Source organism: Eptesicus fuscus, chromosome 11, assembly GCF_027574615.1.
Source record: "Eptesicus fuscus isolate TK198812 chromosome 11, DD_ASM_mEF_20220401, whole genome shotgun sequence".
NCBI classification, from domain to species: domain Eukaryota; kingdom Metazoa; phylum Chordata; class Mammalia; order Chiroptera; family Vespertilionidae; genus Eptesicus; species Eptesicus fuscus.
In genome coordinates this window covers 14,890,625-15,178,982 of record NC_072483.1, presented here as the reverse complement: position 1 = coordinate 15,178,982, position 288,358 = coordinate 14,890,625, and the positions used below count along the sequence as shown (strand labels likewise).

The following is a 288,358-nucleotide window of genomic DNA, read 5'->3' as shown; positions in this document are numbered from 1 at the left end:
TTGCTAAACAAGATTGGCAAAATCAATAAAAGCAAAGAGGATAGTTGATCTCTAGATTAGTCTGTTTTGGTTTCTTCATCTCTCACGCTGTGTCCAGGCCAGTAGAGGGTGCTGGGGGTTGGGGCAGGTCAGTGACATTGCCCTGCTCTCCGGGGGCTTCGCACACACAGACACACAGGCTTGAAGCACCTGTGTGAGAGGAGCTGCTCTAGAACCTCAACAGGAGCATTCTACTGTCAAAGGCCATGCCGTTGGCTCCACAGAGCGGGGAACCAGAATTCCTAATTCTTTTTCGTTTTATAAATTTTCTTCAAATTAAAGCCCACTGGGGTCTACAGATCACTGCACTGCAGAGCTCACTTTCAACAGCAGCCCCTCCCTCGTTAAGCCCCGCCCTCAAAATGCATCAATCAGCTAAGCAAGCCAAGCAAATCGGGCCCCCTGATGATGCTCATCTAATCAGGCCCCAATTTCCTGAACAAGGAGTACATTCTCTTCATTTGAAGGTGATTACATTCAACAAATTACAAAGAGCCGGGGCAGGTGAGTTAAAAAGCAATTGGTTTTGCAGTAATTAGAAAAACACAAGGAAATGATGACTGTGGAACAATATTAAGAGGGACGCTGAAGGATAACAGCTCCCGTTCCTGGCTAACTCCTCAGCTTGAACGTTTAGAGATTCACAACTAATTATGCAGAGATGATGAATTTTGAATGTTAAAAACTCGGCCACCCTGCCTTCCCAAGGCCAAGTTTGGCTATTAATAGAGCAATCAGATTTTTCTGTATTATGGAGAATTCACACCAAGTTGCATGTATTTTAAAGCATTCATCTGACACATGACTTAAAGATGACAAATCTCCATGATGTGCAAAATCAGCATTGGGTTCAACTAAATCCATAGTCATTAGAATCACTCCCCGTTCCCCCAGAGAAGCCTGTTGTTTAAAATGGACACTACAGGTGAGAGTTATCTTTAGTCCTTCTGGAACTTCTCTCTTACTAGGTCCTTTTAAAGATTTGCTTTATTTCTGACAAGCTCATCCCAGCTCGATGAGAATGGACACGTGCAATGAAACACGGGATTCGTCTCCTAGCATTACACTTTGCTGGGTGACAAATGGAAAGTACTGACCATGACATGTACCGGAACCAGGGTCTCAAATTTCGCTCTGTCACTATTTGTCCACCGTCAGAAAACCCACAGCCCTCTCACCTGTTCAGACTAGGCTGAGGTTGGGGGTTTAGTTGGGAAAAGTGGCATGCACAATTACAAAACAAAACGAAATAAAGTCAAAACAAAAAACCTTATTAGCTTCTAAAATCACGTGGTCGGAAGCTAACCATCACCAAGAACCCGCTGTGCTTCAGACAGGCTTGAAAGGGGAAGCTGTGAAGCGACCTGCATTCAATTATTTAAGCTGCATATTGTGAGGCCCTTAAGAAAGCAAATGTCAGGATGGACAGAACGAGTTTACCCTCCTGTCGAAAGAGCAGTGTGCGTGGTGAAGCCGTCTCTCAATTAAATTGGACTGCAGGGTGCAGGGAGCGGAAGGCCAAGTCTGGGACCTAATGAGACATTTTGGAGGAAAGAGAGCCCCCCTGGAGTTTGTTACTCTTTGTGGACGTTCTCCCTCTCTCCCCACATCATTATCTCAGCACCCCCAAAGCTACCCACCTCCAGTTCAAATGTGTTGGAGCGGGAAACATTTAAGCAGGAGCTTGCAAAGTAGAATTTCAAAGTCAAAAACAAGCCCCTGGTTGTTGGGGAGCACATGGGGAGCAGATGATACCTAGTGCTGTGCAAATGAGCAGTCCGTGGCTGCCAGGGATGAAGGGAAGCTAGGCAAGGGGTCTAAAGCTAAACACATGAGCAATGAATTAGATGGCATTTCATTTGTGAAAATGTGTGTGTCCCTCGGCCTCAGGCAGGGGCAGCAGAAGGAAGTGTAACTTGGCAAGCCTCCCAGGCAGCCCACAGCCTATTGGAGGATGGCTTTCTGTAGAGGTCGCCCATAATCCAAGGAATACCTCCAGTGCTCACACTGGATCATCCAGCCCCGTGGCTCTCAAACAGGGGGACTGTGTCCCCAGGGGACATTTGGCAGTGGCTGAAGACATGTTGGGGTGGGGGAGAACTGCAATGGGTGTATAGAGCCCAGGGATGCTGCTAAGCACCCTATAATCACAGGGGAGCCCCAATAACAAAGTTCTCCTACACAGAATGTCAGTAGTGCCCTAGGAAGCCAAGAGATTGACCGTTAGGCATCAGAAATGTCCAATGAGAGGGACAAGCTGTCAATATTTGTGACAAATTGTGATAGCAGCCAGTGCCGCTGCCCGCCCAGAAGGCGCCCCAGGCCTGGCCGGGCACCTCCTTGGATGGTTAGGATGCTTGTCCCTGAGGGGCTTTGAAAGGGAAGCTCATGCTCCTGTCTGGCCTTTCACACTTGGCCTGGCGTCCTGTTACGGTGCCTTTGTCCAGAGCTAGGGGGTCTGAAGTGGTGACACAGCACAGAGTACTTGAGGCTGCTGCACATTAAGTCATTAGTATTTAATTTCTGTCTCTTAGAGAACCTGGGCCTCGAGGAGGTGGGAATCCTTCACAGGTTTGTAAGAAACCCAAGGACAGTTCGCTCTCACTCTGCTCCAGTGAAGCAGGTGAAGTGCAATTAGGTCAAACATGAAGGAACAACATAGTAAACAGGGTTTGGGTTTCCTTGGGGACCTTAGAGTTGCATGTTTGGCTAAAAAGCACAGTGACATTTGGAAAGGGTCCCTTGCCGACTCTTCCCACCGAATGGCTAAGCCTAGAAGATTAACGTCAGTCTCGGAACTAAGAATGCTGGGTCGGCAGAAGGAGCTGTGTTGGAGAAGTGGGTAGGTGCAGGGAAGAAAGGGCTTGGGGTTCAGGCACAGTCTAGAAGTAATTAAAGTGAGCAACATGAGAATACCAGGTGCATATCTTTGCAGTGTTGGAGGAAATTCCTTAGAGTGCTTTGTTCTCAGATTTCAAGGATAAAGAGACCATTTCCAATATTTCCCCATTCCAACTGCCTCTCCCCAGCCAGCCAAAAACCCAGAAACAGACACGTATACTGTACAACCAAGCAAATGAGCTCAGGGGGGGAAAAAAAAAAAAGTTTCTTTCTAACCCAGGAGTTTTGCTAAGAAAAATGTCCAGCATCCTGCAGCGAATCATAAAACCGCCTGCTCTCCCCATACCTCTTAGGACCTGGAACCCAAAAGCCATGGCCATTCGGCTAGATGTGGTCGGCATGCCCATCATTGGGAGTTAGGACGCCTGAGTCTTGCGCTGGCTCTGCGAACAGGCTTTGTGATCCCAGATGAATAATGTTAGCCTTTCTGAGAGTAAGTTCCCTCGGCCACCCAGTGCCCGCACTGCCTTCCTCTTGTGGAGTACTCAGATATGACAGATGTGATAAGGCTTGCAGCCTGCACCGTGCCAAATAAGTATGAGAAGTATTATGGTAAATTGGCTGAGAGAGAGAACAATTCCTGGAATTTGAGGTTGAGGATATTAGAAGAGGGGAGGGGAGCACAGGGAACTTGCAAACTGGGCTCCAAAATAAGGTGAAGCTAAAGCCCCAGAAAGGTACACCTTCCTCATAAATTAGCCAGGGTTATACAATTTCATTAAGGGACATATCATATTATCTTTATCTGCTGTTAAAATGTAGTGGAAGTAAGAAAGAACTGATTTAAATTTTCCTAAAACAAGCCTAACAAGTGTTCTCCTTGCCTATTATTTGTTTTCACAATAAGTAGCAATATCCCAAGCTATCACTTAGCATCATTTTCAGATTCAATTACACGGGAACCAGAAATATGGTGAGGCTAGGTCATCTGGGGAAAAGTTCAATTTTTAATTAGACCAGAAATTGTATTATAAGTGAATAAATCATCCCACCCTTTAAGGACTTTAATTAGAAAAGAAGACCATCCTTCCCATGGTATTGGCCAAGTGGGCTCTCGACCCTGTGCAGAGAAGTTAGTGGTTGGCTCCCAGCTCTCCCAATTAGCTTGCTTCTTCTGTTTCTGAGTCCCCAGAAGCATTATGAAGAGTGCTTCTTCCACCCTCATCTTTTTTAAAAACTTCTGTCTCCTTGTATCTTGGTTTGTTTGGCCCATCCTTAGCTATATCATGTCACTTTGACCTTTTTCATCCTGGGATTCCTCCCCTGCCCCCACAACCACCACCACCAGCAACCTCCAGGTATCTTCCTGAGTTTGGTGAGGATTCCATGAAAGGAAAGGCTAAAGGGTCAAACTTTTTAGGGAAGGCTCAAAGCCATGCCAACATTGTTCCGTGGCCCAGGAAACCCTTGCGATGGGCACAAGGACTCAGATACCCAACTTGAAGTAAGCATCTGTGTTCTTGGCCATGACTTATTAGTGATCTCCAGCAAGTGCATTCCTTCTCTCCTTCCGGCCTGTGTCAAGCTGGACATCTTCCAGATCCCCCCAGGCCTGACGTTCTATCACTTGAACAAATGCTATAGTGACTTGGATGTCAAGCTTTATGCTTCAGTATTCAGTAGTCTCGGCCATTTGAGGAGATTCTCGGAGTTTTTTTCAGGTATCATTTAAAATTTTGATTTTATTGTTTGGATCACAGAAGTCTCTCTCCTGACTCTTCGTCCCTACCCCCATATAGATTAACCATTTTTATTGGTTTCTGGTTCATCCTTCCAGTCTTTCTTTGTGCAAACTAAATGAATGCCAATAAATATTTCATAGACAAGAGGAAGCACAACATATACACTGTTCCGCAGCTTGTTTTATTTTCTTCCATCTACCAGTAGATCCTGGGATCATACCATGTCACTAGGTAACAGTCTTCCCTGCTCTTTTCACAGCGACATCGTGTGGCTGCGCATTCTTAACGTGACTAGTCCTCTAAGGAACAGAGTCCCAGAGTCTGGAGTATTAGTCAGAAAGCTTATGTATTTTCGGAGGAGTTGTACTCTTTCACATCCACCTGCAGTGATTGACATGTCTGGCTCCCCAAAGCCTCGCCAACAAATTTAAGGTCACACTTTTGTGTTCTGCTGGTCTTCCATAGGAGAAATGATTTTCCAGTGTGGCTTGAATTTGATTTCTCTTATTAAGAGTGAGGTTGCTTAAATCTATTTAAATGTCATTTGTGTTTCTATCTCTGTGAATCATCTGCTAGTGACCTTTACGCAGTTTTTTATTGGGTTGTTAGTCTCTTTCATCTCAATTTCTAAGAGCTTTTTAAAAGTTAGGAAGAGTATTCCTTCGTTTTTTATACAAACTGTAAATGTTGTTCCCAGTTTTTCATTTGCTTTTGATGCCACTTGTGATGTTTTTACAGGGTAGAAGATTTTATTTTCATGTGGTCAAAGTCATCAGTCTTTTGTTTTATAACATGCCCTTCCCCAAAGTTATAACAAAGTGTTATAAAACTAAAACAAACAAATAAATACATCCCATGCTTCCTCTAGTACCCATACAGTTTGAATTTTTGTCTTCATATATGGATCCAACTTTTTATTTAATTTGACTATCCAGTTGTTCCAAGTCAGTTTAATTTTAAAGAGATAATTTAGCAAATGGAAGATCAATCAGTTTTTGTTTGTTTGTTTTGATGACCAGCTGTGAAGGAGACAATTTGGTAACTGGGTAAAATGAGAAGATCCCTGTTCCATCCATGACAATGATTTAACCGCCCAGCCTGAGCCTTTTATCTCCACATTCTGGAGTTTGCCATCACTCATTTCGCCATCAGGTCTAATTAAGGAAAAAATAATCACTGGAGCCATGCCCACGTACAGGAACGCCTTTGTTTCCAAGGGCCTCTGGGTGATTTGTGGACTGTGCTATCCTATCACTGACTGATTTTGGGAGGACTTGTATTGCAGGCCTGAAGATGGGCAAGTTAGACTCCCAGGCCATTCAGGCAGAGTGACACCTTCCCTTTGGCCTTGGCTAGGACAGTGGTCGGCAAACTCAGTCAACAGAGCCAAATATCGACAGTACAATGATTGAAATTTATTTTGAGAGCCAAATTTTTTAAACTTAAAACTTCTTCTAACGCCACTTTTTCAAAATAGACTCGCCCAGGCCGTGGTATTTTGTGGAAGAGCCACACTCAAGGGGCCAAAGAGCCGCATGTGGCTCGAGAGCCACAGTTTGCCGACCACGGAATGCTCAGTCAGTGTTTGTTGCAGACTCATCGTGAATCATCACTAAGTGCTGTGGGAAATAGAGAGGAAACATGAGACATGGTCCTGCCCACAGAGGGCTTACAGGCTATTTGTCATGAGAAGAAATTGGAAATTTTAAAAGCACTTAACACTACCAGCAGCATATAAATAAGTTCCCAAAAGTATAGTACAGAGACCTCCACCCTATCAGTGCCTGCTTATCCCCTCTCATAACTCCTTCTCTGTGACTTTATATAATGGCCAAAGGAAGACTTATTCTCCCATTTCAAATGGACGAGATCATTTCAAAGTCAGATCTCTAGATGTAGGCTTATGTCCTTGCTCTGTGATACCATACTTCCCTAGTCTTACCATGACCACCAAATTGGCATTATCCTCGTGGCCTTCCCTGCTTGATTTTGGTTTTTAATGGCAAGAATTGTGACCTCTTATATTGAATCTCTAGCGCATAGTAAGGGCATACTGCATGTGTGTTGAAGAGCTGAGTGAATAAATGATCTGTGACTCTGAGGCTGAGCATCAATAGGGTTCCCAGCAAAAGAAATAAAATAATCAGGAAGTCAGCGGCTTCTGGGATGGGCCTTGAAGAATCATGTTGAGTGGGCATAAGGAGAAGGGAGTTTCTCCTAGGGACAAGTGAGTGAGCTGGGAAATAAAGCAGTTCAGCAGAGAGCTGATTTGTGGTGACTGCCCATGTTCCCCCTCAGACAGTTAGCAGAACAGAAGGTCATATAGTTTGAGGAGTGATTTATAATATAAAGACAGTGCCAACTGGCAGTGGTTGTGATCTATGTGTCCAGTGCATTTGAGAGGTGAACAGAGAACCAGCACAGAACACAGATGGGAACAGGCCTAGATCTGCAATCACTGTTCCCAGAATCTGCCCTTAAACTTGAATCTGTCCTATGGCCTTTGTTGAAAACAACAAACAACTTGCCTCTCTTTCTGCCTCTTCTCCCACTTCTAAGAACCTAAAGCTTTTGCGTTGGAAGAGAACTTAGAAGTGGTCTTATCTACCTTTCCTTTCAAAGTCAGCTCCCGAAGGACAGGGATTTTTGTTTATTTGGTTGGTGTCATAGTCTCAGAATTCCTGGCACTCAGTGTTTACTTGAGGAATGAATGAATGAATGAATGAATGAATGCCTCCTATTCTTATTCAACCTCTGCTTGGACTCCCCATTGGTAGGAAATTAGGGGTTCACCATATTACAAATCAGGTTATTCCATGAAAAAGAACTCTAATTGTTAAAAAAAAAAAAATTGACTGAGGGAAGAAGAGGAAAGAAGGATCTGTCCGCCATATGGGTTGCACAGTATTACAGAGCGAGGGAGAATATGGTATTGATGGATTATGGATAGACTACCCTCAGCATACACTCAGGAGAACAACACAAAGTCCACCATCCTCTTTGATATGTAACTCAGCATTTGCTGAGATAGTGAACGAGAGAATGAATGCATGAATGTTTGAATGAACGGGTCAACCAGATATACTGGGAAATGTTTATGAAGGCTTCAGAGTCAGAAAGCCTTGAATTAATATCCATAATGTGTGGAATCTCTGAACTCCTCTGAGTCCAGCTTCCCATCCATCAAATGACAATAACAACACCTAATTGCAGGATTTAAGTGAGACAGCGTGTGCAACATGCCTTTTTGAAAGGTGCCCTTTCAATGCTGCTATTATTGTTACTTAATTTACCAAGAAAGGCTCAATGAGGTGTAGCTCTGGTGGAGAGCAGTGACAGGAGCCAGCAAGGTTTCTCTTCTTGTACCTAAAGTGTAGTAATGGAAGGTTTTCCGAGAGAAAAGGAAAGCGCACGGTGGGACAGGGGATCCTTATCCTACACCCTCCCATATTCACCTCTGTCCTCTTTATCATGAGCAACACTCACATGTTTCTGGAAATATAAGCAACATCAGGACTGAAAGTTTTATTCACCCGTATGTCACCAGTGCCTAGAACAGTGCTGGGCACCCCCCGCGGAGGCACCTAGTGAATATTTGTCAAATGAGTGAAAGGCATTGGTCCTGAAGTAAGTCATTCTCTTCACGAAAACTCAGGTGCATTTTCAGAGCAAAGCATAATGCAGTAGGATTTCTGAGACCTTTTTCAAAAGTGGGGAAAAATGTAAAAAAGTTTTTAAAAATTTATCACTTCAGTGCTATAAAATGTCTCTTTTAGTTCTCCTTGGGGTGTGAAGTTCACACACATAATACAGTTAAATTACAAATGTTATTCAGTATAATACCAGTTGGATCATAAGATGAACGAAATTATGGGCTGAAACAGCTCTTTAAGTTCTGCGTTTGTTAAAGAAGAAAAAGCAAAATGAGTTTAATTCCTTGGCCCCAGAATGAGATGATATTTAGCTTGGATAATACTCCTGGATGTACAACCCACTATGTCAAATTATATTTTTTCCTTTTTATTCTTTCTTTGAATTGATTTCTAAAATATGCAGTGTTACTAAGCATTCATTTTTGTTGGTTTTTTTTTTTTTTTTAAAAACACCTTGATAATGGCTTTGGGTCTAAAAAACACCTGTTTTTCAAGTTACATTTAAGGGCAAGGTTAGTATGGAATACTATGAAATGAATATATGAGTCAAAAAAAAATCTCCAATCAATGTTGACTTGAAGTGGTAATGAAAGACATTCTTGTCTTGTTGCTAGTTTTTAAAAGGGACACTGCCGGTGTTTCTCCATTTAGGATGCTGCTGCTTGTTGTAACATTTTTATTTGTTTTCAGTAGATTAATTTTAGCAGGTTAGAGACATTCTCTATATATCCTACTTAACTAAAAATTTGGTTTATATATTCATGTTGAATTTTATCAAAAAGTGTATATACCTCTACTGGGATGATTATATGGTTTTACCTTAATCTAGTAATGAAGTAAAATATAATTATATATTTTAAAAATTAAACCAGACTTAGATCCTTGGGGAAAAACTTAATTTAGCTATGACTTAGTATATTTTGTATATATTGGTAAATTGAGTTAGCTAATATTTTGCTTAAGATTCCTACACCTATATCTATTAAACCATTAACCCATTTCATTAAGTGGGTTGAAATGACCCAGTGTTATTTTCTTGTGCTTTCCTTATTTTGTACTTTCTTGTACTTTGCTGTCAAAGTAATACTGGTCTTACAGAATGAATGGGGACTATTTCCTTTTTTCTGTCCTTTTTGAGAAGTTGTCTAAGTTAGAATGATCTAGTCTTAGAATGTGTGAGAAAACTTATCTGAAAATGTATGGGGCTGGTGTTTTCTTTGTGAAATTGACTGCTTCAATTTTATTAATATAAAACTTTTCAGGCTTTTTATTTTATCTTCTGTCAATTCTGATAATGATATACATTTTTATGGGGCTATGTCAATTATTTAAACATTTTTCACAAATTTGTGGGAAATCTGGCAATTATGTATCTTTTACCCTCAAATGGTAACAGGCTTAGTTTAGAAACCCCTCTGTAACTCAGAGATTTCTGCCCTGAGGTTCTCAGAACCATAGTGACCCTGGGAAGGCATGAGGGGGAGGCTTGGAAGTCACAGCTGAAGGTGACCTCCATAACGAAACGTAAGGGCGTGGGGGTACAGTTCCCTTGGTGGTGATGGTGTTAGGAAGATATGATGACAAAAACACAGAAAGTACCAAGACTTAGAAATCCATAACTGTTCTGTAAATGGTGCAAACAGACGACAACTTCCCCACGTTGTGTGAGCCTTGGGGACTGTTTGGATTCAGTCCAGACTCTTAGGGGAAGATAATTGTATCTCTGGAACTCTCTCGCCCTCAAGATTGACCTGTTTATGGCTCGTTAGTCTCGCTCCTCCACCTCTTTCTCTGAGGCCAACATCACCTAAAATGTTTCCCCATCACCTGAAAGGGGAGAGAAGGAACTGGAGCTGCTTTTAATTTCTGGGTTCTTGGCATCTAAGGGAGCAGCTGTGGATGGACACTGGCCGGGAGCGCCTTGGAGAGCGGACCACTCCACTCCCTCCCGGGCCTCTCTGCGTTTTCGTTTGTGTGTGGCAGGGACACTGTCCATGATTACCCACCCTCCTCTGGATCTGGACAGGAGTAAATCCATTTCCTCAAATGGAAGGACACTTGCCTTATTCCCTGCCACTGTTAAATCTATGCAGTTCACTTAATTGGAGAATATTCCAGGTCATTTGTCAAGAGATCTGACAGATGTAGCCATTGTGACTCACACCACAGCACAAAGTACAGCCTTCCCCATATCATTTGTCATCATACATTCTTCATCCCTTTAACTTCCAAAATGGAAATTTAGGTTAGATTCCACGTTGCCTCCAGTCGCCTCTGGGAAAACCAGTGTTTTCCTGGAACCTCACCGTTTTTATCTTCGGGATAAAAGAAAGGTGCATTGAATGTAGTCAGATTGTGGAGGGAACAGCCATAGGCAAGGCGGCATGTTTCCTGGAGATGCACACCATGCGTGTTTCTCTCTCTGTACCAGCTCCTTGAGAACAGAAATGCATCGGAATCCCTGTGCCCAGCCCCCAGCACAGCGTCTGCCACAACTGTAGGGACTTCCTCCGTGTTTGCCCGCACTTTTAAAATACAGTCATAGCACCTCTTATTCCTGAACCATAGCTCGAAGGAAAGAAATAGGAAAGGGGTCCTTCAGCCGCTGATGGAACAGGTTGGTTTTGTAATTGATTAGCAACGAGAGCTTAGCTAAAACCATCTTCTCTGAAGATGGGTCTTAAGATTTTTCAACTGAAAAAGACATTACATCAGAGGTTTACAAACCTTTTGTAGTCATAAGCAAAACTTTCTTTTGCAAGCAAAATATTACAGAGACCCAAAATGTAAAACAGAACAAAATACAAAATGTTTGTAGTGTAAATAATGCAGGTTTGGTGGGCACAGATGGTGCCCTGCCTCCCAGGTCACTGGTGTGGCATAGATTTCAGTGGTAATCTTATAACAGGTTTCTCAGCCCTATGTAGACCTCGGAATCCTCTAATAGGGTTGCCATATGTAACAAATAAAAACACAGAACATCTAGTTAAATTAGAATTTCAGATAAGCAACGAAATTATTATTTAATATTTACCTAGGTGTCCAAGTTTACTCGGTCTCCTGTGTTTTAGCTGGCAATGCTACCTAAGGAGCTTTTAACCAACTGAATTCTAGACCAATTAAATCAGAACTCTGGGTGAGGTGTTCCCATTAGGATGACTTAAGAGCCCTCAGAGAGATTCTAATATGCTCCCAGGAGGGAGATCTACTGAGCTCTGAAAACCGAAGTGGATCATCTGTGAAACGACTTCCACTTCTAAAACTGAGAAACTCTAAGCAGATCATAATTTGTGGTTTTGTGTGGGAGCCCCTTTCACGTCCCGCGTGGTTCAGGGTTCCGGTTCAGGGTTCAGGTTCTGGAGAAGGGCCGCACACAAATGAAAGAGACTAGAAAAATATTAATTTGGCGATATGGGGGGCCAGGCGGGAGCCCACCTCTAGTGGGAGGACTGCCGCTAGGCTCTGGCCTTGCTATCCCTTTTATGGGATACATCCATTACCCTTAAGCAGGTTTGGGATACACCCATAGCCCTTAGGCAGGTAATAAGTGGATTATCATATCAGTAAGGATTTACATGATTACAAGATGGGGAAGTTGTCTCAGTTACCATTGTCTCAATTAGATAGGGAGTGGTTGGCTCTGACCTTTCAGAGCTTCAAGGTTGACCAGCCTTTTACATCTTTTCTATTAGTGAGACAGTGGTCGGTTTCCGGCAGTTTTGGAATTTCTAAAGTAGTTCCACATCTTAAAGCCCAGCCTAGTGGTAGGGGGGAAGCGCGGAGGGGGCGAATTAGTGCTGCTGTGTTATGTCCAGAAGAACCGAGTCTCCACCTACACTTTCGGTGCTTCAGCCAGGTTTCTAGAACTGTCTCTGCTGTCCCACAGAGAGTGCTGGGTGGAGAAGTGGGCACCCCTGCCACTCTGCTAGCAAGGTCTGGGTGTGCTTTCCAGCTTTGTCACCACTCGGCTCTGTGCTTAACTTTCTTCTCCTGTGTAATGGGCGTAATGACAGAAAGAGAAGAGTTGTTATTCCTTGAGCTTCTAAACGGTGGCAGGCAAGCCCTCTGTATTGATCACGGCTCATCTCTACAGCAGTGGTTCTCAAACTTGGGTGTGTATCAGAATCACATGGAGGCCTGTTAATACACCGGCGTCTGGCCCCCACCCCCAAAGTTTCTGGTTTCAATGCATCTGCAGTGGGGCCTGAGAAATTGCATTTCTGACTAGTCCCCAGGTGCAACTGCTGGTCTAGGGATTGCACATTGAGAAATACTGCTTTCCAGCTACTTCATAGCATTTCCATCCTAAATACAATAAAACTGCACCTTAGAAAAGTCCACATTCATACCCAGGTCTGCCAAGTATGTCTGCCTTCCGTGCTCTGAGAGTTATTTTGAAGACTAAAGCAGGTTGTATAATTTTTATAATGGGCTATTTTGAGTTTTTTTTTAAGATAAATATAAATTTTAAAAGATGAATTTAAAAGACAGAACTAATTTGGTCTTTTTTAGAAGGAAAAGATGAGCAGGTGTCAGTGTATGATGAGGTCCTAAAATGTGTGAACTCAAAACCCCATCAGATTGGATGACAGAACGCTACCAGATGACTGCATTACGGGCGGGGGGGGGGGGGGGGGTGTTGTTTGTCCTGTGGAATTGTACTGCTGGTTCCTGAGGACGAGCTCGGTCTGCATAGCCCATTAGCATATTCTTACCAGCAAAAGGCTCAGAAATGGGAAGGAGCTCCTGCAACATGGGATTCGCAATATGGGCTAATATAAGGCACACAATGACAGTTTAAGCATGAAAGTTTGAAGCCACTGTTGATGTGTTTTACATTTTAACAAGCAGGCAGAAAAGAAAACCTACACAAGTATGAGTAGTCTATTTTAAAGAAGGAAACGTGGAAGTCTGATGGGGAAGGAAACATTTTCCCTAACAACGAATTTGAAAACCAGAAAGCCTCTTCCTTTCTCCTGTTGACTTGGAAACAGCCATTTCTCGATCTTTCTTGAATCCTTTTCGTTTCCCAAAGGGGTTTCAACTTATATTTAAATAAAAAGTCATTTCCCAGTTCTCTTCAGGCTGGAAAATAGATCAATTATATCGAAGTGAAAAATGTCATTGTATATACACTTAGCTTTCGTCAGGACGTGGAGAAAAAGATGGTACCTGAAGCTGACCCGTGGAAGCCTCTAGAAAGGTCAATAGAAAACAATGGTGCAATTTTTTTCTAGTTTTGTTAGTGTCCCCAGCCTTACTTTCATTTCTCAAGAAACCTAAAAAATTTCCAAACAGGAAATATAATCTAATACGGCATCTTCTCAGAGGGTTCAGCATTCCTCCTCACAAAGAATGACAAAGCGGGTTTGGTCAGTGTGTTACAACTCTGCGATTTAAATACACAGAATACCCAAAGGGTGTTGTCAATTCAAGTGGCACTTGTCACAGTGCTCAGTCTGAACTGACCTGCATGCATTCTCAAGCACATCCTGATAGGCACCCCCCTGGACCAATTCCTCCAGGTGACTGTTCTCTAAGGGACCATGGTTAGAAGTACGGGCATATGAGACCATCAGCCACCCTGGGTGCTATCTCACCCTTTTGTAACTACTCTAGTGTGTCCTCATTTATGATGGTTAATGTGATCATTTTAAAGAGTTGCAAATTGTGAGTCCGGAGAATTTCTCCTTCATTTTCATTTTATCTCCTTTAATACTGAGAGCTTTTAAAATCTGTCTACATTTATGGCCAGTGAATATAGATGATTAAACTTCCTGATAATAATTCCAATAAAAAGACGAAGCGTTCTGGAATCAGAAAGCCCTTTTCTCCCTACAGAAACTCCTTAACTTTACTGAAACTCAGTTTTCTGGGCATAACAGAATCTACCTCCATAAAGTTGCGGGAACGTAAAGGAAATTGTGTATATGCAGCCTCTACCACAGTGCCTTGAACACAGGAACTACTCAATAAGTGGTAGTACGATCACTATCTCCACTAGGGCCAATTAGCTTTTAAGAAGAACAATAACATTAACAACTGCTCACAAAAATTGAAACATCCCAGTTTCATAGGTGTGAGCCCCTAGGCATAAGCAGGACTAGACTCCATAGAAAATATCAAACAGTGAGTAGAGAAATCTGTACTTACTGAACAAGAGAAGCCATGAAATTGGTTCTCTGTGAGGTCATGATGGCCTCATACATACATACAGAGCTAGTGCATTAGATTTGCTCAAACTCCATGTAAACAGATATTTGCTACTTTGAAATAGGTGCATGTACCATCACATTTGCTGCAGTCTAATTACACTGAGTGCTGGATTTTAAAAACAAACCAGGATTTATGAGTTTGGGGTTGTGTGAAGCAAAAATATTCACAGGAAAGTTAACAGCTAGTGTAGGTAGTATTTTGAAACACATGTAATCTTCAATAGAAAAAATAAATTTAACAAAGCTTGGAAGAAGGATATACACCTCTGAAATGAGATGCTTTTAAAGATTTTTACAGTTAAATGAAAAACAACTGGTCAGCAGGGAAGATGTAAAACTTATAGTGGGTAAAAGTTTGAAAGAATCAAATGGGAGGAAATGCAGATTTTCTTGATGGTGGCCAAGCTGGAGCTAACAGGGATCGCAAAAGTATCCTTGTATCTTGTTTCAAATATAGGCACAAATTTTCATTATAAGGCCCAAATCTCTATAGCTTTCTGTTTTGTTTTGTCTTGTTTTTAATTCATTTCCACCTAATGCACAAAAGGTCATAGACCTAAGACTGGCCCATTTCCTCTTGAATAAGGCACTTCCATTGAGAATTTGTCAGGAGTTGTCATTTACTGAGGGCTTATGCAAAGGTACAAGGTGGGAATCATGATCAGGAATCAAGCAAAAAATAAAAGGAATATTCGGGATCAAAGGTCACTCCTCTCATCAGGATGCCATTGGCTCTGACATTTCCATCTTCCAGATTGTTTTCCCATCACCAACCAGGTGTCACTTTAGGCAGAACTCCCAGTGCAGAGATGCTGCTGTTAGTTCTGAAGCATCTGCTCTTGATCAAGAAACTCACAAATGGCCTTTCTGTTCCAAGAAGAGTCTTCTTCCATCATCAGCAAAGTTGGAATCACAGCTTTATTGAGGACCCGGCTGGAGATGTGAGGATGAAGCCTGAGCTCACCCTTTACTCATAGTTTTGGACCTGCCTATCTGTTTTTAATGACACAACAGGGACTCTATAGACAACCCATTTATATTTCACTTGATTTTAGGAAAAGTTTTCAAACGAGTTGGTCATACTCTGTTTATTGCGCCAGATGCTCCCCTCCCCAAGTTGGCATGAGTTTAACTTAGTCTATAACTCACTTATTTGGTTACCACACCTGACCAAGTGAAGGAAGTTAAGCCACTGATATTCACAGCCCACCAGGAGTATTCCCCCAGCGCACCATGGTGAGAAATTCCAGCTGGGAGTAGAATCCTGAGCCTAAACCCAGCATTTTCAAAATTTTAACAGAGAATTGAATTTGAATTTAAAAAAAATACCAAAAGAACCTTGGGACTAAAACTTTAGAAGAGTTTTGGGCCAAGTACAATTTCAAAGCAATGTGGATCACAATTTTCCACCCCTCATAGGGAGAGCCGACCAGGGGACGGTGTAGCAGACACCAGTACAGCCAGCATGCTGAAAGAAACAGCTGTGAAATGTAGCATCACATCGCTCCCGATACCCTAAATATAACTCATTTACTTCCTGATTATTTTTCCTTTTCTAATAAAGCATTTTTAATATTGTACAGAGCTAAGTAGTCATAGTTTCAACATTTTACAAAGTGTAGAGTTACGTTTTTATCTTCAGCATCCCATTTTTAAGTCTAATAAAGAAAAAAAAGGCCATATAAAAAGTTTGCCCTCTTTCTATCCATCATTTGAAAAACCTCATAAGTAATATTTATAAAACCTCAAATTTTAGTGTCTTCAAATGGCTCTTGTTGATGACACTAGTCCAGGGAGGACTGTGTCAGCCGCCTAGAGTTGCCATAATGCGATGAAGTACCATAAACTAGGAGGCTTGAAAAAAACAGATGCATTCTTTCTGTTCTAGAGCTACAAGTCTGAAGCCAGGGCATGGGCAGAGCCAGCACGCTCTGCAGCCCTCGGCCTCCTTGCCCTGCATCTGCACAGCCCGGTCTCTGTCATCACATGGCTGCCCCCCGTGTGTCTGTCTTCACAGAGCATATTCCTCTACGTGTGCATCCCCTTCACACCTCCTTCCTCTGTGCAGATCTGTCTCTGTACCCCTTCTCCTCTTCTTATAAGGACATCAGTCATATTGGATTGGGACCCACCCCATTCCAGTGTGACCCATCTTAACGTACATCTTAATTATATCTGCAAACACCCTTTTTGCAAAAAAGTCACATTCACAAGTATCAAGGGCAAGGACTTCAATATATCTTTTCAGAGGACACAATTCAGCCCACAAGAGTACCCAAATCCAAAAAACTGATGATGACAGGGTACAGGAATTAATAAGACTTTTTACTTCGGGAGGAAGACCTACTGAGTTCTTAGGATTTTTTTGATATCCTATCCCATAGACAAGTGCTCACTCCTAGCAACAATTCTTGGCCAGAAGAAGTGGTTGGTGGGTCAATAACCCTAGACATCTCAGATATATTTTTCTACCTTTTATCATTAAAACAAGTAAACCAAAGGACTTTATTCCCAGCCTATCTAGTTCCCTTTAGCACATGCAGACTTGAAAATCTTTTCACATCACTTGGTAGTGCACTAACCACAGATACTGAGGAGCAGTGCGAAGAAGTAAGGAAGGTAGGGGCATGCAATGGGCAAGAATAAATCGTGGGACTTTCTCCCCGACCACAGTCCACTCATGAGCTCAGCTTGTGTCGTAACTACTAAGAAATATCCTGGTTTGCAGCGAGTGTCCATTTTGAACATGTGTATTGACTTGATTTGAAAAGTGTTTATATGTTTGGTCTTATTCTAATAATACAAGTAATTATTTTGTGTCGTTTGTTTTTCACAGTGTGATAGAGGTTCCTAACTTGTTATTCACCAATTCAAGAATATTTATAGAGTTCATAGTATTTAGTAGGCAGCATTCTAGACAATGAGGTTAAAACAAGTTTTAAAAAAAAGATAAAGTTCTGCCTTTATGGATTTTATGTTTTAGTAGAGAAGACAGATGATAAACAAAATGTAATTAATGTAATGTAGTGATACCGGATATTTAAAAATCAAGTAGGATAGGAAATAACGAGGATACTGCTTCAGAGAGTAATTGAATGAGGCCTCTCTGAAGAGGGGTCTTGAAGAGGTTTGAATGAAGTGAAACACTGAAGTCTGCCTGTTGGAAGGAGGAGCATATCAGCATCGAGTGCAGCAAGTGCAAAGGCCCTGAAGTAGGTTTCTGTGTCCCCAGACCAGTCTGGCTGGAGCAGGCACAGAGAGAAGGAGATTAGGGTGGAGAAGAATCCAGGAGCCAATCACATAGGGCCCTAGAGGCTGTGGGTGTAGCCTCGGGTTTCATTCTCAGCAAAGGGAAAGCATTAGAGGATTTTGAACAAGGGAGTGACGTGACATGATTTATTGTTTCTGGCTGCCCTACGGAGAACAGGCAAGGGCAAGGATGGAAGTGCCAAGACCACTTAGGAGACAAACCACTGCAGTCATCCAGGCAAGAGATGATGGTATCTTGGCCTAACATAGCAGCAGAAAACAAACGGTGGAGAATGACCGGATTTAGGATATGTTTTACAAGTAGAGCAGATAGAATTTGATTGTTGTACTGGTCAGGGTCTAGAATGGAATGGGAACCACTCTAGGTGTATCTATAGAAGAATTTTAATACAGACAATCACCCAGATGATGGAATAGCTGAAAAACTAAACAGGGGACAGACAGGCAAATCCAGAGATTAGCAGGAAGTGACAATCATTCCCTAGGGATAGAGGGGACATAGTAGAAGGTGACATTAAAACCCAGAAGCTGGGCCATCTAATGGGAGCTAAAACCAAGGGAGGGAGGGGCTGTCTGGCAGGAGACAGAGCCCTGGAGGAGAAGCAGCTGCTGCCAGGATCCCACAGCTCACAGAGAAGGGAAGAAATGCCTTACTTCACCCCTTCCCCCTGCCTTCCAGGCCCTGCCATTGCCTTCCATTGGCTGAACCTCCCCAGAAGCCAGAGAAAGAGGAAACCTGGGAAATGTAGTCCCCTACGATACCTAGCAAAGTAGGGAAGAGGAGAATGTACCCGAGAACAAGCAGGCAATTTACCAGAGGACAGGTGGATGTGAGGTGTGAGAGAAACAGAGAAGTCCAAGATGACTTCAAGTTTCACATGTAAGATATCTATATACATATGTCATATCAGCCACATATACCTACCCCATTAACATACAGATACTCTGATATGTAAATATATGTATACTTAATATACACTTAACACACACACACACACACACACACACACACACACACACAAAGCAGGGATACCAAATGGCCTTTGTCTCAAATGCTGAGAACATTCAATTAGATGGCCTGAATTACTGTATTAAAAAGGGTTCTGAGGCTGTATCCACATTCAGGGGAGGTGGAGTAGAGAGACCGGTAAGCAGTCCCTGCTACGTGCAATGGGGGAGGTGGTTGCCACATGAGTGCCAGGTGTTAGCCACATCTGCACTGAAGCAATGCCTTCCATGCCTCGGAGGCAGGGTGACAAGCCCTCACCTGTAGCACTTGGAAAAGGATCTCTGCTATTGTCTTAAAGACAATGGTAGCTGCCTATTGTGATCCCTGTAGAAAGAAACAGTCTTGATTAAGCTGAAGTTTGTGGAAAACGGGTGTTCTCCGTCTAGCTCTTCTCCCAGGAATTTAAGGAGAACATCCTGGGCACAAGGACTGTCAGTTCGGCCCAGGGGATCGCCCAGTACACTAGTGAGCACACGTGGCAACTCCCACAAGCTAGGTTCCCTTGGTCTCTTCATCTTTCTGTAGATGCATCTAGGCAGTTCATATCTTGGGGGCAGGTCTTTGAGTCTATTATGAGGTTAATCTAGAGGGAATGTTGTGTTCACTCATCGCCTTCTCATTACCACTCCATGCCCTTCCAGTTCTTTCTCTGCCTGCTCTGGAGTCAACCCCTGCTGCTGACCGCCCCTCAACAGGTGCTGGGATGTTCTGTGCCTCAGGCAGGCTTTCCATCGTGGATGGGAAACTCAAATAGGCTTTACGAATTGATGAAGTGATAACGTGATGGTCAAGGATCTCTTTGGAAAGAGGTTTTGAAATGAAATCAAGTGCTCCTCCGCCCAGGAGCCAGGGCATGGGTTCTCCAGTCTGTACCTCCCGGGGTGTGGGTAGCCCTCCTTCCAGCCTGCTCATCGGCGGGCCGAGAGCGTGGTCCTCACCCCACTGTTTGTCTTCCCATGGCTCTTCTGTGTTGTGAAACCTGTTCCATCTCCCCAGAATGAGGGCGAGGGCGATTATCTTAAATCGCTGTGGATGCCTCAGGTGAATATAAATTCTTGGTTTAAGTAATTCAGATAGCAAATTTATGTGATTATTACCTCCAAATGAAAATCTTTTTTAATTTTTTTTGTTTTTATCTCCAGTGGAATAACAAGTTATTTTATTATTCAAATGGGGCTCAATTCTTGCTGTTTTTCAATACGATTTTTAATAAATATGTAAATTTTTAAATTAATTTACAGCATACATTGGGAGGTATTATTTTGGAAATGACAAAAATGTGATGGATTGTAAAATTATTCCCCTTAAAATCATCAGTCATAGTGAACGGAATGTACTAACCTCTTATAATTGTACAGTTTTTTCTTCATCTTATCTTCTGTTAGGGACTCACTTAAAATTGATTGGAAAGCAGTATCTTTCTTAGGCCATGATTCATTCCCAGATTAATTAGGTTTTCAGTTAATATCCCTTCCTTGTATGGGACTGGAGCCAGTGGTGTTTGGAGTCCCTCAGAGTGGCGCTGATTGCTGTTCCCAGCTGACCGAAGCCACCAGCACCAATCACTAACCACATCCCCACCCCATAGGCAGGAACAGCCCCAGCCATACTTCCTTTCTAGCTGGCTCACAGCAAGAGATCCGCATTGGCTCTGACCAGAGACCGAATTGCAGATAAGGAGGGTGATTCTTCTTTTTTTTATTCCTTGCTTAAAATGACATTTCTGTACCAGCCTCTGAAAGTATTAGGAGATGGTATGAGTGTGTGGCTGTGTGTGTGTGTGTATGGTTGTATCTGTGGTCATGTGATTGTGGGTGTGAGTGTCTGTGTGGTTGTGTGTGAGTGTATATGTGTGAGTGTGTTTAAGTGTGTGTGTGGTTATGTGTGTGTGTGTAGTTGTGTGTGAATGTGTATGTGTGAGTGTATGTGTAATTGTGTTAGTGCGTGAGAGACTATGTGTGGTTGTGTGTGTGTGTGTGTGTGTATCTAGGTGTCTATGCTTAGCAGGCCTGAACTTAAATATCTTTTTACAGAGATCCCTTTATGAAGTTTGCTAGTAACTTTAGAAGCAGCCTTGGGAATAGTATTATGATTTTAAAGAATCCTTTGATGCCACCCAAGAGGAATATTGAAGAGACAGTTTGTCAGTAACTTCCTTAACACTGTTTTCAGGAGAAGTATTTTTTCTGGCCTCTTAAGAGAACCATAGTTACACATGACAGAGAAACACAGGCACTGGATCCAGCAAAGAGAGGCACCAGCCCACTCACCTCTGACTGAAACTCTGGGTTTTCCGGGCTGAAGAAACGATAGTTAACCTCTCCGCACCTTCCCCTCACTGCCAGAGCAGGTGCAGTTCCAATGTGTGAAAAATCGCACCCGTGACGTTCGTCTGCTTCTGCCATATTGCGTTTCTCCTGTGTGCACCTAAGGACCCAGCCAGGCCAAACACCCACGGAGACGACCCTAAGGGGTGCAACCACTCCGGGCCCCTCAAAATGTATTGTATTCTTTCAGGTCATCCAGTGTTCTTTAAAGTCATCCTAGCATTCCCAAACCTTCACTCTAAGGCAAGCCCCATTGTATTTTGTGCACTTTGAGGATTTTTTTCCTTCCCATAAGACTACTTGGATGTTCAGCCTTTTCATTGCTAGATGACTTACCCCCACTTATTTCATTTTGTGTGTTTGAAACTCTAACCTTGGTTTATGGCAATAGAAAGAAATGCTTCTTAAAAGTCGTATGTTAATCAAATTATTTTGAAAATCTAAATCTACTCTCCTCTTTACTTACTGGGGAAGTTATTACCTCCACTTTCTAAATAAAAGGAATGTCCTCTGGGGGATTAGACCACCAACCACCCCTTAGGAAATGAATATTCCCTACCAGGCAGTACGGCATTTGTCCTTGGAACTCAGTCACTTTCAAAAACAGGAGAGGGTGTTAGAGAGGTGAGATATAAGCAAAACTTATAGAGAAAAAAAGATGACCAGTAAGTAAGAAATATAATTAGCATCTTTCCTTCATTCCACTAATCGTTATGGTCCTTCTAGGTGTCAGGCTTGTCCTGGGCACAAGGACTGCACAGATAAATAGGTCCTAGTCCCCGGGTGGGAGGCTGTGCCGCGGCCACCTGTACACAGAGCTAGGCTGGCTGGTGCCGGAAGCCGTGTGCACAGGGAAGAAGGGAGAAGCCGTGGTCAAGGCTCCTGGTCCCAGAAGGGCTCATAGGAGATTCCCTCCACCTGAGTCTCCAGAGATGAATGGGCATTGGCCAGCCTGAAGGCAGGGGAGGACATTCCAGAGAGAGGGCGATGTGTGAGCCGGACGGAACTGGGAGACACTCACTGCCTGTCTGGGCTCAAAATTCAGCCTGTCGCCATCCTCGGTGGCTGGCTAAATAATGCGCTTGATGCCTATCCACATGTTTTCAAGGTGTTGCTGAGCACTTTCGATTTTATCTCTAAGGCCTGGGCCATTTATATCCTGATGACTTTTGAGATTGCTCCTTTACCCTTGCCCTGCACGGGCCGGGCACTGCCTAATTGAGCCCATTGATTCCTGAGCCTACACCTTTGAGATGTCTTTCTATTGCATCACTGGCTTTTCATTTTGGCACCAAAGAAAAATGCTAATCACTGGATCTTCCATGTTCCTAGATATTAATCTAAATACAATGAGTTAAAAAAAAAAAAAAAAAAAAAGCTTGTAGCCCTGGTCTGTGTGGCTCAAAAGGTCTAGGGTTCAATTCCTGGTCAGGGCAATGCCCAGGTTGCGGGTTTGGTCCCCAATTGGGGGGAATATGAGAGGCAACAGATGGATGTTTCTCTCTCTTCCTCTCCCTGCCTCTCTCTTTAAAAAATTAGTAAAAACATATTAAAAATAAATGTAAAAAGAGCCTATAGACGGCAAGTGTATGCTGGGCAGAGATCCCACATCTTTGCAATGCACACTGCCAGCCGTGGGAATGCACAGCGTCTTCATTGTGAAACTGGTTTTGATGATTTCTTATCTTACACGTGAATAAGTTCTAAAGCTCTTATGGAAGAAAGGGGATGTGCACCTCCCCCTAGAAAAATATCCCGAAACCTGTTTTGCTGATGATGTGTCCAAGGGAAATAGACATGGCTCCCCCCACCCATTACAGCCAAGGAAAGGGTAGAAAATCTCTATTTTATTAGAAGAAAAGCATCGTCCATTTCCCTACTTTGGTTAGGCTGTGGCAGGGCAGGCGGTGGCCGGCTGGAGGGCTGGGTGTGAGTTTATAGACCTCAGAGCGTTCTGTCACCTGCGATCCTAATGCTTAAAGGGTGGCTGTTGAAGTTTGGCTTGTTTGTTTTGTTTTGGGTTGTTTGTTGTGTGTGTTTTGAGAGGAGTGGCAAGGAATAGAGAAGCACGGTGGGGTATTTAATGTCTGCTTACAGTGCACTTGCCCCAGGGTGGCAGCCTGTGGAATCAGGACCCTTTGCCAGTACTTCAGGCAGCCACTGTTTGACGGTCTCTAGGTTTTGGTGGGTTACAATACAGAGGATCACATATTAATACAGATTGGTTTTGTGTGAGCCACACACTTGTTTTAAAAGTAAACATTGGGAAATTTCATGTAAGATTTCCAGATTCCATTTCTCTGAACAACCAGAAGTCTGACAGCACTGCGCCCACATGCTCACAGGCTAGAACTGGGGTGCTCAGGTGGGAGGAGCAGAAACGGAGCGGGAACGCCCACTGGCTCCTCGAAGCTCTGGGGCCCTGGGTAGATAACTTAGCTCCTGTGTGTCCCTCCCCTCCTGTAGTAAGTGGCATAATTAACAGTACCTGCTTCTAGAGTTTAAGTCTGTGTCTTCAGTTGCCCACAGACACCTAAGTACAAGAGCCATAAAAGGATGGACGGACAGAGGGCTCTGCCCTGCAAAGCTGGGCCTGTACTCCCGCCACCCCCACCCAAAGTGCGTGAATCATCATCATGGGAAGTTGCTACTTCAACTGCAGCTCTCTGCCTGGTCTGTGAGAGCTTGCTTCCATGGGAGCATGAGAGGCAGGTGCTTCCCGCTCCCCGAGCACCTGCTGCTTTAGTGTGAAGGGGAGTATGGGGGAGCAAGGGGGGGTGCATTAGGATCCATCCTTTCCTCCAGTTGTTCACAAGTCAGAAGGTTTAAAATGTGCTCCACCTGTCACCAGCCAACAGTCATTTCCAACAGCACTGGGTGAAGGGCTTGGGCTCCTCCTTCAAGGTCCTCCAAGGACGCTGCCCCATCGTCCTTTGGGCGGCTGGTCACACATAAACATGTGCAGCTCTGTCCCACGTGGCGCATGCTCTGTGCATCCTGGATGAACAGACACTTTCACAAACATTTTACCCTGTGCAGTGTTTTCCTTGAGGCAGGAGAGAGTCCCTCTCATTATTTATCTTGAGAGTTTGAAAAGCCTCCTTTGAGGAGGTCATTGTCTGCAAGGGCAAAATAATCATAGGATTTCTGGACAAGCTGGTAAAAGAAAAATGATTCATTATTTCAAGAATTATTTTGCCTTCACTCCCCAAAATGGATGAAGGCTTCTAACAATATGTGAGAGGGAGCAAGCTTAACTTTCAAGGGAAAAGAGGTTCAAACATTACATTTTTAGCTCCACCACAATATAACACGGGTCAAGGCGGTCCATCGGTTACCCCATGGTCTTCTGGTTGTTATTGTACTAGTCCCTTTACAAAGAAGGCCTGCCTGCCCTCCTTCCCTCCTTCCCTTCTCATCCATGTGGGCTAATGAGCTTGGGAGACTTTTTTTTTTTTTTTTGGTTCTATTCAAGCAGTATCCCCTTCTTCTGGTCCTTTTTAGGATGTCAGAACAGATAATATAACTCATTCAAACAGATTCATCCTGACCCCACATGTTCTTGTCCTGTCACGCAAAATTGTGAATCTTCACAGCACAATATACTGTACTGATGGGGGCTGTGGGTGTGGGTGTAACTGCTTACCTGTATGGATAGTGTGATGCAGTAGACCAAAAGGCAGTTTATTATACAATTAATGCATGCATGTCTGGTACCGAGCACTCATTATGTTGGGTTATTTTGGCAATCAAATTTGTTTGGCATTAGTGCAAGCCAGATACCCAGAATGAGGCAGCTTGACTGATAAAGACACTGAATTTTAAAATGAAAACTGCAGAGGCTGAGCGATCAATATGACCTTGGCTACTCACAAGCCAAATAACTTATGGAAATAATGTAAAAACCCTGGGAACTATTTTGCCTAACAGAAAGGTTTTAAATAATATTTTAAGAAAATCAAAAGCAAACATCCTCTGGACCTTCTTTGCAGATTAGATCTGAAATGAAAGACCCAGAGTTACACAATTAACTATTGATTTTGTTGATCCATATTTAATTCACATAGCAATCAAGTTGTGTTTACACAGTCGTGTGGGGCGGACATTCTTCACTTGGAGCTAGGCACCTTTCGCTTTTACATTAATTTAAAGATTAAATTGTTCTGTGCATGTGAGACAAAAATATAGTTTATTTTTGTTGTAGCGGGCGGCTGACTTAAACCTCGTAAAGTGGCATGCAGTCAGTTTAGTTGGTTCATGAAGAAAGTACCTGTTAAGATGCAAAAGTCAGGTTGCCAACTGAATATATTACAGGTGGCGGAGAGAGTCTGCGTGCTTCCTGGGACTAGCATATTGTACTAAGGCTCTTAGCATCCCGTCTCCCTGCAGTTTAACTTCTGGATTTGATCCATCCAGTACTATTTGGGGGGTTATCATCTGAATAGTCAGTTTTGTTGCTGCCCCTAAGCATTTCATTATTGTCATGTTCACACTCATTCATATCACCAAGTTTGAAGGAAATGGGAATCTGAATGTGAGCAACTTGCCTGGGACTGGCTCAGGCCCGGCGAGGCAACACTTGCTAGTTGATGGGAGCAATTAAGAGAAAGGTAGAGCCAATCTCTGCACCCTCTATCATGGGCCTGCTCTTTTCCGTAACATTGTATGCCATGAGGAGCTTACTGTCTGGGCTCTTGCTTGGAAGCAATGGCAGCTGCTGCCTCACGCATGCTGGCCCAGCCCACCTGGAGGTGCAGCAGAAAGCTGAGGAGGCGCAGAGCAGAGCTGCCCGGCCAGCATGGCCATGAGACATGAGTCCGCATCTCTGCTCTTGACGGAGAGAAAACAATTGCTTCTGCCATAGTAGACAGTAGTCAGACATGCGTGGATCCAAGGGTCGCCCTGGTTCTTGATGCTAACCTGGAATCCCAGACTATCCCACTGTTAGTACCAGTATATCTAGGAGCTGGAAAGCAGCTGAGCCATTGCAGGTCAGGGGAAAGCCTGAAATGATGCTATGTTATGTCTCTTCATCATGGAAAAGCAGACATTATAGGAAACTCCGTCAAGTCTGTGAGCTCCAGAGGAAATGATGTAGTGAAGATAGATCTGGTAGTGACTATGCTTATTGATATGCAGTGGATATCAACTCTAAGAGACACAAGACGTAGTGCCAGAATCAGAGAAAGAGAGCAGAATAAAACCTAGTCCATGACCTCAAGAAGTGTGTAATCTAATTGAGAGGTGAGACATTGATTTTTTTAAAAGAGCCTATATAATAGAATGGATCTAAGTTCAGAGTCAAATGGATAATTTGGCTATTTCAGCTAGGAATTCATAGAGAGAAATATCCCTCTGGATAAGCTACCACAGAAACAAAACCAGCACATCTGAATATCTAAAAAAAGGATCCAGTTATAACACTTTGGTTACTATTGACAGCACTATGGACTATAGAAAAGAGAAGAAATTCCAATGCCAGCATGTTGAATTTTGGAGATAACTGGGCCCAGAAAAATTAAGAAAGGTTATGTAAATTAGTTAACCCATGAAAACATTTGCCCAAATGATGTTCCAGACTAAAAATGGAAGAAGATCAAAAGAAGCTAAGCAAGTTTAGGGAGTGATTTCAAAAATAGGAAGGGGGTAAAGGAGCACACTCACAACTCTGAGTTTAACAGGATATGTAGGTTCTAGATGCCGTTTTCAGGCCAGGAGAGTGGATTTACTATTCTAACTCAGTGCCCAGGGATTCATCTCCTAATAGATCTAAAGCCCCGTTTTATATGGATATCATATTAAAGAATCCTAAACATGGACATTCCTTGTGAACAATAGCTTTGTCTCCTATACCATTGTATCTCCAGTGTTTAGAATACTATCCAGTGAGTAGTAGGTCTCAATAAATAGCTGTTGAATGAATAAGTGAAAAATGATGTGGCAGGAGCAGCATAATTCCTATTTAAATATTCATTAAAATCTGGGTACAGAGCTGAAGTAATGATTGTCACTGTCATATTGTGACAGAGCAAGGGATAGAATCCAGAGTGAAAGCGATTCCTATTGGCATTCTCCCAGCTAGCACATCCTTCCATTCTAGGAATCCCAGTGCTTACTGGGTAACAAGGAAAAAGAGCATCTTACAATTGCCACTATAAATGAAAATGCAAGGCCTAGCAGCATGACTCAGTGGTTGAACATTGACCTATGAACCAAGAGGTTCAATTCCCGGCCCAGGTTGCAGGCTCCATCCCCTGTATGGGGCGTAAAGAAGGCAGCCGATCGATGATTCTCTCTCATTACTGATGTTTCTATCTCTCTCTCTCCCTCTCTCCTCCTCTCTGAAAAAAATAAAAATATATTTAAAAAAAAGAAAATGCAAGACAGAATATAAAGTTTAATGTTTCTAAATATTAAAACAATTCCCACCAAGAAATGTTCTCTTTAGTACAAGATCAATAAATTGGTGCTGATTCTGAGTTGCCCTGGCTCTCAGGATTTAATATGTCAAATATCCTTGGGAAATAACTTTATCCAAAGCCCTACGACTGAAACGTGAATGCATTAGGAGATGAATACCTTAAACATGCATACAGCGAGCATCCTTACATGCACAAATATCAATGTGTTCCTGGGTGGACTTTCGCTTGCAGGTGATTTTGATCACGTCTGCTGTAAAGTGCCTAACAGATTGGATGTCACAGGGCGCTGTGCTTCCCACACGGTCTACCAAATGCTGTTAGAAGGAACTCCAGGCTGCCTAAGTATTTACAGTTAATGAATAACAGAATGTTTCTCCCTGGCTATGGCACTGGCAGCATCCTTTATAGTAAAACTTCCCACTTGCAGGTATCTATAATAATAAAAGTGTTATATGCTAATTAGACCGGACAGCTGAATGACCTTCCAGATGACCTTCCAGAGGAATCCGGGCTGTGAGGGCTGAGCCCTTTGCACAAATTTCGTGCATCGGGCCTCTAGTACTTTTATGCTGTGCATCATTATGATGGTATTGGAGATGATCCTTTGTGGGGAGAGCTTCCATGAAAAAAAAAAAATAGCATAAACTTTTTCACACTCAGCTGATCCCCCCAAAAAAGTTAATTTTATTTTTCTTATAGGAGCAGCCAAACTCGATCCCTTCAGAGTGAAAACATAGCTTATGCTGCTAGAATATACAGCTGGTCCCTTCATGCTGGGTTTTCCCTAACTGACTCTAAGCCAGACATGACCCAACTTGCTGGTCAGATGGGTATCACACGTCAGACATGAAATGATGGGGCGAATAGTCCCCCAAAATGGCTAATTTGTATTTTAAGCCAAGGGAGTAGTGTACATGTTGTTGTATTCATAACGGTGCCTATAAATTAAAAGCAGAAAAGCTTGATGCCCTTGCTCTCACCAGACAGAATCATTAACCTGACACTATTGGACAGATTTAGCAGTTCCTGGCCCAGAACCTGTTCAGTTCTCATCCCTGAATAAAATTTTAGTTCACATTATTATGCTGGAGGAAGAAAGAAACTAACAACACAGATAAGCACAGACTATTTAGTTAAGCTAATTGTACAAGCTGATGTCAATGAGCTGGCTGGTTTTCCTGATTCCAGGTCAGTATAAAACTGCAAATTTTAATCTTGGAGAAATTGATCAATATTGATCAAATCTGATGCATGACTCAAGGTGATCAACCTACATTTTAAATTAGATTTGTGGATTCGTCCACCCCTCTGGAAAACAACAATTGAAAAATACAAGTTTTTCAAATGGACATTTCAAGTTATGGCACTAACGTTAGAGTTTACAGGAGTCATACACATGTCCTTTGTGTGTTCATATAAAAATTCCACTGCCTAGCTGGCATGGCTCAGTGGTTGAGCATTGACCTATGAATTAGGAGGTCACAGTTTGATTCCTGGTCAGGCTCGATCCTGGGGGGCATGCAGAAAGCAGCCAATCAGTGATTCTCTCTCATCATTGATGTTTCTATCTCTCTCCCCCTCTCCCTTCCACTCTCTGAAATCAATAAAAACATGTTTAAAAACAAAAAAAATTTTCACCAAAACTTATAATTACATGCCTTTCCTCTTCCCAAATGCCCTTCTCTACATAGGCCACGTTTGTGATTTTCTTTGTGTTTCTTTTTTCTCTTCCCACATCTCCCCCAGTTTTCTGTATCTGGGAACATTTTCCATCTCTGTGATAAATGGTTTCTCTTTCCTTCTGTCATTTTGATGTGGTCTTTAAATGTCCTCTGTGACCATAGTTTACCTCCGAGCTGAATTATTTTCCCTTCCACAAGGTATATTATTTTCTAGCAACCCTAAGCTTCCTACTGACCTTCTCTCAGCTTGCTTTTTTTTTTTTTTCATCAACAGCCAGCTCACTTTTCCCCCTCTGGGTTCAGGGGTTCCAGCAGAGGTCACTGGAAGTCGTTGATCATGGTAAAGGACAGCAGTGTAGTTAATGATACAGTCATAAAAGCACATCTTGACTGAAAACTACTCCTTCACCTAATGAAACCAGCTTGCCCCGGAGATCCCGAAGAACCTTCGGGCCCAGGGAAGACACAGAGGGCCCGCGGGTGCCCGTCCCATCTCAGCGTGTGGGTGGATGCAGAGTGGCTCTCTATTACAGATCCGGAGCATTAATTTTTCAGAAGGGCAAGTGAGGAGTCGAGGTAACAGAGGGACCTGAGCACTGGGAGAAAGTAATTTTCCAAGCTGGAATTTGGCCGGGTTAACAGGGTTAATACCACAGCTCACTAGAAAGGTCTGGAGGGTCTCTAGTGTCCACCAAAGGTCACGCTATCTGTTTTTATGTCTCATCCAGGAAGGGGCTCCGCCAGGAATCCAGTAGGAGGTGGCATTAAAGAGAGATTAGCTGGTGCCTCTGAGAAAGAGAAATGACTTCAGCTGCCTCTTTCCCCTCAGGCTGGCCTGCCACCGGCACATGTGACTCACAGGCCGCAGCGTGCACCAGTCTTACTCCCACAGCCAGAGACCACTCTTCCGGGGCCCCAGCTTTGCTCAGGAGAGGGTCAGGGGATCACCCCTTCAACTTTGACCGAAAGCCCAGGCCTGGCCAGACTGTCTCCCGTATTTGATTTATCTGCTTCCAAATGGAAGCGCTCCCATCTTTCTCATCTGCTAAATCACCTCCCTCCTATTTTTCCGCCCATGGAGAGGTTTCTCTGCCCAACCCAACTCACTGCCGTCTATGCATTTTTCTGCATCTGTTTCCTTAATTAATGTTTTAAATTACAACTAAGGAGCAAAGCATTTACAAATTTGATTTTTTTTTTTCAATTGTTGCTCCCTGCATCTTCTTGGCCCCCATGCACATATGTTCCCTTGAAATCCGCATCATCGTATGTCATGAGAACTGTTGGGTGATGGCGACACTTCTGACTAACATGGAGTGTTTCTCTCCATGAGGAGCGAGCTCCCCAGGACAGCACTCCTGGCATCTCTGAGCCCCTCTCTTTCCCCTCTCAGGAGGAAGAGGGGTGGCTGGTTTAATTAGCAAGTATCATGACGCAGGTCCGCTTCTGGCTCTCCCCACCCTTTCTCTGCGGTCAGGCTGGCTGCGACAGGCACGTTCTGTTCTGTTCCTTCAGGCTGCAGGGCAGCGACTTCCAACCTTTTCCATTTCGTGGCACAGAGACACTAATGACTCAAATTCTGCAGCACACCAAAACTATATATTGTTTGTCAATCTGACAAAAAATAGGTATAATTTTGATTCATTTACACTGGAGGGCTATTGTTATGTTGGCTGTTGTCAGTTTTTTTCATTTGACAATCCAAGGGAAAAGAGGTCAGTGCCTCGGACTAAGTAGTCAGGTGTTGTGTGTTTTATAAATTCTTGCAGCGCACCAGTGGGAAATCACTGCTGTAGGTTTAAAGGGTAGACAGCTGCCCCCAGCCCAGGACGGCTGGTTACTAAGCCTGCCTATTTCTGGAGACCAGCGATAGGAAATCCACTTCTTTGTGATAGAAGCCTCATTCTTCCACATAAGATTTCTCAATAGTAAAGCTGATATTTTAACCTCCCATCAGCCTTTTTCTTTTATCTTAGCCAATTCATTTTGAACTCGGGAAGAGAGTTATTATTCTGCCACCTCAAATTCCAATAATAGATGCACAGAAGGCACTAATTAAGAATATTTTAGAGTCAAAGAGCTTTACAGAGTGGGAAGAGTCTAAAAAATTTCAATGTAAAGAAACTCAGGCCCTAGCTGGTTTTGCTCAGTGGTTACAGCATCCACCTTCAGACTGAAGGATCCTGGGTTCGAGTCCAGTCAAGGGTACATACCTGGATGGCGGGCTCGATCCGCAGTAAGGGGTGTGCAGGAGGTAGCCGATCAATGATTCTTTCTCATCATTGATGTTTCTATCTCTCTCTCCCTTTCCTTTCCTCTCTGAAACCAATAAAAATATATTTAAAGAAAACAACAACTCAGGTTCAGAGTGGTTACACAGCCAATTAGCAGGGGCTGACCACTGGTTTCCAAATACCTGGTCTAGTGGTTAAGATTCCACATTCTGTAGTCACAATGCTTCTTCTTAAACCCTGACACTTTAACTTATTGGCCCTGTGTATGTGGCCTAATATTCATACCTCTTTACCCTGTATTTTCCCATTTGTATAATGGGACGAGAAGAGTACTGTCTCGGGGTTACTGTAAGGATTAAGTGAGATAATTCGTGACATGAGTTCAACCCAGTGCCAGGCATGCAGTGAAAACACCTTACAAATGTAGTTATGATTTCCTACCACATATTCATGAACTGACTGGCAGTGACTCTCTATTGCAATAGAGAAATAAGAAATTTTGTTGATGAAGATATGTTTACATTAATTTGTGCTAACAGCTCAGTCCTCTTTGTAAGTATGCGTGCCCAGCTGAGGAATGATGCTGCCTGAATTTCACAAGTAAATGTGAATCTCTTCCTGACATTGTACAGTAGACATACTAACCAATATTTTCAAGATACAATCAACTGATGGAAACATCTTTGAAATAATGAAAGAGGAGGCTTCATCATGGAACAATAATTCATTGCACTATGTCATGAATCTGCTACTTGTCTCTCTCCTACTGTGGGCTAGAGTTTCTGGCTGTACATATATAAAAACTGTTTGAAGCTGATATTGTTATGCATATACATATATTTTTGGTTTATCACCTGAGTTTTTCTGTATCACCTTATGTAGTATCCCCATCTTTTCCTGTGGCAAGGGTGCATTTCACCTTCTACTTTATCCTTCCTGGTGTTCAGGATATTGGTCCTGGCAGAATCTCTACTCCATAATTTTGTTGACTGTGGGGGGAAATGGTATGCATTTTCAAGTGGCTGAAAATTAAGGAACCAAGTTTCCAGGTCTAATTTCACCTGAATTTGAATTTGTGTGAACTGCAAATTCCATAAATACCCCATGTAAAGTACAGCTGACATCAGCCGCCCTCGCCTTCCAGGCTGATGTAAGAGCAGTGAGATCAGGATGGAAAAACTCTTTGGAAATAATAGTTATTTATTATTTATAACCCAGGTTACAAATTATTTATAACCCCGGGTTATAAACTGGGCTGATACTTTCCTGAGTCTGGTTGGGGTTCTTTGAACCCCATGGGATAGGCATATCTTTATCTTTGTTTCTGTCTATGGTGATTCTGTCCATTATAGATTCTAAAAGGGCAAGAGACAGACTATCCAGGCAACTGCTGGGCCCGAGTAGACTACAGAATGGTTGACAGATGCAATAAGAAATTTCTTAGAAGGCCTTCCCTCTTACCTACTGTATATCTTAGTCTTATCCGCCCTTTGAAATCCTTCCAAGTGCCCCTTCTACTATGAAACTTCCTCTGAGAATCAAGATCACACAATTATTCACACAGAGCCAAATGGATTTGATCGATTGGCTATATGACTACAATGAATTAAGGTATAATTCTCAAGGGAATTCTGGAGGATATGTCCCTATCTGGTTCTTGCTTGAATTATCGCTAATAATGCCATGACTACACTAAAGACAGGACACTATCTTAAGACTATGCAGAGCTATTTATTTAAAACTAGAAAATATAATCTCACCTGCCCTGTTTAGCTCTCCTTTTGTTCTCAAGTGCAATAAAAAGTCCACCAAAAAGTGAACTGTACAACTGTTGCCACCTATAGGTGACAACTGTAGTATATGAATGTTATCATAATTCTGATGAAGCATAATATATGAAGGAAATGAAGCATAGTATATGAAGGAAATAAAGATGTTTTATGGAACCTACACAATCATCATCAAACATGAATCTTTACTGGGTTTGTTACTAATATTATTGTTGTAAGGTAATTCTTATTTTAGATGCTCCCCTTAAAGATAATTTTGGTTGATACTTGTTTAGTTATTTTCCAAGATAGAGTTAAAAGCTTGGACTCTGTAGGCAGGCTGGTTCGGTCCAAGTCCAGACTCTACTATGTTCTGCTACATAGCTTTAAACAAGTTACTTAACTTCCTCAAGCTTTGATTGCCTATAAATGGAGATACTAAACATATCTACCCATACAATTGATGTGATGATGAAAACAGATAATCCATGCAACATGCTTAGCAGAGAGTCTGCACAGAACAGGCACTCAATTAAATGTTAACTGTTATTATCATGATTAGTTTGCAAAGCACCTTTGCACACAGTTGCTGCAAATTAATGAGCACTATTTTGTTTTCATTCAACAGACTAAATCATTAGCACATTATTGTTTGACCTCAATCCCTCCTTATATGTTAAATTTAAATATTATTTGACTTCAAATATTTAAAAATACCTGCTATCTGACAATACAATGTTGAGGCTAGTTTGGTATGTTTCTAATTGCAGGCAGGGAAGTAAGCTACTTTAGTGTTTTTATACCTAGCTGGCAGGACCACTGAAGAAACCCAAGCCAACCAGGTGAGACTCTGCTGTTGCTAGAGAAAGCTGAATCCATCATCAAGTCTCCATTGAGAATCTACTGACAATTTAGCACTGTGTTAGGCCAGCGATTTTTGTCCTTTTTCATCTTATGGCACACGTAAATTAATTACTAAAATTCTGTAGTACCCACAAAAATACATTTTTTGCCAATCTGACAAAAAATATATGTAATTTTGATTTATTCACACTGGATGGCTATTGTTGTGTTGGCTGTTGTCATTTTTTAATTTAACAATATAAGAGAAAAGAGGTCAGTGCCTCTGACTAAATAGTCAGGTTTTGCATGTTTTAAAAATTCTTGCAGCACACAAATTGAAAATCACTGGGGTAGGCATTTAGGGAAAAATCTGGCAGGGGGTATGGTAGAATACAAATAAGAAATGTAAAATATGATCTCTAGCTCAGAAGTCAAAACAATGCAAAATTGCAATTTGGCAAAAATAGTAGGGGTTTTTTGGTTATTATTGTTTCGTTTTTATCTTAATATTAGAGGCCCGGTGCATGAAATTTGTGCACTGGGAGGGGGGTTCCTCAGCCTGGCCTGTACCTTCTCACAGTCTGGGACCACTCAGGGGATGTCCACCTGCCGGTTTAGGCCCGCTCCCCTAAGCCAGCAGGTGGATATCCCTCTCGTAGTCCAGGACCCCTTGCTCCTTACTACCCACCTGCTCGCTGCTCCTTTCTGCTTGGCTCACTGCTCATTAGTGCTTCCACAGAGGCGGGAGAGGCTCCCGCCACCCCCGCTGCATTCGCCAGCTGTGAACCCGGCTTCTGGCTGAGCTGCACTCCCCCTGTGGAAGCGCACTGACCACCAGGGGGTAGCTCCTGCATTGACGTCTGCCCCCTGGTGGTCAGTGCGCATCATAGTGACCGGGCATTCTGGTTGTTCTGCCATGACAGTAGCTTTGACTTTTATTATATAGATAAACAAATAACTAAAAATCAAAAGATTTTAAATATAAGCAAATATTGTTCTAGATTTATGGCCTCACCTTTAAAATCAAAAGATAAGGACCCACGTTTCTGGACAGCAGCTGTAAGCTAAATTTAAGTACAGGAATACCTTGTTTTATTGCACTTCACTTTATTGTACTTCACAGATATTGCATTTTTTACAAATTGAAGGCAAAAGACTCCACCAGCAAAGAGATTATGACTCACTTTGTTGTGATAGTCTTGAACTGAACTCACAATATCCCACAGGGTTTACCTGTAGCTGCTCCTCCCTTTAAACTAGGCACCTGCTCATGGGCTGACCACAGTCCTCACCACTCCCTATCGCTCCCCAACACTGAGGCTAACTGCCAGTTGGCCCTCACTGTCACTCTTGTGCAGGAGTGAGATGAGTACAGAAATATTTTTTTACTCTAAGAACTCTTGATGCCTGAGACTAGAGTCACATCTTGACAGCTGTCGTCCTGGTGTGCTAGAGTTCTCAGAGAGAATCTGCTGGTCTTGGTTCACTGGTGAGGGCAGTAAGTGCCCCTGGCAGTTCCCAGATCAGAAACATGGGCGGGTGGGGGGGAAAGAACTCTTGATGTAATCACCTTTCTTCAAAACTGAAAATAAAAGAAAGACTGGGAAGACCATGTGATTTTTCTTAAAGCTTATTTCCATCACCTTCCTGGCCAATGTAGGCACTATATTTAATTGAATAATGTTGTTATAATTAATTGAAGAAACAAACCTATAAGCATGAAGCATTTAGAAAGCATGACGAACGATTTGTGTCCAATAGGCAGTGAGTGTTTTAATGATAACTACATCTCTTTCCTCATCTCTACCTAATACACTGTTATACTTTTCACATCCTTTCCAATACTACAAGTTCTTTTAGGCTAGTGACTCTCAAATTTTAACATGTATAGAATCACCTGATGAGCTTGTTAAAATTTGACTGAGCCTTAGCATTTCTGATGTAGGAAATCTGGGTGGGGTTAGGAATTTGCATTTCTAACAAGCTCTGACATTATACTGTTGTTGGCCTGGAGAACACAGTTTGAGAATCACGGTTCTAGAATAAGAACTCTGTCCTACTATCATTTCTTTATTGTACCATTTGTTGAGTATCTATTACTATGTGTCAGGATCTATGTGTCAGGTGTTGTATTTCTAATATGTCAATCCTGAAATAAAGGTGTGTCTTCTCCCCATTCACACCTGAGGAAACAGGCTCCTGGGCACTGACCCAGCCCACGACAGGGAAAACCTGAGTGAGATTCAGATTCAATCCTGTCTGCCTCCAGGGCCCCAACTTGCCTCCACAGGATGCGATTTTATTCAGTTTTATGTCCTCAGTTTCAAAACCTTTCTCCTGCCTCAGCATAGAATTTCTAATAAATGTTTATTGAATAAATTTGAGATCCACATTGACCAGAAGTAGTCAAGGAAAATGCTTGTGGTTCTTGAATGAAGAAAAAGTGAGGAGATATTCAGATGAAGAGAAAATCATATAGAATGCCCTTTATTTACCCACATTTAGTATAATCAAAGCACTTCCAACTTTCTCCATGTATTTTAGTATTATACTATATAATTTTTTGTTTAAAATGCCTAAAAATTGATGTGGCATGAATAGGAACCCTTGCATAGAGTTATTCCTAACTATGGAGCCACTCTTCTGTAATCAGCTAGGAATCTGTTCCTCAGCCCACCTATGGTTGCAAGGTAGCCACCTGAGACTGAAAATTAGCTCTGTAAGCCATGCACCTGCACATTAATAGTATAATAAGATAAGCACCACTTCGAGGATGATTTTTCAAGTATTCTCATAGAATGACGCCATTTTCCATAGCAGAGAGAGAAACTCTGAGCCTACTCTTGGAATATTGAAACTATCCACTTCTGTACCTCTTTCAATTCTCTTTCCATTAAATATTTAACATGTGAATATATAAAGAATAAAATGGCAATAAATAAATACCTCTCCTAATATATAAAGAACCAGGGTCCATAACGTCCAAATCAACCGAATGGACAACCAAATGCAAGGCTGCATGTGCAGCAAGCTCAGGTGGGCGGGGACTGGTGAGCAGGCTGAACTTCTGATCTCTCGGTCCCTCCTGGGTCGCGGCCACCCAAGGCGACCCAGCACTGACTGTCGCCACCAAGGCGGGTGTGATGCGACTGGTCGGGGGCCCTGCCATCACCCAATGATTGCCCTGCAGCAGGAGGCCCAGGCCACCAGCCGGGGGGCTCCACAATCACCCCAAAGAGGGAGACCCAAGCTACCCGGCTGGCGGCAGTGGGCGGGGCCTCCCTCTGCAGGGCGATCAATTGCAGGGCTCCTTGACTGTGAGAGGGTGCAGGCTGGGTAAAGGACCCTCCCCCCCACCGAGTGCATGAATTTTGTGCACCAGGCCTCTAGTCAATAATAACCTTAAATGTAAACAGGTAAATGCTCTAAACAAAAGGCATAGGGTAGCTGAATGGATAAGAAAACATGACCCAGGAATATGCTGTCTCTAAGAGACCCACCTCAGAACAAAAGTTACACACAGACTGAGAGTGAAGGGATGTAAAAAACATTCCATGTCAATGGAAATGAAAAAAGAAAAAAGAGGTGTAGCAATACTTACATTGACAAAATAGACTTTAAAACAAAGGCCATTACAGGAGACAAAGAATGTCACTACATAATACTAAAGGGATTGATCCAACAGAGGATATAACCCTGGTAAACATGGTAAACATATGTACACCCAACATAGGAGCACCTAAATATATTTTTAAAATCTTGGTGGACATTAAGGGGGAGGTTGACAGCAAGCAATACAGTCATAGTAGGGGATTTTAACAACCCACTGTCATCATTGGATAGATCATCCAGACAAAAAATAAACAAGGAGCCCTGGCTGGGTAGTTCAGTTTGTTAGAGTGTCATCCCCATATACCACGGTTTCGGGTTCAATCCTGATTGATGCCTAACTGCTCCCCTGCCAGCCTGATTTCCCCTAACTGCCTTCCCCTGCAGGCCTGGTCACCCTAACTGCCCTCCCCTGCATCCTGGACGCTCCCCCCCAACTGCTCTCACCTGCAGGCCTAGGTCACCCCCAACTTCCCTCTTCCACTAGCCTGGTCACCTCTAACTGCCCTCCCGTGCAGGCTTGATAGCCCCCAACTGCCCTCCCCTGCTGGCTATCTTGTGGCAGCCATCTTGTGTCCACATGGGGGCAGCCATCTTGTGTGTTGGAGTGATGGTCAATTTGCATATTACTCTTTTATTAGATAGGATAGAGGCCTGGTGCACAGGTGGGGGCCAACTGGTTTGCCCTGAAGGGTGTCCTGGATCAGGGTGGGGGTTCCCTTGGGGCATGGGGTGGCCTGGGCGAGGCACCTGTGGTGGTTTGCAAGAGGAGGCCCTGGTATCTGGGATTTATTTATCTTCTATAATTGAAACTTTGTAGCCTTCAGCGGAGGCCAGGGCAGGCCAGGAACTTGGCTTCCTCCATCGCTGGGGAAACCCAAGCCTCCTGCTCGCTCTGTGGCTGCAGCCATTTTTGTTGGGATTTATTTATCTTCTATAATTGAAACTTTGTAGCCTTGAGCGGAGGCCTGGGCCAGCCAGGGCCGGCCAGGAAGTTTGGCTTTCTCCATTGCCGGGGAAACCCAAGCCTCCTGCTCGCTCCGTAGCTGCAGCCATCTTGGTTGGGTTAATTTGCATACTTGCTCCTGATTGGCTGGTGGGTGTGGCTTGAGGGTGTAGCAGAGGTATGGTCAATTTGCATATTACTCTTTTATTAGGATGAATGGGTTAACAATGAGATCAAGGAAGAAATAAAAAATTATTGGAAACAAATGAACACACCAACAACCCAAAATCCATGGAACACATCAAAAGCAGTCCTGAGAGGGAAGTTCATAGCATTACATGCCTTCCTCAAGAAGCAAGAAAAATCTCAAATAAACACTCTAACTCTATACCTAAAGGAACTAGGAAAAGAACAATATGTGAAGCCCAGAGTAAGTACAAGGAAAAAAAATAATAAAGATCAGAGTAGAAACAAATGACACAGAAACTTAAAAAAAAAATCACTGAAGCTAAGAGCTGGTTATTTGAAAAGGTAAAAGGTCAACAAGATTGATGAACCCTTAACCAGACCCACCAAGAAAAAAAGAGAGAGGACCAAATAAATAAAATCAGAAATGAAAGGGGAGATATAACAAACAACATCACAGAAATACAAAGATTGTAAAAAAAATACTATGAACAATTATATGCTAATAATTTGGACAACCTGGGTGAAATGGACATATACCTAGAAAAATACCAAAATATAATCTTCCAAAACTGAATCAGGAAGCATCAGAAAACCTGATAGACTGATCTCAGCTAATGAAATTGAAGCAGTAATTAAAAAACTCCCAGTAAACAGAAGTCCTGGACCAGATGCCTTCACAGACAAATTTTACTAAACATTTAAAGAATTAACACCTATGATTCTCAAATTATTCCAAAAATTTCAAGAGGAGGGAAGACTTCCAAGCTCTTTTTACAAAGCCATCATTATTCTAATTCCAAAACTAGATAAAGACACTACAAAGAAAGAAAAGTATAGGCTAATATCTCTGATGCACATAGATGCTAAAATTCTCAAAAAATATTAGCAGACTGGATCCAGCAACACATTAAAAAGATCATACACTATGATGAAGTGGCATTTATTCCAGTAAGGCAAGGTTGGTACAATATTTGCAAATCAATAAATGTGATACATCACATAAACAAAATGAAGGACAAAAATCACATGATCATATCAATAGATGAGAAAAAGCATTTGATAAAATCCACCACCCATTTATGATAAAATGCTTAGCAAAGTGGGAATGGAGGGAACATAACATAATAAAGGCCATTTATGACAAACCTACAGCCAACATCATGCCCAGGTTGCAGCTTGACCCCTAGTAGGGGGCGTGAGGGAGGCAGCCAATAAATGATTCCCTCTCATCATTGATGTTTCTATCTTTCTCCCTTTCCTTTCCTCTCTGAAATCAATAAAAATATATATATTTTTAAAAGTATAAACTCAAAATGGATAAAAGACTCAAATGTAAATCGTGAAACCATAAAAATTCAGAATAAAACATAGGCAGTAAAACCTCAGACATAACTGGTAGCAATATTTTTACCGATATATCTCCTGGGGCAAGGAAAACAAGGGGAAAAAATGGGACTTTATCAAACTAAAAAGCTTTGCACAGCAAAAACAAACAGACATCAACAAAATGAAAAGGGAACTCATTGGATGGGAGAACATAAGAACATATTTGACAATGATACATTTGGTAAGGGGTTAAGTTTTAAAATATATAAAGAACTTATAGTATTCAACATCAAGAAGATAAACAATTCAATTTTAAAAATGGGCAAAGGACCTGGATAGACATGTCTCCAAAGAGGACATACAGATGGCCAATAGACATATGAAAAAATGCTCAACATCACTAATCACACCTGCCAGAATGAGATGTCACTACAATGAGATATCACCTCACACCTGTCAGAATGGCTGTCATCAATAAATCAACAAACAACGTGCTGGTGAGGATGTGGAGTAAAGGAAACCCTAGTCCACTGCTGGTGGGAATGCAGACTGGTGCAGCCACTGTGGAAAACAGTATGGAGTTTCCTCAAAAAATTAAAAATGGAACTGCCTTTTGAGCCAGCAATTCCACTTCTGGGAATATATTCTAAGAAACCCAAAACACTAATTCAAAAGAATATATGCACCCTTATGTTCACTGCAGCATTATTTACAACTAGTAGCCCTGTGCACGAATCCGTGCGCTGGTAGCTTGCTGCCACCCTCCAGTAACTCTCCGCCCACTGTCCCACCATCCTGTAGCTCCCCCCACCCCCTCCCCCCCTCATAGCTTGCTGCCCTGCCCTCTCCTGTAGCTCTCCTGCCTGCTTGTAGCCAGTAGCTCGCTGCTGCCCTCCTGTAGCTCTCTGCCCGCTGCCCAGCCCTCCTTTAGCTCCCTCTCCCCCACCCCCCGCATAGCTTGCTGCCCTTCCCCCTCCTGTAGCTCTCCACCACCTGCTTGTAGCTCGCTGCCCCACTCTCCTGCTGATCCGTGATCCAGTTGTTACACGGTCAGTTGTTATGCTTATGGCATAATGACCATTTGCATATTACATCTTTATTATATAGAACTAGAGGCACGGTGCACGAAATTAGTGCACGGGGGCGGGGGGTGTCCCTCAGCCCAGCTTGCACCCTCTCTAATCTGGGACCCCTCGAGGGATGTCTGACTGCCCGTTTAGGCCCAATCCCACCGGACATCCCTCTGACAATCCAGGACTGCTAGCTCCCAACTGCTCGCCTGCCTGCCTTCCTGATTTCCCCTAACCGCTTCTGCCTGCCAGCCTGATCACCCCCTAACCACTCCCATGCCAGCCTGATTGATGTCTAACAGCTCCCCTGCCAGCCTGTTTGCCCCCAACTTCCCTCCTCTGCTGGCCTGGTCACCCCTAACTGCCCTCCTCTGCAGGGTTGATTGCCTCCAACTGCCCTCCCGTGCAGGCCTGGTCCCTCTCAACTGCCTTCTCTTGCAGGCCTGGTCCCTCCCAACTGCCCTCCCCTGCTGGCCATCTTGTGTCCACGTGGGGGCAGGATCTTTGACCACATAGGGGCAGCTATCTTGATCTTGTGTGTTGGAGTGATGGTCAATCTGCACATTACTCTTTTATTAGATAGGATAGAGGCCTGGTGCACGGGTGGGGACCAGCTGGTTTGCCCTGAAGGGTGTCCTGGATCAGGGTGGGGTTCCCTGGGGGCGTGGAGAGGCCTGGGCGAGGGGCCTGTGGTAGTTTGCAGGCCAGCCATGACCCTGGCGACCCAAGCAGAGGCCCTGGTATCTGGAATTTATTTACCTTCTACAATTGAAACTTTGTAGCCTGGAGCGGAGCCAAGCCTCCTGCTCGATCTGTGGCTGCCGCCATTTCTGTTTGGATTTGTTTACCTTCTATAATTGAAACTTTGTATCCTTGAGTGGAGGCCTGGGCCAGCCAGAGTGTGTGGAAAGCTTGGCTTCCTCTGTTGCTGGGGAAACTCAAGCCTCCCTTCTGGTAGCCATCTTGGTTGGAGTTAATTTGCATACTCACCCTGATTGGCTGGTGGGCGTGGCTTGGCTGGTGGGCATGGCTTATGTAGCAGAGTGATGGTTAATTTGCATATTACTCTTTTATTAGAGAGGATAGCCAAGACCTGGAAACAGCCCAAATGTCCATCAGTAGACTGTTGGATAAAGAAGCTGTGGTACATTTACACATGGAATACTATGTGGCCATAAAAAAGAATAAAATCTTATCTTTTTCAACAGGATGGATGGACCTGGAGATTATTATGCTAAGTGAAATAAGCCAGTCAGAGAAATACAAGTGCCATATGATTTCACTCATATGTGGAATCTAATGAACAAAATATACTGACAAAATAGAAATAGAGTCATGGATACATGAATGGACTGACAGCTGACAGAGCGAGAAGGGTTGGAGGACTGAATGAAAAAGGGTGAAGGAATGAGCCAAAAAAAAAAACCGTATACATAATACCTAGACAGACAACAGTATGGTGATAGCCAGAGAGAAAGGGGGTGTGGGGGAGCTGGACCTGGGCAAAAAGTGGGATAATGGGGAGTAAATGAACTTTGCTTGGGGCGATGGTCACAAGATTCAGTGTGCAGACTATGTTTTGTTTAGTTGTACACTTGAAACCTGTATGGTTTTGTGAACCAATATCATCCCAATAAATTTAATTTAACAAATAAAAAATAAATACAATACTTAACACACAAGAGTCATAGTCATTGGATGTGTCTATGTTCCCCTGAATCAGAAAGCAATTTCCTCACTTCACCTCTGTATGTCCATTGTGACAATGCAGGGATGGGCTGAGGAAACAAATTGCACATGTTAGAGCCTTGGACAGGAGTGGTAGAGACGGGTTGACAAGTTAAGTGGAATATTTGGCTGGCAAAATAAAAAAATGCAGGACATCCTGTCCTTTATTACATAAGAGCATGGAAGCCAGCCAGACAGGAATTCAAGGCCTGTTCTCTATCACTTGCTTAGTGACCTTGGGCAAGTGACCTGGTCACTCTGAGCCTTGTTTTCCTCCTGAAAATGGGGATGTGTCACTTGCAGCTTTGTGAAAGGCTTATAGATAAAATATGTCCCGTGTCTTTTACATAGTGGGTGGTTAATAAATGGTAGCTATTGTCATAACCTCTAAACCCTGTCTGTACTTCTTCCTATGTTAGGGTGGAATTTTTGCACTAAAGAGGAAAAGATGAGAAATGAGTTAGTAGCTCAACCACCTCCACACTGTTGCTTTTGGCATCTGGACCTCCTTCTCTACTCCCACCTCAGACCTTAGGTGCCACTTGAGCAGCTGAATATAGTAATGTTCATAGGGTTAACCTACAATAATTATTAAATCTGACTGCAATATTTTATAAAGTTCTAGAGACTACCAGTAACATCCTAAAAATATCCCTGTTGAAATTGGTGTTACTAGAACCTCCTGGAGAGGTGTGGTTACTAAGGTATAGACCTATTACCATGAATTTTAAGCCCTTGGGCCTTCTAGAATCCATACCCACTGGCCTGGAGATCTCTTTCAAATACCGCAGACTTGTAAAGGGACCAAATACAACAATGCTTCTGATAAGTTTAACATATACTTAAGTTTCTAGGCAATTTAAGGGATCTTGTATTTTTGTTTGCTTGTTTGTTCTGTTTTTACATATAATCATAATTTCTGGCTGAAATTCAACCCTATCCATACTTAGCAACAGGATAACTAATACTATTTAGTAAGAAAAGGGAATGGTCTGAAACTATGATTAAGAAAAATTAGGCACTTTACCTGAACAAATTTCAAATGGATCCATTTAAAATGAATCTAAATGGCACTTAACTGGTTGGCAAATTGGGACCTATTTATCTCAGGAAAAATGATTCAAGTCTTAATTTATCCCTAAAATTGGCTTTATTATTACATTTAATTATACTAGAAGCTTGTTAAAGACTTGTAGGTTCTCTCTATCCCTTTAAACTGCACTTTATACAGACAATAATTGAATATTGGAAAGAAGAACTTGATTTCCAAAGAAATATGTTTCTAATATTTTCCTCTTTTCATTGCAGAAATTGAAACAAGTTGAAGAAACAAAAGAGGATCCTGAGAATAGATTATCTAAAATTTCCCTGGAGTCGTTCAATAAATATAACAGCAATACTGTGATTTTATTAGAAAAAGAGAAGAACTCTCCGAACAAGGCTGAAGGACGAAAGGAAGAAAAAGAGAAAAATGAAGAGGCCTCCTTGAGTAGCTCAGACCGGCCTGGGGTAGACAATTTGGAATCTTTGAGTGATTCTTTATACGATAGCTTCTCTTCCTGTGCGAGTCAGGGTTCGAATGATGCATAAAGGACTTTCTCCCCCTTAGTGAGCTGGAAATGGAGCACTTAAGAAACAGGGGCTGGGAGGGGCAGGTAGAGATGACAATAAACTATTACAACACCAGAGCCTGTGTTTTCAGGCTCACAGCAGGCGACCCACTGGAGCTTTCTCCTCTGACAGGGCAATAAAGACAGGCTCCATGTGTTGTGTTTCCTAAGGATTGAAAGTAAACACACCCACGATACAGAAGTCTTAAGTTTGCACTTTTTAAAATACTTGTACAGAAGTTGTAAATTTTTTGGAAAAGAAATTATATTTGTAGCAAAAAAAAAAAAAGCAATAAATTAAATCAGTGCCATGCTCTTGAAATGATGTACTAAGTCTTTTAGAAGTTGATGATAATATATTTTTAAAATTCCAACTAAAGTTTTTGTCCAGTTCATCTAGTGCTTAAATTGTTTGTGGGTACACTCCGAAAACCTAAAACAGGGCCTGCAAAAAACACACAAACAAACTACAAACAACAGAGGCTCATTATAATCTCCAACTCCCAATCTTGATTTGATATAAACTTTAATTCTAGTGTAATTTCACAATTGCTGCCAGAACTATTCAGGCTTAGTAATGAGTATAATTCTGCTTCTACTGAGAAATGTAAAGAGTACTGAAGTGTGACACTGATCCGTGGGGATGCGTATCAGAAGTGACCCAATTCTATTTTCAATAGCAGATCTTCTTTCCAAACATTTCCTTCCATCCTCCTCTACTTAGTCCTTCACTATGATTCGGAACACTTTTGTTGATTTTTATTTTCCTGCTATTTTTATTAAAATCTGGGCAATCTAGAATGAAAGCAAATTTCTATTTACAATGTTCACTTTTTTTAAAAAAAATTTAACGGTTGGTGCTATGAAAAATTCTTACTTTTTAATATCCCTTTTTTTTCTACAAAGTGTTTATATGTAAGGATAAATTCTATTTTAAAGGTTATGTGTATTTTTTCTAGATGTGAACTATTTATAATGGTTTTTGTACAGGAGCTTGTAAACTAGGCATAATAGAAATATTTTTAGACTCTGTATAGTTACTTTAGTACACACCTGTTTCTTTAAAGACTATTGTATGATCAGTGTTATTGGGTAAATTTGTGCAATTTGTTATATTTGAATTCTGTTGTCCTAAATGAAAATTATGTGACGTGTCATTGTCTTTCAGACCTTTAAAAATTCTTTTGTTTCATTTCTGAATAAAAGTCATATCACAATCGAACCCGTGAAAGCTTAAAGGAACTTGTTCAAGGAGCCTTTGGCCCAGTTTAGGTGTTGGAATCTCACACGTGCTCCAAGGATGAACTGCCCAAGGAATAAATAAACCGGCCCTCTTGCTCCCGAGATAGTAATTCAGCCACTTGTCAGATCCCAGTCCGCCGGCAAAGGAGTAACGGTCAAAGCGTTTCAGTCTCCCCGAGGGGTTAAGCGGCTGGAAGTGAAAGGCTGAGGGGGTGCAGAAGGCCAGGAGCGGAGGGAGATCGGGACTGCTCTGCGGAGGAATTAAAGGAAGTCCTTGCAGCCCGTTTCCAGCCCGCTCTGCCGGCAGGATGGGGAAATGAAAGATCAGCGTCCCGCCCTGCGAGAGCTCCTCCCGGAGGTGGCCGAGAAGGTGAAGAGCGGCAATGCGTCTGAAACTACTTCCACAGAAAGGGGTGCTCCCTAGGGATTTGGGGGGCGGGTGGGAACTGCGGGATGGGGGGCGGGGGCACCGAGGCTCTCCGGCGGGCAGGCGAGCCAGCGGACTCCCGTGCCACCTGCTGCAAGGCTCTGCGGCGAGGGAGGTGGACGCGGCCGGCGCGGCCCCGCGCTTCCCCGGCGGTTCTCTAGGTGGGTCGCTGGAGCCGGAGCGGAGGAATGGGGGTGGGGAGGAGGCAGCGCCGCGGGGCCGAGTGCGAGTGCGGGGCTGGGGAGGTGCGGCACCGGGGCGGACGCGGGAGCGTATTCCAATGGCCCACGGATTTGAGAACAGGAGGAAGCTTCCCGACCCTTTGGGAGAAGGTGATGGAGCAACTCCCTTCTCCATTCCAATTTGCTTTCTAGTGGGAGGTCGCGGCGGTGGTCCCCGGGCGGCCCTCTCCTGGGCAGTCTCGCCACACCCGCCCGCGGGGCGCGGAGGCAGAGGAAAGGGGGGCTGCCTGGCGCTGGCGCGCGGGTCAGGGCAGGGCCCGCCACACCCGCCACAGCGCCCCCCGGCCGCAGCTGCCGCCGAGCCCGGTGATGACCGGGGGCTGCTCCGGGAAAGAAGGCGCAGCTGCGCGGAACAGCCGGGGCGGCGGCAGGTGTGCAACTTTACCGGCCCTGGAGCGCGCTCCCGCCCAGCTGGGAGGACCGGACCCCGCGGGCGGGAACCCGCCAGCAGCGGGCACTGGCCAGCCCGGGAGCGCCGAGGTCCCTTCGGGAGCGCCGTCTGCCGACCCCATCTCGCAGGTCCCGCAGTCAGCGCCTGGCCCGTCCCTGACGCACCTGCTGCGCCCTCCTCTCGCTTCGCCAATCTCACCCCCTCCCCGAACCTCGGAAAACTACGCGCTCTCCCTTGGCCTCCCGGTCCTCGGGAGGTGCGGAGGCTGGAGAGAGGGAGGCGATAGGAAGGGGGTGGGGACGTCGAAAGACAGTCCCAGCCTTCCCCGCCCGCCACCCCCACCCCAACTCGGCAGCCGTCACGTGGTGCCCGGAGTGGGAGGTGAGGAGAAGAGGCTAGACTTTTTGGATGCTCGCTTCGCCAGTAGTTCCTTCAGTCTCAGCCGCCAACTCCGGGGACGCAGCGCCCCGCCCGAGAGAGCCGGCGACAGGAGCCGCGAGCGCAGCCGGGAGCCCCGCGCGGGCGATGCGGGCGCCGCTGGCGGCACCTGCGGCTCCTCTCGGCGGCGACGGTCGCCTCGGCGACAGCAGCGCGGGCCACCGAAGCTCCGGCAGCCACCGCCGCTGCGGCCCGGGCAGTACCCGCCGCGCTCGCCGCCTCGGAGGCAGCTGCCCGCTCCCGGCCCCGCGGCTCCGGGAGGATGTGGATCCTCGGCATCGCAGCAACGTTTTGCGGATTGTTCTTGCTTCAAGGTAAGAGGAGAGGCCGGCAGCCCAGCCAGGGGCGCGCGCCGCGTCCACCGCCGGCCCCTGGCGCCCAGGGCTGCGCTGAGGCTGCCCCGCTGGAGTTCGGCGGCGGCTGGAGCCCAGAGGCACCGGGAGGGAAAGTCTCCCGGTCCGGCGCCGCGGGAGGAGAGCAGGAGGCGGATTTGCAGGACTGGAGCTGCAGACGCTCGGTGCTCGGACTGCACGGTCTGAAGAAGAAGCACGGGCAGCGGGGAGGGTCCGCGCTGGGCTGGGGCCTCCGCGAGGGAGAGACACTGGTAGCCCCAGCCTCGCCAAGTTGTCAGGCGTCTCTAGCAACCCGTGGGAGCGGCGCCGCCGACAGGTGAACGGCGCGCGGGGCGGTCTGTGGCGGGGCGTGCCCGGGCTGTGACCGTGTTGCTGCGGCCGTTCTGGGTCTGGGAGGGGCGAGCTTGGGAACCAGACTCAACTGCGCGGGAGCAGGGGGAGTTCGGTCTAGACCGAGAGCTCCCGGGTCCCAGCGGAGTAGCCAGGCTGGAAAGATGCAAAAACGTCTCGCTCCTTCTTTCCAGTACGCGACCGACCGTCTTCCCATTGAGCTCTGCAGAGCTGGGACCCCAGCCGGGCACCCTAGCCAAGTGGTAGCCCTCAGAGCTGGGAAGAAAGGGTGTCGTGTAGCGGCCAGGGGTGCACGCCCGCGCGCACCTGCCCCTCCCCCCGCCGCTGCGGGAACCGTCCCGGAGGAAGGCCGGCACTTGGGGCTCCTGGTTACTCGGTGTCTGGCACTTCCTTCCGGGTTTCCGGGTGGTTTCCTGGGAGTCTCCGAGCCACCGGAAAGCTGACTTCAAAAATTAGTAAAACTAAAAAGGCGTCTGCGAATGCAGTCGCAAAGTAGTAATTAAGTAATTTGTAACCAATTAACAATTAGGCAAATCCCTCAGCGTAGACTGGAGCTGACGCTTGTCTCTGGAGCTGTTCGGTCGCGCGGGTGCACACCCCCTTCCTTGCAACTTCCGAGTTGGAAGGCCAGGTGTGTGGCTGGCTGTACCGGCTGTTTGTGAAGAGCTTGGGGCCAGGTGTAGCCGGCAGACCTCCAGTTCCTCCTTCAGGACCCTGGACGCCGTGCCGCCCCCTGCCGGCTTCAGCCACGTCGGCTTTACTCGGAAACCCTGCTCCGGGGAGCACCCAGGCGGCTGGATGGGCAGGGGCGGGCCGTGGTATCCCGGGGGTCTTTGCAGGGGCTGGATCTGAACCCCACTGCGTCTGTCCCGCAGGCTTTGCGCTGCAGATCCAGTGCTACCAGTGTGAAGAGTTCCAGCTGAACAACGACTGCTCCTCCCCGGAGTTCATCGTGAACTGCACGGTGAACGTCCAGGACATGTGTCAGAAAGAAGTGATGGAGCAAAGTGCGGGTAAGAGCCTGCAGCTCCCCTCCCCTCCCCGCCTGGGCCGGCCGCTGTGAGCGAGGGAGCCGCTGAATTACAGGAAAAGGGACTGACTTTGATTCATGCCTACACCCTGGTTATCGCAGATTTACTTTCACAGTGCTGGGAAAATGAAGAGTTCCAAGTTACTTTAATCTCATTAGACTTAATTACCAGGGCTTCTCCTCCAGGGACTCGGGCGGGAAGGGCATTTAATGAGTGGCTCTCCTCTTTTTATTTACTCCGCTCACCTCCCTCTGCTAAAAGCTGATCTGGAGGCTGGAGGATATATGGATAACCGGCTCTGCTCCGACAACTAGACGGTGCCCTGTACGCAGTGTCAGCCTGAAATATGAAGCTAGTTGAAGTTCCCAGAGGTCAGAGCTTGAAAAATGTGTCATGTCATAGAGCCACCCCGTGTTTCTCTGAAGAACACTACAGGGTCTTTATTCAATTTCAGAACTAGAGCATCACATCCCAGGCACAGATTGCCACCCTCTTTCCAAGGAATGCGGTTCCCAGCCCCACAGGCTTAGTGGCTGGCTGGCTGGCTGGCTGGTGGATGAGAGAGCCTGGGCTTTATGTGAGGGAGGAAGGGGGTCTTGGGAGAGGAAACCTCCTTGTTCACTCCAGCTGACCAGTCTTCTCACCGAGCTGGACTCCCCAGCTCCTCCCAGCGTTCTTATCAGAAAACAAAGCCCCTAAAAGTGCAATTGGAACTTTGGGGAAATGGGTGGAACTCTAGCTTCACTCCCAAGGTCAAACTCATAGACAAAAAATATGCCATTTTAAGAATATTGAGAAAATGGGAAATAGCATCTGTTGCGGGGAGAGCCCCCAAAGTCTCAATTCAGGATTGATTCTGAAAAACTGACATGTAGCCTTAGTCAAATTCCTAAGAGCTTTAATAACGTACATACCTAGAAAAGCTGCTGCTCCCAGTTGTGGCCGGCCTGGACGAGTCCACCCCCTCCCAGGACAGGGTCTCTTCTTCTAGGGGGTTAAGAGTAAACCCATGGGCTGGGTGGTCATGTAGACCCCCAGGAAGGACCATGGATTCCTCAGGTAACAGACACCATCAGGCAGTTAGCACACTCTGTGCATTCACTAAGCTCCTCCCTGGAGCCTGACCTTTATCTCTGGGGGCTTTCCCGTTTCCGGGTAGTCAGCCACACCTGAGGCTACAGAGAGGTAAGCAGAGCCCAACATTTCCCAGGTGCCTTTGCTGCTGGAGCCATACTGCATCCAAAGTGAGTTCCCCTACAGCATCCTGTGGTGAATGCTGCTGAGTGAACCAAAGCCCTGCTCCTCTTTGGTTTGCTGAACTGCACTGCCCACAGAGCCTGAAGAAGGGATTGAACCGTCAAATGACCTTCTTTTTTTTAAAAAAAAAAAAAAATAATTTATAGGGGGTGAAACGGGTTGATAAAATTATACAGATTTCCATAGCGCCTATTGTGGGGGTCCCCAGTCTTACGAGAGTTCCAGCCACTGCTCTGGGAGACATTCCAGTCCAGTGGGAGAAACCCAGTTTCTGATTAGGTTGGAGGACTTAAAAAAATTATACAGGTTTCAGGTATACAATTCTACAATACATCATCTTTATATTGTATTGTGTGTTTACCACCCCAAGTCAAATGTCCTTCCATCACCATTTATACCCCCTTTACCTTCTTCTATTCCCCCACACACACCCTTCCCTCTGGCAATCATCAGTTAAATGACCTCCTTAACCAATTGGCAAATTAAAGCAAGGGTTGTCGTTTTTAAGCGAGTTTTCCCTTCTTGGGAAAGTAATGTCTTCTCGGAAAAGGGCCTGGAAATGCCTTGTTGCTAACTGCAGTTATTTGGGGAGCAGATGGCTCGTCACTGTGCTCTGATTTGGTGGTGTGTGGTTTTAAAGGTCCTTACTGGTCTAGGTCTGGATTCTTGCTGCCAAAATCCCTCTTCTGGGCAATCTGCAATGTAATTGCTCACAAGAATAACCTGTCCCGAGATAAGCAGTATGCATTGCTTTGTCATACGGGATTCTGGCTATCGAAAAAGTAAAACAGAACAAAACTTAGTGATGATCCTTTAGTCGAGATTGAAAAAAATGATTTCGACAAGCTGTTTCTTTTCTACATGTTTCATTCCCGAGCGCTGTACCTGAGCAAGAGTCACTGCCCTTCTGCCAGTGGCGCTGCTGTGATGTGAATCGGGGTCCCTCTGAACACTCTGTTACTTTAGAATATGGGCAGCTTTCTTCTGGACAGTAGGTTAGAGCCAGAAAAAAAAAAAAAAAAAAGGGGGCGCTGTACTGTGGACACGTTAGGAACTTCAGAATCCTCGAGGCCACTGCTTACCTGGGTATCGTGTTTTATAAACCTAGGATCTGGTGGAGATAAGGAGAAAGCTATGAACCAAATTACTGCCAGAAGTGGTGTCCTTTTTCAAAGAGAAATTTCTTCCTCTCTAAAAGCACGCCTAAGATGAATACCACACATCATTTCAATGTGCTGTGTGTCATCGGCTTCATTCTCTTCGCCAAGCCACACTGTAAAAAAGGTCCAGCAGGCATTGTAACACCCACTTATCCACGGAAAACTGCAGCACAGACGGTGGCAATGCCTGGCCTGAAGTTGCTATTAGCTCGGTCAAGATGAACACCTTATCTCCAAACCAGGTTCCTCTGGCCGTGTGTCCTAGGCCCAGGGGAGACGGAGATGGAAGTGATAAGGTGGTCTCATTTGTGAAGGCTGAGAAACACACAGTTGATGGGCACGAAGGAAAAACCAGTTATGAGGGGAAGGATGGGAGTCCTGTGCACGTGGAAACGGCATTTCAGAGCCTGAATTCGATAGAAAGCAGATAAATACATGTTCCTGAATCAGAAGAGCGATGTCCAGGGGGGCTGGTAATTCAAAGCACTTCCATTTTCATCTCCAGGTAATTGTTAGAGACCAATCAATTAAGTGACTATTAATTCTCTTCTTGTTGGTAGCGATGGAGAGTCAACCATTGCCGATTGTTAAGTGACCGCAGTGTAGTACAATCATGGAGGGCTGTCTTCTGGGTGTGCCCTGGGCTTCAGTTCTACCTTCAGGCTCCGCGCTTTACTTGGAGTATTTCATGCAGTCTGATGGTCAGTCCTCTTCGGAATCCCTTGTTTCCTGAGGTCAAAACCCACCAGCATTCAATTCTACTGCAGGGCCAACTTCTCCAACCTGGAGGAAATACTGCCTGTTAAATGATACTATTAGGAATCAAAGTCAGAATTTTTGTTTGTTTGCTTGATCAGTAACTTATATTGTGCTGAGAATCTTTGTGTGTTAGAGCTGAAAGGGCCCCGTGACTCACAGTAAAGGGTACACACGTAGGAATCTTCTCGGACTTTTATTCAAATCCACATGCCTGGGCCCTTCCCTGCCCCTCCTGCCCACCCCCGGCCCCCCACAAGAAGACAATTCCCTAAATCTGTGGTATAGCTGCCATGGGTCTTCCATCAACTCCCCAAGTGACCCTGAGGTGCCCTAAGTTGTGAAGTGCTGATCTGAAGCATACTTGAGTGTTCCCGGGAGGAAAGCAAGGGCCAGAAAAGTTAGGCGTCCGATCCAAGTCCACCAGCCAACTGTTATGAAAAGGGCACCCGCTTCCTCAGCCCGCACCTTATATAGTAAAATATGCTGCCAGCTTTGCCTGCGAAGTTCAAGGAGGCAAAGTGCTAAAGACTCAGACAGCTCTCATGTCTGCCAGATTCACCTGAGCAGGCATAGCGAACAAGCTGAGTGGACAGGCCACAAAGCGGGTATTGAAAGAATAGGAGAACCCAGCAAAGGATTTTAAGCTTGAGTGTTATGTGGCCTGGCATTTTTCGTATGTAATACAGGAAAAGCAGAGTTTTAAATGGGCTACGAGATTTTAATGAACCAAGCAAGTTTGACATTAAACAGAAATGAAAGACATACTCTTTCCAAAAAATACCAGCAATGCAATATGCCCAGGCATTCAGTTAGTCCTTTCTGGATTAAGTCTGCAAACTCAGCTCTTTGAGTTTTGAGGCAGGTACATTTAGTTTTCAGTTGGGAGGTACATTTAAAATTAACCTTTACCTATTCCCCACGGTGCCATTCCTGTTAGGTGCTGAGATTTATTTTCCACCACTCTTTATCCCGTTGGCCATTTCTGGAGCAATAACACCCAGCTGTGGGGAAGGGACCTTTGGTTCTGCCTCTTCCATGGTCCTTACTAATTGATATTTAAATGTTTGCATAAGGAATGCCTTGCTCTCACTAGCTCTACATGTAATGAGTTAGCAACTACTTACCATCACCCTTGATAGTGACATTTCTTTTGCTCTTGCTTTTTACTGCATTCTGAAAAATATTTCACATATTGATTTTCGTTTCAGAATAGGAGCTCCCCACCCCATTTGAATTGTTGCAACCAGGGTGTAAAGAATGTGGATTTGCATTTGTTTGACAGTGCAATCTTGTAATTAGAGTTTTTCCTCTTGACTAGATACAGTGAAGGGGGCATAATTTAATTTTTATAGACTAGCCAATTTCTGCCCTTAGTAAAATATAGCTCTGTCAAGTGAGCAAAATGTTACAGGTTTTCCAAAACCTTATTTAAAAGTTAAATGCAGTATATTGAGAGAAAGTTCATGGTCTGAATCAGTAACCTAATCGATCTCTTCACCCATCCTCTGCAACATGCATTAATCTATTTGTCTGTTTTGCAATACAAGAGTTACTGATTTATATGCCATGTTGCATCTGCATTATGGTTGTATAAGCAATGGCGATTTTCCTTTTGGATTACTTAGTTGCTCATTCAGTTGGGCAGGGAGAGCTCCATGCCTTGGACAGGTTAATTTTATGCCTTATTTTCTCATAAGCTAAATAAAAGATGGCAAGTGAGGACTCTAAAAGAATCAGTCATCCTCTCATGGAAAGATAACCATGGCCCATGTTTTCTTAAGTCTATGCTCTGCTTAATTTCACCAAAATTTAAAGTATTAGGCTGTAGCCAGTCATTGGGGTGGGCCAGTTCTGCTAATCAGTATTATATCGCAGTCCCTTGCCACCTGCATTCTCTTCCAGGTGTGCACCTGCACACATGCACACACATCATACCTATGATTGTATGTATGTTGTTACATTTTTTGCCTGTACAGATGCTTTTCAACTTATGACGGGGTTAGTTCTGATAAACCCATTATAAGTTAAAAATATTCTTTAGTTGAAAATGCATTTCATGCACCTCAGCTATCAAACATCATAGCTTACCTACTTGGTTTCTACAGAATGCACATTGCTCTCACACTATCAAAAGTAGAAAAATCATAAGTTGAACCATTACAAGTTGGGGACTGACCATCTGTATATGTCTGCACACACACACACACACACACACACAATTCTTGTAAGAAAAATGAAAATGTTAAGTCCCCCTTCTTTATAAATGTTCAGGACGTTAATTACTTATCCCTGTTGTGTTACAGGCAGGAAGGCGCTTTCTAACAACTGCTTTTCCCAGAACCATTTTGTTAGGATCACCTTGATATCTGTTCACCTTCCAGGGCCCCGTCTGCCCCGTACCTTTCCTTCTCCTCTCAGTGCTCTCCTCGTCTCCCTGTTAGACATCCCACTTCCATTCTTTATGCTCTTCCCCTCCAAACCATTTTGAATCAGTCAGAAGGGCTATAGACTATGCTCTAAGAATAAAGTGAAAAAAAAGATTAAAAAAACAATTGCCATATTTTAACTTTGCCACGACGACTTCAATAGGTTAAAAAACTCTGAAGAAGATTCAGATGTCAGGAAACATATCCTCGTGTGTTAACATCAGCCCTGCTAGAAAGGTTTCCGTGTCGACTTCAATAAAGTTATGGATCACACAGGGAGAGGTTCTGTACAGTGAATGTCAATATCACTTCCTCCTTTCTGGTGGGACACAACACCTTTCTCTCCAGGGCAAGGCATCTTCCAACGAGTTGCTCCCTTAGTTTTGGAAAAGGGAGCATCTTTCATGCAGAGGGCATCGCTGGCGTCAGAGGCAGCATTTGCAGAGGGAACGTCAAATGTCTCTAGTCCCTTGGCCTCTCCAGCAAGTGGAGCATTTGTTTATGTTAACTTTCCAGCTGAACAAGCCGCCAAAGATGACCTGGCATCTCCATAGATGAACCCTTTGAAGATTGATCCCATCCGGATCTCCCCTAACACTAATTCCTCCCATCAAGACTTCATGAAAGCTTCCCTCATTGATGGTTTTCCTAATGAGTTTAAACAGAGAGGCTTCAAAGCGAGGGTTTTCTCCCAAGTGAATAGTGAAACTAAGGATGAAAACAAAACTGACACTGTTTCCTTTGAACTTTGTAAAGGAAACGTGCTTCCCTGATATATTCCTGGCACCGAAAGATCTGAATCTACAATTGAGTTCCCCTGCCTCCCTGCCTCTCCCTTTTGTCCCTTTCATACTTCTGGAATGATTGACTGACTTAGGCTCTAGCAAACCTGGCAAAGTTTTATTAGCACCCGGTGCGGAAGGCTTCAGCACCCAGCCCTGTTTTTAGTTGTCAGATGGAGAGGGTGTTCCGCTTCATTAGGGAAGAAAGCACTCCTGTCCCAGCTTCCCAGGCTTGGTACCTTCGAAGAGGGTACTTCACGTCCCCAAGGGCTCAGCTTCCCCCCTAGAAAATGCAGAGGCAGGCCATCTGTTTTCTTGTGAGATACAGAGAGACAGTGAGAAATAACCATCCGAAGGAATTAATCCTAAAAAGGGAAACCTGTGGGATGCTCACCAGGACCTGCTCCAGCCACCATCCTCCTGCCTCAGGAGGCTGGCCCACAGCTCCACCTAACTCACTCTGCACACCACTTCCCGTCTCTCACACTGAAGGAGTCCTCGAATTCAGCCTTCAGTTCCTTATAGTAGGATCCACATAGCTGTCCTAGAAGGTTCACAGTGAGACAATATCCTCACTTGATGGTTGGTGAATCTGAGATGCAGAGAGGTTCAGCAATTTGCTTAAGACCACACAGCCAGTGGGACTGAAATTCAAACCATCCCTGTCCCCAGGAGGTTTTTGATCATTATAATGACATTCTGTATATTTATCTTTTTGCATTTTTAGTAACAATTTTATTGAGATACTAGAGGCCCAGTGCATGACATTTGTGCACTGGGGGGGAAGGGGAGGCCCTCAGCCTGGCCTGTGCCCTCTTGCAGTCCAGGACCCCTCAGGGGATGTCCACCTGAGGGATTTGGCCCACTCCCTGCTTCTGGCTGAGGCACACTGACCACCAGGGGGCAGTTCCTGCGTTGAGCACCTGCCCCTCTGGTGGTAAGTGCATGTCATAGCAACCGGTCATTTCACCGTTCAGTCGATTTGCATATTAGCCTTTTATTATATAGGATAACCTTTTTAATATGAACAATTCAGTGGTTTTTAATATACTTAAAGCTGTGAATATAATTGAGTTGCAGATACATTTCTAATGTCAGAATATTTTAATTTGCCCAAAATGAACCCCTGTACCTGTTAGCAGTGTACTTTCTGTCTCTGTGGATTTGCCTGTTCTGGATATTTCAGATAAATGGAATCAGACAGTATGTGGTCTTCATGACTGATTTTCACTGAAGATAACATTTTCAAGGCTCATCCATTTCACTTCCCATTTTGAGATACAGCCTTCCGTTTGCTTGTGCAGGGATCTGGAGAGAAAAACTTAGATTTGGCAAATCCCTGAATTAGAGAGTGGGGGTGGGATGGGGCATGCTGTGAACCTTGGGACTGCATTGACTAATTAGCCAATTTGTTGAGTTGAACTAAAAACTTGTGCCAAGAGCAAGTCATTCCAGTGAGCTGAACAGAATTTGTGTTCATCAAGCATCTGCTTTGTGCCAGGCACTGGGCTTCCGTCCATTGCCTCTTCCTCCACTGCCATGTATTAAAGAGTTAATGTGCTTTTCAATGAAGGTATCTTGAATTGGTTTATGTGAACCACAAGAATCCTCAGATACCTGGATGGGTTAGTCCTGATTCCTGAAGCTCTTATCAGTGATCCCAGCTGCCCATCCCTACATCTGGCCTCACCCATAGGCCACAGCCCTCAAGAATCATTCACAATAGCCAATATATGGAAAACAACTCAGTGTCCATCAATAGATGAGTGGATAAAAAGGCAGTGGTACATATATACAATGGAATATTACTTGGCCATAAAAAGAATGAAATCTTACCATTTGTGACTGCATGGATGGGCTGACTAGAGGGTATTATTCTAAGTGAAATAAGTCAGTCAGAGACAGACAAATATATGATTTCAATTACACGTGGAATGTAAAGAACAAAATAAATGAACAAAGAAAACAGAAACAGAATCATAGACACAGAGAATAGACTGGTGCTTGCAGGAAGGGAGGGGGTTTAGGGGACTGGGTGAAAGAGGTGAAGGGATTAAGAAGTACAGATTGGTAGTTACAAAATAGTCACAGGGATATAAGGTATAATATAGGGAATATAATCAATAATATTGTAATAACTGAGCATCAACCTGTGGGGGGCATGTGGGAGGCAGCCTATCAGTGATTCTCATCATTGATGTTTCTGTCCCTCCCTCTCCCTTCCTCTATCTGAAATCAATAAAAACATATTAAAATAATATTGTAATAACTATGGTGCCAGAAAATATCAGGGGTGGAGAATCACTTTGTAAAGTATATGATTGTCTAACCACTACGCTGTGGTTAGTACAAAATAATATTGAAAGTAAAAAAAAAAAAAATGATGCACCTCTTAGTCTAGGAGAAACCTTGATTTATAACTTTACAGATGAGAAAGCTGTGGTGCACAGAGGACTTTTCTTTCCGGAGGCTAATCGTCGTGATCAGTCCATTTCTCTCTTCCCTTGAGAAGGCTGAGGTGGGACAGGTGCAGAGGGACTCCGGGGAGAGGTTTTAGTTAAGGAGAGAGGATTCAGGCACTGGCTGGTCATCTACACTGAGACTCAGTGAGTACAAGTCCAGCCTTTTTGTGCCAAACCAAATCCTTGATTATGCCCTTTATGCAGGCAGCACCCTTTACTCCTCTAGAAGTGGGAAATCTCTTCTTTGTAATTCTCTTCTTTAAAACTAAGCTGATTCTTCCTTACCTTGTAGTTTTCATTGTGGTAGAAGGGATTGTTTTATAGGGCCAGGACAAGCGCAGGTAAAAGACAGCGTGTTTCCTTCCCTGCACTCCACAAAAGGCCTTATCTATAACTTAGGAGTCTCAGTCAAATCTGCGATGAATCAGTCAGCTTGCAACGAAACACAGGAATTATAGTAATATACTAGGGGCCCAGTGCACAAATTCGTGCACCTTGAAAGGAACTGTGGGCCACGAGGCTGCAGTGGGCACAGGGGCGGGTCTTGGCCCAACCTCCGTGCCCCCACCCGGACCTTCTCACCATGGCCCCCTGTCCCCTGTCTGCCGGCAGCCCTGCTCCTGCCGTTGCGGCTTCCACGCACTGATGGTGCTGGCCCCGCTTGTACCCACTGACAGCGTGGAGTGATTTGGGCTGGCGCCAGCAGTGGGTGCGAGCTGCGGCTGATGGCCCCTCAGGAGCAGGGGGAGGTGGAGAAGCCCTCAGGGGCGATCAGGGCCGGCAGCCGCTCGCACCCACTGACGGCTAAGTGATCGGGGCCAGCGCCGGCAGCGGGTGTGAGCACCTAGTGGGACTGCAGCGTGTGCGGGAGCAAAGAATTTTCAGTAACCACCAGAGGCTCACCCCGATGACAGTGACCAGTGCCCTGCCTTGGTCTGGCGGCCCCACTCACCTGCTCCACCATCTCGCTGTGGCCAATGCCCACCATGTTTCACGCTCTGCCGCCTGCTGCCGATGCCTGCCATGTTCCATGCGTGCCCCCTGGTGGTCAGCACACGTCATAGTGACCAGTTCAGTTGTTCTGCTGTTTGGTCTATTTGCATATTAGGGTTTTTATATATATAGATGCCATTTATTCTTGCTCTCTGGTAAATTGCGGACTCTGGCTACATTGTGACTCAGAAACTGTTTTCATTGGTCAGAGCTCTAGGGCAGTGGTTTTCAACTGATGTGCTGCAAGAATTTTTAAAACCTGCAATACCTGACTATTTAGCCAGGGTCACTGACTTCTTTCCCTTAGATTTCCAAATTAAAAACTGACAACAGCCAACACAACAATAGCTGTCCGGTGTGAATGGATCAAAAATATACCTATTTTTTGTCAGATTGACAAACTATATAATATCATTTTTGGTGTGCTGCAGAATTTTAGTAATGAGTTTATGTGTGCTATGAGATGAAAAGCGTTGGAAATTGCTGCTATGGGGCATGTTATCTTATTAATAAATTGCTTTCAACTTTCTGATTGTCTAACAGTTCAAAGCAAAGCAGGAGATGAACTGAATTAAGTGCTGTAGGTAAGGTGAAACCATAGAGTTCCTAATAAATTGCTTTTTTATTTTTTGGAAAGAATAAAATAGAGTAAAGCCCTGATGTTTCAAGGTGTTGTTTCGGCTTTATGACTTTGCAAAACAGGAGAGGGATCCAGATGCAAAAGTGATGGAGTGCTGTATTATTTTAAGGAAGTTGTGGTCCTTGGTCCAGTGGTTTTCATTTCTCACTGGACATGGACAATAGCTTTTTATGTTTTTCTATTTCTTGGGCTTATTCGGGAGAGTAGAGGGACGGGAGACAGCGCCCGAGGCGGTGGCGCCAGGCGCTGCTCAGCCCCAGAGTCAGTGCGTGCGGTGTCAGCGCGAATACAAATGTGCAGCGCAGTCCGCCCTCCGCGGAGGCTTCTTCAGAGCATCCGGGAAGCAGGTGTGTTAGGTGACGCTGGGCGATGGGTTTCAGACCCCGTTTTACTGCCTGTGCAAAATCTAGCAAACCACTTGGGTTTCCCGGTCTCTCTCAGAGAATCTGTTCAGAAACAAGAGGTTGACTAGTTTTCCACCCAGCGAAGGCATCCAAATTAGGAGTGCGAGGGATCTGGGCTTCAAAGCCAGCCCGGGATCCTTTGGAGAATTGCGCCGCCTTAAGGGGCAAAGGCAGAGAGTGGGAGCGGCGCCTGGAGAGCGAAGCGTCAGCTAACTTTCTTTGAAAGGCAGGGCGGCTTTCCACTCAGCCTGCCACTGGCTGTTGGAAGGGAAAGAAGAATAAAGTGAGCCCTAGCCGGTTTGGCTCAGTGGATAGAGTGTCGGCCTGCGGCCTGAAAGGTCCCAGGTTAGATTCTGGTCAAGGACACATGCCTGGGTTGTGGGCTCGATCCCCCGAGGGGGACTTGCAGGAGGCAGCCGATCCACGATTCTCTCTCATCATGGATGTTTCTATCTCTCTCTCCCTCTTCCTCTCTGAAATCAATAAAAAAAATATAAAAAAAAGAATAAAGTGAGTCAGAAGGGGTCGTTTTCGTTAAGAGTGGGTGAAACTCCAAAGAGATTAGCCAAGCCCTGTGGAACCCGAGTCCAATAGGGCCCTGCTTACCTGCGTGAATGGAGCAGCATTGATAGACCTGACCTTCCTGGTGTAGGTGACAGTGACGGCAGGATGACAGAAGGACGTTCTGACAGTGCTGTCTGTTCAGTGGTCTCCGGCCGGCACTTTGCTGGGCCCGATCCTTCCAGTGTTTTAGCGCATCTTTTCCTAATTTCCTTCATTGGAGTTCATTCATGCTCTTCATTTCTATACACCGACCCCTGAAAAGACACTATGCCCATCTCTCTCTATCTCTCAATCTCCCTCCCCCTTTTTACATCCTCCCTGTTGTTCACACATGCAAACATGCACACACACACACACACACACGCACCACTCACTGATATATAGACCCTCAAAAAATATTTGCTGAATGAGTAATTTGAATAACAATTAAAGCTAAACAGATATATCAGCAATTTAAAAATATTATATCAGAAATGAAGGAGCTTAAATCTCTAGCATAAGAAGAAAAATAGGATATTAGTTTAATATACCTTTTCCTTCTTAAACTAGAAGCAGCCAAGTAATCCCTGTTAGTAACAATTGTCATTTAAAGAACAGCTCTGAAGTGTAATCCACCAGCTTTCCTATTTGTCAGCTTGCTTTCAAACTGGTCTGCCCGTGCTTCTGACGAGGAGTGTTTTCTGGAAACACACACACCCCAAGCTAACTTGGGAGTCATGCTAGCTGGGGGAACGGGTCACCACCCAGCCAATCCTATCAGCTCCCAGTTGGGTGTTTTTAATCCTCACCCTAGAATGTGTTTACTGATTTGGAAAAAGAGGAAGGAGTGAGAGAAAAACATCAATTGGTTGCCTCCCGTATGCACCCCGACTTGGCATAGAACCCGCAACCTAGGTATGTGCCCTGACTGGGAACTGAACCCCCGACCTTTTGGTATACAGGACAACACTCCAACCAACTGAGGCACCCAGCCAGGGCTCTGCTGGTGGTTTAAGTTATTTGGAACTCTCTTTGACCCACCTCGGTCATGAATTCCCTTCGGAAGAAAGAAACCTCCCCCCACCCCCAGGGATAGTTCCCCAGCAAACCTGTGGGCCTCTCCCATGCAGGAGATGCAAGTTAAGAATACAGAAGGACATGCTCCATAACAGAGAGACTTTCCGCTGCAAATGTACTTCCAGACCATTTGGTTTGGGCAAACTAAACCACAGAGGGAGGGGGGGGAAGGCTGTTTTTGCTCTCCTACTGCCTGTCTTGCACTTACATTGTCTCGCTGAACTGTAAGACTCCACTCATGGCTTGTATTCTCGCCCTGCTTACTGAGCGCCGTTAGTATCACTCTCATCACACCCACGTGGAAGCCACCGGAGCTCTGGCTGCCATGGCTCCTGGGCACCAAGGTGCATGTGGTCTGTTCCCTTCCTTAGTCTACGGGGCCTGTCCCCTCCTCAGTGTGTGGGGCCTGTCCCCTCCTCAGTGTGTGGGGCCTGTCCCTTCCTCAGTCTGTGGGGCCTGTCCCTTCCTTAGTCTGTGGGGCCTGTCCCTTCCTCAGTGTGTGGGGCCTGTCCCTTCCTCAGTGTGTGGGGTCTGTCCCTTCCTTAGTGTGTGGGGCCTGTCCCTTCCTCAGTGTGTGGGGCCTGTCCCTTCCTCATTGTGTGGGGTCTGTCCCTTCCTCAGTGTGTGGGGCCTGTCCCCTCCTCAGTCTGTGGGGCCTGTCCCCTCCTCAGTGTGTGGGGCCTGTCCCTTCCTTAGTCTGTGGGGCCTGTCCCTTCCTCAGTGTGTGGGGCCTGTCCCTTCCTCAGTGTGTGGGGCCTGTCCCTTCCTTAGTGTGTGGGGCCTGTCCCTTCCTCAGTGTGTGGGGCCTGTCCCTTCCTCAGTGTGTGGGGCCTGTCCCTTCCTCAGTCTGTGGGGCCTGTCCCTTCCTCAGTGTGTGGGGCCTGTCCCTTCCTCAGTGTGTGGGGCCTGTCCCTTCCTCAGTGTGTGGGGTCTGGTTTCCAAAGAGGAGTAACCGCTGCCAGATTCTGCTATGTTCTTGCCTCCACCCTAGGCCTCACTTTGTGTCACTGAAGAATGGTTTTGCTGCCAGTAACAGGGACTTGAGCCACAAGACATTTATTTTTTGCCCAATAAGTTAGTCCGGAAGTAGGTGGCCGGGGGGTCATTCTCACAGCTCAGTGATGTCATCAAAGACCGAGGCTCTCTCCCTTTTCCTACTCACTTTCCTAAGCACGTGGGCTTTTAGCTACTGGCTGGTTGCCTGCTGGTAACAAGGTAGCTGCTTATATTCCCGTTAAAGGGAAGGGACAGCACCAAGGAGCTGTTCTCTTCAGCGTTTCCTTTTAATGAGAAAACAAAGCGCTCCCCAAGTCCCCCAAGCGAATTCTGCCTGCCTTTCACTGGTCGGAACGCCGTCTCGTGGCCACAACTTGCTGTCAGGACGAAGGCACATCGTGGCTGTGGGTGCCCCCTGTCAGTGTCTGCCAAATCACCTTTGGAGAAATCCCTGCTCAAAACTGGGAGAATCCCAGCACAGTGCTTCCAGGGGCCCTAGAGAAAGAACGGGGCGATTCGCTGTCCTGGGGCGATCACCTGCCCTTTTGCCTAAAATGAACACCTAATGTCTCATCATGAATCATTGTCACAATTTGAAAGGGAAAGGAACTCATGGACCAGCGAGTTTAGTCAGGATGTACATGGCATTCTAGAATTTTGGTTCACTGATACTGGGACGTAAGTATAACTACATTTTAATGTGAGGATATTTTCTGTAGATAAGAATGCCATGTTCACGGTGACAAATACAAGGGTGCTTCGGGTTAAATGCTTGGATATTCTCTGCTCATCCCATCTGGAGCCATTATGCAACCAAGAACTCCATTTTTCCTACATTTGGGTGAATTTGTATGCAAGAAACTGTTGATGAATCTTTGTGCTCCACTATGTAAATCTTACCACTTCAGAACAATGATCTGAAAGACTCCAAGGTTAAAAATGCAAGAGCAGTTTCATAAATCATTGAAGGGCACTGTTAATGCTGAGATAATAAGTCATAAATATCTATTCCCTCCATCCCCTGTGGCAAACCGGGGGACAAAGACACCGGCCGAGGAAAAGCAAGTGACTGTGCAGAAACCTTTCTGGCTCAGAAAATTATAAATGAGCAGAGAAGTCCAAATCTAATGCAAAACTGAAGTAAAACTAACAATTGGCCTCGTGCATTATGGCTTGGTTGTTTGCTTGCCATAATTAAGTTGGCATCAGTGGTTAACAGCCTTGAAAATGAAACTCAACAAAAAACTTTGGGAAGGGTAATCAGAGGCTTCTGAGGAATGAAATCCACCCATCCCTATTATGAGGAAAATGAATGTTCTTGTTGGATCTCGTTTCATGTCTGTTTTGTTGTTGTTGCGGCTGTTGTTTTAACAGGCACCTTTATTGTTACTCTCAGGGGGCATTGCCACTCCTTAGCATTCCTCTCTCTTTCTGGTCTACCAGCTGGGCTGCAGGGACTGAGGCTCAGCGTCAGCATGGACGTATAGTGCAGACTTGCTACTTCCCTTTTGAGGAGGAGAGAATTTAATAAATGGGTTTTTAGCATTTTCGTTTGCTTCGTGTAGCCATCTGCAGCTCAAATGGACGGGGTTTCTTTGGCTTTTAAAATAGTCACATCCATGGGAAAGGCAGAACAGGAAAGAGCCAGGACACAACACCGCCCAGAAAGGACCACCTTCCAGGTCTTCTCCTCTTGTGATGCCTGAGAAATGGTGCCCAGGATGCAGGCACACGGCACACTTACGGAAAGCCTGTTCTTCCCAAGATGTTCCCACTGAGATGCAGAAACTGTAAGATTCCTCACGTGGTGTTCTTCAAGACAAAAACAAAATACATGGGAACAGATCGGAGATCCATCTTCTTGCACTTTCTTTCAGAGCTCAGTGAAATGCACATAGTTCATTCCAATTACCCGCTTCCAAGCATTTTTCTTTGAGGAGCTGTTCCTAGTCCTGCATGAATGTTTATGGGGACATAATCATAACTCTGGTGCAGAAAGTGCTGGTTATTTTTCGAGTAGAGGAAGATTAGTCTCACTCCCAGACGGGTATTCACACACGTGGCAGTTTGCCATGGAAGTTCGACTTTAAAACCAAATTATATAACATGAGGTGAAAAGTAATGGACTATTAAAGGCTCTGTTTGGAAATTTCCATCTCTGCAGCAGCACAGAGATCAGAGGCAAAGAAAACTATTGGAAAATATAAATGCAGGATGGTTCATAAAGAGGAGAAAACACACGCTTTATGCCCCTATTTTAATTGACCATGGGGGCAGAGACTGAAGTAAGAAAACCAGGAAAATGTCTTATTTTAGAAGCATGCGTATAGCAAGTAGGTCCTCCTAGAACTGCAGCCCCACACTCTGCGATGGACCAAAACTGCATGCCCATCAGCAGGGGCGAGGTGAGCGCAGTGCTCCACATCCTTTTTCTGAACCAGTGCAGCTCAACTCACCAGCAAGACCAGGGCTAGGTGGTTACTGTTTATGAGTCTCAAAGCCAGAGGCTATGTGGAATAGAGATCAGTAGGCAAATACTCCTAACCCTGGAGAGAATCGCCACCAAAGAATGAGGTTTTAGGACACTGCAAACTGGCGCACATGGAACCTGGTGGGGTCTGGAGAATGCTCCGTGGTTATGTCTTTTTTTCTTTCCCAGAAACTGAGAAACAAAACAAGGAACAAGGCAGATGAGGCAAAAATGTCACCGTTGTTACTAAGAAAGACTAGGTTGGCTCGGCCGGTGTTGCTCAGTGGTTGATGTCAACCTATGAACCAAGAGGTCACAGTTCAATTCCCAGTCAGGGTACATGCCCGGGTTGTAGCTCGATCCCCAGGAGGGAGCATGAAGGAGACAGCTGATCAATGATTTTCTCTCATCATTGATGTTTCTATCTCTCCCTTTCCCTTCCTCTCTCTGAAATCAATAATAACATATTAAAGGGGGGAAAAAGGAAAGACAGACTAGGTTGGAGGGACTAGCATTGGGGTGAAAGTCAAATGGGCTTTCAAATTAGTATCTTCAAATTAGCTGGCTCACCCAGTCACAGACAGGCCAGAGGGGACGTTTCTTGCCGTGAGGAGCAGAGCAGAACACCTCTTTGCTGAGTTACTCCCAAGAAGGGAAAGGGGATGACCAACACGTGCCCAGTTTATTCATCCCATGTTTACCAATCAGATATGTCACTCTGTTATCACTACCAGAAAGGGGACTTGGGTGGGTCTGCCTAGGGTCAGCCAGTGATGTGTGGGCTCTTAACTTCGTGCAGTAAAAATTTCACAACAGGTGTCAGGTGGCTATGAGGTACATTTATTAAATCTGGGGGCAGTAAAACAAGAAAGGGCTTAGCATAGAAGAAGCAACAGGAGAGCCTAGGCTGGGCTGCCCTAGCTCACTGGGAAGTCAGAGAAAGGGGGTCCTTGGGATCAGGTTAAGGGGTTAGCCTGCAACGAGCTGCTGCTGCCCATTGCTCCCCTGGTTGCAAGTCTCATGGGATCCTTGCGAGTTTAGGAGATGCACGCCTGTGGGGGAAGAAGAGGGGAAAAGGGGAAGGAGAAGGATGGGAGCTGCTCCCCAGAGGGGGAGCATATATGTACTGGGTTCTTTGCTTTGAGGCTTTTATCTTTTCTTGCACTTCTAACTTGGTCACCTTGAACTTGAATGAAGTGGTTGACAGTGAACATGTGGAATGAACAGCATCTGATGAGTCGGCTAGGACAGGTCAGTCATGACAGGGAGGCGGGTGGTAAGAAAGGGAACAGATGTGGTCCTAGAAGAGCATGGACAGCGGTGGAGAAGAAAGCAGACATCTCCCCTCTCCACACTGCGGATCATGGCGTGTCGGAGGTGTCCCTGCTGCAGAGCAGGAGCCGGGTTGTAATGCAGAATGACGTCTTTGCCAGCAGTGACAAGACTGTTCCCTGGATAGGTTACCTGTGTACTTAGAGTCTGCACGTGCTCTCTCCCCGCAGAGGTGGGGAAGTTCAGACGCCCGTGTCCGAATCCTCTGAGGCTGGTAGGAACCTGTGTGTTTAAGGAGTGCCCAGGCGATCCTTCTGCGGCCGGGTGTCTGAGAGCCACGGCTGGCGCAGCCCCTGCCTGCGGAGTGCCGCCTTTCCTCCCCGGGCATGGGCGACTGTCACCAGCCCGTCCTGAAGAAACGTGATAAAACAGAGTTTCAGTCAAAGGTTTAGCATCGCACCAGTGACAGGACGTTACGTGTTCATATCTGCCTGGGGCCAGCCATGCTCTGTGTCTCAGTCCTGTGGAATTTCAAAGCCCAGACCACGGCTGGGGGGACGGATTCGAGCAGGGCTGTTTCAGGCGCCTTCCATTCTGCCTGCCCAATCTGCAGTGACCCAGTCTGTTAGGAGCAAGCAAAACGCGCTGGACTCAAGCAAAGAGAAAACACCATCTTTCTTCTTTCCCTCATGTGATCAATAATTCAAACCTTAAAGCAAGCCCGACACCTGACGGAGTGCTTGCTGCAGAGAAGCAGACAGGTGCCATCCAGCATCCACATCCTCTCTGAACACTTCTCTCTCTCTCTCTCTCTCTCTCTCTCTCTCTCTCCTCTCTCTCTCTCTCTTCCTCTCTCTCCCTCCCTCCCTCCGCCCCATCTCCTGGCCTGCCTTTGGTCCTCCTCCACCTGAATGCCATGCTACCTGTCTACTGAAATGTGGCCCATGTAGTCCAGGAGGAACTGGGATAGAGTGTGGACAGCTGTGGGGGAAAGAGGAGCCAGTCATTTAAAATGTTAGAGCAGATCATCAGTGAGGCTTGAAGTCACTCTCCCCTCTAAGTGATGCACCATGAGGCGCATAAACTCAGCAAGTAGCTGCTTATGTGAATTAAGGGTGTGAATCACAAAGTGCCTCATGGTCAGCTGATGGCGATGATGATGATGAAGGTGTGGTGATGACGGTGATGATGATGAAGGTGATGGTGGTGGTGGTGGTGATGATGATGGTGGTGGTGATGATAACCACAGTAGCAAACACTTACATAGAACCTAGTTTGTGCCAGGTGCTTTTCCGAGTGTCTTACACATGGTTCCCTTGACTAGAAAGGATTATTTCTAGTGTCTGAAAAACAAGGAGGACCCACACACAATGGAACAGAAATGTGTTTGTACCATTTATTTGGATGCATTGCAATCCAAATATAGACTTAATTTTAGTGTGTAGGGTACAAAGGATCTAATTCTTTTTTCTTTTTAAATATATTTTTATTGATTTCAGAGAGGGAGAGGAGAGAGAGAAACATTAATGATGAGAGAGAATTGTTGATCAGCTGCCTCCTGTATGCCCCCAACTGGGGATTGAGCCTGCAACCCAGGCATGTGCCCTGACGGGGAATGGAACCATGACCTCCTGGTTCATGGATTGATGCTCAATCACTGAGCCACGCTGGCCGGGCTAATTCCTTTTTCCTTACACCCATGTCTTATGTTTTCAGCATCATTCTTGGAAGTATATTTCCTTCCAAGTCGAATATCCAGATCCCAGGGGCTCCCCTGGAAGTAACCTGTATTTTTTGTACCTTTCTCTTTATTCCTCAGCATGCCCATCAGTCACACTCTAAATGAGGCAGATTAATAGCGGCAGTGTCCTCGAAGCAAGCAATCTGTGGTGTGCTTTAAGTGAGCATAGCCACCCATCTAAATCCAAGAACCCCAGAAGCCACCCCACTCTGCAGACTTAATGAGGATTAAAGTCTTAGACGCCAGGTGTCATATATGTACTTTTGTTTTTGTTTTTTGAGAGGAAGAGACGGAGAAAAACATCAATGATGAGAGAGACTCATTGATTGGCTGCCTCCTGCACACCCCCTACTGGGGATTGAGCTCCCAACCTGGGCATGTGCCTGACAGGAATCAAACCGTGATCTCCTGGTTCATAGTTCGATGCTCAACCGCTGAGCCATGCCAGCCGGGCAAGATGCTGGGTGTCTTGATTGCTGTGGTGACAGAGGGTGTGTGTCCCACAGGCACACTTCTGGTCTCGGATGAGAGCCCTGAGAAATGGCTTGGCACTGCAGGACACGTCTCTGCCCTGCGGGTGGAGAGGCTGTGGCTGGCCCAAGCAGGGATTAGCCCGGCTATGCAGACAGACAGCCCTTCCTCAACCTGCCCAGCCTGCTGGCTCTGGGTCTGAATGCCTGTTACTGAGTCACAGCCTCTCCCAGCCCTGCCTGTACCAGCCAAAGACTGGGTGTGTGTCTTAGCTTCATGAAACCTCTGCTACCCAGGCCCCGCCAGCCTGGGAGTAAAATTTCACTTGCAACTAGTCAGGAAAGCACTCACTACCATGGGACTTCAGAATTTCCTTCAAATGGTCCTTCCTTCTGTCTTTTCCCCTTTCTCCATTCATTCATTCATTCATTCAGTCAGTCAGTCAGTCAGTCAGTAACTATTTATTGAGCTCTGATTATATGCCAGGCACAGTTCTAGTTACTGGAGATGCATTCCATTAATAAAGCCCCAGTAGTAAAATCGGCAGTGTGTTGGAAATGATTAAAGTCAAGGAGGAGAGGGGCATCCTCAACTATTGGGGAGCCTCTCACTCCGGCTCTTGGACACTGCCCTTTGCAGTGGTGGCTGCCGAGAGGCCTAGGATAGCCTTAAAGCTGCAGGAAAACCCAATCTACAGCGGTGCAACCCAGACACGGCTTCCTGCCCACAGCGGCGCTGCTGAAGTCAGGCAGACCCATGGCGCCCTCATCCAAGCCCACCCGAGGTTCCAGGAAAGCTCTGATGCCGTGGAGCTGGGCCGCATTCTGGCTGCCAGGTGCTCCAAGGCTCGGGGTTCCCTTATACTTTTTATTTCTCATAGTTGGTCATCACAGATGCAATCCATGAATGCATCCTCACTGTAAATCATTTTGATGCCACAAATAAAGTGCTTTCTGAGTGGGGCCCAGCCCTAAGGGACTACCACTGCTCAGGGGTAAGCCTTCTGGACCCCTCTCTCCTATTTTACTTAGAGATGTGTACACACACACACACACACACACACACCCCTACCTACAGACATACTGCAACGCACACATTGTATTGCTCTGTGTTTTTTCTTTTATAAATGGTATATTTGTAGAACAGTTGGAAATTCGTTTTTCCAATTACAGTAGGTCCTCAGGTTACGTCGGAGATCAGTTCCTACGGCGCGACGTAACACGATTTTCGCCGTAAGTCGGAACCCACCTACATAAGCACCAGCGTCACTCACATGGAGCACATACACAGCAGTAATGAAGGGAAACAGTCAAAAAAATTTAAAAGAAAGATAACAATTCCTGACCTTTACTCGTGGTAAATAAATAATAAAAAAATAAAGCATATATGTACATACGTCAAAATGACGGAACTTTTTTTTTTATATAAGTAAATGGGAGATGGCGACGTAACCACGAAACAAAGTACGTCGAGTCTAATGTAACCCAAGGACTGTCTGTATTGAGAACCATGTCAATATAGGAATAATTCAATAATCACTAAATTGAGCCAGATCAATATACAGCTCTGCACTTTCGACTGCCGCCTAACACCCCATAGTATAAATGTACTTTTTCCTGTCAAGGATGTGCACACATAAGTTTGTTTGTTTTGAAGGGTAAATGCCAAGACGAGGAACTGTTGGATTTGTACATTTTTAATTATCAGCGATCCTTCCAAATTGCTCTTAGGCCAATTTATGCTCCATCAGCGGGGTTCCTTCTGGTTCACCTCAGCTCCTCCTCTCCTGGTCCCAGATCTGAGCTCATGGGGCTGAGTTAAAAGAAAAATGGACAGACAGACAGACACAAGTGCCCCTGCCATGTGACCCTGAGATTTGGGCCTTGAGGCAACTCTAGCTCTCTCTCTTCTGGAGGGTGTGTTCATTCCCCAGAGCCCCCTGGTGGACACAGCTAGGAATGGACAGCTACCCTGGGAAAGAAAAGGCTCTGATCATAAACAGTGGGGGCACTGTTTATTTTAGAAGGTTAAAAAAAGTTCTTCATTTGCATTGTTCTGATTTCAAATGGCTCTACAGTTTTCCGTCATACCCTATCCTGTGGCCACCCAGTACGTCTACCCAGAGACAACCATAGTGTCTTTTTCTTGTGTACTCTTGCAGAAATATTTATGAGTAGGCATACAGAATGTATATATGTGCATGTAATTTTTGCCATGTTTTCCCCAACAGAAGCATATTATACCATGGTAGGCAATGGAGCAGAGTCCTTAAAAGCAGCTATTCTAAAGCCAGGATTCCTTATTTCAAATCCTGGCTCTACCATATAATTACCTGCATGGCCCCTAAGCAAATCACTCAAAACTCTCTCTGCCTCAGTTTTACCATTGGGCCATTATTGCTGGAGTTATTACAATGATTAAATAAGTTAATATTTGTAGAACTTTTTTATATTTGATATTTGTATATAGCGTGAAATGATCACCGTAATAAATCTAGTTAACATCCATCACCATCCATAACTTCAATTTTTTTCTTGTGATATGAGGATTTGTATGATTTTATCTCTTAGGAAACTTTCAGATATGCAATACAATATTAACCAGTCTCTGTGCTGTACATTATCTCTCCACTAGAGGCCCGGTCCACAGATTCGTGTACCCATGGGGTCCCTCTGCCATCCCGGCCAAAACCAAAACCGGCAGTCCAACATTCCCCAAGGGATGTAGCAGTGCACAAAGCGGCAGGCGGCTGGGAAGGAGCCCAAACCCAGACTGGGCGCTGCGCCACTCTCGTTCATCCCGGCCCCGCTGCGCCTGCCACTGTGGCCGCTCAGTAGGCTCACTGCTGCTCTGCTGTGGGCACCGCCACAGCTGCACTCGCCAGCCATGAGCCCGGCATCTGGTGCCCGTCGGTCAGCTGAGCGGTGCTCCCCCTATTGGAGTGCACTGACCACCAGGGTCAGCTCCTGCATTGAGCATCTGCCCCCTGGTGGTCAGTGCGTGTCATGCAACTGGTCAATTCAGTTGACGGTCGCTTAGGCTTTTATATATATACTAGAGGCCCAGTGCATGGATTCGTGCACCAGTGGGATCCCTTTGCCTGGCCTGCACCCTCTCATAATCTGGGACCTCTCAGGGGATGTTGGACTGCAGGTTTCGGCCCAATCCCCACAGGACAGTCCAAGGGACCCCAGCCCTTAGTATGCATATAAGATCTTTGGTTAATCTCTTCCCACCCTCCCCTCTCCCCTCCTTCCTTCTGAGATTCATCAGTCTGTTCCATGTTTCTATGCCTGTGCATTGGGCGTCTGCCCCCTGGTGGTCAGTGCGTATTATAGCTACCAGTTGAATGGTCCAATGGTCCAACAGTTGCTTAGGCTTTTATATATATAGATAAATGATTTCATTATTTTGTAAGTGCAAGTTTATAGTTTTGGACCCCCTTCACCCATTCCAATCACCCCTATCCCCCCATTCTCTGCCTCTGGTGACTACCAGTGTGTTCTCTGTATCTATGAGCTGGGGTTGTTTTAGATTCCACATATATGTGATATAATATGGCATTTGTCTTTGTCCAAGTTATTTCTCTAAGCACATTGCCCTCCAGGTCCATCCATGTTGTCACAAATGGCAGTATTTTATTCTTTTTTATGGCTTTATAGTGGTTTATTATATCTTCTTTATCCATTCAGCAATCTATGGACACTTAGGTTGTTTCCATAGCTTAGCTATTACAAATCATCATCATAATAAAAGGCTAATATGCAAATGGTTGTGACACCGTAACGCCTTAAGGACCAATCAGCAGGGACCTGAGGCTGCATGGCGCAGCGCCAGGGCTGGCGGACCTGAGACTGCGCCCCCCCCTGAGGCAATGTCCCCCTGCGCCGGGGCCAGGGGACCTGAGGCCATGTCCCCTGCCCCGGTGCGGGGGCGGGGGAACCTGAGGCCGTGCCTCCCACCCTGGCGCCAGGGCGGGGGGACCTGAGGCCACACCCCCCACCTCAACGCCAGGACATGAGGCTGCATCCCCTGCCCAGCAGGGCTTGATGGGGGTGGGGCTGGCCAGGTCTTGGTGTCACCCAATGGGGGTGGGGCCGGCCAGACACTTCTATTATAGAGGAAGGGCAAATAGCAATATTAAAATATTTCCTCTAATTAATTCCCTTTTAATGTGCACGAATTTTGTGCACTAGGCCATTAGTAATGCTATAATAAACATAAGGGGTGCATATATCTTTTCAAATTAGTATTTTTTGTTTTCTTTGGATAAATACCCACAAGTTGAATTTTCTGGATGACACAGTAGTTCTATTTGTAACTTTTTCAGGAATTTCCATACTGTTTTCTATCATGACTGTACCAGTTTACATTCCCACCAACAGTACTCAAGGGTTCTATTTTCTCCAAATTCTCACCAACACTTATTTTTTATCTTTTTGATAATAGCCATTCTAAAAGGTGTGAGGTGATATCTCATTGTGGTTTTGATTTGCATTTTCCTGATGATTCGTGATGTTGAGCATCTTTTCATGTACCTTTTGGCCATTGTATGTCTTTTTTCAAAAAATGTCTATTCAGATCTTCTGCCTGTTTTTTAATTTGACTTTTTTGTTTGGTTGATTCTTTTTGTTGTTGTTGTTGTTGTTTTTGCTATGGTGTTATATGAGTTCTTTATATATTTTTGGGTATTAACCCCTTATGAGGTATATAATTTGCAAATATTTTCTCAAATTAAGTAGGTTGCCTTTTATTTTGTTGATGGTTTTCTTTGCTATGAAAAAGTTTTTAATTTGATGTAGTCCTATTTGTTTATATTTCACTTTCATTGCCTTTACTTTGGGTGTCAGATCCAAAAAAAAAAAAAAAAATCATTGCTAAGATCAATGTCGGGGAGCTAGCTGCCTATGTTTACTTTAAGGAGTTTTGTGGCTTCAGTCTTATGTTCAAGCATTTAATCCTTTTTGAGTAAATTTTTGTGTAGGGTATAGGATAGTGTCCAGTTTCCTTTTTTTTTTTTTTTTTAATTTTTATGTGGCTATCCAGTTTTCCCAATACCATTTATTAGAAAAACTATCTTTTTCCCATTGTGTATTATTGACTACTTAGTTATAAATTAATTAAACATAGAGTGTTTTTGTCAGTAGATTATATTGTGTTTTTGTTGTTATTGTTGTTGTTGTTTTTTCTGGGTTCCCCATTCTGTTCCATTGATATGTCAAGTTTTATGCCAATATTATACTGTTTCAATTACTATAGCTTTGTAATATAGTTTGAAATCAGGAAGTGATTTCCAGCTTTGTTTATCCTTATCAAGATTGCTTTAGCTATTTAGGGTCTTTTGTGGTTCCATACAAATTTTAGGATTATTTGTTCTACTTCTTTGAAAAATTTTATTGGAATTTTGATAAGTATTGCATTGAACCTTTACATTGCTTTGGGTAGTATGGACATTTTAACAGTATTCATTCTTCCAGTCCATAAAGATAAATTGAATACCTTTTCATTTATTTGCATCATCTTTAATTTCTTTCATTAGTGTCTCATAGTTGTCAGTGTACAGGTCTTTCACCTTTTTGGTTAAATTTATTCAAGGTACTTTATTCTTTTGGATGCAATTGTAAATGGAATTGTCTTCTTAATTTCTCTTTCTGATAGTTCATTTTTAGTGTATAGAAATGTAACAGATTGTTGTATATTGATTTTTGTATTCTGCAACTTTACTGAATTGATTTAGTTCTTCATTTGTGGAGTCTTTAGGATTTTAATATATATAATACGTCATCTGCAAATAGTGACATTTTTGCTTCTTCCTTTCCCATTTGGATGCCTTTTATTTCTTTTCTTGGGTAATTGCTTTGTTGAATAAAGTGGCAAGTGTGAACATTCTTGCCTTGTTTCTGATTTTAGAAGGAAAGCTCTCAGCTTTTCAAGGTTGAATATGATGTTAGTTGTAGGTTTGTTGGATATGATATTATGTTAAGGTACATTTCCTCTATATCCACTTGGTTGTGAGTTTTTAGCATAAATGGATGTTAAATTTTATCATATGTTTTTTTCTGTATCTGTTGAGATTAGGTGATTTTTATCTTTGATTTGGTTAATGTGGTGTATCACCTTGATGGATTTGTGTGTATTAAGCTATCCTTGCACCCCTGGAATAAATCTCATATGATCATGATGTATTAATTCTTTTAATGTATAGTAGAATTTTCTTTGCTAATATTTTGTTGAGTATTTTTGCAGCTGTTTTAATCAGGGATATGGCGTATAATTTTTCTTGTGGTGTGTTTGGCTGGTTTTGGTATCAGGGTAATGCTGGCCACATAAAATGAGTTTGGAAGTGTTCCCTCCTCTTCTATTTTTTGCAGAGAGTTTGGGAAGGACTGGTACTAATTTTTCTTTGAATGTTAGGTAGAATTCACCTGTAAAGCTGTCTGATTCTGGACTTTTGTTCGTTGGGGGATTTTTGACTATTGAATCAATCTCCTTACTAGTAATTAGTCTGATTAGATTTTTTATTTCTTCATGAATCAGTCTTGGCAGGTTATGTTTATAGGAATTCTTTCATTTCTTCTAGTTTGTACAATTGTTGGTGTATAATTATTCATAGTAGTCTTTTATGATGCTTTGTATTTCTGTGGAATCCGTTTTAGGTCTCTTCTTTCATTTCTGATTTTGTTTCCTCATTTTTTCTTGGTGAGCCTAACTAAAGGTTTGTCAACTTTTTTTTCTATTTTTTTTTTATTCTTGTATTATTATTTATTATTGTATTGTTTTTCTTTTTTTTTTCTTTTTTTTTTATTGAGGTATTATATGTGTACATATCTTACCATTACCCTCCCCCACCCCACACCCATTCTTGCCCTCACCCCCCAGAGTTTTGCGTCCATTGTTTATGCTTATATGCATGCATACAAGTCCTTTGTTTGATTTCATAACTCCCCCACCTCTCCCTAACTTTCCCCCTGTAGTTTGAAAGTCTGTTTGATGCTTTACTGTCTCTGTATCTATCTTTTTGTTCATCACTTTATAATGTTCTTTACTATCCATAAATGAGTGAGATCATGTGGTATTTTTCTTTCATTGACTGGCTTATTTCACTTAGCATTATGTTCTCCAATTCCATCCAGGTTGCTGCAAATGATGAGAATTCCTTCTTTTTTATGGCAGCATAGTATTTCATTGTGTAGATGTACCACAGTTTTCTGATCCAGTCATCTGCTGACGGGCACCTAGGCTGATTCCAAATCTTAGCTATTGTAAATTGTGCTGCTATGAACATAGGGGTGCATATATCCTTTCTGATTGGTGTTTCTAGTTTCTTCGGATATATTCCCAGGAGTGGGATTACTGGGTCAAATGGGAGTTCCATTTTCAGTTTTTTGAGGAAACTCCATACTGTTCTCCACAGTGGCTGCACCCGTCTGCATTCCCACCAGCAGTGCACGAGGGTTCCTTTTTCTCCGCATCCTCGCCAACACTTGTCGTTTGTTGATTTGTTGATGATAGCCATTCTGACAGGTGTGAGATGGTACCTCATTGTTGTTTTGATTTGCATCTCTCGGATAATAAGTGACTTTGAACATGTTTTCATGTGTCTCTTGGCCTTCCTTCTGTCTTCTTTTGAAAAGATTCTATTTAGGTCTGTTGCCCATTTTTTTATTGGATCATTTATCTTCCTTTTATTAAGTTGCATAAGCTGCCTGTAGATGTTGGAGATTAAACCTTTTTCAGTGATAGCATTTGCAAATATGTTCTCCCATGCAGTGGGCTTTCTTGTTGTTTTGTTGATGGTTTCTTTTGCTGTAAAAAAGCTTTTTATTTTGATGTATTCCTATTTGTTAATTTTCTCTTTAGTTTCCATTGCCCTAGGGGCAGTGTCAGTGAAGAAGTTCTTTTGGCATATGTCTGAGATTTTGTTGCCTGTGGATTCCTCTAGTATTTTTATGGTTTCCCGTCTTATGTTTAAGTCCTGTATCCATTTTGAGTTTATTTTTGTGTATGGTGTAAGTTGGTGATCTAGTTTCATTTTTTTGCATGTATCTGTCCAATTTTCCCAACACCATTTATTGAAGAGACTGTCTTGACTCCATTGTATGTTCATGCCTCCTTTGTCAAATATTAATTGAGCATAGTGGTTTGGGTCGATATCTGGGTTCTCTATTTTGTTCCATTGATCAATATGTCTGTTCTTGTGCCAGTACCAGGCTGTTTTGAGAACAATGGCTTTGTAATACAGCTTGAAATCTGGTATTGAGATCCCACCTACTTTATTCTTCTTTCTCAGGATTGCTGTGGCTATTCGGGGTCTTTTTTTATTCCAGATGAATTTTTGGAGAGTTCTTTCTAGGTCTGTGAAATATGCTGTTGGTATTTTGATGGGGAGTGCATTGAATCTGTAGATTGCTTTGGGTAGTATGAACATTTTAATGATGTTGATTCTACCAATCCATGAACATGGTATGTTCTTCCATCTGTTTACGTCTTCCTCTATCTCTTTTTTCAGTGTCCTGTAGTTTTCTGCGTATAGGTCTTTTACCTCCTTAGTTAAAGTTTATTCCTAGGTATCTTAATTTTTTTGGTGCGATGGTAAATGGAATTGCTTTTTTAGTCTCTCTTTCTGTGAGTTCATTATTGGTGTATAGAAAAGCCATAAATTTCTTGGCGTTAATTTTGTATCCCGCTACATTGCTGAATTCATTTATTAAGTCTATTAGTTTTTTTATGGAATCTTTTGGGTTTTTTATGTACAATATCATGTCATCTGCAAATAAGGACAGCTTCACTTCTTCTTTTCCAATTTGGATGCCTCTTATTTCTTCTTCTTGCCTAATTGCGATAGCTAATACTTCCAGTACTATGTCAAACAGGAGTGGTGAGAGTGGGCATCCCTGTCTTGTTCCTGTTCTTAGGGGAAATGGTTTTAGTTTTTGCCCATTGAGTATGATGTTTGCTGTGGGTTTATCATAAATAGCTTTTATTATGTTGAGGTATGATCCTTCTATTCCCACCTTGTTGAGAGTTTTTATCAAGAAAGGGTGTTGGATTTTGTCAAATGCTTTTTCTGCATCTATTGATATGACTATGTGATTTTTATCTCTCAGTTTGTTTATGTGATGTATCACGTTTATTGATTTGCGGATATTGTACCATCCTTGCATTCCTGGGATAAATCCTACTTGGTCATGGTGAATGATCTTTCTGATGTACTGCTGGAGCCGATTTGCTAGAATTTTGTTGAGGATTTTGGCATCTATGTTCATGAGGGATATTGGCCTGTAATTCTCTTTCATTGCGTTGTCTTTATCTGGTTTTGGTATTAGGGTGATGCTGGATTCATAGAAGGAGCCTGGAAGTGTTCCTTCCTCTTGAATTTTTTGGAATAGTCTGAGGAGGATAGGTTTTAGTTCTTCCTTGAAAGTTTGGTAAAACTCTCCTGTGAAGCCGTCTGGCCCCGGGCTTTTGTTTGCCGGAAGCTTTTTGATGACTGCTTCAATTTCTTCCATAGTTACTGGCCTGTTGAGCTGTTTAGATTCTTCCTGATTGAGTTTTGGAAGGTTGTATTTTTCTAGGAATATGTCGATTTCCTCTAGGTTGTCCAGTTTGTTGGAATAGAGTTGTTCGTAGTATTTTGTAACAATCCTTTGTATTTCGTCGGGGTCTGTTGTTATTTCACCTCTTTCATTTCTGATTTTGTTTATTTGGGTCCTCTCTCTCTGCTTCTTGGTGAGCCTGGCTAGAGGTTCATCAATCTTGTTTACCCTTTCAAAGAACCAGCTCTTGGTTTTGTTGATCTTTTGTATTGTTTCTTTGGTCTCTATGTCGTTTATCTCTGCTCTGATTTTTATTATTTCTTTCCTTCTGCTTACACTGGGCTTATCTTGTTGCTCTCTCTCTAACTCTTTGAATTGTTGGGTTAGGTAATTTATTACCATTGTTTCTTGTTTTTTGCAGTAGGCTTGTAGAGCTATGAACTTCCCTCTCAGGACTGCTTTCGCTGTGTCCCATAGATTTTGGATTGTTGTGTTTTCATTGTCATTTGTTGCCATGATGTTTTTTATTTCTTCCTTGATGTCTTTGGTAACCCAGTCATGGTTTAATAGCATGCTGTTTAGTCTCCAAGTGTTTGATTTCTTTGGGTTGTTTTTATTGTAGTTGATTTCCAGTTTTATGCCACTGTGATCTGAGAAGATACTTGATATGATTTCTATCTTCTTGAATTTGGAGACACTTTGCCTATGTCCTAACATATGGTCTATCTTTCAAAATGACCCATGTGCACTTGAGAAGAATGTATATTCTGTGGCTTTGGGGTGAAATGTTCTGAAGATGTCGATGAATTCCATCTGTTCTAGTGAGTCATTTAGGATTGATGTTTCTTTGCTGATTTTTTGTTTAGACGATTTGTCCAATGGTGATAGTGGGGTATTGAAGTCTCCTACTATGATTGTATTGCTGTCAATCTCTCCTTTGATATCTTCCAGGAGTTTTTTAATGTATCTTGGTGCTCCTGTATTGGGTGCATGTATGTTTACCAGAGTTATTTCTTCTTGTTGGATTTCTCCCTTTAGTATTATGAAGTGGCCTTCATTATCTCTTGCTATGTCCTTCACTTTGAGATCTAATTTGTCAGATATAAGTATTGCTACCCCAGCTTTTTTTTCATTTCCATTCGCCTGGAAAACCTTTTTTCATCCCTTTACTCTCAGTCTGTATGCATCCATTTTTTTTGAGGTGGGTTTCCTGTAGACAGCAGATATCTGGGTGTTGTTTTCTTATCCAGTCTGTTACCCTGTGTCTTTTGATTGGGGCATTCAATCCATTTACATTTAAAGTTATTATTGATAGGTACTTATTTGACGCCATTTTTATTCTATACTCCTGTGTTCCTTCTTCACTTTCTATTTTTTTTTTTACAGCAGACCCTTTAGCATTTTCTTGCATTGCTGGTTTGGTGGTGATAAATTCCCTTAGTCCTTTTTTGTCTGTGAAGCTCCTGATTTCACCTTCAATTTTGATTGATAGCCTTGCTGGGTACAGTATTCTTGGATTTAGACCCTTCCTTTGCGTGACTTTGTATATTTCATTCCATTCCCTTCTGGCCTGATGAGTTTCTATTGAGAAATCAGTTGCTAGTCTGATGGGGGTTCCTTTGTATGTAACTTTCTGTCTCTCTCTGGCCGCTATTAAGATTCTTACTTTGTCGTTGATGTTTGCCAATTTAATTATAATGTGCCTTGGCGTCGGTCTTTTGGGATTCATTTTGCTTGGAACTCTGTGAGCTTCTTGGATTTGTGTGGTTTTTTTCTTCCCTATATCAGGGAAGTTTTCTGTTATTATTTCTTCTAACAGTTTTTCTATTCCTTGCTCAGTTTCCTTCTGGCACCCCTATTATCCTGATGTTGTTTTGTTTTGTGTTGTCCCGAAGTTCCCTTAGGCTCTCCTCAATCTTTCTAATTTTTGTTTCTAGAAGCTGTTGTAATTGGGTATTTTTTCCCATCTTGTCTTCTAGCTCACTTATGCGGTCCTCTGCTTCGTCTAGTCTACTCTTGATGCTTTCTATTGAGTTCTTTACAGCAGCGATGTCATTTTTCATTTCTTCTTGGTTCTTCTTCATTTCTTCTTGGTTCTTACTCATATTGTCGAATTTGTCTTCCATCCTTTTCAGCCACTTTATGACCATTTCTCTGAATTCTTTCTCTGATAGGATGTTTGCCTCTAAATCGTTTACTTCCTTTTCTGGTGATGCCTGCTTCTCTTTCCTGTGGGGGCTATTTCTTTGTCTCCTCATGGTCTCTCTTCTCCGGATGTCTGGTTATATATATTTCTCTCTCTGGCGTTGATTTAAATGTATAAAATACAACACAACCAGGCACAACAGACAAGGCACTGAACAGAATTGTATTCACGATATTAATAACCTCCAATAAAGGTAACCACCAGAGAAAGACAAATTAGGGAATAAGAGTGGAAGAGGGAGAGTAAAAAGAAAGAACAACAACAAAAAAAACAAAGAGTGTGAATCTGAACTTGGGAAAAGAGCAGAAAGAAAGAAAAAAAAGAAAAGAAAAAGAAAAAAAAAGTAAGAGAGACAAGAACGATACTAAGAGAGAAAAGAGGAACAAACTATATATATGGGGAGTAAACTCCACTAGAACAACCACTATTCCCAGCAAATTCCAGCAACACGAGCCTGGAGATTAATACAAACTGCAACACCAGCTAATATCAAGTGAGGCAAGGGAAAACAAAAGTAAAATATAAACAAAAACAAAGCAAACAAAAGAACCAACCAAACCAACAAAAAGAATAATCAAAACAATCTCATAAAAAAGCATAAAAATTCAATCTAATCAACATTCAAGCAAACAACAACAAAAGGCCAGAGAGAAAAATAATTTTTTTAAGGTAGCGTAGAGAGAGGTTTGTATGGATTTGGAGCAGGGGGTTGGGAATTAGATATATAAGTAGCGTGAAGTTTTAGCAGAGAGTAAACTGAAAAAGTAGGGAAAATCTAAAGCCAGAAAGGGTTAAGATAAACTGGGGACCAAAAGGGGAAAGGTTAGGAGGAGAGTGATGGCATAATGTTAGCTTTGAGATAGGGTAAAACGATTGTAAGGGAAAGATGCAAATCGAATGTAGGACACTAATCCAAAAATAAAAGAAAGAGAAAATCAAATGACATTAAAAAAAAAAAAAAAGTAAAATAATAGTAATAATAATGCTGATTGAAAATAAAAATGTAATAATTAAAAAGGTGAAAATCGAGTGAGGAAAAAGAAAAAAAATTTAGTTTCTTAAGTAAAAGATGCAAAAAATGAAAATAAAAAATATGAGAATAAAAAATTAAAAAAATTGAAAATTAAAAAATAGGAAGACTAAAATGTGCAGTAGCGGCTGTCATTCACTTCCTCTATTATTCTGTTTGGTACGCCTGTTTCCCAGTCTGGGCGGTATTTCAGTTCAGTTTCATTCCAGGGCTCCTCAGTGTTGGAAGCCAGTCCTGCTTTTTAAGCCGGCCGTGTCTTAATTTCTCGTATTTATTTTTTATTACACCAGAGACAATTAGCGTTTCAGCCCCTGGGTGGCGGTGTTTCTGAATTGACTTCCGGGCCTCTCTAGCTTTTTTTTTTTTTTTTTTCCCCTCTATGGCACTCACTACCGGTTTGTGGAGGTGTGCGCCTCAGAGCTGCCTCTCTGATGGTCACACCCAGCTCTGATCCCCAGGTTCCAAAAAAACAACTTCCCCCTGCAGTCTTTCAGGGCCCCTCCACCTGGGTTTTTCTATGTATTGGGCTTAGCAGTCAGAGTCGGAAAGAGCCCAAGTGTGCGGAGAGTGGGTCTGTGCGCCAGACTAAGGATCCTGCACTCCTTTGAAAATTCTTAGTCTGACCCTCCTCGTCAGATTAAAATGAGTTGCTTTCAAGAGGTCACTTCTGTTAGCAGCTCAGAAGACCCCCCTCCACATTCACGGATCACGGCAGTTCCAACTGCTGCCGATTTTTCTAGGCACAGACCTCCCGGCTCCTGCAGGTCCTGCGGCTGCCGCGCTTCCCTCACCCAGCGCTTCCCTCACCCACCGCGGGGATTAGAAACCACTCCTTATTTCAGGCGAAATCTGACCTTTCCGTGGTGCAGTGAAGAGTTCCTTTGAATCCGAATGTTTGCGCTGATAGGGGACCGGTGGTCTGGTGATCGCAGCAGTTCAGTGTTTGCAGTTGTCGCGGAAAGTCAGGTTTCCAATAAAATCCTCCTTTCCTTGCAAGATGGCGAGGCGCCCAGTGAGCCCGCAGCTCCGGGAGGGGACCCAGCCCCTGTGGGTGCTGCACGGTCAGGGGAACACTGCCCAGCACTCCCCCGCCTTCTCCTGGAGTTTAGCTGTCCCTTGGCTTGCCCACATACACTCCCTCTGCGAGCCTCTGCTTCTCCTACACTCCGCCCCAGGAACAGACTCCAAACCCGACTCTATTCCGTCGCCATTTTTTTCCCTCTTCTTTTTTTTTTCTATTTTTAAAGAACCAACTTTTGGTTTCATTGATATTTTTAGTTTCTAGTTCATTTATTTCAGCTCTGATATGTATTTCCTACCTTGGATGAACTTTGGACTTAATTTTTTTTCTTCTTTTTGTAGTTGTCTGATGTATAATGTTAAATTGTTTGAGATTTTTCTTGTTTCTTGAGATAGGCATTTATCTCTATGAACTGCACTCCTAGAACTACTTTTACTATATCCCTTAAGTTATGATATGCTGTCTCACTTTCATTTGCCTCAAGGTATTTTTCTTATTTTTCCTTTGTTTTCTTTTCTGACCTAATGGTTTAGTAGTATGTTGTTTATTCTCACCTATTTGTGAATTTGTCAGTTTTCTTGTAACTGATTGCTAGTTTTGTACCATTTGGTCAGAAAACATGCTTAATATGATTTTAATCTTACGTTGTTTTTTTTTAAATTTTTTAAAAATATATTTTATTGATTTTTTTACAGAGAGGAAGGGAGAGTGTTAGAGAGTTAGAAACATCGATGAGAGAGAAACATCAATCAGCTGCCTCTTGCACACTCCCTACTGGGTATGTGCCCGCAACCAAGGTACATGCCCTTGACCGGAATCAAACCTGGGACCCTTCAGTCCGCAGGCCGACGCTCTATCAACCGAGCCAAACCGGCTAGGGCTAGTTTTTAAGATTCATTTTTGTCCTAACTTATGATCTGTGCTGGAAAATATTGCATGTGTACTTGAGAAAAAATGTATATTCTCTTGCTTTTGGATGGAATGTTTATATTTATATATATATATATATATATATATATATGTATATGTATATATATATACACACACACACACACACACACACACACACACTGAGTGGCCAGATTATTATGATCTCTGAGCACATAATAATCTGGCCACTCAGTGTGTGTGTGTGTGTGTGTGTGTGTATGTGTGTGTGTGTGTATTAGAGGCCCAGTGCATGAATTCGTGCATAGGTGGGGTCCAGCCAGCAGCCAGCCTGGCCAGGGGGAGGGGACATGGGCAGTTGGCCAGCCTGCCAGCTGGTCGAACTCCTGGTCGAGGGGACAATTTGTATATTAGCCTTTTATTATATAGGATATATACTGAGTGGCCAGATTATTATGCATTCAGAGATCATAATAATCTGGCCACTCAGTGTGTGTGTGTGTGTGTGTGTGTGTACATATGTAGTCAATGTTGTCTAATGTGCCTTTTAAGGCCAATGTTTCCTTATTGATTTTCTGTCTGGATGATATATCCATTCATGCAAGTGGTATATTAAAGTCCCCTACTATGATTGTATTGCTGTCTATTTCTCTATTTTGCTCTATTAATATTTGCTTCATATATTTACCTGCTCCTATATTGGGTACATAAATATTTGCAAATGTTATATCCTCTTGTTGGATTGATCCTTTACCATTATCTAATGATACACAATCTTGGCCTCTTATTTCAGTCTTTGTTTTAAAGTTCATCTTGTCTGATATAACCATAGCTACCCCAGCTTTCTTTGGGCTTCCATCTGCATGGACTATTTTTTCCCAAACCCTTCTTAATCTGAATGTGTCCTTGCATCTGAAGTCAGTTTCTTGTAGGCAGCTTATGGGATGGGTCGTATTTTTTTAATTGTTTTTTTTTAATCCATTCTGCCTCTTCCTCTCTTTTCTTCTGGAACTCCTATAATGTGAATGCTAGTCCACTTGATGTTGTCCTTTAAGGTATCTTAAATTTTTTTCATTGGCTGCACTGATTGGGTGAGTTCCACTGCCCTGTCTTTGAGCTGACTGACCCGACTGCCTTATCTAGTCCGCTGTTGAACCCTTTGGTGTTTTTTTCCGTCCAGTTATTGTATTCATCCCTTCTGTAATTTCTCTTTGGTACTTTCCGTTTTCTGTCTCTTTGTTGAAATTCTAACTATATTCATCCATTCTACTACCTAGTTCAGTAAGCCATTTTATGACCATTACTTTGAACTCTTTACCAGGTAAATGATTTATCTTCATCTCATTAAGGTTTTATTTTCTGAAGTTTTACCTTCTTTTGTTTATTTCTTGACTCTCTGTGCTAGTTTCTAGGGATTAGATCAAAAAGCCCTTTTCTTCCAGTCTCAAATGGTTGGCCTTGTGTAAGAGATGAACCTCATCACTCAAACCTGCCCTATCTCTTGATTGTCTCTCGCACCTTGTGATTGCCCAAGCCACCTATTTTTAAAGGCTCCCAGTGGTTTAGGGTGTGCCACAGCCAGCCAGTATCCCGAAGAGGAGGGGCTCAGTCAGCACCTAGATTCAGACTAATTGGGAGCCAGACTCTCAAGTAGCTTTAAAAATATACAGTCCTGTGGGTCCACGGTGTTAAGCCCCAATGGCCACCAGAGCCAAGAAACCTGGAGGTATCCGCTGGTGGCAGTTGCAAAATTCGAGGCTCCCCTCATGCATTATATAACTAACCTACCTCATCAACGGTGCTGAGCCCTGCCGAGTTAGGCTTAAAAATAAATCCTGAGCCATGTCACTAAGTAAAGATGCAAATTATAGAACAGCATATAGGATGTGGTGCTGCTAACAAATGCATGTGCGCGTGCACACTATTTCTCCATGGGCATCGATGTAAACGCATAGGAACAGGCCTGGGAGGAAGCATCCGAAACTGATGAGAGGGCCTCCCTCTGAGGAGAACCTGGGATTGGAAGTGGCGGTCACCTTACCTGGAGGCCTGAATGTTTTTCACGGTGGAAAATATAGTCAATAAATATTTTTGAATTTTTAATATTTACTTAAAGGAAAAAGCTTTCTAAAGTTGAACTGACAAATAATAGTGTTTTTAATATTTAAGAATAAAAAGATAGTGAGCAAAACTTAATTCCCTACCATGGGCAATGGATAGAAAATATAGAGATTAGATAGCAGGTTCCGTAGAACTGAAACAGTGCCTCTTCTCTCCCCCTGCCTCCACACATATCCTTTGTCCACGGGCATTATCGCATCAGAGCAGCTACTTGCAGCATTTTCTAATGATGTTAGAACATCAAACCTTACAGATGCATATAGAAAAAAATGACAAAACTGCGTTTTAATGTAAAATCGAAGGCACCTCTTTACCTCCTTCTTGGAAGTTTTGGGCAGTTGGTCTTTGCTGTTTCTCCTGCACCTAAAGCAGCCATTCTCAAGGGGGAAAAGGGAGCCTCAAACCAAAGCAACACCTGCAAACACACACCTACGGGGAGTCAGGGACTCCCTGGCCTCTGCCAGCATGTATCCCGCTGCTGTGCAGGGCAGCAAAGAGGCAAAGCCATTCACTTCCAGGACCAACTTTAGCATTACCAGTTATCTGACCAGAAAGAATAATTCTGTCAATTATGTCTCAATAAAAAACGTAATGATACAAAAGAGCCACACAAACCCCAAAAGCTATCTTCAGAGTAAAGCCTCCCCGACCCCAAAGAAAACAAAACCACTCTGTGGTTTATTGGCTATCTGCTTTGCTGTACAGTAATATAGACTTGATGGCATAGAGCCAGAATACTAGGTTCAAATACATTTTAGTAGTGTGACTTAGGGCCAGTTAGCTAAACCTCTCTTGCCTTAGGCACCCCATCTGTAAAATGGGGATGACCATGGGGGCCTCTCCTAGATCCTAGTAGTGAAGGATCTAGGACAGTGGTCGGCAAACTGTGGCTCACGAGCCATATGCGGCTCTTTGGCCCCTTGTGTGTGGCTCTTCCACAAAATACCCCGTGCGGGCGCACACATACAGTGCGATTGAAACTTCGTGGTCCATGCGCAGAAGTCGGTTTTTGGCTCTCAAAAGACATTTCAATCGTTGTACTGTTGATATTTGGCTCTGTTGACTAATGAGTTTGCCGACCACTGGTCTAGGACACCACAGCTCTCTGAAGAGTGCCTGGCATGCAGGAAAGCACTTAACGTAAGCTGAGCTGTTAGCATCAGAATTGAAATCCTTCCAGCATTAGGAAGTCAGGATGGTCCAAGACACCCTAATTTGAATGCTATGCTGCAATGTGGGCATGACACCTGTCATCCTCAGATGAGCCCACCAGTCTGTGTGCCCACACGGTGTGTGTTAAGTGCTAGCTGTGAGATGCTCACTGGGTGAATGACCGTATGTTCTATGGGCAAGCCTCTTCCCTGAGAACAAGGCTGTTCTGCACACATGGAGAAATCAGGGCCCCTTCACTAGGGATCTGACCTATTCCCATTGGGACTTGGTCTTTATTGAGAACATTCCATGATTTAATAAAAACATAGTGGAGAGCCATCTCTCGGTGTCGCTGATAAAGTGATAATAGAGGTGAGATCTAGGCAAACAGCTTGTGGCCCTCTCTAGCATGAACTAGTTTGAACAGCAACAAGGTAAAACGCTCTGTATCTAGTACACAGTGTGAATTCTGACTTTTAAAAAAGCGGACTTTGGTTTGACAGCTCTTTATTCACTGGCACTGCATCTCAGGTCGCTTTTGGAACAATTCTGTCCAAAGAGGTGCAATGAGGACTGCCGTCTTCCCGGTGCACCTCATGTATTGGGGAGGCTCCACAAAACAACCCAAAGCACCCCCTGCCCCCCCGGCTCTGGGCTGGGACGGGGAGGAAGGACACACGGGGAGCTGGGCTCAGCGGGGCGCTGTCCGTTGCCAGCACAGGTTAACCCAGCTCCTTTGGCATGTTGCAGGGATCATGTATCGCAAGTCGTGTGCCTCCTCCGCAGCCTGCCTCATCGCCTCGGCCGGGTACCAGTCCTTCTGCTCCCCGGGGAAACTGAACTCGGTGTGCATCAGCTGCTGTAACACCCCTCTGTGCAACGGGCCCCGGCCCAAGAAGAGGAGCAGCTCGGCCTCCCCGCTCCGGCCAGGGCTGCCCGCCACCATCCTGCTCCTCGCAGCAGGCCTCCTCTTGGCGCACTGCTGAAGGAGACGCCCGCCCGCCCGCCTCGTCCTCTGGCTCTCGCTCCCCGGTCCATGAGCTCTCCGGGCATGCTTTGATTCTGGGTAGGGAGCCTGCGATCTCTTTCTTTTAGTTCCTTTGCAAATAATGAAAGAGCTCCGTGTAAAACATGCTTGTGAGCTCTGAATAAATTCAGTCGGACTGAATTTTCAGTGTGTACTTAGGAGAAGGGAGGGGATGGCAAAGTCCCCGTCGGTGACCAGAGTCAAGGCGGCAGAGTCAGCCCTGCGGAGACCTGAGGCGGGCACCTGCCCTCCCGAGGCCCCCAGCTCCCGTCCCTGGCGCGGGAGCAGATGATTGTGTCACGGCTGTGTGCGGGGAACGTTGCTGTCACCGGCAGGGCAGGTGAGCCCTCCAGGCTCGCTAACGTGACATTCACACTTCATGCTCCTGAACACCGTTCTCTGCGGCAGCGCTGGCTGGTTCCGCCTCCCACTGGGGCTCTGGCGACTCGGGACTCGATGGCTGGGCCTCAGACGCGGGCTTGGCGTCGGCCTGGCTCTGGAAAGTGCTTAAGAAAACCTTGTGCGTCGTCCTGGCAGAGGAGCTGCGCCTGGAAGCGAGGCGGAGCAGCGGGCGGCGCGAGCGGGCGCTGTCGGAGGGGGAGGCCGAGGCGGAGGCGGAGGCGGAGGCAGCCAGGCCGCGCAGGCGCCGCTCCTGGTTGGCGTGCTGCAGGGTCAGGCGGCAGCGCAGCACCTGCCCGAACACGGCGCGGAACTGCCGCGAGGACACGTTGTACAGCAGCGGGTTGATGACCGAGCTCAGGTAGAAGAAGGTGTCGGAGAACGGGAGCAGGATCATGTACGCCTGGAAGTAGGACCGGGTCCAGTCGTGCTTGGGTCGGGCCGCAGCCATGATTCTCCGGACCTGGTTGGGCATCCAGCAGATGGCCAAGGTCAAGACGATCAGCCCTGAGCAGGCAGGTGCGGGGAGAGAGAAAAAACAAAAAAAAAACACAGCATGAGAACAACAAAACCATCACGTTTTTACCCCTCCGTTCTGTGCTCACTGGCCAGGAAACGGTACCCGTTTTTCAATGTTGTGTTTGACAGCTTCCGCAAAAAATTTCCCATCGTTTCACGGCTGGGGGAGTTTGACTGTATTAAAGACCATTAAATGCTTTAGACGGTTGACTGATACCTGTTAATGCCTGTTAATTTAAAAATTGTTTGTGTATCCAGAAAGCATTTTATGTAGTTCTTTTAACTAGTTATGTCTTTTTTTTTTTAATCGATGTATACAGTATAGCCACATCAGATGAAACATTTGCATTTTAAAGAAGACCCAATGGCATCTTCCAGACCAGTGGAAATGGTAACAAAGAAGCCTGTTTAGTGACACTGATCCCACATTCAGTTTCTAGGGGAGCAAAGTCAGGACGAGCCTGTCACTGAGAGTATTTTGCATACATTTATGAGGTTTGCACACCTGTAATTATAATGCTCAGATCTGCAACAGCGATTGCTTCTTTTTAAATGTTTTTAAAAAGACAATTATCCAAACACAATGGAAACTAGAAAAACTTCCTTCACGTTCAGCCAGTAGATGCTCACTGCCGTGTGGCACGAGCAGAAGCTGGCCGCCTGGACATATGTCTGGGTGCCCACACGTCTGCATTCCAACTTCACAATCATCGCTCTTTCTGCGACCTCTGACAGGGAAAGATTCGGTTAGGCCACAGTCAACTGGTATCACAAGTTTCATGAGCATTTATTCTACAGTGCCCCCCCCCCCCAACAACAACAACAACGAGAGATGTCATCAGAAAGCAGCAGCAGGGTGAGGTGGGAGGGTGGGCAAGGGACCAGAAGGTGAGTGAGCAGAGCTGATATCCTAAAGCTGTGTTTCAGATCTCCAGAAATGCCTCATCCCGCTCCTAAATTTGAATAATATAATAAGGGAAAATTCACATTTTACAAACCCTCCGATTTTCTAGGAAACCACAGGAAAGTGATTGTTGGCAATGGTCCCTTCCTGCCTCTGATCGACGGTAAATACTTCACTAATTAATGCTCCAGGGAAAACGCCATGTTTACCCATCCAGGGTGGGCCCTCCTGCACGCTCTCACCTGAGCACCCCGTGCCTGGTGGTGGAGTGGCCGTAGGTGTATTCTCTGGCACTGAAATAACTCAGTCCCCGCCCCCCTCCCCCCCCCCCCCCCCAATAACAAACCCTCCACAAATTGCAGCTATTAGCAAAGAGAGCTGTAGGAACTCTGCTCCCTGTTAATTTCCAAGGGTTTCTCCGGTCAAATCTCAGCCCAAGCTTGAAATACAACCCAATTTGCTTATTTCCTTACTTTGAATTTGCTACCTTGAAAACACTCAGTAAATCTAAAAATAAACCAGGCAAAGTCACATAGCGGTATGATGAAAAGGCAAAAGAGATCATCTTAAGTCAAGGGTGTATTCTGAATCACCTAGTTACAGCAGCTGGATGGGAACACAAATCAACATTTTTCTGATTAAAAAAAAAAACATGTTTGAAGGAAATCGGGGGCTTTTTTGCACTGTTTTCAGAAGCACGGGCGTTCCCAGCCCCCTGTGCTATTCCATCTGTGTTCTTAAGTCATTTCTCCTTGTTTTGATCTCACGCAGCTCTGACTGAAAGGATCACCTCATTAACTGTGCGGGAGCTAGGCCTCGCCACACCTAGGGAAGCTCTGTCTTCCCTGCCACTGACTTTCTGAGAACAAGTACAGCTATCTTCGTCTGAGGACTTATTTCCCAGAATGGAAATCGAGCACAGGGTTAGATCAGTGCAGTGCTACACCGTAGGAGGCTGTACTTCAGGCGGTAAGAATCTGGAAAGGCGATAAGAACTGCCTTGCGCTTTCCACAGCTTGAACATAGCGCAGTTTTTAAAGCCGGCGGAAGAAAGTGAGAAAAGAAGGCAGGGCTGTGGGTGGGTGGGGAGAAGGCATCAAAGTGTTCTCTTCTGCTCTGCCTGCTCCTGTCCCATTCATCTCTTATTTGCATGGCCCTGTTCTTCTGTTACCTTCACCCCCTTCGCCTGGCACCAAATGTCCTTGATTGATCCTCCCGTCAGATGAAGCAGAGTCAGGAAAAAGCAAGACCCCAGCACCCGGTATGAGGCAGGGGGTAAGGGTTGACAAAGAGTTGTGGCCTGGTTTATAGTTGTAGCCAGGAGAGAGAACTTTGGCTCTGAAATTGAAATGAGCTAAAGTAGGTAAGTGAGAAATACCTTAGTGTGGAAAAGTAGCAGAACATAGGGAACCAGGCCCAAGGTGCTTCAATGATGAGGAAAAGAAGGGGAATCTCGGCTTCCTGGCTGTAGAAGTCGGTAGATGTGACACCAAATGCAGACATGGACAACAAGAGCCAAGGAGCTGAGTTAGACATGGACCCGGATTCAAGATTAGGCATCCAACAGGTCTTGAGCTATAACCAAGAATAATGCCAAATTTCACTGGGGTTTCCCTGTCAGGTTCTGCACTAAGCATTCTCTGCTCATTTCCTAATTGCCACTTCTGATAACCTGGTAAGATGAAAATTGCTATCATCTTCACCTTAAAGATGCAGGTGAGTCTCAGACAAGGTTAGCTGCCCACATGTTTTATTCTGGTGGTTTTATTCTGTCCTATAACTAGGACACATGCTTGCCGAACTTCAAAATCCAAGATAAGTACTTTTTCCTCAAAGACATAATATTCTCTGTTTCTCGTATTTCCAGTTTGAAAAATATAGACAATACAGGGAAGTAAGCATGAGCCATAATTCTACCATGCAAAGTGGATGTAAAGCGGCGCTGTCCACTAGAAATATAATGTAACCTACATGGGATTTTAAAATTCCAAGTAGCCACATTAAAAAACAAAAAGAGACAGGGGAAATCAATCTAATAACAGCCTCTGTAACCCAATACACCCCAAATATTTTCATTCCGCATGTACTTGCAACGTGTAATCAAGCTAATGTTATTTAAGGAGATGTTTTACGTTCTTTTTTTTTTTTTTTCATACTAAGTCTTCGAAACCCAGTGTGGCTTCTATGCTTATAGCATATTTCATTTAGGACCAGCAAGAGGTGGCTGGTGGCTACAGCACAGCTTAAATAGCCTTTGTCACCCCCCTTCCTCAAAATAGCAGGGTCCCCTATTTCCTTCTGTTCCCATTTCCCCACCTGCTCCCTTCCCAGCCACATACCCAGACAGTCCTGTCACACCAAGGACACCCCTGGCCTGAATTGATCATCCTCAGGTCTGACCACGCAACCCAGGTTGATCCTCAGCCATGGTGCAGACACGTTTTATCCATCCTTTCGCATAAAGCCTTCCATGTAAGGGGCACTACAAAGTAGCTCAAGCCTAAAGAATAAGGAAAGCACACACTTGTGTTTTGCATTGCTCTTCCTAAAGCTTGCCTAGTCACTTTGGAATAGCACAGATTGTGCCAAATCCCTGGCGAGGATGTTGGGATACACTTCCTCTACCTCACGAGAGGTGGGGAAAGCGGCTGGTGTCTTTCCCCCTGTGTGAGAGAGAGAACTTTGTTCTGGGAAAATGGAGCTTTGGGCTTATAGGTACAGCCAGCAACCGATGAGAGGTGTGTGCCCGTGGGCGATTGTCACACACTGGGGCAAGGGGGACCAAGCCAGCATCCTTGTACAGTTTGTCGTTTTCTAAGGGCGGGTGATGGCTCACGTTCACATTTGAAAAAAGTTCATTATTTCACATGACACATCGTTGAGAATAAACATCACATCCAAAGGTGGTTTTATTCTGGCTGTTTGCAACTGGGGGCCAGCTCCAGTCCCAGCTACTCTGCGGCGGAGACAAAGCTTTAAAGTGTTCTTCACGCCTTAATAGAGCATATTAAAGATCTGGCTAACTTTACATTTGGCTCCCATCAATTTGGACTTGTATATCACACTTGGAAAAATCTATAGCGCTTTGCTCTGTGTGGTGTAACGTGCAGACCGCAGTTAAATAACTTGAGTGTGAACTTGAATGGAGATCAGTGAACTGAACCCAGTCTTTAAAGTAGGTAAACAGTTTTAACTGAATTATGGATAGATCTGCATTGTACTCCAGACAGCCTTGTGCTCTGGCTTAAGAAATACCTTCAGATTTTATCTTTTTTTCCCCCCCTATATAAGGTACTTCCATTTTTCCTCTCTGATCACTACACTAAAATGACAAGGACCATTAGGCGGTGACACAGACTTGTTCTTTAAGAAGTTGTTTAAGAGACAGAAGGAATGCCCACGCGCAGCAGCATCCCGCACCAAGCCTGGCATTTCCGCAGCATCCAGCTCGGATTAGTCTGCAGAAGGGCACTAAGCCACCGCCAGAGACCGCCGGCCTTCATACACCTGACTGGGCTCCGCTTGATCCCCTCTAACCTTTAAAGTGGAGGCAGCTATTTGTCCCCAGAACTCCTCTCAGAGTCATCAGAGAGCCGGAGACAGGAGAGAGACCCGCCGGAGAACCCCTTTATCCCACAGATGTCGGAACTGAGGCAAAGTGATTCACTCAGGATCTCAGGAGGAATGGGGGGCAGGATGCCTTTGATCTTGCCATACTGCTCAGAACACTGAATTCTACCCTAAATTGACAATCAAGCCCATCACATTTAAATGCAGTTATGTTTTTCAGTTGTAGGCTCAAGTGCTGACATGCACAGCATGGAATGCCATGAGAGGCAGGGCCCGCTCAGACCCCAGGGAAAGTGGGCACATCTCAATATTCTGTCTGGATTCAGTCTTAGAGCCGTGTCTCTCGAGAACAGGCACAAAGCTCTGAAGCACAAGTACCCTCCTCCCCCCAAACACACACAGACCCTTTTTAAAAAAGATTTCAGAGAGGAAAGGAGAGGGGGAGAGAGAAGAACATCAATGATGAGAGAGAATCATTGATCGGCTGCCTCCTGCACACCCGCTACTGGGGATTGAGCCCGCAACCTGGGCATGTGCCCTGACTGGGAATCGAACCATGACCTCCTGGTTCACAGATGCTCAACCACTGAGCCACTCCGGCTGGGGTCACCCACCCTTTTTTGAAGTTTAGTCAAAGGGAGCTGAAGAATGTTTAGAAAACAGAATATGATTCTACATCAAGACTTGGTAACCAGTCCTATAAGGACTCTATCCATCTGTCCATCCATTCATCTATCTGTCCATCCTTCTATGTATCTTACATAAGTATCTGCTAGAGAAGAATACTTAGCTAGTACTAAGCAGAAAAACTCTGGACATTTGATCTTTCCCTAAGCAAAGATGTTTTCTGTGACTTAAAGAAATCCCGAAGATGTGCTGTTCCACCTGGTGTTGGAGTCCCATTTTACTGAATCATTCATGCCCTGGGGTTGCCGAGGGGGTGTTGAGTGTGCTTTAGGATTCCTGTGACGAGTATAGTTTCTCCATCCTTTTCCTGCCCCAACATTCTAACTTCTCTCTAACCCTGGCTGTAGTGATCAGGAGTTAGATTAGCCCCCTATACAGCCCAATTTAGTTCTCTGGACTCTGTTTATTCACTCAGCAAAGACTTTTCGATGGGCTGGAACCTATTATAAACCCTGTTCTAGGCACTGATTATAAAAAGCAGAGGAGACAGGGCAGCCGCAGCCTGGTGACAGTTTGAAGGGTCATGAGAGCAGTCTAGACCCGTGGTCGGCAAGCTGCGGCTCGCGAGCCACATGCAGATCTTTGGCCCCTTGAGTGTGGCTCTTCCACAAAATACCACAGCCTTGGGCGAGTCTATTTTGAAGAAGTGGCGTTAGAAGAAGTTTAAAAAATTTGGCTCTCAAAATAAATTTCAATCATTGTACTGTTGATATTTGGCTCTGTTGACTAATGAGTTTGCCGACCACTGGTCTAGACAGAGCATATGGCAGCAGTGAGAGGGGCTAGCTGACCTTCACAGGGGATGGAGCACTCAGACAAATTAAAAGAGAGGAAGAGTGAGTCTGGAAAATAGCAGTCAGGCAAAGACACCACCACATGAGCAAGGAATGGAGGAATGCTATGCCTGCTCACCTTCTGAGAGTTGTAAGGCTCAGTGGGACCAGGACAAAGGGGAGGGGAGAGACAGGGGAGGGGAGAGACAGGAGTGGGGAAGGAGGGTGGTTGGAGAGCACTCCATCAGGGTCTGCAGACAATAAATCACCTTGCATGTAGTACGGTGAGCAACATCTGCTTGACAACTGACATTTAAATAGCAATTGCCAGTAAGAGGTAAGAATATGGTTAGTCGAATGAAGAGCCATGAAGAGACAAATTCATCCAATAAAAGGTTTTAGCATTTTTCTCAATTTATATTTTTGTGTTTGCCAATCTGCTTCTGCCCTCCAGTTGAGACACTGATGACACTCATTGACTCTGTCCAACACAAGGACCCCAAATCAGCACTGACCTTGATTTAGTCTCTAACCTCTAAGAGAGTGGTTCTCAAATGGGGGCGGGAGGAGGGGGCGGTTCCTGGAACAGTAGCATTGGCCTCACCTAGGAACTTGTCAGAAATGCACGTCAGGCCCCAATCCAGATTTACTAAACCAGTGGCTGGGGCTGGGGCCCGGCAGCCTGGGCCTCACAACCCACTGGTTGACTCGGATACATCTGAGAACCACTGAACTAATTGAGGTAGAGACCAAATCTGTGGGCATTTGGGGGCCCTATCACTGTCCTGTGTTTGCTTTCGAAGCATCACATTGAGTGTCTGCAGTCTGAGCAAACAGAACTCCTCCCTCTAGTCCCTCTCCATGACAACCACCCAGCCAATCCCTCTCAGTCCTGAGCACAGCCCTCCCCCGGTCCTGTCTCCCACCTTCTCTCCTTTGTCACTCTGCTCCCCTCTTTTCCCTTCTCCCTTCTTTTCCCCTTTCCCCTGTTTCTCCTTTCTTTACATGTTTCTCCTGTGGGTAAACCAATGGCTTCTATCCTTTCCTTTTTGTCTGCTTTTATTCCCCTTCCTCCCCTCCAACTTTTCCAGAGTTCACCACAAACCAAGCCATACACAGCCTTGCTTATGCTACCAGCACACACCTCTCGCTTACCATCATTTTCTTGGATGACTTTGAGAAGGTGACTGCTTCAGCTGCAGGCAAGTTCCTTAATCGCTAACAGGTGGCTGCCTGGGACGTGGTCACCACACATTGCCAAGTTTTCCAAAGAAAAGCAAGAGGCTTCGGAAGCCACACAGACAGGATGTGAGGGCTGTGCGCGTTGGCTGTGCACTGAGCATCTCAGTGCTCTGTGCCCTCTGGCCCTGCCAGGGCTTGCCTGGACACCTCTGGTCACCTTCACAGTGACTCATCAGCTAGTGACCTTCATTGACACTGGTCTGCCTTCGTGCCCTTTTTCCTTCTGAGAAACGTTCTACAGGAGAAGATAGAGGACTGCCGGGATTCAGTTTTCAGAGAAGGGCATAGGCCACAGCTTTAAATGATGGAAAGGCCACAGCTGGCTGCTTCTGTCCGAGAAGACAGATGGCCTGATGCCCTGTCCTCACTGCAGCTATTTGATGGAGCCCAGGAAAGGACTCTCTCCCCACTGTGGCCCCAACCACCACACGGAGGCCAGAGACCTATTCCTAATGGCCTGCAAGTTGCTCAGCATCCATCCATCTCTCTCTGTTCTGCAAGCTTCCGTATTAAACACACACACACACACACACACACACACACACACACACACACACAAACTGAATTGCTACAACCACAGATAAATATCTAAAACAAGTCCTCCTGTCTGGAGCTGTAGGACAGCCACGTGCATGCAAAGCCAGCAGCATGCAGGGCCGTCGCTGTGGTCTAGTGCCTCCGTTCCGTGATGACTGCATGGCAAATGATTCAGGGAACCATTAATAAATATTTTTCTACGTGGATCTTGATTGTATGCACCTGTGTGGGGCTTTCTATGTAAACCATCTTCCAACCCTACAGCTAGTCAAGTCCTCGTGTTCAGTATCTTCAGAAGCTGTAGCTGGTTCTCAGCAGGACACGGCCCAGGAGTGGGTGGTGGTCAGGGGGGCCATGGCCCCCCATGCCGGTGGGGAAGCTGTGGTCCATGTGATGGCTGGGCCACCCCAGCACTGGCCCAGACACTGACTACTTCTAATAGGCTGCAGTTTCTAACAGAGTTTAGTCCCTGCAAATGGGAGAGAATGAAAGCCCCAGAATGTTAGCACTAAAAGGCCTCGGAGATAAATCCCCTGGTGAGCCAGCAGAATCCCCAGAGAGTAGGACAAGGGGCCCAAATTCAAGCAGCCCAGGAGCCCAGCACAAGGCCTCCCAGTGCGGCGGTGTTTGCACTGGTCATGCACACCCTCGAGGCTGAGCGTCACCCGGCAGCCCCCCAATGAAACAGCGCCAGGCCCAGGGCACGCCGCAGAGGCAACCGGGCATTTCAGGAGTGTGGGGCCAGTTACCTGCTGGCAGCTCCTGCTCCGGGCCTCTCCCTGGCCCAGGTCCCTGCCTGTGCTCCCTCTGTGGACCCTCGGAGAACCAGCGCTGAGTGCTGTGACTGAGGAAGGCCAGGCCCAGTGGGGGAGCAGCCCCCAGTCTGTTCTCCGTTCTGGGTTCTCCAGGCGTCTGTGTTGATCCCTCTGCCTAGACCACGTGTTCTTACCCTCTGCTCTCTCTCCTCCTCTGTCCCTCTCTCCCTCCACCTCTCACCCCAACTGCCCATGCGTTGTGCAGCTCTTATTCTAGGTCTCTGCTTAGGGTCACTGCCTCCAGGAAACCTTCCTGGTCTCCACAGGCTACATCCAATTCTCTCCGTGAGCTCACTCCTGCCCCTGCCACCATAACGCTGCAGTGTCAACTGGGCCATAAACCCCATGAAGGCAGGAGTCTCCATCCTCACTGCTGTATTCTCAGCACATAAGAAAATCTTTACAACCGTAACTATTCAGTCCACGTGGTGGGAGGGAGGGAGGGACTTGCAGATCCCAGGTGAGGAGCTGGTTAGGAGGACGCTCAACGTTTATGCGTTTACCAGATGCATATAGAATCCATTTGAAGCAGCTTCCCTGACAGAGAGGTCAGTACTAACCCTGCTTTCTCATTCAAACAGAAACAGAACCCCCAGGCCCAAGAAAGCCAAGAACCCCCAAGACTAACAGGTCTAGACAGGGGTGAGGAGTCCCTGGTTCTAAGAGTGCCCTCAGGAGCCACAAACTTTAGCCTCCCACCCTCGGTGTGCAGCCAGACCTGAGTTTTCTACACTAAGAACTCCTTTCTTTTCCTTTCTCTTTATGAGGTACAGAGTCCAGGTAACAGTCAACAGGTGAAACAAAAGAGCCACATTTACTAATAGGACATGTTGAAGGACATACACTTGTCCCAAAGTAAGTCCCCTCAGGGGCTCTCTAAATCACAGTCTTCTGTGAAGATGCTACAAGTCTTTGTCAGAGAAGCTGCAGGCCAAGACCCAAAGCATAAGTGTTGGGTCTACAGCCCAGGGGAAGCTTAAAAAGGAAGAAAAAGCACATAGAAAAGCATCTGCTAAAAGTGGTCAGAGACTGTGTCTGTACCATATGCTACAAGGCCTCAGGAGAACGACTCTTGCCACCGTAACCCCAACTTTCCATTGAACACAACTTGGTTGTCGAGGGAGAGAGTTTGGGGAGAGCAGAACATGACTATGGCCTGATGGACTTCCCCCCGCCCCCTGCTCTATGCCCATCACACATTTTCCCATAATGTAGGCCCTGACCTCTCGAGCTTCACCTGATCCACCCACCAAGGGATGATCAGCTAAAGCTCAGGCTCCCATTTGTAACAAGAGCTGCTGAGATTATTGAGATAGTGGTTGTAAAGTGCTAAGTACAGTGCCTGCTGCCAGGTAAGGGCTCACAGTTATAACCATCACCAACTCCAAGGTCATCTTGATCTCCACCCTCATCACCACCACCTCCTCTGCCACCTCCCCACCAACATCCTTACTGCCTCCAAGGCAGCTCGGAGGTCAGAGACCTAGGGGTAGGCTGACTAGAACCAGAGGTCGTCAGACACCTTCCAATCCTAAACTCACAGGAAGGCCCAGGAAGACTCCATGCTTTACCAGGATTATCCTGCTAATCAACAGCAGAGAGAGGACCAGACTTTAAGTCTCCTGATTTCCAGGCCACTGTTCTCGCCCCTACCTGGAAATGGGGCTCCCCCGTCTCTGCCTAAGGCTCTGACTGATGTATCCCTCTCCCAACACACATACACCTGGGTATCTGGGGGTTGAAGAAGCTAGAGAAACAAGAAGTGGGGGCTCTAATAAAGGAGGTAACTGATAGAAGGCAGCCTTGCAAGAAGAAGGAAAAATTCCCAATTCCAGAAGATGGATGGTGGAACCCCTTCCCAACTCCCTATCCTCACAATTCCTCTCCAGGAGGAATGGCAGCGGCATAGCTGCCTGATCATCTGGTAAGTTAGACTAAGAAGGTCTCCACTCCCAAAGACCCCGATCCTCGATTCCTTTCTCCACCCTCACTCTGCCCTTGGGCACAGACCCACACTCTCACCCAGTGTCCTGTGGCCACGTAGCCAGGCTCTGAGCTACGGTACAGAGGAGGGGGTAAGGGCAGTCAGATAGACTTGGGTTTAAATCTCAGGCTTGCTATTCCCAGCTGTATGGCCAGGGGCTCATATCTCTGTGAAGTGGATAATAGTATTCACTTCATGGGGTTATTGTAAGAAAAGCTAAACAAGATACATGCACATAAAGCACTGGGATGAAGGCAGCTCATATTACTCATTGCACTATCCAATCAGATGTTCTGCCTGGAGGTCATGCCAGCTAAAAGTAACACAGTGCATGGATATTTCAGACACTGTTCTAAGCATTTAACTTATGCTTGCTTACTTAAACCTTGCAAAAATCCCCACATTGAGGGCCACTATTGCATTTCATTGCTATTATGCAAATAAACAATTTGAGGTTTGGATAGGTTAAATGGCAGAGCCAGAAGTTAGACCCAGGCAGGTGGGTCCAGAGTCCATGCTTTTGGACACACTGCTGAGCTGCCTGCCCTCAGCTGGAGGACCCCTCAAAGGATCAAAAATCAAATGCTCACTGAGTCCCAAATTCAAATGAAGGCATTTCAATTCAAAAGGCCACAAGTTCAGGACTAGGTTCCCTGTGAGTGTCACGGTGAAGAAGAGAATCTTGGCTGTCAAGAAATAAAGACACCACCCCCCCCCCCCCCCCCAACACATCTCTATGACAAGGGAAGGTATCCTTCTTGAAAGGGCCTTTTCATATTTAAGGTGAACACAATGAACTCCAGTTATTGCAAGAGAGCTTGATGGAATTCAACAAAGCAAACGAGCTTTGAATAGAGTCTGGTGGGCTCCTCTCCTGCAGAATGTCTGCTTTTGATTGGATTTATTTTATGGGCGACAACAACCTCTACCCCACCCTTTCCTCATGCACAGGAAGAGTTCTGGGGAAGGACACTTTCCTAGGAAAATTCCTTAAATTCAGAGTTGAAGACTATTTTCGCCCATTACAGACTGGCTCTTCCCCTCCCCATAAATACAATCTAGAATAGATTTTGGTTTCAAAGTAAATTAGAAAATGAGTTCAGCTCCCTGTTATCTACTCAGATCATGTAAATTAGCAAAGACATTCCTAGAACAACCTATAGCCAAAGGTCAGAACAGGAGGCAAAAAATAAAATCAGCTGATGGGAGAGATACCCAAAGAGGCTCCTCACATAGGAGCTGGGCTCATACTGTGCCTGATGCACAGCGGAGGGTCTCAGCTGAAACCAGTAAAGCTGTCAGGGAAGTTGAAGCGATGGTATCAGGCTTCTGAGATAGGGTTCCGTATGAGAACCATCAGATGAAGTTGTTTCCCTGTTAATGACTTGAAAATGGAATTACAGTTGCATGACATGATAAAAATAATTTCCTCCTGGTGGGATTCACTTTTAATTGGGGCAAAAAGAACTCTGAGGAACATTAATTATAATCTCACCTATCCAAGTGCAGCAGTAACTGTCAGAGATGCACGTTATTACAGGTGGTAAATCCAGTCCAGCCCAACAATCATAGCATCCTGATTTAATGTTAAGGTAATCCCTCACGTGTTAGCTCACTTGCTGAGCACCTCCAGGTGCTGCCTTAGCTCTCTATCTTCTTCTCCCTCTCCCGCCCTGGAACCCCCTCCATGCCTCTGACTTGAAATTCCATCCCTAGGGATATACAATTCCCAAACCAATGTTGCCAGCCCTAGTAGACATCACAGCCAGACCCCTAAAGCCAACTGTCTACTCAACACCATGGCTTCAAGAGCTTATCTGCACCTATAATGGGACATGTCTAGACTGAATTAATGACCAGCTACCCACCCCCCTGCTCTCTCTCTACTGCTCCCAATCTTAATAAACTCTACATTCAATCACTGAGTTTTCTAGCTGGAAACCTACAAATTGTCCTGTTCCATTTCCTCCCTCTCACTCCCACAGTCAATCAATCCTCAAACCTGTCAGTTTTACCACCAAAATCTGTCTCTTTCTCACAATCTTCACTCCCAACCCCCTAATTGGGGCTGCCATCATCTCACACCTGGACTAGGCAGCAGCTTCCTAACTGGTTTTCTTCACAACTACTCTGGCCCAAGCCATTCTCCACTCGAGCCAGGATCATCTTATTAAACTGAAAAGTTCATGTCACCACTTGCTTAAAACCTTTCAGTGGCTTAGAATAGAGACCCAAATCCTTAACAAGTCCTGCAAGATCCTAGCTTCTTCCTTCGGGATCTCCTTCTACCAGCTTCCCTGATTACCATGTCTGTTCAGAACATCTGCCCCTGTCTCAGCACCTCTAACCCTCTCTTGCTTCCTGGAGCCTGCCAATTCCCTCCTGCCCCCAGGCTCATGCCCAGCCAGGCTCCCTTCTCCTTACCTTGCTAGTTCTTGCTCATTTTTCATTTCTTGCTGAAATGCCACTTCCTCTAGGAAGCTGAGACCTCATGTTAGAGCCCTATGTTATAAGCCCCATTACCCCATATTTGTTGGCTGCACTTTATGCATATAGACGTATTTAACTTAGAATGTGTGTCTTTTATGTCAGTCTTCTCAGACATGTGTGTTCCATTGGGTTAGGGGCTAGGTCTGTCCTGTTCTATGTCTGCAGTGCCTTTTCAATGTCTGGCACATGGTAGATGCACAATACAGGTGGGAAGACCTACCAATTTGGCATTCCTGACCAGGTAACAAGATAGATGGGGTTGGGGCTGCTAGCACAATTTTTACTGATAAAAAGGGTGACATGCATTACATTGCACCTGATTTGGTTCAGTTTACAAAGTAAATGAGTAGAAGACAGAAAGCCTGAAATCTGGGATCTTCCAATCCAGGATGTTTACAAATTCAAGTACATCACCCCAGCAATCTCATCTCCCAAGTCTGTAATCCTCTCTTCCAGAAATCCCATCCTGCACCCTCTCCCAGAGCTTAGCAGAGAGAGGGAGGAAGCCTAGGACCTTTCCCAGGAGCGACTGAAGATTTTCATCCAACCTTTGTCTAGAAGGACCTGCATAAGTGAGCAACACATTCCAATCACAAAAACCTGGGCTTTCTGACCTGGAAAGGCCTCAGAGATGACACAGGAGTTTCCCCACCTGGAAAAGGAAGGGTTAACTTAGACTTCTGTGGCCCTTGCCAGCTATAAATTTCTGGTTGTTTAAATTCCCTGGACTCCAGGATCCTCATCTAAAAATTATGGGTGGTATAAATCACAGGCATATTGTGCAAATTAGACAATATACCTCCACTTTTTAGTCTTTCCAGGTACACAAATTCAAGGGATTATAAGCATTCCTTTGTGTAAAGTCCTTCGTGATACCTAATTGCCTTTACCCTTGCTACTCAGAGTGTGGCTATGGCATTCCCCAAGAGCTTGTTAAAAATGCAGGCTGTAGATTGGAAGTTCCAACAACCTCCTCCTTGGGTTCAATTAATTTGCTAGAGTGGCTCACAGAACTCAGAGAAACATTTCACAGACTAGATCACCAGTTTATCATGAAAAGATGTAACTTGGGAACAGCCAGATGAAAGAGATGCTTAGGGCAAGGTCTGGGAAAAGGATGTGGAGCTTCCCTGTCCTCTCTGGGGTGCCACTCACCCCATGTGTCTATGTGTTCACCAACCCAGAAGCTCTCCAAACCCAGTCCTTTGGGGGTTTTATGTTGGTTTCAATACATAGGCATGATTGATTAAATTATTGGCCACTGGTGACTGGACTCAATCTTTAGCAGCCTCTCTCCTCTTCCCAGGGGTGGGACTGAAACTTCCAACCCTCTAATCACCTTGTTGGTTCTCCTGGCAACCAACCCCCATTCAGAGGCAATCTCCAAAAGTCACCTCGTTAACGTAACAAAAGACATTTTGATTGCCCTCATCACTTTGGAAATTCCAAAGGTTTTTAGGGGCACTGTGCCAGAAATGGGGATGAAGACCAAATATATATATTTATTATTATAAATTACAATATCATAGTCACTACTGGTAAAGTAGATATCAGATTTTGTGCTTTCCTAGAATTAAATCCTCCTTTCCTTCAGTAAAAGCACCCTGACAGTCCTTTGAGGAACTATTATTCCCAACTCAATCTCTGACGTTCAGGTTCAGGTTGACTCCACTCTCCATCTCTAAAGGTAGTTAGATAAGGAAGGAGTGGATAATCAGAGTCACTGTGGCTGGTCAGTGATGGGCAAGGAACCCAGTCAGGCCAACCAGGGACGTATGCTGGAACCACTGGGAAATAAACACTCCACTACTGGTGCTACACCAGGAAAATATAAGCCTGTACGCCTGTGTCCATGACTGCCCCAACATGGGAGAGCCTTCCTTCAAACTGATGCCAATGCAAAGGAAAGCAAAGTGAAGGATAAAGCAAGACAGAGGGGGAGGGATTTCAACATTATTTGAGACTAGATTCTGCCAGGTCTGAAATAAGATCTACCCAGGGATTTTTTAAATTACATGAACTAATAATATATTTCTTACTTTATTTTGCTTAAGCCAGTTTGAATATGGTTGTCTCTTACTTCCAACCATAATAATCCTAATTATATAAATGTCTTTAATTTAGTGACCTACAGAGTCTCTAAGTCTCCCAAAATAACATCACTCAGTCTACCGGGTGTAGCCTGAACCTCTCTTCCTGTAAATAAACATTTCCTCTTGCACATTTGAAATAAAAGAGAGTGGGAGCCATGGATGCTCTCCACCAGTGATACCAATGGGACTTTACCTTCTTGAAGTCTGATCTTGCCTTTCTCTTTATTGACTAAAGCAACCCAATCCTTTCCTTTCATAGGAAATCTATACTTATTTACTTGTTTCCTTTTGCAAAAAAACAAAAAACAAAGAAAAACCAACTAGCTAATCTTTCTCTCCCCTCATGCAAGGTGTAGAACTTAAAGTTAAAAGGGATATCAGAGGGCATTCCAGTGGAGCCGTATTTTGGGGTCAGTGAAAGAACAGGGTGAGTGCTGAGCCTGACACCATCAATGGCTGAGTCTCTCACTTCCAGGTCAGTGCCTCCCCTCCACCTCCCAATATTCCAACAAATATCAATTGTTTTGCAATGATCTTGCACACAATCAAAGGCACTTATGTGTTCATTTAAACATTGAATATTTATCAAAATGCTTTTCAAGAAAGTTAGACTCTAGTCTAAGTTCTGTACTAACCAGCTATGGAATCTTGGGGATGTCATTTACCTATTCAGGATTTTTTTCATTAGTAAAATTAGATGTTGGACTAAGAGAATCATAAAACATCATAAATTTAATAATTCTGAGGCAGATCACAACAGTGGGAGAGCTGAATGCTGGATCAGCACCATCTGGGAATAAAAATTCATCCCAATATTGGTCTCTTTAAAGGTGAAAATAACCAGAAAAGATGCAGGAAAGGAGGGAAATAAGGGCTCTGCGAGCCTGTGTACTACAAACAAGATGCTTCTAAGATGTTTCTTACCTGAGTCCCTGGTGCCCTCATATTTGCCTTTTAAATCTTGTTAAAACTGGAACACACTGTGTGTTGACCATTTGAGTTTGTCCAAATAGCCTAGGATGATCTTGGTTTACAACATTTGTCCCAGCTTATTTATCATTTGCTCCCTCCTTTTACTTTCAAAATTGTTCCAGAATCAACAAGGGACTCACAGAGAATATATGAATGAAGCATTCCCATAAAACAAGATAAAGGTAGACAATCAAATGTACGAAAGACGTGAACCGGCACTTCACAAAGGAAACTATCCAGATGCAAAGATGTTCCACATCATGAAGCTTCAGGAAAATCAAATTAAAACTGTAGTGTGATATTATCACACACTCATCAGAATAGCTAAAATAAAAATATATGAAATAAAAAACATGCACAGGCAAGGATATGGAGCAACTGGAACGCTCATACTGTCACTCCTAGCAGGAGTAAATTGGTCCAACTACTTTGTAAAAGGATTTGGCCGTCTCTACTAAAGCTGCACGTATGCATAACCCGTGACCCAACAACTCCACTCCCAGGTGTACGCCCACAGAAATGCATGAAATATGTCCACCTAAAGATATCACCAATGTTCACAGCAACCTGTGTCCATAACATTTCCCAAGTGGAAACTGCCCCAAAGCTCCATAGTGGTTGAATGTGTGGATAACTTGTGGAATATTTGCACAATGGGATAGAAACTATGCACTGCATACAGCAGTGAGAATCAGCAGAATACAACGGCACCTACAACATGAGTGAATCTCACAAACATAATGTTGAGGGAAGAATGCAGACAAGAAGTTACATGCTATATGATATATACAATGCAGACAAGAAGTTACATGCTATATGATATATACAAAGTACAAGAACAGAAAAAGCTAATATATGGTGTTGGAAGTCAGGATAATGGTTATTCTTGTGGGGATAACTGCAAGGGGACAAAAGGAGATTTTGGAGTATTGATAATAATCTATTTCTTACCTGCTTATGTGAATGTGTTCAAGCTATAAACTTACAATATGTGTACTTTTCAGTATGCAAGTTATACTTCAAAAGTTCAAAAAACTAAGTATTCTGGCATGGACAATACATGTCATGATCACTATTATGGGTTTGTGTCCCCCCCAAAATTTATATGTTGAAGACCCAACCCCCTGTACCTGAGAATATGACTGTACTTGGAAGCAGGGTCTTTAAGTAGGTGATTAAGTTAAAATGGGTTCATTAGAGTGGGCCCTACTCCAACAGGACCCGGATGCAGACAAGACAGAGTAACAACCATGTGAGGACACAGCAAGAAGGTGGCCATCTGCAAGCCAAGGAGAGAGCTCTCAGAGGAAACGAAACCTGCTGAGCTCTTGATCTTGGACTTCTGGCCTTTAGAACTGTGAGGAAATAAGTGTGTGTTGTCTGAGCTACCCAATCTGCGGTATTTTGTTATGGTGGCCCTAGCACACTAATAGAGTCACGCTGGTTATTTTAGCTCCTTTTACTCATGGTATTTATATATAAGCACTTTCCTGGGAAGTAGAAGAGGCTCAGCTGCCATGGGTGGAGTGTGTGTGTGTGGTGGTGGGGGGGGTGCTCCTCTACCCCAGCATCGGCTCCCAGGCTGCTTCTGGCTTTCCCTTCATTCTAGACTCCTTTCTAGATGAAGGAGGAGAGATCAAGCCTCCTTCCTAAGGCAATTGTGCTGGCTTCCCATCTTTGAAGCAATCACAACAGTAAGAGCGATGGAATTTTTGTTGAATAATCCAACATTTTTAAAGCTAGAAGAGACAACAAAGATCATCTCATCCAACCCTCTCTTTTCTAAAGGAGGAAAGCAAGGTCCTCCTTTAGAAAAGAGAGGGTTGGATAAGTTGGGAAGTTTACCCAAAGTCACAGAGCCAGTTAGTGACAGAACCAGGACTAAATCTGCCCTGAGCCCCAATTTCCAGACCAGGGCGTGGCTTCCTCTCCCAGGAGGGTGGAAGGAAGAAGAGGAGAGGAGGGAATACTTTAGCTTCCTTTAGAAGCGGCACCTACACAACTTTACTGTCCCTCATGCTCCCCCACTCTCCTCACCCCCGCTGCCCCTTCAGGACTCCCTGCCAGTGCCTGGAGCCTGGCTTTGGGATGTGGCTCCTCCACTGTGTGGCTTCAGACAAGTCCCTGCAAGTCTGTGCGGAGGCTCTCCCATGGCCCGACCGGCACCTGCTGCCTTCAGAGGGCTCTCCCAGCAGGAGTCCTCCCTGCCCCTGGGGGACCTGAGGAGCCAGCCAGCATGAGTGGAGTTGGGAGGAACAGTGACCCTCTCAATGCACACGCCTCCATCTCCAGCCTGAGCTCTGTGGCACCACACCTGCACCCCATGGAAGGGGCTGCAAATGATAGGATGCAGGAACCAAAGGGCTACTCTGGGTTGCCTGGTCCACAGCCCAGGGGGTGCTTACAAATCCAGTCCCCACAATAACCTGGGAAGCTGGGCACCTTTCAGTCCACTGAGACAGGAACATAGACCGTCCAAGACTCCATCTAGAGCAGACGCGATGAGCCAGGGGTTTAATTCCGTGTGCCTCTGCCTCGCCATCCTCACCCCTTCTGTTGCACCCCAATTGCCCCTACTGTACCTCAAAATGGCAATTTGGTAAGTATTAGAGTAGATGGGCCATGTGCCCAGGTGATAGAGACTTCTCATGCCTGCCCATCCCATAAGGAGCTGGCAATGATGATGGCAAAACTGCCTCCTTTGCAGGACTCAACTAGACAACAAAGTAAAAATATGTGGGACTGGCCCTCTCCGCCCGGTCTGCTCACACCTTGGGCATCGGCAGTTCTAGACACAGGCACAGGGAGCCGTCAGCTGTGAGTCTAGGGCATGGGCAGCACCACCGGTGACACCTCTGTACCTGTTAACCTGCTCTCTGAGAGACACTTCGGGAAGGAGCTGAGGGAATTCACCTGAGCTCGGGGACCAGCTTCCGCTGGCCAGCTCCAGATGAGTGGGGACCTGGAAATCCTCCAGGGGCAGCTGGGGGGTGGGCTCTGGGCCCAAAGGAAAAGCACTCGAGCATCAGACATACATGGTGGGCCGCCCAGATCTCCCTGGGGAGAGGACGCATGGGAACTGCAAAGGCTGTGGTGTGACGAGTTAAATGGGGTGCACTGGTGAGGAGAGAGGATAAGAAAGGAGAGGGGCAGGGAAATGTCTGCATCCAGGAGCACTGGGGTGGGCAGGACAGACTTCCTGTAGAAGCAGGAATCGCATCCCAGGCCGCCCCTGGCTGATGCAGAACAGCTGATCCCATCCGGGCAAAGAGGCTCTGAGCTACATGGGTCCCCGTGAGGTAAGGTGTGGGCACGGTGGGCAGTGTTCACAGTGAGCCTGGGGGCAGCATGGCCTTTGAGATCCATAGTCTCAGGAAATTGCAATGGAGAGGGGGGGAAGGGGAGAAGATGTTTGAGTTGATAATGGGGTTCCCTCTCCCTCCCCAGATCATCCCTTGCATGACTGTCACACATTAAAAGGTGCGGAGAAACCTGGCACAGGGCACCAGGAGGCATCTGGGGAAGACCTCCAGTGTCCAGAGCTCACTCGTCTGAGGCCCTGCTGCGACATGTTGGGACCAACTGTGTGGGGAGCTGGGACCTCCTGTCTCAGGAGGGAACTGTGCTGTCAGGGGAGGGGACGACTTAGATAGCAGGCACTGACTCCCCAGCATCTGGGAAACTCTTTGTTTAGAACTGTCCAGTTGGGCAAAGGGCCCCTGGGTGACGAGGCTCAAGGGTTTCTAAGGCCCCAGGATCTGGTGGTGGCTGGCTCAGAAGGCTCGGAGCAGGGCCCAGGTGGAGGCCCCGATTGCCTCCGCAGACAGACAGCAGTGCTGATATGGCAGAGTCTGGAGTGGCAGTCTGGAGTGAGCAGAACTTGTCCCTGTTCTACCATAAAAGGACATGTGAACTCAAGTAGACAGCAGGACACAGTCCTCTGGTGACAGGGGCAAAGCTCCATCAAGGGTTGAAATGACTGAGCATGGTCCAGTCGTTCATTCATTCAAAACCCATTGGTGCCAGGCACACCCTTCCCCTTTGCTGCCCCACCCAGGCCATGGGACTCTGGCCCATGTAGAGGGTGGGTGGGGAGCAGAGCACCCTGTGAATAGCTAGTGGAAGGATCAGGGGGCAAGAAGGCCAAGGGAGTTGTGGGTCACATTCCCAGTGGGGAAAGGAATTGTCCCTTCCCGCCCCTCCCACCAGAGAAGGCATTGGCTGCCCAGTGAGTTGAGGAGCTGCTAGTCTCATTGGGCAAGGCCTGGGGACTGAGGCGGCTGGAGTCTGCAGCAGGGTAGGCTCGGCACTGAGGGGACTGAACAGCCAGGTCAGCGAAAGTAGGGGGTGTGCAGGAGGCAGCTGATCCATGTTTCTCTCTCATCCATGTTTCTAACTCTCTATCCCTCTCCCTTCCTCTCTGTAAAAAAATCAATAAAAAATATTTTTTTAAAAAGGGAAAGAAAGCCCAGGCAGACTACAGAGTCTGTGCCCCCAACCCCTATAACCCAACAAGTATGCCACTCAGGTAGGGCAGGGACTCTGTGCGCCCCTCAGTCTGGGATGGTGCATCCCCAGCCAAGTGCCCAGCCCAGGCCAGCTCCCCATCCGCCAGTGGGCCTCATTTCCTTGGGTTCATTGCCACCCGCACAGGAACTGGCTGTGTACTTAACTCTTCTTGATTCTTTGTCCTCATTTAGTCATAATAGAAGCTGTGTTCTCAATCTATTGTCACATTTATGATCCAGAAAGCCCTAATTTCCTGCAATAATCTTAAGTGACAATTCAAGGCTAAGTGTACTTTAATGTTTTGTAATGCTTCTAAAACAACATCTTGAAATTATAATACAGCACTTGAAATTACTAGTCTGAGTGAAAGAGGGAATGAACAACTTGAAAACTAAATAAAAATCTAGCAAATTGACCTAAGCCTGAAATAATGAGGTTCAACAAATTTCAGGGATGCAAATGGGAGAACCTGGGGTGACCTTTGTCAGGTGGTAGATGGCCTGGCTGCTGGAACAGACATGGAACTCGGGGAATGCCTTCTTCTTCCACCTTCCCTATTAACTGAGGAGGAGACAGCCAGAGCCTGCCCTCTGGGATTTCCCCAGAGTAGGAAAAGGAGGAGGATGTTTGAGGGAAACAAACCCCCCAGACCAAGGGGAAGCATTTTAGAGAAGAACCACAGTAGGGTAGCAGAGGGAGGGTGAGGCAGCATTGGGCCAGAGAGAGCCTCCTTCTGACACCCTAGGCGGTTCTCTGTAACTCCATCTGCCTCTGTCAGTGCTTGCTCTCTGCCACTGCTCATTTATCCCAGCCTTACTCCTAAGTAGCAGATGAGGACCCTGAGGCTCAGAGTGGTTAAGGGATTGATGCAAGTTCACAGAGTAAGCTGTGGGCCTGTTTGACCTCAGATCCAAGTTCAAAGCTAATACTCTTACTTTAGAGTAAAGAAAATATAATTGTTTTTAAAGTACTTACTTATAAAAAGGTTTTCATTAATAATAATAACCATTGAATAAATTTAAAGATAAACTGGGGAAAATACTTCCTATACATAGGACAAATGAATGCCAAATTGGCCCAATATGGAAAGAGCTCTTTGAAATCAATAAGAAAAGACTAATAATCCAAAAGGACAATAGACAGAGGATATGAACAGGCAATACTAATGGCAATAAACAAAAAAATAATCACTTTACCAATCTATGAAAGACATGTAAATCAAAACAGCAATTAAATCTCATTTCACCTTTCACAATGGCAGAAGTTTTAAAGATTGGCAATATACAGAATTGATGAGGTTCGGATATGGAAGTAGGGGAGAAGCATTCCCATTCACGGTTTAAAGAGAAAACCTGCTCAGCCCCCGTGGCGGCAGCTTTGTAATCCCCCCCCAGAATCCAGAGGCACATACTATTCCCCCAGGAACACCATCTGTTAGGACTCCAAGCCATAAAAATAGCTACTAAAATGTGCAAATATTTTAGTACAAGAAAGTTCATACCAGGAAAAACTATTACAGCCCAAATACCCAGCAATGGAAGATATTAAGTAATTATGGTACATCTACACATAGCTAAACAAATGAGGCAGCTTTGTGTGCACTGAAATCAATCCAAAGCTACCTTAAGTGGAAAAAGGAATCCACAAAACACATGCATAGTGTGACTGTATTATTGGGGGCAGGGGGAGTCAAGGAAATGTGTGCATGTGTCTGGTGTGCATTTGTGTTTGTGTATATAACCTCTGTAGAAGGTTTGCCAGATTCAACAGTGGATACCCCTGGGCAGGGAATTGGGAGAAGGGAAGGGAGTTTCCATTTCTACTTCATGTACTTATAAGGGCTGTGATTCTTCAAAACAACTTCGTTGGAAAAAAACACATTCTCCAAGAAGGTGGTAACAGAAATCCCAGATTTACACCTGGCACTGTGGAGAAGCACAATGCCCTTAGGAGCTAAAGCTGGATCAGAAACTGCCCTCAGAGACAACCCTACAGTAGATCCTACAAAACCGGCAGAATAAAGACCATGGCAAGACAGCAAAACTTCATTCTGCAGAGGTAAGGGGGCAGTGAGAGGCTGGAGATATTCTTAGTTATGCTTGCAATGGGCCTTGAGGAAAGAGTAGCATCTGGCTTGTTGAAAAGGAGGAAGAAGGTGTCCAGGAGGGGAGAACATGTAGGCACTGAGAGACCCTAGAGCTAGGCAGAGGGGAGGTTCGAACAGGTGGGCTAGGCTACCCCAGACAGAGGAATCCGTGGAGTTTCCGCTCATCCCACTACAGTCCCCCTCTGGCCCACTCTTAGAGCCAGGGTCACACTCAGAGCCTGTGTGAAGAGGTCAGACTGGAGAGTGGGGCTTCTACAACCTTCCCTTGGCATTGCCTCCAGGATCTCCTCTCTATGCTCCTTTCTTGAGCCCCTGGGCGCTCTCCCCCCTTGCCTTTCCCTACACTCAAACCCCCGTCACGGAGAAACTCTAGCTTTACTCTGCTTGGTAGGTGCCCTCTTGAATGTAAGGGCAGCTCAAGGAGTACAGAATGCTGGGGGAGCAGACAGATCTGAGCCAAACCCTGGCTCCACCTCTTCCTGGCTGGGCAAAGAACAACCTCTGACAGCCTGTTTTCTCAACTGCAAAATGGGAATATCACTAACCTCGTAGGGTTGCTGAGAGAATGATAAATAATAAGCAAGAGCAGACCTAGCTCAGAACCCTCAACAAATAGTAGCTCAAATAAAGGGCAGATATGGATTGACAAAGTATTTCAGGGTTCAGTAGAAAGCTCTAAGGGAAGGTTTTGAAGGGCATTTCTGTGAATTTCACCATGGTTACTTAATCTGTGCGGAGGGGTCACCTGCTGGAAGCAATTGGATCAGAGAAAGACAAGATTTCATTCATATGTGGAATTTAATGAGCAAAGTGAACTACAAAACAAAATAGAGACAGATTCATAGATGGAGAGCAGGCAGACAGCTCTGTGGGGGTGGGGGAAGGTGTTGGGGAGCTGGTGGAGGAATTGAGGGGGGAAAATAAAAAGAGAGGGAACTTATGGACATAGATTACAGTGTGATTGCGGGGAATGGGGGTGGAGGTAGAAGAAGGAATAGAGGGGATAAATGGTGATGGGGAAAAAACAGGGCTAGGACTGGGGTTAGATAAGTGAGGTGCCTAGGGCACAAAATTTAAGGAGGTACCCCGTCTCAGGGCCATGCAAGTGCAGGGTCGACACTTTAGAGTGAGCATCTTCTTAAATTTTCCATCCTAGGCGCCTAGCTTGCCTTTCTATGGTCCTTGTCCAGGTCAAACGAGTGGGTAATAAGTGAACATGTAATTAGCAGGATTGAATTAAATAGAGATATTGCCTCAGGGAGAAGCAAACAACTGATGCCCCTAGCTAGATGGATGTGTTTTTCTAGGGGTGAGAAGAGAAGGGGGTGAGTGAACTTGCAATTAGTGATTTATAAGAGCTTGCATTTACAAGGATCCGATCTCACTGGTTCATTGGCCCAACCCTTCTCCCTGCAATTCTCTAGTCAGCTGGCATTAACAGGCCTGCTCTCCCATACAGCAGACTCTGTCAGGAGCTGCCCTGCTGCCTGGCCCATCTCAGGGGGTGGAACTGAGTTTTCAGTTGGGAAGGCAATGTGCAATGAGGTCTTCTAGAAAGGCATGCAAGTTGAAGATAGCACCAAAGAAGGGGCAGGCCTCCAGGTAAGGCTGAAGGAATGAAAGTCGCCTGCCTGTTGGAGATGAGGGATTCTGGAAAAGAACTGTAAGAAGTTAAAATAAAAGGTCTTGATTTTGGGAGCAAGAAAAGTACCTAGCCTGAGATTTCTGGAGCTTATGATGGTGATTTAAGGAAGCCACCCAGGACACTGCACATCTGGAAGGGTGGAGAGAGATGAGAGGATTGTCAGCAAGAATAGCTTCTGGGAAAAGGGAAATTCACACTGAACTAAGGCTTTAGTTGTGGCTTTAGGCTTATAATTCCGCAATATGAGTATCACAAGTTGCTACCCAAGTTATTCTGTATGGACCTCAGTTTCATACAGCAAGGACCACTCATCAACCAGTTCATTCATTTACTCATTCATTCTTTCATGCCTCTGTTAGGTGTCTATTAAGAGGCAGACACTGTATGAAACACTGAGGATATAAACATAAAAGGTAAGATTTTCACCCTTGAAGACATCATGATCTAGTGGAAAAGACAGATAACTCAACAAATTTGACCCTGATAATGATGAGGGCCATGCTTCAGAATCTAGATGAGGAGAAGGAGAGTGAAGACAAGGATTAGGGTATGGATGATGGTAAGCTAACATTTATGCAATGCTTATGGTATGCCTGGCACTGGGTAAGCAATGGTGATATCGTAATGAACATTGTAGATCTCTGTCCTTGAAGGGCTTATAGTTCAGCAGGGGAGACAAACTCATAAACAAGCAATCTCAGCCTTATGCTGTGAGAGTTGTGCTTAATCCCCTCTATGGTAGGCAATTCCCACTCCCTGCACTCAGTCTCAGTGGGATCAGTGAACTCTTCCTCAATAAGTTTAAGCTGAGACCTGAAAGGTACATAAGTTTTACCTAAGCCAGTGATGGCGAACCTATGACACGCGTGTCAGCACTGACACGTGTAGCCATTTCTGATGACATGCGGCCGCATGCCGAGGATGAAACATTTGCTGCTCTTGAGGATGAAACATTTGCGACTAGAGTCTTGGAGTTAGTTTTTTCCTCAAAGTGACACATTACCCGAGTTATGCTCAGTTTTTTGGCGAAGTTTGACACACCAAGTTCAAAAGGTTGCCCATCACTGACCTAAGCAAAAAGAATGCAGAGCGGGTTGTCTGGGTGGATGTAATAGCACACAGAAAATCTTACACAAGAGGGGAGTTTTAAAAAAAACGTTTTACAGACATGTGTGTTATCCTTGCACAAGTGTCTGTCTATTTGGAGTGGGAAGAAACTGGAGCAGGTAGCCAGTGCAACAAGACAAGGGAACAAAAAGCAAAATGGTTAAATACAATGAAAGGAAACTATTATTATTCACAGACTACAGGACTGTGTACAGAAAATCCAAAATTATCTACAGAGAATCTGTTAAAACTAATAAGTGAATTTCACAAAATCTCTAGATACAAAGTCAACTTTAAAATAAATTTTTCAATAACATTTAAAAAAATCAGGTCTCTAGGAATAAATCTTAAAAATATCAGCAAAACCTCCCCATTAAAAACAATAAAACATTAGTGAGAGATATTAAATAAAGCCTTAAAAAAGGCCTATACCATGTTCATGGATTAAGAAACTCATTGCTATAAAGATATAAATTCCCTCCAAATCAAGTTTAGATCAATCAAAATTCTGGAAGTTATTTTGTAGATATTTACAAACTGATTCTAAAATTTATATAGAAGTACAAAGGGCTAGCCCCGTGGTCGGCAAACTGTGGCTCGCGAGCCACATGTGGCTCTTTGGCCCTTGAGTGTGGCTCTTCCACAAAATACCACGGCCTGGGCAAGTTTATTTTGAAGAAGTGGCATTAGAAGAAGTTTAAGTTTAAAAAATTTGGCTCTCAAAAGAAATTTCAATCATTGTACTGTTGATATTTGGCTCTGTTGACTAATGAGTTTGCTGACCACTGGGCTAGCCCTAACCAATTTGGCTCAGTGGATACAGCATTGGCCTGAGGACTAAAGGGTCCTCAGTTTGATTCTGGTCAAGGGCACATACCTCGGTTGGAGGCTCGATCCCTGGCCCCAGATGGGGCACATGTAGGAGGCAACCAATTGATGTGTCTATCTCACAACAATATTTCTCTCTTTGTGTCCCTCCCCCTCCCTTTCATTCTCTAAAAATCAATGGAAAAATATCCTTTGGAGAGGATTAACAGAAAAAAAAAAAGAAAAAAAGAAATATAAGGGGCTAAGAATAGCCAAGGTAATCTTGAAGGTGAGGAAAAAAGGTAAAAGACTTATACTACCAGATATCATGACCTATTACAAAGTTATAATACTTAATACAATGTCATATTAGCACAAGAATAGACAAACTGACCAAAAAAAAAAAAAAAAAACAACAACAAATGATCTAGAAATATACTTCACATATATGGTCACCTGATTTATAACAAAGTGAGACTTCAGAGCAGTAGGTAAAGAATGGACTTTTCAATACACAGTGCTTGATCTATTGGATCTCCAAATGGCAAAAATAAATTTTGTGTCTAACTTGAAACCATACATAAAAGTCAGTTCCATAAGGATTGACGATCTAAGTGTGAAAGATAGCTTTTAGAAGGAAGCACAGAATACCCTATGCCTTAGAGTATCAAAGATTTCTTTGCAGGCACTGATTAACATAGGACCTAATTAAAACCACAGGGTCAGAAAATGCACCTCTCCTGTCAGCAAAGAACAAATCAACCAAGATGTATGTGTGTGTCTGTTGAGGTGGGGGGGGGGGGGGGTCAAAGGAGCAGTAACCAAAGAGGACAGAGATGCATGGGCCCAGGGGAAGTTCCTGAGATGAACATACTTTGAGTCTAAGAAGGAAGGAGAGCTGAGAAAGATTATTTGGGTCTTGCTTATTGGAGGAAGAAAAAGGAAGAGAGAGAGGAAGAGAGGAAGGAAGGAAGGAAGGAAGGAAGGAAGGAAGGAAGGAAGGAAGGAAGGAAGGAAGGAAGGAAGGAAGGGAGGAAGGAAGGAAGGGAGGGAGGGAGGGAGGGAGGGAAAATCTGGCCTTAGATCCTAGAACTTAACATGGTGATTTAGGATAGTCAATGCAGGGCACTGCAACCCTGGATGGATGGAGAAACACTAGTGCAACCATGAGCAAGATGAGCTTCCAGGCAAAGGGAAATGCACACTGAACTCATGCATTTGCTTCTCCTTAGGCTGAAACTTCTGCAATATATAAGTATGTGTATAGATGAGCAGCTCAGTTTGGGTTATAGGGGCATTCACTTGATTCAGCATGATAAAGGCTAATGCCTCAAATTAAACACTTCATTAATTACCCCCAAGGAAGGGAAAGTCAAGGTGTTTACTACATGTAGACGCCAATAGAAGGAATTACTTCAGAACAAATGCAAGTCAATTTCAATAATTGATAGTGTATAATTCAGGCCCCACACGAGGGCATTGGAAGTCTGGGTGCTCTGAGGGTAGAATTGCATTATCTGATAAAGTTTCTGACAAGAATTCTTTGGTCATGCCTTAGAGCAGGGGTCCTCAAACTTTTTAAACAGGGGGCCAGTTTACTGTCCCTCAGACCGTTGGAGGGCCGGACTATAGTTTAAAAAAAAACTATGAACAAATTCCTATGTACACTGCACATATCGTATTTTGAAGTAAAAAAACAAAACGGCAAAAACACCCGCATGTGGCCCGCGGGCCGTAGTTTGAGGACGCCTGCCTTAGAGGAAGCTCCTGTTTTGCAAATCAGTACAGTGGTTATTCAGGCAGCCTTCAGAGCAATTTTCTAGAATTGGTCATAACAACCACAAGAGATGGCTAGAGAAACTTAATTGAATCAAGCTGAGATATGCAAATAGCTTAGTCTTCTCCCAGTATTCTGAGGCTTAATGATTCTCACCTATAATTGCACTTGCTTCCTCACTTGAAATAAAACCTTCATGGCCAGGTAGTTCAGTTGTTTACAGCTCCATCCCGATATGCCAAGGTTGCAGGTTTGATCCCCAGTCAGGGCAACGGATAAGAATCAACCAAGGAATGCAAAAGTAAGTGGAACAACAAACCAATGTTTCCCCGCCCTCCTCTCTCAAAACAATAATTAAAAAATTAAAACTGAATCAAGTGATAGACTGTTTCCAGAGGAAAGATATAGGAAAGAATACTTTACCCGAGTCATCCTCAACTTGCAAACTTGGCCATCAATCTTAACCACCTGGCATGTTTGAGAAACTTTGACAGCCAAGTAAAAGAGGCCTAATAATTCTAGAAGCCAGTCCTTCTGCAGTTTTGTAGGTTGCAAATAACTAAAAGCCATGGATGTAGCCACTGGTGGAGTAAGCTGGATGTGACCATGTTCTCCCAGGAGGAATTAATACATTGTAGACCAGTAGCTTTATTGCTAGCTTTAAAGGGCTAAGAATAGCCATGGATGCAATAAGAGTTAGGAAGGAATCACTGGCAGATGCTTACAAAACCAAGAAAGGTTTTCCAGGAAAGGGATGGTTAAGCTGAGTCTTGAGGAATGAACGGGCAGGTCCAGGAAGAGAGGAGGGTAGAGTGGGGGACGGGAGGACATGCAGAAGAAGGGAGCAGGGCTTGCACTAAATTACAAAGCTGGACAGTCTGCCTAGTGCAGTGATGGCGAACCTATGACACGTGTGTCAGCACTGACACGCGTAGCCATTTCTGATGACACGTGGCCACTGAGGCGGCCGCATGCCGAGGATGAAACATTTGCTGTTCCTGAGGATGAAACATTTGCGAAATAATGTTTTTTCCTCAAAGTGACACACTATCCAAGTTATGCTCAGTTTTTGGCGAAGTTTGACACACCAAGCTCAAAAGGTTGCCCATCACTGGCCTAGAGTGTGGCAGGAGTGACCAGGAGAGATATTCTAGAACAAAGACCTAACTGAAGTGCCTCTGAGTCCTGGCTGGAAGCTGTGGCCCTGCTCTGTCAGGTGGTGGAGAGAACTGGGACCAATGGTCTTGAGTGTGTGGGTGGCAGAGCAAGAACAGGGGGTACACTGGCTCAGCACAGTGACAGGGCCCCAGCTGGGAGGGGGCTGCAGCGGTTCTGACCAGAGATGAGGAGGGGCAAACACTCACTATGAGAAGCAAGAGCCAGCTGGCATTTCATGCCCAGACGCTCCCCTGCTGGAGGGAGGTGGCTGCGGTGGTGGCGGGGCGGGGTGGGGGGGTGGTGGGGGGGGGAGGAGGATGGGGAGGCTGCACCTCCGCCTGAGAAGCCTTTTAGGAGAGCGATCAAGAACACTGAGTTAGAAGTTCAACTAGACCAGGTGCCAAGACCAGTTACACGCCTCGTTCCTAACTGTGTGACTATAAACAACTGCCTTTGGCTCTGGCTCAGTTTCCCCACAGGTATGGAACAACTGGGTTGATACCATCGTTTTCCAAGTTTTCCATGAGCCAACATACATGAGGCACGTAACACAGAGGTTGGCACATAGTAAGTGCTCATTCAAGACCAGCTCTTAGTATTCTGACCAGGGGATGTGCCTGGCCTGACAAGAGTTGGGGGAAAATGAACCTGCCCTTTCCCTCCCAAGCCCATTCCTATCATCTAGGCAGAGGCCAGCGCACCCAGCCTGTCACTAAGGGCCCGCACCCCGCAGACCTCGAGTCCATTCTCCGCTGCCACGTGCCCTCCACAGTTGAATTTCAACCAAACATCCCGGGAGCCTCTGTACAATGTCACACACTGGGAAACAGCCTCTTTGCCGCTCTCTAAAGAGCAGCCCTACCCCTATGTATGTATTCATTTATCCATGTATTTATTTACGTGTTTATTTTGAAGGCCTCTTTGGCCCCATAGTGCTGGCGGGCCTCCTGCAACACCACTGAGAGATTGATCATGAAAGCCCAGCTATGGGCTGAGGCTGTTGGTAATGAGCTACCTCACGCCAGGAAAATGCCATCTCAAATGCCCATGGATTTCTCCCTCCCTCCCCCTGCCCCCCTGCTCTCCTCCAGCCCTGGGCCCAGTTTAGCTGCCAGGGAACTAATGGCTGCTTAAAGGTGAGCTGACCCCAGATGCTCTGGGCTGCCCAGCAGGGCCCCGGGAAGCCGAAATGCTGAGAAATGAATAGATGCCCTGCCTAAGGTCGCTGCCTGCATGAGAGACTGGTTTTCTTTCTTGAGGGGCTCGGGGGAGCATCGGCGTGTGGATCTGTTAGCGGAGGCCATCGTGCTCGAATGCCAGCCAGAGACAGGACCGCTCAGCGGGCCGGCATTTGAACTACAAACAGCCATTTGACAGATGACAGCATTTCCTAGATGACAGAAAGGAAGGAGTGAGACTCAGACCTAGAGAGGAGAGATCCTGACAGCATGGAGCTGACAAAATTGGGCCGGGGAATGACAGAAGCCACGGGCCTGCTCAGAAGACACGTGTGGGCTCTCTTTGTGACAGCTGGGCCTGGCACAGCTCACGCCGGGAATCTGGTCACCAGTGCGACGGTCTCACCAGCGCCTCCAGCACACCCAGCTGGCTGCCCACTCTCAGACATTGATTTCAAGGAGCAGGTGTTTCGTGGCTGTCATTATTATTTTATCTTAAGTGTAATTACCACTCCAATACTGAAAATGTTTCATTGTCAACAAATGACTTTCACTTTTGCTTTCTAACTGATGGCCTTCTGGGGTTTTTTCCTTCCTTAAGTCACAGATCTCCCAGTGGGGACAAGTGGCAGATTTAATTGTACATCACATTTCTCCTCTCTGGAGGTTTCATTCCAGGCCCGGAACCAGAGAATTGTTCTGCCACTTCTTGCCTTCTCTTCCAGTTATTTCTGGGTTTTAATAATTATATATTAATTGCACGCTATGATAAGATCCTCACTGTTTTGAAACATCCTCCCTCTGGCCTCCATACTATTAAAGACGCTGATTGCCTGTCAAGAGCGTAAAATTAAAAATCAACCACTACCTCTGAAAGGTTTAGGACGTGCCGCACTGAACGGGTTTCTGCAGCTTACAGCCATTTTATTGCATCAGCTGCTCGAGAGAAAGTGCAACTTTATGTTGAAATTGTTCTCCTTTGAAACATAAGTCAACAGGCCCGGCATCGGGGAATTTTTCTCACAGCTGTTATCTCCTTTGGATGAGCAGTTTGTTTCCCCAGATGAAATTTACCTCTTGCGGGTGTCGGATCTCAAGGATAACAGACCACAGGAGAGAGCCTCCCTCAAGGTTCTCTAAATCATAGACAAGCATCGGTGTGAAAGGGTGAATCCCACTCAGGCTCCTGGGGCCATTGGAAACAGGATCACAGACCATTTCCTGCAGTGCCTAGAGCTACCGCCCTATTCCTCTCCCTCTAAAAATGGGGTTCCCATTCCTTCGGGGAAGGGCCAGAGACTGACTTCATGGTCAACCCAATACATTTTACATAGGGGTTCATTCAATATAGAATAGATGAATGCAGAATGAATGAATGAATAAAGACAGAATCTTAGTAAAGGATAGGAAAAGGACAAGCTAGAATTTCTAAACAAAACAAGTAACATCTTGCAAATTTTGCAATTACTGTCACCCAGGGAAATCTATGGCCCAGAGCAAGCTAATATTTGAGAGAGAAAACGAGACCCAAATCACTTTTACATGTGTCTACTCTGCTTCCTTTTATGCTGGCCATGAAAGCCCTCATTCATATCGTCCCCAGCCTTTCAATAGCTTTCTCAGATAAGGAGTTAGCTAGGAAAATAAACATCAAGATCAGAGCAAGGTTCCACTCAAATGTCTTTCCCTGACAGTGGCAAACCATTGCCTTGGGAAGAACATAGTAGCCTCCTTTGCTCTTGAGTCCAACCTTGCATTCAGCCCCCAAGGACATTCTTGGGTTCCAGAAAAAAAGTTGGGGCTCCAGGACTCCAGGAATGACTTAATGGTTCAATATGATCATTTTGGCTAACCAGAGAGGAGAGAAAAGAGGATAGAATGATTTGAACTACAAGAATAGAAATGGAGAGCAAGGAAATTGGACATGCACTGAGCATTTTTTATTAAATTTGAGTTATTCAACCCTGGACAAGTAGCTCAGTTGGTTAGAGTATCGTCCCAATATGCCAAGTTTATGAGTTTGATCTCTGGTCAAGGCACATACAAGAGGCAACCAATGAATGCATAAATGGATGAACCAAAAAGTCAATGCTTCTTTCTCTTTCTCTCTCTCTCTGAAAAAGAAATCAATAAAAAGAACTTATTAAATTTGAATTGTTTAAACTGTCCATTGTTCCCCCTACCAATAGAAAAAGACCTCAAAATTCCTGGCACCTAAGACCTCTATGATGGGTCCTGAAGACCCCTGGAAACTCTCCACTGGCCAACACTGTAGTTCCTCCCATCCTCTACTCCAGAGAGAGTTCACCTGAACTCTGAACAAGGTTGGCCTTGATCTATGGATTTGCTCATAGTTCTTCTCCTACTAGAATAACCCCTCCATTCTATTACTCAGGGTTCTCAGAGAAACAGAACCAGCAGGATATGTAGGTATACATGGAAAAACACATCTATTTTAGGGAATTGGCTCATGTGATTGTGGATGCCTGGTGAGTCAAAAATCTGATAGGGGAGGCCAGCAGGCTGGAGACTCAGGGAGAAGTTGCTGTGGGGAGTCCAGAGGCAGTCTGCAGTGGACCCAGGAAGGCTGGATGTTGCAGATAAATTCTGAAGGCCATCTGTTGGAGAATTCATTCTCGGTTCAGGAGTTCAGCCTTTTGTTCAATTCAGGCCTTCAACTGATTAGATGAGGCCCACTCATACTGGGAAGGGCAATCTGCTTTACTCAAAGTCCAGTATTTTAAATGTAAATCTCATCCAAAAAGCACCCTCACAGAAACATCCAGAATAATGTTTAATCAAGTATTTGGGCACTGTGGCCCAGCCAAATTGATATCTAATATTCACCATCACTGCCTTGGTCTGTGAATGTGCTCATAGATCTTTTCCTATTATGGACACCTTCCCCACTTTCCTGAGCTACTCCAAATTTTGCCCTTGCTTCAAAGTCTGGCTCAAGTCTTCTCTTCTCTAAGGACCTTTCCTGGTGAAGGTCAGGGTAAAGCCCCCTCACCAAGCCTCAGTCACACTTTCTGCCTGGACTTCCTATTTTGTGCTTTTGTCATATGGCTGAAAACAGTCTTTTCCTCCTACCAAAGTCAAGGAGTCGGTATCTTAAAAGTTCCAGATGATCTCGTACCAAATCATATACTTATGCTCTTTCATTTGTACCATTCCTTCAAATCAAGTCATTCGGTACACCCCCACCCCCAAACTTTCCAGGTGCTCCTCATGTTGAACAGCATGATAGCTGGGCTCAAGGAGTACCTGACCACTAACAGTTCGCTGTGAACTTTGTTACCATGTCTTCATTTAGGAAATGGCAGACACTTCCTCCTGGCACATGAAGGATGTCAAACCCCAGTTAAGGTGGGAGTCCAAGAGGGTACAGACACTTTGGGAATCAAATTACTTCTATATAGTACAACTAAATGCTCTATTTCAATTGTCTACTGCTACTTAACAAACCATTCAAAAACTTAGCAGCTTAAAATTAAAACTATTTAAATAGATCCCGCAAGTCTGTGGATGGACTGTGCTTAGCTGGGTGGTTCTGTTTCACATGATTTAGCAGTTGGGGCTGCAGTCATCTGGGACTGGAACATGTCAGACAGCTGCCTCTTGTATCTTCCCTCTTGCTGGGGATGGTGGAAGGCTGAGCTCAGCTCGATCCCTGGGATGGTAGGATGTTCTCTCCTTCGATGTAGTCCCAGGCCTCCACCTCTCCATACACAAAGCCTCGCCATGTGATTTCTCCATATGATGACTCCAGCAGTGGGACCTGGTGTTGTACATGGTTTCTCAGGGCCCCCAAAAGCACAAAAGTAGAAGCTGTCGGGCTTTCTTAAGGCTAAGCCCAAGACGGACACAGGGTCATTTCTGCTGAGGTTCACAGCACGTCACCAGCCCAGCCCAGATTTATGAGGGAGGAGCTACACAAGAACATGAAAATTGGGAGCCAGCACTGTAACATGAAAATACCTGTGATTTCCATTGGTGACAGAATGGCAGGTCCTGCTCATATGACTATGGTTTGTTACCTAGACACATAAGGGAGGGAAACACTACATTTCAAAGGAAGCTTATGAAAATAAAGATAGCGTGTTTTTTTCTATTCCAGCCAAGTTCATGAATCTCCTAAATTCTGTTCCATGAATCCTTATGGCTCAAAGGATGTAAGATTAAAAACCCCAAGCTAAGAGCTGAGGGTACATGTAATAAGGAATTAGAATATCGGCACAGCAGAGTACAAAGGAATCTCAGAGATCACCTACTCAGTCAATTTTGGGGTCGTAAACTCAAATGCCTTCTGAGGCCAGATGCCTGGGGAAAGGTGAGGAAGTCAGGCAAAGGGAGAGCTTCCGCCTGGGGTTGAATGAGAGAGGAAGTTCCTGCCCATCTGGAGGCACATGTGCACTCTGCGGCCCCTGGTCCCAGGGCGAGCCTCTGGCTCCCATTTGGCTCCCGCATTACAGAAGAACAAAGGCTTAGGGACGGAAGATACTTGTCAAGGTCACAGAGCACAGGTCCAGAGAACCCAGGCCTTGAGTTTTCTTGGCCATGACTCTGGAAGCAAGTCCCAAGATCTCAACTCTGCCAGCTGCCAGCTGGACATTGTTCAGGTTGTCCCTCACGCCTCATCTCCGCTAACAGCCATGCTTGGAAGAAGAAGAAACACGCACCTTGAAAAGTGACAGCAGAAAGCAATGCTGCTTCCTTCCCCCACATCTTTTCCCCAAACCACCCCTAAAGACCCGCCACACCCCCAGACTATCCCTAAAGACCCCACCACTCTCAGACCACCCCTAAAAACCCACCACACCCCCAGACTATCCCAAAAGACCCCCACACTCCCAGACCACCCCTAAAGACCCCACATACCCCCAGACCACCCCTAAAGACCCGCCACACTCCCAGACCACCCCTAAAGACCTCACATACCCCCAGACCACCCCTAAAGACCCGCCACACCCCCAGACTATCCCTAAAGACACCCCACTCTCAGACCACCCCTAAAGACCCACCACACCCCCAGATATCCCTAAAGACCCCCACACTCCCAAACTCCCCCTAAAGACACCCCACTCTCAGACCACCCCTAAAGACCCACCACACCCCCAGATATCCCTAAAGACCCCCACACTCCCAAACTCCCCCGAAAGACCTCACATAGCCCCAGACCCGTGGTCGGCAAACTGTGGCTCGCGAGCCACATGAGGCTCTTTGGCCCCCTGAGTGTGGCTCTTCCACAAAATACCATGGCCTGGGCGAGTCTATTTTGAAGAAGTGGCGTTAGAAGAAGTTTAAAAAATTTGGCTCTCAAAAGAAATTTCAATCGTTGTACTGTTGATATTTGGCTCTGTTGACTAATGAGTTTGCCGACCACTGTCCCAGACCATCCCTAAAGACCCCCACACTCCCAGACCATCCCTAAAGACCTTCCACACACTCCCAGACCACCCCTAAAGACCTCCCACACACTCCCAGACCACCCCTAAAGACCCCCACACTCCCAGACCACCCCTAAAGACCTCCCACACACTCCCAGACCACCCCTAAAGACCTCCCCCACACTCCCAGACCGCCCCTAAAGACCCCCACACTCCCAGACCAACCCTAAAGACCCCCACACTCCCAGACCACCCCTAAAGACCTCCCACACACTCCCAGATCACCCCTAAAGACCTCCCACACACTCCCAGACCACCCCTAAAGACCTCCCACACACTCCCAGACCACCCCTAAAGACCTCCCACACACTCCCAGACCACCCCTAAAGACCTCCCACACACTCCCAGACCACCCCTAAAGACCCCCACACTCCCAGACCACCCCTAAAGACCTCCCACACACTCCCAGATCACCCCTAAAGACCTCCCACACACTCCCAGACCACCCCTAAAGTCCTCCCACACACTCCCAGACCATCCCTAAAGACCCCCACACTCCCAGACCACCCCTAAAGACCTCCCACACACTCCCAGACCACCCCTAAAGACCTCCCACACACTCCCAGATCACCCCTAAAGACCTCCCACACACTCCCAGACCATCCCTAAAGACCCCCACACTCCCAGACCACCCCTAAAGACCCCCACACTCCCAGACCACCCCTAAAGACCTCCCACACACTCCCAGATCACCCCTAAAGACCTCCCACACACTCCCAGACCACCCCTAAAGACCTCCCACACACTCCCAGACCATCCCTAAAGACCCCCACACTCCCAGACCACCCCTAAAGACTTCCCACACTCCCAGACCATCCCTAAAGACTTCCCACACACTCCCAGACCACCCCTAAAGACCTCCCACACACTCCCAGACCACCCCTAAAGACTTCCCACACTCCCAGACCACCCCTAAAGACTTCCCACACACTCCCAGACCACCCCTAAAGACCTCCCACACACTCCCAGACCACCCCTAAAGACCCCCACACTCCCAGACCATCCCTAAAGACCTTCCACACACTCCCAGACCACCCCTAAAGACCTCCCACACACTCCCAGACCACCCCTAAAGACCCCCACACTCCCAGACCACCCCTAAAAGATCCCACATACCCCTAGACCATCCCTAAAGACCCCCACACTCCCAGACCATCCCTAAACTCACCACTTGAGTCTTTTCCCTGAAGACCCTTCCTCAAAGGCTAAATCCAAATCTTCAGTTCACCAAATTCTCAGTGTTATGTCCTACAGAAAACTTTACAAACCCATCAGGGAGCCCCCAGTAGCTTTTGTTCTCACCTTTCTGAGCTGGTGACCCCCACCTTTGATGCGATGACACAGGGCCTTGTCTCCGCAAATTATAAAGATTGTCTCACCTTCGCTGTCCACACTGACCTCTCCTGCCCTTCCCAGCTCATGCCCCCACCATGCCCAGGAAATGGTTCTCCACACCACACTCTTACTGTAAGGGACTCACAAGCAGACGTGGCATTAAAAAGTAGCCTCAAAGAGCCAATGCCTAAGGGTGAGGAAGGCGTTCCGAAGGGTGAAATCGCAGAAATGGTGGTATACAGGTTACCATGAAATACCCTGGCACAGGACTCATTTTACCACACAGGATTTTTAAAATTTACTTTTATTATTTCCAGAGGGCACTTGGCATATTTTATTTATCAGCTGTTCTGTATGAGTCTGTGGTCAATACTATGTTTAAGCCCATGATACAAGTGAGGAAACTGAGGCACAGAGGGGTTCAATAGCTCACCCATATCCACACAGCTGTTGATGGGAGTTAAGCAGGCCTCCGCCCCTTGCCTGTGGAACTAGGACGCCTATTCTTGTGCTGTGTTAGAATGCTGGTTTTGCAGCTGCTTGGCCAGGTTGGGAGAGAAGCCCACAGAGGAAGCAGCCGGTTGCAGACAACAGCCTCCTCTGGCACGTTCCTCCCATCCCACTGGGCCCCCAGCTCCTCAGGGGGAGGCCGGGAGGCCACGGCTCAGCTAGCCTGCCGCAGCTCAGATGACAAGCCCTCTAAATGAAAGTGGCAGCCGAGCCCATGAATACGTTTGTAAAAAGACAAGTCAGCGTCTCAATTTAGCTCCAACAAAATTCAATTTCACTTGGGGAGTGATCTCCCCTTGGCCTCTGCTACCTGCCCTGATGTTTCTTATTTAAATGTGAGCAGCTGGAACCTTCCACTGCTCGGTGGCTGAACACCCCTCAGGGATTCATAACGGGGAGCCCAGCTCTGCAGGATTCACTAAATTCCACTGTCAAATCCCAGTCCACACCCAGGAATACTCAGTCGACAATGCACTTTAAAAACCGCCCACAGCCCAGGGGAAGAATGGCCTGTGGGTTTCCTACAGGCAGCCGTCTCCCTCTGTATACCCCACTACGTCCCCCTAGTGAGGAGAAGGAAAGGGCCCAGAGAGGAACTGAGTAGAGCTGAATTTCCTGGACATTCTAGAGAGAGCAGAGATGCCCTGGAGACCACGAGTGACATGTTCATCTGGGCTGTGCCCAGAAGAACTGAGTTACTGACCTGACAATGGACCAGGGCAACAGCCCTAGACCATTCCATCCTTGCATTGTCTTGATCACCGCATCCTTCCTTGCCTGGGACGTCTTCCTACCTCCTCTTTATTTATTTCTGATATTTTCTCTTCAAAGCCACATCTCCCTAACCCTGTCTGTTGAACCCTCAGAACCCCTACAATATTCACCAGCTCACAGCATAGTTAACAAAGGGCACAAGGTTCACTTGGTTCGTGAAAGGCACAAGGTCTGGTGTCAGGCTGCCTTGGGAAAATTTCTTTTCTAAGTCCTCATTCACTGTACCTCAATTTCCCCCGAAGTAAGATGAGGCAAATAGTACCTACAGCATCTGTACGTTTTAAATATTAAATGAATAACAGGTAAAGTGCTTAAATAGCATGTGAAGTGCTGATAACTTGTAACCAATCAATAAATGTTTATTATTGTCATATGATTCTACTTCTAGCCCCCCACACTCTACCCAAATATGTATCATTAGCTTTAGCCACATTAAGCTTCTCTCCACTTTCCAAACACCATGTATTTGTATAGGTCTTGTCTGCTTTGAGTTCTCTCTACCTAAAATTGTCTTTCACCTCTTCTCTGCCTAGCAGACTCCTACTCATCCTGCAAAATCCAATGCAAATTACCCTTTCTCTGAGAGGCCATCCTTAAGCAGCCCAGATAGACTTGGCCCCTTCTCTGTGTGTTTACAAAACTTTATACATAACTTTATACATAAAAGGCATTTACCCTTCTGGTTTATGGATCATTGTTCAAAAGTCTATCTCTGCTTTCACACTGCAGACCTCTCAAGAGATGAGTTGTATTCATCTTTATGTCTGCAACTCCAAGCTCAGAGCTGTATGCCGGGTTTAAGTGGATCCTTCTGTAGTGGGTTGTGTTCTCTCCCCAGGACTGAGCTCAGCTTCTTGTGATGCCAAGGCCAGTGTCTTTTGTGCTTTTATAGCTCAGAACACAAAGGTTTTGTTGGTGATAATGGAAGCCCTCAACAACAGCCAGAACTTCTGACAGGCAGTTTTTAGAGTTATAGTAGTTTGAACGAAGAACTCGCCTTTTATTATTTACTTTTAAATAACTCTGACAAAGGCTGAGTTATCTACCATGTGCCCAAGTATGAGCTGCTTACTGTGGAAAGAGAGGAGGAGGCGGTGCCACAAATCAGGAGACCATTTGCCTGGTCAACAGAACTGACAGCTGCAGGACAGTGCCCTGACCTTCTCCCATGTGATATGTTATTTCAGAGAGAGAGAGAGAGAGAGAGAGAGAGAGAGAGAGAGAGAGAGAGAGAGAAGCCTGAGGTTCAGAGTAAAAGCAAAGTAATAAACACTCTGACATTCATGCAGTAGGGAGAGGATGAAGGCAAACTCAGTGTGGCTCAGTTAGGAAAGAAGTTCCGGAAGGTGACAAGTTTAGGCAGGGTTTTGAAGTAAAATTATTCAAACCTACACACTTACCACAACAGACACTTTACACACATCCTCAAGTATGTGAGTGTCTTTCTCTGTCTCTCCCCCTTCCCATGCCCAGCATTCTGCCATCACTATAAAGTGTTGTTCAAAAATCAGGCCTAAATACCAGTGTCCTCTCTGTCCTCAGCCATGAATCAGTGGCCTCAACTGCTTGGAGGGCTGTAGGCATAAAAAGAGATGGTTGAAAAGAATGTCAATATTTCCAGCTTTTGATGAATAACTCCTGACTTCAGTGGATTTCAATAACCCCTTAAATACACACACACACATACACACACACACACACACACACACACACACACACAGAGTCACACCCTCTGTCATCACCTGTTGATAGGGTCTCTGTTTAGCTAAGACAGCAGGAGCCTCCAAAGCATAGGTGTGGATGGCCCCTGTTTGGGGAGACTCAGCCATGGAATGGAGAGCTGATGTGGACTGATGGACAGCATTCATGGACAGACACACCCAGTGTCTAAGAAGCATTTTTTTGCCCATACTTCTTCCATGGATAGACCTAGGGTGTCATTAGGAGTGACTTCAAATGTCACCTCCTTGGTGAGACTGCCACAGGGTATGCCCAGCTTGGCAAAGGGAACTGGAGCTGATCCTAACTTCACCTCGGCCCTCGAATGGGCCCAACTTCCACAGACATACATGATGGTCCTGCAGTCCTGAACCCACAAGAAACCCACATGAATGGGCAATTCCCAGTGCCCCCACTCCCATACCTCACTCCTAGATTTATCCCAGGATAGGGCATTAAACATGCTCCCAATACATAATTAGCTCATTTACTAGGTGCACCGGTTAATAATGAAGGATTTTGTAATCAAGGAAAACACGATAATTTCAAGAGAAACATCAAAAGTGCTTTATTCAAAGTAATGTCCATCACTAGCTACACATTTCCCCATCTTTCAGGTAATTTGTGGATATCATTCCAATAGAACTTTTCTTGTTTTGAGGCAAACCATTCAGAGAGCCAATTTTCCACTTCTTCGTATGTGTTGAAGTGCTGCTCAGAAAGTGAGTGTGCCATAGATCAGAACAAGTGGTAATCTGAAGGAGCAAGGTCTGGTGAATACAGCAGGTGGATTAATACTTCACAGGCAAGATCTTTTAAGGTGTCTTTAACTGGTTTTGAAGTGTGTGATGGTGTGTTATGAAGCAAAATTGCTTTGCCGTATCTTCTGGCACATTCTGGTCATTTCACAATCAAAGTGTAGTTCAAATTGATTATTTGTTGTCGGTAGCGATCAGTATTAACAGTTTCACCTGGTTTTAGAAGCTCATAATACACCACACCTTCCTGATCCCAAACGCAGAGCATTGTCTTCCTTCTGAAGCAGTCAATGTTGAGGGTTGACCTGGATCAACCCATGATTTTGTGCATTTGGGATTCTCAAGATAAATACACTTTTCATTGCCACTCACACTTCAATGCAAAAAAGACTTTCTTTCGTGCCGTTGAAGCAACATTTTACTGATGACTTTTCAGTTTTCCATTTGTCTTTCGTTCAGTTGATGTGGCACCCATTTTCCTTCCTTTAAAATCTTTCCCATTGCTTGTCAACGATTGGAAATTGTTTGCTGAGCAACGTTTAATCTTTCTGCAAGTTGTTTTTTGAGTTTGACACACATCTTCATCCAATAATGCTTGTAAATGTTGGTCTTCAAACTTTTTCGGTTGACCTGGACGTTCTTTGTCTTTCACATCGAAATCATCACTTTTAAAGCATTTAAACCAGCGTTCATAAGTATCTTGAGATGGAGCATGTTCACCATAACCTTCCCGAAATATACAATAACTTTGAGCAGCACTTTTCTTCCAAATAAAGTAATGAATTAAAACTTCCCGCAAATGCTCTTTTTTTGGCATGAAATTTGACATTTTTAAGCGTAAAAATATCTATGATGTTAACAACTTCAGCAAATTTGACATATGAAGTTTTGAAGCTTGCTGTCAATACAACAAAATTGCATAGATCCCAACATATGTGTAACTCCATCTATTGAAAAAAAATCGCATTATTAACCGGCACACCTAGTATGTATGAATGAGGAGGTATCAGAGCGAGAAGGGACCTCAAGGACCCCCTAACACCACTCCCTCATTTTTTCCAGATGTGGACACCAAGACTTTCAAGGGGAAAGTAATTTGCTCACAATTTCACAGTTTAGTTTGCGATGCTGAGACTAGAATCCAAGCAGTCCAGAAGAAGAGCTTTCATCTCATGCAGAGAAAAATCCTCTCCCCATCCACATGTACCACCTCCATCTAGAGAACAGTCCTCTCCCCATCCACAGGCACCACCTCCATCTAGAGAGCCATCTCGCCCCATCCACAGGTACCATCTCCATCTAGAGAACAGTCCTCTCCCCATACACAGGTACCATCTCCATCTAGAGAACAGTCCTCTCCCCATCCACAGGTACCACCTCCGTCTAGAGAACAGTCCTCTCCCCATCCACAGGTACCACCTCCGTCTAGAGAACAGTCCTCTCCCCATCCACAGGTACCACCTCCATCTAGAGAATAGTTCTCTCCCCATCCACAGGTACCACCTCCATCTAGAGACAATCTCTCCCCATCCACAGGCACCACCTCCATCTAGAGAATAGTCCTCTCCCCATTCACAGGCACCACCTCCATCTAGAGAACATTCCTCTCCCCATCCACAGGTACCACCTCCGTCTAGAGAACAGTCCTCTCCCCATCCACAGGTACCACCTCCATCTAGAGAACAGTCCTCTCCCCATCCACAGGTACCACCTCCATCTAGAGAACAGTCCTCTCCCCATCCACAGGTACCACCTCCATCTAGAGAACAGTCCTCTCCCCATCCACAGGTACCACCTCCATCTAGAGACAATCTCTCCCCATCCACAGGTACCACCTCCATCTAGAGACAATCTCTCCCCATCCACAGGTACCACCTCCATCTAGAGAACAGTCCTCTCCCCATCCACAGGTACCACCTCCATCTAGAGACAATCTCTCCCCATCCACAGGTACCATCTCCGTCTAGAGAACAGTCCTCTCCCCATCCACAGGTACCAACTCCATCTAGAGAACAGTCCTCTCCCCATCCACAGGTACCACCTCCATCTAGAGACAATCTCTCCCCATCCACAGGTACCAACTCCATCTAGAGACAATCTCTTCCCATCCACAGGTACCAACTCCATCTAGAGACAATCTCTCCCCATCCACAGGTACCACCTCCATCTAGAGAACAGTCCTCTCCCCATCCACAGGTACCACCTCCATCTAGAGACAATCTCTCCCCATCCACAGGTACCACCTCCATCTAGAGAACAGTCCTCTCCCCATCCACAGGTACCACCTCCGTCTAGAGAACAGTCCTCTCCCCATCCACAGGTACCACCTCCATCTAGAGACAATCTCTCCCCATCCACAGGTACCACCTCCATCTAGAGAACAGTCCTCTCCCCATCCACAGGTACCACCTCCGTCTAGAGAACAGTCCTCTCCCCATCCACAGGTACCACCTCCATCTAGAGACAATCTCTCCCCATCCACAGGTACCACCTCCGTCTAGAGAACAGTCCTCTCCCCATCCACAGGTACCACCTCCATCTAGAGACAATCTCTCCCCATCCACAGGTATCACCTCCATCTAGAGAACAGTCCTCTCCCCATCCACAGGCACCACCTCCATCTAGAGAACAGTCCTCTCCCCATCCACAGGTACCATCTCCGTCTAGAGAACAGTCCTCTCCCCATCCACAGGTACCAACTCCATCTAGAGAACAGTCCTCTCCCCATCCACAGGTACCACCTCCGTCTAGAGAACAGTCCTCTCCCCATCCACAGGTACCACCTCCGTCTAGAGAACAGTCCTCTCCCCATTCACAGGCACCACCTCCATCTAGAGAACAGTCCTCTCCCCATCCACAGGTACCACCTCATTCTAGAGGACAATCCTTTCCCCATCCACAGGCACCACCTCCACCTAGAGACAATCTCTCCCCATCCACAGGTACCACCTCCATCTAGAGAACAATCCTCTCCCCATCCACAGGTACCAACTCCATCTAGAGACAATCTCTCCCCATCCACAGGTACCACCTCATTCTAGAGAACAGTCCTCTCCCCATCCACAGGTACCACCTCCATCTAGAGAACAATCCTCTCCCCATCCACAGGTACCACCTCCATCTAGAGACAATCTCTCCCCATCCACAGGTACCACCTCCATCTAGAGACAATCTCTCCCCATCCACAGGTACCAACTCCATCTAGAGACAATCTCTTCCCATCCACAGGTACCACCTCCATCTAGAGAACAGTCCTCTCCCCATCCACAGGTACCACCTCCATCTAGAGAACAGTCCTCTCCCCATCCACAGGTACCACCTCCATCTAGAGAACAGTCCTCTCCCCATCCACAGGTACCACCTCCATCTAGAGAACAGTCCTCTCCCCATCCACAGGTACCACCTCCATCTGGCCTTTGTCAGCTGCCTTAGAAAAAGTGTTGCAAAGGCAGACCAAGGAGAGAACAGGATAGACCAACAACCTAGCCATCCATTCTCCTGGAAAAACATGTCAAATCAAACATTTCACTAAGTTCTTCTAATTACAGAGCGGCAGAAGCATCCTGACAAATGAAGGAAAAACAGACATTTTCCTCTACTTTTTAAAGCTTTATTTCCAGGGCCCATGGGGAGGAAAACACACAGCTCCTTTGGAAGCCTGTTACAAATCCAGTCCTCTCATGACTGGCATACTCACCCCCACACACACTCAGGCAGGAGCCACTTTCCCCACTCCCACTGCAACTAGACCCGCAGGAGCTCTCAGCAGAAACGGAGAGCTCATCGCCCTCCACGTGAACCAGCTCATGCCGTCTCCACAGGTGTGGGATCGCCCCTCAGCCTTCCTGCCTCCTTATGAACCGACCTTGGTGTGGTTTTCATTTCACATCCACACGTTTTCTAGCTGCCCATCCCTTGCTCTTCCTGAGCTCAGACGCTCTCCATAGGCCCACCTATGCCAATTCCATACTAGTTTTTTGAGGACAGGACCTTCCTAGATGTCTGTCTGGGTCCCACACACAAGAAGGTGCTGGTTATGTAAAATCACTGGGCCCTGGACTTTCTAGCTCACAGGGACCCCAAGATCACCTGTCCAATGGCTCTACTACTGGCGTGGATCAACACTGTGTCGATGCCTATCTCCCCCTCCCCACCCTCTGTGAAAGGCAACTTTAGTCTACCTGGAGTTGGGTTCTGAGCTTCAGCATAATGTCCGGGCTCCCTGCAAATTCTGAAGTTTTCTATCTAGCCTGCCCCTCACTTTACGAAGGAGTCACCTGGCTTTTCCATGGTTGCACATCTGGAGCTCAGGAATGCAAACCTGAACTCAGAAATGCCAGAACCCAGCTGCCCTCGGCCCCCTCCATGTGCTTTCCATCAAATCCACGTCCTCATTCCTGATTCGAAAAAAGCAACTAATTGCTTTAAAAAACCACCCTCAAACTTTGGGGGTGGGGCTTGGGGATCATTCTCTTTCTTTAATCCCCACCCCCCTTGATAATTCACTAGGCTTCTCATCTGGCACCCTGGCACTCTCGGGCAAAACTATTTGAATAAATACATGCTAATAAGTGCCTTAAGTAATGCAGGCCTTAAATCGATCTGAATGCATCAGCAGGTGCCTAGAAACTAATACGATAAGGTCACGTTCTGCAAGGAGAGTGAATTCTCAGCCTCCAAAGGCACCACCACCAGCTCCTCAGCCGCCTTTGAGCTGGAGGCTGGGGCAGCCAGGCTGGCTGCTGGCCCAGCTTGCCGGGGACAGGAACTGTCACAGGCGGGTTAGCTGAGCTGAGCCAGGCAGTGCTGGCTCAGCACCCTCAGCGAAGAACAATGAAGTCGAAGGAACCAGAGCTGTTCCCTGTGCTGGGTGCTGGGCTCCAGCCATGGGACGGGAGCTCTTCCACGTGAGCCTCCCGGGGGGCAGGCAGGCTCCCTCCTGCGCTTTGAATTTGAGGACATCCCTGCCTAGTGGATCCACAGTATTTGGAACTCCCCACACCTGTCTCCTGGTCGAGAAAGTTCCACAATCGGATTCATGTTACCTTTGTGACGTGAGTTCCCCTACAACTACCAGAAACTTCTCAACCAATTTACAAATGGTTGATGAACTTGTCCAGTACAAAAATGACACACTGAATGCCTATCCCTTTAGAGAGTTTGGAAAGGGCCAGGCTCAGCCTGAAAACCTGAACATCAGCCTTCCAGGCAGGTTTCCCCGAGGCTTTCTGGACCCATTGCTTCCTTCTCTCCCTGACAAGGTGCTAGTGATTTTGCAGTCCACTGAGCAAATGCATGACTTTTATTCTGGAGTGTCCTTTAAGTGAAACAAAGCTCTTAACTCTCTATGCAAAGACGTCACACACACACACACACACACACACACACACACACACACACACAGGCCAAGGCAGGGCAGCTGACATTCCAACAGGGCACTTATCCTGATCGACAAAGCCTCACCCAAGCAAAGCCCACGCGTCCAGAAACTAGAGGCTCCACGGTTGTGCCTTTCCTGTTTCTCCGCATTTGGACGTCACATTAGACAAGGCCAGGAGTACAGTCTCGGGGGCCCCTTTCCAAGCCCCTCTGCTACTCCCATCCTGACCAACGCCTAGTCTCACTTCCCTTCATTTCTAACCTGGGCTCTTGACAGCCTGGAAGGACGGGCAAAGACCACAGACCCACCCTGGAAGCCAGCAGGAGAGAAATGCATTTCACCAAATGTGAGATTGAAGCATATCAGGTAAGCCACCTGGAGACATCCTTAAGAAGCCACAGCATATAAAGCTGGCTTTGCACAACACACAGGTCCAATCAGAAGCAAGGCAATGCTTCTCAGCCTGGGCTGTGCATGGGAATCAACTGGGGAGCTTTCAAAATATACTGATGCCCGAGTTTTGTTTCCATAAACCCCGATGTAAGTGGTCCAGGTTTCAGCCTGGTCATTAGGAGTTTTTTAAATGTTTCTCCTGTGATTACAATGTTCCAAGCCAAGGTTAAGAAGCATTGAGGCAAAGGGACACTGTACACACAGAGGTGGAGACCATAAGGGCGGCAAGAAGAAAAGGAAGGAGAGGAGGGGGAGACAGGGATTAAAATCAAAAGTGTGTGTGTGTGTGTGTGTGTGTGTGTGTGTGTGTGTGTGTGTGTGTGTGTCACAGGGGGCAGGGAGGGGTGCCAGAGACCCATGTCAGGAAGCAGAGGGTGGGGGGTGGTACCAGACTGAAGCAGATAATTCAAATGACTGGTGTGAGGGAGGCAGGGAACAAGATAAAAGAACAACAAGAGAGAAAACCAATAAACTAAGCAAAGATCCAGATGGCAGGGAAGGAGAACGAACAATATTTATTGAAAGCTTATTGTGCACTGGAGGCTTTCTTTACGAAACAGAAATGGGGCAGCGGAAGGGAGAGAGAGCGCTTAAGGAGAACAAAGCCCCCAGACCCAGGCCACCGCGAGAAGAGAAAAAGGAGGGAATTTTCATAGCAAAAACTAAGAAACTGAGCTAACTCATGCAACCTGTCAACAAATCGCCTGTCAACAGCACGTAGGCACCAATTTATTGAAAATCTCAGTGGGGACACTAAGCCCAGGTTTTTCATTAAGCCCGCTGCTTTCTCCTTCCCACGTGCAATTAGCCTCCAGCGCCCTGAAGGTGCTCTTCCTGCACCACGGGGAGCAGGCCCCGGAGAGGAAGCAGGGCTCCCAGACCAGGAGGAATCGCTTCTTTGTAGGGGGGGGGGAGGGGAGGGGAGATAATGTGGCTGCTTTGGAAAGCGCCAAGTTCACCGAGGCTCCCTAAAATGTACTTGTAACAACAGCTCCATCTTTTTCCTTTTCTGAAAACAATCAAAAGGAAGAGGCCGCCAAGGGAGCCCAGTTATAAGGACGGCTTCCCTAGCGTTTTCATAGAAACCTGCTTCAGTGGCTTTACATCTGCAGGGAACCCGAGAGGCTGGGCTGCTTCTCAAGGCTCAAGGCCTCAGTAGGAGCTGAAATCTGCTTTGATCACAACAAAAAATCACACTGTGATAATTGGGCCATAATGAGGGGTAAACGCTTCTGGGTACTAAACTGGTTCCTGCTCTCCCACACACAAAGAATTAGTTTACAAAAATGGAATGAGCCACCTTTGTGCCTAATGACTGGAACTCACAATTAGCAGGAGATGCCCTTGTAGTAATTGTTGGGGGCGGGGGAGGGGGAAGCGTGTGTCTGTGGGGGGTATCGGTGGGGTGTTCTGTTCCCCCAGGTCTACACCTTCACTACCGTCACCCAGAGGTGCAGGACCGAGACCTGCAGGCTGCAGCTCTGACACAACAGGAAGGAAACTCAATTCCCACATGAAAGAACCAGATTTAGGCCCTTAGGAACCTTGCCTGGGGTGCTGGCTGCTTGAGGTCCATGCCACAGGTGTTACTGCCCACCTGGCCAGTGCTGACTCCGTTCAGACCTAAAAGAAAGTCAATTCAACTCCGAATGACCACCACTCCTGTAGCCTTCCCTGTGGCCATGCACTATTCCCAGTGTGCCAAGTGCTCTACAAACAGCAACTTGTTTAATGGTCAAATCAGCCCTAGAGTAAGTATGACTATTTGATTTTACAGATGAAAACACCAGAGCACAGAATGGTGACACCAATTCCCCCAAGAGAGTTAGTAGTTGGTGACTAGGGATAAAACCCAGCCAGACACTCTGACCCTAGCATTAATTACCTCACCTTTAAAAGTTCTCTCTTAAAGTTATATATTATACTAGAGGCCCGGTGCATGAAATTCATGCATGGGAGAGGGCGGGTCCCCTCAGTCCAGCCTGCACCCTCTCCAATCTGGGACCCCTCGGGGGATGTCCGACTGCCAATTTAGGCCCAATCCCCAGGACATTCCTCTCACAATCCAGGACCACTGGCTGCTAACTGCTCACCTGCCTGCCCTCCTGATTGCCCCTAATGCCCCCCCTGCTGGCCTGGTCACCCCCAACTTCCCCCCCCGCTGCCATCCTGGTTGCCCCTAACAGCTCCCCCGCCAGCCTGGTAGCCCCTTAGTGCCCCCCCCCCCCACCAGCCTAGTCACCCCACGCAGCCTGCTGCTCAGTCGTTTGGTCGCCCCTCACTAACCGCCCCCCCCCCCGCCGGCCTGGTCACCCCCAACTAACCCCCCCTTTGCAGGCCTGGTTGCCCCACACAGCCTGCTGTTTGGTTGTTTGGTCGCCCCTCACGAACCTCCCTCCCGGCCTGGTTGCACCACACAGCCTGTTCGATCATCCATTCAGTTGTTTTGGATGCAACGTTCGCTTAGCCTTTTATATATATAGATATGTATGTAATCCATATATGCACACAGACACACACAGAATAAAGATGAAAATTGATGCTACTTTAAAGATTATTCAAAACCTGAAATACTCTGAACCTAGAGCCCAAACTTTTTGGTTTGGATGAGGGAGGGGCAGGAGAGGGACTTGTTTTAATTCACTACTATCACTATTATTAAATATCAAGTGAGCATATACTATGTGCCAATTCCTATTACAGAGGGATATAGAAAGGACATACTAGATGGAACCACACAAAGTCAGGTCTATTCTGCTATTCTCAAAACTATCCAGAGGGATCCATTTAAAACCTTCATCAGATCATGTCAGTCCTCAGCTCACTCCCTCCAATGGCTCCCCATCCAACTCTAAGAAAAATACCAAGTCTTTACTAGGATCTGGTCCCCTCCCCACTACTTTTCTAACATATTTCCTACTACCCCTTCCTCCCCGACTGCTCAACCTCGAGCCCCACTGAACACACCAGGCATGCTCCCACTCTAGGGTTTTGTTTTGTTTTTATCTCCTGTGACCTCTACCTGAAATGCTCTTCCCCTAGATACCCACATGGCTCACTCCTTCACCTCCTTCTGGTTTTTGCTCAAATGTCACTTTCTCCTTGAACCCTTGCTGATGACCCTATTTAAAATTGCACTCCCGTGCTTCAATTTTGTCTTTAGCACTAATCCCTATTTGGCATGTTGTATATGTAATATATGCAGGATTTATTTTCTTATTCCCCTATCAATTAAGACAATAAACTCCATGATAATAGAAATATAATAGAAATTTTTGTCTATTCTGCTCTCAATCTCTTGAATATCCCCTGCCATTTAGTGAACACTCAACAAAGATTTATTACACAAATGAGTCCCTGTTCAGCAATTAACATATAAGTACAATTTAGTTCTCATTCATTGCTGGTCAGAATGCAAAATGGTGCAGCTACTTTGGCTGTAAACCAATCACATATTGGCATGGGCTTACACCTACCATATGACCCAGCAATTTCACCCAAGCTATTTACCCAAGTGAATTGAAATTCTTATGTCCCAAAATAGAAACAACCAAGATGTCTTTCAAAAGGTGAACGGATGAGTACAATTTAGTTTTCCAGCAGCACGCTCATCTACTGTGACTGTGTTGATCTGTGAATACAAACACTGGGTCTATATAAGATGTGTTTTTCATTCTGTGCTTCCATTGCAATCAAACTGGCCCCTGAGTTTTTATACACCCATCTCTCCAGGTTGTTGGTGTGAGTCCATCCCTGAGAGATGGACCTACCTCACTGTGCTGACAGCAAGGGTGAGAATCAATGCTTGGACTTGGGTGACATCAAAGCAAGTTTCACTTTCTACAATCTCTTGAACTCTGAAGTCCCTAACTCAGTGCCTGCCCTTGTAGTCCCAATGCAAAACCCACTCACATAGCTTTGAATCAAAGATTGGTAGACATCAGTGGGCCATAGGTCCTGGTTCACACTTCATTCTGCCCATGTAGGAAAAGGGCTGAGTGCCTGTCCAATGTCACACAGCTAATCAGTGGCAGTCTGGACTAGAACCCAGGGCTCGTCCTCCAGGCACCTGACCATCATCCGTGTGTGCATGTACACTCACATATGTCTGAGTATTTTCAATGTCACTAGTTCTATTTTCTCTTTCTGTCTACCGAGGCCTTGTCTGTTCATTCCTATTCCTTGGATTTCTCTTCTTGATCTGTTAATAGATAAACTTGTTAGCTAGAAATTTCTAGCAAAGAAAACCAATGTGTGCTTTATTTAAGCATTCCCTTTCAGTATTTTTTTGACTTTGTTCCTCAACAGCTTCAAAATTTTGCTTGGTTTTGACCAAACTCAGTTCCATGTCAAAGGACTGATATGTAGTTCAGTTCTAGCATATGAAAAAATGCTCTTAATTTTTACACAGGAATATGTGTGGTTCCAATGAATTTTAACAAGAGCTGGCACAGGCATAGGGATTACTGAGAAATGACATCAGTCATTTCCCGCCACTAAATTCCAGTGCCCCCCACCCCACCCCTCACTTCTCGCTTCCTTTAACAAAACAAAGACCCAAACTCATTTCTGAGATACAGCTGCCCCATATCCCACAGAATCAGGGAGAAAAAAAAGAACTCCTTCAAGTTAAGTGTAATTTAAATATTTATGGGTATGACACTTAAAGCAATGGGGTAATTTTTGTTTAGGAAATATTAATATCTTGATCTGATACAGAATAAAAGCAAATAGGGTTTGGGTAAAGCTCTTCAAGTAAAAACAAAAGGGGGGGAAGGAAAGGTCCCACAACTAGCTGCCCCCAGGAGTGGAAGCCACTTGCCCCTTGTCCACGCACAGTCCAGATGCTCTTTGATGTGATGGAGTGAGCAGGGATCTCTGCCCTGGATAAAACATCCAGGCTGGAACTCAAAGAGGAGCATGGTGCCTATTAGTTCTATGAAATGAGCTTAAAGGATATGAAAATTTTATCAGATAAGCAAAATTAATTGAAATTACATCTCTGCCTAGAAGATATGCAGACAGAAAAGATCAGATACTATGGGACAATTAAAATCTCATTATGCATCCAGTCCCCAGTGATCCATGGGAGATGAGAGCTGGGGGAGGGAAGGCTGAGCCTCCTGGCTCCAAAGCCCATGTGGAGGAATCTTGGTTGCCAGGAAACCGGTTAGTAACCAAGGAGGCAGAGGGGTAGAAGGAGAATCACTTGCCAGAAAGACCCCTCTAAGGTTTTGTTGCAGACACTGGCTGTGATTCCCCACTTGGGTCTACCTAACAGAACACAGTCCCAGGCAAGGTGAAAAGCTCTTGGTCAGACCATTTCTCTTTGGCTTACACAACCCCAAATGACTAATCTGACGGAGTTTTTAAAAAATTTCATCAGCCTGACCAATCAGGTGTTTCTGCACTGAGTTAACAGAGTCTAAGTTACAGGTGTTCTAAGGTGAGGCTGGAGCAAGAACGTGCCAGGTGTGCCCTGGGGTCTTCTTGGTTCCTCTATCTTTCTACCCATGGGGATTGTGTTTTCCAAAGGTTAATGCAACAGCATCTCCCATCCCAGATGCTCCTTTGCAATGTGACTTTGTCACATCCCATCCAGAGGTGGAGTCCAATCTCCTCTCCTTCAGCGTAGTGGGCCTGGGGCTTCTACCAATTGTATGGTGGCAGTGACAGTGTGTGACCTCGGCAGCCACACGTAAACATCATGGAGACTCTGCCTCGTTTACTGAACATGCAGGCTGGGAGCAGTGAACCTCAATATAAAGAAGATTTTTAAGTCCCACCCTAGCTGGTTTGGCTCAGTGGATAGAGTGTTGGCTTGTGGACTGAAGGGTCCCGGGTTCCGGGTTCGATTCTGGTCAAGGATACAGATGTCAGTTGCGGCCCTGGTCCAGGGTGTGCAGGAGGCAACCAATTGCTGTGTCTCTCTCACATGGATATTTCTCTGTCTCTCCCCCTCTCTTCCTGTCTCTCTAAAAATCAATGGGAAAATATTCTCAGGTGAGGATAAAAAGATCTGTGAGGGTTAACAGAAATAAAAAGATCTGTGAGGGTTAACAGAAATAAAAATATTTAAGTCTGACCCCTTGGAAGCCACCATATGAAGAAGCCAAGTGACCCAGCAGCTCAGGTCCCAGGCAAGTGAGAATAGCGGCCCCCAGATAACTCCTGCCCCAGCTGTCAAGCCAGCCCCCAACCTCCATGCTTGCTAGCTGAGGCCCCAGACATCATAGAGCAGACAAGACATTCCCACTGTGCCTGGTCCTGACCTACAGAGACAATGTGCATCATACATTAGTAGCTGGTTTAAGCCAGTTTATCTGCAGCAATCATAACTGAAATAAGACCCTTGGCCACTTTGATATTGTGATATAACAAGAAATATATTGGTTTTCCTCCAGGTTTCTGACACAGAGCTTCTAAAATGCTTGTGATTAATGTCCTGAGTGACAGGGGTAAATGCAGTGTCTTTTGTTATTCACAATAAGCCCCATTAACCCACAGCGGAGTGAGGCTGAGGATGGAGGCTGGTTGCCAGAGGAACCAATCCTGTGATTATGGGTTCCGAACTTTCAGGCCCTCCCCACCTCCCACAGACCCCTGGAAGGTTAGACGGGCTTAAACACCAATGGCCAGGGACTTCATCAGTCATGCCTGGGTAATGGAGCCTCCACGAAACCCTAAACAATGAGGACCAGAGAGCTCCTGGTGGTGAACGTATCCACGTGCTCGGAGGGTGGCGCATGTCACGGGGACTGACGCTCCTTTGCTTGGGACGCTGGCACACCTTGCCCTGTGCTCCCCTTCATCTGGCTGTCAATTCGCAGCTTTCTCATATCCTCTGTAACAAACTGGTAAACAGAAGCAGTGTCCCCCTAAGTTCTCTGAACTGTTACAGCAAATAATCAAACCCGCAGAGGTGGTCATGGGAACCCCTGAGTTGGACAGAAGTATGAGTAACCCAGGAACCCACACATGGAAATGGGGTCTGAAGTGGGCGGGGGGGTGTCTGTGGTACTGAGCATAGAGCTTGTGCTACCTCTGGGCCGTTAGTGTCAGAACTGAATTAAATTACAGGACACCCAGTTAGTGTCCACAGAGAACTGGAGAACTGCTTGATGTAGAAAACCCAGCCATTTGGTGTTAGAAGTGTTGAGCTGAGAAACAGTCTTCCTTTAGCCATCCTTCCTCCCACCAGAGAACTCAGCCCTCCCACTGCCTGCTGAGGAGGGAAAAGGCATGTGTGGGAACAGCCTTCCCCACAAAAGGGGTTCTGACAGGAGCCAGGCCAGTCCCCAAAGGCCTTTGCTAGCCACTCCATGCCTTAATGAACTCCACCGGCTTCCTCTTCATAATCACCCTCACCTCTTCCTTCATCCCCACCTCCCATCTTCTCCAGACCTACTTTCCTGGGCTAACCCTGAAGCCTGCAATCGCATGCCAGGTCCCATACCCCATGAGCTCCACTCAAATTAAAGCGCTGGGTGAGAGACCGTGGCACCGCTAGTGTGAAACTCACGACCCTTACAAAAGCTGGTTCTCATTCCTTACTTTTGTCACAAGTCTTTACGGTCATGATAACCTGCCCGCTGTTTTCCATCACTAGAAACTGCAAAGCCAGAAAAAAAATTACTTCTTTTAACATTTGTTAAAGACAAACCTACACAGGAAAGCAAAGATGTTCTCATTTTTTTCAACTATTTCATGATAGTTCAAGGCCAAATGACATAAAACATGTATGCTTTTATGAAGGCCCTTAACCCTAACATTGGCCCCAGCTATGCGAGGCGGCTATTGTATAATAGCATCCTGGTTCTTGGCTTATTATAATAGAGTTAGCTAAAAATAACTGGAGAAATGGCCAAAAAGCCAGAGGTTTCCTAATGTGTTATAGAGACCTTGGTTTCCAGGCTTCTTTCTGTTTGGAGAGAATTTTTTTTAAAGATAGCACAACTTCACCGAACACCTGACAGCTTCCATGAGCAGCAGGCCTGGTGCTGGTGAAACGCCATCGCCTCAGCCTGGACTAGAACAGCCTGGGGCATCCTGGTCCCTCCTGAACCAAAGCTGTTAAATGTGGTTCCCACTGGGGACCTTTCACATTGTTTCACTTCAGTCTTTCAGTGCAGCCAAGCAGAAAACCAGACTCAGTGTGCAAACTTTCTCTTAACACAATTTGAGAGATGCCCAAATTTTAAAATCTCACTTTCCACCACATTAGTTAACAATATCAGATATCTCCTGACAGAAACTTGAAAGTCTAAAGAACTGAACTAACCATTGTTTCCTAAAGAAGCTGGAAATATTGCTGAAAGTGGTTTTAAACCAGATAGGTGGGGTGTGGGGATCAAGAATCCCATACAGTGGTCACTCCATGCCTTAATGAGCTCCACCGGCTTCCTCCTCATTGCAGCCAGTGCCACGTGCATTCCAAGACCCTGCATCTGTGCAACATGAAACAACTCATCTAAAATATCTCCAATTACAAGCCTGAAGCCTATAAATGTGGTTTAAATACGGAACGTGATGTTTGTCAAGGCAATTCCAGCAGCTTTGCTGTGGGAACTATCTGACTGATATCTAACAAGGCAGGAGCAAAAGTTGCTAAATTGTTCAGTGCCCCACGGGCTCTCCAGGATCCCCTGAGGTGCCTCGGCTGGTGAAATCTGTAGGTGCCACCAAACACTGCGGAGAGCAGGAGTTCCTCCCCAGGAGGAGGTGACAGGACAGGGGCAACCTGGGTAAGCCAGCAGCTCTTCCCACTCAGGAGTTCCCGCCACAGCAGCCGGCTCTGCAGGGGGCTCCCTGAGTAATGCAGGGCGCAGGGTCTGCATCTGGCGCGGCGCAGTTGGAATCAGTGACAGACTGCTCTCGTCTATAAATACCGACTATAAATGTTGCAAGTGGACAGCTTTATTTTTTGGTTGCACGCTCCCCTCCTTTTCTTTTTTTGTAAGAGTTGGCGGAGACAGCAGACACTTTACTGTCTGTCTGTGAGGAACAGCAAATGCTGCACCAGTGCTATTAGCATACGCATTAGCTGGAGCTGATTTGCTCTCCCAGCAGCGGCCTGGCTTCCCACCAGCGGCAGCAGCCTGTAATCAGGGAGCACTAATGGGCCTGCTAATGAAGTTTTGCAGAATTGGTCTCTCTGAGAGGGGCATTAAAAAAAAAAATCCATCCAAGAGCCCGATTTCTGTGGGTTGATTTCTCTCCTTCCGCCCTCGTTCCCACCCCCAATAAAAGCAAAAAACACCACCCAGGACCCCCACGCTGCCTGCACAGGAGCGCCAAGGGAATGGTTTCCAAGTCTGGCGCAAACAGCGCCCCCACCCTCTGTGTCCCTTCTGTCCAGCTCCAGCCATTGTCTGCTGGCCTGGCGCAGGGGAAGGAGGGGACAGCAGCCCTCCTGTAGAGAGGCCAGGGCAGGGACGCAGCTCAGCAGCCTGACCCCACCTCAGAGAACGCCACTTCCAGGGGAGTTTGCAGATGTGTGCAAGTGCAGTCATATCAGCCATCCTGAGCCCCAGAAGGAAATATACTGTATATCCCCACACTGGTTCATGTGTGTGAGGGGAGGGGGGGTCTGTCTGAGTCAGTTAGGGGCTGAGGGCCAGGGACCCCCTGAGAACCAGAGACGACTTCCCTCCAAGAGCCCAGAAGTTCCAGGAGGAGAGGGGAAGGAATGGAGTTAGGGGAAGGCCCAGAGACAGCCCCCGCTGGCCTGGCTTCAGGCAGGGAGCATTTGGCTGCTCCCCAAGGGCCCCAGGAGAGCCCCAAGGTAGCTGGGGAAAAGCAGCGGGGGTGGGGGTGGCTATCCTAAATCAGATCATCTGGAAAGTCAGGCAAACACCTGGGCCTTTTACTTATTTATACACGAGCTCCTGGTATATTAAAGAGCGCCAAGTACCACGCAGTGCCAACATGGGTGTTGTGCTGAGTCCTCTCAGGGGGTCTGTGAGTGGACTTCCTGGCCCCCCCACCCACCCAACCCATGGTGGGGGACCAGACAGCCTGGGCCTCCTCAATGGCCACCCCCCAAACCCAGGCTATGGAGGATTTTGAGGTCCCTGGAAATCAGTCTCCAGGAATTCTCTCCCCCATTGTTAAAGGTCCATAAACACGATTTTGACTTGGCAGGTTATCCACATGAATGCCTCTAGATGGGGAGGATTATTCCGGCGAGGGAGAGCACACACTGCTTGGTAATCGTGTAATAGGCACCCCATTTCCCACTAAATTGCTCTGAAAGCCTCATTTGCTGGGAGCCTGTCTACTTTCCCAAACAGGGCGCTCTTTCTTAGAAGCCACTCCTGTCATCTTCCCTTTTGAGATCAACCCTGACCTTGGCCAGCCCTCCCTTCCAGGGCAGACCCAGCTCCCTGGCTCCCAAGAACAGGGCAGAGTACCCGGGCCCACATTCCTCCCTCTGAGGACACCCCTGGCTTCCCTGTGCAGGGGCAAAGCCTCGGTGTCCCCTCCGCACCTCTGGCTCAGGGGGTGTCCACTGGCCGGTCTAGTCATCAGTAGGGGCTTTCCGACGTTGTTTGCACCAGAGAGTCTGCTCCGGCCTTTCAGGGGATGCCTCCCCCGGAACATCTCAAAAACAAGTTGCTCTGCCAGCAGCTCTCCGCCCCAGGGCCTCCCCTTTCCTTCTGCATAGAGGCCTCTGCCCTCTGCCCTTGGCCTGAGGTCACTGTCCCTTCTGTTCAAGTACAGCCTTTCCTTCAAAGAAATTAAAATACCGCCCCCCCCCCCCCCCCAAAAAAAAAAAAACACCAAAAAAATCTACCTGTGGCATTTTAAAGACTTTCCCACAAATTCTTTGTCACTCATGCCTAGAAAGGTGGGAGCTGTGTCATTGCCCTCAATGACGTGTCTAACTGTTAGAACACAGCAGATGTGACCTCCTAGCTCAGAAGGGCCACAGTCTCACCTGCAGGGAAGGCGGTCTGTGCTCTCCCAGCCTCCGGGAGCATTAACCGCTCATGTGTGAGCCCCGGGGGCAGGATGCCTCCCGCACCAAGTCTTCCTGTCTGAGGCCTCAGAAATGAAGGCACAGAGACCAGCCACGCCTGTGGGTCCCTGTCCTGAACCACACATTCACCAGCATAATTAAGTGGCTGTACTTAATTGGCCCCTCATTTTGGGGTTGTTCGTTCCCACAGCGGTAACTGATATGTTTACAAACGCTCGCTCCCCTCCACCGTTCTCTTCCTCAGACCGTTCAGCTCATCCACACTCAGAGGCCACCACAGGCACGGACCCTACTCCACTGGCTGGCTGATGCTCTCACAGCCGCTCTTTCTTTTTGTTTTTAATCATCACCCAACGACATGTTTCTATTGAATTTTTATAGAGAAGGGGAGAAGGAGGGAAGGAGAGAGAGAGAGGGAGGGAGGGAGGGAGAGGGAGAGAGAGAGGGAGGGAGGGAGGGAGAGGGAGAGAGGGAGACATCCATAAACTGTCCCCCCTATGCACCCCCAACTGGGCACGTGCCCTGGTGGAAGTCAAAGCTGCCGCCCTTCAGTGTAAGGGACAAGCTCCAACCAAATGACCACACCTGCTGGGGCCGCTTCTATCTTTAAGGCCGATTAAATGTGTCCAACTTTGGGGGGATGGAAACACTTCTTTTTGAGGGATGTGTGTGTGCTGGGGGGAATCGCATGTAGGAAGTACTGATTGCTAGGAAGAGAGCCTGCAGCTTTAAAACTTCTAACCCACAGTAAAGGAATATATTTTCCACTGTTACCCAGCGCACAGACAGCGGGTGCACCCGAGTCCACTGGCGGGAACTGTGCACCACTCGTGAAGAATTCTGACCTCTACTCAATGTCACTCTTTCCAATGCTCCTTGTGACCAACCAAATCGAATTCACAACTAATAGATTGCCCCACAGCTGGAAACCTCATTGCCTTAAGTAGTGAGGTCAGAAAGGGGGTGGGAACCTGGCCCAGCTAGCCAGAGTCTGGGAGGTACTGTCAGCAGCCATGTCCCTCCCCGAGCCTTCCCAGCCAACTGAGCTCCCAGGCCTCAGAGATGCCCCACCCGCTGTGCCGGACCCACCCTGAGAATCCCCTGGGCTCTGCGAGGCTCCAAGGGTGGGCGGGCCCAGACCTGCCACTGGCCTGTCTCCCCTGCTCTAGCCAAGCTGGGCACAGCCAGCAAACACTCTCTGTTGCCATGAGCCTTCTAAGACAAGACCAGCCTTCATGCAGACCTGAATAAAGCCGGCCTAAAAAGCTAGTTGCAAATCACTGAAGAACATCCTGCAATTTCTTCTTTGTAGAATCGTGAATCTATACACCATAGCGCACTAGGACCTTTAACACTAAGTCTCACTCAAGCAGGAATGATTGTATTCAGAACCTACAGCACAGCTTCCTCCCTGCATGCTTCTTCCCCCCCGCAGCCAGGCTCTCCAGGTGCCAGCCAGGAGCCAAACCGCCCTCCTCTCCCCTCCTCCCTCCCGTTTTTCCGCTCTCCTCTTCCTCCTCCCTCATCATCTGTAGCTTTGACCCACAGCAAGTCAGGCCACCTGAAGATGGTGTGTAACAGGCCTGAGGATGGGAGAGCTGGCCTGATCCCTGACCCCAGCACACCTGTCACTTAATCACCTGCTCAGATGTCTGCCAGGTGACTCCAGAACCAGCAGGCAGAGCCAATAAGCAGTTTGTCTCCTAACCACTGAGTCATCCATCTTAGCTTGTTTGAATCCTTTTGTGTGTTTGTGTGTTTTGTGTGTGTGTGTTGTGTGTGTGTGTGTGTGTGTGTGTGTGTTTAATCCCCACCCAAGAATATTTTTTCCATTGATTTTTAGAGAGAGTGGAAGGAAGAGGGAGAGAGAGAAACACTGATGTGAGAGAGACACATCAATTGGTTGCCTCTCACATGCCCCTGACCAGGGCCAGAACCTGAATCTGAGGTACCTGCCCTTGACTGGAATGGAACCCTGGACCCTTCAGTCCGCAGGCCACCGCTCTACCCACTGAGCCAAACTGACTAGGGCTCCTTTTGTTTTTCTAAACTCCTGCAGTAAATAATGCCACAGTTGTATAAGAACTCAGTAAAACTAGAGTTCATGCCACATATATTCTTATTTGGATAACTGGTTTAAAAAATGAACCACTCCCCCGGGAAGGTGGGTCCTGGGAGCACCTGCTTCATTCGCACTGAAAAGCTTCTCAGGCGAGAATTCTTTCCCTGAAGAGGGCAGCTGTGAAAAACAGTTTGGTCTCTTTAAATATGTCTGCTTCCCTCCAATTATGAGAGCCTGTCTCTCTCGCCCATGGAGCTGAGGGCCTCACTGCCTAGGGACCCCACTGCACGTTCCGTGAACACTGGGTATCAAGAACACTGGTCAGTGTCAGCCCAGACACCTGACGCGTTTCCTGATCTCTGATGTGGAGAGTCATTGTGAGAGATCGGAAAGGGGGCATCGGAGAAGATAATGGGGTTATCAGCCAAAGGAAATATTTTTGTCCCCATGTAATATTTAAAAATATCTGGGAGGCCTTATTACAAAGCCATTTCATGGCTCCTGGGGATCCCGGGGCTATTGGGTGTTTTACTAAATTTAACACAGATTGTTCACCCCTAAAAAAAGTCACTACTTTCCTTATGAAGACTCCCCACTGGGTATTATGTCAAATGGAAAGAAATACCTAATAGAGGATTTAAAGGTTTCCTGCCAACTGCCCTTTCTTGCTCTGGTCTCCTGTTAAATCAAAACGATTTAACAAAATGAAACCCACAGAGAGAAAGTCACTGCAAAACTAAGATTCTCGGAGAATCTTCCTAAAAACTGCTCTGCTCAAGGGCCTACCCAAGGTTTTCACCACCTTCCCTTTTGCCCCTTCTAAGCCAACGCCGCAGCAATGATGCAGTTGGGTTTTTTTTAATCTTTACACCACTTTACAGGAGAAGTTAGTTCTGCTGTTAATTTTCAGCATGTCTGATCAAAAGAAATAATTACAAAGCTGGACTTGATACCTCACGCTGCATTTGGTTCAGAAACCTGGCTCTCTCCATGACTAAGGTGCACCTAAGGAAAGATGAAGATTCTCTGTACAATGGCCAGTGTGATTAAATACACAAGTAAACATACTTTCACTTTCTAAATCTGATGTTTCTGGCCCATGAATTGGTAAAATCGACCATTTCCCAGCCACCCATACTTTTCCCGATAAGTGTCCCTATGATGGATAGAATGCCTTTGCATCAACTGAAAGGAAACTGTTTCTATTGTGGGAAAACTTTCCAGGACGGGACGTAAAGCCAACTCCAAACTCACTGGTGCTCTCCCTTTTCCCAACTGAGACCATAAAAACAAAAATTTAGTGATCACTTGCGCTAAGTTACCCACTTGATCCTTAAAACAATCCTAACACCTTTCACTCCCATTTCCTAAGTGAGGAAACCATTAGACTTTACACAATTGTCCTAAAGCTACACAAATAAGTTAACCAACTACAGAACTCAAAGCCCAAACTTTGCCTCTAAAGTTCATATTTTTATTCATCTTGCTAACATGGCCTTTGGTAAAACAATTTCCAAAAGCTCTGAATTAACAGTATACTTTTTTTAACCTAATATTAATTAAGCCAACCTGTGAATAGCAGACTGAAATTTCAGGCATTTTATAACCAATTATCCCAATATTACATAACCCTTATGTCTCTTCACAGAGAACACAGCCACTTTATTCCCTCTTGGAACTTTGAATGTTAACAATTAAAAAAAATGAAATGTACTTGATGCTGAAGAAGCTTTATTCTGGTATAAATTAAAGGAGAAAAATTACACCATTTTTCAATAGATTTAAAAAAAAAACTTTGCTCAGAAATACAACAATGAAAATTTTAGTCAAGTAAGTGTTATAGACCACATTCTAATATAATTACAATGTCTGCCAAAGATCAACAGCTAAAAACAAAGCAAAAACTGACAAAACAGAAAGGACAAATGTGCAAACCCAGATTATAGTTGGAGTCTTCAGCACTACTCTCTCAACAAATAGAGAAAATTATTAAGAACTCAATACCATTAATCAACAGAACACTCCACCCAATGACTGCAGAATACACTTTCTTTTCAAGTTCCCAGAGAATATATATCAAAAATAACCCCTATCCTGGGCCTAAGAGACAAACTTCAACAAATTTAGAAGAATTTAAATTATACAGTTTCTCTGACCATAATGAAATCAAACTAGAAATGAGTAACAGAAAGATAACAAAAAACTCTCCATATACTTGGAAACTAAACAAATCTCCTAAGTAGGGCAAAGAGGAAGTCTCAAGAGAAATTTAAAAATACATTTATTTAACTGAATGAAAATGAAAAGGCAACACATCAAAATCTGTGGGACACAGCTAAAGCAGTGCTAAGAGGAAAATTTATAGCACTCAAGGCATACATTAAAAAAGGAAAAGTCTCTAATGATCTAAGCTTCTGCGTCAAGAACATAAAAAAGAACAAAGAAGGAAATAATAAATAAGAGCAGAAATAAATGAAATTGAAATACAATAGAGAAAATAAGTGAAACAGAGAGCTAACTCTGTTGAAAATATCAATAAAGTTGAATAATCTCTAGCAAGATGAATAACAAAAAAAGGAACACAAATTATCTGGCATGAATGGGATATTACTACAGATCTTGCAGACATCGAAGAAGTAATAAGGCCCTGCAGACATCAAAGAAGTAAAAAGAGAATACTACAAATACCTCTACACAGTACTTTAACAACTTAGATGAAATAGACCAACTCCTCAAGAAATTTTACAATAGCTCACCGAAGATGAAATAGATGATTTGAATAGCCCTATAACTATTAAGGAAATTGAATTCTTAATTTAAAAAACTCCCCCCTCCCAAAAGAAATCTGTAAGTTCAGATAATTTCACTGAAGAATTCTACCAAATGTTTAAAGAAGAATCAATAGCAATTTACACAATTTCTTCCAGATGACAGGTGAATAAACACTTTCCAGTTCATTTTGTAATGCTACTATTACACTAATACCAAAATCAGATAAAGACAGAACAGAAAAAGAAAACTAAAGGCCAATATCAGTCATAGATGTAAAGATCCTTAACAAAATATTAGCAGATAGATTTCAGTAATATTTTTAAAAATGTATATAGTATGACCAGTAAGGTTTATTCCATGAATGCAAGACTGATTCAATATTTGAAAATCGATGTAATCCACCATATCAACAAGGTAAAGAAGAAAAATTACATGATCATATTTTATGCAGAAAAAGCATTTTACACAATCACAAACCCATTCATGATTTTTTAAAAAAATCTTGTAAAATTAGAAATAGAAAGGAGTTTTCTAACTTGATAAGAAGAATCCACAAAAACAAAACAAGAAAACAAAACCACTTCAGCTAACATTATACTTAATGGTGAAGAACTGAATACTTTTCCTCTAAAATGTCTCCATTTTAGAAGAACTGTCTGTTTAGAAGAATGTCTGTTCTTACCACTCTTACTCAACACAGTGCTGCAAATTCTAACCAGGGCAATAATGCAAGGCAAGGAAATAATAGGCATACAGAAGAAAATGAAATGAAGAAGAAAAACTGTCCCTATTTGCTTATATAGAAAATTCCAAGGCATCTACAAAAAAAAAAAAAAAAAAAGTCTACAACAAATACATGAGTTCAGCAGTCACAGGATACAAGAGCAACACATAAAAATCAATCACACTTCTACACATAATAATGAAAAACCAAAAGTTAAAAGATAATACCATTTAAAATCACTTGGAGAAATACTTAGATGTAAATCTAACAAAACACATATACAACTTGCATGCTGAAAACTGCACAAATGTTCTGATAAAAGAAACTAAAGATGAACTAAATAAATAAGACACATACTGTGTTCATAGATTGGAAAATTCAACATAGTACAGATGTCAATTCTCCTCAAACTAATACACAGATTTAATATAATTCTTTTAAAATTATCCACAAAAGTTTTTGTTGATATAGACCAACGATTTTCAACTTTTTCATCTCATGGTACACCTAAACGAATTAATAAAATTCTGCGACACACCAAAACATCTTTTCTGCAGATCTGACAAAAATCATAGGTATAATTTTGATTGATTTATAAAAACAAAACAAAACTAATGGTAATCATTACTTACCATTTTTGCTCCAAAGTGACTTTTAAAAAAAGCATGTGCCTATACTTGTATATCAGGATTTCTGGTACCAAGAATTAACCAATCAGACACAACTTTATTATGCAATGTGACCAATAAGATGTAATTCTATTATATGACCAATATATTTATGGCTCAAGTCAGGGCATTCTCACTGGATGGCTATTGTTGTGTTGGCTGTGATCATTTTTTATTTGACAGTCTAAGGCAAGCATGTCAAACTCCTGGCCCACGTGCCGCATGCCTTGTTTATTTGGCCGGTGTTAGCCTTTGAGTTTGACATGCTTGATCCAAGGGAAAGGATGTCCATGCCCCTGACTAAATAGGCATTTTCATGTTTTAAAAATTCTTGCTGCACACTGGATGAAAATCGCTGATATAGACAAAATGATTTTAATATTTATAAGAGGCAAAGGAGCTATAATATCTTAAACAATTTTGAAAAAGAATGAAATGGGAGGAATCCATCTACCTTATTTCAAGACTTACATAGCTACAATAATCAAGACTGTGTAGTATTGACAAAGATATAAGCATATAGATAGTCAATAGAACAGAATAGAGAAAACAGAAATAGACCCATACATATATGCCCAATTGATTTTTGCAACTGGGATGAAATCTCCAGAGAATTATGCTGAGTGAAAAAAGCCAATCCCCTAAAGTCACATACTGTATGATTCCATTTATATACCAGTCTTGATATGACAACACTACAGGAGTAGAGAATAGGTTAGTGGTTGCCAGAGATTAAGGACAGAGAGAGTGGGATGGAAGTGGGTGTGCTATAGAAGAGCAGCATGAGGGACCCTTGAGGAGATAGAAATGCTTTGTCTTCACGCACCAATGTTCAATCCTAGTTGTGATAACTTATTATAGTTTTCAAGAGGTTAACATTGAGAGAAACTGAGTAAAGGCTACGAGGTTCTGTCTGCATCATCTCTTACAATTGCATGTGAATTGACATTTATCTTGAGTCTAATTTAAAACCACACAGGAAGAAAACACAGATGAGTGTTTAAATGATTAAGGATGGAGCAAAAGTTTTAAGAATACAGATCAATGGATAAAATTATAAATGAAAGATTGTTAGATCTGACTACTTCAAAATGTTTGTAGGTAAAAATAAAATATATCATGAATCATTCAATGGAATACACTGCTGTCATTAAAAAGAACAAGGAAGCTCTTTATGTACTGATAGAAAATGGGACTTGAAAATAAGGAAAAAGTTGTAGAAGAGTACAGATATTTATTATTTGTGCATAAAGGAAGCAGAAATGTAAAATATGTTTATAAATTTGTCATGTGTAGAAGAAAGTCTACATAGTGATAACAATGAGTGACTTCAAGAGGGCAACTAGGTGATAGGGTAACAATACCATAGAAGGGACACACTATGAATACTCTTTAGACTGTCAAATCTGGAATCATACAACACATGTACTACCCTTCAAAAATAAATAATTATTTATTAAATAACATATATCTTCTACAAAAAAGTTTTAAATAGAAAAAACAAAATAAAACATTAGCAATAAAACTAAAGAACTATTATAACATCCTTCATATGTAAACATATCTTTAAATATCTAATATACTAATAGAGGCATATGCAAATTAGACAGGACACCATAATGTCACGACTGATCTACAAGCTGCAGAGAGCTACAGGAGGGCGGGGCAGTGGGCAGAGAGTGGCGGAGAGCAGAGGAGAGCTACCAGCGGCAGTGGGCGGGGTGACTGAGGCAAGTGGCAGCGAACTACTCATGCACGGATTCATGCGCAGGACTACTAGTATTAATATAAACATCCTGTTCACCATTAAGAAAAATCTGTAAAGAGCATAAAGACGCTTTTCAGAGGTTGAAATGCACATGACCAATAAACATTCAAAACAATATTTATCCTGATTAGTAATCAAAGATAGGTGAATTAAAGATTAACTATTTTGCCTATCAAATTGACAACAAATTTTTAAAAAAAATACTTGATGCTGGCAAGAATGAATAAACACAGCCCTACATGTAAGCTGGAACAACTTATAAAATATTGGGAACAGCCAAACTGACCAAAGAGGAAAAAAATGTTGAAACGCAGTATGGTGAGGAAGAGCTTGTTATGGTTGTGGGCTCTCCAGCTCTGTGGGCTCAGGAAGCCGAGGATGCGGCCTCAGACACCGCGTCTGGCGCCTAGCTGCAGCCTGGCCGCTGCCCATGTTAGATTCCTGTGGCCTTTTAAATGATTGATTAATGATGAATATGGATCCAAAATAATAAATGACTCCTCTACTGAAGCAACAGAAGATTCTTCACATCACCTTCTAGTAGCTCAATTTCAGTCTTCAGGAAAGGGCAAAACAAGTGAAATACAGAAAACTGAAGAGAAGAAAACCTCATTTTGGAACTCTTTCTCCTTGACTACTCCTTAACCCCCATCTTTCTACTTGTTTTAATTTTGCTGTGAATTTATAAATAGTGAAGACCAAAGAAATAGAAGATACATTTGGGAGCTTTATACCATGAAATTTGCCTTGAAAGCTGCTACTCTTTGGAGGGAAAAGTATATCAAGTTCCTGTCTGATTTTTTTTTAACAAGATTTCTTATATCCTTAGATTTTGAAGAAAACAAATATAAATACATATCTGCACACTATTTTTAGCAGTTGTGTAAGAATAACGAGATTTGTAAATTAAGGGCTTTGTCATGTGGATGTTTTGCCACTGGAGTTGAATGCTCAGAAGATCTTTTATAGTTCTTTAATATTATATTTTTATCTGTCACTTAGATGACATTATTTGCCCTTGCAAGTCTACCTCTCTTTCTATTTATGACCTTGTTATGAACAGTGTTCGTACTCACTGTGCAGATATCCATGTATTATCTATTTAAACAACATCATAGAGCCATCACTCAAGCAAGTTGAGTTAGGTGAACATAGACATAGGTCTTTCCCCTTCCCCCCATTTTTAAATGGAACAAATACTTTTTTATCTTCCCCTTCCCCCTCCCCCCTTTTTCCCTTTTGGAAACCATGTCAGGAACTAGGTAGTTTAAGATGAGCAATCGAGGGGACTGAGAGAGTGATGCACACAGAGCCTGGCTTCTTGGTGCTTCATCATAAGGTGTGCTGCCGGTCAGCCTTATTAAGCACCCTTCTAATGAGAACGTCGTGGGAAATCCAGCTGGCAGACTCAAGGAGTCCGGAATCAGGACCACAGAGGTTACACTCAGGGATCTTGGCCATGAGGTTGGATGCCTCACCTTGCTGAAAAGAGACACTGGACCTAAAAGGCGCAGCATGACTTTGTTCCTGCTAGGCTCAATTTTTCAACACCACAGGCAGTTAGGTCACCTACAGCCACCTTTGAGAAACACGGAGAGCACCTACCCCGAGGAGATGGTAGATTTGGAGTAAGCCGTCATGGACATAATTCCTCTGACGGCTTTTTTAACAATGGACCTCTACCAACTACAGGAGATTCCTGGCACCAGCCCTCCCTGCTTCACCATGGTTCTGTGGACTCAGGTGTCTCTAAGGAGCATATGCTGGAATCATAGAAAACCTATCTGGTTGGCATGGATCTTCCCGTGGTCATGATGGCATGAGCCAGCGTAGTGGGGGTGGCGCAGGAAACCATCGCCACTGGAACGGCAGCTTTCACTCCAGGAAAGGCTGTGCCTTTCAAGAAAAGCACCTACAGAGACTGGGGAAGAAAGGAAAGAAGACAAAGTGGAAAAGTTGCAGTTTGAAGAGGAAGACTTCCCTTCTTTGAACCCAGAAGCTGGCAAACAGAACGAGCCATGCAGACCTGTGGGACCCCTTCTGGAGTGCGGGAGAACCCGCCTGGTGCCAAACAAACCTCCAAAACGCTAGTTATCAAAGAAGTTTCCAAAGAAGATCCTGCTGCCGCCTTCTCTGCTGCATTCACCTCACCAGGATTCACTATGCAAATGGGAACAAATCGTCCAACATGGTTCCAAGGGTCTATAAGAACCTGGTTCCTAAGCCTGCACCACCGCCTTCCAAGCCCAGTGCATGGAAAGCTAATGGAATGGAACGCAAATCAGGATCCCTTTCCTCTAGCCGGGAGTCTGCTTTTACCAGACCAATCTCTGTTACCAAACCAGTGGTACTGGCTGGTGGTGCAGTTTTAAGCTCTCCCAAAGAGCGTCCCTCCAGCACCACGCCTCCCATTGAGATCAGCTCCTCTCCTCTGACCAAGTTGACCCGCCGAACCACCGGCAGGAAAAGCGAGTTTCTGAAGACTCTGAAGGATGACGGGAATGGAGACTTCCCAGAGAACAGAGACTGTGACAAGCTGGAGGATTTGGAGGACAAGAGCACGCCTGAACCAAAGGAAAATGGAGAGGAAGACTGTCATCAGAATGGTCTCCCTCTCCCTGTAGAGGAGGAAGGCGAGGTCCTCTCTCACTCACTGGAAGCAGAGCACAGGTTACTGAAAGCAATGGGATGGCAGGAGTATCCTGACAATGATGAGAATCGCCTTCCCCTCAGAGGATGAGCTTAAGGAGTTCCATATGAAGACAGCAGCTGAGAAGAAATGGCTTTGGGAAGAATGGCTTCTTGCAAAGCTGCACTTCTAGCCTGTTCTCCCCTTGGAGAAGCACGTGCAAAGCAGAGTTTGAGGATTCAGACACAGAAACCAGTAGCAGTGAAACATCAGATGACGATGCCTGGAAGTAGGCACATCAATGTTCAGTTAAATCTGACCCATAAACTCAGCTTGTGTGCTTACGGAGAATACAAAAAAAAAAAAAAAAAATCCTTTCCTTTTCTTTTGTTGTTGTTGAATATTTCATGCACAGGGGAAATAATCATATCCCAAAGAGAGAGCGATTGGCTTGTTTAGCTTTTGTTGTTTTTCTTTCCTGTTATTTGCTTCGTAGAGAAAATTTGTGTGGTGAGAAATATTTTTAAAATACACACACAGTATATATGGGGCGATGCTCAAGTGGGAGCTGCCAGTGCCGAGAGGAGGAGACACTGGTCTACAGCAATAGCTTCCACCAGCCCTTGGGGCACTCACCCCTATGCTCAAGCAATCATTGTCAATGACAAAGTGACTACTGAAGTTATAATTGTACAAGTGACCTGGTACATGAAATTCATGCACGGGGGGAGGGGGGGGTGTCCCTCCTGGCCTGCACCCTCTCCAATCTGGGACATCCCTCACGAAATCTGGGACCGCTGTCTCCTAACCACTCTGCCTGCCGGCCTGCTCGCCCCCAACTGCCCTCCCTTCCTGGCCTGATCGCCCCTAACCGCCTCTGCCCCGGCCCTGCCACCATGGCTTTGTCCAGAAGGTCTCCCAGTCTAATTAGCATATTACCCTTTTATTAGTATAGATAGAGGCCTGGTGCATGGGTGGGGGCCAGCTGGTCTGCCCTGAAGGGGATCCTGGATCAGGGTGGGGGTCCCCTTGGGGGGGTGGGGCCAGTCTGGGCGAGGGGCTGAGGGCCATTTTCAGGCTGGCCACACATCCTTCGGGGTGGGGATCCCCACTAGGGGGTGTGGCCAGCCTGGGTGAGGGGCTGAGAGCTGTTTGGGGGCAATTTACAGGCCAGCCAAGCCCCTGGCTTTGTCCAGAAGGACGTCTGGAAGGTCTCCGGAAGGTCTCCTGGTTTAATTAGCATATTACTCTTTTATTAGTATAGATTAAATTAATGCTAATAATTTGGATATTTTGTTTTATTTTTGGCTGCTCAGGTAACATTAGCCCTTAACCAAGCATATGTGGGGTGTGTTTTGTTTGTTTATTTGTTTTTTGGGTACAGCTGTAAAATATTTGGATATAGGAAATGTGTTAATCTTGCAGCCTTGATATTCAGGGTGGATTGTAAAATATAAATTTTTATGAGATTCCAAAGATTAAGATTATTTTGATAACATTTACAGATTTAAAAGATGTGGTTATAACAGGTCTTGAGGGGGAAACAACTGCATAAAATAACTTGGAATAAATATTTTGCATCAAAAAAAAAGAAATGAAGGATAATATATATCCTTACCCTAGAATATTATAAAGCCATTTATGATGTCTTTGAAAACTGCAGTGGTTTACAATATTCATTATATAATAAAAACATCAACATGTAAAATTGAATATACAAAATTATGCCAGTTAAAATTTTAGTTGTGAATTTCTGAATTGCAAGACAGCAACAAATACTTTGAAAAATAATTAAAACATGGTATTTAACTGACTTTTGCTGGGGCCCCAAAGAACTTAAACTGAAGTTCAAGAGACTTTTCTTACCGTTTGGTTTTTCTCTAAGCTCCGGAAAGTTCCCTGGCTAAAGGTAATTCTCTCCTTTCCCTGTTCCCTCTATGGCAGCTGACATTCGCATTCAATTAGCTTCAGAGAATCCCCTAACACAGCTCAGAATCTTGGATATGGAATCCTCTCCTTGCCCAGTGAGCTTGTCAATCAATCCATCAGATGGGAGGGACCCCAGGGAATGGATCTTGAAGTTAAAAGAGCAAAAACCAATTTATCCCCCCGGCATTGCTTCCATTTTGGCTCCGTGTCTGCCTCAAAGGAAAGTGGAAAGTGATTCTGATTACCCTCTTGTCACTCTGCCTGCTGGAGGGCCTGCCAACCTGGCTGGGAGGCTGGCACTCTGTCCTTGTGCGGATGTTCTGCGGGCACATGCCTGGCCCTCTCTCCTTCTGCCTCTCTCCTCATCACTCTGAAACCTTCCTGACTGCTTTTCTTATTTGGGAAGCCAAGGTGTCCATCAACAAAATGAGAAACAACCAGTGAATTGGGTGTTAGAAGAATTGGGCTGTTAAATTCTCACTTCCACATTCACCTCATTGGGTTCACCAGGTGGGGGGAGGGCCTGTGTTCTAGAATTTTCCTCCCTCCCTGGTCAGCTTCTGCCACAGAGGAGGGAGAACCAGAGGAAAGAGGAGGAAAAGGAGGCTTTGGGGGGAGTCCTCCTAATTTTTGAAAATAAACTCATTTTCCAATTTTCCCAACTTAATCTGTGTCTTGCCTTAGTTGAGAGTGCACTTCCTATCCGAACACCTCAGGCCTGGCTCTGAGCACCTCTGAAGGGTGAGTGAGTGTCCGAGTTAGAGCAACAGCCTAACTCTGTTATCCATGGGGGAGCAATGATTGGACATAACAGCTGGTGGCCATCGGGAGAAAGGCCACCATTTATCTTCTACATTGGACACCAGTTTGGGCCTGATCAGCATTCTTTCTTCTGGTAACAGACACATCTTTCATTTAGGGAAATGCCACATCCTGAGTCCAACCTCCACTGGGCACATGACCCAGTCCCATTTCCTTGGCCAAAATGATTCAGGGTTGAGTTGATGATCCAAGGCAGACAAATCACAATCAATTCTATGATTTCTTCCCCAGGACTATGGGGGAGAGGACTGTTTAGGCAGGGTGGCTAGCTGGCAAAAGGGAAGCCTGTTGCTGCTGGTGGCCATTCTTGCTACTATTTACCCGAGAGGATGATGGAGCACAGCAGCCTCCTCTGGCCACCTACCACCTGGATTCAGCCATACCCCCAACAGTTGGACTTTAATTGCCCATTCAGCCTACCTGCTTATTTTTACAAAGTAGGTTTTCTTCCTATGCAAAGATCTTCATTCTAGGACCTTTGTTAGAATTTTTTTTTTAACCCCCGATTTTCTAACCTTACAAATTGTGGGGGAGGGCCTGTGTTATAGAATTCAAAAAAAAAATTTTTTTTTTACCTGATCACAACCAGAATGATCAACTTTTCATTGCAGAGTGATATTAATTTAACCGTCCTGAATTTAAATACCAAATCAAGATGTGACTCCCCTATGGACAGACACTTCGAAGGCACCTCTCCTGCTCAGTCATGGGATAGATTCAAACTGTCTGTGCAAGATATCAAGTCAGAGGACACTCAAATTTGAACACCTTTTGTTTAATTTGAAAGCCTTTGTTTAATCATTTCTTAATTGGAAAATAAACCAGAGACCCAGTGAACAGAATGAGGTGAATGTGGAAGTGAGGATTTAAAGTACCGGATTAAGATTATTTGGGCAAAATTTACTCATTCAGTGAACATTCTGAGCTTCCACTCACAGAGGCCGCAGTAACCACAGAGCACTGAACAGAAGGCCTGCCTGTGGTACTTGCCCTAAATGGGAGCTAGGATTATTATTAGGCTCTGGGAAAACAGCCCCGACCCTAAAAGAAATAAGGAATTTAGCCAAGGTCCAGTCTCTCCCAAGGGCGGAGGGGGCCTGAATTCTAACCGAGGCCAATACTCCAGAGCCACATCCATTCCCCTGTAGACTCAGGAAACACCTGGGCTGAGCCACTGGGAGCTCACAGTGTCCCAGGGGAGGGACAGTGTTCAGTAGAGAGAGGAGAAGCCACACTGCTGATAGCTAAGAAGGGGTGAGAGGGGAGGACGGGCAGGCAGAGTCTGGACAACTCTTTCTATGGAGGAAAGGGGAGGCCCAGATAAGAGGGGGAAGGGTCCTTAAAAGAAAAGATAGGAGAAACCTGAACATACTTAAAAATGAATGAGAAAGAATAAGTAGTGAGGAGACGGAAAGTTCTGGCAAAAGAGGATGGTTGATAAAGTGATACAGCAAGACCTCCAGAAAGGCAGGAGGGGAGGAACAACATGGGTTTGAAGTAGACATGAGAGGGAATGTAAGAGTAAAACAAGAATGACGGAAACCAGCGCACACAGTGAGCAGGGCAGCACTACTGACTGGAGGGGAGGACGTGCCGGTGGAGAAACTGCGGAGCAGAGGGAAGCCTAATGGAAACGACTAAGTCTAAGCGACCAGGTGGGCAGGAACACTCCAGAATCACGGGAAGTGAGGAGCTCACCGAAGTGGCAGCAGCAGGTTTCCTGGAGAGCACAGAATCCCAGCGGGGGCCGAAGTGATGGGAGGGCAGGGAGCAGGACAGCTGGAGCCCAGATGATGGTGGGAAGGAGATCCCATAGCTGAGTCAAGGCCAGGAGAAGCCCAGCGAAGGGAGGGACACATAGATGGACCACAGACCCAGAGGAAGGAAGAAAAGGGGAGGGGACCCCAGCACTGAGGCTTCTGGGGAGCCCCAATTAAGCCCCTTAGAACCAACTAGAGACTAAGGTCCGATACATCCCCAGCCCTATTTCCAGGACACCCGATGGGGCTGACATTTGTGGGAGAGGGTGGGACGCCCCACTGTGACAGCACTCTGAATCTAGGGGACACTGGATTCCAGGACTCAGCCCCAAAGCTGGAGAACCCTCTCGCTGACAGACTACCTAACCCCCTCTCACCTTCACAGCTCCTGTTCCAAGTGGGGTGCAGTCCCAGGGAAGAGGTGACCCCCGCTCAGCCAGCAGCAGGCAGCTGTGGACTCCAAGAATCCATCAAGCCCATCAGTGGGTGGGGCTGGAATGGAGCTCAGTTCCAGGGACGCAGCCTCTAGGCCGCCTTAGCAAGTCAAGCTGAATTAGGTAGATTCCAGGAGGGGGGGCTACAGGAAGCACTTGCTCAGTCTTTCTAAACTGTTAAGCAGTAGTCAGGCCTGTGAGAATCAAGCACCTCTCATTCTGTGCAGTTACTTCAACTCTTGCTCATTGTAGCATAACGAGGGTGAATATATCAAAAATAGCAAAAACTCCCACTTACTAACAGTAAAAACTTGCAACATGCCAGGCGCTGCACTAAAGCCATTAAATGAACGATGGCAACCACACTCTGAGGTAGGTGTTCACCTCATCGGACAGATGATAAAACAGACACACAGAGCTGCACAGACTCAATTCACACAATCAGTAAGCAGGGTCCAGGCCCCAGTCTGCCCGCCTCCAGCAACACTCCCACGGCCTTCACTCGCCGCACAAAGCACTCACCGGTTCTTGGAGGCTCCTCTCCCCCGGGGAGCGGCTTCATGGGAGTCGCAGGAGCTTTACACTCATCCCTGCGCATCTGCAGGGCAGACCTCAAAGCCTCTCTGGAACCCGGAGCCTGGGATCCTAATGGGCTTGGGCCCGGGCCTGCTGCAAGGTGAGTGGGATAGGCGCCTTACAAGGCAAGCAGCCTCAAAGAGAGGGGCGTCCCAGCTTAACTGATTTAGCAGCTGGCGACATGGTTAAGACCTAGGTTCTTTCCAACATTGCCCTCTGCAATTCTCTCAGGGGAGTTTCAGCCCTCTGGCATGATACCCACAGTCGGCAAAGATAGCTGCGTGGCCACGAGCACCTCATCCTTGCCCCGCAACTCCAGAGACCATGAAGGAGAAAGAGGGAACATCCCTTCCTGAAGGGACAGAAAGCTTTTTCTAAATCCCACCCCTATCCCTGCGTTCTCACGTGCCATTGGCCAAATTGGCATCATCTGCCCAATCCTGAATCAAGATTGTTCTAATCTAGACCAATGATCCTCAATCCTGGCTGCACATTTTAATCACCTGGGAGCTTTGAATACACACTCCAGACCAATTAAATCAGCATTTCTGTGAGTGGGGCCCAAGTATCAGCATTTTTTAAAAGAATAACTCAGTTGTTTTTTCCTTACCCCTGAGGATATGTTCTTTTATTGATTTTTAGAGAGAGAGAGAGAGAGAGAGAGAGAAACATCATTATGAGAGAAACATCAATTGCCTCCTGTATGCTCCCCAACCAGGGATCAAACCGGAAACCTGGGTATGTGTCCAACCAACTGAGCCACCCAGCCAGGGCACTATCTCAGGGGTACAGCCAGGGTGGAAAACCACAGCTGGACTAATCAAGTTTCACCCCTGGGCCAGATACCAGAGGAAATACTGGATTCTGCTGGCAGGAAAGAAGGCAGATGGGGTTGGGGATGGATAGGCCATTGATTGTGGCTGTCACAGCCAGATCTCTCAGCAGGACTCAAAATAATTATGGAGCACAGGACGAGAGAATGTTCACGGAAAGGAAAGGGTCTCAGAGGGAGGCCCGAGGGAGGATGAAAGCAGAGACCAAGACCCAGAGTGTCTACCTGGGAGGGAAATACAGTGTGCGGCCCCAGGGTTTACTGTAAACTCCTTCAGGATCTCTCCCTCCACAGGACATCCTGTGTATCCCCCACTCCTCCCAGGCGCATCCTCACCCATAGCACCGGGTGTTTTTTGCTGTATCCGTGGCCCCCAAACAACACTGTGAAAGGCTGAGGAGCCATGGAAGAGAGAGGGGAGAGTGAGAGCAGCCCCAGCAAAAATACCCTGGAGAGAGGAAAGGACACTGAGGAAACACTCCTGGTTTTGAGATGTGTCTGTGGCCTAACCTTGCTTTTTGTCTTCTAGGAAACTCATCCGACCGCATGCGCTCATAGAGAAGCTAAATGCCTCTGTGGTTCAGAGGGAGGAAGGTTGGGACTTGAGAGATGTTTCTCTATGGGTGTCCTTCACCTGTTTTCTCAATCTCTCTTACTTACAAATACCAGTAGGACCAACCTTGGCTGAACCCCGGAATCTCCTGGGAAGCTTCTAAAAGTCCCATTACCTTAGGGGTCAATCCTCACACTGTTCAATCTGAGTATCTTTGGGACAGTTACAAGCATGAATAGTTTTTAAATCTCCCCAGGTGATTCCAAGGTGTAGCCCAATTTGAGAACCACTGTTCTAAATTCAAGATCCAAATAAACCTTTGGTTGATCTCAACCAAAGGGCTTGTATGCATGCATATAAGCACAACCAATGGACACAAGACACTGAGGGTGGGGGTGGGGGGGATGAGGGCATGTGACAGGGGGTAAGGGAGGCTGGGGGAAGGTCAATGGGGGAAATAAAGGGAGATATATGTACTACTATATGTAATACTTTAAACAATAAAAAAAGAAAAAAGCCAAATAAACCAATAACTTCATTTTTATTTTAAAAAGTTTCATATGAGAATCCTCATCAGGAGCCATGGAGTTGTTGGAAAGGATCCCCCGTGTTAAGCCTGTAAGTCTGGATGGGGGTGAGTGGTACCACCGGAGCCTTTTTTCGAAAACACAGGGTGTCTTTTTCAAGAAGGTGCTGATAGCTCCCAACCTGCCACCAGCCACAAGGAGGAGGCGCGGTGGAGGGTGCAGTCTGCAGCCTACCTACCCAGGACGGGCACTAACTCACGTTTGACATCTGATCAGACAAGTACAAAGAGAAAACTATTTTGAACACAGGATGAAAGGAGAAGGGAGGGAAACGCCATTAGCAATGACCCAGAAATTTACAATAATTGAATCCACTCTCCGTTTATTATCAGTGCTGCCGCCCTGCAAGCGTCCAGGGAGGGATGGGCGCCTGCGGAGGCCACCGGGTCACTCAGGCAGCCGGGAGCTCAGGATGCTCAGCTGTGGCCCAGGCAGCGGCGCCCTCCCTGTGGCGAGTTTCATCTGTGCACTAAGGCAGGCGGCTCCTGTCTCTCCAGCACAGACACCTGTTTTCCGAGGGGAATTCTGCCTCTGCCACCTCAGGTCAGCCGGGCGGATAAATATGTTCCCCACAGGTTGGGTTTCTCATCATCTCATGACAATTGATTTTTTCAAGGTAAAACGGGCTCTTTTAGGGGCTGTGGGAGGATGAGTCGCAGCTGGGGCTCCGGCACTTTGCTCTCCATTCGAATGGCCAGCGAGCCTTTGCAAACCCTGTGTGCACACCAAGCTGCCTCCCACAGCTATCACAGCAGCGGCTGGGGGCGGGGCTTGGGGAGGCTCCTGGTGATTCCACCTGCAGCCAAGTTTGAGGACCAGTAACTGGAGGCATGAGATCACTGCTCACCCTCCACCCCTGGCTACACGTTCGGATCTGCCAGGAGCTTTTCCAACTACCAATACCAGTGTCCACTCCTGGAGATACTCCTCTAGCTGACCTGGAGTAAGGCCGCACGTTGGGGTTTCTGAAAGTCCCCAGGAGGATCCTACCAGGAGCCAGAATTGAGAGCACTGAGCTGGAGAGTGGGGCTCACAGCAGCCAGATGGGGGTCACCTCCTCCAAAACCTCGGCAGGACCCAAATCTCCTCTCTGAGAGACTCTGGACAGAGGGGCCAGGCCAGTGCTGTCTGGGTGAGCCTGAGCCCCCTGCTGGATTGGCGCCCCAGGTGGTTCGCATACCCACCCTCGGCGGGGGGGGGGGGAGGTCCAGCCCGCTGCCTTTGTGTAGAACGTGCAGTTGCACATGCCCTGACATTTTAAGCTGCATGCTGACTTTACTTATTTTTATTTTTTAAAATATATTTTTTATCGAGTTCAGAGAGGGAGAGAGAGAGATAGAAACATTAATGATGAGAGAGAATCATTGATTGGCTGCCTCCTGCCTTCTGCCCTTAACCAGAATCGAACCTGGGACCTTTTAGTCCGCAGGCCAGCACTCTATCCACTGAGCCAAACCAGCTCGGAGTAGATGCAAAGTGCTCAGGGAAGCATCCATTTGAAAGAGTCCTGTGGCAGACAGGTCTCTGGTAAAATTAATCATAATTTATAAGTATAATCATCCACTCTCAACACTTGGTCTGTTTTCAAGCTCTGTGTTCTGTGTTCTGACCTAGCGATGTGCTTGCGCTTGCATCCCTATGGTGGGGAAACTCCTTTGCGTAATAGCTCGGTCTCAACCTCGCCTCTGGGATCCGAGTGAACACTGGACTCACCCCTGGGTCGGAGTAGCAGCAGGCTGCTGTGCCAGGCCTCTGTGGAACTGCTGCTTCTTAAGGGGGGCAATCTCACCTGTTGTGTTCCCACCTGTGTCATGATGAGAAATGTCCAAACTGCATACACATCGGATTGAAGTCTTTTGCCCTAACAATTCAATGAGCTTTCAACTCTGTTTTTCTGTTTAGCTGCCTGAGCTTGTTAGGTGAGGGAAGAGGGAAGCCATGGGTGAATTCATTTTACATGTACTGAGTGCTGGGCTTGGCGCTGTGTTAACAGGAGACCGCCCCTGCCAGCAGGCGGCTCACTCTGGCGGTGGAGACAGAGAAAGGGGTGCAGGGGAGGCAGCACCAGGCGCTAGGAGGCTCAGAGAAGGAATACTTGACCTAGTCTGAGGGGTCCCCGAGGCTTTCTGTAAGTGAACAGAATCTTGAGGCATAGAGGGGGGAGTTGGCGGCATGGGTTGGAGGCTGGCCTGCACCCTGGACAGAGGACTGAGCGTGCGCAGGTGGAGCCCTGAATAAGCCTGAGGACGAGGGTCTGAATGGCCTGGAAAGCTGCCTCGGATGGACCCACGTACCCACTAAGGTCGGGCTAGAGAATGAGGGCCCGTCATAAAAGGTCTGGGATTACACACCGAAAGAGGCTTGTATAACACACCCAATAATTTTCCAAAGGCACTGGAAAGTCATTGAAGGAATGTGGAACAGGGGACCAAACATAATCTAATTGGATAAAAACTCAGCACAGGAGGAGGAGCCAGGAAATGAGGCTGAGAGGGATCAAAAAAGAACCAGGAGACAGGCCCGGTGTCGGGCACAGTTGTCAACACGTAGAGGGCTGTGAGGACAAGCAGGACCAGGACTGGCATCCTGGACTGCGCAGGCGGAGGCCACAGCTGGCGCCAGACAAGCCACGTCAGCGGGCGGGGAAGCAGGAAGCAGAAGTCAAAGGGGGGCCGGCCGTGTGCAGAGAACAGGAGGAGAAGTGGAGAAGCAGCAAGTGTGGACTTGCTCTTTGAAGAAATCAAGCTGTGAGCGGGGGTGAGAGGTCAGACAGTAGCTAGAAGGGGGTTCAGCATCAAGGCCATTTTCTCGGTGGGGTGGGTGCAGAAAGGAGAGCCCCGGGCAGGTTTACTGCAGAAGAAAGAGCTGGGGAGGAAGGGGTGGGAGATACCAAAAGAGAGATGGATGAATGGAAGGCCCACGGGAGGCCAAAGGGAAGAGACTATGGCTTCGAAAGCGCAGTGGGGCTCAGTGTTGGGCAGAGGGAAGAGGAGGGGAGGAGGAGGAAAGCAGGCAAGGGGCAGGCAGGTTCCTGGAACGGGGGATGGGGGGGGGGGTGGGTAGGGAGGGAGAGAAGGGCAAACCTTAAGAAAATTCCATCTGGTAACCTTTCTTTTCTCTATAAATTAGAAGGCAAGGCTCCACTGAGGCCATGATGGCAGGCGAGGGTGGGAGATTTCAGGAAAGTGGTAAAATTGAGTGTCACTGCTGTTGGGACTGGGAGAGGGAGTGCCTGAGGGCTGCAGGCGGTGCCTGGCCTGGGCTGGGAGCGGCTCAGATGCTATAACCTGCTGGGGGCAGCAATCAGCCCAAGGGGCCCAGCCCTTGACCTCTCCCTTCACCCCTTCCTCTATCCCACCCCCGGTTTCTCTCCTCCCCTCATTGCCCCACCACCACCCGACACAAAGGGTGGGCTTAAGCCAGCAGCCTGACCGTGGGCCAGGAGCCTGGTGGAAATGGACTCTCTCAGGCCTCAGCGTAGACTTCCTGTGACAGGATGGCCCAGTGACTGCGGCGCCCCGTGCCAGTGGAGAGCCCCCGCTCTGGCCTCTCCCAACGACGGTTCTTGTTGCCTTTCAGATATGCTATATGCTGTGTGTGCTGTCCACTCTGCTGGGAACACTGTCTCCCTTCTTTCTCGCCAGTTCTCCCCCTTTAAGTCTCGGTGTCTTCCTGACTCCCACCAAGACTCTGCTAGGAAGAAGCATTTTCTGCCTCGAATGTGTCTCCACAGAGTCCATGTGGGCGCTGCCATGTGTCCTCACAGCCACCACGGAGCTGGTGTGATGCCAGCGCTCCCTAAGGTGACTGTGTTCACTGAATGGAACAGCGCAGGGTCCTCACCATGCACAGGTGGGCATGCCTGTTTAGAAAATGTATAGGGCCACAGGTTAAGCCCCGAGCTCCTCCCCTTGCATTTGCCTGATATTACCCCAAAACTTAGGCAAGTGTTGGATTTCTTTGCCTTAGACATTCAAAGAGCCCCTCTTACTCTTTCGAATGACCTTACTCGCCACAGAAAGCTCAGATCTCAGGCCCCAACCTTGGGCGGGCTCTATCCCTAGTGGCTGTGAAGAAATGCTGTATTTCACACCACCAGGAAGGTGTTCTATTACCTTAAGGTCAACTAAATTATGAACATTAAAGGCCTTTTAATCTACTCTGTACATTTCTGAGTGTGAAAATCAGGTCCTTGGCCTTCTTTTCTATCCCTTCTGGGGCTTGGCACATAGTTGGTGCCTAGTAAATGTGTCTGATCAATTGAAGAGGAACTATTTCACTGCACTACCTTTCACAGCTAAATTGGACCAAGAAACATATTCATTGTGGGGTAGCCTGCTGAGCACCTGCTAAATGTTTGCGTCCTCCTTCCAGGTCCAGGTCTGCCCCTATCGTTTGAGTTGTCCTTTCTAGACCTGGGCCTCCTGGCCGATCACTCCTGCTCAATACCTGCCTGCTATCCTGCCAAAGGGCCTGGGACCCAGGAGCCTCAAAGCAGAGAGAGCAACGAAATCCACCCCCTTTGATATGAAACCCATCACCTTATAATTAGGTTGGGCCCTGAAGAAATAGCTTCTTTCTCGCTCTAAACATTTCCAGAAATGCTAATACTGTATTTTCTGGCGTATAAGACGACTGGGCGTATAGATTTTCCTGGGTTAAAAAGTTGTCTTATACGCCGGAAAATACGGTACTCAAAATGCTTTCCTCCCCACCCCACCTGCGGCTCATTAGGACCTGCCAGTCACAAATGATTTTCATCTCTGTGTCCCTAATGTTGTCTTAGAAATTGCAAAAATTTAGAAATTCAAGGAAAAATAAAACAACCAGGTGCCACCAAAGAGAGAGAGAGCGTGAGAGAGAGAGAGAGAGAGAGAGAGGGAGAACATGGCGGGTCTGGAACAGGAACGTGAATTTCCTTCAGGTAAAGTGGGAGGACTGACACATGTCTGCTCCCACCTGGGCTCCTTTCTAGCAGATTATCTCACTTCATCTTCACGAAAGATGTGCAAAGTGGCTATTTCTGGTCTCACTTTACAGACCAGGTAACTGAGGCTCAGAGATGCTAAAAAAGTTTCCCAGGATGTGATACTACTACGGCTGTTAAGGAGGGCACTCCCATGGGGCCCTGTCCTGCCTACCTCGGAAGCCACGCTTTGTTTTTAAATGCACTAAATTGGCATGAACCCTTTTTTTCTAAGAACATGTCCTTTACATAATAATAATAATAAAAAAGTAGCATTGTGGGATACCCCAAAGGCCTTCCTACCAAAAAACCTTATTCCACATATCTCTCATGGTAATTGAAATTCCCAAATCACTCACTCTTTGGTATTAAGGCAACTGAAGCTCTCTGTTAGAATGACAATGTTTCTGCCATGGCGAGAATTTCAATTTGGAACTCATTAAATGTTTATTAAGTGTTTATTTTACCCAAGGCCCTCTGATAGATGCTATGAGGAACACACACACACACAAAAAAAACCTGTGCTCTCAAGAAGCTTACAAGTTAAGTAGCAATTTCAAATCTAAACAACAGTTCCGGGTGGTAATAGATGTCACCAGCCCCCTACAGGGTGAATTGCCAAATACATTTCTATGCAATTTCTATGGGCCCTTAGACATTATACCCGTAATGGGCATCCTGGCAGCTCAAATAAGAGTTTCACTAAAGCAGCTTCTGTCACCCACCCTGAGAAAACGGGCTTTGGGAGAGGGGCATTTTCAAAGGGAGGAAGTCTCTATGAGTTTGATCAGGACAGAAGGCCTGCAGTCCTCATTAGAATGGACCATACAAGGGGGGTGGGGTGTGAAAAGACAATTCCCACTTTGTATTTGCCTATGCCACATAGAGCTGTCTGCCCCATTATATCTCACTTTAGCTACCTCGAAGGTCTCAAACACTCCAGGCAGGAAGAAAATCAGGCCTGCTGCTTGCCTACCTTAGCATACCAAGGCCTGGCTGTTAGAATTCACTGGCCACTTCCACCTGGGCTGCAGCCTTCTTAGAACCACACAGGGCCAGAAAAGAACTGGCTTAGAGACACAGGCTGTGAAACACTCAGGCATCTGGCAATCACTGGCCCTGGTGGAGCACAGGCGCAAGGAAAGCTGGCAAAAGTTACAATTCAAAGCTTTTCCTTATTTTCTTTTTTTTAGGGTCAGTTTGCCAGCACATCACTGCTTAGAGCTGTCCATATACTGCCCTTTCTCTGATTAGTTACATTAATTCGGTGTCACTCAGTGAACCCCGAGTTTAAGATGGTATGCTTAAAGAATTTAACCGTTTGGTATTCAGCTCTAAGAGACCAATGGTGTATTTGCATTGAAGTAGGTTTTCTTTAAGAGCCACTAGCATCTCTAGATAAATTCAGGAGTGGGTCTCAAAGCATGGCCCTGGATCAGGAGCATTGTAATCACCTGTGAACTGGTACCAGGAGGGAAAGGTCAAGAGAACCGGATATTAGTCCTGACATCTCTGAGCTGCTAAAATAAAACCACAGCCTCTTATGTCCAGACTTCTTGTCATGTCATAAAAATGAACCCATGTTCATTCAAGCAATGTGATCGGGTTTGGTTTATTGCACCCAAAGGCATCCCTAAATAATACCAATGGCAATATATTACAACCACAGCATATCACAGCAACATACCACTAAAACCAGAGGAAAGCGCTATAGTAGATATTTTAATGATTTAACAAAGCCACCTTTCCAAAATTATTCTTGGTAAAATCTAGGACAAATGTTGGAAAAATTCACCAAAACTAACCAGCTTAATCAGCATTATAAAAACATTCTGGATGGAAATGCAGCTTGGTATAATGGATGAGTCACTGATACATGTGTCAGCAACTACAAATCCAAGCTCTAACTAGCACTAATATTGATGTTATCATAGGCAAGTCATTATTCTCCTATAGGCTTTGTTTCTCATCGATATAATGAAGGCGTTATAATGAGTCGTCCTGGGGTCCCCTTCAGGTTTGACATTCTATGTAAACTAAACCGAAATAAATTATCTTAGAAGCACATACAGAGATTAGGGGAAGCTGAGGATCAAATCAGTGAATTAGAAGACAAAGTTGAAAATATCACTCAATCAGAGAACCAAAAAGAAAAAACAATTAAAAAAGCAGGAGGACAGCTTAAGGGAGTTATGGGACAATGTGAAATGTAACAATATTAGATTAGCAAGTATGCCAGAAGAGGCAGAAAGGGAGAAAAGCATAGAAAAGGTGTTTGAAGAAATAATGGCAGAAAACGTCCCTAACCTGGTAAAGGAAAAAGTCACACCAGTTCAGGAGGCACAGAGAACCCCAAACAAGAAGAACCCAAACAGGCCCACACCCAGACACATCATAATTAAAATGCCAATAATTAAAGACAAAGAGAGAATCTTTATTTGCCATTAAAATGACAATAAATAAGTACCTATCAATAATAACCCTAATTGTAAATGGATTAAATGCTTCAATCAAAAGGTGTAGGGTAGCTGAATGAATACAAAAACATAACTCAGCTATATGTTGTCTACAAGAGACCCACCTCAAAACAAAAGTCACACACAGAATGAGAGTGAAGGGATGGGGAAAAAATTTCCATGCAAATGGAAAATAAAATAAAGCTAAAGTAGTAATACTCATATCAGACAAAATAGACTTTAAAATGAAGGTCATCACAAGAGACAACTAAGGTCACTACATAATACTAAAGGGATTGATCCAACAAGAGTATATAACCCTGGTAAACATATATGCACCCAATATAGGAGCACCTAAATATATTTTTTTTAAAAAACCAAAAACTTCTTAGAGGACTTTAACAGAGAGATCAACAGCAATACAGTCATAGTAGGGGACTTTAACCACCCCCTCTGACTTCACTGGATAGATATTCTAGACAAAAACTTAACAAGGAAACAGTAACTCTAAAGGACACATGGATCAGATGGATTTATTTGACATTTATAGAACATTTCACCCCAATGCAGCAGAATATACATTCTTCTCAAGTGCACATGGTTCATTCACAAAGATAAACCACATGTTAGGACACAAAAGAAGTCTCTACAAGTTCAAAAAGATTGAAATCATATCAAGCATCTTCTCAGGTCACAGTGGAATGAAATTAGAAATCAACTACAGTAAAAACACCCCAAAACATTCAAACACATGGAGGCTAAATTGCATGTTATTAAACAATGAATGGGTTACCAACGAGATCAAGAAAGAAATCAAAAACTTTCTGGAAACAAATGAAAATGAACACACAACAACCCAAAATCTCTGGGAGACAGCAAAAGCAGTCCTGAGAGGGAAGTTCATAGCACTACAGGCATACCTTAAAAAAATAAAAAAAAAAAAAAAAACAAGGAAAATCAGCAATAAACTACTTAACCCTACAACTTAAAGGACTAGAAAGAGAACAACAAGAAAAGCTCAGAGTAAGTAGAAGGAAGGAAATAATAAAGATTAGAGCAGAAATAAATAACATAGAGACTAAAAAAAACAATACAAAAAAATCAATGAAACCAAGAGCTGGTTCTTTGAAAGGATAAACAAAATTGATAAACCATTAGCCAGACTCATCAAGAAACTAAAGAGAGAGGACCCAAATAAATAAAATCAGGAATGAAAGTGGAGAAGTAACCACTGACACCACAGAAATACAAAGGATTGTAAGAAAATACTATGAACAATTATATGCCAACAAGCTAGACAATATGGATGAAATGGACAAATTCCTAGAAAAATTCAATTTCCCAAAACTGAATGAGGAAGAATAAAAAAACCTGAGTAGGTCAATAACAACTGATGAAATAGAAGCAGTAATCAAAAAACTCCCACCAAACAAAAGCCCACGTCCGGACAGCTTCACAGGGGAGTTTTACCAAACATTCAAAGAAGACCTAACACCTACCTATACTCCTCAAACTATTTCAGAAAATCCACAAGGAAGTAACACTTCCAAACTCTTATTATGAGGCCAGCATTATCCTAATGCCAAAACCAGATAAAGACACTACAAAGAAAGAGAATTATATGCCAATATCCCTGATGAACATAGATGCTAAAATCCTCAACAAAATATTAGCAAATCGCATCCAGCAATATATTAAAAAGATTATACATCACGATTATGTGGGATTTATTCCAGGGATGCAAGGATGGTACAATATTTGCAAATCAATAAACGTGATACATCACATAAACAACTAGAAAGACAAAAATCACATAATCATATCAATAGATGCAGAAAAAGCATTCAACAAAATCCAACACCCTTTCCTGATAAAAACTCTCAGCAAAGTGGGAATAGAGGGAGCATATCTCAACATGATAAAGGCCATATATGACAAACCTACAGCCAACATCATACTCAATGGGCAAAAACTAAACCCATTTCCCTAAAAACAGGAACAAGACAGGGATGCCCAAATTCACCACTCCTGTTCGACATAGAACTGAAAGTGTTAGCCATAGTGATTAGATAAGAAGAAGAAATAAAAGGCATCCAAATTGGAAAAGAAGTAAAACTATCATTATTTGCTGATGACATATTGTACGTAAAAAAAACCCCAAAGACTCCATCAAAAAACTACTAGACTTAAATGAATCAGCAATGTAGCAGGATATAAAATTAACACCCAGAAAATAAACTTACAGAAAGAGAAACTAAAAAAAATAATCCCATTTACCACTGCACCAAAAAAATTAAGATACCTAGGAATATACTTGACTAAGGAGGTAAAAGACCTGTACTCAGAAAACTATAGGATGTTGAAAAAAGAGATAGAGGAAGACATAAACAAATGGAAGAATATACCAAGTTCATGGATTGGTAGAATCAACATCATTAAAATGTCCATACTACCCGAAGCAATCTATAGATTCAATGCAATGGGGATTAAAATACCAACGGAATATTTCACAGACCTAGAACAAACTCTCCAAAAATTCATATGGAATAAAAAGACCCCAAATAGCCACAGCTATCCTGAGAAAGAAGAACAAAGTTGGAGGTTATCACAATACCAGATATCAAGCTATATTACAAAGCCACTGTTCTCAAAACAGCCTGGTACTGGCACAAGAACAGACATATAGACCAATGGAATAAAATAGAGAACCCAGATATCAAGCCAAACCACTATGCACAATTAATATTTGACAAAGGAGGCAAGAACATCCAATGGAGTCAAGACAGTCTCTTCAATAAATGGTGTTGGGAAAATTGGACAGATTCATGCAAAAAATTGAAACTAGACCACCAACTTACACCATACACAAAAATAAACTCAAAATGGATAAAGGACTTAAACATAAGACGGGAAACCATAAAAATACTAGAGGAATTCACAGGCAGCAAAATCTCAGACATATGCTGAAGCAATTTCTTCACTGATACTGCTCCTGGGGCAATGGAAACTAAAGAGAAAATAAACAAATGGGACTACATCAAAGTAAAAAGCTTTTGCACAGCAAAAGAAACTATCAACAAAACAACAAGAAAGCCCACTGCATGGGAGAACATATTTGCCAATGTTATCTCCGATAAGAGCTTAATCTCCAACATTTACAGGGAATTCATACAGCTTAACAAAAGGAAGATAAACAACCCAATCAAAAAATGGGCAACAGACCTAAATAGATACTTTTCGAAAGAAGACATAGGAAGGCCAAGAGACATAAGAAAACATGCTCAAAGTCACTAATCATCCCAGAGATGCAAATCAAAATGACAATGCGGTACCATCTCACACCTGTCAGAATGGCTATCATCAACAAATCAACAAAGAACAAGTGCTGGTGAGGATGCGGAGAAAAAGGAACCCTCGTGCACTGCTGGTGGGAATGCAGACTGGTGCAGCCACTGTAGAAAACAGTATGGAGTTGCCTCAGAAAACTAAAACTGGAAATCCCATTTGACCCAGTGATCCCACTTCTAGGAATATATCCCAAGAAACTAGAAACACCAATCAGAAAGGATATATGCACCCCTATGTTCATAGCAGCACAATTCACCACAGCTAAGATTTGGAAACAGCTTCAGTGCCCATCAGCAGATGAGTGGATTAAAAAACTGTGGTACATCTACACAATGGAATTCTATGCTGCGGTAAAAAAGAAGGAATTCTTACCATTTGCGACAGCATGGATGGAACTGGAAAGCATTATGCTAAGCGAAATAAACCAGTCAGAGAAAGATAAATATCACATGATCTCATTCATTTAGGGAATATAATGAACAACATGAACTGATGAATAAAAACAGATCCAGAGACAGAGAAGCATTGATCAGACCGTCAAACCTCAGAGGGAAGGTAGGGGAGTGTGGGGATAAAGGGGAGAGATCAACCAAAGGACTTGTATGCATGCACATAAGCCTAACCAATGGACACAGACATCAGGGGGGTGAGGGCATGAGTGGGGGTTTGGGGGGCAATGGGGGGATGACCCTTAATCAATAAAGAAAAAAAGAAAAAATATATTAAACAAACAAAAAACAGAGGGATCTAAACCAGGCAGAATAACTCATTTTGTTCATTTTACATCAGACACTCCCTCTTAGAAAGTAAACTCATCAGCTTGCTTCATTTTTCAATCTACATTTATATCTTTATAAATAAATATAATATAAACATAAAAAATAAGCATATTGAAAAACAGCAAGATAGTACAACAAACTTTTATATACTCATCACCCTGTTTCAAAATTAACCTAATAAAATTAGCAACAATTCCAAATGTCCAATAATAATTAGTAATAATTCCAGGTGTGTAGCTCACAAGTGGCCTGCTCAAGTCAGGAACCAGACAAGGACCCACATTGTATCTGGTTACATTTTGTTGTGATGTCTCTGAAGTTTTTGCCTTGTACTGTTCCAGTGACCTGTATAGAATTTGTCAGCTGCTTCTTTGTGCTGTCTTTATTTGTTCTTCTGTTCCCTGAATGACTAGTAAATGGAACCTAGCTTTGCAGCTTGATTATCCAGGCTCCACTTATTGTACCAAGCATACCTCTCAGGCGGTGCTGAATGGCCTGTATTTCAGGAGGCACCCAATGACTGGCTGGCCCTCTCTTAACAAGCGCACTTGGGCGGTGACAGGCCGACCCCTTACCTCCTCAATTCTCCATCAACATTTAACTAATGGCTCCATCCCCTGGTGGTCTTTGACCAAATCAATTACTTTGCCAGGGATTTCGAAATGGGGCTTTTCTAATCCTATCATTCCTGCCACATTTACTTCCACCTAGCTCTTTACGCATGTATTTTAGCTTCAATGAGGAAGAAATAATACAAAAAATATGCATCCACGGACATGGTTCCTGATAGAAGCCTTAAGGAGCATCTCTCCTCTGAAACTAGAGATCCTGATTTGGGAGGACAGTGGTAGGTACAGAGACAAAAAGAGTCTGAGATTGGGAAACAGGAGGAGGGTTCTTCGAGTGGGGGCTGTAGGTTTTGCCAAGATGCAGGTTTGCTCATGCTGAGCAACCCTTATCCTGGTGATAAGCACAGAGAAGCATCTGGATTTATTGGAATTAAAAACAGAACACACAGAACCAAGAATGAAAAGGAGGGAGAGAAGGAGAAACATCCAGAATATGAGAAAGTGAGTGAGGTTGAGAGACACCAGGGCATAACCATGGTAATAGAATTCAAATCAACAAGCTTCTAACAGCCCCCTCCCCCACCCCCCGGAGGCACAGACATCAGAGACTCTGGTGAATGGAGGACTGAGTGATGTCCCTGACTCCACCGCTGGAGGCCAGTGATTGGCCACTGCCAGCATTTGAGTCTGCAAGAAGCCCTCCAAAAGGTTGGCGAGGAAGCCCAGTGCAAACCCCACCGGCCATCTATGTCCACGGGGAAGGGCCAAGGGCCACTCATGCTTGGACGGACATGACACCCGCGGCCGCTGTGCCTCCTCTGCCCGACTCTCCCTTATTTCTCCTGCCTTATTTCTCCTTCCAGGGAAGTATGATCATGCTCAACTGTCCCCATCCCCACACAGCCCACCTGGAGAGAAGATGAATGCCCTGTTTGCTGACACAATCATCGCCCTCTTAGCAGCTGCTTTTGAAGCACTTGGAGGACTGTATAGATAAGCTGCTCCAGCTGCCACTGCGTGGTAATTAGAGTTCCCAGCTTGGAAATGTAATTCTGACCACACTGCCCCCCGAGTCAGGAAGAGAGGGAAAGCAGGAGAGGGAGAACTTATAAAGGCAGCAGCAAAGCTCTGCAGAAGCCTCTCTGTGCAGCTCGAGTGTTTAGAAGGCAAGGGCAAAGGATGGACAGAGACAAAGTCAGGACGAACTGTAAAACTATGTTGAGGTCTTGTAAGAATCGCATCCAGGTCAAAGCCCAAAATTCATATGAGAAATAAAGACAACAAAGCATGGTTTGATAATACCTGGAGCAAAGGGGCAGACCCATCGACTGGTCAAAGTGTGGCAAAATGAACAGGTAACGCAAAACAAAGCATCGAGACTCCAACGGAGCTCTCATCTTCCCCGGCAATGAAAAGAGGGGTCGGTGTAGACCAGGGTCCTAGGAAGCAACTGACGTCTTCATCATGGCAGGAGAGAGGAGGAGATCATTAAGCTACTCAACGTGATCAGGAGTCAGATCAGCAACATTACACCTGGGTGTGTGGAGAAATATTCAAGAAAAACTTCAGAGAACCAGTAACTCGCCTGGGCTCCCGGAGAAGCCAGGAGACAGGATTTGAGCCAACGTCCCAGTTCCAGAAAGAAGGACAGGCTGATTTCAGAAGGTGCAGGCAGCTCACCCTGACCTAAGTCCTCCTTAAAATTGTAAAACGGATTATTAAACAGGCTGTTTGTGAGCATCACAAAAAGACACACTGACTTCCTGGCATCGATGCAAGTTAACTGAAAAAGAAGCCATGTTCTAGACTATTTGTTACATGAGATTCTTAGAGCAAGTGACTTCAAAGTCATTAATAAGAAAATAGTCCACAAAGTGAGATGACAAAACAGCCAGGTGGGGACATGGTCCTGCTGCTTTTCAGTCATGTTAACCCGTGAAGTAGACATTGGGCCCTTAAGGAAACTTACTTCTGTGAGAGGAGGGGCAGAGCTTGGTGAACACACAGCCCTAATCAACAGAGCAACCCCTGCTGGCTGCCCACCATGCACAGGCTCCAGGTGTGACATGCTCTGGGCGCCAGAGATGATCGGTCCTTTCCCTGAACCAAAGCGTTCCCCCTCTGACAGGCCCTCAGGTAGACACTGCAGCTTGCCGAATGTCCATTTCTGAGTGTGGCAACCTAGGCTCCACGGAAAGGGAAAGCCACGATTCCTGCCTGAGAGACTCCCTAGGCTAGTTTGGGGTATGAAGGTGCACTTGCCATGGCTATTTAGGAGAGAACAGGAGACTTGAGCTGCTCTGAGACTTGAATAGGTAGGATTTGGAAGAAAAGAGCACTTGTTCTGAGGATGGCGATACAGGTAAAAGGCTGAACATGACATGCTCATGCGAGAGGGAGAAGCCCAGTTGACTAGAATGAAGGATTCAAGTTCATTCCTTCATCCATTCATCTGTTCATTCAACCAGTTATTAAGGGCTAGACGCTATTCCAGCACTGCTACTGTAGGGAGGACTGGGACAGACCCGCCTCTGGCCTCATGAAGCTCACATTCTAACTGAGGACAGAGACAGAAAACAATTAATTACAATATCCATGGTTTGGGTTTCTTCTTTATTATCTTTTAGAATATAATATTTAATATATACCCCAAAATTTCATAAATGCAACTTGTAAGGCATTTACTGAATGCCCGGAAACTTACCACCCAATCCATGAATGATTTTTTAAAAAATATACCATATTTTCCAGCGTATAAGATGACTGGGCGTATAGAAGATATTCCTGGGTTAAAAAGTCATCTTATACGCTGGAAAATACAATACTTTTATTTATTTCAGAGAGGAAGGGAGAAGAAGAGAGAGAGAGAAACATCAATGATGAGAGGGAATCATTGATTGGCTGCCTCCTGCATGTTGGACCAAGCCCACAACCCAAGCATGTGCCCTTGACTGGAATCGAACCTGGGACCCTTCAGTCCACAGACTGACACTCTATCCACTGAGCCAAACCAGCCAGGGCCAAGACTGATCTTTGAAGAACAGCCAGGCATGGGCTTGGCTAAATAATGTCAGGAGTAACAACCACAGCTAAAACTCACTGTGTGTTTTGTGGACTTACTATATGTGCTGCTAAACACCTCTTTTTTTTTTTAATCCTCATCCAAAAACATTTTTCCACTGATTTTTTTTTTTTTTCTTTTTTTTTTTTTTAAGAGAGTGTGGAAGGAAGGGGGAGAGAGAGAAACATCTATGTGAGAGAGACTCATCCATTGGTTGCCATCCACATGTGCCCTGATTGGGGGGAGGGGCCTGCAACCAAGGTACGTGTCCTTGACCAGAATTGAACCCAGGATCCTTCAGTCTTCAGGCCGATGTTTTACCCACTGAGCCAAACTGGCCAAGGCGGTACACCTCTTATTTGATCCTTAAAACAAACAGTAGATCTTGCTTCCTGTATTTTGCAATTGAGGAAACTGAGACTCAGCAAGGTTGAGTAATATATGCAAAAGCTGGTAAATTGAGGCGTTGACATGTGGCCAGATAGTGTGAGAAACAAGAAAAAGTATATTTGCTGGTTTAGCATCGTTAAACTCCTTTCACTTGACTGGAATGATGCACTTACAAATAAAACATATTTATTCACTAAGTCTATCCATTAAGCATCTGATACAGGGCACTTCTCTAAGCTCAGAGAAGATGGTCTAACTCCCAAGGCAAATGAACCTTTAGCTAAATTTATAGCCAATTAGCGCTGGGAGGCAATAGCATTTCCTCCTATGGAAGGTTGAGATCGTTTTCTATCAAAATATTATTTAATGGCAAGACCCCAAGTGGAATGTTCCAGAAGACCTATAGCAATTGTGCACTGCATGTTATTTAAACTAAAAACAATGCTATGAAAAACTGCACTTCAGCACAAGCTGAAGAGAGCACATCGGCCGGCTGAAAAGGAGACACGATGATTGAAATATTTTCCAGACTATTACACCCTGGAAGGGTTTAACGGTGAGGAGAACGACAGGGAAAGGGAGGAGGAGGATTAGGGTGCTTCATTTAAGAACAACAGGATTAAACTGACCTTGGGGTGGGGGTAATGGCAGAGGGTGGCGGGGGAAATATCATGTAAGACTAGAGTAGCTTCTCCAAAGGGAAGTGTGCTGGGCTACAGAATTTTCCAGCCCAGCCAGGTAGGCAAAGCCATCTATCATTAAAGTCATGTACAAGCAAACTTGATAAATTGCTGAGAAAATATGTAATGGGCCACATGCCCAGTCTTAGGAATGGACAAACTAATAGGTGTTTTTTTTAATCCCTAAACTGGGAGGGGTGGGGGGGAGGATCTGACTATTCTTTGAGATTTGTCTTCTTGCATTGTGTCAGTCCCATTTCCTCACCTTCAAAATGGTTATCAACAAGTAAGTCACCCAACTCGATGTGAGGGTGTCCTATCAATTACATCTCTAATAAAATTTCAACCCAGGGAAGGTGATGGATTGCATTACAATTTTTAAACATCTATCAACTGAACTACCGTATTAATAAAGCTGACTTCTTAAAACCAGTTTACTTGTAATTTGTAGTCAGACGGCAGAAATTCTAAATTACACAAAGCAACCAAAAGATTAAAAGAATATTTCCAGAATTAAAACCCAGCAGACCCAAACATTTATTGACTTCTCAGCAGACTGAGGAAAATCAAAGGTTTGTTGATGGGGGATGGGTGGGTGTGACAGACACAGCGTTGCCAGCTCTAGACATCTGTGAGCCGCCTCAGCCACCCTCACTGCTTTGCTATTTCAGAGACAACGCTAAGCTCCCATTCACATGACCAGAATTAATGTTTGTGCATTGCTGCCCCCTGCTGGAGGTATGAAACCCATGTTGTTTAGGGCCCAAGGAAATGCCATTTGCAAATTTCAATTACTTTTCAATTCCCTGTCCTCCCCCCATCCCCCACCAGAAATAGCACTCTCCCCAAAGGACTGTGTTAGGAGACAATTCCCTCTGAGCTAATGGGCAAACATCCCTTATAATGCAATTAGTGGCATTCCTCATTCTGCAACCCCAGTGACCCTCCATTAGTGTGGCTTGCCAGAGGCAGTGAAAAATAGGAAACACATCATCTTGCTGCTCCTAGGATCTCTTTATGAAAATATTTCATTGAATTAACATTAATTCAAGCACTAGTGTGTGTGTGTGTGTGTGTGTGTGTGTGTGTGTGTGTTTCTCAGAGGATTCTGGGGCAAACAAAATGTCAGCCAGTCCTCCCCCACTCCTCCCCTTCATTTGGTATTTGTATGGAACGCCTCTTTCTTGCTGATGAGGCTGCTGTATTCTGCAAACCATCCATCTCCCAGCCTCTAAAACTAAAGGCTCTGCCCAAGCTCCAGAGTCCCCTAAGCTGTCAATGAACTCCCAAGCTGCCAGTGTCCACTGAGGTGTGGTGGGAGCGGATGGGGTCTTCATTTTTACAGCCAGAAAGAGTGGGGGGGGGGAATGGAAGAAAAGTAATTTCGGCTGTGATGAACACGTCTCCACGTGTGGATGGTCGGAATACCACCTGGGTGGATACACAGTCCGCCGCTCTTAGGCAGCTTACAGCTCAGCGGTCAGTTCTCAGTGCCTTGTCCCTACCAGCTGGGTCAGACCAGGACTGGAGTCTCAGCCCAGAATTAACGAAACTCCTTCCAGCAGCCCTCCTGGCAGATTTCCCTGCCTGCGGGCCCCCTGATGTGCCCAGTAATCACCCCCACCCACAGGGAGCGCCACCACTAGAGACTTACAAATGCAAATTCCTGGGTCCCAGCCCAGACCCACTGAGTTAGAAACTCTAGGAACCCAGGTGTCACCAGCCCTCCCGGTGGTTCTGATGTTGTTGGAGAAATGCGTGCATGGCCTTCCTCTGTTGCTGGTGGGAGTGGGGTTCTTGGGATGCTGCTGGAATACCATTTCCAGAGGGCCCCATGGGAGGGTGAGATGTGGTAGGAAGCTCTATTCTTGTGGAATTATATCCTTGTGTTTCCAAAGTCCCATTTCCCTTAATCCGGTCCTGGGAGAGGTGCAGCTGGGGATTCGGCAGAGCTGGAAGCAAAGCCGGCGTCCAGAGTTCCCGTCCCATGGTGGAGCTGGGGCTGGGACAGCATCAGGCTGGTTACAGTCCATCCGTCCGCTGGGTGGGGTTCACAGGGCTGTGGGCCATGTGGGAGAGTGCAGGGGAGCGTGCCCCCTGCAACAAGAGTCCCAAGAGAGCAAGAGAGCAAATTCCTCGGTTTAGGAGCTTAAGTATCTCTAATCTTCCCATGCCTACTGTGGCCACACCTACACTGGCCAATGACCTGTTCCCAGGTGTGACTGACAGACAAGTACCTTCTCTATGCCACCCAGACTTCACTGGGCATGCGTCTAAATTGCAGCTTCCTAGCAAAACTGTACAAATGACCGGAATATTTGGCCTTCCCTTCGCTCCTTTCCTGTTCATTAAAAACTGGGTTTATTACAACAGTATCACTTATGTACACTCACGTTTGAGAACTGTTGCTATACATGTCTTCTATTTTTCTCCACATGCCAACTCCCAACGAAAAATTACTCTAGACTACATCTTGTTAATGCTGATGGGGGGAAAATGTAAGAAGTCTGATAAACTATCCTTCATACCTAGTACTAATGCTGATGGCCTATTCATCCTCAGTGAAACTGCTGCGGGAACCTTCCCCTCATCCTCCAGCCTCTGACCAGGGAAACTGTCCTTCCCTGTCTGAGGTGAGCCCTCAGCCCTGGGTGACAGGAGTCATCGTAGAATCTCACTGTCCCTTGTTATGCAGAGTGTGGTCCTGGACCAGCCTCATCTGCGTCTCCTGGGAGCTTCTTAGAAATGCGGGCCCCACACCTGGACCTGCAGGTCCTCACAGTGGGCTCACTGGCGCTGGAGAATTGTCAGGATGCTTTCTGCATAGGCACAAGCACAGATATACACACACAAGCATGTGCACACGCACGAGCACACACCTGGATTCTGGCGCCGTCTGAGGACAGCCTGAGCTCTATTCAACTCTGAGTCTGGTATCGAGAGCAGGGCCAGACACATTCCCTCTCAGCATTAGGGCGTGTTTGGAGAGTGAATGATAAGTGTGAACAAAGGCCTTATTTTTCCATGATAAGTGTGAACAAAGGCCTTATTTTTCCATGATAAGTGTGAACAAAGGCCTTATTTTTCCATGATAAGTGTGAACAAAGGCCTTATTTTTCAGCACCAGACGTATGGAGACTCGAATGACTAAGCCCAGGAATAAACTCTCATGGTGTGTTTTGAGCCCATGGGGTGCAGTGGAGTCTGCACGTGGTTATGGCTGGGGGCCCTTCCATCACGTCACACTCTCAATTACAAACGACCGGCTACTCGGAGCTTGTAAAGCAGCTGCCTCGCATGGACTGCCTGGCTGATTTGTCAGCCTCGCCGAGAAAGGGAGTGAGGGGCTGTCAACCGCAAAGTGGCTGGTGTGGAATCCGGAGAGATGCAAAGTTAGAGAGCTGGGGAACGTCAGTCCCGGGGGCAGGCCCTGCCATGTCACAGGTGAGGGGGCAGATATGAGAGGTGAATGTGCTGCCACCCCTGCCCCAGGCTTCCGAGGGCAGGGCAGGGGCTGGGACCCAGCCTTTGGCCTATGCTATACGTTAAGTTCTAGCACTGTCTCAGAGCCAGCACAGACTCCTCTTCCCGACCTGCTACCCACCCCAACCCGCATCACCCCGGTACTCATATTTATGTCATTGCTAAGATATAGCCTAAGACCGAATAATAGGAACATTTGTACTTCCCTCTTGAAGAAATCCAAGCAGACAGGTGGCCCAGAGGTTAAAGCGGTTCTGCTCCAGGTGGTCACCCAGGCTCACCATCCTTATGACATCCTCTCATGCACAAGGTGGAAACGGGCCCTGCTCCGCCCTGCTGGGGCCCAGCGTGGGAAGGTAGAATGACGTGGGGAAAGGCGAGCAGCTCAAGCAGCTTCCCTCTAAGGGATGGGCCCTTAGCTGCACACTTCACTTCTGCCACATCCACCTGCTGGGACTCGGTCACTTGCCTTATTGAGCTGTGAGGGAGGCTGGGAAATGCAGGCTCCAACTCGGTGGCCTGCGCGGAGCTCAAACCACAGGAAGGAGCAGGGAGTGGATGGAGGGACAGTGTCCACCACAGCCCATGCTTCTCTACAGATGAGGCCACCTGGGAGCCTGGTGTCCCTGGGTTGTTTGCTCGTTTGTTTGATGCTTTAATGGAGAGAAAGGCCTGGACAGGCGGTGGGGAGAGCAGGGCAGGGATGAGAGGAGAGGACCACCCTGCATGTACAACTCATCACTCCTCCATTAACAAATACTAAATGCTGTTGTTTCTATAGCCACAGGCACACACACAGAGACGTGTGCATCTTCTCCACACTCAGGGTTCAGGTTTCCCATCTGGGTGACATGGCAGTTGGCTGGGAAAGCCATGAGCCCCTCGAGCATGGAGCCCCCTCCACTCTCCCCTCACGTGCGCAGACCTCTCTAGGCCAGTGGTCGGCAAACTGCGGCTCGCAAGCCACGTGGTTTGCCGCTCTGTTGACTAATGAGTTTGCCAACCACTGACCTAGACTCTTGATTCCAATAATTACAGGCTGTTGTTGTTCCTTGTGATTAAGCCCCTATCCCAGTGATCGGCAAACTCATTAGTCAACAGAGCGGCAAACCATGTGGCTTGCGAGCCGCAGTTTGCCGACCACTGCTCTAGGCCACGCTGGGCATCAGTGACCGCTCTGACCATGGAATTCCCATTCTGGCCTCCTGCCTGGACTACGAGACCCAGGACTCCATCACCTTTTGCCTGGGGGAGCATCTCTCAGCCTAGCCCTGGGGTCTCAGATGTACAACTTGCACGAGGAATGATGCACCAGCTCGTTCCCTGGGGACCTGGGCCCACAGCACTCACAGCTCAATGAGGGGAGACACCTGACCAGATGAATCAAGCTCATTTCAAAAGCACCTCGGAACAACTATACAGTCTGTAGTGACAGCTTATACTTGAGGACACCTCCCCAACAGCTACCCTGTCCCCTTTCCCCCCACCCCCCGCCACCCCCAGCTCTGGCCACTCCCGCACAGGGCCACCTCGCCCAAGACCACTCACACAGAACTCCAGAGATAAGCAGCTGCCTCTGGAACCCCCGGCGGGCCTGGCTTTCCCACCTCCCCTCCCATCCCTGTCCGCATCAGTTCCTTCCCTCCAGGGCTGTGGGAGGAGCCCTATTGATCTTACATTTTCCACAGAAGGTTCATAACATTTCTAGCAGGAGGGACTTAGAAACTAGCTGCTCCAGTCTTCTTGTTTTATGGGAGGGGAAACTGAGGCGCAGAGAGATGAAAGAATGTGGTCACATGTTAGCTACTGGGAAATCTGGGATCAGGACCCAAGGTTGCCCAAGGTCAGGTGGCACAGCAGACTTCCTTTTCCACCATACTCCGCACTCACTCACTGCACTGCCCTCGCTTATTCCTCCATCAGACAGTGAACACGTTACTTCCAGGCCTGGACAGTAGCTTTGCACATACTGTCTCCCTGAGTCTTCCGATCTGCCCCGTAAGGACGATATTTCTCTTACCCGTGCTTTGCTGATGAGAACACAATGCTTAGAGTGGGGGAAACCTGTCCGACCGCCCCTGCCTCCCTCACAGATGGCAGTGGCAATCAATGAGATGGGCAATTCAAGCCCTCTGCCCACACCACACCCCAAATCACCCTGACAGCTTCCCTAGCTTCCTCCTGGGGTCACCACACTCTGCTCCATGCCCTGTGCCCTGGGTCTGTCTGTCCGCAGAGCTGGCCCTCCCGCATCATTTTCCTTTGGTGTTGAATGTTGCCAATGATGAAGGAGCGTGTGTAAATGATGGAAAATGATGGAAAAGCCAAAATGTGTTTCTTTTGCTCTGGGAATCTGGAATATGGTTTTAATTTTCCGGAAGGCCTATTATCCCAACTCAGGCTTAGGCTTGTTATAGAAAAAGCCCATGTCTCTTTAACTGACCCCCGTTTACAGAGTGAAAAGGGGGGGGGGGCAGGAGAAGCTGACAGGCAGGACAGCGGAGTCAAGATAGCCGCCTCTGGGAAGCCACCAGGCACCTGAGTGGAGTGTGGCAGTCAGATGGGCCCCCTGGATTTATAGGGATTCTTTCCCCATCGAAGACAGCACATCTGGAGGAGAGAATCCCGTCCCAACTCAATTCCATTTCACAGCACACTCGGGAGTGAAAGGACGTGGGCAGTGGTCAGCAGGAAGCTGGCAGCTCTCAGCTGGCACTTCTCAGCGGTGGCAGCGAGATTGCTTTAATGGCAGGCTCGCAGTGATGGGCAGAGGCGAGACGCAATGACAGAGCCGCAAGCCCAGGGGTCCCGATGGCTGCTGTTTTAACTGCCCACATGAAGGCGCTCCCTGGCGGGCTTCCTCCTGCCCGTCAACCCAGCCAAGCTCTGAACTGGCCGCCCCGCCTCCAGCTCACACACACCTGCAATCCTGAGGCCCAGGGCGGGGGGCGGCTTCCACAGGAGGGAGGACAGTGTGCCCGAGAGGGGGCGGAGGCGCCAGCATACACGGCCCTGGCAGTGCGTGCCCCCTCGGTGCCCCTAGGCAAGGGGGCAGCTAGGTCTTCTCCTTCCCGACCCCCGACCACCTCCCTCCACCAGGGTTGCCTCTTCCCTTCCTTAAACCTCCAGGGCCTGGGGCCTGCTGCGCCTGCTCTCACAGCTGTCGCTTAGCGAGCCTGAATACTAAATCACCACTTTCCTATTTTACAGCAGAAGAAAGCCCTTTCGGCATGTCCTAGCAGAGATTTCAGCACCCCAAGGATGGGGGTACAAGAGGTGTGGGGATGAGGGGGTGGGTACGATATGGGTGGGTACGGATTTTCTTGGTCCTCCTAACACCAGCGTCCTTTTCCTTTGCCTGCACATACGTTTTTAAAATCTTTCTTAGCTTCTCTGCACTACGAGTTCCCTCCGTCACAATTCCTTGCACGCGGGGGGGGGGGGGGGGGCATCACAGATTCCGCACCGTGGGCATCTGACCTGCCCGAAAGCCTCCTGGGCCGACTTTTTCCAAAGGTGGTCGCTTGCTCCCATCCCAGTGTTCCAGGCGTGGATCCTGGGGCTCTGCATCAGGAGGGGGGCCCTTTCCTCCCCCTTGAATGTGGGCAGGCCGGCGACCACTCTGACCAGCAGGGTAGAGCCACCAGCTGTGTCCACATGGGTCAGAGAACCACCCAGCCGAACACTCCCCAAATTCCTGAGCCTCGAACATGGCTGCTCTAAGCCCCCGCTTGGGTTTGGGTCCAGTTTATTAAGCAGCACCAAGTAATCAGAACAGCTCCTCTGCCCACAATATTTCCCGATTGTCCAGCCCAGTGGTCGGCAAACTGCGGCTTGCGAGCCACATGCGGCTCTTTGGCCCCTTGAGTGTGGCTCTTCCACAAAATACCACGGCCTGGGCGAGTCTATTTTGAAGAAGTGGCGTTAGAAGAAGTTTAAGTTTAAAACATTTGGCTCTCAAAAGAAATTTCAATTGTTGTACTGTTGATATTTGGCTCTGTTGACTAATGAGTTTGCCAACCACGGGTCTAGCCCATTATTTGAAAACCCTCTTTTAGTCAGACCTCTGGGTTAAGGCACAAAGTCCCTGCGCTAAAGTGTAAGTGGCATCAGATATAAAACCAGAGCTATACCACCCATTAATAGCCGAGCACCGTTCAGTTAGGACCTTAGCACCTAGTAGGACCCAGGAAAATGGGGCCTTTCCTCACACACCGTGCATGGGGGCAGGAGGGAGAGCCCAGCGTGTGCAGGCTGAGCCCGAGGTGGCAGGCCTCTGTGGCCAGAGGGCCCCGCGGCAGCGCCGAGGCCGCCTTCCTGCCAGCCTGGGCTGTTTCTACTGTAAGGAACACACTTCTGAAATGAGGGAAGGATTGCTCTGGGCTTCGGCTGCGGGTGAGCTGACCTGCCTGCATTTCAGATACTGGCCTGCCTGCCCAGGTGGAAGGAACACTTACCTGGGAGCCCACAGGCAGGCAGACAGTGGGAGGACCCCTCCCTGGAGGCCTGCATAGGCCCACCATCCTTGGCTAAATCCCCGGGGAACAGCCAGATTGGTTAGGAATTGGAAATCTCTCAGGGTTTAGAAGGTGGTACAGCGCATCTACTGAAGGCTGCCAATTACCCCGCAGGCGCTGGGACAGTACACACACACACACACACACACACACACACACACACACACACCTGCCGTGAAAGGCAAGAATTTTCACACTCAGGTTGACAAATGCCATGAACCACCTACTACCAGGTTGGTCCAGGTTTTCCTGCCAAGTAAGTTATGGTCAGTTTCCAGTTTTCAGAACTTTTGGGGTCTGGGATTGTGGACCTTTTTTGCTCATCTTTGGTCCATTTTCCTCCCAGGGCCATTGGTCATGAAATCATTGAAGAGGCTGTTCCCAGGCAGACGCTGGGGGATGTGGATGCCGGCTTTCCTGAGCTTTTATCTCAGAGGCTCCCAGGTACTGCACCCTCCCCGTTCAAGCACCATCCGCCTCCCCATCCCGCCGCCTGCCCCTCAGACAATGAATGAGCGACACGAAGGAACACGCGTGCTTTGTCACACACATGTCCTGTGTCTCCAACTGGCCTAGGTCCCATGTCTGAAACCTCTTGTGCCTCCACCACCATGTAGAGCTGGGCCTAGCCCAGGGCGAGCCCTTGTTGCGTGTCTCATGGCCAAGGGGGAAGTTCGTCTTCTCCATCTTACAATGAGATGGGGCAGAAACAGTCTCCATGTGTGCAGCCCCACCCCTCCTCAGTCCTCCTGTGTGCAAAGCATCAGCACCTGTGAACGTCACAGATGAATCAAAGGGGGTGGCTCTGCCCTCAGGCAGCTCAGACACATGCAGGCTGCACCACAGATGGCGAGGGAGCCGGAGGCATTCAACATGAGCGATCTCTTACCTGTGACATAGAGCATCCCTTGCCTCACAGTCCCCTACTCCTGTCACACCCACTCTCTCAGCAAGCCTGTCAGAACACATCATGATCCCGTTTACAGAGGAGAACGCTGAGTCTGTCAAAGAGGCCTCCTGCAGGGAAGGGCCGAGCTGAGCCCGCCGCCCTGTGCTCAGAACGTGGGGATGTAGAAACAAGTTTTCCCCAGCGGAGGGTGAGTGGGCGTGGGAGACGTGCAGAGAGAAGATCCTGAACTTTATGGAGCGCGGGGCATTTGTACTGGGGCTTCAACGGCAAGGAGGGTCTGAGCAAGCGCAGACAGCCAGCTGGTGGGAGGGGAGCATGTCGAAGCAGGGGTCCCATCCAGGAAAAGACAGGGGGACGGGAGCACCAGCTTCCACGGCTCAACCGCAGGCTGTGTGACGGCGACTCGCAGAGGAAAGGGCCATAAAGGTTTTAAGGAGTGAGGGGGAGAGACTTATCTGTAATATTTTCACACACACACACACACAGATTTAAAAACCTGACAGCCTATTGACCAGTCGATTTGAGTATGTGTTTTACTATTCTCTGTGCTTTCTAGAACTTTAAATTTTTTTAATTCACTTGGTAGCACTAGATTATGGAGCACTTGTGTTCAAGGCCAAAGACTTTGGATTATTCTGTGGGTGCCTTGTGAGGGGACCGTTCTGATTGGGAGCAGGACCCAGTCAAAACTGCACCGTGGGACGAAGATTGTGACGCTCCTTAGCAGCGGACTAGCGTGGAGTGTGCAGAATGGCAACCCAGCCACATCACCACCCGCCAGCCCCATCCAGCGGAGGACATGAGAGGCACATGGAGAGGAGCTAGGCAGGGGCACACAGAAGCCAGATGCAGCCAGACTGGGGAGTGGGGGTGGGATCCCTGCAGAGCTATGCTCAGCTGCTAGGTGGAAGGTGGGCACTGGCGTCACAAGCTTACCCAAGAGAAATCTAACAGGACAGGCCGCCAGGTGACCCACGATGAACACATCCAGGTAAAGCCTCATGCCAGGAGGAAGGGATAGGTGGGATGGTACAGCTTGATCCGGATAATTCCCAGGCAGACCCAGGCCCTCTCAGTCCCCTCCGCATGGGGCTCTGGGAGCTGTCAGAGCCCAACTTCTCCACAGCGGCTGCCACAGTGGCTGCCACAGCTGCAAGGATGGCAGTGTTCCCTACGGCCCTGGCTCCCGACCTTGAGCGTGCACCAGAACCACCTGGAGGGCTGCTTACAATACAGTTTGCTGGGCTCCACTTGGCAGTTTGGGATGCAGCAGGTCCAGGGAGGGCCTAGCATTCTGTTTCTCAGAAGTTCCCAGGTGACGCTGATGTCACCTGCCAGGGATCCCTCCTTGAGAATCACTGCTCTAAAAACTCTGAGCATGGTCCGACCCCTCCTCCTGGTAATGGGTACTCAACATGCACCTCCTTTAAGCGTCACAGGGGCCCTGGAAAGCAATCCCCGGGCCCTAGAGGAGGAAGCTAAAGCTCAAAGGTGCTAGGTGAACTGCGCGAGGCACACAGCAGTGGGCCGCAGGGCTAGCACTGGCCACTTCCTTTCTACATCACTTGTTCCCAAAAGCCGGCCCTCAGTGATGCCCATAGCACCTTCACAGGTCCAAGCTGACTTGAACAAAACACAGGCAATGTGAGTTGTTCGTTATGTTAACCATCTGAACTCAATGTAATGGACTATTCCTTTGGCTCTAAGATAATCCCATTTATATTCTAGGAAGTTAAAGGGCTTTTATTGAAGGACTGGAGGCCCAGTGCATGAAATTCATGCACTGGTAGGGTCCTTAGTGGCTGCTGCTGCCAGCTGGGTATTCCCTCCCTTCCCCCCAGCCGCCTGCCTGTTGAGGGGACAATTTGCATACTATGCTTTTACTATATAGGATGGTGGCAAGAGATAGTCTTTTTTTTTTTTTTTTTTTTTTTACTTTTCCCCCTTTTCAATGTTCTTACTTGGCAAAATAAATAGGTAAAGACCTAATTTCAGTCCTGTCTCTTAAAAAAAAAAAAAAAAAAAAAGCTGATCTGTGAAATTCCTGGCGGGAGCACACTGCCGCACTACCTCCCAGGGGCACCTGCACTTTACAGAGTAATGATGGCCTAGAGCAGTGGTCGGCAAACTCATTAGTCAACAGAGCCAAATATCAACAGTACAACAATTGAAATTTCTTTTGAGAGCCAAATTTTTTAAACTTCTTCTAACACCACTTCTTCAAAATAGACTCGCCCAGGCCATGGTATTTTGTGGAAGAGCCACACTCAAGGGGCCGAAAAGCCGCAAGTGGCTCGCAAGCCGCAGTTTGCAGACCATGGGCCTAGAGTAACTTGTCATGTGGGTAGGTGGTAGAGAACCACATGCTCTCGGCCAGTCCTCTACCCACTGGCCCTATTGCAGGTGCTTCAGAGGGCCCTGTGCCATATGGAGGGCAGATCTCCTTTCCCAGGGCTACTGTAGCCACAGACACAGGCCTTGGGGAAGTGTGAGGACTCTTTTCTCCCTGACATCCTGACTTGGCATCTACCAGGCAGTCATCGGGCATTAAGAAAGGCCCATATGGCCAGTGTGGCTCAGCAATTGAGCGTCGATCCAAGAACTAAGAGGTCATCAGTTCAATTTCTGGTCAGGGCACATGCCCAGGTTGTGGGTTCGATCCCCAGTAGGGGGCATGTAGGAGGCAGCTGATCGATGATGTTCCTCTCTCATCGATGTTTCTAACTCTCTATTCCTCTCCCTCCCCTCTCTCTAAAAATCAAACATTTTTTTTTTTTAATGATAGTTAGAAACATTGACAAGAGAGAGGAACATCATTGATAGGCTGCCTCCTGCATGCCACCTACTGGGGTTCGAGCCCACAACCCAGCATATGCCCTGACTTCTTGGTTCCTGAGTGGATGCTCAACTAATGAGCCACATCGTCCGGGCAATGTTTCTATCTTTCTATTCCTCTATCTCTCAAATAAATAAATAAATAAATAAATAAATAAATAAATAAATAAATGTTTAGAAAAAGAAAGGCCATATAATTCCGCTTCCTGAAATTTGCAGTTATTTCTATTCTCAGATGGTTGTTGGAGTCGCGGGTAGTGGGTTGGTTTCTCCATTTGGAGGCCCCTGAGTCAAAGGAGGAAAGCTCTGCGTCCTGGCCCTGATGCCATGTAAACCAGGGTGGTTTCAAGCCAGAAAGCAGTGCAGTGTGGGTATAGGCCGGTGGGCTCTGGCATCACAGGCCTTGGGCCAGGCCTTGCTCTCTCCTGTACTGGCTGGGTAAACTTAGGCGGGTACTAGATGTCTTCTCTGGTTTAGCCCCCTCACCCATTAAATTGGGAAACAGTGCCTGCTTCTGAGGTAGTTGTAAAACTTAAATCCATTCATGCATTTAAAGCAACTAAGAACAGCTCCTGTCATAGAGAGCACGTGTGCATGTTGGCTTTCATAATAACTCAGTTCTTCGCGATCATGCCCCCACCCTCTCAGGGGCCCTAGGGAGACAGACATGGGCAGAATAAAGTCTATCCTTTCCAGAATCTCCATTGGAGTTCCATTAAGTGGATGAGCTCATTATAGAGGAAGAACTGTGTGTGCAGAAGTATGGCTCAACATGGAGCAGAGGATGGGCACAGCGAGGGCTTCTGACAAGGGGGGACATATGTGCTGACCATTCACATCACTGTACAGCCTGACTGAATGGCTAAGGGCGTCCTCTGAAGGCACAGGGACTCCAAATGCCCAGCATGCAGGCCCAGGGAAGGCTCTGGGGTAGCAGAACCCCGCTCCACATTCCGAGCCACATTTATACCAGCAACTATTAACTTGACACAAAAGAGGAAAACGGCCATGAATATTCTCAGCTCGAATTATGAAATGACAATAATTTGAGTAGCTGTTCAATATTCATAATTATTTGAGGGTGGGAAGAAGCCTTTGTTCCATTACAGACATACACAGAAGAGGAAATCCCATCATATAAATGAGGACACAGTACATTAAAAATGTAAATTAAGAATTAAAGAGCAAACAATGGAATTCTTCCAATTTTTAAAAAATTGCTATACAAATTGCTAATCAGCATCCAGCGTCATGTTGGTTAATTTGTTCAATAAAAGCAAAAAGAGATAAAGGCCCCGCAAATGGAGATAGGCAATCAGCCTGGTGAAATCAATTGTGTGCAAAATGTCAGAAAGACCTTGACCTGAATCTAGGAGATACTTCCAAATAGTCCACTGAGGATTTGAGTTAAGGATCTTTATTCCAAATCTGGAGGTGTGGACGTACAGGAGACCCACCTCTATGGTATGAGTCAGAGGCAAAATGGGCAGGAAGGAGCAAGAGCAATGTGTCAGTCCCCTTTCAACACAGAGCCTACATTCTAGTGGTGGGAAGAGCCAACCAACAAGTAAATACATCAGCAAGACAAACCCAGAGTGCTCAGTGCTGTGAGGAAGGTAAAGGAAGAGGCTGCAAGGCCAGTTGCCCACCCAGATCCATTCTCTCGTTCACTGTTAGCAGAACCCCAGTTTTGTTGGGGCAACATTTTCCAGACTCTTTTATAGCTAATGATGCCCATGCCATACAGCCCAGACAGTGAGGTGCCACCAGAGGTCAGGACAGAGACTTGGCAGCTTTTGTCTTTGCCCTTTGAACTTCACCTTTCCTCCTTGTTCCTGCTGGAAAGGCGAAGCCATCCTGTGACCTTGAGAACAGCGGCCATGCGCTAAGAACAGTAGAGAAGGGCAGATGCTGATAGAGAACACTGTGGTCCCCCCGAATCTGAGCTGATTGTTTCCAGGTTTCTTGTGAGGTGAGAGAAACAAAATCCCCCATCTCGGCCAAGCCACTGCTCTCTCAAGCTCCCTTTACTCCTAAGGTCAGGCGAGTCTTACCTGACACAAGTCCCTATCGCTGCCCCATCTGTGCACTCCCCACATCGGAGACACATGGGCAGAGATGCACGGGGCAGTGGAGGCTGGGCTCCCAGAGCCTGTGTCCAGTGCACCTGACCCTCCCACTCCAGCTAAAATGCTCGGATGGCTCCCGCTGCCGTCCAGATGGAGCTGAACTCCTGACCTCCCAGGGCCATCTCCCCGCCCCCTCCCCGCTAAGCACCGCATTCCCGGCGGGGCCCTGAGACCTCATCACCCTGAACCAAATGCCTTTTCAATGCCATGTGCCATATGCAGTCAGGCCTCCGGGGAAAGCGGGCACTGGGCTGACTTCTCAGCCCTGTCACCAGCCCCTCTTGAGGGGGAACAGCTAACCTTCCCCAGAGCTGCCTGAGCCACAGGCCTCGTCTGCCATAGAGAGGAAAGGCCCGGCCCGCAGCCGACACACTGAGCACCGCTGCACATCAGGCACCGGACTCAAAAGCCAGCGAGGCAAGGTCTTCAGGTGGCGATGCGCACACAGCATCAGGAGGGATGCGTGGGAATCCTCAGGGATCACAGCGCTGAAGAGCGCAGGCCTCCCATCTGCCTGCGGTGGAGTCGGAAGCACGGGCGCACTTTCTGGCGGGGGGGAGCCTAAGTGGGTCTCAGCGAGGAGCTGGGTGAAAATCCTCCGTGAGGACAGGCCTGAGGAGGGAGTGGGGGAGAGCGTTCAGTTGCTAGAGGGACCTGGAGCTGCGGAGATGCAGGGACAGTGAAGACAAGTCAGATGGGGGCAAGCGGGGAGGGAAAGAGAGCGGGTGGGAAGTCAGCAGGGGCCAGACCGTAGGATGGCCTGGATGCCACTGTCAAAAATATATAGTCTCCAACCCATGGGCAATAGGGAGCCACCGAAGTATTTTTAGCAGCGAGTGATGGCCTCCTGTCTGCATTTTAGACAGAGCTCTCTGAAGGAGGCACTGGGGGAGGACACGGCTGGACACGGGCAGACAGGTCGGGAATCCGCAGCGACCTATGCGGCCTGAGAGGAAGGAGGTGAAGGAGCAGTCGGAGACCGCCAGGTGGAGGTCTGTCTCAGAGGGGCCAGGGGGCCTCCTGCGCTGCTGAGTGGCCACGGCTGTGAACATCGATGGAGCAGCCATCCTCCTCCTCCTCCCCGTCTCATCCCATTTCACTCGAGTGTGAGGGTCTCCGAGTGGCGAAAATAACAGAGTTCACATCACATCACACATCTCCTAGTTCTCAGTAACCAAGTTCAGTGACAAATGGTGTCCTTGCCTTCGAGTTCCTATTAAACTTTTATAACATCAAACAATTAAAATACTCTCCTTGATTTAAGTCAGTGCTGTCTTCAGAAACAGTGCAGCAAGATAAAATATTCAGAGGCTCCTTGGTCTTCAAACATATATTTGACAATATGCTTCCTGTTCTGTCTGATATCAACGCAATAATGCTGGAGTCAGGCTTCCAAAAATGTGCGTTTTTCATGGCAACAAATAATAATAATATAAGAAAACCCTTCTTTTCTATGAGGCCACAGCTGATGAAGCCGAGCTCTGGTAATGAGGAGGCAGCATGTTTATGCGGCTGTTCTGCCTTTATTAGTGTGGAAGGTGATGGTGACAGGAGCTGTAAGCTAATTCATCGAGCTTATAAATTTACCGATGACTTGCAAGACTAACAGTAGAAAGGAAATGTATTTTCTCCTGCTGGTATGGTTTGCATGTTCTTTATTGCCACTGAGCACCCAGAGCCCATGCCCACCTAACCCCAACCTGCAAGCCCTGAAGAGGGGAGTGAAACCTCATTAGAACTGAAGAAATTCGGTCCAGACCTGCCCTGTCCAATACGGCAGCCTCCAGACACACATGGCTATTGCTCATTTGCACCGAGGCTGGACTGAATTGAAAAATGCTACAAAGGCATTGAAGGCGTAGTACCAAAAAGGAATGCAAACTAGCTCGTTAATATTTTTCTATTTTTTGCACATTGAAATAATATTGTGGATATACTGAGTTAAATAAAATATATCAAAATTAATTGCACCTTTTCAAATGTGGCTACTGGAGATTTTTAAGGTACAGATGTAGCTCGAATTATATTTATACTAGAGGCCCGGTGCACAAATTCATGCACGGGTGGGGTCCCTCGGCCTGGCCAGCAATCGAGGCCTATTGGGGGGTTGGCCGGCTGGGGGAGGGACCCTGGGAAGTTGGCCGGCAGGGGTGGGCAGGGGAGGGGCCGCGGGAGGTTGGCTGTCAGGGGCGAGGGGGAAGGGCCACGGGAGGTTGGCCGTGGGAGCACACTGATCACCAAGGGGCAGCCACTGCATTGAGCATCTGCCCCCTGGTGTTCAGTGCGCATCATAGTGACTGGTCGACCAGTTGTTCTAGTCATTCCCGTCGTTTGGTCATAATGGTCACTTAGGCTTTTATATATATAGATCAGACAGCAGTCTAGACCAGAGAATCAACGGAATTCACTCAAAAGGCAGCCATCAAGGATGAGTTGGCAGGGGAAGCCCATCTCTGTGGACCTCTAACAACTCATTAGACATTGGCCAACCAGGGGACAGAGCTGTCATGAAGTCCAAGGACAACCCCCAGGTCTCTCACCCCCAGACCTCAAGCTGGCATTGTTTCCCTGTGCACTGAGGTGCATCGAGGTGAAGGAAATAAAATGCAATAACAATTTTTATAATGAGCCGATTTTGCTGTTGCTCATTAGTAGCTACGAGCTAAATTAATCTGAGCTGATTGTCCCCTAATTGGAGAGGGACATAAATCCAGGTGAATGTGCCATTATGGATGACACCTTGATCCCGAACAACCTCACCCTTCTGCATTCACAATGCTCTACATGGAGGAGAAGCCAGCTTCCAGTAATTACAGTAAAAATGATGATTATTGACCAAGGACATTATAACGGATGGCAATGTGCTAGGTCGGAATGTATTTTCTCAGTAAGGACATCGATCAAGTCACCAAGTTAATATGTTAAAGCCTGATTATAATGACTCAGGAAATTGCCAATTGTAATTCATGTTAAGAATATAAGCCACTTATGCCAATACATTTATAGCGCAATAATGATTTATCATTCCTCCCCAAACATAGCAAAAAAAATTTTAAAGGCTCCTATGGATAGATTGGTTTCCACATATACATATATGTATCTGACTTTCTTTACCCAAAGTTTCACCCATGAAGACAGATATTATTCAAGGAGCGAGACAGAGGAGGCATTGAAACGGAGGCTGATTTTAGACTTGCCATCTTGGCAGGTGAGGCAAGTGATATCCATACCTGAATTTAACTAATTCTGTCCACAGTTAAAAACATTTCCTCGTAAAACTAAACTTTTTTAACATAAAAACTGCCACAAATTTGGAGATTAAGAACATAACTCACCCCAACTGAACAGTAAAATGGCATGTCAGTATCTAAGCATCTCCTCCAAGCCAAGCCATTCTCTCTTTCCTCCCTCGTAAACGGCAGGCAACGACTCAGATGAGATACATTTGGCCAGAATGAGAAGGATCAGATTCTATTTGAAATCAATTTTGTCGTGATCAAGGGAGAGCTCCAGTCACACGCTACACTGAGCACTGGGTGGAGGCTCAGCTGGCATGCTCCCTGACTTGAGGGACTTACACACGTTTTTTGGGAGAGTAATACGTTTTCCAGGTGCAAAAATTATAAAAGACATAAGATATGTATGTATAATACATAAGTATATGTATATATGTACATAGATATGCATATGTATACATGATAAACATATATGCATATATGCATGTGTATATATGATATATATGTATATACCCTATAATAAAAAGTTTCCTTTATGTCTCCTTTTCTCCCCATACCCCAAAAAGGTAACTAACTTTTATTAGGGTCTTGTGTATTCTTTCAGGTTCTTTTGCTTATATGACACCATCCTCTGGAGGAGCAACATCTAATGGGTTGTTAGAGGTCCACCGAGATGGGCTTCCCCGCCACCTCATCCCTGACGGCTGCATTTTGAGTGAATCCTGTGGTCCAGACCACTGTCTGACATAAATACAACTCGAGCCACCTCTGTAACTTAAAACATAAGTATATGGTCTTATTTTTCTCTTCCTTTTTTTCACAAAAGTAGTCTAGTGCACACACCAGAGTGACTTTGTTTTTTACATTTAGTATCCTGGAAATTTCTTCATATCAGTACATAGAAAGTGTCAGCATTTCTTTAAACTGCTGCATTGATGTCATTATGTAGTTAATTAACCAGGGACTTCTAAAACAGCAGTGCCATCATCCATGTAAAATAATTATCTCCCACCCTCGCTTCTCTTTTCTTCATCCACTCATTCACTCCACAAACATTCACTGTGTGTCCACCTGTGCAGGTGCTGCACTGAGCTGCCTAGGGGAGTGTGAGGGTTACATCACATTGGCCCATCACAGGCCAACGGATGGAGGAGGATAGAGTTACATGTGAAGACAGAGAGCAAATCACTCACAGCCCACACTGATTGTACTTGTAGGTACTGATGGGAGAACATTCAACCTGGAATTTGACTAGAGAATTCCCCATCTACTTGGCCTTGGACGAGCCGCCAGCACTGACATTATATATCCTATGCCTGTGGTAGGGAAATATTCAGATAAGGAAATGATGATCATCTGTAGTACCTTCTATTTCCCAAAATACCCTTGATCATTCCCTGAAATGCCCTGAAATGGATCCCCACCGCCTCCTCTGGACGCCCACCCACAGCCTGAGGTAGTATTCCATATTCTGGCCCATTCCAGGCACCCACCTGCTAACAAAGGCTGTGCAGAACCCACTGCTCATTCCCCAGAGACCAGCCATCTGCTGAGAAGCTCTGACTTAGCCAAAAACTGTGCCACCTCCTTGGAGTCTCCCCCTCAACTCCAGCACAAGGCACACATCTTGCTGAGGAGGCCTGTAAAGAGAACCAGTGATAATGACGCTGAAGATGTCACTCCGCAGGAATGCCTGGGGAGCGTAGGAGGGGGCATAGGAGTGAGCATCCGTAGTCTGGTCTGGCCGCAGGAAATAGAAACAACGGCACAGGTAACACAGACGCCTGGGAGGACCAGTGGGAGGGAGTCAACAGTAGCTCAATATTCGATAAACATTTACTGAGGGTACACTATGTGCCAGGCACTGTTCTAGCTGCAGGGGATACAGCAGTGCAGTCCCAGCCCTTGGGAGGTTATAGTTAGAGAGATCGTCAGTCAATAAATAAATAAAAGAACCGCTCTGCTAAGTGGCAGCTGGTGAACAGCTCCCACCTGCTCGCCCACTGCCCACAGGCGGTCACTGTGGCCAGGTGACAGTCACAGAAGGAGGAACAGCAGGCTGGAAGGCAGCCTGGGGACATATGTGGTAGTGACCTCAGCAGAACATTGCCTTCAACGGTAACCTCCCAAAGTCACATGGCACGTTAATATTGGAGTGACCAGGGCTGGTCACTGCCACCAAGAAGTGAGTGAAAGACCTTGATGAGATAATGGCCACCACAGCCAGCTCCTATTTATGGAACATGTTTTGGGGGCACTGGACTTTCCATTTTGCATTTCTTTGAAAGAATGTTCAAGCAGCCAGAGCCTGCCAAACTGCCCTTGTAGGGCTGGGGATGCAAGGGGCCATGGGAGATAGAGATGGAGTATAAAAATTGTTATACAAGAATTCAGAAAGAAAGAAAGAGTTGTTTGGGGGTTTTGTTTGTGTTGTTTTGTGTGTGTGTGTGTGTGTGTGTGTGTGTGTTTTCACCAAAATAGGATTTCTATGTTTTCTGTTGAGTCATTAATCTTGACTGCCAGATACTGTCAAGGAATGAAGACTTCTTTAAATTTCTCTGGCATTTATTTACTATATCCAGAACTCAGCCTAGAGAGCGAGGTCATTGGCTCTTCCCAGTGTAGAGAGGATGCCGTTCACGCATGCCTGCTAGGGGGATGCTGTGGGAGCCTGCAAAGCCCAGGCCTGTCCCTGGGGGTCAGGGACTGTGAGAGGCACAGTGTGGGGAGCTGGAAGGAAGAAATCAGGTGGGTATCAAAGACCTAGAGCCACACCTCACGGAGGGGTCAAGTGGGAGGGATGTAGACACGCTCAGCTGAGTGTGGGGGAGTCTGTACCCATCCAAGCTGTCACTTTCTCCAGACATACAGTGAGAGAACCTCCACCAGACAGAGGTGGAATGCATGTCCCCTTGCTTCAAGAGTATAGTAGCTTGCTTGGCCAGCGCAGCCAGAGCTGCTGACTTCTGAGGCCGAGTCATAGGAAGTCCTACAGCTCCCACCTGGGACTTTTGGAATGCTGGCTCCTAGATGCTTCTGCCTGGAGCCCAGCCACAGGCCAATTGGAGGCCACAGTTAGCTGCAGCCAGGGGACTGAGCCACCTTGGACAGAATAAGTCCCATTGGAAGCCTGGTGAGTGCAACCCCCGCTGACTTCATGTGGAGCAGAACAACCCGGGTGAGTCCAGTCAACCCACAGCATCACGAGAGATAATGAAATGGTGGTTGTTTGAAGCCATTATGATTTAAGGTGGTTTGCTACATAACAATAAATGACAAAAAATATTAATTGGCATGTCTAAGTTTCCTAGCCATCCAGGGCGATACAAAAGAAGACATGCATGCAAGATGATGCCTGATCCATACATAGATGAATATATGTGAGTGTTGTATATGTATACATTAGAGAGAGACAGCAAGCCCCTCAGTGCAGTGCACAGTGTATGAAAGTGTTCTCTGTAGTTACTCTGGGCCAGGCTCTAGCAGGTACTTTGTAATCACAACTTCACTCAGTCCTCACAACAACCCTGTTAGGTGAAAGCTATTGTTAACTCCAGAGTACAGATGAGGTCACAAAGGCTCAGAGAGGTCACGTCACTTGCCTAAGGTCACACAGCTGATAAAGAGCAGAGATTGCAACCTCAACTGGAGTCCCCAACTTCTGCTCTGCCTGAGGTAGTTTCACAAAGACAATCCATGACTACCCAGGACAGCCAGAACACATCCATCTGGAAAGAACTAGGGGTGTGAGAGGACATTAGAGAATGCCAGAAAGGAGGGAGCCATACCCACCCTTAGCCTTGCGGGTGCCCTTGTCTCTGTACGAGTATGTCTTCCAGAATCCCTTCATCTTCCCCGCTGCTGGATGGGACAGTGTGCTGAGCCAGCCCCAGGAAACTGAGGCCTATTCTCCCAGCAAATGGTTCACTACTTATTCTAATATCTGTATGCTTTCGATTTCCTCACAGCTCAGCTGCTCCCGCAGAGTTTACATGTGCAGAACCACAGAGGCGAGAATGAAGAGATACAAGCCACACTCCATGAGCACTCAGCCATGAGTCTGTGTGCTTTGTTGTAAGCACACAGCACAGTGGGTCATGAGTCTGGAGCCAGACAGGCTGGGTTTGAGTCATCACTTTGCTTGGACCGCTATACCTCGGTTTCCTCATCTGTAAAATGGGGATGGCATTGCTAATGCTTCCTGCCTCACAGAGTGGGTGGGAGGGTTAAACAGGGAATGCTGACACATTTGATTAATGATGCTGGGCACATACATAGTAAGCACTTTGCTTTGTGCTTGCTGTTAATAGCTAAGACAGCAATTGACCCCTGACCCTAATGTGCTACTTTAGGGAAAATTAATCCCCATCACCACCCCACATGTAACACTGCTGTGGTTGGCCCATCCACAAGCTTGTCAGGGAATCCCGGAGCCCTGCTTCAGCGCTTCACCTTCTGACCTGTGAGCCCTGCTCGCAGAAACACGTGATCTTAACAAATGCCTCCAGAATTTAACACTATTTTGTCATTTTGTTTAGAATACCTTACAGAACTGGTTTTAAGTGTAAAATATTTCATTCATATCAGTACTAAAGAATGCATTATAAATTTTATTTTTAATTATATTTAATAATATACATAATATATAGTTAAATATGTACTTATTTCCATTTACCAAATGAGGCACACAATTTAATTGACTAGATTAATTATGTAAGAAAAATGTGTTTTGTTGACAATAAATTTAAAAATGTTATAATATATCAGGTTTGGTTTGGGACTGAATGGATATTAAAATGTGTTGCCATATCTGAAACAGACAAGCCCTGCGTTCACAATGCCACGTGGGGGATCCTTACACTGTGCACGCAAAAGGAAACTCATTAACTTTTAGAATTTTTGTGTTTTCCTTTTATATGATGAGATAAAGGAGCTTTATTTTTTAGTTTTTTTAAAGCATATCTGCAGACAACACATTTTTGGGTAAAGAAACTCTTTACTCTGAACAAATGAAAAGCTAAATTGGACATAATCATCGCTCTATTTTCTCTTTCGCACAATGGCTTTTGGAGTCGGGAGCTACTCCGACTATCTCTTTTGCGCACTCGTGATGAGCAAATGAATGCAATGTACGATCAGATAAAGATCATCTTGAGGCACATTTGAAGAATTATCACCATGTTTATGCTCTTCATTCATTTCATATATTTCAACATCAATGTTCCTTATCCATTTTATTACCTCTATTTGTGGTAGTAAAGAAAATACAATAAAACCAAGAACAAAAAGAATTTAGCACTGTAGCTCAGCCTAAGCCACCATCACGGCTAACCTGTAAGGAGTCACGCAACCTGTCGAGACTGTGTGTACCAACAGCATGGCCACGAGCCTATTCACGTGATCCACACTCATGGCCCCCGGGACCTCTCAGTCATACAGGGGAGATATATGGATTTTTACAAATTAAAGTTACTTGTTGGCAAACACCTCTCTCCTACCATCCTGGGTGCCCCTCCTTGAGCCGATGCAGACAGCCCCCTGAGAGCCTCTCCCACCAGTCTCACACACACAGGCCCCTTTCCTCTGCGCGTTGTCCAGCATTTTCCATCTGGAAGCTTCAGGACCTGGGCACAGGTCTACAGTCAGATAAGCCACGGCGGGGCTGGCCAAACTGTCCAATGGGAACAGAGTCAGAGAGAGGGAACTGGTGGTGACAGCCACCTGCTGTACCACCCACAAAGTGCCCGCTCCTCCTCCACTTTCATCCTGTGGAGACCTTCCATGCGCCCATGCTGTGAGGTAGGGATCGCTATGCCTACGCACAGAAAGCAGCTAGAAAACTTGCTCAAGGTCACAACTACCCAAACTTTTGTTTTCAAAGAATTATAAGGAATGAAAACATAATTGCAATACAATGCAAATAAAATTCTTCAAATACTACTTACAAGCACGTCTCCATGTTCAAATCTATTTGGTCACCAAGTTGAGACAATAAGCAATCAGACAGGAGGAAACATACTGTGAGAGTGTGACTGTATGTGTGCACATGAGTGTAAATATACATGGAGAGGTGTCTGTGCATGTTCAAGTGTGTGTGCATGCACAAGTATGTGTTTAAGTGTGTGTGGTGTTTGGGGTTAGGTTGGCATTGGTTTTAGATGAAAAAATACAAAAAAAAACACACACACACACAGCAAATATATCAAGTGGTTATCTTGAGTTATAGAATAGGCGATGGTTAGGTACATTATTGTGTTTTCTGTTCTGACTTCTATTCACTTTCTCTCTATTGCACATATATTATTTGAACAATCAGAAAGTTTGAGGTTTTTTGAAAAGCCAAGCAGCACATATTAAGGCTGCTCATTTCCCAGGCCCCTTCACAGCGAGATGAGGGTCAGCCTCCCTGGCAGACAGGCGGAGGGAAGAAATAGTGCTCAGGAGAAGATGGAGCGATCAGGAAAGATCTGGGAACCAGTTCCCTCTGGTTTCTCATCTCTCAGACCCTCCCCCGGAGTTTCTGACCTCCCTCCTCCCTGCCTCCATGTCTGCCTCCTCTCTCCTGGGAAGCTGAGGAGCCTGGGGATGTACTGGCTAATCCCTGCATCCTGCACACACTGCACCCAGGAGCTCTGGGCCCCATGGCCCAGCGAGTACGGATGGGTGGGCCGTGGGAACATAAGGTGCAAGCAGGCATTTCTCGTCCAGGGCATCTGTGATCCATCCTCCCTCAGCAGCATTTCTGTCTGAAATGGTGAACCCCTGGCCTCTCATTGACCCCTAGCAGCTGACAGCAGGTGGCAGCCCCAGGGCACATAAATATGATTTTTACTGCAGGTAACAAGATGCTGTGCTTGGTCTCTGGGGCAAGCCCTTGTGACGTGGGTTCCATTCAAATGTGCAAAAAATGTTTGCGGCCCAAACGGGTGGCTTCTGATCTTTGCAGTGGAAATCTACATTTTCTCCTTAAGAAACTTGCTAGAACTCTGACCATTCAGCCTCCGGGTATTGTATAACATTATTCCTTAGTTATTCATTTGTATCTCGTGTCTACATGTAAATAAAATTATTTTCCATTTGCATATTTATTAGCCTATCACATGAAAAAGCTGTACAGTATTTCACCGAATTTGGAGAGGTAGTCTCACTGCGAATACAGGCAGGCAGTGCACACACAGTTTCACTTTAGGGGACCCTTGGGGCATTTTGATTATTTTCCTTTTATACCAAGAAAATGATATTTTGAACATTTCAACAAACAAATGCAATAACTACTTATATTTTTTTAATTATGCTAGAATTTTATAGGTGTGACAGGGAGTCACCAAATGCTCATTAATTTTTAAGTTATTGCTTTCATTCTATTTTATGTGGAAACAAAGAAAATGTGCCCACAAAATGCCATTTTGAGAGCTAGCATTAAGAAGGATGAGGATCCCGCACTCAGCATGGGAGGCACTCTGTGCGGGGCCAGTGGGAAAGACAGGCTCTTCCCTGGAGAAAGGAAGACACTTGCAGGAAGAGCAGGAAGCCCGCCAGGTAAGCAAGTGGTCCCTGGAGGGCTTCTAGCCCATGGTACACATGAGCACCCAGAAGATGGGCAGCCGCTGCCCAGAGATGCTGGAACCAGGGCCCAAGTTGGAACCACCTCACACCAGTTGGGAACAGCTTGCTCTTTCCTCTACAGGTAATAGAAGCCAAAGTTCCACTGCGGGGAAGTTTGTTGCCAATCAGTTGACATAGAAAATGCATATTTAGCTGCCCTGGCAAGAGGAAATGAGTAATAGTTTTAGACTCTCAGTTGCTAAAGAATCTTGCATCCGGCTAATGTTAAAAAGTAGACAGAACTGTCACCCATAATTAAAGAGAGAGCTTAAATGATGCTGCTCTAATGATAAAGGCAGGTGGGAGCCTATTACTCAGAATACAGGACATTTTCCAGGTAAGAGCTGTGCATTTCACAGGGCATAGTTTAGAGAAATCTTGTTACTATATTCCTGCGGAGCCCTTCAAACCACCCCTCTCTCTTTCAGATCTTTGCAGAGAGGAACCGTTTTCCTCAGTAACCATAAGTCATTAGTGCAGACACTGAATTCAGAAGTTAAGATCTGTCTGAGCGGCTCCCCACTGAGCAGCTTCCTTCCTGGTGGCAGCAGGAATCTTTCATATGCACTCTCGACCACAGCAAACTAGGCAGAGAGTCAAAAAGAGAATTGCTCCAAAGTGAGAAATAATTATGACTCTTAATTAGTATGACAATTACATAAAAGTCTTATAGGATCCAACATTCAATGCTTTACCTTTTGCATAATGATATATGGGCAAGAAAAGTAAGATTCCACATTCCAGTGAAGGATGCTCTGCTTTCCACCTGGGGTTGTTTAAGAAGAGTTCTGGCCTGGAGAGATAGGAAGATGGCTGCAGACAGGAAGGCAGGCTGCAAGATAGTGTGTGAGTGAGAGAACAAAAGGAGAGTGTGTGGACATACAGGAAATGTCTATTTGTGAGTGAGGGACAGCTATATTCCAAGGGACTGTTGGGAACTGCCAGACCGGGCTCCCCTGACTGGGCAGCCTCCACTGCTGCTGAAATCTCTCCTGGAGCAACCAGCTCTGCCACAGAGACTGTGCCATCTAGAAGGGGAGAATGGCTGTGATCGGAAGCCTAGCCTTACCTTCAATGGGGAAGAATCGGATACTTCATGGGACCCTACAACCACAACACCCAGGGACCAGCAGCGAACCCACAAACACAGGGTCTCAAGCAATGCGAACACACAGACCTGGACGAGCTCTGCACCTTCTCATGGAAAGGTCATATTTTGCCCAGAGAAAGTCAACACAGGAGATAGAGAGCTACATAACCAGACACCCAGAGAGGAGAGATCATGGGGAAACAAAGAAACAGCCCGCATACGAAATAAAAGGAGGAATCACCAGAAAAGGAAGTAAATGAAATAGAGGCAAGCAATATGTCAGAGAAAGAATTCAGAGAAATGGTCATAAGGTCGCTGAAAAGGTTGGAAGACAAATTCAACAATATGTGCAAGAACCAAGAGGAAATGAAGAAGAACCAAGAAGGAATGAAAAATAACATCACTGCAATAAAGAACTCAATAGAAAGCATCAACAGTAGACTAGAAGAAGCGGAGGACTGCATCAGTGAGCTAGAAGACAAGGTGGAAAAAAATACTCAAGCAGAGCAGCATCTAGAAAAAAAAGCTTAAAAAACAAGAGGAGAGCCTAAGGGAACTTTGGGACAACATGAAACAAAACAACATCTGCATAATAGGGGTGCCAGAAGGAGAGAAAACTGAGCAAGGAATAGAAAACATGTTTGAAGAAATAATGACAGAAAACTTCCCTGATATAGGGAAGAAAAAACACACACAAGTCCAAGAAGCTCACAGAGTCCCAAACAAAATGAACCTCAAAAGACCAACACCAAGGCACATTATAATTAAATTGGCAAACACCAATGACAAAGTAAGAATCTTAAAAGTGGCCAGAGAGAGAGACAGAAAGTTACCTACAAAGGATCCCCCATCAGACCAGCAACTAATTTCTCAACAGAAACACATCAGGCCAGAAGGAAATGGAATGAAATATACAAAGTCATGCAAAGGAAGGGTCTGAATCCAAGAATACTGTACCCAGCAAGACTATCAATCAAAATTGAAGGTGAAATCAAGAGCTTCACAGACAAAAAAAGGACTAAGGGAGTTTATTACCACCAAACCAGCAATGCAAGAAATGCTGAAGGATCTTCTGTAAAAAGAATAGGAAGCGAAGAAGGAACACAGGCATAAAGAATAAAAATGGCGACAAACAAGTACCTATCAATAATAACTATTTTTTTTTTATTTTTTTTTTTTACTTTATATTTCTTTATTGATTAAGGTGTCACATATTTGTCCTCATCCCCCCATTCCCATCCCACCCCTCTCCCCACGCATGCCCCAATCCCCTGTTGAACTTAACCGTTGGATAGGCTTATATGCATGCATACAGGTCCTTTGGTTGAACTCTCCCCCTCCCCCCCACCCTCCCCCTACCCTCCCCTATCCTCCCTCTGAGGCCCGATAGTCCGATCGATGCCTCCTTGCTTCTGGTTCTGTTCTTGTTCCTCAGTCTATGTTGTTCATCATTTCCCCTAGATGAGCGAGATCATATGTCACTAGATATATACTAATAAGAACTAAATGTGGGACGAGCAATAATAGTTATGCTGACAGGCAAATGAATCAATCTGTAGCGAGCTTCCCCTTGTACCAACAGTTCTTTTGAGACCCAATTTCAATGTCCAGTAGTTCCTTATGTGTACATGTCAGCCCTGACCCCTCAGCTCTGGATGGTGGACAAATGGTGGTAATGGAGGTCCGACTCCCTCTGGCTTGGTCTCGGCCGAACCCAGGGGCACGGCGTCACCCGGATTAAGGGGCACGTGGCCTCACCCATACCCAAGGGGCGCGTGGTCTCACCCGGGCCTGGGACCCAGCCTCACCCGGATGGATCCAGGGGCGCATGGCCTCACCCGGACCCAGGATCTGGCTTCACCCGTACCCAGGGACGCTTGGCCTCTCCCAGACCCAGGGGCACGTGGCCTCACCCGGGCTTAGTTGCACAAGGCCTCACCTGGATCCAAGGACACATGGTCTCTCCCGGACCCAGGGACGCTTGGCCTCTCCCAGACCCAGGGCCACTTGGGCTCACCCGGGCCTAGGTGCACGAGGCCTCACCCGGATCCAGGGACACATGGTCTCACCCGGACTCAGGGACGCTTAGCCTCTTCCAGACCCAGGGTCACGTGGCCTCACCCGGGCCTAGGTGCACAAGGCCTCATCCGGATCCAGGGACACATGGTCGCAACCGGACCCAGGGACGTTTGGCCTCTCCCAGACCCAGGGCCACTTGGGCTCACCCGGGCCTAGGTGCACGAGGCCTCACCCGGATCCAGGGACACATGTTCGCACCCGGACCCAGGGACGATTGGCCTCTCCCAGACCCAGGGCCACTTGGGCTCACCCGGGCCTAGGTGTACGAAGCCTCACCCGGATCCAGGGACACATGGTCTCGCCTGGACCCAGGGACGCTTGGCCTCTCCCAGACCCAGGGCCACTTGGGCTCACCCGGGCCTAGGTGCACGAGGCCTCATCCGGATCCAGGGACACATGGTCTCACCCGGACCCAGGGACGCTTGGCCTCTCCCAGACCCAGGGGCACGTGGCCTCACCCGGGCCTAGGTGCACGAGGCCTCACCCGGATCCAGGGACACATGGTCTCACCCGGACCCAGGGACGCTTGGCCTCTCCCAGACCCAGGGCCACTTGGGCTCACCCGGGCCTAGGTGCACAAGGCCTCACCCGGATCCAGGGACACATGGTCTCACCCGGACCCAGGGACGCTTGGCCTCTCCCAGACCCAGGGCCCCTTGGGCTCACCCGGGCCTAGGTGCACAAGGCCTCACCCGGATCCAGGGACACATGGTCTCACCTGGACCCAGGGACGCTTGGCCTCTCCCAGACCCAGGGCCACTTGGGCTCACCCGGGCCTAGGTGCACGAGGCCTCACCCGGATCCAGGGACACATGGTCTCACCCGGACCCAGGGACGCTTGGCCTCTCCCAGACCCAGGGCCACTTGGGCTCACCCGGGCCTAGGTGCACGAGGCCTCACCCGGATCCAGGGACACATGTTCGCACCCGGACCCAGGGACGTTTGGCCTCTCCCAGACCCAGGGCCACATGGGCTCACCCGGGCCTAGGTGTACGAAGCCTCACCCGGATCCAGGGACACATGGTCTCACCTGGACCCAGGGACGCTTGGCCTCTCCCAGACCCAGGGCCACTTGGGCTCACCCGGGCCTAGGTGCACGAGGCCTCATCCGGATCCAGGGACACATGGTCTCACCTGGACCCAGGGACGCTTGGCCTCTCCCAGACCCAGGGGCACGTGGCCTCACCCGGGCCTAGGTGCACGAGGCCTCACCCGGATCCAGGGACACATGGTCTCACCCGGACCCAGGGACGCTTGGCCTCTCCCAGACCCAGGGCCACTTGGGCTCACCCGGGCCGAGGTGCACAAGGCCTCACCCGGATCCAGGGACACATGGTCTCACCCGGACCCAGGGACGCTTGGCCTCTCCCAGACCCAGGGCCACTTGGGCTCACCCGGGCCTAGGTGCATGAGGCCTCACCCGGATCCTGGGACACATGGTCTCACCCGGACCCAGGGACGCTTGGCCTCTCCCAGACCCAGGGCCACTTGGGCTCACCCGGGCCTAGGTGCACGAGGCCTCACCTGAATCCTGGGACACATGGTCTCACCCGGACCCAGGGACGCTTGGCCTCTCCCAGACCCAGGGCCATTTGGGCTCACCCGGGCCTAGGTGCACGAGGCCTCACCTGAATCCTGGGACACATGGTCTCACCCGGACCCAGGGACGCTTGGCCTCTCCCAGACCCAGGGCCACTTGGGCTCACCCGGGCCTAGGTGCACGAGGCCTCATCCGGATCCAGGGACGCATGGTCTCACCCGGACCCAGGGACGCTTGGCCTCTCCCAGACCCAGGGCCACTTGGGCTCACCCGGGCCTAGGTGCATGAGGCCTCACCCGGATACTGGGACACATGGTCTCACCCGGACCCAGGGACGCTTGGCCTCTTCCAGACCCAAGGCCACTTGGGCTCACCCAGGCCTAGGTGTACGATGCCTCACCCGGATCCAGGGACACATGGTCTCACCCGGACCCAGGGACGCTTGGCCTCTCCCAGACCCAGGGGCACGTGGCCTCACCCGGGCCTAGGTGCACGAGGCCTCATCCGGCTCCAGGGACACATGGTCGCACCCGGACCCAGGGACGCTTGGCCTCTCCCAGACCCAGGGCCACTTGGGCTCACCCGGGCCTAGGTGCACGCGGCCTCACCCGGATCCAGGGACACATGTCTCACCCGGACCCAGGGACGCTTGGCCTCTCAGACCCCGGGGCACGTGACCTCACCCAGGCCTAGGTGCACGAGGTCTCACCCGGATCCAGGGACACATAGTCTCGCCTGGACCCAGGGGTGTGTGGGCTCTCCCAGACCCAGGGGCGCTTGGCCTCGCCCGGGCACGGGATCCAGCGTCATCCGGGTCCAGGGGCACATGGCCTCACCCGGACCCGGAGTCCGGCCTCACCTGGACCCAGGGGCATGTGGCCTCACCTAGACCCAGGGACGTGAGGCCTCACTTATACCCAGAGGCGTGTGACCACACCCTAGCCCAGAGGCGCGCAACCCCGCCCGCACCCGGGTCTCAGCGGGGCCCCGTCTTCCCGATCCCAATTCCTGCCGGTCAATCCCCCCTCAGCAATTCCCCTGGCCATCCTTCCAGAGCTCCAGTATGGCTGCTGCAGAACTCGTCGGGCGGTGGCTCGGCGAAGCTCCGGTGCGCCCGGTGCATGGCGGTGGGCCGGTCTGGCGTCGCTGCGTCGGCCCTTGGGTCTGCATCGGTGGCCGGTCGCCGAGCATGCGCACCTGGCCGCTTCCGGGGCGTTGAGATTCTTGACGGACTCGGAGGTCAGCAAGCGCGGAGTCTCCCACCCCATGTCTCATAGGGGCTCGTCTGTCCGTGCTTGGCTGCCAGTGGAGCCGTCCCCTCAGCCGGAGACCGCCGGGGGAACTGCGCCGAGCACATTCCAGGCCGCTGTTGTATCGCCTGAGCCATAGTTCTTTTGTGTCGCCTGAGCCGTAGTTCTTAAAGTGTGGTCTTTGGGTCACCGGCATCAGCATCATCCCACATACCCCTCTTTTATTCTAGTTGTAGAGCATCTACTCAGCCAGCCCTATGGTGGTCTTGGATGGTGTCTGCTCTGCTCTCTTGTCGTAGTCTCAAAGTTGTTGTGGTAGGCGACAATCAGGCTTCCGCCCTATGCCTCCATCTTGGTCCTCCTTTGTATAGTTAAGTCTTGATTGTTGTTGGTGTCACTGGGGGGGCTCTCTTTGTCTATAAAGGAAGAGTTGCTGTGCAGGAGACACGTTTATGGGCCGGGTCTTGGTGCAGCAAAGCTTTGGCGCTCACTGAATATTCCTGTTGAATGTGTCCCTTATGCACATGGTTGAAATCTGGTGTCATCTCCCACAGACCACTAGATGCCCTCGTTTCTGGGTCTCCAATGGGGTGTAGATCAGCTACTGCCTTAGGCACTCAGCAAGGATTACAGCAAAAACTGTAGTTTCTTCCTCCTGTCTGAGTGGCCCTGGAGCAGTCCGACTAGAACAGCAGTTCATCTGGTCCGCTGCCAGAGAGCAGGCCACCCACATGCATAAGCCGTTGCTTGGGGCGCAGGTGTGCCTGCAAGACTTGCGGGGCAGGTCTTCAAAATGTGCGGGGCGGGTCCCAGGGCGGGGCGGGGTCTCAGGGCGCCAACAGGCCATGGTGCGGCGAGCCGCGATGGCTGTGAGTCTGGTCCTTCTGCCTTCCACGTATCTAAGTCCCCTCGTTCCGCACTCCAGCGCAGCAAACACTGATTGCTGGGCGCACCTCCGCAAGAGTCCCGCCTCTCCCCGCAGGCATCTGGGTCTCCCGCGGTTCGCCAGAAGATGGATTTCAGGGTGATGGAGAGCTAATCTCCCCTAGGTTTGGAACAAAAGCCCCTTTCCCCCGCCACCAGCCAGACCCACGCGCCTCCACACCTCATCCCCTCCGATTTCGCTGGGTGCGAGGCAACAGAACAGCCTTTAACCTCCGCCGCCATCTTTTTCAAACTTCCCAATTTGTACTTCTTAATCCCTTCATTTCAGTCAACTCTACTGAAGTCTAGCGCCGCCGGGAGGTGCACGGAAAGGGCGCCCGGGCCTCTGTCCGGTGCGCGGTGCGCGCGTCCCGCAGAACCAGGCGCGCGAGGGCTGCGCGGCGGGGACAGGCGCTGGGCGGCCGCTGAGCTCCAGGCACCGCCATCGCCGCGTTCCGGGCGTCGCTGCCGCGGCGTCCCCCCAAATTGTACTTCTTAATCCCTTGAATTCAGTCAAATCTACTGAAGTCTAGCGCCGCCGGGAGGTGCACGGAGAGGGCGCCCGGGCCTCCGTCCGGTGTGCGGGGCGCGCGGCCCGCGGCGCCAGGCGCGCGGGGGCTGCGAGGCGGGGACGGGTGCTGGGAGGCCGCCGGGCTCCGGGCGCCGTCAATAATAACTTTAAATGTAAATGGATTAAATGCCCCAATCAAAAGACATAGGGTAACTGAGTGGATAAGAAAACATGAACCATATATCTGCTGTCTACAGGAAACCCACCTCAGAAAAACGGACTCACACAGACTGATGGTGAAGGGATGGAAAAAGGTATTTCAGGTGAATGAAAATGAAAAAAAAGCTGGGGTAGCAATACTTATATCTGACAAATTAGACCTCAAAGTGAAGGACATAACAAGAGATAAGGAAGGCCACTTCATAATACTAAAGGGAGCAATCCAACAAGAAGATATAACTCTGGTAAACATATACGCACCCAATACAGGAGCACCCAAATACATAAAAAAACTTCTGGAGGATATCAAGGAGAGATTGACAGCAATAAAATCATAGTAGGGGACTTTAATACCCCACTAACACCACTGAACCAATCCTCTAAACAAAAAATCAGCAAAGAAATATCAATCCTAAATGACACACTAGATCGATAGAATTAATTGACATCTTCAGAACATTTCACCCCAAAGCCACAAAATATACATTCTTCTCAAGTGCACATGGGTCATTTTCAAAGATAGACCATATGTTGGGATACAGGCAAAGTCTCTTCAAATTCAAGAAGATAGAAATTATATCAAGCATCTTCTCAGATCACAATGGCATAAAACTAGAAATCAACTAAATAAAAACAATCAAAAAAATCAAACACCTGGAGCCTAAATAGCATGCTATTAAACAATGACTGGGCTACCAGAGAGATCAAAGAAGAAATAAAAAACATCATGGCAACAAATGACAATGAAAACACAACAATCCAAAATCTATGGGACACAGTGAAAGCAGTCTTGAGGGGGAAGTTCATAGCTCTATAGGCCTACCTCAAAAAAACAAGAAACAATTGTAATAAAGCATCTAACACTACAACTCAAAGAGTTAGAAAGAGTGCAACAAGAAAAAACCAGCGTAAGCAGAAGGAAGGAAATAATAAAGATCAGAGCAGAGATAAATGACATAGAGACCCCCCCCCTGCCCAAAAAAATACAAAAGATCAACAAAATCAAGAGCTGGTTCTTTGAAAGGATAAACAAGATTGATGAACCTTTAGCCAGGCTCACCAAGAAGCAAAGAGAGAGGACCCAAATAAATAAAATCAGAAATGAAAGAGGTGAAGTAACAACCGATCCCACAGAAATACAAACGATTATGAAAAAATACTATGAACAACTCTATTCCCAAAAAATGGACAACCTAAATGAAATGGACACATTCTTAGAAAAATACAAGCTCCCAAAACTCAACCAAGAAGAATTAAAAAACCTGAATAGGCTGATAACTACTGAAGAAATTGAAAAAGCGATCAAAAATCTTCCAGCAAACAAAAGCCCTGGTCTGTATGGCTTTACAGGGGAGTTCTACCAAGCGTTCAAAGAAGAACTAAAACCTATCCTCCTCAGACTATTCCAAAAAATTCAAGAGGAAGGCACACTTCCAAGCTCTTTCTATGAAGCCAGCATTACCCTAATCCCAAAACCAGATAAAGACACCACAAAAAAAAGAGAACTACGGGCCAATATCCTTGATGAACATAGATGCTAAAATCCTCAACAAAATTGTAGCAAATTGGATTCAGCAATACTTTATAAAGATCATATACCATGACCAAGTGTGATATTTTCCAGGGATGCAAGGATGATACAATATCCACAAATCAATAAATGTGATACATAAACAAACTGAGAAACAAAAATCACATAATCATACGAATTGATGCAGCAAAAGCATTTGATAAAATCCAACACCCTTTCTTGATAAAAACTCTCAGCAAAGTGGGAATAGAGGGATCATACCTCAACAAAATAAAAGCCCTATATGACAAACCTATAGCCAACATCATACTCAATGGGCAAAAACTAAACTCATTCCCCCTAAGAACAGGAAAAAGACAAGGATGCCCACTTTCACCACTCCTGTTCGACATAGTACTAGAAGTACTAGCCATAATGATCAGACAAGAAGAAAATATAAAAGGCATCCAAATTGGAAAAGAAGAAGTAAAACTGTCATTCACAGATGACATGATACTATACATAGAAAACCCCCACAGACTCCATCAAAAAACTACTAGACCTAATAAATGAATTTGGCAATGTAGCAGGATACAAAATTAACACCCAGAAATCTATGGCCTTTTTATACACCAATAATGAACTCAGAGAAAGAGAAATGAAAAAAACAATCACATTTACCATTGCACCAAAAAAATTAAGATACCTAGGAATAAACTTAACTAAGTACGTGAAAGACCTGTACTCGGAAAACTACAGGACATTGAAAAAGAGCTAGAGGAAGACAAAAACAAAAATGGAAGAACATACCATGTTCATGGATTGGTAGAATCAATATCATTAAAATGTCCATACTACCTAAAGCAATCTATAGATTCAATGCAATACCTATTAAAATACCAATGGCATATTTCAAAGATCTAGAACAAACTCTACAAAAATTCATCTGGAATAAAATAAGATCCCGAATAGCCTCAGCAATCCTGAGAAAGAAGAACAAAGTTGGAGGGATCATAATACCAGACATCAAGCTATATTACTAAGTCACAGTTCTCAAAACTCCCTGATACTGGCACAAGAACAGATCTATAGACCAATGGAACAGAATAGAGAAACCAGAAATTGACCCAAGCCATTACAGTCAATTAATATTTGACAAAGGAGGCAAGAGCATACAGTAGAGTCAAAACAGTCTCTTTAATAAATGGTGCTAGGAAATTTGGTCAGATACATGCCAAAAAAATGAAACTAGACCACCAACTTACACCATACACAAAAATAAACACAAAATGGCTAAAGGACTTGAATGTAAGACAGGAAACCATAAAAATCCTACAAGACTCCATAGGCAGCAAAATTGCAGACATATGTCATAGCAATATCTTTACAGACACAGATCCTAGGGCAATGGAGACTAAGGAGAAAATAAACAAATGGAACTACATCAAAATAGAAAGCTTCTGCACAGAAAAAGAAACCATCAACAAAACAACAAGAAAGCCCACTGCATGGGAGAACATATTTGCCAATGTTATTACAGATAAGGGCTTAATCTCCAACATTTACAGGGAACTCATACAAATTAACAAAAGGAAGATAAACAACCCAACCAAAAAATGGGCAACGGACCTGAATAGATACTTTTCGAAAGAAGACAGAAGGAAGGCCAAGAGGCATATGAAAACATGCTCAAAGTCACTAATCATCCGAGAGATGCAAATCCAAACAACAATGAGGTACCATCTCACACCTGTCAGAATGGCTATCATCAACAAATCAACAAAAGACAAGTGCTGGCAAGGATGCGGAGAAAAAGGAACCCTCTTGCACTGCTAGTGGGAATGCAGACTGTTGCAGCCACTGTGGAGAACAGTATGGAGTTTCCTCAAAAAACTAAAAATGGAACTCCCATTTGACCCAGTGATCCCACTTCTAGGAATATATCCCAAGAATCTAGAAACACCAATTAGAAAGGATATATGCACCCCTATGTTCATAGCAGCACAATTTACAATAGCTAAGATTTGGAAACAGCCTAAATGCCCATCAGCAGATGCGTGGATTAGGAAACCATGGTACATCTACACAATGGAATACTACACTGCTATAAAAAAGAAGGAATTCTTACCATTTGCAGCAGCATGGATGGAAGTGGAGAGCATTATGCTAAGTGCAATAAGCCAGTCAGTGAAAGAAAAATACCACATGATCTCACTCATTTATGGATAATAAAAAACATTATAACCTGATGAACAAAAAGATAGATACAGAAGCAGAGAAGCACTGAACAGACTGTGAAATTACAGTGGGAAGGCAGTTGAGGGGGCAGGTAAGAGATCAACCAAAGGACTTATATGCATGCATATAAGCATACCCAATGAATGCAAGACACTGGGGGGGGGGGGGGGTGGGGGGGTGAGGGCATGTGCCAGGGAGTAGGAGAGGCTGGGGGAAGGTCAATGGGGAAAAAAGAAGACATATGTACTACTATTTGTAATACTTTAAACAATAAAAAAAAATTTAAAAAAAGAGAGTTCTGGCGTGGATGGTGTGGCTAGGTGGTTGAGCATCATCCCATGCAGCAAAAAGTTGCTGGTTCAATTCCCAGTGGGGGCATGCAGGTGGGGGCATGCAGGAGGCAGCAGATTGATCTCTCTCTCTCTCTCTCTCTCTCTCTCTCTCTCTCTCTCTCTCTCTCTCTCTCTCTTTCTCAAATCAATAAAAACACATTTAAAAAAAAGAAAAGTTCTCTTTTTGGGCAGTAGTCACATGGGTTCTTAAAATCTACTTCCAGCCCAGCTGATATTGCTCAGTGGTTGAGCATCGACCTATGAACCAAGAGGTCATGGTTCAATTTCCTCTTAGGGCACATGCCTGGATTGCGAGCTCCATCCCCATGAGGAGGTATGCAGAATGCAGCCAATCAATGATTCTCTTATCATTGAGGTTTCTCTTTCTCTCCCTCTCTCTTCCTCTCTAAAATCAATAAAAACATATATATTTTTTTAAAATTCTCTTTCAGTTGCCCATACCTTTTTCTTTGGGTCCCTCCCATCTAACCAGAACTCACTCTTTCTTTCACATTCAGCCCACAAAGAACAGGCAACAGGTGAATGAAGTGGGGAGAGAAAGACCTCAGAGGAAAGGAGAGGAGGAGGACCCATGACAACGTCAAGAAAATCAAGAAAATTTCCAGTTGCTTGAGGCTGTTGTCTATTTCAGGAGCCACAATGGTTATTTGGAATTTATATGCAACTGAGATGTTGGCCCTGTGATGACAACACTCTTAATGTGCACGGGTCTCTCCATCTGACCACTTGTACGGCAGGATGTACTCCTCTGGAAAACCCCAGCAGTGACCCCTGAGCTTTGAGAGAAACTCATCACAGTGAGGACATCATCCAACAACTGTTCCCATCAGAAAGCAAATTTTCAACATGGCTGCATAGACATGAAGGTAAAACTCAGAAACCTAACAGATATTTTTAAATCAGTGGAAGTCAGTTCTTCCCCTCCTGCCTTTGACGTTACTGTTGCTCTTCTGTGTGCTATCCTGCACTGTAGGAGCCCCCGTACTACTCATGTAGAGCTGTCAGAGCTCCCTAATCTGATTCATCAAGGCTGCTAATGGCTCCTGGCACAGGTGGGGGCTAGCGGGGGGGGGGGGGGGGGAGGAGAGGGGGGTTCGGGACGTGTTGCCTCACTTCCAGGAGGCCAGGCAGGCAGCCCACTGCAAAGGCTGCCCAGCCACCCCAGGCAGAGTGCAGCTGACAAGAGCTCACATCAAATTTGCATATATTTGCACAGCATGTTGTAAATCACTTCTAATCTCAAACCGAGGCGGAGCGGGGACTAGTAGAGAGAAAGCAAAAAGGGTTTTGTGGAGGGGATGCCAGAGCTTGGCGAGGACCTGGAACCTCCCTCGGAGGACAGCTACACTGGTTTAATTGCCTTGGTGATGATCACTAATAAAATTACCACCAGGGAATTTTTCAGGCTGCTGCCTTTGTTTTCAGGTAACTGATTTTATTTTATTTTTTTAACTTGTACTTTCTGCAGCAGCAAAGGGAGTTCTGATTAACACATTTTCCTGCTGGAGGCTAACATGTATCTTCATGTGCCAAGTAATTGTGGGTTTCATATAGGAAATTGACAGCACTGCACTCTGATACTGACCTGTCTGGCAGGGGAGACTGGGAAACACCCTTATTTTCTGAAATGAAGGGGTCTAAATCCAAATGCTCCATCGAGCGGGGAAGTGGCGAGCAGCCAGCATCGGGCTCCGCCACACCCTGCCTTTTCATGAGCACTAATGGGGAACAATTGTATTGCTCCTGCAGCCCAATAGCTGTGAGTCTCTGGAAGAGACTGGTTTCCCAGGCCTTCCCAGGGGCTGTTGTCTGGCAGGAGTGAAAACTAGAAGTCAATGCTGAAATGGCTCATTAAAAGAGCCTTGGAAAAGAAGGTTGCTTTTTTAATTTTAAAGATAGTAATGAGTAACTCAGCAGGCTGTGCAGAGAGATCCTTGTCCTTAAATTAATTTTCAATGGCTAGGGACCCAAGGGGAGCAAAGTCTTTAAAGATAAGACAACGGACCCTGGGAGGGGAGGAGATAGGCAGGGAGAGTACCTAGTAGAGGAGAGGGGAGAGGAGGGGGGGAGAGGAAGGAAGAGGGGAAGGGAGGAAGGGAAGGGGAGGGGAGGGGAGGAGAGGGGAAGCACATTCTCTAGACAGACACTGATAAACTTTTGCAAGATTGCTCCTCCAGAGGAATACTCACCAGCTGCTCCCTGGCAGGAAACTTTAAACTGTCAAGAAGTTCCATTTATTGCTGGCTGATGAGTCTGCAAGGAAGGTGTGCTGTGTGCGCATTAAGTAGAATTTCAACACAGCCAGGCCTCTCTACTCACACTCAGGTCAGCAAAGACAGCAGATTGGAATGGGCAGGAAGGAGCATGGTTATTATCCAGAAAGCAGGGCCAGGAAAGGCAGGTCACGGCAGCCAAGCAAGAGAGAACAGGTCCTGTCCTGTCCTGTTCTGACCTTGGTGGAGATACCCCCACCCCAGGGCTTCCAAAAGGTGGTCCACAAACTGACCTCTACAGGCCACAGCAGTCTTAATTCCAGCTGATGCCTCCTTCCCAGCATGGGTTGATCCAGAAGTCCAGCCACCTGGCTCAGGGGCGACTGCCACTCTCAACTCTTTCTTGACAAAGATGCGATTTAATTGCACTACTTAGATCCTATTCCTCTTCAAGGCTGAACTGCCCCAAGTCTTCTATGAAGCTTCTAGAACATGCCAACACATATGATGATCTCTCCTTTCTGACATCCCTACACCTCGTCACCTGAACCATTTATTGGTGACATGTGCTGTCTCTCCTTGTTATATCAGTATTCTCTTCCTAGGGTCTGTGATTTGTCTCCAACAAGGCTGAAATCTGGAAACCCAACAGAGCTGTGAATTACCCCCTCCCATTACCTGTAATCTCAGCCTCTTCCCAATTTCACTTCTCTTAAATCTCGAAAATGAATTCCACACAGTTTCCTCTATAGTTACCAGCCCATCTTTCCCATTATTGCTATGGAAGCTCACTTTGTTTCAAAAAAGTATTTAAAGACAGTTAGAAAAATGCATTCAGGATAAGAAAAATATTAGGAAATGTTGAAATTATAAAAAATGGAAAATAAAGTGAGGAAAACTAATCTGAAGCTAGGGGTATGTTGAATGAATTCACACAAAAACATGAGCCTGAATATATTCTATTATTTGCTAAAACAGGATATAAATTCAACCCCATTTTCCAGTGTCCGAAGTGTAAGGACAGAAAAAAGGCCTTTCTTTTTCTTTGCTGTGGCCTTCCGCAATTTATGAGAAGTACGTGGTAATTAAACTCCAAGATTGCTAGCTCCTCTGATTCAAACAGCCTCTCTGTTCAAACTGAGGGACAAGATAAGCTACTCTCAAGGCCACATTCTTGAATCCATCTCCTCCCTGCTTTTTCTACAACACCGGGATAATTTGCACCAAGGAGTCTCTGGTTAGTAGAAAGTCCCCTTCAAACAAGCCTCTTCTGAACTTTCACAACTTTTGCTCTAAGCATGTTTCATATGCTTGGGAAAATGCTGATAAGACACCTCCCTAGGACATCTGCCCGACTGTCTCCTAAAAGGCAAACAGACTAACTTTTCAAGACAACCCCCCTGATGTCTGCTCAACTTCAGCCCCAAATCCCCCTCCCTTCCTTGTCACTTAGCAACAGCCAGGATTTAAAAGAGCAGGCCGCCATTTGTTTCTTACCCTGTATTGATTAGCAATGCACCAGCCCTTTCCCTTCATGGAAAGTAAAATAAACTCCCTCTCTACATGTCTTCTTTTAGTTGTGAATTCTTTCACAGCCCACATCACAGGCAAACCCTAACATGAAGAGAGGAGCAGAATCAGAGGGGAGCATGAAGCAGGGACAGTATAGTGTCTGTGATGAAAACAATTACCCTCCTCGGGGAAATCAGGCCTGGAATCAAAATCTGGGGGAAACTTCTCCTCTGGGTCCCCTAATGTGTGATGAACAGAGCCCATCATGAATAACAGGAATTAATGCCAACATAGTGCCAGTCACTACTTAGTGAGGGGGAAACAGAAAGGCGCAGACGGGAAAGATGCCTGCCTTCTGGACCTTGGGTTTCACTAGAAGAGAGGGACAATAAACATGTCCCTGTCACAGTGGTTCAACAGAGAGACTGGGAGAGGGGTGCCTGAGATGCGATGTTCAGGGGAAGGTCTTCCTCAGAGGGACGTAGAGGCACTAGCCAGGTAAAGACTTGGACCACTCCTGTAGAATCCCCCTGTTCTGGCCAGAGAATCCAAACCTGACTCAGGGAAAGCTACTTTATGAGGGCTTGTATCTTGTCCCACCTCTTCATGCCCCAGATTCTTGGAAGAATGGCCTACCATGCTTTCTCCATTCGCTCACTTCCCAGCGGCTCTCAGCCCCTGTACCCGCCTTCTCCCACCCCTCTCTAGAGAAACCACACCAGCCATGGGGCCAGCGTAGCCGCACTGCCACTTAGAAACCCTTCAGTCTTTTTCGATAGGAAGCGTTGGTGCATTTGTTACTACTGATCATTCCTTGCCTGGAGTCCCTCCTTTGGCTTCTGTGACCCCTGTTTGGTCCTGGTTTCCCTCCTACCGCTTCAGCCACCCTTTCTCCGTCAGTTCTGTAGCCTTGTCTTCTTTAATTTGCTTCTTAAATACTGACCTGCCCTGAATGCGGTCTTCTCTACATCCTTTCCCCGACTCCCATGTCTGTAACTAGTTACCCCCTATACTGCTCGGTTAACACTCAGACTTATGAGATCAAGGCACCTCCCACTCAACAAGTTCAAATGTTGCCTTTCCAACTTGATTCCTCTCCCAAATTCCCTACATTCATGTGGCCACTGTCTACTTAAATGCCCAAATCAGAAACCTCACACTCACCCTTAACTACTCCTTCTCACTCTTTCCCATATCCAGTCCTGTTGATTCTACATCTACAAATACCTCCGATTTATTTCCTTTCTCTCCATACTCACTAATGACCATTAACTGAGTCCTTACTATTGTCTGGCACTGTTCTAAGGGCTCTATACTTGGTATCTAATGTGTCATACACACTTTACAGGCACATGATGTAGCAAGCATTATTAGCCTCCACACTCCTCAAGAGGGGAATGAGGCAGGAGTTGTGTGACCTTCCCTAGGTCACCCCGCCAGGAAATGTGAAGCCAGGCCTTGAATCCAGACAGTTTCGAACATCCTTCTGACACCACCACGGCTTTTTATCACTTCTCACCGGATGACAGCAATCACTTCCTCAGTAATTGCCTGCCTCCATCCCCACCCGCTTCTCCCAACTGCTGCCCCAGGGTGATCTTTCAAAACCAAGATCTGAGCTCACTGCCCCCAGCTTAAAATCCTTCCATGGTCTCCACTGGCTTTCAAACTAAACTTTCAGCGAAGTCATTTCATGCCACTAGCCCACCTCTCCTCCCCTCTGACACACACACACACACACACACCTGTCTGTGCTAAGATCCCTGGGCAATACAAAATGCAGATCCTATTGTCGAGAAAATGTTGAATAAGCAGGCAAACAAATGTACAAATGAAAAGTTAAACATAAAAAGTAAGCCCAAGATTTCAATTGAAAAACAAGGCCACAAGGCAGGATAGCTTAGTGGTGAAGAGGGCAGACTCTCAAACCAGACATCTAACACACACAGACTGTCTGTCCTGAAAGACGTTTTTCCATCTCTGACCGGCACTTGTGAATAGTCAGTTCAATTCTGACATTGTTTGAAAGGTACTGTAATGATCCCAGACTGTTTCAGTTCAATACTTTTAGCAAATGAATAGGCTTGGTCTGGCTCAAACTGGCAGCTAGGTGTTACTGTTTTTGAAAAATCCTTGGTTCACTGTTCAGCTCAGAGTGAGGAGTAAAAGGTTAATTTGGGGCTCAGGTTGGCTCAAGGTTTGCAGATTAGAGCAGTTCCTTCCAGCTGTGGTTCATCCTTGAGCTGGTACCCAGTTATGAATTCAGCTCTGGGGCCTGGTCTACCTGGTCATGGATGTCCACAGAGCCTTTCCAGCCACCCAGCACTCACTGTTCATCTCCACTCTCTCCACCCCAGGTGATGGGCGGGAACTCCCAGCCCAGCAGTACCTCCCTGGGGCTGGGGCCTACCAGCTTCTCCTTAGCTGAGGAGGGGTTACTTGGGCTTCTGTCCAGTATGAAGCAAACCCACCCACTCACTACCATGAGACCCACACTCCCTCACCTCTTGAGGCCTCCGCTCATGTCACCTTGCCTCTGGGGCCTCCCCTGAACATCCTTAAAATAGCCACCCTCCCCTCCTCCCACTCTTCCACTCTATCCTTTTTCCTGCTCTAGTCTTCTCTATAGCATTTGCCAGCAACTGGCCAACTCTATATTCTATTGGCTTTTGGTCTACCTCCCCCCACACCCCACCCCACTAGACTGTCAGCTCCATAAGATTGGGATATTTGTCTATCTTTTTCACTGTACCCTGCCCCCCCGCCCCCCCGCCCCACACACACACCCACACACTGTCTGGATTAGTGCCTAGAATATAATGGAGGTCTATTAAATATATGTTAAATATTGAATAAACCTCTCAATCTAAATCCAGAGCTTCTGATTAGAGATCTCCAAGGAGAAGCAGAAGCAGGATTTGGCCTGAAAACTCTATTTCTTTATATTATAAACGATATCTCATTCTTAGTGGGTTTTTCCTTGTAATAAATTCCTCCCCAACTCCCTTTCCATCTCCCCACTGTCCCCAGTGCTAGGGTGAAGCAAAGAAAAGTAGATGTGTATTAACAGGCTGCCTCCTTCCCCTCCTGCCTTCCTCTTCCTCTCTCCTCTCTCTCTCACACCTTTGCACCCTCAATGATCTGGACTTTGGCGGAACAGCATGCCTTGCTGAGTGGGTCAGACAGCAGAAGAGAGTGGAGGTAAATAGGAAGCTACAAGCAAGGTGCCTAGAGGGCCACCTGCTGAGAAGTACAACTCAGCACAGACTCTCATCAGAGCTAGCCCTCTGCCTTCAAGCTCTCGGGCCTGTGCCCAAAGGGAATTCGGGTCTGAGCCTCTTCTACCTTCTGAAGTAGCTCTTCAGCTTCGAGTTACAGTTTAGGTTTACATTTATATTAAAAACTGACACGATATATAGCATTCCTAACATGGCAGGATTTCTTGCATTGTAGTACACATGTACAAGAAAAGGGGCAGAGATTTGGTCCGCCCAGGAACAGCACTGCTATTTCATGGTTACTGATCAATTAAATGTGCCCCTTTTTCCTGTCCGCCACTTTCCCACACCCACACAAGTTCTTCCCCTCGCCCAATACACGCAAGTCACAGCAATTAGCCACAGAGAAAGTCATGGCGCTCTCTAAAATGTCCATGGAGGGATCCTCTGGGAAAAGTAAGACTGTAACCACACAACCAAGAAAATCCAGAAGAAGGGAATAATATATTTACTTACCATTAATTTTCCCTGCTGGCCCATATGGAAAGCAAATAGCACATAAAAATGGACTAATTTTTAGAACATTGTATCCCTTTTTTTCCTACAGTTTTTTTTTTTTTTTGTCTCTGGTATTACATTTTCCCTGGGCTGTGTCTAGATATGAATATTTTTATATGTGACCTTGTTTAGGTTTAGTGGGTTTCCTGAATCTGCTTAATTTCATCATTTTGGAAGTCTCAGCAATGATATCTTTTAATGGTGCCTCTTTCCAATGTTCTCTTTTCTCCTTCGGAAATGTTCACTCTACCCTCCATGACTCTTAGCTTCTCGTTTTTTTCCGTCTCTTTGCCTCTCTGAACTGCATTATGAACAATTTCTTTAAATGTATATCAGATCACTAATCTTCTTTTCAGCTAGGTCTAATTGGCTGTTAAATCTGTTAAATGTAATAAACTTGAACTCCTAATTTTCATCTCAAAAATTTTTATTTGGTCCTTTGTCAAGTCTGCCCGACCATATAAAATCTCATGCTCCTTTCTTATTTTCTAAGTCACTTTGTTTCTCTAAACATATTATTTTCTCATCTGTGTTTTCTAGTGCCGATGTCTGAAATCCCTGTGGATGAGCTGCAACTGTTTGTTGTTTCTCAGGCTCTCACTCTCAGTGTTTTGTAATTTGTTTTCAGAGAATAAGCTCATGTTCCCCCCAGAACAGTATCTGTGAGAATTCCCTGAGGCTTAGGTTACAGGTGAATTTCTCCAGAGATTTGTTTCCTTCTGCCCGATGCCTGAGGCACAACCAACCTGGACTTCAACTTATAACTCCATTTTCTACCTGAGGTTCTTCCAACCACCCACTCAGTGTGAGTTCAGGCTACAAACCTATGTGAGGACATTCACGTGCATGACCTCGTGTGGAAGGATACCTCCCATTCAGAATCAAGGGCTGAGACAGCCAATGTTCTCTGCCATCCCCAGGGCTTATTTCTACCCCCTCCTTATGCTGAGGCTATGGCTCCTTGGGTCCTAATTTCATGTCGGTTGGGAAAGGCAGAGTCTCCTGTTAGACTTCCCATTTTAGACAGACTAATTGGACTTCCCCTTTGGGGCCCTTTTTGTCTGTTACCCATGGCTAGACAATCCAGTGGTCAAGTTCACCTAATCTGGCAAATGCCCACAAGGGGTCAGAGAACCTCTCAGATACCCATTTTCATGTAGTTTGTGGCCTCTAATGTTCTTATTTTTGCCAGGTCATCAATGCCTTTTGAAATATTTTAAAATGAATGCTTTAGCCAGTATTTTTTTTTACTTCTTTTAAGCAGAAAAATTGTCGTCAGTGTTTCTAGTCTGCTGAGCAGCTGGATAAGGGAGACACAGAATGGTCTTTGCCGTGCAGCCCCGAGGACACGTTAACACCCCGCAGTTGGCCTTAGGCATGTTCACTGGAATATGGGCCGCTGGAGCTGGCCACATGCCTGTAGCTAGAGCAACACACCAGTGCTCATGAGTGAAGGTGAAACTGCACTAAAAAATACGCTTTTAGCTTTAGAGAGTTGCCTAAGAGACTGAAGATGGGTCATTAACCCAGGCAGGAGCCAGGGCCTGCATTTTGTATTCAATTCCGTGGGGTTAAGTGTACGCTGCTGAGTGAAGATATTCCTATCAAGGTGAGGAAAAAGTCCTACACTCTGATTCACCACTAACAGGAGAGCAGCTGATGAACTACTCAGATTCCCAGGACAGCACATTCCCAGCCACCTCCGATCCGAGAATCTTACAGTAACTTCTATGCAGAGTGCACAGAAGCAGCCCTCAGCCACCGTGAGGTCTGTGCCACATGCCCGGGGAGACAATGCAAGGCTGGAGTTCTCAGTGGTGAATATGGGTGCAGTTTGGAGTCTTTGGTGATATCTAGAGGGGAAAGGTGGAAGAGCAACCCAGTCCTGGAGTAAAACAAGGCCAGCAATAGCTGCGGGTTAGATATCTTTCTATTAAAAAATATATTTTTATTGTTTTCAAAGAGGAAGGGAGAGGGAGGGAGATAGAAACATCAATGATGAGAGAGAATCACTGATCAGCTGCCTCTTGCACATCCCACACTGGGGACTGAGCCCGTCTCCTGGGCACGTGCCCTGACCAGGAATTGAACCCTGACCTCCTGGTTCCTAGGTCAACACTCAACCACTGAGCCATGCCGGCTGAGCTAGATATCTTTTTGAGAGACATGGGCCAGCCTGTTAGTGGGCTCTGGGGTAACACAAAAGACTGACATCAATCATATAACTGTGAGCCCAGAACTGCCCGTTGCAGCCTGACAATACAGATGGACTGCTCCCATCACAACGTGGAAGACGCACAGCAGCACTCCATCCTTGTTAGCGCAGTGAAATTAACAAGGAGGGCCATCCAGCATGTGTGCCATGCAGCCACCAGCGAGCTGGATGAGGCAATAGGGATGGGACCCAGGTGTGGGCCAGAACCCATGGGATTCCACTGATGGGTGAGAGCTGACCTTGTACCTTGGCTGCTCCACTGTCCCACGCACATCCTGCCCTAAATGTCCAGTGCTGATCAGCCTGTGTCATAGCAACAACAATAGTTGACACATCCGGCATGCTACTTATGTGTCTATATGGCTCTGACTACATTTAATCTTTATAACAACTCTATGTGCTTGTGTCATTTCCTTTATTTTATATATAAAGAAATGGAGTCAAAAAGAACTTCAGAACTTATTCAAGGTTACATACCTCATATGTGGAAGAATTCATGTTTAAATTGGGGCAAGCTGGTTCCTTTGCTACACTGTGGAGCCATGCCCCATGCCGAGATGCTCTTGCAGAACTAAATGCTGTATGTGAGATAACTCTGTGGGTTACGTTACATACCCACTAAACACATGGTAAATATTTCTTTTTACAGGACATGTGGACAGGGTTCAATTCTGTTAAAGCAAGAGGAGAAATTGCATTCTTATAACTATTTTGACCCCCACTGATAGGAAACTACTACTAATAAGGAATCTAGGGTAATAAAATCAGGAGCTTTGAAAACGTATGTTCACTGGCACCCAAAAAAGTAATAACAGTTTGGTGTCAAACTGTCAAACTATTGATGCACCCAAAGATAACCTGACTTTCAGTTCAGTGTTTCCCTTCAACTTTGCCCTATTTCAGGGTCTATTTCAACCATTTTCTGTACATCACAACTCAACGGTTCCTCTCAATATTTATAAAATGGTATTTATTTGCAGAGTTGCTTTGAGAAGTAAACACTGCATTGAAAATCTTCAGCCTCATATTTAACTCAATAATGACTGTAAGTGGAGGATAATTTTCCATGAGAGATAGTCCATCAAAAAGCAATGAAATAAGTCAATGTTATATTACTCTTCATATAAATCCATTCTATTATCTAATTGGTGCTCTGCTTCAAAATCTTCAGCCTGTTAAGTGTGAGTCTAATAAATGCTTGCTTCTGATTGTCAGTCATGCCTGGATTTTTTTATGACATCTGTTGTGTCTCCCCTACCATTATTACCTAACACTCTGATTAGAAAGGGGATTCTCAAAGGAGTGGAGAACCTCAATTTGTCCTCTAACAGGAGAAAAATTTAACTATTCAATGAAGGGGGCCAAACAATGACCTCAGCACTTTTTCTCCTCATCATTGTGCCTCTTGATCAACTATTAAAGACTTAACAAGATCAACAAAAAGAATTATCAAGAAAGTTGTTATATGCTAGCACTCTATAAGGAAATTTAGGTAGCCTTAATAGGAAATGGGTTTCCCAGTTTGCCGAGAAAGTACTGTGGACAGCAACTTTCCAGCACAGGGAGTTTAGACTATGGGCTCCCTTTATCAACCCCCCTCCTTCTCCATCTTTAATGTTTGATGAAAGGAAGGAAGGAAGGAAGGAAGGAAGGAAGGAAGGAAGGAAGGAAGGAAGGAAAGGAAAGGAAGATCCAGAATAATTTCCCCTCTAATCCAGGGGAAATTAGAAAACCATGAGAGGTAATATGGGCAAATGAAAGAAAACTGGGTGTTGGTGGTGGACACACCTGGATTCAAATGCCAGTTCTGCAGCTTCCTAGCTGTATGTACTTACCCACATCTCTGAGCCTCAATTCTCTCTTTATTTTTTTAAATATATTTTTATTTATTTCAGAGAGGGAGAGAGAAACATCAATGATGAGAGAGAATCATTGATCGGCTGCCTCCTGCACACCCGCCACTAGGGATGGAGCCTGCAACTCAGGCATGTACCCTTGACCGGAATCGAACCCAGAACCTCTCAGTCTGCAGGCCAACGCTCTAACCACTGAGCAAAACCAGCAAGGGCTCAATTCTCTCTTTAGTAAAATGGTATTTATTTGCAGAGTTGCTTTGAGAAGTGAAATAAACACTGCATTGAAAATGTTCAGCCTTTAGCAAATGGAGCTGCCTTATTATGATAATGGTGACTGACATCAAGTCTGTGATAGAGTTTGTTGACCACCAGTTAGCTGTAGGCTACCCTCCATATGCTCCCAGTACCGCCAATGCTTTCTACCCTCCCTCCCTTCCTCCTCCACCTCATACGCCACACTGTCTATACTGATTTTCCTACTGCTAGAGACCAGAATGACTTTGAACAAAGTCAACAGAAAGTGCATATTCAGAAACACACATTATATATTTAGTGGGAAGATTAATGCTGGCCAGAGTTATAAGTGCCTTATAACATTTCTGAAGGGCCATTTGTCATGTGCATACAATGCCTTTAAAAGTATACGCCGTTTGACATAGTCTATTTTAAGAGGTTTATGCTAAAGAAACATTAATAGATACGTACAAACAGTAAGTTATCACACTGTTTTCACAGCTTTTCTTAAGGACACCTTTGAGATAAGGAAATGCTATTAATCATTAAGCCGGGGATAATAGGTGTAAACCAATAGTGCAAAATGGAATCAACCTAAATGTCCAGCAGGGAGGACTTGTAAAATAAAAAACATGCAACCTTTAAAAAATATATTAAAACAGAAAATGTAGTCATCTGGCGAAACATACCTGAAATATTAATTGAAAAAGTCAGGTTGCAAACTAATATGCACAGCATGGTCGCACCAAAAATGCACACACGCTCACACGCACAGACCACCAGTTAGCTGTAGGCTACCCTCCATATGCTCCCAGTACCGCCAGTGCTTTGTACCCTTCCTCCTCCACCTCATACGCCACACTGTCTAGGCTGATTTTCCACAGCCCCCACGATACTGGACAGATGGCACGATGGTGACAGTTGTTATTCCTGGGGTGGTGAGAATTTGGGCGATTTTTAGTCATCTAAATATTCTAAATTTTCTATAATAAACATGTATTCCACTTGCTATTTCAAAAAATATTTATTTACAAAAACAGTCAAAATTGTTTTAAAAATTCTTGTCTCAGAATATAACCTGTTCTCCAAAGCCTGAGGTGAATTTTCTAAGAATTTGAGCCTTTCAGGACTGAAATATTCATGCAACATGTTAGACAAGCTCAACCTCATGCCAGCATTTGCCACCATTTGTCCACAAATATCAGTAATAAAAATCCTTTCATACCTAGGAGACACAATGAAGCCCATAAAATTGCATCCCATTACAATCCCAGATTCTGGCCTATGAAAATATACCCAAATGTCCTCCCCACACCCCCTTCACCCTGGAACAGCAAGCATTAAAAAGACACTTTGCAATGCTCACATGGGTGATGAGGTTTGTTGACCAGTCCATGCAGGGGGAGAATCAGGCTGTTTCATGGTTCTCCTTTTCCAGCCTCAACAGGATTCCCTGACTGGGGAAACGTAGTTGGGAATTACAAATCTGCTACTGCCACCGCTCCGGGAACCGGGAGGTGGTGACCTTCTGGAGCTCTGACATGCATGCACCTGTAAGCCTCGGGTCCCTGTGAAATGCCTAAAGTGAAAAAATAAGCTCACACCTCCGAGGCTGCTCCCTGCTTAGGTGAATGAGGTGCACAGGGAAAAACGCACGGGCACGTGGCCATCTGACCAGCTTAGAAATAAAGTGTCTAATGAAAGGGAGGAGAAAAAAATTTAAGAGGGAAAAAGGGCATTTTTCAGCAGAGGAAGCCTCACACCTCCCTAATTTTCACAGCTCCTGAGAACATGCAGCCTCTTAGTGAGGGATTCCGTGAAAGAATCCACTGGAGACCAACGTGCCACCCATGCTGATTTGAACAGTTAGGGATAAACCACTGCGCAAGGCCAACTGAGAAGCCAGAAGTGAAACACCTGGACAAGTGAAAGAAAACGTGGAACAAAACAGCTTCTAAGCGAACTTTCAAACAGAACCATCAGATCAGCTCCGGCACCAGCCATCACAAGGCTGCAGTCAGAATTAATCCAACACCAAGTTCTTCACCTCCCCAAAAGGTCACTCCTCCTGGGGAGGGGGTGGGAGGGGGGCTCCATCACTTTCCTATTCGCACAGGGGAAGACCTCCAAAGCATCGCTGGCTCCTACTCGCTCAATCCAGCCTCCAGCAGGCGCCCAACCTTGCTGATTCTACCCTGAGAGCTGCTCTCCCAACTCCTGTCCCCGTCCCATTACCACTTCTGAAGGCAAAGACCTCTAAACCGATGTTCCATTTCCTCTCCATTCCGGCCCCAATTCAACTCACACCACACTGCTACACCTGTATTCTTTCTTTTTTGTTGTGGTTAAAAATATATAACATGACATTTACAGCTTTAACCATTTTTAGGTGTACAGTTCAGTATATTCACACTGTTGTGAAGTGCATCTCCAGAAATTTTTCATCTAACAAATCTTAAATTCTATTCCCATTAAACAACTCCCTATTCTCCTTCCTCCCCACCCCTGACAACCACCACTGTACTTCCTGTTTCTGTGGATTTTACTCCTTTAGATACCTCATATAAGTGGGTTCATGCAGTATTTGTCTTTTTGGGAGTAGCTTGTTTTACTTAGTGTAATGTCCTCAAGGCTCTTCCACATTGTAGAATGTGACAGAATTTCCTTCCCTTTAAGGCTGAATTTTCGACTGTATGTGTATAACACATTTTGTTTACCAATTGATGGATATTTGGGTTGCTTCCACCTCTTGGCTGTTGGGTAACGATTCTATAAACATGGGTGTACAGATATCTCTTCAAGGCCCTGTTTTCAATTCTTCTGGCTATATACCCAGAAGTGGTATTGCTGGACCATATGGTAATTCTATTTTTAATATTTTGAGGAAGCGCCATAGCGTTTTCCATACTGGTTCCACTATTCTACTTTCTCCACAACAGTGCACAGAGTTCCAATTTCTCCACATCCTCACCAACATTTGTTATTTTCTATTGTTTCGATAGTAGCCATCCTCATGGGTGTGAGGTGTCACTGTGGTTTTGAGTTGCATTTCTCTGATGACGAGCGATGTTCAGCATTACATCTGTATTTTCATTCCTTATCTCTGGTCAAACCCCTTCCCTTCTTAGAGGCTGCCTAACGAATCAGGTACAAACCCACTCAAGGCCTTCCACAACTGCACCACACCCATCTTACTTCATATAACCTCGTTCTGCTAATCTTCCACATCAGCCACATGAAGTGCCTCATCGTCTTCCAAACAAGTTCTGTGCTCTCTCTTCCTCCTGCACGCAGTTACTAGTATAGCTCGGATACCCTCTCCTCTAAGAAGCCCACGTTTCCTCAGCCCTCGGCGCTTGCTCTTGTGGCCAGAACTGTGGAAGAATATCTCCCATTCAGAATCAAGGTTGTTTTTGTTTGTTTTTTTTTCTGATTTTTTTCTCAAGTCTTATCTCACTTACTGAATGCAAAGTTCCTTAAGGTCATAGGCTGAGTCCTGTTCAACCATCTATCTCCCACAGTGTCTGGAATACTGCGGGCCTTCAATAAATAGTTATTGAAAAAAAGCACTCAACATTTTAATGTGGCAATCAGCTGGTTAAGCCCATCAAAATGTCTACAATTTCAAATCGATAGTGCTGCTCTCATTTTTTTGTGTCTGGAGAGGGGAAGGTGGGGATGGAGAAAGATATCAGTATTTGTTTTTCAGCCATCCAGACTCATCCTAACTCTCCTGACCACATTAATCAACTTCCAACTAAAAAAAAAAACCACAAAAAAACATTTTGAATGCCAAGTACAGTCTACATCTAGTAATTGCACAGCCAGCTGGCTGTTGCATTTAACCTCCTAGTGGCTCCAAGCTGACATTTAAATATTCCTTCTTTCTTTCCAAATATTAACCACATACCGCTGGTCATTTGGGTTTGAAACAACGTTTGATGAAGCACATTTCAAATACAATTCTGGAAAAAAATATTCAATTACTTCATTTTCATTTTACTCACTAATGGTAGCCTTCGTCTCAAGTTCAATTAAACTCACTTGAAATTAGAATGCACGAGAATGCATTTCATTTAGATTTACTGGAAGATGTCGGGCACCAGTTAATTGGTCTTAAAGCAGCATAGCCATGAGGTCCTTCCCAACTGAGCTCTCCATCTTTGCCACGTTGCTGTTCTTGTTAGATAGCATTGATTGGGTAGCTCATCCAGTAGTAGGGGCCAACCAACGGTTATACAACACTCTGACCAATAAATTACAGGTAGATTTTAAATTATTTGTGTGCACCCTACAGAGAGCTTCAGCCTGGGTCTAGCAATGGTCTGTGTTCTGTGGCCTGAAAATTCTCATTCGTTTGAATGAGTGGACAACTTGGCCATATAATTCAACATTTACCAAGTACTTGCCCTGTGCCAGGAACTATTCAAGATACTTCATTTATTCAGCAAGCCTTTATTAAATTCCTTCTATTTGTCAGGCATTTTTCCAGGATTGGGGATTCCCATTCACATATGCTGTGATTCCTCTTCTCAAGGAATCTAGGAAATGTTTCAGACGTGTGCTGAGTGACTGTGGAAACACAGTCTTCATGTTCCACAGTCTCTGGCTTTCTAAGAGTCACTAGTAAGAGTCACTATTAAGCAGAGTTCCAATTAACTTGGATTTTCTAGAACAGTCAGATTTCAAATACTTGGTTTATATCCAATTATGTATGAAACAATGTATCAATTATTAATATGGTTAGTGCAAAGGGGGCATAATAAACTGCCCCCTATTCTTTGTAGGTTATGGTCATTGTTTTAAATTTGTAAACATATTGGGATTAACTCTCTATTTGGTAAATCATGGAATCAAGTACTTTTTATAAAGAGTGAGAATTCTAGCCCAGCTGGTATGGCTCAATGGTTGAGCATTGACCCATAAACCAGGAGGTCACAGTTGAATTCCTGGTCAGGGCACATGCCTGGGTTGCAGGCTTGATCCCCAGTGTGGGGCATGCAGGAGACAGCCGATCAATGATTCTCATCATCGATGTTTTTATCTCTCTCTTCCTCTCTGAAATCAATTAAAAAAAAATATATGAAAACAAAACAGAAAAAGAGTGAGAACTCTAATCAGTACTTACTAAGTGGCCATTATGCCATCAATTCTTTGTCTCACAAAGAAAGAAAATGAAAGGAGAAAGACAATTCACATATATTCATTACCTACACTGTATTATACTTGGTATTTTCTTTTACATCAGGGGTTTAAAAGGGCCGGAGAGTAAATATTTTAAGCTTTGTAGGCCATATGGTCTCTATTACAATGAGTCGATTCTGCCATTGTAGCATAAAAACAGCATAAACAAATGGGAGCGGCTATGTTCCAATAAAACTTTATTACAAAAAGAGGTGGTGAGCCAGATTTGACCCTTGGCCATGCTTGCCAAGCCTGTTTTATACCATCTCCTATCTCTGTCCTTTGCTCCTGCTAAATGCTCTCCCTGAGACGCCCTGCCCTGCGCCCTCATCTATGTACCTCTCTGCCTGTGCTGCAAAGGCCGGCTCAAGTCCTCCTCTCACTCCTCTGATCCAAGGTTAGGAAATCTTCAAGTAAATAATAACTAGCTTTCCTATAGCACTGATACTCTTCAACATGTTTTTCTCTCTTACAGCAATCTTTCAAAGTAGGCAAGGCAGGGACTCCCACTGGGCGCATGAGAAACTGAAATGGTAAGTTGGAGGATCAGAGGCAGAACAGGAGGAGAAGGGACCTGAGAGGTAGAGGTTCTTCCCACCATATCCAGAATCAATCTCGCTTCCCCAGAGCTGCCAAGAGGCTGGCAGACAGCTGGGAAGGGAAGGGCAGTGAGTGCTCTGTGGAAAGGCACCGGCAGGCTCAGCCTCTCCCCTCCTTCTCCCCACAAATGGCTGTTCTAAGCCCATCCTACCCAGGAAATTGATTCCTTTACATGTGTTTGTCTTTGTTTGTGACATTATGGCCAGCCTGGTAAAGCATCAGATGCTTCCCTTCCACCCACCTCACTTCCTTTCCCCCACATTCTCAGTGCCCTGGGATTATGTTCCTCAATAAAACACGTGGCACTCACTTCACCGCAGACTTGGTTTTCTAGGGATCTTGAGCTGAAAAATTGTGGGACCTGGGACCCTCAGTCTAAGACTTCGGAGTTGAAATGCCCACCGTGGGGAGAGAATTGTCCATGAGTCTCTTACAGAAGGCATGGCCCTACTGGGACAAAGAAAAGGGACTCTGCCTTCTACCAATATCCATAAAACTATCTTACTCTCCATAGTTCTCAACACCCACCTGTCTGTAAAAAGAATGAGCCCATTGCTGGTGGTGGCTTAGTGTAGTAATCCCTGGTATACAGTGATGTCACAGTTGGCAAAGCTTTCGCCGTTGGTTGAGATGAGGTGTAGGTAAAGTGCAAGACAATGGAAGGTCAAATGCTGCATCCTTGGATTGATAGGGGATAATGACAACTAAAAAGGTGGTTGTGTGAAATAGTTGTTTTGGAAGGCATCTGAGGCCTGGCAAATAAAGGAATTAAATCCGGCCACCTAATTGCCACCTTTGGCATGACTCAAAAGTGTTAAGATTTCATGTCATTTTAAAAGAGACGCTCATCTGCTACAACTGCAGGACAAACTGCGCTGAAAATCAAGCCCAGGATGTGATTTTTACATATGTCATATTTGCAAAGGAGATTAAGTGTGCACCTCAAGCTGTGTCCTGCGTCAAAATCAGAACCTTAATGGGTAAGAGTGAGATGATGATACCTGGGGACCTTTTTACATTTAAACCTGGGAATCTTGGACCCCCATTGTCAGAGGAAAATTGTTCTCTCTCACCTCCTCCTATCAGCTTGCCTAGAGAGCATGGACTGGCCTCAGCTGAAACAGGTGCATGGCAAAATGACCTTTATTCTCCTCGGGACCTGATCCCCACTACCCCTCATGGCCTCTAGACCAGTGGTCGGCAAACTCATTAGTCAACAGAGCGGCAAACCGCGGCTCATGAGCCGCATGTGGCTCGCGAGCCACAGTTTGCCGACCACTGCTCTAGACCAACAACCAGGGCCAGGACATACCACAGTGTGAGCAGATATATACAGGCCCTATCCTGTGAAGTAACAGGCTACACACCAAAGGAATTAGGACTTTGCGTTATGTGCAGAAGTGAATCTTAAGAGTGACAGACCACAGGGCATAGTGGAAGGAGAGAGAAGGGGCAGTGATTGACATGAGGGCACTCACCTCGGACTCGGGATTCAATGAGCTGATAATACACCTGAAGCCCATCCTAAGGCAACGCTGAGCTGACTCCTGGGAACATAGGCATACTGAAGGCCTACAATGGGCTGCAGACATTGCAACTTCCCTGGCATAGTTCTGAGGCAGAAGACTCAGAGAGGCAGAACTGTTAAAATGAATTTACTGTGTAAAACCTGAGACTCCACCATATGATTAAATTCTCTGGGAGAGCTCAAAGGGCACTTCCTTCAATAAGGCTACAGGAACTGTACTGATAAAAGGGCCTAAAAAGCGTTGAGATGTTTGATGGTGGCGGCCCTCTGTAGGCAGGAGGTGCCATGAATATGCTGCCATAGAGCCAAGGTCCCTGATATAAAGGGATGCTGGGATCCCAGAAAACGCAAAGGCCAGAATACAGCATTTGACATGATAGGCGAGTGAACACAGCTACCACAAAGTGCAGCAAGGGTGGAGGAGCATTTGGGATGCCTTGAGCGACAGCAACTGATGGTGTTGGGTAACAGATAATGGTGTTCCAAGGGGCAAGCTGGGTAGTTTAACTAGGGTGTTGCTTGATTTGTGTAATCACACGTGCGCGCGCACACACATACCCACACATATTGATATACACAAGAGCTGAACAGAAGGTTCACCCAACCACAATGGAAAACCATAGTTGTCTATTTTCCAGATTTAAGTCAGTTCACAGACCCAAAGCTCCATACCCAAAGTATATATGAGCAAAGTCCTACAGTTTATTTGATGTATAGTCTATTACTTCCTAGAATAGGGCTTGTTTATCCCTGCTCACACTGCAGTGAGTCCTGGCTCTGATTATTGGTCTGGCAGCCACAAGAGGTTAGAGAGAAGCAGGTTGAAGAGGAGGCGAGGTCTCCTTGAGGAAGAATTCTGCAACGCCAGTGTAAGTATGCAGAAAATATACCTCGTTCTTCTCTCAAAGGGACTTCTGATCATTTTCCAAGGTAAATCAGCCCTGAGAAAGGGGAAAATCCAGAAACTTCAAAAACTGTTCAATACCGGGTGTGAGCTGACACTAATACCAAAGGATCTAAAAATGGCACCATGCCCCTCTGCTCAGAGTAAAGGCTTACTGAAGCCACGCGATAAACACCTAATGAGCCCACCGGTGAACACTGGGGTTATTTCCTCAGTCACTAAGTGAGTAATCCAGATAGATACCCCAGATCCTCACATTTGCTGCCTTACTTGAGCAGTAAGAGCCATTATGGTAATACCGGCCACATACAGTCCCCTGAAACTGCCCCCTTTTGCCAAGATAACACATACTGCATTCCTAAAGGAACTGCAATGATTAATGCCACAATTAAGACTTTAAAAAGGCAGGGATAGTGTCCACACCATATCTCCCAATTCACCTGACTGGCCTCTGCAGGATCCAGGTTTATCATGGTAGAGGGACCATACACTACTGTAAATCAACCAAGCACTAGCCCTGATATCAATGGATACTTTTACAAAAACAGGTCAGCGTGGACTCCAGTATTTATTGAGTAGATGAATGCTTTTATTCTTTTGATATCCGTTAGAGACAGAATCAAAAGTAATTTTAACTACAGTACACCTTTACTGTAATGGCTTTAGGGCTCTGTTAATTCTCTTGTTGTAATCTAGTCCTCAGGGAACTTGACATTCTGCAGACTATCTTGACATACTGCAGCACAGCACTTTGGCCCATTATGTCATTGATACCCGACTAATTGCACTGAAGGGTGGGAAGTAGCAGGTACTTTAGAGATTTCAATAAGAGGATACATACATGTTGGAATATGGAGATAAACTCCACAAATACTCGAGGGCTGCCAAGTCAGTAACATTTCTAGAGCTTCTAGTAGCTGGACATTCCTCTAAAGTAAAGGAGAAAATGTTGTAACTTGTACACCTGCAGCACAGGGCTTAGAATTCTTTGGATGTTAATGTAACTTTTAGCACACTTGGAAAAACTCTTCAGATTTATTTATCAAAAGGCTGCCAGAGGAAGAGAAGACTTTGCAGTAGGTTCAGGCTATGGCACAAGCTGCTCCACCACCTGAACTGTATGTTACAGCGAGCTGGATGGTGCTGGAGGGATCCATGGTAGATGAAAATTCTGGGCCAGTTCCAAGATCAGATCTGTAGTGTAGACTTATAGATTTCTTAAGCAAGACTTTGTCCTCTGCAGAAGTGAACAAAGCTGAGCTGTTTGAAAAATAGCTCCTTGTATGCTACTGGGTCTTCGATGAAACTAATACCTGAATTTAGAACACCGAGTGAGCTCAGCCTTCCTATTTCCATAGAGTTTAAGCCCAAGCTAGTGTAGTAGATATCCTCTCTATATGGTTAAAGTGGTGCCTTTGGTACCAGATTCAAGCAAACCTAGCAAGTGCAAGTAAACCGCATGAAAAGATAAATTCCACGGTCAGGTGACTACCATGTCACTTACATCTGTGGTACCAACATGTTTTTCCCAATCCGTATCTATGGCCTCATGGGGGACTCTCTATGATCCATCGGTGCCTGGGTGACAGGTGCATGAAGAAAGCCAGGGTGAGGAATTAGGAGGCTAAGGGTTAACTCATCATTTAAAGCCAAATGCTGACACCACCCTTGCCCCCTCTGTCTCCTCTTCCTGTGCTGGAAGAGATGTTGCTTGTCTATGCTCACTTACATATGTTCCCTTTACATACTTGGATCTGTACATTGGCCTCATTACACTTGATTGTCTGTTTTCATATCTGATTCATATCAGTCCACTGCTCAACAATTGTACTTAGAGTAAAAGTCCGTACAGCGGCCAACAGAGCACTTTATAATCTGTCCCTAACCTCACCTGTCTGACCTTTCCTCTTTGCCCACTCTGCTTGTCACACTATTTCACACTCTCTACTTCTTCATCATCCAGCACACTCCCCCTTGAACAGTCTTCCCTAGACATTTTCGTTGTTAGCTCCTTGGCTTCCTCAAGACTTTGTTTCAATTTCACCTTCTCTGGGAGGTTACCCTAACTACACAACTGAATATTCACTCCTGCTCACCTTCATTCCTTCCCTCTCCAGCATTCCCAATCCCCACTGCTAACAAGACAGCAGCCCTACACCTCATTTCCGTAAAAATAAATGCTTACCAACTGTGAGAATATTATGGAGCACAAAGGTATTAACACCCAGTCCCTCAACCTCAGAAACAAACGCATCCTAAAGAAGGGGCATCAGTCAGAGCCTTGTCCAGATGGAGGTGAGTATTCTAAGTGTTCTAAGAAGCCACACCAACTCTTGTGGTCACTGCTTGCCTTCAGCCCACACCCACCATATCACTTCCTAATACTTAACAAACATGCATCCTCTGAACTTTACACACCTTTGTCATTTGCTCTGAGACGGGGCAGCTTGGACTAACAGTGTCTACCTGTTGGCATTTTCCTCAGGCACACACAAGAACTTCAGGATTTGCAGCCGCTCTGGAGAGGGAAATTGGAAAGGGAAGGTGGCATCCACTGACTTTCCTCCAGTCTGCATGCTAAGGGGGGCTCGTCTCTAGCTGGTGCTCAGAAGAAGCGCCATTAACAGCAATGGGCCCTCTGGACGTTTCAAAGGCTGAACCAGCTCCTGGATCCAACACTCCCCGTGGGAGTGTAAGCTGCTGAACTCACTGTGTGGGGTGGAGAAATCTCTCCATTAGTTATTCAGCTCTGCCTCCTCCACCTCGCTTGTATAACCAGAGGGTCGTTTACACACACATGCTCACTGTCTTTTTAAAGCCAAAAGAAGCAGAGACCTCAGTCTCTCTGCCTGTTTCTGAAATGTGTTATTTGTGATTCAATTTCGCATGGCCTGCAGAGGCAATGAAGGGCAAGGGAAATTACCCTGCAATGTATTCCAAAAGCACTCCCTGCACACCCACACTCCCGAGGATAACAATTTGCCAATATAACCTTTAATTAAATGAACAGAAATCATGCAGACCCCATGGTGTAGGGAGTCACTAAATAGAGGGAAATTATGTATGAGTTGCCCCCAGCCACTCATTTTAGCTTGAATAGGATCTGTCAGGAGGGGCTGTAAAGTGCTCTAAGATAAAAATGGGAGACTACCCTTTCCCGTGCATCTGCAGGGCCATAGAATGGGGTGAGGGGGCAGCGCCACCTAGAGGAGTTGCGCAGAGAGAACTGAGCAGCTGAGACACCCACAGACCCTGACATGCTCCCCAAGGCCTTTTAGTCAACCTCCCAGCCAGGTAGACTCTTGCCCTCATTGTCAAATATCAAGCTCAGCATTTTCTTTGTGGGCAAAAATATTAGATTCCTACAATCATAAAATGACTGCCTGAGTGACAGTGTTAGCTTACCTAGAGAGGAGGAAAGATAAGCAAAAGGTCTCCCTGCCTTCTCCTCCCCACCTATTCCCTCCCTTCTAGGCCCATTGGCACTACCCTATTTTCAGTGTTCATTAAGGTCTGCCCAGAATACTGTCAGATAGAAGGAGCCCCAACCTGTCCTGCCCATTCCAGTCGCCTCCCATCCTCAATTCACAAGCATCCCCCCTTCAAATCCACAAACATGTCTAATATATGACAGAACAACGAGTCTAAAGTTCATCCCTTTTCTGCTCAAAATTCTTCCAGCATCTCCCCTGCCCCAAGGATAGGCCCCAATCTTATATTGCCATTCCTGTCTCCAGCCTCAGCCAAACCTGAACTATACCCTACTCCTGTAATCTCTGTGTCTCCACTCACAACATGCCCTCTGGAGAGAAAGTCCAACCCACTCCTGGCCTCATCCTGCATTTGCATATTTGTCAATTTCACGTGCTTCTTATGGACTTGCCCCATACCCTCTACCTCCATGAAGCCTTCCCCCACAGGGGTCAATCTTGTCCAGCTTCTCTCCTGTCTTGCAATGTAGCCATTTTTTAAATTCTAATCTAGAAGGTAAAATCTTTTAAGGGCAGAAAACTATTCACTGCTGCATTTGAGTATGCACATAGAAAAACCATAGATACCTGATAAATGTTGGTTGGGTAGAATTTGAATTTTAAGATTAATTTTTGTGGGATTAGCACAAGGACTGGCTTTATTTAACACAGAAAAGAATTCCCCATTATGCCAAGCATTGGACTGAGTGTTGGGGGACAGGACTTCTAAGGAGAATATGCCAGGAGCTGAGGCTTTGTGAAATGGGGGGGGATACCACAAGATATGTAAGTCTGGGTGAGAAAGGGGTGGAATTTAACAGCTAGATTTTATTAGTTCAGGACTACTCAGTAAATCATCTAAATTCTCCTGGAAATTCTCTGAGGCTTAAGGGAAGTGGAAGCAGATTCACTCTAACGGGGTATAAAGAGTTAGTCAATGTAGACACACTGGACCCTTGGATCCCAGCTGTATTCTTGCCTTCTGCAGGAAACATTTCTAACTGTTCTGGTCCACTGTGTTCCCTGCCTTCACTGACTTTAGTGCAATATGGCTTAGTGCCAAATAATACATTGCCTTTATTATCTATTAAAGTTTCATGGGAAGTACCCATATCTCACCAATTTGACTATGGAGCGATTACGTCTGAAGCTTCTGATTGTCCCACTGTGGCCATCGCCCTGCTGAATATGAGCTGTGCTCAATACTCGCCTATGGACTGACTCACTCCTCTTGGGCTTCCCATAAAGACTGAGATGCTATAATAACTCCACTTGGCTCCAAAAGAGGTTGGAGAAGATTTCCTTTCATGTTTTCTCTTGCTTAATATTTCTCCAACTCAACTCCTACAGCTCCTATTCAGGTTTCACTTTCAATTAATAAACAAGTACTTTTCAAGACATTAAAAAATACAAAACATGAAGGTCTGGGCAGCCTTGCCATGCAGGCAGATGGTCTAATATGGGAGGGAGAACTTCTATACAGACAGTCCTCGGGTTACGTCAGACTTGACATACATCATTTTATGGTTACATCACCATCTCCCATTTTTTTATTAAAAAAAAAAAAGTTCTGTCATTTCGACATATGTACATATGTGCTTTATGTTTTTTATTATTTATTTACCACAAGTAAAGGTCAGGAATTGTTATCTTTCTTTTAAATTGTTTTGACTGTTTCACTTCATTACTGCTGTGTATGTGTTCCATGTGAGTGACATAGGTGCTTATGTAGGTAGGCTCCAACTTACGGTGAAAATCATGTTACATCGCGCCATAGGAATGGATCTCTGATGTAACCCGAGGGCCTACTGTACACCTAAAATAATAATAGAGCAAGTCGGGGAGTGCTGGCTCAAAGAACTTATTGAGAGGGCAAGTGCTGTCCTGAGGACAGACACCATCCTCTGCATTCTGAAAGTATTCCGTGAAATGAAAAGCTCTGAAATCCTCTACCAGTCATTCTCCAACTAGAGTGTTGCAGACTTGAAGAGAATACCAAGGAGACTCGGCAACTAATTTGCACACAGTAGGAGTTCTCACTAAGCTCACTCTGCCTATGTGCTGAGTTTTCTGAGAAAAGCTCAGGACCATCAGCCTGGAAGTTATGCTGCCCTCTTTATACTTCCCCTGCAAGAGAGGAGCAGCCTCATAGCCCAGCACCCCAGAGATTTCCTTAGCTGACTCCACAGACCTCAGCTGACTGGCCCCATAAATGGTCCTCAGCACTACAAAGCTTGATAGAGCCCTCCATGACCTTTCCTGCAAAGTGCATTTTATTACTTGGTGGGAGGAAAACAAAAACTAAATCACAAGGAAAACAAAGTTGAAATAAAAGGACAATCCCACAGAAAGAAGAGACATTTACCCCTCTTTTTAAATGCTCTGGAGGTGATCCTGCTGAGAGAAAATGATTCTGATGAAAAATCAATTCAAATTATAATTACTGAAAAATGGAGAAAATATTTGAGGTACTTTACCTATGGCAGGGGAAAATCTTTCTTCAGTCTCTCAGTTAAGAAATGGATCCTTCTAAGCCCTTATTGATGTTAATGTGCAATGACTGCTTAGAGCCCAAATTCAAGAGCATGCTAAGCATCAATGACCCAGGAAAAGTGCAGCTCAAGAAACAACAGGTCAGGCATGGCAAGGAAATGGGTTTAAACTTCAAGCATTTCTTTACAAATCTTCTTTTTCTCATAATAAAGAAAATACTTGTTTATTACAGAAAATTTGGCCGATATTATATATTAAACAAAAAGAAAAACATGTCACTTAGATTTCTATCACCTAAAAAGGATTCAATTGAAGAAACATTTACCTTATGCAAGCCACCATTTTAGATACATTATATATACTACTTCATTCTATTTTGCACAACTGCTCTGAGTTTATGTAATTAAGAATCAGAGAGATTAGTTAATCTACCTGAGGCACACAGCTATGAGGGCAAGGTAAGAAAGAGAAGCCGTCACTGTTAAATTCTAATTCCTATACTCTCCTTTTTATACAACCCCCTTCTCATCTTCAAACATTTAGTAGTGCTCTTTCAAAATCTGTGACTACCTTAGCGTATTGGATGGACTTTACCTTACACTTGCTGACAAAGATTCATATGCCTCCTCCTTAGCCACCAAGTTCTTTGCTACCCAGGGATCCCCACTCCCTAGCAAACAGTAGTAGTTGCAAACAAACAAAAAGACTAGTGATAGCGGACAGAGTAGTGGCTCTCACCTTCATTGCCAATAACACCAGTACAGTGAGCTGGGCGGGGGGGGGGGGAGGGGGGGGCGGGGAGGGGAGGCAGGGTGAAGAGTTCCATGACTGACTTTCCCTCCGGCCTAGTTCCATGTCCCAGCAGCCACTGGACTCCAGTGAACTGAGTGATGGTCACCACCTGGTATAGAAGCAGGCAACAAGGAGGACCTGTTGGAGACTGGCCTAGTAATCTGTCCTTACAAATTTGTTCCACGTGATATCCCGTTTTGGCCAGGGCAAAGTGGAACTTTTTTGTTTTATTCTTGTTTTGGTTTTGTCTCAATCAATGCCTTTTCACTTAGTAAAATATGCTATACAGAGGAAACCAATCACTTTCACATATTCCTAATTACCACCAACATATTACCAATTAAATAAATTACACTCACATATCCAAATACATCCTGCTAATAAGCAAGTCTAATCATCATTTTAAACACTGTTCTATAGTCAGCAGGCCTGCTAGGACCCCTGGCTCGAGCGAAATGTGATATCACTTCCTGTCCAGGCATAAACACCCCCAAGCTGATTTTCGGGTACTGCCCCATGACACATGGATATTAGCTCCCATCTTCTTAGACCAAATCCATACAACAGATCAATGGGCCAGGATCCCCAAGACCACCCCTATAGTGGGAAATTTGCTAAAACTCATGGGACTTAGCATGTTGTACTCGTGGCTATGATTTATTACTGAGATATAAGAAGGACACACACAGCCCCATCAGGAGGGAAAAGTCACAGATGGAAGGGGGATCCATGCACAGGCTTCCTTCTGCTCCCCCTAACACAGGGTCACACAGAGTCCACTCTTCCTCTAGCAACAAAATGCAGCGGCATGCATGCCACGATTCTCTCAGGGAGCTAATGAGAGACTGAGACTCCAAGGTTCTTATTGGGGGCTGGTAATAGGCGTGTCCTCTGTCTAGTATCTACCAAAACCCCAGACTTCCACAAGGAGAGCAGGTGTTTAGCATAAACCATCTTGTTTGAACAAGTATTCTAGACACAGCAAACCATCCTCATCAGTTAGGTGAGAGTGGGAACCCTACTGAGATCCAAGTTCCCAGAGGCCAGCTAAGGACCAAATTTCACGCAGGCCTTTCCCAGGACAGCAGACTGGGGCCTGCTTTGTGAAACGTTTCCTGCAAAACTGAACACCACCAGCCTGTGTCTACATACAGGCCTGGTGGTCTCAACCAAGGAGAGGAAATCAATCTAATTGATGATTTGACACTGGACATGTCACTCCTCATATGCTCAGTTGATAAGGTGTGCTTATCAGGGCCTCGGTAACAAGAACTATATCATTTTTTATTGAACATCTATCTCACCAGCAAGAACCTGGGGTGGCCTCGTGAGCTCCTGTGACCAATAGACTGCGGCAGAAAAGACACTGTATGGGTTCCAGAACCAAGAAGTCTTACAATTTCTGCCTTCACCATGTTGAGCTTTCCTGAGTCCACCAGGTATAGGAATTGGTCTGGCTTCTTGAAGGAGGAGGAAAAAGGTGTCCCAGGCAGCAGCCAGCACCAGCTTCCAGACATGTGAGCCCATTTGGGTTCTTCCAGCCCTGCCCATCCTGTAGCTGAATGAGAGAGCCCCGGCAAAAACCAGCAGAGCAATTAACTAGCTACCAACAGGATCATGAAAAATAATAAATCATTGTTTTAAGCTAGCAAATTTTGAAGTGGTTTGTTATGCAGCAATAAATAACTGATAACAGTGGGGCTTGCTTTTCTTGAGCTTCTCTGCACTCCTGCAAAGCTTCTTACTTTATTATTTTTTTAAATATATTTTATTGGTTTTTTTTACAGAGAGGAAGGGAAAGGGAGAGAGAGTCAGAAACATTGATGAGAGAGAAACATCGATCATCTGCCTCCTGCACACCCCGCACTGGGGATGTGCCTGCAACCAAGGTATATGCCCTTGACCGGAATCGAACCTGGGACCCTTCAGTCCGCAGGCCGACGCTCTATCCACTGAGCCAAACCGGTTAGGCAAAGCTTCTTACTTTATAAACCAAGTTTAACTCCCCAAAGTAGGTCCTCCTCCTCTTTTCACGTCTCTGTCCCTCCCTTTCTCTGCCTATTTTCTGTATTCTAGACCAAAATGATGCATAAACTCAGTTAATAAGACAAGACCCTCCTTGGAATTTCGGGAGGGAAATGGGGCAGGGAGGGAAACCAGAGAAGACAAAGAAAACATACATTCTCTTTGGAAGTCAAAATCAATCAGTCTTGTCACTATCGCCAAACAAGAGAAGAAACAGAGAATCTGAGGTCCCCTGGGAACCTCCAACACCCCCTAATAAAAGAGAAACCCCACGTTCTCCCAGCTGCCTTGCATAAGGGAACTAAGTCAACCCTCTGATCGTCTCATTTCTTTGTCTTCCTTCAGAGCATTTTTTGCCAGCCATAATTACTAGTATATTTCTGTTTATTTGCCTGTTTTCTGCCCCCCGGTACCACCACAATAGGGTGTAAGCCTCAGCTCCTGCCTTCTTCACCAGGAATTCTATCACCTGGAACGGTGCCTGGTACACGGCAGAGGCTCCTAAGTAAGTGAACAAGTGAAGAGTTTACCAAAGAATGAATGAATGAATAAATGAACAGAGTACTTTTCTTGAAATGAGCCTATGCTAACTTTAGCCTTGGAGAAAAAAATAGGGGGGAAAAGCTGGAAAAAAAAACCCCACAGAATAACATCATTGATATAAACTTTACCCAGCTAAACTTATAGACGGCACCCAAGTAAAGACAATCCTAATATTAGTGCTGACACAGCACGCATCAGGCACTGTTCCAAAAGCTTTACCACATTAACTTTTACTCCTCACAATATCCTGGTGAGGTAGGTAGTTTTCTTAATATCTCCATTTCATAACTGAGAAAACCAGGCACAGAGAGGGAAAGTGATTTGGCTGTCATCACCCAGCTAATGCATGGCCACGCCAGGCTGGCTGTCTTACAGTCTGTGCTATTAGCCACGGATGACACAGCCTCTTAAAGAAAGTCAGGCAAGACTGAAGTATAAAAAATAAACACACACACATAGGTGGAAAGAGTTGGAAAAAAGAGGGAAGCAGTCTTTGCCATGGTGGTCAGTAAGACCTTAAATTAAGGCTCAACATTAGTGGCTTTCTCTCCAAACAATCCTCTTTATCAAATGGACCAGGTGTAGTCCCTGTTTATCCCTGAGTCCTGGGTCTCAGTTCTGTGCCAGCTGCAAAATTATTCAAACAAGCCAATCACATCCTTCTGCAAGAACCAGGGGCACCCCACTTTCTTGATACAGTCATACTCCTTATCTGCAGTTTCACTTCCTGGGGTTTTAGTTACCCACGGTCAACCACAGTCCAAAAATATTAAGTGAAAAATTCCAGAAATAAATAATTCAAGTTTTTTTTTATTGCTTTTTTCATCCTCACCCAGGTATATTTTTCCCATTGCTTTTTTAGAGAGAGTGGAATAGAGGGAGGGAGGGAAAGAGAGAAAGGGAGAGAGAAACATTGATGTGAAAGAGACTCATTGATTGGGTGCCAAGGATCAGGGATTGAACCTGCAACCCAGGTATGTGTCCTTGGCCGGGAATCGAACCAGGGAACCTTTGATGCACAGCCAACGCTCTGACCACTAAACAACACAGGTCAGGGCACAATTCAAAAGTTTTAGATTGTGCATCGTTCTGAGTAACGTTATAAACTCTCACACTGTCCCTCCTGAGACATGAATCATCACTTTGTCCAGCTTCTGCATGCTGTACACACTCCCTGTCCTTCAGTCACTCAGTAGCTGTCTGGGTATCAGACCCACTGTTGTGGTATCGCAGTGCTTATTGTAAGTCACCGTTATCTTATTTAATAATGGCCCCAAGTGCAGGAGTAGTGATGCTGGCAATTTGGATATGCCAAAGAGAAGCCATAAAGGACTTCCGTCCAGGGAAAAAGGCATTGTGTATAGGAAAACGCATACTGTATATAGGGTTTGCTACTATCCACAGCTTCAGGCATCCACTGAGGGTCTTGCAATGTGTGCCCCGCAGATAAAGCGGGACGACTGTACTGTGGAGTGTGCCGCCACAGCCCCTGGTTGTCCTCCTGTTCCTGAGTGCTCCCCTGTGTGGCTCAGTGGCATGCAGTGTCCTCCTTCCCCCAGCTGTGGGTGCAGGTGGCTATGAACTGCTGCTGCTCTCATCTGTGTAGTTTCAGGAGCCTCCCTCACCAAGGAGGTGAACACGAGATGGTTAAAACAGTCCCGAGGATCAATCACTGAAGGGAGTGGTGGATGGACCTGTGATGACCTGGCCGCCCTGCACCTTGGCCCCAGCCAGCCTGACTGTGGTGTGTGCCATCAGGTGGCCTCCTAATGGAAGGGCCAGAGAAGAGCCTTGTGCTCCCATACTTGTGCAGGGCTCCTGCTAACGTGGTTCCCAACTTTCCAAATCCCTTGGCACGTCAACATGACTGTCACCAGGGCGACGCTGCCAGGAGAGCCTGAGCACAGGGAGCTTAACAACGTTTATTGAATTAATACAGCAAAATGCCTTAATTCTATGGTTGGTAAATGCTTGATGATTAAGCTCTTTGCAAATATCCTACCGCTATGAAAGTGGTTATGGGGTAAATTACTTACAACAAAAAAGCTATGTGAAAACAGCACAAAATGAAATTGTATGTGCAATGCAGTTTTCACTGGATTTGCTAAAAAGCTAAATGTATGAGGAAAATGACCAGAAGGCCAGAGACCAAAATAATTATAGCAGTTGTGTTAGCAGGCTGAGATTATTTTAATGTTCTTGTTCTTGTTATTTTCAACATTTTCTGCAATGTGACATGTCACTTTCAAAATTGAAAACTAATAGTTTTAAGTAAACTCTTCTCAGGCTGGAATTAATGTCATAACAACTTTTTCCATGGCATTACCTCCAGCATGACACCAGGCATTTAGAAGGAGTTATTAAATACCTGCTAGTAGTAAGAAAGAGAGAGAGAGAGAGAGAAGTGATACACTGTGGAAAGATGAGGTGAGCCCAGAGGTAAGGCTCCAGACTGAGCTCTGTCCAGAGCTACTCTGTAACTGTAGTCAAGCCACTCCATTTATCAGCATCTCATTTTCTTCTGCAGAATGAGAATAATGCCCCCAAGGGTCCTACATTATTATTCCAGGGCAAGAGTCAGCAAAGGAGCCAGATGGTCCTGGGATTTTCTTGGCAGGGTCAGCACCCACTCTGCTCCTCGTCGTCCCAGCTCCCCATCCCCAAACCCAGTACAAGCCAAGCCTCTCCGATGCTCCATCCCTCTCCCCAGCCCATTCCCCTCCCAGGCATGCACAGCCTGTGCCAGGGAGTTCCAGGATGTCCCTGGCCGCCCTTCTTGGCTTTGCTGGTCTACACACCCAAAGCCTTAACCCACAAGCCCCTCCCCAGGGTTGGCTGTGCTCTGTAGCTATTGTATCTCTTTCGCATCTGGGGTTACGGTGACAGGTGCCTTACTGATATTTAAATAAATTTAAAAAGACTAGTGTTTCAGCAACAGAGAAGTTAAAGTTAAGAAAGAAAAAAAAGAAAAGACAGAGGAAGAAATTATTGGCAGAGTTTTCACATCCATCATGTTTTAAACATACCTTCCCAGAAATTGGAAAATTAACCTTCCCCTTTTTTCTTCTTTGGAGAAGCAACGGTTTATTCCATCGAGTCTCCAGCTGGCTGAGGTTAAACAGGCTGCTCTGTTTCAAAATTACCATTTATGCTTTTCTCCCCCTTTATCATATTCGGGCATCGCAGCTTGAGCACAGGCTCATCGATTGCTGTCTAATGCACAGTTCCCATTCTGCTGCAATGGCTCCATTTTTCCTAAAATAGTGTCTTCTCCCTCCACTCAGCCCGGCCCAGACACGAAGCCCAACTTTAACATGAGATGACCCTCAGATATATCACATGCATCCATCAGAGAACGTGGCCATCTGTGGCTTGAGGATTATCATGAAGGGCGAGCGCGACAAAGCAGGCTGGGAGAACACACGGGCAGTGTGCTACCCTGAACAAGCCACTTCCTCCTCGGTGCCTGCTTCCACGGAGGAAGCACCGCATTGGCCGAAACCAGCCCGGGGGTTGGGGTGGACATGGGGGGCGCATTTCTAAGAGGTTTTATCAGGATTACGTGGAGGTGTTTTGTTTGTTTGTCTGTTCATTTGCTTTTCAAACTATCTACCTTGCAATTTCAGGTTTTGAAAGGTCTCTCCTTAAGGAGGGTTGAGGGCCCCTCTGAGAATCATTGACCTGGTGTGTCCCTTTCACCTTTACGTCGGACACTTTGGAAGGTGACCAGGGAACATCATCACATTAATGGCAAAGGCTCGACCCAGGGACATGGTTTTAAAAGGAGCCATGACTTACAGAATCCTCAAGACAACTAAAAGCTGAAGCTGTTTCTGATGACATTGACTAACGTCATCTAAATTCAAGGAGAGTGCTTACTCATAGTTCTTTATCAGAGGCAGTGCATGTGTTATAAAGTCCTCATGGCTGAGTATCCATCATGTATAATACATGCTAAATACACAGCTATCTAAGTCAGGAATAAGAATACCCAGGAAGGAAGTGCACAAACTCAGAGTTCATGAGGCACAATGCAAGTATTCCAAACAGCAAAGACTAAGGGAACGATCCATGAGCATGAACGCAGCCCCTACCCCACAGAACCCCTGGTGTGAATACTAGAAAGGACACGAAGTGCACAAACTGCACACTGTGCCCCAGATGCCCGGTAATTAATGAATGAGTGAAGCACACATACGTATAGAAAGACGGTGCAATGCAAGGCAGGAGATGCTGCACTTCATATGGACTATAAGCACTGTGGGACTTAGGGGCAGATGCCAGGGTAAGGCTTTCTAGGGACAAAGAATGTGATCACTTGGAAACCTGGAAAGGGCCGGAAAGGGAGAAGAAAGCAGCTGCTTCCTGGGGAACCGGAAGTGTGGGAAAACAGACTTTGTGTTAGTAAAGAAAGGGATTGCTCAAAAGGGCTGAGGTCCTCCCTGCTGAACAGGGTAGCACCCAATTAGCATTCATTCTTTTCTTCTCAACAACCACCTTGAAACAAGAGACACAACACAAATTCTACCTTTGACGAACCAGGAGACGTGGAGCTGTGAGTGCAGAGCCGTCAGAAAGGAGACCAGAGCAGAGAGAGGACACCTAGGATTGCGCTGCAGATGGAGAAGAAAGGAACCCACCACGGGGAGGAGCACAGCCAGGGAGGAGAATCAAAATCGCTGGTTTTCAACAATGGACAGAGGTTACAAAATGCTGTCAGCTTGAGCCTGGGCCAGTTTTACTCCGAGGAGCAAATGCGGGTTGAAGAAGGAGCTACAGACATGTCCTGTGTGCAGAAAGCCCTCCTCCCCAGGACAGGGAGAGAGACACCTGGCCTGTGAACAGCTCCAGGAGGGGTCCCTCCTGGCCAGACTGGGCGAAGGCTGAAAGGACCCACAGGAAACGCTAGGATGAAGGAAAATTCCACCTTGAATACTGATCTCTTCCCTATGAAAACCTCCTACAAATTATAGATGGCCGGTCTGGGGGGAAAATTCAACTAATTCAAAACCAAATCATCAAAAAGGAACTAGTACCAGGTCTATATAAAATATGACAAGAAAAACAAGAAAAAAACAAACAGAAAATATAATGGCCAAGGCTATTTGCTGGAGAAACATTGCCATGCAGTAGATACAAAAAAACATGACTAAACACTTTGCCGTCAATTTTTAAAAAATTAATGAAGCAATCATACACTCACACACATTCATCACACACACACACACACACACACACACACACACACACAAACGGCAGATATGTAAGAGCTCATGGACAATGTGGTAAGACAAAAGAGTTTGAAACATAAGCTAGCAGAAATCTAAAAAACTAAAAAAATATTATAGAAATCAAGGCAAAAATTAAAAGCAGCATAAGAAAAAGAAGACATTCCTAAGAACACGGAAAGGAAAAAAAAAAGTGAGAAAAGAATGAAATGGAAACAAAGAGCATAAAGGGACTAAAGAGACAATGATAGATAAAAAAAAAACTGGCAAAAAGCATAAAAGGGTATTTATATATATTATTTAATAATTCCCAAAATAAAAGGAGATTTATGTACATGGAAAGTCACACAGGAGAAAAAATTTGACAAACATGATCTGATGCATTTATGAGGCTTCAGAAATAAAGGATCTTTGGGCAGCCAAGCACACCTCACTTATGATGAAGTAAGGGATCGGCCCAGACTTCACCATTGCATCGTTTATGACCAGAAGACAGTTTGGTAGCTAGTCTTCAAAAAAAACAAAGTGTGACTCAGAATTTTATATCCAAAAATCTATCCGTTATCATAATGGTAAGGAACCAACATTTTTAAACATGCAAGAATTTAAGGCACTTTGTTCCCATGAGCCTATCCTGAAAGAAACTATTAAAGGAAGAACTTGCCTCCTACCCAAGAAATGAATGGAAATCAATAGCAAGACACAGACAACAGTACAATGAATACCAGAGGACAAGGGGGTGGGGGAGGTAGAAGAGGATGTAGGGGGGATAAATGGTGATGGAAGGAGACTTGACTCTGGGTGTTGGGAACACACAATACAATACACAGGTTACATATTATAGAATTGTATACATATCATAGAACGGTATACTTGAAACCTATATAATTTCATTTACCAATGTCACTCCAATACAGTCAATAAAATTAAAAAAAAACTCATAAAAAACAATAGCAAAGGTCTTGGGAGGAACACTGATTCTATTTAAACATATGTCTAAGACTAAAACAAATTGAGATTTATGATATAAAAAGGGGGGCTGTAAATGTTATAAACCCTGACAGTGTAGATCTAATATAACTAACATGGTGGGGGGTGGCGGGGGAGGGAGAAGCTACCATTCCTTATCTTCTGTACAGAGGTAAAAAGATATTATTCAATGCTGATAAAAAATATTTACTTAATGGCACAAAGGTAAATCCTAAGAAAAATAGTATAACCACTGAAATAGCGGGGATGCGAGGAAAGGAAGGAGAGTACACTAGGAGGGTGAATCTGATAGCTTCCTCCCACTGGGCCTGCTGACAAGCCCGGCTCACACAATAACCTCTCACCTAGCTGCTTCCTGCCCCAGGCACTGAAATGTTTACCCACCCACTCATCATCCGTTGGGCAAATATTCACTGAGGACCTAAGATGTGTCATTGCTGAGTCTAGGGCAACCAGCACCATGAACACGGTTCCTGCTTGTGGAGTTTACAGACATTTAATGGGGGAGACATAATATAAACAAATAGCCATGTAATGCAATGCCAAGAGTCGTGAGAACTCTGAAGAAAATCTTAGCAGATGGGGACAGAGAGCAATAGGAGGGCAGTGGTGAGATCAGAGGCCAGAAAAGAAGGATGGGTGAACCTTGTAACAATCAGAGGCTAAGCCTTCCGGGAAGATACACAGCAAAGACATGGAGGCAGAGGAGGGTCTGGCAAGTGTCTGAGTGAGTCAGGCCAGAACTGACACAGCCTGGTTTCTGTCCTCCCAGGTAGGGGGTGTTTTACTCACCACTGTACATTCTAGCCCTTGCGAACACACACACACACACACACACACACACACACACACACACTCCACAGGCAATCAGTCCCCCTGCCATGCCTCCGGGCCCCACTCTGAGAAGCAGCCCCTGGTCACCTCCGCCTCGGGCCTCAGCATCTGTGTCCAAGCCTCTGGGGCAGCTCATGGCCTCACGGACCTCCGCCTTTGGCTTCTACCTGGGAGCACACGAAAAGGCTGAAACCCAGAGAAAACTCCAGCACATATGGCAAATTGAGTCGGATTGCTGAAGAAAACTTGGGTTCCTTTCACCAAATTGGTTCCACAGTTTTATAAGCAAACTAAAAACTAAACCCTACAGTCTGCTGGAGCGATTTGAAGCCTCGGAATTGGAGATACCAATTAGAGGGAAATGGTTGGCGGTTATTGATCTTATGTTAGCTCAGCTGGGTGGCAGAGAGGGAAGAAGTTCAAACGCAAGGCAGTCAGCTTTCTTGATTCTCCTCTCCAGCGGCACTCCGCTCTGGGTCTATTCCCTGGGCACCTCCCGGCACCCAGCACCCTGCAGGGGCTTCAGAGGGTACAGGCGAAGGAGGCAGGAGGGAGGAAGACAGAGGCTGACAATGCCTGGCACCGGGCCAGGTATCTATGAGTGCCTTCCTGCCGAACAGAATGCTACAAGTCCCAGGCATGGGGAATAGCCATAATGCAGGCAAGAACGTGGACGTTCACAAGGTTAACGTGTCACAAAAGGTACAGACCTCACCGCTGAGCTCCTGTAATCAAATGCCCATTACAAAGTGAGGGCCAGCAGAAAGCCGCGCCAGCCCACTTACTCCGGGATCCTATGAAACAGCACGCAAGGGGACGGCTGCAGAGAACACAGCACTCGAGGCCGCCTGCTTTCATGAATCCTGTGCCGAGGAGTGGTGGAGGCCGCAGCAGGCACAGCAACAACCCGGGGACCCGAGATCTCCATCAGAACCCCCCAGATGGTTTGGATTCCTGCTGGAATCAGTCCAGAGGCCGTCACCTCGGGCCCTCCTGAACCTGCCAGGACCTGTGCCCTGAGCAAAGGATGCTGAAACTGACAAAGGGCAGTGGCAGTGCTGACAGCTTCATGCCACAGAGCCCCCGGCAGCAAGGTGACAGACAAAATTCTGCCATTGATCTTTCCACCTGGGTGCTTTCAGGGGCTGGGAAGGGCCTGGAAAGGATTAGCCCAGGGGATGCTAGGAGGCTTAGGGAAGGAAGAGAAGTGGGGAGTATGTGGGGGGGGAGGGGGGGGGTGGATGGGCCTCTAGGAGAAGAGAAATAATTCCAAGAGTCCTTTATATTCTACACAGAGGCCGACAGAAAATGATAATATGCGCCAATTATCTAGGCCCCTGAAAAGCACTTTTAAAAAAAGGACCGGTGCTTCATTAAAAACACGCTCTCAGTGCAACTGAGAAACAGAGACGATGAGAACTGAAGTGGCATGTTTTTGAAAAGTAAAAATAACAAAAAGAGGGCTGATGAGAAGCCCTTGAACCCAAGAGAGCCCCGAGCCAAGTTTCTGGGTGGGGAGGAAGGCGTTTTGCAGAAACCCTGCGTGTGCTGATGGCGGCCTGGCCCCGGCCACTGCCCACCGGCCATCCCTCAAACTCCATCGCTTATTTTGACCATTTAGTGCTCAACTCATGCTGCAAGTAGAGAGTTTAATACCATCTGTGGTGGGATTTGAAAGCTGCATTTTGCCAGCAGCCCGGTGGGGGTTTGCCGAGAGCTGGCTGGAAGAGGTAAAGCTATTTTTTTCCTGAAATTTGCATCACCCCATATAACAAAGGATTTGCCTTCCATTTCACCGTGGATGGTACCAAAAGGTGTCTGCGGCTGCACTGTCTGGACAGAGGGGAGAAAAATCAATTTCGGATTCCCTGGGCGAGATTTTGCCGCATGATTAAAACAAGGAATGATTCCCGCAGTGCGCTGAGAGGTGAATTGGTGGCAGTTGGCATGAAATGGAAGAGCATGCGGCTTTCTGACCTAATGAAATGTGAAATAAAGTACATCGAAGTTACCAGACACTTTCATCTGGTGGTCTCTGCATTAGCAAGCACCTCCAGGCTGAGGAATGTCAAGAGAAAGACAAACACAGGAGCAAGGGAAGACAGAGTCGCTGCACCACCGAAGGGCAGGAAAGGCCTGCATAGCTGAGTGAGGATGGAAAGTCAGAATCCCACGGGCATGAGAAGAGCCCCCAGGGGCAGCACCCAGCAATGGGCCGACAAACCTCATCTCGTCCATGGAGCACGTTTCCAGGGATGGAGGCCTCCTCTGTCTACGCAAAAATCCAGACTCCCAAGCACAACTTTAGAGAAAGGCTTTCCTTCTTGTTGTCTTCCTGCTATCTATTCCCTCCTGCGTGGCTAAGTGAGGCCAAGGCTACTCGCCCTCCATCCAGCTTCTGTCTACATGAGCACGGTGCTCCTATTCCTCCGCTACAGTCACGTCCAACTCTTCCAGGGCCTCTTGCTCAGGCAGGCAACTTGATTATTCATTGTAGGAAACTTCCTGAAGGACTCATCAACTCTTCCATCGAAAGCATTCATCAACAGACGGTTCCCAACCTAGAATTCTTTGGATCCTGTGCCTCAAAGGTCCTTGCCTTGCTGTTTCCACCAATCCTAAACTGTTATAATAGGATCTTTCCCCACCCTAACCTAGTCCCCCCTTAGAAACATCTCGATCTGCCTTAAACCAACCTTCCACTCCTCAGCAACCACACCTTCCGCTCTCAGACCCCACCCACACTGTGGAGGTGTTGCTCTCCCTTACTGCACAAACAATAGGCTCAGCTTTGTCTTATTAACAGATTGCACTGTGTTGGTGATATCTAGAGAGCAGGCATTCGAAAACAAATCGAAGGGTGAATAGCTTTATCAAAAAAGCCAAGTCTTACTCCTCTTACTCTGATCTTCTGGAGATCTGTAAGGTATTCTTCTCTACTTCTATTCTGCCCAAAAATCTTAGAACACCAGCGATGTGCTGGTTAAGGCTCTGAAAGAGGCCTCCTCCTCAAGCAGCCTGCAGGCTAATTGGGACACATTCAGCTAGTTATTCTAACACAAACCTTCAGAGAAATGTGTGACCCTAGACTGTGGTCAGACCAATAGCGGAGGCTCTCCCTAAGCAAAGGAGTGGGAAATGACAGTCCAGGATAAAGGACACACCGAAGCTTAGAAAATGAAAATTTTCAGTACATGCTCCACTTGGCTCTGGCTTCTGCTTCTGAAAAAGCTCCACGGTATCGTACAAACCTCCTTTGTCTCCTAATAGTTATGAGGCCCTAGAAGAACAGACTTCGTCTTTAATTATCTTTATCTTTCTATGGGCAGAATCCACTGTGCCGGGCCTTAACCTTTTGCACTCGGACGTCGAGTGTGACTCGACTCGGTTAGCATTAGAATAAAGGAATCGAGAAAAAAGCAAGTTAAGGGGTGCTAGAAGATATTTAATGAATGCCTGGAGGGACAGGCAGGGGCGAGGACTGAGTATAGAGACCAGGTTGGAGGTTACTGCAACAGGCTGGCTACTCAAATTCTGCCAATGAATAATTTACAACCAGAGGTGCAAAATTCAACCTCCCGCCCTCCCCGCTTTGACCCGGCTGTGCAGTACTTCGTGTTTTATGCGTTCACCTGGCCTACCCAACACCATCATATACCCCTGGGGACCAGGATCAGGTCACCTCTTTCCTTAAAAATGAAAGGTATCTTCAGGCCTAACCATTTGCTTTGCATCTCCACCCCATTACACACACTGTGCTACACTCCACCCCACACAATAGTCCACCTCCCTCTTCCCTGACCCACCTCCTTCCCTTTCTTCAACTCCACTCCACTCCACTCCTTCTCTGCCCCACCCCACTTCCGTTACCAATTCCCATTCCACCTCCACTTCTTCCCTCTTCCATTTCTGACCCCCGACTCCATTCCCGCCCCACCCCACCTCCATTCCTGCTACCCGACTCCCACTTCCCTTTATTTATTTATTTATTTATTTATTTATTTATTTATTTATTTTTAAAATTTCTTTATTGATTAAGGTATCACATATTTGTTCCCTTTAAACTTAGCTTTGGCAGCATCTCCTCCAGGAAGTCTCCCAGGGCCCCGGCAGAGGCACCAAAATCATTTCTCTGGGGAAATCCTGGCATCAGTGGGCTGTCAGATCCACAGGGCAGGGATTTTTGTCCACTTTTCCCCCCTCCTATATCTCTGGCGCCTAGCACAATGCCTGGTGCACAATAGAAACTCAGTAGACATGCCGAGTGAGTGAGTGCTTCCATGCACCTCGCCATGAGTCTCAGCACTTTTTGGTCTGAATGGTAACATCTGGTTTATGTGCCTGTCTGTCTACCTAGCCCATTAAACCAGAAGGAAATAGAAGGCAGAGGCCATTTCTTAATCTAGTTGTGTCTCAGAGGTCCAGCACATGCAGGACATTAAGGATGCTCAGTAATTCAGAGTGAATGAAAGGGTGACACAGTATGTCAGCCCTGTGCTGGGCACTTGGTACAGAGTCCCAATAAAAAAATGTATATATTGCTCCAGTCTACAGGTCTCTACACCCATTAAGAAATTTTTGATAATTTGATTTTGAAATCTGCTTTAATCTAGTAACTGTGCCTTCCCTATTATTTCAATCCTTGCCCACATGCTTCTCAAATGAGTCATAACTCTGTACCCCTCTTCCTCAAAGAAATCCCCACCAGGCCTTGCTTGCCATCCCTCCCCTGAGCTTCCCTGTGCTGACCCCTGCCACTGAATGAATACTTGTAGTAGTGAGCTTCACCAGTTCATCCCTTCTCTTCCTGAGGCTCCCGGGGCCTCTCATCGGTCACGGGGGGAAAGGAGGGTTTCCCTTGACTGGTACCTGATACAAGTACCAGCATTGGCTACTATTTAATGTAGACGTTTCTAGAAGACCCATCATCACAGAGCAAATCTCATTTCCCCATAGGGGAGTATTTATTGGAGAGTTACATTTCAAGGTTGTTCTCTGAGAACAAATTAGTGACAAATAAATCACAGATAGGACCAAAAATTTGTCATAAAAGCAAAAACAATAAATCTCTGTATACAGTTTAAAAGCCTCATAAAACAATGAAGAAGAAAAAAAGACCTAAAAAGCAGGCCCATACGTCCTGTATACATCAATTATACGGGGGTGTCATACATCAAGGTTAACTCTATTATATCATAAAACTGCACCTAAAATAAATGTGCTAACTCTAACATGAGCATTAATTAGTTAAACTTTTGATTACCAAATCATCTCCTTGCCAGGGTTGAAATCAGCCGGGGTTTTCAGGAGTAATTTGGAGGCCACTGAACTAATAAAACTCAAAGCTCTTTAAGGGTTATAAACTAGTCCCTTCTTTTGCTCTCAAATCTCCATGTAACAAAAAGCCATTTAAAATCATTCCACTGTATTATCCAGACTCTAAGGATGGAGATTATGGGGACTATGGGAGCTCAGAAAAAAATATGACATGACATTTAAAACAAAAAAGCAGAATATAAATAATATATACATGTGCTGATTGGAATAATGCAATAGTGTGTGTGGAAATTAATGACACAATAAAAATAGATGTGTCAGGATGATGAATCATGAATGATTTTAAATGATTATTTTATGATTTAAAATGATTTATAATGTCTCCATTCAACTTTAAAGAGGGGGGATGGGGAGTGAGTTCCTAGAGCAACTAGGACCTTGGGGATGTGACTAGAGCTACGTATGTGCAAGTCATTGGGCTCTCGGTAAATGGGATGTCACCACGCCAAGATCTGGTTTCCTGTAAGGACCGGACCGACTCAACATTGTTCACTAGGTCCTCTGTGATGTTCTCAGTTTATTCTAATCTGGAGGCCCTGCTGCTCTGAACTAAATTACAGCAACGCCAAAGGAAACGAGAAACTGAGCCATTCTCTCCTCCTCCAACGCTCTCAGCTGGTAGCTCTGGACACTTCATCAAAGGCAGCTTTGAAACAATTACCCTAACAAGTGCTCAAAAGCAGCTGCAAAACACCTTCTCTCTGCATCCCACAAGTAGGCATAATCCAGACTCCAGCACACGGATGAGCCAGAAGCCTAATTCCAGCACTGAGTTTGAACAAATCTCATAGCCCTGCATACTAGTAACGGACAGAATTCAACTATTTGCTGTGAGACTGGGCGATAACGAACAGTTTGCGTAACTCTGATTTGGCATCAATACAAGAAAACAAACGGACGCCCATCTAAATAGTTTAAAGTAACGAATCAAGCTACCAATGTATTCAATAAGCTGTATTCCAGCCTCCTTCCTTGACAAATACGCCTTTGTAACAAAATTTTTAATGTGTTTAAAGTTATGATTTTTATGTGACCAAAGTTGCAAAATATCAGAGATAAACAAATGTGTCAGTGCTTACATATGCCTGAATATTCTGTGGGTATTCCAGCAATGTTAATGAGTGATGCAATGAAAACGTAAATAATTTATAAATCATTGTACATTTGTTACGTGAAATTTATTTACCTGGTCTTTATTTCAGAAAAAGTGCTCATTACGTTGTTAAAAATCAACTTTTTAATGTGTATTCTACTGAGAATAGTGATTTAAATTATAAAATATACAATGTGATTGGATTCAGTCTATAAAATTGGAACATATTTATATAAAAATTTTAAACTACAGTAAATATAAAATTTTAACTTTTCCATTAAAATTAGAAAGCAAAACATTAATTATATTGAATTCATGCCAACAATTCATATTGAGGTTATTTAAATGAAGCTGTTTTTAATTTAGTTTTTAATCTAAATTAAGTCTGATTAAATATTTAAAAATAAGACTACCCCTAACTGTAGCAGCCAATGCCTCTCTAACTGCCAGTGTAAAACATCCATTACCACCTAAACCTACTGAGTTCAGAGCAATGTGGAATTTTTAATATTGAAAGTTGTGCCTTAGTCACTCACTACATGCAGCTGTTGGGGCCCATGATTACCTCCAGAACCACAAGTTGGAACAGAAAAGAGGCAAGAAAATGGGCGCTCAGCACCCCTGGGAAGCCAATAGTCATTAGATGAGAATCTGCAGCATCTCCGCCCTCGGAGAAGAATTTGACAAGATAATTAAGTTGTCTTCCCCTCTTACCTAAGCATGTCTGCCACGCACATCTTCCCCGAACAATGGAGCAGCAGCTGTCTGCAACCCAACAACTTCCACCGGGTCACGTGCGCTCACCTTGTGTCTCAAGGCCAGTGGCAAGAGATGTGGGGGAGCATTTCCCTGGGACCCCAGCGGTGTTGATTCCAGTCAAGAGAGCAGCTGTTTACAGTTATGGGTAGGAACGAGGCTCCAGGGGCAGAGCATCTGTGTGCTTATTGAGCTCCGTGTGTGTTTGGAACATGCAGGGCCTTCTAAAGCACGGGCCTGGGCTGGGACCCCTGGGGTTCAGACGTAAGAGCCGAACCGCAGAATGTCCGTGCGGCTTGGAGGGAGTCTGAGATGGGATGTGGGAAGCTACACTTGTCTCGACAGGTTCCAGCCACCGCTGGCCTCCAAGCGCATGTGCCGTCACCATTCCGAGTCTAATGTTTGTACTTCAAGGTTCACTTTGTCCTGTTTCTCCTCCCCAGCTCCCCACCTGCTTTCCAACTGAACAATCGTGGCCTGTTCCAACACAGGAGGAAAAGAGGCTTGGTTAGAATTGCCGAAAGAGGGTAATCTGGTCTCCAATGTGCTGCCTTTCGCCTTTATAATGACTTTAGAACCCAAATACACAAAAGAGGGAACTCCACCATTAAGGAGAAACAGCCTCGGAGGAGGTGATGGAGACAAACAAAATCTCAAAAAGCAGGCGAGACCTAGCTGGTTTGGCTCAGTGGATAGAACGACAGACAGCCTACGATCTGGAGGGTCCCGGGTTTGATTCCAGTCAAGGGCACCTGCCTGGGTTGCAGGCTCGACCCCTAGCAGGGGGCGTGCAGGAGGCAGCCGGTCAATGATTATCTCTTATCATTGATGTTTCTATCTCTCTTCCTCTCTGAAATCATTAATATATATTGATTAAAAAAAAAAAAAAAAGCAGGTGAAATTCATAAATGGAGTCAAAGCACCTGGTGAGACATTCCCAGTGGAAGCTTCTCCTTCTGGGGCCAAACCTTGGAGAAGCCGAGTCTTAGATCATCGACAATTTCCTTTCAGGGGATGACCGACACCCTCCCCACACGGAGTCCTAGTTGTAGTCAATTTAAATTAGTTTCAACAAGTTGCTTTCCTTCTAACACCTAACATAACAGCTAAATTAAAGAAATGGAAGCTTGAAGCTGATGAAGAAAAAAAATGAGTAATTCAGGTGCATTAATTACTCCATGGACTAGGGTCCTTCCTGATACTCCTACAGCCTCCACCCCCCACTCCAGTGTACACCACCAACAACTGCATTGGTCTGTTAAGTACAGATGGCTCTCGTCCTGAAGAACATTCGAAGTCTTATTCCTCCTGGTGTTCTCAGGTCCTTCCATGTAGGCCTGAGTAAATATTTGCTGTCTGAAGATATACATGTGGGCACAGAAAGGTCTCTACTGGAAAATGAATCCAGTTTCTAAACCAAGAGTTTATAAACTAACTTTTGGAATGCAACACATTTGTAAGCAGAAAACGGCCTGTCCCGCCCACCATACCGCATGGGTTTGCCTTCTCGTTGCTCTTATATTAAGGTGACCAGATTTTAACATTGGTAAAGCGGGACACCATTGACCCGGGTGGGGGGGGGGGGTTCTTTTTTTTAAATATATTTTATTGATTTTTTTTTACAGAGAGGAAGAGAGAGGGATAGAGAGTTAGAAACATCGATGAGAGAGAAACATCGATCAGCTGCCTCTTGCACACCCTCTACTGGGGATGTGCCCGCAACCAAGGTACATGCCCTTGACCGGAATCGACCTGGGACCCTTGAGTCCGAAGGCCGAAGCTCTATCCACTGAGCCAAACCAGTTTCGGCCTGGGGGGGGGGGGGTTTCATGATTAAAAATTTGGTCTATATTGTAATTGCTTTTGGTTTCTTTAATAAAAGGAAATGCACTTCTTAGATCATCGTTGAATTTGCATTCTCTTTTCTTACTCATTATGTTAAAAATCTTAAAAAAATAATTTAAAATTATATTATAAATTATTATATACATATTGCTTAAAAACACAGTAAGTAGGTACATAATTACATGAACCTATTTTATTGTTAGTTTATAAATTAAATTAATTTGATTGTTATAAAGTAACTATATTTTAAAAATTATTTTAATCCTATATTTCTTTCTAAATAATAATAATACTAACTTGTATTATTTTTCCTCTGAACTTGCCGTAACGTAAGTCGTAAGTGTCACTTTCAAGGCCGGCGCTAGACTTTTTGCCGCCACTATAAAATATAAATAATACGAGTACTGTCTGCTAAATTCAAGAAAATTTATGTATTTATGAAATAAATAAATTACTTACCTAAATTATCTGAATAGCTGATTTGTAATGACATCACTTGTTTAACTAGCTTACTAGCACGCAGTACGATGTGTATCGTCTGAGATACAGTTACAAAATGTTTTTGTCGTTGCCAATCCCAAAAAATGCCATTGTTCATTAAGTCCAAACAATGATGGTCGAATTCTAACAACTGATCAACAATGCGAACTTTGATAAGCAGTTCTCGATAATCAGTTCTCAACAATTATTTGTTATTATTAAAGTTTAACATTATAAAATTAACAAAAATCATATAAAACTCATATCCTGGCTAAATAGCCACATGGCCGCCGAAAACCGTATATTCCCTTCCCGTTCTCCCGCTGTTCACTAGCTTGTCGTGCATTCTTTCCAAAAATCGGGACTTTTTTTAAAACGCCGCGGGACGCGGGACAAATTGTTAAAAAGCGGGACGTCTGGTCACCTTATCTTATATCCTTCTCTTGCCCTGCTTGTAGGCAGCACAGAGGGGTCCTCACGTGGCCTGTAGCCGAGGCTAACAGGAAACCGGAATATCACACTCATTTTCATAACGAAGCAAGGAATGAAGAATAGTAACAGCCACTCGAGGAGGCAGGCTTCTAATGAGCTTATGGGCAGCCTGCTTGTGATTACAATTTCAATAGTAATTTCTGTTTGCTACCGCCTTCCCTTCCACAGACAAAAAGCGGGGAGCGGCGTGTCCTTCAGGACAGGGAGGGCAGGCCAGATGGAGCGTCAGTCTAGCGCGCTCGGATCCCTGGAGTTGCTAACAGTTTGCCCTACACGGGGCCCATGTGTCTCTCATCTCCATGGACAAGAAAGCATTCCGAGCTGTCCTGTATTAATTACAGGGCCAGAGGGTGGGAGGAAGAGACAAGCAAGTTAATTAGTTAGCAGCCGCAGGCCCCTACCAACCACAGACTGCCCACATTCCTGAATGTTCACTGAAACTTTGAATCAACCTCCAGGCAGCCACAGCAATTGAATAAAATGAATAGCTGAGCGCCATCGCCAGCGAATCCTGCTTACTCAGGAACTTCCCAGATCGCTGCCCACAACCAATCCCAAAGCAACAACTTCTCTACACCTATCCCACCGCTTTCCCCACTCCCCTGTTCTCACCCCCACCGACAGCCAACGAAACGCCTCCCAGCTTTCTTCCCTACAAGGGCCCGTCAGCCAAGGATGGCAGCCACCTTTGTCTCCTCGGTGGAGCCACGTGCTTGTGTCTGGCCTCCACGCCCCAGGACCCGGTCCTCACTCTGGCCAGCACGTCGCTCAATAAACCCTTCCTTTCCGAAAACCTTTCGGCCTCGAAGGCTTTTGTTTAACACCATCCCGGTGCCAGCTGCAACTGGGTAACGTTAGTCTCTTATTTTTTAAATGAAAACCCTGCCATTCATTCCTTTTAATCCCTAAGGCGGAAACAGTTTCAAACCAGAAGACGCTCTGAAGTGCTTAGCTGTGCTCACCATCCCCCTCCCTCCCTGTGACCCTGACCTCCGTGGTCCTTAAGCCGTTAACTGGTGCACCTCTCTCTTGTGCCCATCAAGTCATTAAGCCAAATGCCAGCTCATTAACGTCAAGGGCATCCCAGCTGCCGTTCTCCTTTCCTCTACCAACCTGTCCCCCACTCACCGTGCCTCCCCCTGAGAAGCTGCCCATCCTCTGAGCTCACACCCCCAGGAAGGGGCAGCAAGGGCACTGGAACCCAGCAGTCCAGCTCCCGGGTCCATGTTCTGCACCCCCTGGGCCCCTGGGCCCAGTCCGGCCGAGAGCCACAGCTGAGGCGACCGTGGGGCAGACGCAAAGGGTTTCTCAGAACTTTCTGCCACGTCAGTACCCATTGCAATGAACACGGCCAGAAAACTGTCCCTGGGGCTGGGCCGGACATTTCCTCCAGGGGCAGCCCCAAGGAAAGGCCTCTGTGCTGGGAGGAGGCTGGGCGTGTGGCCTGTGTCAGCACCGTGGGACTCTGCCTGTTTCCCGAGAAGCAGAGTTGAGCTTCAGGGAGCTGCCTGCCATCCACACCCCAGTGTGGCCCGCGTGCTGCAGGCACAGGATGGTGGGGCAGGAAGAGCTCAAGCAGGTGCCATGCTCTGGTGCAGCCCCGGCGCGACCCACAGCTCTGGAACGCCAGTTCCTCTGAGGCCAGGGCGTGAGGCCCGCTGGTGCAGCCCGAGGGGAGGGGGACCCTGGCGACCTGAAGATGGCCGTGGTCACATTCTTTAAATAAACAGATACTGGGCCAAGCAAACAGCACTTGTCCTGGGCCCCTCTGGGCTGTGTGCTGAGATCTGCTTGAGGCCCAGGAGAATGGATGGACACTGTGTTCCCTCAGATTTTTAAAGTCACAGTTCTCTTCCGAGCCACCCAAGCCTGGATAGGAATGGGACCACGTCAGGAGTGACCCCCAAACAATCTTCTGAAGCAAACTGAAGTCTTTCTCCCCAAACTATCCTTTTTCTGGAAGGTATTCAATCAGCATGTTCCTTCGCAACTTTCTGTTCTCTTTGTAGGTGGTAGCCTTTAGCCAAATGGACAAGAAAAGGACAGTCTCAGACTTAGCAAAAGGCATCTAGTTCTCCTGAAACAGAAGTCCCTCCGTTGTCCAGGGGAGCGTGCCCGCACGCCTGCGCAGGCTGCCTCTGCCTTTTCAACAGCGCTGTTAGGTAATCTGTCCTTCACCGCCTCTGCCAAGAGCCGCTTGGCACGCTGCCTCCGAGTGTCTGAACAGCTATTTCTACCCACAGTATCTTCATTCTGAACTGCACATTAGCTTGTCTTCAAGAAACTATTACACACACACACACACACACACACACACACACAAAAAGTGGCTGCTCACCTTTAGTTTTCTCCTGATTTTTTAAAAAAATAAACGAAGGCCTTGACCACATTGTGGCTTCCCAGGCTAACTGCTTATTATGATCAGATTTCACACTGCAGCTTATTATAAATAGCCAGGTAGAGCGTGAAGAGAAATCATGTTTGCAATTTGGCTTCCCAGGTTATTTATGTTGGAAAAAATGGAAAGCTGATCAGAGGGGAATACCCTATGGCTGTTGTTATAAATGGCACCAGGGCCGTCGCCCAGCACTTTGGCATCGAGCACTAATCACTGACGTGCCACATGTCAAAGGAACTGAACGGACACGTGCTCGGTGCCACACAGTAGCGTGCCTGGAGAGGAAAGCGGAGAAGTCCTCCAGCCGTGGAGGAAATGAGCGACTGCGTGCATATTTTCCCTTCTCCCCGGGGTGCAGGATGTGACCGGAGCCAGGCAGAATGACTAAACAGTGATTCAGAAGGAAGTAAGGCCTCCAACACGAAGCAGCGGTCCTGGCACAGGTCAGCAAGAAGTCAGGGATGTGCCTTCGCTTCCCGGTGGCCGCCCCGGGCAGAGCCTGACCGCGGCGCAGCACACAGCGGGGGCTCAGAACCACCTCGGTCTGACTTAGAGGTGAAGCCCAGACATGCAGGCTGCGAAGACACAGAAGACCATTAGGTACAAGGCAGGAAAGGAGAGCGAGGCAGCTGCTGCTCGCTCTCAGCCACAGCCCACATACAGTCCTCAGTCACAGATGTTCACCCTCACACGTTCTCATCCCCTCCAATACCCTCATGGCCCCATCACACACACTTCCTGCACCCCTCTTCCCAAGCTCATTCCCATGAGCACCCGAGAAGCAGTATGGTGTAGTGCGGAGCTTTTCAAACTGTGGCTCATGAACTATTAGTGATCATAAAATCAATTTAGTGGCTCAGGTTGTCATTTTTATTAATGAAATGAATGGAAAAGACCAAAATGCATTTCACATTCCAAGGTGAGGATGGGTAAATATTGTTCAGTGGAACTTTGGTTTGCTGTGTGCATGTGTGTATATGTGTGTGGGTGTGTGTACTGTGTTGCAATATAAAAGTTCAAGCAACTCTAAGGAAACGGTAATACCACAAGACCAGGAGCCCATCTGCCTGGGGCCAAACCATCCCTGCCACTTGATTGCTGTGTTACCTTAGGCAAGTTCCTTAAACTCTCTGTATTTTAATTTGTTGATTTATAGATTAAACTAGAGACCTGGTGTATGAAATTCGTGCACAGGTAGGTTCCCTAGGCCTGGCCAGTGATCAGGGCTGATCAGGGCCTTCTGGCTGCTAGCTGGGACCTTCCTTCCTGGCTGCCGGCTGCTGGTCGGGGCCTTCCTTCATTCCGCACTGCACCCTGGTGGTCAGCACACGTCATAGCAAGCGATCAAACTCCCGGTCTCCCGGTCAAACTCCTGAGGGGACACTTTGCATATTAGCCTTTTATATATATAGATAACTATACCCACCTCATAGGGATTTCGTGAGACTTCAATGAAAAAATATATAAAAGGCTCTTAGTACTCAAAAACCCCAGAAGCTCCCCAGCCGGTTTGGATCAGTGAATACAGCCTTGCCCTGCAGACTAAAGGTCCTGGGTTCCATTCTGGTCAAAGGCACATGCCTAGGTTGCAGGCTTGATCCCCAGTAGAGGGTGTGCAAGAGGCAGCTGATCAAAGATTCTCTCTTATCATCGATGTTTCAATCTCTCTCTCCCTCTCCCTTCCTCTCTGAGATCAATAAAAATATGTTAAAAACAAACAAACAAAAACCAGAAGTTAGTTATAGTAGTACTCACAGTCATCCACAAAACAGTGGGCAGGGATGCACTTGTTATCCATTTGACTGATGGAAACTGAGGCAGAGAGATGGGCAAAGCTGAGAGCCAATCCAGAACCCAGAGTTTCCACCCCTTTACTGCCCACAAGGCAACACTCTCCTCTATCGCTGAAATTTCTCCAGCCTGGGGGGCTCTTTACGAAACTTAATACACTTACAAGTATCACCTGCTGCCAACGTTTGCTGCTCTGTGATGAGGATTGATGAGATGCTGTTCCCAAAGTGCTTGGAACGCCTTGCAGACAAGTGCAGTATAAATGTCATTTTAACGTTCTCATTATTATTAAAATGAGCAAAATGGAGAGAACATGATTTCATCGGTGCAGTTTTAATGGGAATCGGGAATATGGATTCTGGGAACAATTGGTTACCGCGGTGCCTACATCTCAGACCCACTAGCACGACATAAGTAATGTCTAAGCCATCAACTTTGTTTATTTCAGAATGAAAGTCATCTTCCTTCTCCATCCCCCACCCCAGCAGAGTTTTTTGTGTTTTGGGAAATAAAGCTCAGCTTGATGACGCTCTTCCCAAAATTCATTTTGATCTATTGATTGCCACGGCCAATAATGCCCTGGCCTTACAGGTGCATGAAGAAAACATCAGGTTCATTTATCAAAAGCGCCCGACTAGGATGGGCTCCAAGGCTTGGAGTCACTCATGTTCTTCCAGTAATTTCTCACAGGATAAAGGTCAAAGGCAAAAAAATAAATGAATAAACCATGAGAGAATTCACTATAAATAAGCTTCATTAAGATAATTTTTAAAACAATAATTTTAAACAATTTCAGAACTGAGGGACCTCAGGGAACTTCTAACCCTAAATCTCTCCATTTGGGAGGAACGCACAGCTACGGCCACCTGAGAATGTTCTATCAAGAATCACATTTCTGCCCTGGCTGGTTTGGGTCAGTGGTTAGAGCGTCAGCTCACGGACTGAAGGGTCTCGGGTTCAATTCAGGTCAAGGGCACGTACTTGGGTTGCAGGTTCCCCAGCCCCTCCCCCGCCCCCCCTCCCCCCCGAATAGGGGTGTGTGCTGGAGGCAACCAATCGATATGTCTCTCTCATGATGATGTTTCTCTCTCTCTCCCCCTCCTCCCTCCTTTTCACTCTCTCTAGAAACCAATGGAAAAAATATCCTCAGATGAGAATTAAAAAACAAAAAAAGAATCACTTTCCCTGGGCTGCTATTTTTACTCTGTGAAAAGGAATTTGAAACATTTGCACATGGCACCAGGCAATAACATATGACGGAATGAAAGGCAAGTGTCCTCGCAACTTTACAATAAAGAAGAGACTTCACAGACCTTACTCCATGGAGTGCCCTTTGGTGTTATTTCTACGGAAACCTTTAAGACAAACTCCTCAAGTACACCCCCTTCATGCTTCCTTGAGGAAGTGAGCTGAGATTGGCTCAAGGTGATACATCAGTGGCCCAGCAAGGACTAAAACAAAGTTCTCTTGAGTCCTCAACCAGAATTCTTCCTGTAACAAGGTCACCACAGGAAACCAGATTTTATTAAAGACCTACTCTAGGCCAGGCCCTGCATGGAGGCCTCCATATACTTCCCATTGAAGCTCACATCGACCTTTGGGGGCTGAGTACATCCAATGTAGAGATAATGCAACTGAGATTCTGAACTGCTTTGCCCAAGATCACACACACTTGTGAGTGACGGAAAGGGGATTGGAACGCGTGCCTTTCTTGCTGTTCCACCGCATTTCTTTGTGGGCCAGGAGACTGTGCTCACGTACCACATTCAATTTATGCTGGCATCTCTTTGCCACCTGTAGTGGGCTGACAAATGTCCACCCAAAATATCAGGTCCTAATCCCTACAATTCGTAAATTTATCTTCTAAGAAAAAGGGGTCTTTATAGATGTGATTAAGCGAAGGTTCTCAAGACAGATAGATTATCCTGAATTAACAGAGTGGGCCCTAAATTCCATCAGACATGTCCTTCTAAGAGGGAGGCAAAGGGGGACTTGACATACACAGAGAAGAAGATGATGTGAAGACAGAGCAGAGAGAGATTTGAAAATGCTGGCCTTGGAGATTGGAGTGATGTGGCCACAAGCCAAGGAGTGCTGGCAGCCACCAGAAACTGAAAGAGGCAAGAAAGAGATTCTCCCTCAGAGCCTCCTGAGGGTGTGTGGCCCAGGAAAACTGATTTCAGACCTCTGGCCTCCAGAACTGAGAACATACGAACATTTCCAATCATTTAACCCACCAAGATTGCAGTAATTGGTTACAGTAGCCACAGGAAACGAATACACTGCTCTTGCCATCACTCACACCACTTCAGACAAAGTCCTTACATACTTATGGCCCTGTCCACTGAGAAGCCCACAGGTGTCACACTCTCTCCACCTGTTCCCGTGTGTACAGCTCAGGGCAGGCTCCCCGGAGAGGCTCAGGGTGCATGTGACTCCCACGCAGGAGCCCCCACCAGGAGGAGAGCCTGTGAGGAGAGCAGCCTCTCTGCTTCCCTGCTTGCACCTCTCAGCCTCTGTGATAGAACCTAGCTGATATGGAAATCAAAGATTAATCAGAGTTTCAACATGAAACCCAAACACTGTCTAAACAAAACTCCACAAATGACGGTTTCATTTCTTCAAAGGAATGTTTTGAATGTCCAGAGGGCCCTGGATGCCCCTCGCTCATTCCCTGTTTTACATGGTAAATATCCTTGACATGAAATGTAGGATTTTATATCTGAAACAAGGAGCCCTGATTCCAGGCTGCTATCATATGAAGGCTTAACTGGAAATGCCCAGGGAGGCAGAGGGCGCACCTGACCCTGAGGCACAGCCACAGACCTTCGTTCTCCAGGCCAAGGTTCAAACAGAAACTGATTTTGTGATGATGAAAAACCACAATCCAATACCTGGTCGGTGACCGGGTGAATGAGTCATGTTCCCAGGCAGGATGCATGCCCCGTGGATTTGACATTAACCAGCCTCCTGAAAGCTGCGTTCGGAAGGGCGAGGCTCTGCTGCTGGTCCCGCCCCATCCCTCTGACTGGCTCACACACTAAGATGACCTGACCCCTGCAGAACATCCACGAGGACTCAGCCAGGGAAAGGAGATACAGACAGAGTGGGAGGAAAGTCTGCCCGGAATGGAGAAACACAGGAATGATGGACTAATTCCCCAGCTCCCTGAGGCCCTCGGGGGGTCTGCTGCTCCTGTCCTGCCTGCCACCTGCTTCCTGGGCACAGCATCAGCTCCCCTGTGGGACCAGCCTCCCATTCCCTGGAGTCTGCTGACACTGTCCCTCACGCTGCCCTACGCTCAGCCTCCGTCACCGGGAGTGGCCGCACCTCAACCCGTCCAGTGAGAGCCTGGGAATCTGACCCTGCATGGAGTGACCACAGAGAGGGGAGAATGCCTGGGCTGTTATCTCCCTGACAGTGGAGCCTAAGCATGCTGTCCATGAATTTCTTCCCCTGGATCCCTGGACACTCGGGGTACTTATCCTTCCCTCTGACTCTGGGAACTACATGTAATACTTCCAGGAAATTTCGTTTTTCTTCTTAATAAGTCAAGATCAGGTTCTGTGGCTTAACGTCCAAGATCCTTGGTACAGCCACCAAAGTCAAGGTCCGCAGGGCCAGGCCCAGCCTGCTTTTCCACCTCCTTCTTCCCCCTGTCAGTGCTGGCCCATGTGGAATCACCCTCAGAACTTAAATCATACGATGCCAGGGCCCCACGCCTGAAGATTTGGGTGAAGGGAGTGGGGCGCTGTTTGGGTGGTTCCAGTGTGTGGCAGGGTTAACACTACCACCCTCGTGACCTTTCATGGCCAAACCTGTCGATTCACTGTTGATTCAGAACCCACTTCACACCTGTGCTCCTCACACTGCCTCCCCTGCCTGCAAGCCACGCAGTGGCCACATTAGTCTTCTTGCTCGCCTTCCTGCCACTCCCCTTTTCCAAAGCCTTCCATGGCTCCCCACTGCTTCCAATATGTGGTCCGAATCCTTTAGATTAGCTACCAGCTTGCTCCATACTTGACCCAATCTACTCTCCAATCTCAATTCACTATCCACTGCTCCCCCCTGGGTCCCCCGGTCTAATTGTTCTATTACCTACTAGCTGACATACAGAGTTCATAGTACAAACAACAAAGGCCATTCCAGTTTAAACTGGAAATGAGGCTATTATTGTTGTTGTCCCCCCACACACATACCTGGGAGGACTAGAAAATTGGGTATGCAACCAAGAATCACATCAGATTCTCCCACCAGACTGTACCAATGGAGACCCTACTGCAGAGGCACTGCCAACACCTGTCCTAGACCCCCGCCCTTCGTTCTCCTGCCATTGCTGTCACTCAGGGACACTCTGAAACACACTGGCCCTGGTCCCAGACACGCCACGTGGCTGCTGCTCCTTCCCATCACTCTCTTCCAAATGAATTGCACTGTAGATGATTGATGCAGCCCAGGTCACGTGCTGCACCCAGGCTGCAAGGGATGCTGGGAAAACAAGGCATTCTCACCACTACCTTGAGAAAGCAGGACTCAAAGAGAAGGAAAGTCCTCAAACAGAAGAGGGGTACTCAAAAGCTTCTGGGAGGCCTGAAAGCAAGATAAACACACACCAGACCTGGCATCATGGTTTCTTGCCTCCCCCTCCCTCCTTTACCACCCACATCACGTCTCCCAGCTGGAGCACATTCTATTCTCTTTTAAGGGCTTATCTCTCTGCTCAGGGGAAGAACATGGACTTTGGGGGCAGATCCCAGCTCAAACTTCGATGGGTGATGACCTTGAACAATTCTGGAATATGGACACAATTCTACCCTCATGCTGGTGAGGAGCAGGCTGCCCTCGGCTGGCTGGTCCCAGTGCTTGGCCGGCTTGGCAGCCAGATCCTAGAGCAGAAGGAGCAACAGGAAGCACCTGAACAACATAACTACTTTGAATGCGAATGAAGGGCCAAGCGCCTCAGTCTCTGGCACCTTATAAGCCCCCTTTGAGTTTTCATACAACATGAGAAGGGAAGCCTCCTCCAAAGGAAACTGAATTTTACCTCTGCAAACAGTGGCTCAGAGCCAGGCTTCCGTTTCTTTTTGAAGATAAAGCAATGTGAAGTTTCTTGTGCCCAAATGTCATGGAGCAAATTCCCTCCTGTGACAGCTACACAGCAAGCTGCTCACGGTTCTTACCGTGTATGACGAGATTAGTCACTCCCAACTCCTCCTTTTCTGTTCTTTTTGAGTTAAAGAAGCCCCTCCGAAAGAAGGGTTGTGGATGAGCACTTCTCACTGTCAACGTGCACAGGAATCACAGAGACCTGTTACAACGCAGAGTCTAAGTGAGGAGGTGTGGGGTGTGGCCCAACGCTCTGCATCTGACTATTTCCCAGCGGATGTTGATGCTGCTCCATGGACCACACTGTGAATAGCAAAATGGCAGACATCTCTGGGATGGGTGAAGTCCAATCACCCACATCATTCACAATTCTGGAGCCAGAACCAGTTTACCTCATAAACAGCCGATATTCCCCACCTGTCATCAAGGCTTCCTTCTAGAAGGCCCCACCTCTATACTTTGTTGCCCCAACTAGAGAAATATTAATTAAACTCCTTGGAGGGGAGAAACAGCATCTTCAGCTCTACAGTCCAAAGGATATAGTGCACATTTTAGGCTTTCGTACATAGTTGATTAATAAAGCACCAAAATGAAATGCAAAGACCTGCTGGAGTGATGAGAGCAGGGTAAAGACAGTCCAGGAAGGCTTCCTGGAGGAAGTGGGCCTTTGAGAGATTCAACAATGAGGAAAACCCCAGGCCCAAGGAAAATAGCCTGCACTCTCTGGACAGCAACCTTCAACCATCAAGCCCTCCCATTTGCTCCCTGTCAAGACAAGCAGTGACAACCCATCAGCTGCTCTTTAACTCTATAAAATATGCAGCTGTCATTTCAACATGCGATTTAATTCTTAAAAATTGCAGCATATAAACGGTAGGCCCAGACCTTTCCCAGAGGGTCTTGTTTCCGCTGAGTATATCATGTCTTCCAGAGACTAGAAACACATAAAGCCGGAGACCAAGTGACCAGCTCTGCCCAAACGCCTGTGTGTAGCGCTTTGTTTCTGAGGTCAGCTGGGTTTCCTTTTCCCCTTCGCTAGAGAAAGAGGATGGCTTCTCTCTCCATGTTCAATGAAGCTCATTGCTGCCAACTGGGCCTGCCTCCTATTTCTGCATGCCTTTGGTTTCCTAACCAGTGAGACATTTAGCAAGTACAATAGCAATTTGATGCTACAGCCTTATCTCCTGAACCCTGTCTGTCGGATTCTGGTAACACCACTGCTCTCCAAGTGCCGCCACCCTTGAGATGTGTACGCAGTGTGATGAGATGTCTAAAAAGCCTCTGGCTGCCAGAATAGCTCTTACACACAGTAAGTGCAAACAGGAAATTTTTGTCAAGTTTCTCAATTGGCAGAAACCCTAACATCGGGAAACGGTGAAGCGTGTTAGCCCAAGACATCTCTTCTTCAGACTTGCTTTCAGCACTGGGATTGGAAGCCTCCGGGAAGCAGCAAAGCTGCCTATTCACTGATTCACCAAACATTTATTCAGCACCTACTAAGTGCCAGGCCATGAGGAAAAAGAGCTACTAAAAGGGATGCTAACTGGCTCCATCCACTACAGTGCTCCTCTTCAAAACTGCAGTATCCAGGATTCCAAAAATCTACCCGATGGGACACAAACCCACAAATTTTTAATTCCCCAAACAAAACTCTGAAAGTCCAGCGAAAAGTCCATGTTGCCCTGGAACTTGGTAAACTTCCTAATCACCAAAGCACTTAGCAGGTGCTCAATAAATGGTCGGTGACTCAATCAAGGGCTGGCCCCTGGGTGCAGTGCTTAGAGGGTGGAACTTTTCAATGAGAAGGTTCTGGAGATTGGGCCTGTCTTGAAAGATATAACTCAGGCAGGAAAGGTATTTACCTTGGAGCCCCCTTATTAGAGTTCAGAGAAGGTATCTGTTTTCTATTGCTACTTAACAAATCAATACAAATTTAGTGGCTTAAAACAACCTATAGATCAAAACTCCAGGCACAGCATGGCTGGGATCGCTGCTCAGGGTCTCAAAGTGTCGAGGCTGTAGGGGGAACTCCACCTCTTAGCTTAGTCTGTGTTTGTTTCCCACTGCAGTCCATCAGCTCATTCGGGTCCTCATTCCCTTGCTGGCTCTCTTCCTAGAAACCACGTTCCTTGCCAGTGGTCCCCTCAATCTTCAAAGCCAGCAATGGAGACTTTCTCTCCCATGAAATCCCTATTATGCATTAAGTACCTGACTTCCCCTACCTCTGACCTCTAGACCCAGATTTAAAGGGTCATGTGACTTGATTAAACCCACACAGAAAATCCCCCTTTTAAGATCAACTGATTTGGGACCTACGTTACTTCTGTGAAAATCCCCTCACTGCAACATCTCGATTAGGGTTAGAGTAAGGAGCAGGTGTGTGTAAGGGTCCAGGAATTTCGGGAACCATCTCAGATTCCTGCCTACAGAGGAGAGGAAAGGCAGGGAGAGCTGAAGCAACTTCCGGAGGATCAGTTTGTGTGGTTTCCCACCTTTCCAGGAGAAGCAGCTGCTGTCAGGGATTTTAACCCCTGAATCTGCAGAATCAGATCCCAGCCCACATTCCCTGCCAGTGGTCCCCTCAATCTTCAAAGGGAAGGCTGAAGAAATGTGAGGATTCAAGGTCCCTGATCCCTGGGAACTCCAAGGAGAGGCAGGGAGACAACAGCTGTGCCCCCTTCTGAGAAATGACTAACACGGCTCATCATTCCTAGGAAGATCAGTGTAGGAAGGCTTCAAGGAAGATGTGAGGAGTTGAAATTTTTGAGGAATGAGCCGGCCATTGCACAATAGAGATAAGTTAGAGCTGCTATCACCCAGCTCAGCTCCCTGGAGCTGCCTCCTGTCCTAAGCAACGTTGGGGCAACTGGGGTCTCTCTGCTGGGAAAACATGAGGAGCTGAATGGACGTGTTACTGGTGGGGAGTGGTCCTCATCCCCACCTGTTGCTCAAGGGAGTGGAATTCTTGCAAAATCCCATGGAAAGTAATTTTATGAGGTGCATATGAGAACAAGTGATTTTTATTTGTCTGGAATGAAATCCCTGAGTTTCCAAGGTCCCCTCTCCCTCAGTCCTGCCATAAAAGAAGTGCAGCTGTGGCTTTGATAGGGCTGAAGTTAGAGCCAGTGTCCAGGCTTTCTGTTCCAGGTTGGAGCAATCCAATACCTAATGAGACTAGCTTAGTTTGTGTTTCCTGTTTTAGTCCATCAGTGCATTGTGTGTGGGGTCCCCTGGCTCTGGACCGGATGGGTGAATGCAAGGAAGCAGGAACGAGAGAGCCCCATGAGCTAAGAGTCACCAGAACCAAAGAGAGAATTCCTTTGTTTAGGGGATTATGTATTCCTAAATTTTTGAGGGCTTGCAGTGGCCATGCCCATTCTGACCAATGATATCTGTTCCAAGGTGTGACTGACAGTCAAGTGTCATCCCCATGTCAGCCCAACTCCTCTTTGTGGGCCTCTTCCCCCAGTGCTCCATGGGAAACAAGCTGGTGGTTCCCTGGGGAGTGTGACATTGCAGCTTCCTGGTGAAGCTGTCCAAATGACAGGCCTATAATGTCTGGCTTCCCCCTTTGCTCCTTTCCTGTTATTAATAACTAGCTAATTACAATAATATCAGAAGCAGAGTCATTCTCTGGCCATGGAGGACCAAGAATTGGGAAAACCAAGAGCCAGAGGTCTGGCTAATGGCTGGAAGAACCAACTGGCATCAGCTGCTCCACCAGGATTGCACCTCAATGAAGGGTCATCTCTTTTTCACTCTAGAACATGACCAGACCTAATTTTGACTCAAATTGCAATGCAACAAATACTGTCACCTCAGGGAAGCACCAAACATTTAACTGTGGTGCTTTACTCCTTAAAACCTGTCAGTGGCTTCCAAGGAAACATTTCAAGCCCCTTAACTTTATTCTGGTCGGAACTGGCCACGTGGTGGCTGATCTGGTCCACCAAGCTGGGCTTGTGATGCGTTAAAGGGAGAACTACAGAGCTGAGCAATTCTTTTTCACCCTTCACAAAGCCTAAGCTTTCATGACAACTGCCTAGCTGAACAAGACAAGAAATCCAGCTTCTTTATTAAAAACTGATCATTTGTACTAGGCAGTACCTGCTTTTTTCTTCCCCGACGTGATAAACCTCATGGCTCAGACTTGTGGGCGATGGCTGCAAGTAAATGCAATTTAAGGGGAAATAAAAACATATTGGTTGAAAATATTGCACCCACTGCATCCTCTTTCCATTAACCTGAGTAACCCCCTTGTTAACAAGCGGCAAAAATTCCTGCTAAGAAATGATTTTTAAAGTTGTCCCACTACATTAATCCTCTTAAACAGAGTTTAAAGGGGTTGATAAACACCACCCTAATCACTTTCATTTCATGGTTACTTCTGGCAGGTACTTATGGTTAAGCTAATCTTCAGGGCCGATTAACACAGACTATTCTTTTGCTCATAGGAGATAAAAATCTTAAATGTCCTCTATGATGGCTTGACTTTTCAGAGGCTTGAGACCCCTTTCAAAAAAGGCACCTTTAGGTTCCAACTCACCAGAAAATTTTTTGAGGAGTGAAAAACTTCTCTAGAAATGCATGCCCAATGGAAAACACAACACTGTTTCCCAGTTCCAAACGGAATCTCATTCATTTATTTATTTAGTCAACAAATATTCATTACGAATCTGCTGTGTGCCAGGCACTGTGCTCAGAAGTTGGGAAGCAAAATTAGGGATAGTTCCTGCCCTCAAGGTATTAGAAGGAAGAGAGACTTCAATTGAATAATCTCAAAATGAAATACAAAATTATAACTGTGAGTCTTGTTTCAAGGGAGGTTTAATCAAGGCAGGGAGGTTGTGCCAGGCTTGGTGAAGGGACTGGTCGGGGCAGGTAGAGCATGGAGTAAGACAGAAAAGCATTCCAGGCAGAGGAAACAGCATGTACTAAGACCAGCGGGTAGGAGTCTGGTCATGGACCACTGGAGGAATTGAAGGGTGTTATGGTTTGAACTGTGTCTCTCCTCCTACCCTATTCATATGTTAAAGCCCCCAATGTGACACTATTTGAAGACAGGGCCTTTGGGGAGGTAATTAAGATCCAATGAGATCCTAAGAGTGGGGCCCTGACCCAACAGGACTGGTGTCCTTATGAGAAGAGTAAGGGATACCAGAGAGCACTCTCTCTCTCTTTGTGGGCACACAGAGAAAGGGCTATGTGCAGACTCAGAAAGAAGGCTGCCATTTGTAAACCAAAAAAGACGTCCCACTAGAAACCAACCCTACCAGCACCTTAATCTCAGATTTCTAATTTCCAGAACTGTGAGAAAATAAACACCTGTTGTTTAAGCCACTCAGTCCAAGCCGAGGGGCACTTGGCTGGAGAGGCCGCCGACCATGAGGGGCTTTATGTTAAGTTTGACCCTTGATGTAAGAGCCATGGGAAGCCACTGACGGGCTTGGATTTGAGGGGTTGTGGTTGGGACCGTCCATGAGATCCCAGTGGCTGCAGCATGCAGGACAGCCTGGACAAGGCGTGAGTAGATGCCAACATTCCTCCAGTGATGACAGGCCAAGTCAAGGTCCCTCACCTAGAAAGTAGACTTCTGGAAGCAAAGTAGAAAAGGCATTCCGGGAGCTTGAGCTCTTTGAAGGGGCTTGCAAAGGAGGTGCCCACTACACAGCAGGGCCCAGGTGAGGCTGAACACTTGTCTGTTTACAAGAACGTACAGCAGCAATGATGACCAGTCTTCTCTTCAGTGCTCAGTAAGTAGCCAAAGAGTAGAGGTGGAGGGTCAGTTGGATTGTCCCAGGGTTGCCGACCAGGCAGAAGGAAAAGACAGTGAGAGATGACCATGTCACCCAAGTGGTGGGTGAGAGAACCTTATCTACTGGGGCAGGACGGGCTCCTTGACTCCCAATTCGATATCCTTCCTCTGTGCTGTCTTGGCCCACAAATGACTTTTATTCTGAGTGGTTGTAGCATTAATAAGTTGAATGCTTTGCCCAGCGGAGGCCTCTGCTGCCTAGCTACACTTTGGCAGCCCCCAGGAGGCATGCAGCTGAGACAGATGAATAGGCTTGCTAATGAATGGGGACTGGGACTCCAATATTCCCTTCCACAAGAACTATGCATCTCTCCAGCAGAGTAATGAAATCTTTGAGACAGCCTGATTATAAAAATAAAGCAGCATCATTATATTTGTCTGCCAGGCTGATCACAAGACACTGCAATGTATGACAGATGTCACAGGTAGAGAAATAGGCATGAAATGTCATGTATTACAGGCACATCTACACCAATAATGGGAGGAAGAGAATAGAGGCAATGGCCTAAATCAAGCATGTCAAACTCAAAGGCTAACACGGGCCAAATAAATGAGGTATGTGGCCCGTGGGTCGCGAGTTTGACATGCTTGTCCTAAATATTTGAGGCAAAACTTTTTCCTGAAATAGCCAAACATTTGAGTCAAAATAATACCTTACCCTTAAAAAAGTCACTAATTTTGGTACTATTTCCTTGAGAGACTGAGTTGGCATATCCCTATATACCACAGAAAAAGCCTTTGCTAAGAACATTAATGACATAAACATGATTATAAGACCAGTATTTAAACTAATCAAGAAAACAACTATTTAAAAACTATTTTGGTACTTGGCATCTATTTCCATGTAATCAGTTGACCTACACTAGGGTGTAGAGTTTGATTTTTGAATTAATTTTGGGGGTTTGAAGAGCTGGAGAAACACACCAATCAGATGCCAAGCCCCTGACAAACAGGTCTGGCGGAATTAGACCAGTCATCCTGAAAGAATGAAAAATTGACAAGAATGATGATGTCACAGGTGACTCAGTGAGGGTAATTTAAATAGCAAAGAATTAAGAACAGGTCTTGGAAGAAAGCCCTCTATATAATCTTGCTGAGAAAATCAGGCACAAAGGCCATCATACAGTTTGTCAGAAAAATTATGCCCTCAAAAAAGTCACACTTGTTTCATTCTGAAAAGTTTTTATAAGAATTACCATATAATTATAACCTGTTTCATAAAATATAAGACAACTTTCTTTTCATAGATTTCACTTCTGTTTTCCACAATGAAGTCCCAGTCCAACCTCTCTTCACATGAAATTTTGGACTCCATTTTAAGGAACAAATTTTAAGAGTATTTTTCAGGTACTGATTGTCCTCAGATAAAGAGGAGCCACTGTCAACATCTCAGTTCTCTCTCCGCCTTCCAGCCCTCCCCCATTCTCTCTCTCTCTCTCTCCAGGGTTCATGTGCACATGTGAGTGCAAACACATGTGACTTACCTCTAAATCTGGGGACTAAAAACCAAGAGGATGAGATTCTGATCTCCCTGGCCCACCCCACAAATATATAAATATACATCAACGTTCCTTTTAGAGTAATCCATTACAGTAGCAACTCTCAATCTTTTTTCCCCTTGGAATACACATGATGAGCAGCTGAAATAGCTCAGTTGGGAGCGTGTAAGAGTGAAGATCAAATACACATGATGGATGATGTCCATATTCAAGGTTTTCTCCCATGAGCAACCCAAGTTGATATGCAAATCCTGCCACTACATGCAATTCCTTCCATTTCCCTCCGACTCAGGAGAGCAAATCAGAATGCAAACAAGTGGAATTATTAAAGTCCTCAATCTTCTCTTATGTTTCTTTAATTTTGTAATTTCATGATTATCTGTAAAACTTTTCTTCATAACTAAGGTTGAAAATCAATCACTGCCCTACAGATGTCTAGGAGGTAGCTATAACCTAGTCCCAATTACTTATGCTCTTGCAAGTGACTAATTAAACTACAGTATCCTTCTTTTACTTTTAGCACTTTACTAGAAATTTTAATAAAATTAATTAAACATTCTTGATCAATTTAACTTTTTCTTTTACTTTGTATTTATACTCCAAGGTAATTTAATGTGTCACACATACACCAGTTGATTAAAAAAAAACACATTCCATGTAAATATTTTTACCAGCTTTGAACCAGGAAATTCTGACTGTTCAAGTAGCCCAACTTTATTGTTACAGCAATAACTAAAGGTTGTTTTTATTGTTTTTTTTAAAAAAACTCAATGATTTATCACATTTTTTTAGTTTTTCTTCTGATAGTTCCATATCTTTCTCACCAATATTTTTGTTTCAGTACCTACTCTCCATCCCATGGACATATACTTAAGTTCTTTAAAATGTTCCATCTTCTATTAAATGGAATAATTTTGGTGTCCTCATTAATGAGTTGATGTGAGCATAACTGACTTGCACATGGTATATGTTTAATAAATTGTGGCTATTAATAGTATTGCTCATAAGTATTTGTTCTTAATATTTACTTCTGAAAATTCTCAATATTCTTTTATATTTTAACTTTTAAATAGACTGGTTTTGTTAGTTCTCTACTGCTGTTATAATAAGTTGCCACAAACTTAGTGGTTTAAAACAACATAAATGTATTATGTTCTGGAGGCCAGAATTAGTTTTATTGAACTAATATCAATGTGTTGGCAGGGTTGCAGTCCTTTCTGAAGGTCCTAGAGGGGAATCTATGTCCTTACCTTGTCCAGCTTCAGAGACACTTGTATTTTGCTTTTAGTAACTCAAAGTTTGTACTTCTTATTCTCCTTCCTTTTTCACCCACCCTGGAATCCTTCTCTCCTTTGGCAACTATCAATTTATTCTCTATTTCTATGAGTCTGTTTTTTGTTTTGTTTTGTTTGTTTTTTTTAGGTTCCACATATAAGTGAAATCATATGGCATTTGTCTTTCTCTGTGTTATTTCACTTAGCATAATATCCTCTAGGTCCATCTGTGTTGTTGCAAATGGCAAGATTTCATTTTTTTTTTTTTTTTACTGCTGAGTAATATTGCACTGTATGCATATACCACATCTTCTTTATCCATTCATCTATCAATGGACATCTAGGTTGTTCCCATATCTTAGCTATCCTATCTAATAAAAGAGTAATATGCAAATTAACCACCACTCCACCACACCCACCAGCAACACCCACCAGCCAATCAGGATCAAGTATGCAAATTAACCCCAACCAAGATGGCTGCAGCCACTGAGCGAGCAGGAGGGAGGCTTGGGTTTCCCCGGCGATGGAGGAAGCCAATCTTTCCACACACCCTGGCAGGCCCAGGCCTCCACTCAAGGCTACGAAGTTCCAATTATAGAAGATAAATAAATCCCAACAGAAATGGCTGCTGCCACGGAGCGAGCAGGAGGCTTGGCTCCGCTCCAGGCTAAAAAGTTTCAATTGTAAAAGATAAATAAATCCCAGATACCAGGGCCTCCGCTTGGGTCGCCGGGGTGTGTGACTGGCCTGCAAACCACCACAGGCCCCACGCCCAGGCCGCCCCACGCCCCAAGGGAACCCCCACACTGATCCGGGACACCCTTCAGGGCAAACCAGCTGGCCCCCACCCATGCACCAGGCCTCTATCCTATCTGATAAAAGAGTAATATGCAAATTGACCATCACTCCAACACACAAGATGGCTGCCCCCATGTGGTCAAAGATCCTGCCCCCATGTGGACACAAGATGGCCACCATAAGATGGCCAGCAGGGGAGGGCAGTTGGGAGGGACCAGGCCTGAAAGGGAGGGCAGTTGGGGGCGATCAAGCCTGCAGAGGAGGGCAATTAGGGGTGACCAGACCAGCAGAGAAGGGAAGTTGGGGGTGACTAGGCCTACAGGGAAGGGCAGTTGGGGGGACCCAGGCCTGCAGGGGAGGGCAGTTAGGGGCAAACAGGCTGGCAGGGGAGCAGTTAGGCATCAATCAGGCTGGCAGCGGAGTGGTTAGGGGGTGATCAGGCTGGCAGGCAGAAGTGGTTAGGGGCAATCAGGAAGGCAGGCAGGCGAGCAGTTGGGAGCCAGCAGTCCTGGATTGTGAGAGGGATGTCAGACTGCCTGTTTAGGCCCGATCCCAGTGGGTCGGGCCTAAACGGGCAGTCAGACATCCCTCGAGGGGTCCCAGATTGGAGAGGGTGCAGGCTGGGCTGAGGGACACACACACCCGTGCACAAATTTCGTGCACCAGGCCTATAGTCCTATATAATAAAGATGTAATATGCAAATGGTCGTTATGCCTTGACGCGTAACGACCGACTGCATAACGACTGGATCATGGATCAGCAAGAGGGTGTGGCAGCGAGCTACAAGCGGGCGGTGGAGAACTACAGGATGGGGCAGGGCAGCAAGCTATGAGCGAGGGGAGCTACAGGAGGGCCGGACAGCGGGCGGAGAGCTACTGGAGGGCGGCAGCAAACTACTGGCACATGTATTCGTGCACAAGGCTAATAGTTGTAAATATTGCTACAATAAAATAGAGGTGCACATATCTTTCCAAATTAGTGTTTTCATTTTCTTCAGATAAATGCCCAGAAGTGAAATTGCTGTTGTATGGTAGTTCTGTTTTTAATTTTTTGAGAAACCTCCATACTACTTTCCATAGTGGCTATACCAATTTACAATCCCAGCAAAAAACTACAGTATGCTTCATTTAAACCACTCTGTCATCTCACTTGGAGTGGATGACATCTAACAGCAAGCCACATGTGCAACAGACACAAACAAGGGAGGGGTCCATGGACCCAGATGCCACAGGCATTGAGAACAGTTCCAAGGGAGAGATGAGAGACATGGGGTGGAAGGTCTAGAAAAGCCTGTTGAAAAGAAGGCTCATTTTGCATCTCCTCCCCAACTATGGGATAAAGAGCCAAACACAGCAGTCCCTCTCCTCCAGAGCAGGCAGGAATCCAGACCAGCAGGTAACATCTGTCCTGGCATCAGACAAGTACTACCTTGGCCACATTAGCCATAACTTTGCAAAAGGTGGTGAGTCTAGCGCTAATTTCTCATTAAGCTGACAAGAGGCATGAAGAGACACACATGTTTCCAGGAATGTACACTTTTACAGTATTTTTGTTTTCTCTTGCAAATCAATTGGAAGCTAGGAGGCATTCCAGCATCTCTTTTTCTCCAGAGTTCCCAATTTGTTTCATTATTCCCCCGCCCAGCACCTCCAACAGACTGAGACGCAATTGCAAAAGATGTAGAATGGAAAATTAATATTTTCTACAGACTTCCTCATCTTGGGTAGATTTATGAATTCCGCTTCTGTTATGCAGAAGTTAGCATTTTTAACAACAAGGGCGGGGGGGGGGGGGGCGATATCCTTAATTGTTTTTTTATTGCCTCAAGAGCGCCAAAGACATCTTGTGCTATGTCATCATTTAAATTTCACATTAAATGCAGAATGTTTGAAATAAGCAAATATTTGTTTTAATTTGATACATCTGTTAACTGAAACGCTAAAAAGACAGCTAACTCACTAAATTAAATTCAGCAATTTGTAAACAATTTATATGTTCATTTGTTCTGGTTATAAATGCCCCAAAGCTTATGTTTTATGAAACCCACAAAGTAAATGGCATTGTATTAATCTGATATATGCAAGCCATGATTTATTCCTCTTCACTCCATTAATTTATTTCCTAACTTGAGTTAATTAGCGAGGTTCCTATTTTTTAAAGCTCTTTAAATTCCTTGGGAGAGGGGCACATTTGCAAAAACTGCTTTGAAAACCTACTGCAGAGGAAATGGGCTAAATACAAATGTTAAATTTTCCCCAGACATTATCACACATTGAGCACCTGATTGCCATTCAACCATCTTTATGTGGAGAATACAGTGGGTGATGAATACATAGTTGTTATAAGAAAGAGGGAGAGAACCAGAAAGAAGGAACAAGAGCAGCAGCGAGAACAAACTCTTTCCAGGAGATTACTATCTGCATGAGATATCTTCAAGGGCCTATTCACCTTTAAATAAAAAACATTCTGATTTTATGCTACAAAATGGAGACTGATTTTAACTGGGAACAATACCCCCTGGGAAAAGAGAAGATGTCCATTCAGAGAAATATAAAAAATTCACAGAGTTTGGTCCAATAGAGAATAAAGATAAATTAATTATTTTCCTTGGTCAAATGCAGCCTTAATATTCTTAATTAGAGTAGTAGATAGTGCCCTGAACTAAAATAAACCAATAAATAAATGAAGGAAGGGAGGGAGGGAGAAAGGAAAGAAGGAAGAAAGGAAAAAAGGAAGGAAGGAAGGAAGGAAGGAAGGAAGGAAGGAAGGAAAGGAAGGAAGGAAGGAAGAGAAGGAAGGAAGGAAGGAAGGAAGGAAGGAAGGAAGGAAGGAAGGAAGGGGAAATTCATTCACATTCAAGTATAAATTACTGAGAAAAGTTTAAGATATGCCTAAAGGCAGTGGTTGGCAAACTGCGGCTCGAGAGCCACATGCGAGTGTGGCTCTTCCACAAAATACCACGGCCTGGGCGAGTCTATTTTGAAGAAGTGGCGTTAGAAGAAGTTTAACTTTAAAAAATCTGGCTCTCAAAAGAAATTTCATTCGTTGTACTGTTGCTATTTGGCTCTGCTGACTAATGAGTTTGCCGACCACGGCCTAAGGGTGTTTGAGGGAAGGGAGAACTAGTCTTTCAACAGATGTTCAAGCTTTAAGCAAATGTAATGCTCACTCCATCCTAGAATACTGGGGGCCGCAGCGGGTGGGGGGAAGAGATTGAGTTGGGTCGGGTGCCCTTCCCAAGGCGCCGAAGTCACCCACTTACTTCCAGAAAGGCTGGTCCTAGGAGGCAGCAACACCACCAGCCCAATCTAGGCCGCACCTTCCTTGTCAAATCCCTGCTTTATTTCATTTTCCTGTCACCAGTCATTTCCCTGCCCCGAGAAGCAAGTTGAAAATTTGGAGCTGCGTTTACATACATTTGAATTAGGTCTTCTCTAAGCCTCAAATTCTTTGAAATGGAAAAGTATCAGCCACGCAACACAGCCCCTGATGCAGAGTAGGCATCCCCAAACTGCAAACTCCCTCCTTTCATTTCCACAGGCACCCAGTCAAGTCAGCTGTGGGGGCACACCAGAAGCCAGAGGCAGCGGGGGCCAAGACCGGGTGCGTTCCATTCTCCTCAATTGCCTCCAAATTTTCTTTCACGTCTAAGGCCTCGTCCTGGAACCTGTTGCCCAAGTTCCCCTCACCAAAACAAACAGCACCGTGATTTATTCCTCCTCCTGGCGCCACACTGGACAGGGGAGAGGGGAGAGAAAGAAGCGTGTGTTCCATCAACTCCCCCTTGACTCACACTCACACACCCACATGTTTTCTTGTTTCTGCTAAAAAATATATATATATATATTTTTCAAACCTTTGCTAGCACAAACTTTGTGTCTCCATGAAGAGGGCAGGCACCAGGCCCCTCTTTTGAAGCCGTGGGGGTCTGCAGATGGGGGTCCTTCTTTCCTGACCGAAGGGCCTGACTTGAAATATCTGCATCACAACAAAAGTTTGGAAAATAAAGAGTTGCTCTCTATGGAAATCAGGTGTTTTGGCTGATCAATCAAGTCCCGGGACGCTGTGAAGCCAGATTTTCGGGAAGAACAGACCCACCTCAGCGGAACCGCAAGCCCACCCTGGGGAGTGCTGGGCTGAGAGCCGCGGTTTCTGAAGAGAGGTCACCCCTGGGAGTAACAGCAGCCTGCAGAGTGTTTCCCTGACAGCCTTGCTTCTCCACAGGAGAAGAAAATGGGAACAAATCTACCTGAGGAAGGGTCTCCAGAGAAAAGAGGGGGCAAGATCAGAATGCTCTCTGTTATCTCTGCAAACTGGGTCCCTCTCAGAGGCCTTGCACCTCCCCTGCATCACCTCATTCGACGCCCACGTTTGTCTGTATTATCATCCCCCTTTTACCCACGATATACTGCAACTCTCCGGGATATACCCCGTCCTCTGACTCCTGATCTAGTGCTCTTTCCACCCTAATCTTAGTTCCCGAAACACAGAGAAGAAATATCCAGAGACAGAGCAATGCCTCTTCGGCCTCGAGAACTTAAGTTTACACTTTTAAGACAAGATTTGCAGTTAAGAAGAACGCAAGGAGGGAGGGGGGCGGGGCTGCTCCCAGGCTGCCCTCCGGGACTCACTCAGGAAGAGGATGGTCTGCCTCCGGGCCGCCCTGCTCTCCTGGCTCTCGGACTTGCGCAGCTGCGCCTGCTGCCCCTTGGCGGCCAGCGTGCCCTGCTTGCTGCGCCTGAGCACCTGCATCATGTTCCAGCACATGAAGGCCACGGCGACCAGGACCACGAGGTAGACCACGAAGGCGCCGAAGATGCTGGACTGGAACACGGTCCAGCGGCTGGAGAGGTTGGTGCAGATGGACATGTTGGAGGTCTCGGGCCGCTCGTGGTGGCGGGTGAGCGTGCGGTTGCAAGAGAGACCCCGGTGGCTGGGCACGTACACCAGGGGGTACTCCACGCCCATGGCAAAGAGCAGGGGCAGGGCCACCAGGGCGGAGGTGACCCAGACGAAGCCGATGAGCAGCTTCACCTGGCAGGGCCCCGACACGGCCTTGTAGCGGAAGGGGTGGCAGATGGCCACGTAGCGCTCGAAGCTGAGCGTGAGCACGTGCAGCAGCGTGGCGTAGCTGCAGGCCTCGAAGAGGAAGTTGTGCAGCTTGCAGGACAGCGCGTAGCCGGGCGTGGTCAGCGGGTTCCAGATGATGCTGTAGAACTCCATGGGCATGCCGATGAGGAAGACCAGGATGTCGGAGCAGGCCAGGCTCACCATGTGGTCCGTCACCTCCTTCTGCAGGTAGCCCTTCTTCTGCAGCACCTGCGTGGCGCGGATGGTGACGCTGTTCCCCAGGATGCCCAGCACGAAGATGAGCAGGTTCACCAGGATGAGGGTGATTTTGATCCAGGTGGCCACCTCGAATTCGGGGATGTGGCTGTGATCAATGACGTGGGAGCAGTCGCCGTGGGGGCCGCCGGGGGAAGCCATCGGGAAGGAGGCCCGGCCACCGGGTCGGAGACGGTCTCCCCGTCCCTCCTCTCAGCGGAGCCCTCGTTCTTGGCTGCGCTCGCTCGTTCTTGGCTGCGCTCGCTCGGGAGGCGCTCGCTCCCCCGCACTTACCTGGGAAAGGTAACTTACTTCAGGTGCTTTCATGGGAACTTCCTGGAGCAGCCCAACCTCGCAGTGGCCCCGAGGCGCCGGGGGTGGAGTTTGGGGAGAGCGCGCAGGAAGGCGGTTCTAATCTGGCCCCGCAGCCCCCAGCGCGCCCGCCCTCCTCCCGGGTGCCCCTGGCGCCCTGCCCCGCAGCCCTCGCTCCCCTCCGCCGCCCGGCACTCGCCCGCCCAGCGCCCCCTCCGGGAGCACCTTCTTGGGCTGCTGGAGGCCGGGTGGTCAGCGGTCAATCATTAACCACGGCTGACTGCTCAGCGCCGGGCTGCGGGCACAGCCCAGCGGCGGGCTTGACTCAGCGCCCAGGCGTGGTCCCCGAAATCAGATCTGGGCTCCGGGCTCCGGGCCGCAGGGGCTCCACCTCCCCCTCCGCCCACGCGGCCACCCGGAGACAGCGGCCCGCTGCCCCGACGGCACCCCAGGAGGCGCGCCCGGGGACGGTGGAGTGCGCTCCGGGACTGGAGTCCGGGACTGCGGCTGGGAAAGAAACTTCCCTCCCCTGCCCTGCCCCCAGCTGCCAGCGCTGCTCTGGGGCTCCTTCAAAGGCGGGGCCACCGCCTGCTGGGGAGCGGCCGGACCCTGGCTCCAGCCTCGGTCACAGGCCAGTTGGCCCGGCTGCCCGCGCTCGCCTCCTCCGGCCCTGCCTCTGCCTGCGGCCCTGGGGTTACTGCGTGAATAGAAGGGCTGGGCGCTGCCTGGAGCCCCTGTCGGTGTGGGCCCCAAGCGGGCCAGTAGGCTCTCCCTAAAGT

General features: G+C 46.0%; 2 protein-coding genes, 1 non-coding gene and 1 pseudogene across 4 annotated transcripts; 3 read left to right on the top strand and 1 right to left on the bottom strand.

Annotated features, from left to right (window-relative positions):
- The first annotated feature begins 35,452 nt into the window (after window positions 1-35,452).
- Window positions 35,453-35,581, top strand: LOC114232211 (small nucleolar RNA SNORA3/SNORA45 family). Its single transcript, XR_003618255.2, has one exon. It is a non-coding gene; the product is annotated as a small nucleolar RNA SNORA3/SNORA45 family (small nucleolar RNA).
- An 11,639-nt stretch (window positions 35,582-47,220) lies between these two features.
- LYPD1 (LY6/PLAUR domain containing 1) lies at window positions 47,221-87,420 on the top strand. Of its 2 annotated transcripts, XM_028148147.2 has the most exons (4): window positions 47,221-47,421; window positions 47,549-47,578; window positions 48,844-48,981; window positions 87,157-87,420. In XM_028148147.2, the coding sequence occupies exons 1-4, from the start codon at window positions 47,235-47,237 to the stop codon at window positions 87,390-87,392; spliced, it is 591 nt and encodes a 196-aa protein (XP_028003948.1). In that variant the 5' UTR covers window positions 47,221-47,234; the 3' UTR covers window positions 87,393-87,420. The 2 variants fall into 2 exon arrangements, with proteins under 2 accessions (XP_028003948.1, XP_008141728.1); XM_008143506.3 differs by having other exon boundaries at window positions 47,221-47,578.
- A 234-nt stretch (window positions 87,421-87,654) lies between these two features.
- On the bottom strand, window positions 87,655-287,429 carry GPR39 (G protein-coupled receptor 39). The gene is made up of 2 exons (XM_008143463.3): window positions 286,574-287,429; window positions 87,655-88,339 (listed from the first exon to the last, which is right to left on the bottom strand). The coding sequence occupies exons 1-2, from the start codon at window positions 287,427-287,429 to the stop codon at window positions 87,804-87,806; spliced, it is 1,392 nt and encodes a 463-aa protein (XP_008141685.2). The 3' UTR covers window positions 87,655-87,803.
- Window positions 155,510-156,982, top strand: LOC103287783 (vasculin-like protein 1; annotated as a pseudogene).
- Window positions 287,430-288,358: the final 929 nt, after the last annotated feature.

Excerpts from the sequence above, each read along its gene's own strand:
- LYPD1 (XM_028148147.2), top strand. The coding sequence starts at position 47,235 with ATGCTCGCTTCGCCAGTAGTTCCTTCAGTCTCAGCCGCCAACTCCGGG. Across the intron at positions 47,422-47,548 it reads CCTCGGCGACAGCAGCGCGG|CAACGTTTTGCGGATTGTTC; the intron begins GCCACCGAAGCT and ends TCGGCATCGCAG. Across the intron at positions 47,579-48,843 it reads CGGATTGTTCTTGCTTCAAG|GCTTTGCGCTGCAGATCCAG; the intron begins GTAAGAGGAGAG and ends TCTGTCCCGCAG.
- GPR39 (XM_008143463.3), bottom strand. The coding sequence starts at position 287,429 with ATGGCTTCCCCCGGCGGCCCCCACGGCGACTGCTCCCACGTCATTGAT. Across the intron at positions 88,340-286,573 it reads GCAGACCATCCTCTTCCTGA|GGCTGATCGTCTTGACCTTG; the intron begins GTGAGTCCCGGA and ends CTGCCTGCTCAG.